The sequence below is a fragment of the Corvus cornix genome, chromosome 4 (genome assembly GCF_000738735.6).
Source record: "Corvus cornix cornix isolate S_Up_H32 chromosome 4, ASM73873v5, whole genome shotgun sequence".
In the NCBI taxonomy this organism is placed as follows: Eukaryota; Metazoa; Chordata; class Aves; order Passeriformes; family Corvidae; genus Corvus; species Corvus cornix.
This window is the reverse complement of record NC_046334.1, coordinates 41,004,765-41,240,062: the sequence shown is the minus strand read 5'-3', so window position 1 is coordinate 41,240,062 and position 235,298 is coordinate 41,004,765. Positions and strand designations below refer to the sequence as shown.

Below are 235,298 nucleotides of genomic sequence, written 5' to 3'. Positions count from 1 at the left end.
ACAAATAAAAAAAGGAAGGTCAATTGTAGATACAAAAATGCTGCTAGCAAGGATTTTCTTGCTATTTTCTAAGTCCATGAGAGACTTTTCTCTCTCACAGAAGAGGTAGCAGAGTTATGTAAACAACCAAACACCTGCAACCTTGAGACGTCTTGTTTATGGTACAGTAGAAAAATATTTTGATAATGGATGTTTTAGGATTTTAGTCAATCACCCCCAAGGGGTGGCTGATCCTTTGTCCAATTAGACTGTGAAGAAAAAAGTCTATAAAAGAGTTTGTAAAATAATTAAATAAATCAATCTTGCTGCACAGTTCCTGCCTGCTGGATCTTCTCTTCTCCTCCTCCCTATGGCTGCGGGACACGGTGATATACCCTAGGGCCCAGGCCTGCGGTAATAGTCAATCATAACTTCTAGCAAAAATATCAGGCTTTAACTATAATCTTGTTAGATTGTGCATTAGATTATTACCAAATTCATCTACAGATCTTAAACATCTATTGTTTTTCTAAGATTAAGAATGTGAAAACTTTTATCTATAAATAAATCATGGAACAATATCTTTCAATTCCTTTTCCTAGCCATAACAAAGGCACAAAAATAGAGAAGTGTGTCTTATTGTAACTGGCTAAAAAAAAAATACTAGGTTTAACAGTAGATACACATTTACAATTTCATTTAATTAGTAAGACAACTTTTATGTAAGTAGTGGAAATATGACTATTTTGGACAGCAATTTATCTATTAAAATTTGTGAAATTCAGGAAAACATTTTTAAAACAAATCATAAAGCACAGGTCCTGATTCAATACCTTGAAACTAGAGACTTTTACAATTTTTTTTCTGTATTGCACAAAATGCATTCCTTAAGGTCAGTTTCCTCTTGCCTGAAGCTTATTGCTTTGAACATACAAAATAAGTTTGAAAACATTTGTTTGTAAATACAAATAGGCATTTGCATATAAATATGTTCCCATGCATGGTAATAGCTGTGCTGCTCTCCATTAGCCATCCTGATCAGGGGATTTAATTACCTAATGCACCAATAACTTGGCTGCAATTTCAACCCAGTGGGGAATTTAGTGGAATAACAGCATTACATTCAGTCTAATTTGCATTAGGGAAAGTAAAACTGCAGAACCATGTCAGGGAAGTGTGAGTCACTGCTCTGTTCAGCACAGCTAAAACAGCATGTCTGTAACATTGGAAACTGGTTATTTGCCAGGTTTCTATTTTCTAAAGTATCAGGAGGTACTTGAGGATAATATAAATGGGCAGAAAAGGCAAAAAGAAATCCTGCAGTGTGTTGTGCATCTATGCAGACAACAGAAAATGAGATAGAGTTTATACACTTAAAATATGGGTCCTTGCTGTAGTAATGAGGCCACCCAGGCACACAGAAACATAAGAAGCATAAGGACCAGGGATCAGAACAGAGCATATAGAAAAATTCCATCTAAGACTGGCATCTTGCTCCACAGCAGGATACATTGGGTCAATTCTGACCTAATTTACCAGAAATAAGGATTTATCATTCGCTGCTAGTAACACAGGAAATATGCAAGATGATCTGACAATTGAAGGTCACCACAGAGACTGCTTAAATCTGCATAATGAGTTTTTAATATCCATGTGAAACCTTGTCAGCAACCAATTGCTGATCATTGTTAATTAAAAAAAGATACTGGGAGCTAGAAAGATTCGGCAAGAGATGATTTTATATTCTGCAAAAAATCTTGCCAAGCAACAAAGCCAAATAAAACCTGTAAGTGACAGTCCATGTCATTGGGATCTGCTTCCTGCTTTTACAGTCTAGATCAGGAGGATCTGCAAAACATCTGCACAGGCCGTTGTCACAGACTGTGAAACACTACCCACAGTGTAAGGAACCCCAAACCTGCAGTACAAATTTAAAAGCAAAGAGAATATTCCATGGGAAGAGTGCAGGAATGAGAACATACATTTACATACATAGTAGCATCCTACAGTAAGAAAATTTGTTATAGGCCTGTCTATAATATCTACAAGGCATAGAATTATTAGAAAAATTGTCACATGAAGCAAGACATTGTCTCCTGTCAATTGATAGCTTGTTTATGGTGTACAGATATTACACCATACACTTATTTGAATTTCTGGGTTGCTCAACAATACAGAGATTGAAGTATTACTTTTCCAGGAAACTAAAGCTATTTTTAACAGAAGAATGTGAGATTTTAGAATCCCTATATTCTATTTCTTCAAAAAGGAAAAGGCAAGCATGTAACATGTTAATCTATTGGTTGTAATTATGTCATTCACATTATGCACAGTCAAAAACTGTCTTTTAGAAAAAAGTTTATAGGCTTCTTGTCATTTGATCAACAGAAAACAAGCAAAAACTAGCAGTCTGATATTTTTCTTGATGTGAAGATAGCCTGAAGATAGCCTGAAAAAAATTCTCTATCCACTGATTTAGTTTAGTATTTTTTGTTAAGGTTTCAATTCTGTCTTCTGCTTATTGGATGATAAATGCCAGGCTACTCATTTGGAAGTTGCTTAAGGAGAAAGCAAGTGTAAAAAGACAGACAGCAACAGGAAATTATGAGAAGAGAATGAAAAAGTTCTGTGAAAAACTGTTACATTAATTTTATAGCATTGCAGTCTGTAGAAGCAATACGACAGTGAAAAAAGAAAAGGGCAACTTGCCAGGCAGTGCTTTCTGGACTGTCTAGAAGCTTCTGAAGCAGCAGTTTCTGCATGTGTCTTGCAGGCTGAAAATTTTGAGAAAGATTTGATGGGTTTCACCAGCCTGCAGCTCGTTGCCCTGACATCACTACTGAAGATGAGGAAAGTAAACCCAGAACATGTAGCCAAAACACCATACCTGTGTTCCAGCTTCCTTGGAGCCATTGCCTTTGGAATATTGCCTTTTTTGACTGCCTCAGCCTTAGTGCAATTTCTTTACAATGTTTCGCTCCCATGTTTGTACTGTTTCTGATCGTGTACACATGTGAAAATAGGATTTGCACACAAATATCATTGACGGTTTAAATTTACTACATAGGCTGACCTTCTGAAGGTCATTGTTCCGATTTGGCCAAATTTAGAAATATATATCCTCTGAGAGAAGGCACAACCACCCCTCCCCCCACCAGGTTCGGGAAAAAATAAATTTTCCTGGAAGGAAAGTGAAGAAGATAAAACTATTTATTTAACAAACACACGGGAAAGGAAAATAATGTTAAATGGTAAAATCTTTCGCTGTAGAGGAAAAACCTGGGAAAGTGTTCGAGTCCTTGGTCTCCTTGGAGCTGGGGCTTGGCCCAGGGCCAGGCCTTCTGCGCCTGGTGGAAAGTCCTCCTGATGTGCTCTGATGTTACAGCAATCAAGCAGTCCAGTAGAAAATGGGAGAAAATCCGAAATTCCAGAGAAGGAAAAGTTCAACTCTCAGTCTCTCTCCGGAGAACAAGAAACTGGAAAAAAAACTGGCCAAAAGCTGACTGGACAGCCGCAAGCCGGGTGCTTCCTCGCTCCCCTGCCCCAGCTGGGGAAAAAAAAAAAAACCTGCTATCTTTTTGTGCCCTTGAACAAGCTGCAAACTGCTTTGAGAAGGTTTTTGCTCAGTTTTTTTTCTTTCCTTCCCCCTCTCAGGCTCAGTTTAGAGGCATAGAAAGGCCCAAAAATTAATTTCTGGGCATAGGCAGCGATATGGGATACACATCATAAGGTCACCCCAAGACAGTTATGTATTAGGCAGTAGGAGTTCTTACATCTTTGCCCTAATGCTACCCAACTGAATAAACAAAACCCATCAGGAATTTCTTATTAATTGTCCAAAGATTGTCTACAATTATAATTTTGCCATCATATGCACCTGTCTAGTTAATAGCTCCAACCTTTTGGACATCCTGGAATTTAGGTGAGAAATGAAGTCTCAGTATATCTAAGTAACCTACTTCAGTTCAGCATGCATGGCTGTGTCAAGCATAAAGTATAATCCATATTGGGGAAATAAAGTATATAGGCTGTGCTGCCTTTAGTGACCTCACATTATTTTTTCATTGAAATTACACCACGTATGTTAGGTGTTGTACTATGTTCCTCATGCCAGGCTGCTCCTGGTCACACTGGGAAACACTTTGTAAAATCAGGTTCATCTATCTACATAAATATGACCATAAATCAAATTAATTTCTCTTCAATTGAAGTTCAGCATCTTTAATCTGTATATCTAATATCTGTACCTGCAATGAAAATAAAAGCATGTGTATATAGCATCAGCCAGAGTGTCTCAAAACAGTTACTTGTATCCTCCAAACTACATAACTGAAGTTTCTCTAACTTCTAAGAATCTACTTTGAAAGTGATATCCCTTAGTGTATTTTATAAAGAGACAGTGGATGCTGCGCATCTCTTCTGATCTGAATTCCTTGTGTTACCAGTATTGGAAAAAAAAATAAGCCCAAACAAACCAAAACCTTAAATTAAAGCTCTGAAACAAAAAATGAGCTTTTCATTTGGAGAAACCATAGGAGGCAGTAAAGACAGCAGATTTGATCCCAGATAGTTCTACCTGGCCAAATATATAAGCATTCATACAAATACTGAATAGGTTTCTTGAAATTCCTTGAGATTTTGAGACCTGAAACTATTAGTCACTGCTTTATTATGGCTAATAGTTGAAATACAAATAGATAGATACAAAAATAATGGATCCAGAATAGTTTTTAAATGTTTTTGTACTGCATTATTTAGCAACTGACCTAGTAATGGCACTATGAGAAATATATTTTTTTAGGTATTTTAATTATAAGAAAGTTAGGAGAAATGCATTGAATCACTTTTTCTGTACAAGAGAGTAAAATCATTTCAAAAGCATAGAGCTGCAATTGGTGCTATTGGCACTATTCCACCCCACCCCTCCCAAAGAAAGCTATTTATAACAGGAAATGTCACATTTTATTATTTTGAAAAGGCAGCATAGATGTATCAGGTTAGCAGTTGCCCTTACTCATGAAGGTGTCAAATTTGTCAGGGTTTAGTACTGTTAAAGAACACCACTAGATGTCAGCAGTAGCTTTCTGAAAAATGCAAACGAGCCGGTTGGTTTCTATTTAGAAATCAGTACAAACCCTTAAGGTAGCTCACTAAGTCCAAAGTTCTTTATGGAAAATGTGTAACTTAAAGACTGATCCTGGAACTGGTTCAGAGTCAGGGCTACATGGCTGGCATAACTCAGTTTGTAAATTTAGAATTACGAGAAATTCCACAATCTTGTCCTTAATAACTGAACATTTAATATACCTAGAATGAATCATTTTATTCAGCTACCCCAAGAAAAAAAAAAAAGGCAGGACCACAGCCTATCGAATCTGATATATGTACTGCAATCACTACTCATAAGCCGTCTGCTGCTGCTACTGAATTTACCAGAATTTTATCCAAATAACATAAGGAGTAACATATGGACAGTTTTATAACAGCATTTTAACAGTTTTATAACAGACTATGTCCTGTAAAATTCAGAGGTGCGTCATTATGACAGTGCTGAGATACCTAAAATATACATGGCTTATTATTCCTAAGATAAAAGCCTTAACCTTCCCCAAGTCTGCCCACAAACTATTCATATGATTTTCTGGTGGTGGATTAATTACAATTATGAAAAAACAAACAAGCAAACAAACAACAACAAAACATCAAACCAGAAATCTGCAAGTACTTGGGAGGGGGTTTTTTTGGCAATAAAGTGCCTGACAATTTCTCTCCTGATTCAGCTAAGTGTCTCTTCTATCTGCTCACTTTACTTATTGCCATGAGGATATATGAATTACTGAAATGGCTTTGACCTGTTTTTCCTTTCTGAATTATTGTGCCAATTTGTAGAAGCAAGCAGATCTGAAGAGCAAATGTGAAAATTCACAATGTAGGAACACTTGGTATTGGAATCTAGACTTTTACACTGCTCATCAAAGCCAGCTATGAAATCTATTCATACATGGTAATGATAAGTTGTTTTGAACTGATAGTATAGGTAGTAGAACATTTTTGTACTTGAATTTCAATACAGGTTACTGTATCTAAGAAGACATAAATTGAAGGCAAAAGTGATGAATAATTTTGATTTAATACTTTAGTTCCAAATAATCTCAGTAGGAAGTCATGTTATTAGTTTAGTTGCAGATAAGGGTAAGAGTATTGCAAATAGTATGCAGATCATAAGAAATTCTATCCTTTGATCCTCCCCTACAGTGTAAGCCTGGGATGGCTATTTTACTACCTTTTTATCATTTTCTCTATCCTATAGGTGGAGATAAAATTTATTTTTCATTTTTAGAGAAAGTATGGGCACCTGCAGTTAGAATGTACTGCATATTATCACCTGTATTTGTGCATGCAGTCAGGAATGAGCAGCCTAGGACTGAACTAGTTTTCCAAATCAGTTCCTTCCATGAAATTTTTCCCACCTGTGTTGAAAGTGAACTGACCATGAAATCTGAGGCCTTAACAGCTTCCTTAAGCAGATTATTATATTGGTTTTTTCTCCATTCTCTCCTGTTCCATTGAAAAGACTGTTACAGACAGTTGGGTATTGTGTGAATTAAGTCCTTTAGCACAGAGAGTATCTGAATTTACAGAGTGCCTGACAGCCTTAAATTCTGGACATTACCAAAGTGTTAGTGCTGGTTGAAAGATTCAAATTTGAAATGTCAAAAAAATCTACAAAAGATCCACAGTGCAAGCTCTACAGTCCTTGCAAGTTCTATAGTCCAAGAACACTTCAGGGCGTGCAGCAGCATTGAGCTGTCTTACCTGAGTCACGTATCTTAGCTGGACATATCTTAGCACACAGCAAAACTGTTTGAGTCAAATGGTGCTCACTTGAGCTATACTGTCTAACTTCCAAATCAATTCTGCTACCAAGGCCATTACACTAGCTACTCAGGAAACAATGTGTAAGAGACAGCAAATCCTTCAGATTGCCAATAAAATCACTTCTGTCAAGAAGCAAGACGGTTCACAGTACAGTTCTGTAACTTGTCTGCTTTGTAGACAAGTTCAGAGGTGAACTGCAAAAAAAAAAAAAAAATTATGGAGGGAGACAAAATATTTACAAACTTAAAAATAAGGTGGTTTAAATCTTATTTTGTCTACTAAGTTACCTGGATAAATTTTTGCTACAAACAGTTATTAGGAGAAAAAAAATAAAAGGATAAATTTCACAGAATCCAGGGTCTTAAAGCTAACATGACTTCTATGCCTTGAAATAATGTCTTTTCAATAGGTAATATTTACTTTAAGTTAAACAAGTACAAAAATTAATCTAGTGCAGAGCAGCACATCTCCCCAGTATTGCCAACTGCAACCATGACACACACATAATTTAGATTCTCAGAAAAACTTAGCTTGGTTTGAAATTGGCCTTACACCAGGAGTAAAACTTTGGGCTAAGAAAGCCTTATTTTGCATATTATTCCAATTAAGTTGACAACTGGGAGCTCTTACATAAATATGGCAGATAATAAATAACCTTCCCTCCAAAGAAGATGAAATTGTTTTGTTTTGGTTTTTTTTAAGAATTATTCTTAAAATTATAGCTTTAAGCACCAAACAGTGAGACAAGCAAGAAATCTATGGATCAGGAGCATCAAATATACAGAAAATGTTTGTATGTTCTTTCTACACTTTAACAATGCTCATGTGTTTTTAAGTTATCTCATGCCTCCTGTTACAGAGATACTTGTTTGTACATTCTCAGAGCAGCTATTCAAAAGCAATTTCTCTCCATCTGAAGCCATGCCCCTCACAATATTGACAAGGTCAGTGAGGTCCACAGGAAGTCATTTGCTGAGTAAGTGCTAGTCATGCAATTTACAGCTGCTCGGATGAGCTGTTTTAATTTACAGCACAGTTTTTCAAGTTGTCAACCTGCTTTAAAGAAATATGCCTGAATTATTCCCATCAATCTTGTTGTATTCTCTCCACAAGAGAGAATGTTATCTAGATTTTTAATGCCAGATATAAGTAGGATTATGTTTTTATGTATACCAGGAACTAGAATAGGAAGTAGTGCCCACTTCTTTTTTACAACCACTTTTCATTCCTGTCACATGTAATATGAGATAAAGAAATAAGATATAAGAGCTCTGGAAGCAGTTCAGGGACATAATTGAAGGAATGATTAATGCTGTTGCATAGACAGGATCTCCTTAATCATTTAGATACAGAATAGATCGTGACTTTTCAAAAATACTTATAGCAGACATTAGAACACTGTTCTCTTCTGGTTACCCCGCTTTATTTCACAGAAGTTTTACATCAACAACTTGAAAAGTTGAAAAGGGTGAGTGGGGGGGAAGGTCAAAGGATATATAAAAAAAAAGATTAGTTCTCTTAATAAAATAAAACATTGTGTGCATAAATACATTCCTGAACAGTGCCTGGAAACACATCACAGAAGGGTTCTCTAATAAAGTAATCATATTATTCATTAACATTTAAAAACTATTCCAGCACACTGCTCTGTGGTATGTTCTCAGCCTGCTTTGCTGCAGTTAAGAAAAAGGTCCAGGGTTCACAGGGGAGGGCTTGTAAGCAGCTCACAAACAACGTGCTTGAAATTCCTTCCTTTTGTAGCAGGAGTGCAAAACTACAGTTGAATAATCAAGCTATTGAACTAGGATTTATGCCAAAAAGACTAATTTGTAAGCTGTGTCCAAAGTGTCTGGGTTTGAAGTGATTTGCATATTTCTTCCTCTGTTATTCTAGGAATGCTATGGGAAACTTGCTACCCCAGGTCTCAGCAGTAGGTTTCTCATGCATACCTTTCCAAACTTGTCTTTGGAAACATGAAAGCAATGAGTGTGACAAGCATCAATGTTATATTTGTGTAGCTTCTGAATACAGGTATTCATGAAACAGGATTCGACCTTGAAATTTCTTACAATGTACAATGAGATTCTGTTTATCTAGGTCACATTAGAAACCAATCTTAATGATTTATGCAAAGGCATAAGGGCTGTGATAAACATAAATAATGAAAGTCTGCCAAAGGTTTATGTGCCAAGATAAAAGGCAGACTTATAGCTGTGAAATAGGAAATAGTGATGACACTGCGCCGAATGCTGGGTAGCCCTGGGCATTCCCCAGCACAAACTTATTATTCATACTCTTCTACAAAGTCTACTCTTGTAACTGGAACTGAGCAAAAGTAGAATTTGACTGTGATACTTCAGTATTCACATAATGTTCCTTATTTCACTGCATAATAAATTCACTAATTTAGTCATGGGAAGTCATTAAGCTAGTAGCTTAAATCACTCATCCCTATGAAATTACTTTCAAATGCTACTTTAAAGAATGGACAAAAATTATGGCAGAAGTATTCACTTAGCTCCAGTCAAATGATATTGAATGGGAAAGCTAATGTAATGCAGTGGATATTCAGTTTCAGTAAAAGAAACAAGCAAACAAGCTAGGCACTAAAGGCATGATTGGGTATAAGCCTTTTTTATTTACTTCAACCTACACATACAGATGTATCTTCTTGCAGGGTTTGACATTTTACGGGGATGTTTTGCTTTTGACATACTTTACTTCTTGTATGAGCTATTATGTTTGTATCTTCTACACAGACTGAAGCAGAATCCTTTGGAAAGAGAGTGGATGATAGGCTCCTGAGCTGGAGGCCAAGTGAGGATGCCTGATGGAAAGAAGGTTCAGGACACTGCAGAGTGCATCACAGTGCTGCCTCACTGCACTGACCTGCCACGCACCAGGGGCAGGGAACCTTTCTAGTGCCGGCGAGTGTGGTGGGGAATGCATTCAGTCATCCCTGGCAAGTCCCTGAGATGCTAAAAGATAACCTGTCACCACCTCTTTTCACTACCAACCTTGTTGTGCTGTGAAGAACCCTTCTACAACCACAGTCCATTAAGGAAGTGAAGTTACAGACCCGTAACTTCAAAGCACAGCAACTTTAAGTTAGTCCTCTGAAAAGTCATCTTAATAAGACTTATGCTGTAAAGACAGCCTCATGATGTTTACTTATCACTTAAATAAATATAGCCCATTAACTGGTTAAAAATCCAGAAGCTTTTTCCTCTGCATCTAAACTGCTGCTTGAACATCTCAATTATCTTAGTTGCATTGTTATTCTTTACTTTAGAATGTCTCAAAAAGATGCTTTCACAGAGGTTTGATATCATGTTTAGCTTCAGAAGACAGAGTAATATAACAATCAAATTCTTTGCAGCTTGTACAGTATTTTACAAATTTTTACTGCATTTTTTTATTGATCAGCAAGTTTTTCCACAGCTTAGCTGCTTAACCAAACCTACCATGCTTTTGTCAATGTGTAATGCATTGAAAAGAATTCAGGGCCCTAAGATACGAACAGTCATCTCATCTCTTGATAGCAATGAAGCCATGTTAAGTCTTCCCCAAGTACTCAAGATCTCTGTGCAAATCTGTCATTGCAACAAATACATATGTTGTGACAAATGCAACCTGCTTAACTAGCTGGCTTTCAAGCCCTTTAACTTTCATTTTGATGCTCCAAATGCTCTCGCAATGACATACAGCAAAGACAGCTTTCACTTATGACTACAGTAGTACCCTGGATCGAGCATTAGTAAAAGGGAAAATATAGATGCACGTACACACATGGCCAGCAAGGATAGGAGAACAGTGACATTACAACTAATAATTCAGACTGGAAGCATAACCTAAGATCATGGCCAACAGCTGCATGAAAAAACAAAACAATCACAAGAAGCTGATTTTAGATATCCTAAACAGGACATTTGGAGTTTTTTGGACCAAATTTTAAGGGTGGTTTTGGTTAAACATAACCTTTGCAGGAGCCAAAAGCCCATCGTGTGGTTTGGAATGAAGTATTCAAAGATCATTGCTTGAATGGATTTTGGCAGGGTCAAGGCAAGGTTCCAACAGTACATACCACCAGTGCCACCCACTTGCAGCACTGCACAAATAGTTTTAGAAAATAAAATCTGGAAGAGGCACTTTGTACAAAACTACCAGCCCTCACTTGCAAACTGCATTTTCTAGGAAGTAATAGGGAAATACATGGTGGAATTAGGATAAAGTGACTGTCTATATAAACTCATTTTACGTCTGTACTTACCCACAAGTTTTGATTTAAGGTTGCAGTATTTAGAGTTGGCAAGGTCATAATTTGTTCTTCTGATTCCCATAGTTCTGCCCATATCCAAACAATTTTGCTGTTGAAGCTTTATGTAATCTCTAAAAAAAAAAAAAAAAGAGTATTTTATTTATACTTGAAAAGTATAAATACTTTTCAAGGCTAATCCTGATAATCCAAGGGATGTGCAAAAATCCTTCACCTGAGGAGGAATAACCCCAAGTACCCAAGCACACAGGGGTGCATATGAATGGAAAGTGGCATGGCAGGAGAAAACCTTCATGGAAAACAAGTTGAACCCAACCTGTGCAGCAAAACATGCCAACGTCTTGAGTTGCATTAGCCAGCAGGCTGATGGAGGTGGTTCTCTCCCTATGCTCAGCACTGTTGAGACCACTGTGTACAGGCTGGGCTCCCTGACAGACATACACACACCAGAGCAAGGGCAGTAAAAGAAATTAAAGGATTACAGTGTTTTTCATACAACAGTTTGAAAGTACTAGGAATGTTCAGCCTGGAGAAGTATCTGATGGGAGCGTGTAGATTCTGTACCAGACTCTTCTCAGTAGTAGCCAGAGAAAGGATGAGGCGTGGAGGCAAACTGAAATACTGGAAATTGTTTAAACAAAAAAGTTTTTGCTTAAGATGATAAAACACTGGAACAGGTTTCAGAGGTTATAAAGTCTCCATCCTTGGAGATATTTAAGACCAGACTGGACATGGCTAATACCAAGCTGCTCTAGGTGACCTTCCTTTGCAAAGAGGTTTGACTAAATAGTCTTCAGAGGTCCTTCCTCGATCTTCTACTCTGACTTCACATGATCCATTTCAAAGAGACCAGGCTAACCTAGTTTCCTTTTAATGTGTTTTCGCTTGGTCAAACCTGAGTTTGATTAAAGGAAAGCACCAAAAGTACCACTTACAATGAAAGCAAATTTCAGGCTCCCCTTTACTTTATATGTCATACAGGAAAACATTTACTGATAATTTTTTTAGAAAGCCATGAGCCTTAACAGAGATCTTTACACAGTGCTGATGGGAAACTGAAACAGCCAATGCCAATGCATTTATTTCTACATTTAAGCATTATTAAGCATGCATTTAAACAGTGATAGTGTAGACTGTGCACTACTGCAGCAGACTCAAATGAATTGTTGCAGAGAGGTAGTTTACCTCTGTGTATTCAAATGTGGATTTTAAATGTAGTTGGTCTTATTCCAGCAGGAACAGGTTATTGTGATTCATTTGAAATCAGGGGTTAACATTTGCTCCAACAGTCTGGAATTTTTGCTGTAACCCATTTGTATTGCACTGGTAGCCTAGGGTGGAGAAATAAATACCCCTTTCAAAGTCTGGCAGTAGGTAAGAATTAGAAAAGCAACCTAAAGTGTGGTATTTTCAGGTCTGTAGAGCTCTATATGAACTAGAAGAGGGAGTAAGTTAGTTATATAGTCCTTCAATTTAACTAGCCAAAGCTGTTAGTACTGTTAATATCCTGAAATGAGGGCTTCTGTTGACTGTTCTCCCTGTCGGAAGGGCTGGGTCCAAGATTACTTTGCCTAGAACAGCTTCTCATCAGCTCTGAGTACAAATGCCAAGACTCCTTAACATTCTTTGTCTTATAGTGTCCATCATGTAGAGGTCTTCAAAGTCATCAATAAAGAAATTAAGTTAATTATTTAAGAACATACAAGTTAACATCAGTAAAAGAAAATATATACTTGCCATTTGCTTGCTGTAAATACCTGTGCACTAGAAAAAGGTGAGGGAACAAGGAGGTTTCCTCCACTCTCATTTTTCTCATCATTTTAGCTTTCAACTAAAATACAGGGAAAATGATACTATATAGTATATAGTAAGCCCATAGAATATATGTACATCAATATTATTGCATTAGAAGACTCTTGGATTTTTAATACTTATATGTAGGTGAAAATAAAAAAAATTAAAAATTTTAGGTAGCAGATATATTCAAATAAATTATGAGTAATATTTGATTTTGACACTCTTCCAAATATACTTATTATATACCCCAAATGATGCACATATGGGAAAAATATGATCATGTAACAGAATAAAATTCTGTATATTGGCAAAGCCAAAAAAACTTACTGAACTTTAAATGCCTGACTTTTCAATAGAAGGAAACATATTGACTATAAAGTGTTCTTTCCATCCAAGTGCATTTATTCCTTCTAAAGAAACTGATAATGTAACTCTTCACAGGCAACCATAATATGGTGTCTTCTTTATCAATAGCAAATTTTTAACTCTGACCATTTTACCACACAGCACTAAGCAGCCAACACATGCATAAGAAATCTAATACTTGTTTTGTCTTCAGTCCTAGAGCTGGACATCTCCTGTTCCATTTCTTCTGAGCTGGTATTAGATATTGACTCTTCATGCTGGACCGGGGAACAAATGTACAGGAAATAGAACTTTTCTCAGGGTTCTGGTGCTCTTGAACTTTATGGATGCTCTGGTAAATGAAGAACCTAATTTCAAGTGACTGGTAGTACTGACCAGGCTGACAGTACTTACTGAGCAGAGGAAAATTAAAACAATTTCGTTTATTCAGCAGCATTTATTGAAGCCTGTTGCAAGCAGTACTACACAGCCACTCAAGAGAAAACTTTGCAAGACTTCTTTTCAGCAAAACCTGATTGTGGGATGGTAACAGCTCTCTACCCAGTACCTTATTGTATTGTAAAGGCTCAACACAGCCCTGTTGGAATCAATGGCGGTTATACCCATTTGCATCAGCAAAGGATCTGGCTGCAGCTATTTAGTGATCAACAGCAGCTCAAGTATATTCTAAAGAACTTGTTTGTTTTGCATTCTCCTGACTTTGAAAACCGTTCAGTTCATGTATAAAAACTTGCACTGTTCTGGAACATGGATCTATTTGCAAGAGGTGACTCATGCTTTTGCTGAGGACAGAATTAAAAGTAAAACAAACTGAACTTAAGTTAGAAAGGAAATAAATACACTGGCAGACAGAACTAAAAGGCTCACTGATGTCACGCTATTAAGTCCCAGAAAATTACTCTATCATTCTGCTGCCTGAGCCTAGGATTCTTTCCTTTCTTTTTAATCTCACTTTCTGGACATTATCCAGCTTACTTGATTCACCTCTCAACTTGTAGCCTCCGTCAATCTTTAGAAAAATAAGCCCTTTGGATTTTTTTTCCTTTTTTCTTGTTGCCAAGGATTCTGTTTAAAAAGCATGCTTGCTTGACTTTCAGGAATTTGCACCAATATAGAATAGCGATGAGTTACAGCATGTTCAAGAAATGCACACACTTCCAAGCACAGAAAGAGCTGATGACCAACAAGGAAGCTATGGTGGTATGGTGCATATATTACACCATTTCCTTTCTATCAGCAAGAAGATTTTTAAATATTTAGTTGTATTTGTTTGAAACTAACCAACCAAGATCCTAATAGGCCTGACAAACATTTCAGTATGTGTTATCAAGTAAAATATTACAAGCCAGGTGGATATGAAAAGTATGTCTGGAAAGTTAACAAATTCCTGCTTAAAAACAATACAGCAAAGGATTTCAGTAGAAGTAATTTTTCATTATAATCCTCACAGTAACTGGGCATGCTTTCAAATGTTAATTTTCAAGGTCATGTCTATGTATTTTATATTCCAAAATTTCTCACTAAGCTGAAGCATAAATCAAACTTTCAGTCTTTTGGGGAAAGGAGGTCGAAAGCAGAAGAGATGGACAGAGAAGCAGCCTTCCTTCAATTTTTTGCATCACCTAGGACACAACCTGTGCCTTCCACAGAGTGGGGTTCCTATGCACCTCATTGGCTAGGGTTTGTTCCCGTGTCTTGTCCTGGAACTATCCTTCCCTATGCAAATTACTAAACATTTCCAACAGAAATTACCGTTCCTGAACATCCCATATCCCTGGACACAGCTTGAAATTAGATTAATATTCTCATCAGCCATTATTTTATTTCTGACTGAAGTGCTCTCGTATTTTCTATCTTGACAGTCAAAGACTCCCTGAATAAAATTTTTTTGAAAAAATTCTTTCAATTTGTTTGGTTTTTTTTAAGTTTGCATTTTCTGCTGGAAATTCTCACTAAACACACCACCTGCTTCATATTTTAAATATTCACTTTCATGCCATGAGGAAAAATGCTGCTACAAGGTACCAGATGAACTGTGTTTTTAAATACACCATTTCTCCAGTCACTCCAATATATGAACAACATCATCCAGTGTAAATTTCAGTAACACCCTTTGGTTTTAGTGCTCCCTGCTCTTTGGCCTTCGGCCTCTAAATATGTCCAATAACACGTTTGGTGCATGGACATAGGTGAAAGGCAGTAGCAGCTTCCTTGGCATTAAAGCTTCTTCTCATCTTCATTAATGTAACTTCCCTTTCCCAGGCATCTATCTTTTTATAATCCTAATTAAGAATAATGCTTCAAGTTAATGATGCAATTCAGACACTGAGAGCCAAATGGATTTCTGATGCGTTAAAAGCAGATTAAAAATCTGGTTCAGAATAACACTCTAGTCTAAATAGAAAGTTCTTTATGCTAGTTATCCCACTGTCAGATGTGTATAAATTCCCCACACCCTCCCCACCTCAAGAGTTCTGTGTAGGTACCTTCCCTTATTGTGAACAGAGATTTAATGTAATAAAAGGGAACCCACCTTCCTGCTAAATTTGCCAGTTACAGAGATTGGAATAATATACTTCAGTTTGTCTCCCATCATGTCACAAACTGCTAGGTATGCACAGGAGACAGAACACTTTTCAGAAGAGATATGCTTACTGTACAGATGGCAAAAGTCTTCGCTACTCCATTTTGGTCTTTGGCAGGGAGAGAAGGTCAAGACTCTGTCAAATAAGTAGCTACCATCACAATATAGATTTGGCCTGTTGCTCATTCCTTTGCCAGGCCAAGAAATTCTTGGATAGTCAAAAGCAGGGTGCAAGCCAGGTGAATTACCTTGGCAGCCTGGGATATGGCCCATGGACTATTACATCACTATATTTATCTAAGTGTAAAGTCATGTAGGGAGTACAAGGAAACACCTGGGCATAGATAGAGCCTGCTAAAACCTAACAAGATCTTTCTCTTTTTGCTGTACGCAGAGCTTTCATATTTTTCCATTGTCCAAACTATATAAAATATTCCATATTTTAGTACTACAAGTTATGAAAAATTTTTTGCTTTCCATTACTCTTAAGGAATATCAATTTTTCCTTCTAAAATAGAATCTAATAGATTAATTGTAGTGCAGGAAAAAAAAATCAAAACCACTTTCCTACCCAAAGTGCATGAACATGTATTTACTTCATTATCATATTTCATCTGCTACTTCTATCCTTGAAAATGACTACATTTCATTCAGAATTTCATTCAGGCTGCTTGATGTCAGATAAAATCTTGCCCAGGAAGGGTTTCATGGAAACAAATTGTTCATGAATAAAAGTGTACATTACCGGGCATCTCAGCCTACCAGAATTTTATTTGCTCTGAGTTTCAGGGTATTAAGCTACATCCAGAAGTGAGTCCTATGAAATTGCTGACTGGGGTTAAACCACAACACTTGGCTTTAAAAACAAGATATAACACATTGAAAAAATCAAAACAACTTTGAAGCAACCCGTTGTGAACAACACTTAATCTTGTTTTGCTCTGTGCCAACAATCACTCTGGAAAATATTTTGAGGATAATAAGCCCAGCTGTGAATTTGACAATAATTTAGGACACTGTTCTTAAATTATATCATGAGTTATGAGGACGTTTCATAGAATTGAAGGAGTCAAATATGGAGTCCCTCTAGGTTTTCTATAGAAAGAATATGAAGTTGATAGATTGAATCAAGATGGACAAATGGAAAAATTACAATATAACTCTTGACAAAAAAGAACTAAGTGTCCTCTTACTCTTTAGTGGGACATTTTCAAGACACCATATAAGATTAATCCATCATCAATAGAAAATTTTTATGCAGAGAAGTGCTTATAACAAAGTCACCTTTATCTTTCACAGTGAAAAGGTCAATTGTCTTCAAAGATGTGGCAAGCAGTCACTACTGTTATTAATCTAAAAATCTCTGAACCTTGTTGCCAAGCACCATTTTTTAGATACACTTCAGCAAACACAGCACTCTAACTGTTTAGCAAACATTATGATGTCAGTTTTTGAGTCTTTCAAAAGCAATGTACAACTAAAGGAATCCTGGTAAAGAGGAGGGACAACAACATAAAGGTAAAATTGGTGTGTGCGTTATGAACATTTTCCTCCTTGTGTACTCAGTAATTACTGTCTCTGCTATTACTGTTCACATCAGATTGCAGCTACTAGCAGAGACAAGAGAAGTAATCTGGAGATCTAGGCAGAATCCATTGCTTTCTAAACATGTAAATAAACACGTTCTAGAGATTTGATCCGTGACTATAACACATCACAGGATCTTTCCTTTCTGTTATGAAATTTATACCAAAACATTATTTAATTGCAATGTAAATATCCTTAATCAAGCCAAACAATTGTAACAATGAACACCAAATTTTGTCCTCCCTTGGTGTTTCTATTGGCTCCTGTAATCTTGTACATGCTGAAAGGTCAGGCTAGGAAAAATTTGTTACAGTGCTTTACGAAAAAATATTGCTCTTTAGAAGAGTCACTAATTGTGGTATGAAAAGGTCAAGCTGAAAGTGATACATTTGAGAGCAATCATCCTTTTTATCCAATTGTTACTCAAAGATTAAGCAGGACGGAAAAGAGTAGACTCGTCAGTTAAAATAGAAGATGCCCAAATGCAGCTTTCTAAGGAAGCTATACTACTGCAAAGAAAAGAGTCTCTAAGTCTACATTGCCCAACTCAGAAAGGATTATTTTAAACTTATTTGGTATCAGCTTAAAATTCTTGAACTTCTTCTGTATCAACAAAACCAAAACAGCTACAGAGAAAGACAATGGAGAGCCTACTTTCGTACCAAAAAACCCCATTAAAACGGTAGCAAAACAAAAGTAAGAAAATGTTCTGCTTTGAGAAGGAAAGACACCCTTAAAAGATAAAACAAATTTCTAAATTGCCTCAAACATATTTAAAAGGTGCCCTCTGTAATTTATGCTTCATCCTAGCCCCAGGAAAGATGTAAAAGCTCCCATGTTTTTGTGCTGGGCCAGGAAGGAAGGGTGTTTGTTGCAAACCATTGATTGCTGTGGGAAGGCATCTGGGTGTCTCAAGCACTACACAATTACCTCACTTCTGAACTGTTCACCAAGACAGGATTGCTGATGGCAGCAATATCTCCTTTTCATAAGCTCCACTTTGCTATGGTTCCAGCTAAGTCATTCATGGACTGCTGTCTTCCTTACAGGCAACAGTAGACCTCTGAGGCTGGCTTACAGCTTTCTACCTCCCCCAGTGAAACCCTTAAAAGTATAATGTAGGCAACAGATTGTTCACTCAGCTCCTTTTCAGATAAAAAACTCTGGATGAGGAAAGCAATCTGTTCCAATAAAAAAAGTCAGTGTTAAACAAAACCATTGCAACTCTTCCTACTGACTGTTGTATCACCAGCTATATCTGCAGCCACTGAAGTTGCCTGAGTAGATGTGAGCGTAGGTGTACTCACAAGCCTACTGGATGAGCAGGATTACCATAGCAATCAGCTCCCAGAAGCACTACCTTGAGGCATTTAAAGATAAACCTGGCTTTGGTGGAACAAAAATTTAGCAGTACATGCCAAGATCACAGCAGTCCAGAGTGCACCACACCAGCCAGAATCAAGCTTAACAGCTCACAGGGCACTTCTCTATGTCATTAAACTGGGTCAGTATCTGTGATTCAGAATCTAGATCTACAAACACAGCATAGCTGAGTAACAGCCCAGCAGAGAGAAGTCTTCAAAATATTGTTGTTAAGACAAGAACACTGAAACTTAAAAATCAGTGTTTACAACAGGTGACAGATTCATCTTTACCTGTTGCTGCAGCCAAGCACCAACAACTTAGTTATGTCTAAGAGAATCCTAAACAGCCATAAAAAATAAATTAATGTAAAACAATATTATCTTTTAACTGCTATAACAGCACACACAGTATCTCTCACAACCAATAAATCCATACAGTTATGAATTGCAACATTCAGCATGAAGACTCTTTATAATAATTCCTCCAGTGCTATTACTCTTGGTAGGTTTTCAGAAGGATGAACCTATAACCTACATCTCAAGTAAATAGGTGTTAGAGTGCCATAGTCACTTGTCAGATTTTCCTCCTTCTCTTCATTTCAACTTTTGCCCACCACCTCTTTCCTCTACAGCAAACAAAAAAATTTGGACATTATCAGTCACCTTTGCCCTGTCTCTGAATACCCCAAGTATAACAGTGTGCTTGGCGCAGCCAGCAGTATTCGGAATGAAAGTAGTTTCATACCAATCAAGTTAAATTATAACCCATACTAACCTCAGTCCAAATTCTAAAAAGACCACCAGCATTAGACAGAAAAACATCAGGAATTCCTAATCTGGGAACTACAGCCAGCTGTAGCACACGAGCAGAGCCTTCCAGGCATCACAAGTACTTGCAGCTTCAGAGAATCAGCTTGCAAAAGCCTAACTGTACTGCTTTATCCTCCTGGTTCCATCTGGATTGTGGCATTAAAACAACAGCAAACGAAAATCCCTGCTGAATTGAAGTGATTGGAAACAGGTAGGTGCTGTGAGGGGATATGAGCTGGCTGGGCATTGTGTAGCTTGTGCCTCTGCTAGACAGTAATAAAGTAGAGAAGGATGGGAAAGAGAAATGACAAATTAAAGTGTAATAGTCCTAAAAACATGTGTTCTAAAGCAGGGAGTTAGAAAAGTCGGAGTAGAAGCTGAAATCTGAGTTGGGCTACAGCAGTTTTCTGTGAACTTGTTTCAAAGTGGGTCTCAAGTCTTTCCAGAGAAAGGTGATCAGTTTAAGCATTTAGGAGGCAGCTAAGAAAAGTAGCCCTGAAAAAGTCCATAGAAGGTAAGATAACACATGATTTTAACTTTTTCTAAGGCTGTTTTTTTACTTTGCTTCTCCCTGTAAATAAACCTAAAATGTGGGAAAGGGAGGTGGGTAGTTAACTAAGAAGGTCATGCACAGAAGTTCAAGTCATCCCTCCTGCAGCTTGTCATTGTTGCAGGCATCTTCCACTCACAGGAAAGTGACGCCCACTACCCATCCCTGCTTGCTGGACTGGCCTTTTCTCAAGATGAAACTCCCTCTAACATAAATCACTGCACTCATCACACTGTTGCTGCCTAGAAGGCCCACACAGCAAATGGAAGTTGCGCAAAAGCAGTGGCCACTCCAGGACAAGGCTTTCTCCTTACTCCACAGAACATGCCTTTTTGCATAGCTACAAGCCTGCCCCAACAGGATTCACTTTGCTCATGATCACCACAGCAAGCTTTTGCCCGTCACAACCCCATCACCCCTAGACAAGGCTCCTCCCAACACATCCCCAGCCCTTTCTTGAGAGATTTTGTCCCACTTGCTGGTGGCTACTGCTTTCCAAATAACCACTTTTCACAAGACTAGAAGCCTGCTTCAGACACGAGGCACTCCACTCATGGGTAAGGGCCCCCCCACATAACAGGTCCAATCTTGGAAGACAAGCCCACCAAAACACGAGGAGCTCAGCCCATGAATAGCATCAGCGCACTCTCCTGCCACCCCCACCACCTTCACACCATATGGAAGCTGCACACATGCATGTGCAAGTCTTTCAGAAGGCTGTTCTTCCCCCAACAACTCACTTCTCGCAAGACCACAAGCTTGCCTCAATTAGCCTATGGACCCTGCTGCCAGAGCATGTTTCACCCTGCCACCTTCAAAGGCATCTGCTCCTTCTGGACAAATCCATTCGTCTGTTCCCAGCCATCCTCCCTGCCCCCGATCCCTTTTCCATAGACTGCAAGCCCACCCGAATGCTTATTCAAGGCACTTTGTTGGTAAACACCATCTGGTGTGCACCCTTTCTGTGGAAGGCATATACTGCTCTGCACTTTTCCTGTGGAAACCTTTCTTGACATCATCCAGTGAGTACCTTCTCCACAAGCCCACAAATCTGCTTCAGAGGAGACCCTCAGCCTCTAAACACTGCTGTGGCCACATTCCTACTGGTCTCACAGCAAGTGGAAACTGCTCACAAGCGTGTGTCACTCTGGGACAAGGTTGCACTGCTCACTGGCAGCTGACTTCTCACAAGAGCGCAAGCCTTCCCAAAAGCTATCCCCTCACTTTAGGAATACCACCATAGAATCATTCCACCTGTGACACCCACACAAGTATCTGCCAATCCTTAAGAAGGATTCTGCCCACCCCCGCAGGACATACCCACCACTCCTGCACAAGGCCTTCTTTCTCCATTTCATATTCTTATTTCTCTAACTCCACAGTTTACTTCAATTGTGATCACAATTTTGAGCAACATAGAATTTTGTTTCTATGTGTGCAGCTGCAAAATAATTGTAACTACAACAAGCATGAGAAGTGACACAAATGTTTATTCTTGGCTTTTCTTGGGGTGTTCATGATTAATTCTTAATGTTTCACACTTCCCCCTTAAAAGATTTTATACAGGCCTGATAAATAGAGTAGAGTGACTAGCTCTTTGATGACTATTTCTTGGTATGATAATAGCAATAAAAAACAATCAAGTAAAGGCTTGTTTTGAAGAGAATTTTAACTTAATTCCTAGAAAGGTTCCATCACTGCTTTGTTTTATATCCTTTTTTGTCTTGTCAACCTTTTGACAGTTTCTTTAGCAGTAGCATGACAAAACTAAAGAATTGATGTCTGTTAGAAAGCAATAATTTTCTAATCTTTTATAATTTCTTTAAAAGTTTTAATCTAGTAGTTATATGAGGGGCTAAGATTGTTTGAGACTTAAATATGGAGACAGCATACAGATATTATGAGATAAAGAGCCACACCACCTTCTATAATCTAACTGTATCCTTTACTTTCTGCAAAATGAGGGAAGTGAGCTTTCAGTATCTTTAAGGAACACCTTAAACCCTAGAGAAACTGAACTTTTCAGTGAGAACTTAGTGGGTGTTGCTGTAGCGTTAAAATAAAACACCTGTTACAGTCTACCATAAAGCAGAGCATTTAACTTTGGCGGTGTTTGTTCCTTGTGGAAATGAGTCCAACTGTTTGCTGTAATATCTACCCAATAGCACACAAGCTTTGGAGAACCAATAGCTATGAAATCTTGTTTTCAAACCACAAAAGCTCTGGACCTTGAGGCTGAATTGTGGGCATGATTAAAACTCTTCTTCTTCCTAAAAGTTTACTCTGTGGTGTGAATGAGGCAGGCTTGTTTCTGCCCAGTTCCCTCCTGTTTCAAGATTTTTCAAATTATGTGGATGTGTGATTTTTACCCTGTTTCTTTTTACCACACCTTCCTAATTACATTGCTGATGAGATTGAATAGAGTCTTATTTTTTATTAAAAGGAGAGAAGTTTTATGAATGAAATTTAAATGTATACCATAATAAGCTTTTTATTTGCTGGCCCTGGTAGATTGCCACCTACTTAACTTTCATATATTTTATTTAAGTCACTCTCTGAGAAATTATTTCTGTGAGTTTTCATTTCAATACTGAATGGAATTAGTGATAGAAAGCCTTGAGTTGGGCTGAGAACATGGTGAAGATGTTTTTTTCCATAAAAATACCAACAAAACAAGTGTTTTATGCTTACTACTGAGGAGAAGAACAGCTTCAGTATCTCTTCTAGTATTTTTCCAAGACTAGACTTTTCTTTTATTGCTTTCATAATATTGGATTAAGGAAAGCAGAGTCAACTAAAAAAACACAAATTGTATGCTTACCAAAATACAGTAATTCAAATACAAAAACCACGTTGCACAGAACAAGACTAGGCTTCACACTAATAAAACTTAGTGTAGACGAAATCACTGTAATATGTCAAGAAATAGTCAAAGTCAGAATAAGAACTACGGTTATCTTCACCCTGGATAAAGCATCTGTAGATGAAGTTTTGTTTTGCTACTATGAACTAGTTGTATTTTCTATGGCAAGTGTGCTTTAAAAACTACCTGATTATTGCTGGTAGAGAGATTTTTGGTGCCCATGGCTCCTGAACTTTTGAGAGAGGTGAGAGAAAACTAGCAGAACACTAACTTTGTTTGCTGTGGCAAGTTAGTGAAAATTCAAACTCTGCTTGACTCATAAATTAAGTCATAAATTAGCCACACAATTGATCTCAATGTAATCCCTCTGCCTAGTGCTGCTGGGCAAGGCGCAGGAATTAGAGTGTAAACCATTTATTATGAAGCAGCTGAATCCTTGTGGAGTGGAATATGAGCTGGAGTTATTTGCACAGTTTTATTGGCGCAAAACTAGAGGGGAGTTTGCTTTTCATGGCAACTGTATCAACTTTGGCAGAGGAACAGAACTTGAATTTCTTCAGAGAGTCTTACATCTTTAATATTTTCATTTTCGAGGAAACAGTGAACTGTTTCAGTGAAGATTTTGAAGTGCAATGTACATGTAAAAATATCAAGCCAACCAAATACCAATTAGCTGCCAAAATAAATGATAGTTACAACTGCATTTACTACAAGAAATGTAAGAGCAACCTTTCAAAAACCAACTGATAAGTGAAAAGACTCTGTAATAGCACTCAGAGTAGGTATTTTCAGGTAGTTCTGCCTGTGCATGGCTTAATTGAAGATTTTCTTACACTTCACTGAGACTACTGTTTCAGTCATACTGCTGTAACGAAGTTAGCTGCCTGCTTTGCACTTGTTGGGGGTACAGTCTTGGAGTTACATTGTCTGGGTACAATCAAGTGAGGATTGGAGGCAACAAGGTTTAAAACTACAATGGTAAACTAATTTCTCATTAGATGTGATAGGATAAAAAGTTACTTTTAAGTCTTGGAATCTGCCATAGCATCTGCTGACAGGTAAAGACGAAGCGCAGTTTGCGGTCCTGGTCACCTCAGGTAGTCCACTTCTGTTTAATGATATAACTAAATACTAGAAATAATTACACCTTATATACTGCTTTCATTTATCCCTTTTGAAGATCACCGGCCTCCTAAGAACTTCCAATGTAGGACATTGCTGAAAAGAGAAGAGATAGAAAAATTCATCTTCTTTTAAGTCAGGAAATGCAGTTCTGGGTGAAGGAAATGCCAAGTGTTTACTGTAGTATAAATGGTATTTCAACACAACTGGCCACAAACCTCAACTGATTTGCTGCCAATTTATTCTTAACTGGGGCGAAGTGCTACAAGTAGTCTTACCTGCTCTTCCCGTAATTGCCCATTCTGCTGTTACATTCCTTGTTAACTCTGGGGCATTTTTATCTAGATTGACCCAAAGCTTCTTAGTGATAAGGGAAAACTGATGTATCAGAAGCAAGGCTGTGAGGAGAGGAACTGTCAGGTCTGGTGCTTCTGCCATATCAGTTGTGAATTGAGAGTTAAAGACTCTTAGGTTTTACTATTTACACAGTTTTAGTATTGTGTTACTTTCTGTTCAGACTCTTTCCTCCTTTTTGTCTCAGAGGCAACAAGTTTACAAGTGCTTCCAAGGCTCTGTCAAGTTTGAAGTAGGCAGTGAAGACTGATACTATTTCTGCCCTAGACAGCTGCTTGGCTCTGCCTTACAGTACTCAGCTGTGACTAATAGTAAGTGGAGGGATATAATGAACAACTGGAAGCTTGCACAATAATGTTATTCAAAGTAGAGTGTACTATTGTCAATATAAACTCAAATATATTCAATGCTATCATAATAACCTAGCAGCCTTCCAAATTGCCTGGTAGACTCTGAAAGCCCTCCTTATTGAGACTTTGTAAAACCCTGGCATATCATATTAAATAAATGGATGTTCTGATCTTAAGCTTTTCTAATGGAGATTAAAATCTTTGTCAGTTTTGCTTTCTACAGTGTAGCCTTGCATAGGGCCATATGTTGTACTTGAATGTGCTAAAGAATCTAGCTGAGATTGGACAAAATGTCAATCCTCTGAGGATCTGAGCACCTCTTAGGTTTTTCCTTTAATCTCATAGTTGTACTTTTTATTCATTCTTTGAAGCAGCTGCTGTTTTTTCCGACATTTTTCATTTCAAAACTTGGGATACTAACACAGACTTCTAGTCAAGGCTTTGTATTCCAGCAGTGTTGAAATTTGGATGCTAGTACATCATGTACTTTGAGGTTGGGTCCCATGGATAATGTACAGAAACACTGTACTTAGTAGCAGGGTGCTAGTTCCACTAGCTGTTTACCTTTTTGAATGGTAGGTGCCATGAAAATAAGTGAGAATTGTTTAGAAGAGCTTGCCATTTAAGAACTACACAACTCAGTATTTGGTAGCCTAAGGGTACAAGAGATCAAATTTATTTGTGGGTATGAGCTTGCAAGTGATGGCTACAGCAGAGAAGGGAGGAAACAAATTCTCCATTACAAATGAGTTGCAGATAAATTTGTCTGTGCTTCCTTGAAGCCAAACTGCCTCTGTCCCTCCTAGCCCTGGAAGTCCCCCAGATCTGCAAACAGGGCTCGTTCTATGCAGAATTGAGTCTGCTGTAGGACTAATGCCTCGGATAACAGTAGCATGTCAGTGTCAGTAGCTTTTAGCCTGTTAACACACTAACTGGAGTTTTTCAAATGTCCTTCAAGTAGCACGTAATGTTCTTCAAGGAAAAAATAGGATAGAGCTCACAAAAATAGTGGAATATTGACTCTGTTGAATACTTGTAACATTTACTTGATCAGTGATTGTTTCAACTCAGTAACGTGCTAACTTACGATAAATCTGGCTTTCACTGGAAGAAATTGGCTTTTTTAACAGTCAGAGCTTCTAGAATCATATGACACTTGACAGTCTTTCTTTCTATCTTAAAAAAGTATTTCTAGTTCATGAAAACATAAACCGAAGTGCACTGTAAAGGTGGTGCAAAGACTGGGGTAATTGCACACTCATTATTAACTTGATCTATTTGGCAAAGGGAGTAGCTAATCTTTGTTTTTAATGTTGAGATTTTTATTTAATAGTGCAAGAAAATTAAATTATGGCACATGGTTGTTTTGTTTCTGTAATGCTTTTTTTGTGACTTGAGACATGTTTCCTGTGTTCTTACATGATCTGTTATGATTACAGCCTCATCTTCACTTCTTCATCCTGCCCTCCAAAATATTGCTTAAAAAAAAAAAAGCCTCTTTACATGAAGCCTTTTAGATTCATTTTCTCAAGGCACCTTTAAGAAAAGACACTGTTCTTGTTTAAGGGAACTTCATGAGGAAGACTGGTATAACTTGCCCAAAGTCACTTAGAAGTCAATTTAAGCTATTTACAAACATATATATATATTTGTCATGCCTAAAGAATACCTGTGCCAAAACTTCTACCATATATGAAACTGCTTGAAAAACAACTTTAAGTAGAATAGTGAAAAATAGCGGTCGTACTGAGATTAATATACATGTTCTTTCTATATTGATGTTTATTGGAGGGCTTTTATAGATAAAGCTCTTCTTTTGTCTTGATGTTTGATCTCTGTAATGAGACTAATGAGTCTAAATTTTCTTCTGGTTCTATAGATGCTGATGTTATCTGAGCTAAGCATTTTAATTTCATTTAATGTACTTGCCTTCGAATTATGTGTTTTATCACTGGCAAAGAGTCCAATTCATATTCTCCACTGCAACTTTCTCTACTGAATAGAAATGAAAGTGTATATGTGATCTACCAAACACAGATTTAGAATGCTAATTCTAATCCCCCTTTCCTTCTAGTGCTGATTGAATTTAGCCTAAGTGAATTATACTGCTGTTAGATTTCAGTTCAGTTACTTTAAATCCTGGTGGATGGTTAGAATGTGCCCAGATATTGTCAGCGCCCTGCAGCTGGACAAATGTAGCCAAACATTTCAATAGGTGACAGGTGACCTAGCACAGCTCTGTTATACATAAATGCACAAGGAAATCTTCAATTATGTAGCTCTCTTTAAATAGTTGAATGTAATTTTGTAGCTGAATAAAATGCTTTGTTTAGTCTTACAAAGGCTGTGAAGTAGACAAGTTGATTCCTGGTCACTTTAGATTTTCTGGAGCAGCAAAAGTAGTAAAGATGTCGAAATTATTAGCAAATCGTATATTAAAAATAGGTGTTGGGTCATTCACTTTCAAAAATACAGACATTGAAAGATTTTGAAAAGCCTCAGTTGTACTTTCAAAATTTAAAGTTTACGGGGACAGAACTTTAGATGTTAGTTGCTCCAGCTGGATTAAACTGTCCATGTACCTTTCAGCTTTATGTTGGAAATCCTTGAAAATAATTTGCAAGATGGTTGCAAAATGGGATTTACTTCAGTATAGGCATCTAAATTCAGAAAAGTGATTCTGGGAGCCAGAGCTGTTACTCAATCTTCAGTTAACCTTGGGAACTGGGGTTTGTTAGTCTGGGGATTGTAAAGTGGAGGGGGGGAGGGTTAAAAAGGGATATTGTATGGCTTTTATACATACCGAGATAGCATTGTAGCTTTGACAAGTCTCAGCATATTAACACCTATTCATACCAAAACCCAAACAGGATTCATAAATCCTTTCTCTGCCTGGAAGCTTGTTCTGGCATCTCTCCTCAGAAAGCACGTTTAACACTACTTCCTGGTTGGGTTTCTAAACCACGGGGAAGGTGCATAAAGGCGCCTTTACAAGATGGCCTCATGCTAAGAATTTACCTCCTGAGCGTGAGTTGAGGTTTTTCTCCCTCTGATGTGACTAGGCTCTTAACCATGTTTCCCACTTCATTTGTATACAACTAGAAGTCTTTAAGCTAATTTGACTTCTTGTTGAAAACTCTTTACTGAGCTGAAAAATGTTTCACAGGAAGAAAACACGGTATTGGTACAGGAGTGGAAGCTTGAGGCGAGGTTCCCACTCCACCTGCGTGTGCCAAACAGTGAGATACCACGGACGTTTTCATCATAGCTATGGTACCAAGAACATGCCCTTAAAAGCGTGTTAATAACTGTTGCATGTATGAAGACAAGATTGTTAACTTACATTTGTATTACACACTTTGCAGAGGTGACAATAACAATGTGTAGTAAGCTTTGAAGGGCTTGGGAGTTTTTGGATTTTGTTTAAAAGAACATCTGAGAAGTCTGTACCACAATATTTGAGGGTTTTAGTAGTAGAATTCTCATTCTCCCTAAATAGATACAATATGCTGATTTTTAATATGCTGCTATATTATGCTCATTGGTAAGCATTCACTATGTACTGCAACATCAGGAGAATAATCATTTTTATCGTTAAAAGATCTGCATGAAAGCCTTTCAATTTCAGGAAATATCCTGGTTTTTCTCTAAAAAAGTGAGACTACTAGGCACATATTATGTGCATGCCATTGGTTACATTGTGTTGGTAATTTCATTTAGTCTTGTAAAATCAAAAATAGATACAAGAATGCTATTCTTGTTTAAGTGATGCAATTCATAATACCCTTCTAAGATGGATTAGGTAACCTTATTTAACTCTATCCTTTAGAGGTCTTTAATAACGTTAACATATCTGTCATTCCCATCTGTTTTAATTTAAGGCTGATTATGCTAACATGCTTTAAAACTGCAAACCACCTGACCATTCAATATTGTTTTAAGCAGATAGAGCTTACAGTATTTTCGGAATATAAACACAAAGCTTGCTATTGTGAAGCAATTAATTTTATTAGGCTTGTCCTTGTTTAGTCTACATTTAGTCTATGTAAGCTTGGAAAGCTATTAACCTTTTTTGAGAAGCTTTTCTTGGTTTGGAATTTCCCCTCCCCCAAGCAAGCTCTGCTAACCTGCTACTGTTCCTGTAACTGTCAGTTTTCTGAATGTTTCTCCTGGGAAATAAATGAGCCCTGCTGAAGGTTAAGGTGTGAGTAGTGAGCTCAGCAGCCATCCTGTCAGATGGGCAAGGAGGTAAAGGTTTGATGCTTCCTAACAAGTAACAGATTTGATTATGCTTCTTCACTGTGCATGGATGCAACACATATGTTGTACATGCCTTATGGGGCAGTAAAGGCTGCCATGCAGGTTAGAGGAGAAAGGGCAGCACTGGAAGGGTACAGGCATATTCTGTATTATAACCCTGCACATTATCTGGCAAGCAGAGTGCAACCCTTTTTTGCTGGAGTGTTCTCATCTCAAGGTATTCATATTTTCATTATAATTGAATGTTTCTTTCAAAACAGAATTATTGGGACTGCTATACTATTGATGCATTAGGTTAAATCATGTATTTCAAGAAAGTTTACATTACATTTTTTAATGTGGCTAAATTGCTTGTATTGGTAATTGATATCCATTGAATATTTTATATCTCGAAATTTAAAATAAATTGGAAAAGATGGCTAATTACAGAAGTACTTTGCTGCTTCTATAAATTGGTTTTGTGTATTGCTGTGAAACAAGCAGCATTAAATAAGTAATCAGAATTGAAAAGAAACTGCTGCTGGGGTGGCAAGGTATATCTTATTGATGATCTACATGAGCATATTTAAGGAATGGTGAAAGAGACTGGAACCCAGAGACTAATAACTGAGTCAGACCATGATTATGCAGAGGATTACAGTAATGGAAATGGAAGTTTGGTGGAAGTAGACTGCTTGAAATATGCTCGATGGCAACACTGAGTAGGGACACGAGGGCTATCATAGTATTGTTGTTAAGAGTTATAAAAAACAAGCGGGTATTAGTATGTTGAATATTTTTGCTTGTTTCAGGACAACTTAAAAGAAAATTCAGTAAACTGAAGCTAAAGATCTAGGGAAATTTAATTGACCAGAAGCTCTATAGGGTTTTTTTTCTTCCCGTGAATGTCATCTTTTGTCTTCTGTCTGTAGCATCCATCTATCAGCACAGATAAGTGTAGTGTATTTGAATAACTATGGTACTTCTAAACTGAGGATGGCATTTCTTGTTCTGATAGTTCTGTTGTTGTGATATTGGAAAGTAGCAACAATTGTATTTAAGTGAGAGGTTATAAATAAAATGTGACATATGGTTAATTATGTCGTCAGTCCATGTGTGCCACATGTGGGTAGTGTGTATAATACAAAAACTGATGGCCTGTTCTGAAATTACAGGGACCAATCAGAGTTCTGATCTTTGCTAACTTGCTAGGATTGCATCTTCAAAGCTCATTTAAGTTTATAACATGATATGATTGATATGATATGATATGATATGATATGATATGATATGATATGCAGGGACAAATTTGTTAACTGCTTGTGTCTGTAATTTTCTCAACTTGAACTACTCCATATTCTTACCAAAGCACTGGCATGTCTGAAGTTCAGTAGATACAGGTTATACCTTGTGTTACTGGTCAAACATTTTATATGTGAAAAACTCACCAATCATTATGATAGATTTTCAGTTGCAGATGCTATACTTTCTTTTAAAGGCTTCCAAATGAACTAAAGTATACTCTTTAATACAGCTATACAGTCTATAGATAGTGTGTTCTCGGCTGAACTGCTAAACAGACAATTTTATTTATCTCCCAATCAATACTGATCAAACGTTTTTGTTACCCTGCTTTACTTTTGATGCCTATCCATTTCCTCATGTTTAAATACTTTGTTCTTTCCACATATTTGTGGATTCTCTACAGAAAAAAAAAGAACTTGTCATTGTAATAATTAAAAGGTAGGAAGAGTTAGATATAGACAGGACTTCAAATAAGTTATATCTAAGAATTAGACTATGTAGATAGTGCAACCTAGATGTTCGATTCCTTTCCTTCAGACATCTTTAAGTGGAAAGAAAAAAAAGTCTCTGTTTTTCCAGCTCTTCTGGAGCTGTTTGGAGTATTTCTGTTTCATATATATGTATATATATGACTATATATATATATTCAGATAGCAGGAGAACTGGGCAAGTTCTTAGCACTTTTTTTTGTGCCAAGCTAAAAAAAGTCATCAATGATTTACACTTCATAAAAGCAGTGCTGGGAGGAAAATGTCTTGGGGTTAAGTAACTTTGAACTGCATCTTTATGTGAAAGAAAAGCATTAACTTTAAATAAATTTAAACTTTTTTTTTAATGTTCAACTTTTTCTAAGGACCACATGCCTTTGGCACTGCAAAAGGGAAAACCTGATCTTAAATAAACGTTAAGAAAAGGTTTGCATGAGCCCGAAAACTGATTTCCTGGAGTGAGTGGGGTAAGGGTGAAGATGAGTTATTTAAAAGAACAAATGGGATAAAATAAACAAAAGTACCAGCCAGTACCACTTAGAAAAGTTGATGCACTTATTTTTTGTAATTGTATTTATCTTCAAATGTTTTTTCTTTGCAAGGGGACAAGGCTCATGGGAAGTTAGTTCCAGAAAAGTTGCAGAGACTAATGGACTAGAGGTGAGCTCAGGCACTAAGTTTTACTAGTTTTGTGGAGGAGACTCCACAATAAGTGATTGTTTCACAACCATCTTACAAATGTGTCTTTCTAGATACAGCTTCTTCAGTTCATAGGCTGTTTCAGTGTGATAACTGGGCACAAATAGGGACTCCTTTTCCCATAGATCTACAAGAAGAAGAAGAACCATAATACTGCAGTCATGGAGGGAGAGGTAGGAAGCACGGGAATGTCTTTATTAGAGCCTTATTAAGATACTCCATTAGAAAAGAAAGTCAAGGCAGCTGTTCTTATTTCATCTGCAAATACTAAGATCAACAATGTTTATTTATAGCTCTAGTTAATATCAATGCAAATTTAAGGTCCCTCTATTAATGGCACATAAAAAATAATTTTTGGAGTAACTTCAGGTGTTTCCATTAACAAATAATGTAGTTAGACAAGATGGATCTGTAAAATATGGAATGCCATGGTTCTGTTATCAACACTGCACTTAGGGTGGAAATACTTCACAGGATCATGCTAGAACTAGCCTGGAGTGAGTGAACCAAGATGGTACATCTACCACAAAAAAACATGTAATTTGTGTTATTGAGGGATACTTGTCAATATAGATAATAAAAGATAAAATTCAGACTTAAGAGCATATCACACACTAGGTAATCATAGTTCTGTAAAGTGAGACTTTTTAGATTTCCATATGTTTTCTTACTTGTGTAGACCTTCAAACTAATTATCATTCATATCTTGATATATGCACATCTAAGCTGATGCATCAGAGATTAAAGTCAGTTTATAATGTCAATTACTTAAAATTAATAAACTAGAATACCACCTTAAAGAAATACTAGCAAGTCTCTGTGTAATCAAATTCAAAATAGCTAATTAAGAACTACCAGATAGTTATTTTGTTCTCTTAATATTTATTGGATTTTAGCTGTTTGAGTAGGCAGCTATTGGATAGACTGTTTCCATTAAATGCCTTCCTTGAAAATATATAGTCTTTAAGTAATTTAACTATTACTAGTTAGGAGGGGAAGGTCAATCTTTAGGCAGAGCAGTGCGGGATAAGTTGACATAATCATCAGTGCCTCAGGGCTATCAGAGAAATACATTGCCTCAGTTTAAGTAAGGCCAGATTTTAATAAAATTTACATTTTAATTTTTTGTGCTTGCTAGACTTAAAAACAGGCAGTGTTTTTTATAGACATAAAGGCATTTTGTGTGTACTTATTTGGATATTGAACACATGTTCTCTTTCTGTAGAAATGTGTTTGCTTGCAAGCCTGACGGGTATGACACACAAGCTATGCCAAGCTGGTTTTATATAAAGGTAGTGCTTGCAACTGTGCTGTAACAGCTTGAAAACTGGGCCCTGTGTTTCTCAGCAACGGACATGGGGAAGCAGAGGTTTGAAGTCCTTGCCAGAAAGTCTGTGAAACACACTAAAAACTTCATAAAACTATTTGAATAATATTTATGTAGACTTAGAGTTCTAGTGCTTCAGGGAGTCCTTTCATAAAATCCTGTTTGTATTTGGCAGTAGTGACTCTGTAGTGCTGTAGGTATCAAAAGAGCATTTAAATATCAAGGAATTAATCTTCAAGATTAGTGTATGGAATAACTAGTAGGAATAATGTAGAAATATTAATATCGCTATCCACTGTACAGATGAAAAATTAGATGCATCATGAAAATTTAGATTTAATAATCTGAAATCTAGAAAAGCAAAACTGCTTTAGTATTCCATGCAATTGCTGTGTTCTACTTGAGGTAAAACTATGAGGAATCTTGCCAGTATTGGTCAGAAAATTATCTGTGTCTAGGGATTTTAAAAATATTTCTCAATTGTTGGATCACTTTGCTCAGTTAGAGTGTTTAGGTAAAGGTGTATTTGGGAGGGGCAGTGAATGAATGGTGTTCTTGATGAATGGTGTAGCAGTGCTTTTAATTTTCCCATGTGAAAATTGATGAGTTTATTCTGAGCTATAAGTGATGTGGGGAATGACTCAAGTGTGAAATGAGGTGTTGCCATAACCTGGGGAAAAAAACCTGCTGTTTATACTAGAGGGGGGAGGGCTGGTGGGGGAGAAGGTGTGTAGTCCTTCTATATACACCTCAATGCTCTGCAACAAGAAAATTCTTGCCAATCTCCACTAAAATGAGGAAATGTCATTTGAGTTAGCTTGCTTTATTAGCTCATGCTCTTGAAACAACTGAAGTGTGTTTTACTGAAGTAGCCACAATCCTTGCAGTATTGCTGAGAAAAGGTAAAACAGATTGAACTTATACCATATAATCGTAATACATTTTATAGTTCATTTGCTGTACAATGAATATAATCGCATCTTGTCAAATTAATGGAAAATTATTTTCGGAAGTATTCTAATAACCAGATTTTTTATTGCTTATTTTATATTTCCCCAGAAGATATTGTTTATTTTTCATTTCTCCAGAAGATATTTTTTTCCTTATGCTATGTTCAAAAATGTAGAAATCATCTGTGTCTGAGGGCCATTACCTACCAGTTGCTGTGAAGTACAGGCTGACAAAATTAAGTAACGACGTCATGTCTTCTCAGCCATACTGTTATATATAACAACATCAGAGTAATGCAGTATGGTATTCATAAACATGGAGATCATAAATATACATTTTATTTAGAGCACCATAGCTACATGTGATCTGTGCACTGGAATTTTAAGTTCTTGCCCTTTCCTAATGTCAGCGTAGCTTTTGGTGTAGTGTTTTTGCACTTGTGCATCTTGTTTGACGCACTCAGGATAATGCTTGCTTGTCTTCAGTGAAGAATGTGGCCAAGATGCTAGATCAGAACATAAAGGAAGTAGAATATACTATGTACGTGTACAATGATTTAACTAGAATTAGCTAGTTTTGCTTAGAAAATACAGTCAAAAACAATTAATATGGATGTAATGCTCAGTTTTTCTGATGGAAGAAGAAATGCATGTTAGCCAGTTACCCTAAACTACCTATTCAAGGATCCTGTGAGGTCACATTAGGTGACAGATTTGATTGGAATAATGCTGTAGAACAACAGAGAACTCAGTTCTACCTCCTGCACAGAACTTTGGACCTAAAACCATTTAGGATTAAAATTGTACAGTGGTCTTTGTTACTTAGAACTAAACACCCTAGTCTTTGCTCTAATGCCATTATATTCAGGGCACTGAGCTTGGTCTTAATTCACAGTGTATAAAGAAGAATTTGAGCCCCTAGAACTAAAATTAGAAAACATCTTGAGCTGGTACCTGGAACTATTAGTGAAGTGTTTCCTAGGATGATAGGAGAGTATCTTGACCCATGAATGAAGGTGTGCCCCAAAAAGCTGGTTTACAATTGTGAGAACTCAGCAGGGAGGAACTTCTACTGAAGGCCTAATAGAAAAGGTTTTACCTACAATAAATGACTTTTGCATCCTGCAAATGAGTTGAAGTGATGTAAACACACCCTTAATGTCCTGTAAAACTGATTAAGATTATTGACCAGAAATGCAGAAATATATGAATGGCTGAAGCTTACGGGTATCAGTGATTAGAACTCCAAAAAATATCAATTAGTGTGTACCTACTGGGTTGTAATGCTTAATATTTTAAACAGTTGTCAGTAGCTCAATTTTCCTTTAAAAAAAAAATTCTTTTAGTACTTAGGCTTTAACACAGCTGTTGCTCTGAGATTTTTTTGAACAGCCGAAAATTTTACACTTGCCATTTTAAATTAGGGTAGTTGTAACTACTTTTATTTTCTATAGTATCTCACCTTAAAAGACTCAACAGAAATAATATTTTGCAGTTTCCTATTAAATGAGAAAGATCATATTGGAAAGCTGAGGCTGAAAAGAATTTGCTGCTTTCAATTCATTGTGAATTGGAGGATTCAGATTACATTAAGTAGCTATGTAATATGTTGCAAAGGTGGAGAGCTAATGAATACACAGATTCCAGGACAGAAGACACTGTGTGCTGAAGTAAACTGATATTCTTGAGCTTCTATTAAACTATTCCCCTGAACAGACCTGAGCTAGCATCAGAAATTGTGGGAACTGGCTTGCATTCAGGATTCCGTTTTGGTCTATTCATATTTTGTGAAAAGGGGTGGATGGGGAGAAACTCTTTTTTATGCAGTGTAATGGTTTACCCAGAAGGTATGAAAACATGAATAAAGATTTTTTGAATTGAGATGATTGAATGAAAATACACATGCTTTTGAGACTGATGGTCATAAGCCTCTTCTAGCCTTATGTTAGCTTTCAGATGCACCCAGAGAACTGACTTAGCTTCACACAAGCTAACACAGAACTAGAAGCACTTAAACAGAATTTATGCTGCATTTTTGCTAGACCAATGAGTCTTATTGACATCATTACACTATGTCCAGTCCCTGAATATCTGACCTCTGAGAACCAGTTTATTATGCTTTGGGTATTTCTAATGATATTTTTCTGCATGGCCCTTTTTAATGCAGCATTCTTAAGACAAGACATGAAATTATTTCAATCCTGAGAATAATTCACTTACAATAAGGCCAATGGCCTGTATCAGCAATAGTGTAGCCAGCAGAACTACAAAAAGGATCTTTAAGGATACTGTGTTCCAATTGTACTGACCTTTTTCGTGTATAGCTACATGTAGAAATACAGTTGTTATTGGAGCCTGCAGAATTTTTTCAGAGAGGTGTCCCATAGGAGAAGAGTTGTAGTGCAGTAATATATCTTTAAGCACGGTCTCCCTGCAGGGGACTTGATAGAAACACCATTTCAGTTACACACCAAAGTCATAGAAACTAATTCAAACACTACATAGCTTGGCCTAACTACTAGGCTATTCATGGAGCTGGATGAGTAAGATATTTTTCATGGAAATAACTACTTTTCAGGATTCGGGTTATAATATTAGATGGTACATAATAGCTCTGCAGTTTGTAAAGGTGTATAAATATCTAGTGTCTAATCCTGGCCTGCTGAAGTTGTATATAGAAAGCTTAGTTGTACACAATAACTTCAGCTTTTATCACAGCGATCCAGCCAGGTGAGCCAGGAGTTCTGTATGTCACTCCATGATTAAGGTAAGTCAGAAGCACTGCAGAAACAGTCATATCAATATCCCTTCAGTTTGGGTAGCATATTCCTGAGTTGTACAAAAAGATGTGTGCATAGTTTTTAGTCCTCCTATTTAATCTGAAATAGCATCAGGTACAGAATTGTGGAGTTGCTTTAGACAGAGGTCTGCCTGAAAAGCAGGAACAGTTTTAAAGATTCGACTCAGACTGAATAGTACATTGAAATGTAGTTTATGCAGAGCACTGTATGTGCCATCTGAGCAGCTAAAGTTGCTCTGTAATGCATGGACTGACATGAGCTGGTGATGCCACCATTATAAAAGAGTAGTGTGAATTGGATGGGATGAGAAGGTACTTCACATGTGACACTGAGCCTATGAAGGACTCTGCACCTGTTGCTCTACCCACTCTCCAAGTCTGCAGAACCTAGCCCCCTTCCTGGAACTTAAATGTCTACACTCCTGAGAAAATCCTGTCTGCCTCATGTGCTTCTTAAAAGGAGAGAACTTGCAGAGGCCTGTAGGTAGCCTGCCCAACTGTGCCCAATCAGTTCTTTGCTGTTATTTGAAAGAACTTGGTAGTCTTCAAAATGAATCAGATTGCTTAAGTCTGACATTTATGTCTTCACTAGAACACAAGGAAACTGCAGAAGATGCTTAGTATGCCCATCTGTTTCAGAAGCATGGTAGGCTTCAAGACAGTTTTACCTTAATATGCTGCTTAGAATGTGTATTGGAGAGTTAAGGATATAGAGTATCCCTTTCTCAAATAGGAGTATCTCTTAGAAGACAGGTGAATAACTTTGGAGATACTAATTTTGAGTTATCTGCTGCTTTTCTTTAAGATTCGATATTGATCAGATCAAACCCAACTATTTTCCTCCTACTTAGAGTGGGAAATAATTTGAGGTTTTACTTGCTGATGACTACTAAGCGTAGTCATTGTAGCTGACCAGTAGTCTTTAAATTTGGAGCATGAGCAACTTCCAAATACTTTAGGGAGTGAGCCATTTTTTAATGAAAAAGCTTTATAAATGATGTTTCAAAACCTGCTTGTATGAATTCCATAAAATTATTTAAACCAACAGGTAAAATTACATGTGTGTAAAAACAAAGAGTATAATGCTGAGTCTGCTGTCTCAAGCAGACCTTTGTTTGCATGTGATGGATTAGTTTTGATGAGTCAGATTTCTCTGCAAGCGAGCAATCTTCAGAATTGTCTTTGGATAGAGAAATTAAGGCATTTTGCTCTCACTCTATTAACATCACTATTTAGAACTTATACTCTAGCCATAAAGGTGCTTGTGTCAGGAACTTTTTATTAGAATTAGGGTATCACTGTAGGAAAGCTGTATTTACCATGAGATTTATTGGTGCGAGTCATGTGCTAGGAGTGTTGACTATTTTGTAATTTCATATGTAGTACACCTGGCAAGTCTGTTCAGTAGGTTTCTCTTAGCTTAATTCCAGCAATATTAATTTGCTGCACCTTGCAGCAGCCACATGTTTCCAGGTTTTTGAATATCACTGTACTGATTTAAGTGTAGTACCACATCTCCGTACCAAGATACAGCACACCTTAATTTCTTCTGTAATTAAGTCTTACCTAAGCTTTAATGTTCAAAACAGAAGTGGCATCTCTACAGTTCTTTATCTTCAGAGCACAAAGGAACAGAACATACATTGATATAAGTTACAATACTTAAATCTTTATAGATTTTCAACATCAGATGTGTCACCAAGAAAGCTGTGATTTATAAGTTTGATAGCCTACACAAAAATACTCTATTTTTCTAGGATGTGTACCTTCATAATTACATGCAAAAGATTAATCTAGTGGAAGCTAATACAGAATTCTTCAGCACTAATTAGGAGGAAGAGGCTTTAAAGAAACCTGGGATCAGTGGTGTCATGAGACTTACTTCCCCTGGGTGCACTCTCCCAAATGGGTACTTGTTTGTGATGATGATCCTGAAAATGCCCTACTTGAAAAATGTATCTGTTAAAGACAGAGTGAGTTTTAATGCTATTAGTAACTTATTTCTGGGTCAGGATTGTGTCAGCTGCTGACATTGGTGGTAATGAAAATACAGCAGAATCTGAAAACAAGTAGAGACAGTGGCAGCCACCTGCATGGCCTTTCCGCTCTCAGTAAATTTTCATGCAGTGATTTCAATAGAAGGTAATTTCCTAGTGAAAAGTAGGAAACTTGTCATTTTAACACAAGTTGGCAGGCAAATGGTTGAAAGTCTGTACCCCAGTTCAAATGTTTCCTAATTAGTTGAAATGTTCCCCTTTTTTCTAGTGTGAACAAGTCCCAGAGCGCAAAAGTCTGGTGAGCTGAGAACATGGAACTGCTGAGAAAGAAATGGAAGAGGCTTTATTTTCTTGTATAACTTGCACTTTTTAAACAAATTTATGATTTCTTTTCTATCTTACATGGCAGGGAGCAAACTGGGATCCATAAATATTTGTAAAATAAAATGTCTCATCAATAGTGCATTATTTCAGATATTAACTAACTGGTAATTATAACTAAGCAGGCGTCCTTCTCCTGAATCTTCAAATTTATCAGCAACCTCAATCTCATGTTTTCTGTTGGTTTTTAATACTTTCATTACTGTGTTCTATCTTTGCTATCTATCTTCTGTGACCTTGTTTATCCTTGGATGAACTGAATGTTTATGACCCAGTCTTGCTTAACAGGGAACATGCCTTTTATGTCTGTCAGTTTTCTTTGACCTCATCTTGGTAATGCCTGAAAGATTTTTCTGCTGTATTTTTGCACAACTCTCATAAAGCAGCTTCAATTAGTTCTGCTGTTGCTAACTCATCTGTAGCTTTTTGTGCCTGTGTCAGTGTGCCTTTAGGAGAAAAGTCTGTCCTGCCTCTAATGTGACTAACCTTTCCTGAAATGAAGCTTCTCTGCTTATTATCTGATTGTCCTAAGCTTGACTGAGACCTGTTTCTACTTGAATAAAGTATTTTAAGTATTCCCAGTTCAAAACAAAGGGCTAAATTCACACTGTCTTCAAAAAGGACAATGTTTCATTTTACTTTTTAAATACTTTATATAAGAGAAAACAAAGTCTTCTTTCCCAGAAGAGCAATGAAATGTATTAGGACTCACAAAACAGAATAACAAGAAGCCCTAAAGAATGACAAACTAGAAGCCCTAAAAACTAAGCTCCCAAATTACTGGGTTCTATGGTTCTATAACCACCTATGTGTCGTTAGGAGCTTAAATGTTCATCTGAAGCTTCTTCTTCCAGATGTGAGGAATGCAATCTCTCATGGTGGCTGGAGTGACTGGAAATCTGCATTCCACAGCTGGTGGTAAGGACATAGGCAGATTTCTTTGATCTGAGAAAGCTCATCAAAATCAAAATATTATTGTCAAATATTGAAGCATCTATTTTTTTTGAGTAAGAAACTATGTCGGAAAACTTTGAGCCACTCTATTTTCATAAAACCTGGTTTTAAACAGTTATTTGAAGGGATCCTTGGGTGCCAGTGTGTTGTATTTATGTACTGACATTTGTATTTCTGGGAGTTTGCATGTTGCTTTATGTAGTACTTACTCTGGAAAGCTTAGTCTCAGGTTGGATAACTGTTGGACAAGTGCCATTACTCATCTTTTTAAATTAGTTCACCTCTAGCATAACAGTGGACTTTAGAAAAGTATTTTTCTCATGTTCTGTTTATTGTACATCTCCTGCCATGACTCTTTAGAATTTGTCCAGAACTTAATTTCATGTTGATAATCACATCAAATTTTTAATGTAACTCCATTTGCTTCTTTGCAAAAAACCAGTTTCTTTCTGCTGTAATTCTGACTACTTATTGAAATGAGTTTCATTTCAGCACAGCTGGATGCATCTAAATTAGAACTCAGTTGCACGTTGAAAAAAAGACAATATTTCCCCTGTGCTGCTCTAGAAACTGAGGTATGTTAATGATAAGGTCTTGATGGCTTTATAGGTGAAATGAAGTCTCACTATAAGAAGGTATTTCTCTGCCTGCATTATGGCATGATTTCATTTATTATTCTTGAATAGAAATGTAATATATGGTTATATTCTACATTATGAAAGCTACCTAACAATACAGAGTTCATAAAAGGCAGGTTTGACAGTCAAAAAGGTCTAAATCAAAGCAAATGCTAGAGCAGCACTTTATTATTTGTTGGTTGGTTGGTTGGTTTTTAGTCACCGCCACCACCACCACCACCAAGTGATCATTATATTTACTGGTGTAGGTAATCTTCTGAGACACTTAACTAAAACTCTTGCTTTGATGGAAAAGTTCAGCACCTTTTGTAGAATCTTTGAAAATGCTTTCATGAAACCTTGGATTTATTTTCTTTTTTCCATTATTGAAAATTAAATATTTGCAATTAGAAAAGTTTTGACACAGATTTCTAGATCTGTTACTGCAGAATTGTAATCCAGAGTAGAAATGGTAGAAGCTTTCAATTGCTGTGGGTTTAGGGCACAATTACTTGAACCTAAAGTATGAAGCGAAAGGACAATTTTCCAGCTTCAGTTAAATTGTTTGTTTCCTTCATATGCCTTAAACTTGGCAGCTGTTCTTATAATCAGTGGGTCAAAGTATGTTCTTGGCTATGTTGACCCAGCTGTGTACTGTTACAGCTTGTGTGGAAATTGGAAGGAAGAAAAGAATCCTATCAAATAGCTTATGGAAACTGTTCATTTCAAGCAAGATGACTAAATTGCAAATGCATGCTTCTTTGGAAGGTAGATCACAGTTCTCAGTGTGGGTAGAAGGAACAACCCTTAAAAAAAGGAAAACTGCTTCTGAGGGGCATAGACGTCCTCTATTACTACCACTGACAATTGCCTGAATTTTTCTTCTGAGAAATTAGCTGTTTGTGAAGCATATGGTAAGTGGTTTTATTTTCAGTATACTTGAGGAATTGTTTTGCTTAATGAATGAAAAAAGTTTTGCTCACTTAGGAGTAGTGATTTGGTTAATGAAAGTACCTCCTAAATAAAAACATGTCAAGGAAGCAGTTACACCAATCTAGGCCTGTTCATCAAGTGTTGCTATGTGGATTTGGTACAAAGAGCTTTTGGGAGTTTGGGAGCAAGAAAGGATCGCTAAGGCTAAGAAGAAAAATTGCCAGGTGGGCAAGAAGTTTCATGTAGAATGCTGCCTGATTGACCAGACTGACAGTTTGATGCATTTGGCCTTCCTGCATTTGAACACTACACCAAGTGAGGACAGATCCATAAAACAGCTCTGGGACATGCTGTTAGGGTTACTTAATATTCTAATTCAATAGTGATGAAGCCTTTCTGTAGTACCTCCAAGTAACTTAACAGTGTTTTCTTGTGTTAATTTTTATTCTCATGCAGTAAAGTCTGAAAGTTGTAGATCAATATTAAAAACCCGAGAAAGTGTGTCCTGAGAGGAATCTTAATCATAATAATTTTTTTGTAAGAGTGAAAGTAATCTATCAAGAGTTCCTTGCTTTTTATTTTCTACAGCTATAAGAAAACCAATGGATCACAGGGATATTTAACAGCAAAACAGAACTACAAAATGTACATTTTCTCTACCCAGCAGCACCATGAGTACTGCCATTCTTCCTCTGCCTGTACCTTTCCCATTTCTGGATGGGATAAATACCCAAATCACTATTGTGTAGGTTGGTCTGGTGCAGAGTGAGGTGTAGGAAAATCACACTGCAATCTTCAGTAGCTGGAGGTTTTTTTACAAAATACTGTTTGTTTTGGGTTTGTTTTTTTTTTTTAGTCCAGAAGGTAAATGTAGAATATAATTACAGAATGGCTGGCATTGAAAGGGGTATCTGGAGATATTCTGGTCCAACTTTTCTGCTGTCAGAGCAGATACAGCTAATGCAAGTTGCCCAGGACTGTGTTAAGATGGGTTTCAAGTATCTCCATGACTGAAGTCTCCAAGATCTTCCTGGGAAGCTTGTGCCATTACCTGATTATTTTTAGAATGAACTGTGGGGCTTTTGTCTTATGTTTAAATTGAATTTCCTGTGTTTCGGTTCATGCCCTTTGTCTCTTGTCTTATTCCTTGACACTACTGAGAAGACTCTGGCTCAGTGTTTGCTTTTACCTCACTGGGGACATATATACGTAAGATCCCAAATGTGAAACTTATCTCCAGGCTGAGCAGTCCCAGCTCTTTCATATGAAAAATGCTTCAGTTCCTTAATCATTTTCCTGGCCCTTTACAGGTCTTCTTCTAGTAAATGAGGAGCTTCTATGTAAATGAGGAGCCCAGAACTGGACCCAGGATTTCAGGTGTGGCCTGACCAGTATGGAGGGGAAGGTTCACCTCCCTTAGCTTATTGACAGTGCTCTTTCTGCTGCAGTCAAGGGTATTGTTGACCTGATTTGCAAAGATGACTTGCTGTTTTGTGTTCAGCATGTTCTCCACAAGGATCACAAGGTGGCTCTCTGCAGAGGTGCTTTCCAGCTGGTCAGTTCCCAGAGTGTACGAGTGCAAATCCTCCTCAGGTGCTGTACCTTACACTTCCCTTGGAACTCTCTTAGCTGCTTCTTGGCCTGTTTCTCTAGTCTGTTGAGGTCCCTCTGAGTGGCAGTGCAGCCAGTTAGCAATATTGGCCGCTTTCCCAGATTTGCATTGCAGGCAAAGGAGCTGAAGGTGCCCTGTTTGCATTGTCCAGACTGTCAGTGAACACTGACCAAAGGGTGCACCCCTGGTGACGTGCTGTGATCATGCTGATGATCATAATTCTTAGAGCCTGGAAGTTCAGCAAGTTTTCTAGTCTATTTCACTGACCACTTGCTTAGTCTGAATTTCATTAATGTGAGGATTTTTTAGAAGACTGAAAGAATTTGTCATGTCAAGAGAGCAACTGCTGTTCTCCCCTCATCCACTGAACCAGTGGGTCACTATCAGTTTGCTAAGCATGATTTTCCCTTCATAAATCAGTAATGAATATTTGTAATCGCATTATGCTTAATATGTTTGGAAAATAGAGAAGCTAAAATACTTTGAATAAAGTTTGAAGATGGGAACCCTTCAAGGAGTCTGATCCCTGTGATCTTTTTTAAAAGATACTGTCAACCTTATTGATGTTTAAACCATTTTAATCAGGGTTGTGTGAGTAGTGTGAAGTGATCCTGATATATTTAGGCTGTATAAAATCCAGGGCAGAAAAAATGTTGATGCTACTCTTGATATTGAACTGATGCATGCTGGATTTTATAGGTACATGAGGAAAAATCTACCTTTACCCTAGAATGATGAGAAATATTTCAATTCCTGTCAAAGACAGCTGGAGTTCTGTTTCTGGTGGACACATTGATCTCATGAAGGAATTGTATTTTGGTGTCTAGCAGTCATAATTCAAGTCTTTTATGTTTTCCCTTTCTGTAAACTGGAGAATTTTAAAGTTATGTTGATATCGGTAATGAAACCAGTTACGTTTGCTACATACTTTGAAATAGAATTTTGCTTTGACTGACTCAGGTTTGTCACAGACATACTAATCCTGTAAAAGGATTGTTTGCAGTAGAGGCCTTCCACTTTTTCTGTAAAAAATAAAGGAAGGAAGAAACTACTTATCTTTTTTCCTTCCAGTGTGATATCTTATCTTCCATTGCACTTTTTTAATGATATAGGTGTTCTTGTAATGACATACATTGTGTTAGCTGTGTTATTCTTCAAAGGAAGGTAGGAAGAAATGTTAAGTAAGCTTTTGTTTAAACAGATATATTTTTGCTTAACAGTATGGGAAGGAAAGAAAATAAGAAATGGCTGGCAACTGACATTAAGGGCTGAAAATCAACATCACGAGCCAGTAATTTTCAAAATATATTTACCTTAAAACATTTAAAAATCACAAGCATTGGGGTATCAGCTCTGTGAACAGTGGGAATTTCTTTATATAATCTGTTGATTTTACCATCCACTTACCTGCTAGCCTACCTTGAGACTCCTTGAAGACACAGTTGAAGTTGTATTGTGAGGAAGCTTGTCAAATATGGGTATTTTACAGCCCTTTGGTCACCCATATACACCTTCCCTTTCCAGAACTTGAAGTCCCTATCATATCTGTGAGTGGCACCAGATGACCTCCAGCTGTACCTTCCACCCAGAATTTTACTGGGTTTTTTTTTAGTAGTTCTTTCATTGCTGCATTGAGGGATGCAAAAAATGCTGATGAAAAAATCCACTAACAATTCTCTTGCATAGAAAGCTTAGCAGGGCATGCAAATGACCAGACAGCCTGAACAGTACTTTCAGCTGGTTATTATTGAGTAATTTGGGAAGGCTGTAAGAATAACAAGGATGTTAAAATAGATAATGTAGTAAATGTTGGATTAGACTGGCAGATAAGGACCTATGTCCAGTGTGCAAAATGTTGAGGAATATATCTTATGACATAGTTCAGTGGGGTTTGTATTAGATTCTTCTAGAGCACTTGGCTTAAAAGTTGCTGCCCTTCAAGCAAAACTTTCATGATGAGCTTGAACACTGCTCCTGCAGAAAAAAATACAGAATACTTCAGTCTTGTTTTTTTGATACTAAAGACTTCTGCTGCACTTCAGTTAGTTGTTTGTCCTGAGGGTCTTATGTGTGAGGTGGAAGACAGTGCACTATTTCAGGCTTATATAATATCACCCTTTTGTAAAGACTTAAGGAGTTCTGTTCACTCTCCATGTTGAGTTTTGTTTATTTGAGTATATGTTGAAAGCTGGAAAACATATAGCACTTGTACTGAAGGTAAACCCTTTGCAGAATGGGAAATCTACCTATGTTTAATCAAGTCAGAAAACTGGGAAAATTCCCAGCAGTAATTTCATTTAAGTTCTTAATTTTAGTCCTTTCCATTTTTGCCTGTTGCACATTGACTTTTTCAATGCAAATAAATGAACTTTTCAACTTCTACATATAAGGAAAAATCTAATGATGTATATCTAGGCACCACTGTTCATATTACTATTTGTCCATCAGCGGGTTTTTTAGCAAGAAAATAGAGCAAAGCACTCAGCATTCTACTTTATATACAAGAAATTGTTAAGTGGCTATTAATGCAAATGAAATAATTGAGGGTACAAAAATTGTTCTCGTTTCAAAATAAGACTCTCACGGAGATTTTATTCAAGCAGGTATTCAAATTTTTTTTCTTGTAAATATTGCATCAAATCTGTCACTATATAGACACTTCTGAGAAGTATGGATGTACTAGGTGCAAAGGGATGGCTCTTGCCTTATCATCAAAACATTCAGGGAACAAGATGAGTTTACCAAGAAATTGCCACCACTGTGCATGTAGCTGAGTGTTGTAGATCTCAGTTTAAGTGTAAGTCTAAGTAGGTCCATTCTACCAGCCTGATATGAGAATACATATGTGCAGTCTTTTTGAGAACAGTGCCATAATTATAAATGATGTGTGTTTGGGGTGCATTCCAAAAGCCATTCTGTAAAAACACTACTTGAATTTTAAAGCTCATGAGATTCAATTAAAGGAGATTAAGATTACCCCTAAAAAACTTGTAGCAGTTGAGTTTCCCTGAAATGTGCTCTCAAGGCTTATTATTCAAAAGATGGGTGACCTTAGATAATTCACTTTTTACTTTTTGCAAAGCACATTCATGTTTCTGAGTAGACTTTGCCTTGATGGTTTATTAAAGAACTAGTAATATTAGCAAATTCTGACAATTGGTGCTTAACAGTATGTGTTTTCTGACCACAATGCTATGGTCACTTAAACTGCAGTATAAAATTTTAGAGTTCAGCACTCTGAACATGCAGTAAGTAGCTTAAAGTTCATTATGAGCAGCATGATAAAGAAATGGATCTTTCTTTCAACTAGAATGACTTCATAGCATCATCTGAAATTACTATTCCACAGCTACAAAATCTGCTAGTTTTCTGCAATATTACCTTCTGCAGGAAAATATTTCAGCTACTCTGGACTTGGAACCCTCCAGCTCTGTGCTGTAATGTCATAACTATTCAAGTCAGACTAACGTGTTCCCTTTGCCCAACTAGGAATCAGTACTGAAGATTTAGATAACCTTCTGTGGCTGATGAAAAATATAAATGTAGGAAATGCGAAGCTGTAGACCATGCCCTGGAAGGGTAGGGCAGGAGGGTTTACTAGCTGAAGATTTAGCTAAAAGTCAAGTGGATTGAGGAAAGTGGCTGGAAGATGAAATAGTGAAATACTATCAAATTTTTCTGCATCCTTCAAGCTGAGGATCTCTGGCTGATTAATAAACACTGACATCATTCTGAAGTGGGAAAAATTCCTTTAAAAGGACATTTTATGGAGAGAAATTTTGGATGTTGTTGCTGTCTTGATCCAAAATATCTCCCCTTTCACTGAGATTTGTGCTTAAAGCTTTGAGGGATGGGACAGTACTGGTTGGGTTAATATGTATGATGAAGTATAATTGGTTAATATAACAAAGAGAGGAGATTATGTGCATCAATAACTGGAAAATGTACTGGAATGTCGAATGTAGATTATATTATTCTTACATTAATTCTTCATAAATTGTTATATTAAGCATGACTCTTGTCCTTTTTTGTCATGCCACATGCTTTACTACCCTGAATTTCAATTATCTAGTTGCATTAGAAGCTTTAACTTCATAGTTAGTCCCAATTTTCTTTCTGAAGGACTAATTCTGTGTGTTTACTAAACTTTGCAAAGTTACACTTTGTTCTTTATCGTAAGTCAAACATCTCTGCTTCTGGCACTGTGTAGCTCTTTTATTCCAGCCTGAATGGTCTATGTACTCTCTCCTCCCATTTATTTAAATACATTTATTTAAATAAATTTATTTAAATAAATGGGAGAGCTTTCTTTTCATCTGTGGTTACTACACTAATATAATATTCCCTTTGGCTTTTTTAATTAACTTCAGAAGGCTAAACTTTTATCTACCAGTTCTTTGTCTATCATGGGTTTTTTTTGTATTTGTCCTAAAATCTCTGGGAAAGCAGTATGAAAGCTGCAGTACTGGTATTTGAGTAAAATATTTGCTCACTGTCCTTTTTCCTAGCGTTGATTTGAGTTTTATAAATTGTGCAGTTCACATCAACAGTTTTGTAAAGCTAGTATAGGTGGTCAGCATGGAAGCTTCAGTTGCTGATGACTTCTGTAGGGGTGAAGGCTTTTTAACTTTCCTTTCATGTAAAATTTTATCTACGACTTCCAAAAATCTGAGTTACTCTCCAAGAAAAGCCAGTAACATTTACAGTGCCTATACAGTTGTAATAGTCTCCAACTATGGCATGCCTATGCCTTGCATCATATGTATGCCTATAGTTGAACAAAACTATGAGGGTTCACATAGCAGAATAGTAGAATAATTCATAACATCAAAAATACCGTCTAGTTTCTGAAAAACTAAGGAGGCGGACTTTGATCTGTAGCTATTTTAAGTGTGTGAACACATGGGCTGAGATATTCTTATCTAATCATACTGGAGGTGATTTTCCAAGGGCAGTCACAAACTATTTCACATCGTTCTTAGCTAGAATGGACAGATCCTAGAAAAGATAGAGCGTAAAGGGTGGTAACAAAACTATTCGTCTCAGACGTGGGGATGAAAGTACTTAAGACAAGAGGTCACATTCTGTACAGAGAATTACTGTTTCTTGATAAGTCTGATTCTTGTTAGTGGCTCAGCTCTTAAAATAATCCTGGAAAGCAATGGGAACCAGAGCACTGTTGCAAAATTGATTTGGATGTGCTCTGCCAGTTATAGCAAATACACTGCAAAGGTAACCAAAACTCACAGCAGAAGGCTCACATTCATTAATCCAGTTCTTTTTGTTAAAAAGACCTTTAAAAATAAAATAATCTAAACCCACGAAGATACAAATATGGAGAACACTGATCTCTTTATCCTACTTACAATTATAAAATACCAACTTTTGTAGCTTTTCCATGAGTATTAAGAAGGGCAGAGTTTTTTTAACATAGCACTGAACTTCTATTTGACAGATTTAATTAAGCCAATAGGGTATAGTAGACTGATTCTCAATAGCCCACTTTAATGTAGACCAAAGTTTTGTGATGGAAAGACAAAGACAGACCCTGGCCTTGAGAGAGAAATCTACATACGTGTAGTATTTGACCAGCTCAGACCCCTGCACTTATGATGCTGACAGGAAAATAGGAAGTACTGACATCACTCTGTTCAGACAATCCTTTCTGTGGATCCAGCTGGACACTGGAGAGAGCCTGTTTTTATTTAGGGTAGTATGAATTTTAGTGTTAGAACAGAAAGGTTTATACAGTTGTATGAACTAGAGATTTTTATTGTAAGAGAGTTTAGAAACTGTTTAGTGAGACCAGCTTCAAACTTTAGAGCAAAACTTTACTAAATTCAAGCATTAACAAAAGAGTATGTTTTGCCTGTAATGATAATTCAACTACTGTATGCATCAAACTGGCCTTTAAGCACATCTTACGCTAGCTGCACATATACAATATCTGAGAATTGATGAGCTAGGTTCTTAGAGCTGGTGGTAGTTGTCCTTGATGCTCTTAATCAAGGAAGTCAATCAGGCTTTAATTCTGATAGAATTCAGAAATAGAGTGTATTTCTTTTTCTCCTCTTCATTCTTAGTTTTATACTTCTTGCTGTCCTATACAATGGAGGATATCACCTGCTCTTTGTCTTGTTTATGGATTTTTTTCAGACATTTTTCTTAGATATTTGGCAGGATATCCCACTTCTTTACAGTCCTGTGTACTTATCTTGTTCTGTATCTTGTAATTTTAACTCTAATGCCTCCAAAATGCAACTACATTGATGATCTGAACAATGGGATCAGGTGCACCCTCAGTCAGTTTGCAGACAACATCAAGCTGTGCGGGAATGTTGATCTGCTGGAAGGTGTGAAGGCTCTGCAGAAGAATCTGGACAGGTTGGATGAATGGGCTGAGGCCAGTGGTATGAGGTTGAGTAAGGGCGAGTGCCAGGTGCTGCATTTGGGTCACAACAACCCGCTGCAGCAGTACAGTCTGGGGGCAGAGTGGCTGGGAAGTGGTACATCAGAGCCAGGACCTGAAGGTGCTGGTTGACAGCCAGCTGAACATGAGCCAGCAGTATGCCCAGGTAGCCAAGAAGGCCAATGGCATCCTGGCTTGTGTCAAAAATACTGTGGCCAGAAGGACCAGACTGTGATTTTCCCTCTTGGCACTGGTGAGGCCACACCTCAAGTCCTGTGTCCAGTTCTGGGCCCCTCACTACAAGAAAGTGCTGGAGTGAGGTGCTGGAGTGAGGTGCTGGAGTGAGTCCAGGCAAGGGGAAGGAAGATGGTTGAAGAGTGTAGAGAGTGAGTCATATGAGCAGGGAGTGAGGGACATGGGGGTGTTTAGCCTGGAGAAAAGAAGGAGACCTTATTGTTCACTACAGCTACCTGAAAGGAGGTTGTAGCCTGGTGGAGGTCAGCCTCTTCTCCCAGACAACAAGTGACAAGAGGACATGGCCTCCAGCTGCACCTTGGGAGCTTCAGATTAGACATCAGGAAGAACATCTTCACAGAAAGGGTTGTAAAGCATTGGAATGGACCATCCAGGAAGATGCTGGAGTCACCTTCCCTGGAAGTGTTCAAGAAACAACTGGATGTGGCCTAGTTGACAAGGTGGTGATTGTTCAAAGGCTGGACTCGATGATCTTGGAGATCTATTCCAACCTAAATGGTTCTGTGATTCTATATATAATTTTATTTGCCCTTTTGATGGCCATATTGCCTGTAATTACATAAAACGGGGTTTTTTGGCTACATTGTAATTTACAAGTTATTTGTGTGCTGTTTGCTATGGTTTCTGTAAAATTAACAGTAGCTTGCCTGAAATATAAATATTAAATATATCCCAATTGCATGTATTTACAGACATCACAGCCCTGTGCTTTTAGTTATGCAAGGAGAAATAGAAAACCTTCTGTATATTGAATGTAAGAATTCAATTAATTTGAATCTCACCCTAATAGTACTCAAGAGGAAAGCACTTCTCTCATAAAATGAAGGTGAATTCAATGATGTTTTGATGTAGTTGAATCACAACCCCAGATAAAGAGGAGAAATTGTAAAAACCATTAAAATAATACTCACTTGACAGGTTGGCTAGAAAGTAGATCAGGGCTTTTGATGAATAATTGATGAATAATGACCAGAACATGAACTCCCTGGATAATGTTGTGGTTAAAATCTTCATCTCCTTTTAAGTTCTAATAACAGCAGATGGGTTTACTTTTATGTGTTGCAAAGACCATGGAATGCTGTGCCTACATTTTCTGAAAGAACTGAAGTGTGAAGAGGTAACTAATATGCTTTAAAAACAAAGATTTCTCTCCAAGAGGATTTTTAAGTCCACTGCTAAACTGGGAAATAAGATAAAGCTCTGTCTTACTCAGAGCCTGTATATAATATCTAGGCTCAGGGAATTTGTATCTATATGGGCTCTGAACCGATATACACACCAAAATAATATGAAAATACCTGATAGTCACCTCATCAAAAATGCAAATTTCAAATTGTCTATTATGAGGAAAGTGTTAATTCATGTTTAAATGTCTTTATTAGTAGCTGTGGTCAACTTGCTTATGGAGAAGCTGCTGCAAGAGGAAACTTAAACTCAAGACCAAATTATGACTATTTAAATATATACAAGCTCTTCTCATAGCAACTATTCCTGTTTTACATCACATGTATAATGAGATAATGCAAAAATTCAGTGAATTGAAGGTTAAATTCCCCTTTTAAAATATTTTGGCAGCAAGTGCCTCTGCTTCTTTTCTTCTGACATAGAATAGTAAGTGAAACAGTCAGCAAAACTGTGGGATGTCTTAATCCTTCCTTTGCAGTTATTAGAAATGTAACTTTAGTGTCAAACATAATGAAACTTGAAGGTGGCTATAATTTGCAAAATTATGCTTCCAATTACTTTTTTTTACAATTGATAACTTAAAGAAACAAACTCATACCTTCTTATACAAGACAAAAACAGGCACAACATGCACGCATTTGACTGTTTTTCTATACTTTTCTACATGTACCACCTACTGGATATAATGTGCTATATAACTGAGAAAGTTTATATAAAGATTCAGCAAGCCTTAAGATATCTTCCACATGGGCAGATCAGAAGAGAAAAATTTTTTTGTGCTTTATATTTTAAATATTAAAATTAAAAAATTATGTAGTGATAGTTGTTTCATGAGACTTTTGTAAATACCTTGACATCTCCATACTGCTTCTTCTAGCATGTAGCAATTTAGAATTGTAGTCCTGCGATGCTAAAATCCATTACCTTAGAACTCTCTTGACAGCTTGTAATGGACAAGGTCAGCTAAATTTTGCCTATTTCAACAGTCAGTTAGACATACTTGATTCAGTCTTTCAAACCTGATTTTGAGGTTGTTTTTTGTTCTTCACACTGTTATGGAATCCAGTAAATTATGTGCACAAACATTTTCTTTGTTTTATCAATACTGTCATTTCAAAAATCCCACTAATGTTACAGCCATTTTTCAAATTTTCTTACAACTTTTCTAGTTCAGTGTCTGTTCAAGAATACTGAATATGTAAGACTATATCCTGAAGAAGGATGTAAATCAGGCTTTTTCTTGAAGCCATGATTTCTCTAATTAAGCACTGTTTTTTCTACACTGCTACAAAGAATCACTTGCCAAAACCCTTGGTCACAGAAACAGCAATTCTTAATTTCTAGGATAAACTGGATTTCTATTAAGGCAAGTTCTGTCTTCTCTATACAGATCAATATGATTATCTACACAAGGAGAATAGCCTTTCTAGGTCAGATTCACACTCAACAGAGCCAATAATAGAAGCATTTGCTGTGTCCTTGTTCTATTTAGGCCTGAGGAAATACAGCCTTTCCTTAGCTTTTAACACAAGTGAGGTGCATCAGGAGGGTGAGCAAAACAAGACAGACCTTGAAAGCCAAGCAGACAGTACGACTTAATTCTTTCTACGCACATACTGAAGTCAATTCTACAGCATATGCTAAAATAGATACCTATCAGCCAAAGAATCATGTAGCTTTCTTCAGTGAGGAAGAGCTACCCCAGGGAACACACTGAGGGCAGGACCATACTTGATTCCCTGCACTTCTGAGCAGAGAAAAATTCCATGTTTGTGACTTAGGTTTTTCTGGTAGTGTTCATTCAACTAATTTCAGTTAAATAATAAAACTTCTCCTTCTTGTATAGCAGCATGATAAAATATTAGGAAATTAAATAACTTGATTCAGTCTCCCCTTGCCATCAGTTTTAGTTCACTGTTTTGTCTTACACAATACTTTCATTGTTGTGTTTTGACTTCTGCAAGACAAGTTCTCCTTTCTGTGTTCGGGAAGATGGCCTTTCATGTTTCCACGGACCAGTGAAGGAACAAGAGCAAGGAAGGGCCTACCTGGAAGGGCCAGTCCCAGGTTTCAATCTGCTTGAAGGGCTGTGTATATATTGTAGCCTTGAATACTTGAGAGAATGCACACACTAAGCAGAACTCTCCACGAGCCTGTGTCCAACCACTGAGCTGTTCTATACAGGCTGACATCTGAAGGCAGCGCTACTGTGCTGCACTTTGGGACTCGAATATCTGTGTATATCAGTGAGCCAACTGTCTCTAGCCCCAAGCTGATATGTGTGAAATTCAGTCTGAACACAAGAAAACTTCTGTAATGAGAGTGATTAAACACTGGAAAAGACTGCCCATAGACGCTGAAAATCTCCATCCTTGTAGCTGTTAGACCCAACTGGCATAGAACAGAAAAACCTGCTCTAGCTGATCCCACTTGAGCAGGCTGCTGCTCTGGATGAGCTCCTAAAGTCCCTTCCAACCTCATTGTTGTTGTGATAACATGAATAAGTTATAGAGATCTTTGGGGTTGAAGAAGGAGTGGAAGGGAACTAAAAGAGAATGTAATGCATTCAAGAAGCGCAGTTCTTTCATATAGTTGCTCCTGTAGTTGCTTTTGCCCAAAATCTTAGTAGTGGTAGAAACAAAATTAGTACAGCTGATGTGAGAACAAAGCAAATATTCCAGTGTCCTCATCTGGGGATGAATTACCTGGTATTATTTGACACTTGTAACCACAAAACACCACTGTACTTACAACACTCTTAGGCATTGGAGGAAAATTTCTACAGTGACTTTTCATATTATGTTGGAATTTTGCAACTTGAAGATATCAAAAACAATTCTTAAAACATTAGGGAATGTAGTGTACTTTTTGAGTTGTAATTGGAGAGTATGCTCCAAGCTAAATTTTTTTCAGCTCAAACAAGATGTGGGCTTACTGAGGGAATATTCAATAGCAAAACTGTTGCTATCGAACAGAAAACTAAATTAAACCACTCTTCAGTTTTCTAGTCCTTTGAGCTCATGTTTTCAAATCATCTTGTCTAGCTTCTTCTAGCTATTTGAGTGCATAGTAGTGCCAAGCAGATGCTCTCTGTGTTGTCTCTAGTTTCTAGAGGCAGTACGGAATTTATGCAACAAATTTTAAAATATAATACTAATATGTATTTTTGACAATGTGTTTGATATGTTAGCACTTCTAAATAACATTGCGTGCCTCTTGCAGAAGGCACAAATCATTTGTTTTGTACAATAACAAGCATGCTCTTAGCACTTGGTAACCTGAATAAACCAAAAATTAAATAATCCTTAAGGATTCATGGTATAGAAAAGCTGGCAGTAGTATTATGTTCAAGCTTATATTATTTTAGAGCACTTGTGAGGATAGAAATAAATAATTTGAATTTATCTTCTGTACAGCGAATGTGCTTAGCACAACTGCGCTCTTTAAGTCACTCCTAATTTTACAAAGTACAATTTTAAAGGTATTTATATGTTAACAAATGTAGTTGGGTGTAGCTGTCTCTAAGGTGGCCCTGCTGCTATACTTAGGAAATGCTTTCTCCTGGAAATATAATCTAGATTTCTCATTTTTGCCACTGAGTAATTATGCATAATTACTTTAACTCCCAACTGTTTTTCTTGCCTAGTCTGTCCTTAAAAGAATAGCATTTCTCAGTTCTCAAAGGATGAAGTGTAACAGCTTACATACAAGTAGTAATTCCTGTGTGGATTATGAGGTTTCTGTAACAGCTAGGAAGGAAATACTGATGTGTGAAAAATTGAGTGACATAAGTATTCTCATGCCTTCCAGGTTTTTTCTGTCATCACTTTTTTCTCTTGGGCTGGCATCTCCTAATGTATGAGGCCTGAGTATATTGCTTGGCTGCGACAACTCTAAAGGTATAAGAACTAAATCTGGTTTAACTGTGATTATTTTCTCAAACTTTTAAAGAAAATAGAAGTATACCACACACCATCTATATTCCTGCTCCTAATGAGACAAAGTTCTTCAGGATTTACCAGAAATGGGATTTTCTGTACTTGTCATCTGAACAAATATAGTTATGGACTGAAGAATTCAATAGTACTATGTGTGTTCCTCCTAGGAAAGCTCTGCTTCTAGTTCATGAAGCCTAAATGCTTTAGCAAGGATGTAACAGGCTTTAAAAATGTAATTATCAAATGTCTCTCTTTGAGTGCGGTTGAAACGGCTCCCCAGTGAGGCAGCTACTTCTGTTGTGTTTGCTCATATTCCTGCACAGATTGCATACAAGCTCTTGCACACACTTGCACACTCGTGAGAACACTGACTGCACATACACTACAATCCACTGCCTGGGAGTAGGCAGGGGCTTGCTCAAACTCAGTACTTCCTCTGAGGTGGAGCTTTATGGTTATTTGTCTGAAGTAGCAGCTTTATTTCCACAGTTCAGAGAACTCAGAGGATCTTTTATTGCTACTGTTCATGCTGATTAGTGTAGCTAATTGAAATTTGTGTTAGTGACTTGAGCTTATTTAAAAAAAAAAATTCCCGTCCTCAGTTCATTAATCAGTTATGTCAATTTAATGTTTTCAGTAATGAACTCAAAAGCCCCAAAGCTTCTCTAGTAAATACCTGTAGTCTAATAGCACTTTTGTAGAAAGCAGGTTTTTTTCATTTCTTTGCTTTGTGGTGAATCTTAAAATGAGACCTAGAAAATCTGACAAAATCCTAAGAAACAAGTCACTTGTAAAACTTGTACAACGGCAGCTAAAGTTATTGGTAGTATAATTAATTCCAAGGTTATATTTCCTTTTTTCTCTATTTTGCTTTAATTGAAAGGAACTGTATAGTAAAAGATACCAGATATGTACTGAAGCCTTTTAACTGCCTTAAGGTTTGTTAATTCTCTGTGGAGAACTGACAGTTACTTGGTATTAAGTGAATCTGCTCGCTCCCTCTGATACATAGATCACAGGCTGGAATGAACTTTGTGCTGCTTCTCGTAGGGACTCCCTAGAGAACACCTGTTTCCAGATTGGCTGAAACTCTATAGTGCTCTTACTATGGGAACTGAATTTATGTGCAATTTTATGTTATTAAGCTGTTGAGTGAAACCATCTAGTTATCCTATGCCTTGTATTTCAGATCAATATAGTATTTTTCATGAACTTGCGATGAATCCCAAATTGTGCTCTTAAGGAATGGCAGACGTAGTATGAGCTGGGGGATGTCTTGTAGGATCAGTGAGATAAGCTGGTTAATCTGTAGCCTAACCATGCAAAACCTACCGAGACTGAATCTGATGAACTTAGGTTCAGACCATGCTAGTACCAAGGCACTTTTTGCATAGCTTGAATCGTGCTGGTTTGCAGTATGCAACCTAAACATATTTCCTCTACTGACTGAGGACCATGGGCAAATGGTAGCAACAGAGAACATCAGGATTTTTCTCAAGGGTATGGTTGTGATTATATTGGTAATGGGTTGACAGTTGGACTAGATGATTTTAAAGGTTTCTTCCAACCTTGATTCCATGATTCTCTGTGATACCTCTGGTGCCAGACTACCCTGTTTTAAGCTGCCTTATTTGGCCTGCACATTCTATAAGATGTGTGAACAGCAAACTGATTCTAGAACATTAGGACCCTTTTGAAATTTCCCAACCTTTGCTTGAATATAGGAGATCAGGAGCGAAAAAAGCAAGAAAAAACAATCCAAAGTTCAAAATCAAAATCTTTTTACCTTTCAGTCAAATTCTAAAGCTCTGAGGAAGCTCAACATAGTGAAAACAAACTATTCAAGCCTCCTTAAGAAAAAACCAAAAACCTCCCATATCTGGTTTCTAGAATTCAGACATTCCCTTGTTTTACCTTCTGCTTTTTCTTCCTAAATTGGGTTAAGGTATTCAGACCTAATCTTCTGTTGAGTAGTTTATTCTATTATGATAGTACAGGAAGAATGTAAATAATGAAAGTGCTCCAAGTGCCCTAATCCCTCACTCAGGGGTCACTTATCATGGGGACTCTACTAATAATGTGGATTCCTGGTGAGTAGTAATTGACATTTTATCAGTTTCCAGTAGCATTTGAGCATACCATATGAGTATGAATAAAAGAATATTTTCACATTTTAAACACTTATTAAGATTGTGCTCAGAAGTTACAAGACCTAATTAACTGTTTATCTCTGAACTGGAATATATTCCTGTAATGAAGAATCCTCTACCGAGTAAATTCCTATGGTTTTTGTAATTATACTGGGTATCCATTAGCCTAAAGGTGATCTTGACTGAGGTTACTCAAATGCATTGAACACTTCTTCCCCTATCTGCACCTAAAACTTGGTCAGTACAGCTTTAGCTGTCTTCCCTGGTGACATTTATCAACAGCACTCTGGTTTTGTTGTCTAATTTGTGTTCTGTGCATTCTCACAATTCATAACTACTTTCTATTAATCCAAGTGAAGACTGCAGAAAAGATCTAGCTAGAAATTGCTCTCCAAACATGTAATACAAATACCACTTTGCTATTCTAAACTACTTGGAATGCCTTCCTCTTGAACAATGAAGTGGGCTGGGGCACTTGTATTGCATCTCGAAGTACCCTTCTATCTCATGTGAAATTAGTTCATTTACATTTTTTAAACTGCAAGGGTCAAAAATGCTTGTTTGAATATCAAGCTTCATCTAAGATATGTGGTCACAAATTTTTAAATAATTATTTTAGTACTTCAGGCTCAGAATTTTAAAAAAAGTTAAAGGCAGTGCTTCAACATCAGGTGACCCTTGAGGGTTTTTTGTGTGTTTTTTTGGTGTGGGTGATTTTTTGTTTTGGTTTTTTTTGTCCTTGGGCACATCCTATTTGCAATACAAGGAACATTATTTTAAAAAAAAAGAAAAACCACAAACAAAAACAAAACCAAAGACTTTTAACATGCTTGGGCAGATTAATCATAAAGTATTTGAAACCTTGACTTGTGACACAAATCAAAGTTAATGACAACTGGTGAATTCTAGGGTTTCTGGTTTAGTAGAAAGAGGACAGAATCATCTTCTGAAACTTCCCCTAAATCTGATTTATAGTTGATCTTGAAATAATTTCATTCTGTGAGAGAGGCCTATCTTTGGTTTTCTTTCTAAAGTAAATAAAAAAAGAAGTGTAAAAATTGTTGGCTTTGCAGAACCGTTTTAGCTACATAATGCTGTATTGGGTGACTATACAAAAGGAAAATCTGCCTGTGGAATATTAAAGGCAGTCTTATATTTCCTAGATTACTTCTGTGCAATATATGCTTGCTTTGTCAACTAAGATAAACACCTGTAAATCACAAAAGTTTGCAACAGGTGTAGTAAATTTAGGATTTATCTTGGTTTATTATCAGTTTGGTTAAAATGCCTGTCTTCTGCCACATCTCAAAACAGTTGTCTTGGAATACTTAACACTAAATAATGGGGCAGTGGTGCTCATCTTTTGGAAGTTCAGGACTTCTTGAGTGTTTAGTAGGTCCAGTTTGTTTCTTTCATTTCTGCATAGAAGATAGGTCTTGTACTTCAGTATTTACTAGTTTCTTAGAGGAAATGTTGAATTTTTTTGCTGTCAACATCACATAGTCCCTCTGCTTTTTGTCAGGTCTTGTCTGACCTCTCACTGGCCCGGACAATAAGGCAGTCCACTGGGGCTGTTGCTGTTGGGGGAATACCAGTCATTCGGGGCTTTCCAGGGCAGAGGACATTCCATAAAACTTGATCAGCACAATACAAGCCAAAGTAAATTTGGTGTGTTTTCTGTCAAAGCTTCAGTTGCCCAACTTGATGAATTACAGGATTGCAACATAACTGGCATTTAAAAAGACTTAGGGAGACTGTCTAGTCCAATCCACTCTGCTCAAAGCTGGATAAGCTGCAGCAGGTTGCTCAGAATCATGTCCAGACAGATTTTGAGCATCTCCAAGACTGGAGATTCCACAACCTCACTGGGCAGCTTCTTCCAGTGCTCAATCACTGTAAAGTTTTAAAAAGGAATTCCTTGCTTCAATTTGTGCTTTTTGCTACTAAGACAAGGGGAAGGAACACTGCAACCATATACTTAGGGAGGTTTTACTCATTATTTTTCAAAACCATGCTTGTTACTTTTCTGTATTTTAATGGTCACTTACAGAATAAATGCTTCCAGTGCAGTGCTTTCTGTCCTGTAGACTCAGCTGACCATTTTATATCAGTGACACAGGCTTCACCTTTAGGATGTAGTACCTCAAATTTGGTAACTGTTTTGAGTTTTCTTGAGAGCAATGCCTGTGCTGTAATGCAGACTAACTTTTTCATCCACTGTCATAATGAAGGCCATTACTACCTTTTCTAGTGCAGACCCTAGGATGTAGATACTTTCGCATGTCATGAATCTCAGTTCTCATGGTATGGTCCTGAATTGTGAGTTCTTTACAGTTTGCAAGATTGCAATGCTCATGTCCGAATAGCTATGGGTACAATACATTTTGAGATTGCACACTGTTTAAAAATGACAGCCAAAACCTAAAAGCAAACAGAAAACTTGTATCACTGCAGGGAACCTCAGGGATGGACCTAGTAGATCATAAAATGGGTGTGCTGGTGTATTCATGTATTTTGTCCCTGCAATCTACCTTGCTATTTTGGTGCAAGTGAATGGTGTATATCATATCCAATAACTACTATGTAAAAAGAATTAGGATTTAGTATGCCAAAACAAGAAAGTATTCTTACTTTTTGAGAAACGCAGGCCACTACATCTTCTGTTATTAAAACTACCATTGCTCAATTTCTCACATTATCACTGAGGCAATTGCACATAGAAATACAGCCAGAGTATTTCAGATATGGGTGGCGTTTTCAGGATTGGGAGTAGAGATGTGGAGTTGCTGCCATGCCACTGACTACCTGCTGTGAAACCTGACATGCATTTGGCTTCATCCTTGGAACTGCTTCTGTAAAAGCTGTGCTTCTAAGAATGGTTGGAATGAGCTGCTCAGCCAGGAATGCTGATTTGCCCAGCATAGTGATATACTCCCAAGGAAAGCTTCTTTTGTGTTTAAGGGATGCAGATTAACACAGATAAGAATTTGTAGTAAGCCATCTAATACCAGTTGTCAGTTACTTACTTAAACATTTATTACATGAAAATGCAACACAAAAGGCTGGATATAATTATGGACTTTTGGGATCTACACATTTAAATTTCAGTCCTACAAAGCTGCTGTATCTTTCTCTATATGTGCTCTCTTCCCTCCATCCATATTAACTTCACTACTAGAAAGGATATTTCTCTTACCTCAAATATCCAAATAGCCTGTCTCTCCTCAAGACAAAACAGGTACTCTCTGTGTTCATATGTGTGATTGCTTGAGCATAAACAAACAGATTTTAGTGCATTTAAATTTCGTATTTCAGTGCTCTGAAATGACTATATTCTTTTAAAAATACATTTAGAATGGTATAATGTCATTGTGCAGTGGTGATTACTGAAAGCCTTCAGGATTGCTTAATTTCCATGTGCATCACTCAGCACTGGAAGCTTGCTGAGGCTGAACCTTGTTAGTAAGTGTAAATGTTTGTTAATGAGATTAACTTACAAATAGCAGCTATGGTTTACTAGAAAATGCTTCTTAAAGCATTGCTTCTTAAATAAAGCTCTTAAAATATTAGCATGAGTGGAGGAAGACCACAAGGATCCATCTGGAATGAGGAAACTGCCAAGCATCTGCTATGTCAGAATTCCGGTTTATGATGCTGAGCCATAGACAAGGACTCTTGGCCGTAATTTATGATAATCGGTGGCTAGAGCTACCTGTCGGAAATTATGCCTTCAGTAATCCAATTACATCACTGAAGATAAGAGTCCATGGTCAGGGCAGTTTCCAGCTTAGGAAAGGCTCTTTCAATTTTTATGGCTTTTGCCAATAAAAGTTTTTCATGAAACATCATAAGTAAACAGCTTTGTGATGGATTGTACCAGTGTGGCTGTATCTGTAATCATAATACTGGGCATCCTGTAGTAAGACTTCAAGTCAGTAGAAGATGGAGCTCTCTTCTCATGGGAGGGGGCATGTTGTTGCTTCATTACTTTACACTGGAAAGACAGAACTCTGGAGGAGAGTTCCTTTTAAGCAGGACTAAGTGTAGTTGCGCACTTGAGGGTTTTTCTAGTGATGTTTTACATATAATTTTTGAGCTTAGAGTCAAGACTAACTAGGTTGAAATAATCAGTGAGGGGGTGAATTACCTTTAGGCTTAAAGTTTTTCAAAGAGGAAAGAGGTTTTTTGCTACTCTTTCCCAGCCATATCCCGTTCCCTGAAGCAGAGTATGTAGAGTGCACATAAAAGAAATGCTATATATTAATGTTGCCTGGTAATCTATTTGCTGTGCCAGAAATCATAGCAGTAAAAGCTTTGTGGCATCTTATTTTTCTGACCCTTAACAGCTGCTGTACTGCTTGAAAAAAAAAAAAAGAATTATAGTTCAAATTCTCAGTAATTTTGTACAGCTAAAAATGTTTGTCTTCTGTTAAGGTTTGGGAGCTGGCCTCTTGAGAGGGGCAGGGAAAAAAGAAAATTAGTTAATTGCTTTAAAGAGAATAATTAAATTCAGAGATGAAGTTTAATGTTTATTTTCATCTCATGCTGAATGTGCAAGCTCTCCCAAAAATGAAGAATTGATACTTTATGCAGCAGGTAAGAGATGAAAAATACAAATCTAAATTCACTCATTGATTTAAAGTGATTAATTCATCTGGTTTTGTGGTGTTTCAGTAAATGTCATCATTGCTTTGTTAATACATTTAGAATAATTTTTTCAGAGAGTATAATATATCCATACACTATTTTTTTGCAACAAGTACTTAATAGGCAATTGTTATACAGATTAAATACTCTCCCCATTTACACTTGTTGTTGAGCTATGAGTGTTGTGAGGGAGTGAATTTTTTTCTGCATCTTAAATCAATTGATTAATTTGATTTCAGTAATACCTAGATCGACCTCACTACTTAAAATTGTACCTCTCATTACATGCAATTGGAAAAAAAAAAAAAGAAAGCATTGGCTAAAGGCAGTGATTTTGCAGAGATGGGACCTGGGATGGTATTGGGCCTGTAGGATGTTTTCTGTGATCATGTGAATCTGTGTGACCATAATTCAAATCTCGTTGTAAAATGAGACCTAGCCTTTTAGAAAAGAAATGTACTGGTAAAATGTGGTGGAAGTCATCCAGAAAGAAAATGAAACTCTACAATGTTACTTTTACAAGCACTTTAATAACTCCTACCCTGGAGGAGTAGGCTAGATACCCAGTGAATGTTTTGCATTGTATTAACAATCCAGATATTTTTAATTAAAAGTGTAACTGTTTCAAGTGTGTATGTAATGATATTTAAGAAAATTAAATTATCTATTTGGAAAAGAAAAGCTTCTTTCTAAGTTTGTTTTAGGATTGCATCAGCTTTCAGTTATGCCACAGCTTTTTATAGCTTGACCAGTGCTAATGATCTCATTCTCTTAACCTGATAATAATAATAATGGAATACCTTGATTAACTTGAATGGCAGCTGATATTTGATATGGTGGTTAAAATTAACCACACTGCAACAAGTTGCCTCCCTGTGCTTTTTCTTACCTTATACAACCAAATAACTAGAATAAGATGATTCTGGTAAAAACAAACAAACAAAAAAAAAAATCTGAGAGTGTCATAATAGGGCTGTGTATAATTTCTTTAGAAAGAAATCTGCCCTCTTTGATTTTCAGAACACTTAAAAATAAGTGAGACCAATCCAGTACAGACAACGTGGCCAAAAATACCATCGGTATTTTCACATCTCTCCACAGACCATGTATAGAGGCAAGAGAAGCATTGCTGCTTTCAAGGATATCAGAACTCCCCTGAGAGGGAAAAGACTGGACAAATTTTTCTGTAAAGGCAAATTGCAAAATGGGTACGCTGAAATGTGGATAACTCCTTTAAAGCAGATAAAATAGGTTTAGAGTTCTTAGAGGTCCTTTCTTTTGGCTGCCTTTAGCTTAGCTTGACATAGATGGGGAAAAGTTAATGTGCTCTTACCAGTTCTTCAGGTCTACTGCTTGCTCTGACGTCAGTTCCCTCCTGTTTCATGCCCCAACCCAACCAAAACAAACAGGCAGGACTTGTCAGATTGGTAAGCAGATACCTGCTTATGTTTCTGTATTTGCTGCATGCTTTGAAATGCTGGAAATGTAGTGTGCAAATATAAATTTATACCGTTAAATAGACAAGACACTATGAGAAGATATTGTTATGGCTAAGCTTCTTTTTAAAATGCCTTTCTGCACCTAAGTGTACTTTTGCCATCAGTTCACTGGAGGATGAGGCCATTAAGAAGTGCAGACTCTTCAATAGCTTCTAGTAACTAGCAGAAGGAATCTTAACTGCATCATCTGCTATTTAACTACAGTCTAAGTATCCTTATAGTGATATGTAAATCAGCATGAAATTATGAAAGACAAATAAGATGGTAGCCTTTTAGAGTATCTGGAAAACTTGCAGGAAAGTGTAAAAGGAGACACTGATTTCTCTTGATGAAAGAGAAAATTCATGAGATCTTAATGATAAACGTGAGTTAATACAATTCTGAAGTGTGTGAAACTTGAGGCTACTAAAACTGGTGCAAGACTTGCAGAAATTCAGAATAGGTTCTTTTGAGTTCAGCACATCAAACACTGACTTCTCATCATACAGTTTTCTATACACTGAGCTAGCTACTTACACAGTTAGGGCTCCTACCTACCACTTAACCAAATGTTAGTGCTAATTCTGGCATCTCCTGTAGGTGGAAGCCCCTCCAGTAGAAGAAGCTCAGTTGTTTTTCTGTTCTCTTCTGAGGTATGCTCTTAGCAAGCCAGTCTTTCAACAGACTATATATAAATTAAGCTGATGAGTCTCAGAAATGCGCATATCACTCTGTTTATAGACCTTCAATGAATGCTAATTCATTGACAAAGTGTGAAAGTGTAACTTTACAGCTAAAAAGACTAGGAGTCAGCTCATTCGTTTGGAATGTACAGTATGTGATTATATAACTTCCTGAACTGGTGACATCACTGATGACCAATCAAAGAAACAATACTTCTGACTATGATTTCTATTTGTAATATTCCAAATATCAAAGATGAGACTAAATATTTGGCTTGGCATTTTTATGGTAGAGTTATAAACAAAAATTGCTTTGATGTTTCTGAATATGTCTGATTTGGGCAACTAAAAGTGCTGTAAAGTTTCGAAACTAAGTTCTGACTGCACTGGGCTTTCCAGACGAAACGGTAGGAAACTGTTTTTAAAAGTAACTATTCTCTGGAGTCTGAGTGCTTGGAAGCAGTGACACCTTTTAGCTCAGCTGATGTAATGGACACATACTACTCAGGTTGTGGCCAGTAATGAATGGATGTTTTTCATAAGTATCTAGTGTTCTAAAATAACATCGGCGTGTGTCAAGCTACAGCAAGTGATAAAAAAATAAATAATTCAGCTAAGTTAGCCCTTCAGAACCTTGGAATTTTACTTTAGATTCTGGCTTCCTTGAAAACTCCTTATGTTTATCACTAGATTTAATGCTACTGTCATTTAAAACACTAGAGCTTTCCATTTGCTTAGACCACAGTAACAGATTTAGAGTTCCTTAGAAAGAAGGCATACAGCATCACTCAAATTTTATTTCCTCATTGTAGAATGCCTGTTGTAAAGACAAGGAACTAGCTCTGAATATTTTCCAGCTTTCAGTGGAAGTGTTGGAAGCCCACCTAGGTGCTGTGCTCCCACAAGTTTTTGGCTCATAGCAGCGTTCTCAAAGTGTATACATTACTGCAGTGTAAATCTTCAATTGCACAAAGCAGGTGGTTATAGGCAAGCTTGGTCATTGGGGTCCTGCTGGTGGTACCAAGGGCACAAACATGTTATTGGTACAATATGAAGGAGAAGAGATGGGATGGCTGTATCCACTACATACCTTTTGTGCAGGGTCTGATGCTAGCTGTTCCTCTTCAGGAAATAAGGAGCAAAGAGCTCATGTTAGGAAATACAGTGACTTCCCTGGCCTTCCTATGAGTGCATCTAAGTGAAAAGATTTCTCTCTTTCCAACATAATTTATCTTATTGTTTGGTGTGAGATCTCTCTCCTGTCATTTATCTGTCTTAAGGGATAGAATATGGCTAATCCATAGACACCAAACCATTTTGATGTGGCTTTATCCATAACAATTTATGTGCTTCAGGGTAGTCATGAAAGCTCCCTGATAATTCACTGTGGTGCTATTGTCTAGAGCATCCCCTGGCAAAGGCAGTTAACTTTCTTGTAAACTTGTTTTCAAATACTGCACAAGAGAGAAGTGCAAGTTCTCTGTTTTTTGAAATTTGTCTTGCATCAGTATGGAACAGTAGCTGAGTTTTATTTGGAGCCTGGGAATACGCATACACCCACACAGCACTCCCTTGAAAGGTGTTAACTGTGCAGAATTAGAATAACTGCTCAGTTCAGAGTTACCAGTAATTCAATTGTAGCTGCTAATTGTGACTCACAGTTTTTATCAAGAGCTATGAAAGTTCACACAGCTACTCTTGTTGAACAGAGTTCACACTTACTTACTCTAGGAACACAAATCCTGACACCTTATGACAATATCTAGATCCTGTTATTTATTGTTATTCTGTCTATCACTTCACCTATTTCTGCTACTAGGTCTGATTAATAAAGGTATATAAAATGTAAAGGCAAATATAAAAAATGGGAGGAGAATCCTGAAAATCATGACCTGTTCCATATAATTTTTTTTTCACATTACCTTATCGTGACACATATATGTTCACCTGTTAATTTACCAAGTGTAGGTACTTTAGAAAATAAATGTATATGAAGCAGTGAAAGAGTTTACTGTTTAAAATTTACTGATGTGATTTCTGAATGCTCTACTGAGGTTTCTTGTCACTTTTTAAAAAAAATAATTTTATTACTCTTCAGGAAATCAAATTACTAGAAATCAAGAAATTTAATGAAAATTTAGGAAAGAAAAAAGAAACCAAAACAAAAAGAGCCCAAACCAAGCCTGTCTGATTATTTAACAAGATGTACCCTTTACACATTTTGCTGCTTAAAATTTTTACTGTAGTAGGAAAACTTAGTTAAGTTAAGGACCTGATGTCAATGCACAGATTTGGAATCTTGTTTTTTTAATTTTCCCCTCAAATATCTCCCTAAATTCTAAATCTGATAGAAGGAAGTCTTCAGGTTTATACAGTGAAACTCTACCTCCCTCCAGCTCTTGGAAATTGCTTTTCTCATAGTGAAATAAAAATCACCATACTATAACTTTGAATATTCTCTGTGCTGTGAATCATGCTTTTCAGATCCTTTTAGTAACAAGGAACTCTTTTTCTTTCAATAAAAATAATTGGTTCCACCTACATTTTCTTTGGGGACTCCGTGATTACTGTCAGAACAGAAACCTCAAGTGTACCTCAAGGTACACCTCAAATACTTTTTAAAAATAAACTCTATTAGTAATTAGCTGTAAGTAAAGTTACAGTGCCAAAGTACTGAAAACAATTGGTTGTGAAATACGTTTTTCATTGCAATCTACAAAACTGTACTGAATGGATGAAAATGAAATTTTTTTTTTTTGGTGTGTTGTAAGACTGACTCAGTGCCACTTCTTTTCTTGATACTCCAGGTCTAAAATGGAAATTGACAAGAAAGTACATAAGCTGGCAACTGAGATTTGTCCTTATTCAAATCCCATTATTCATTCCATAGTCAATAAAATTTTCATTGTTCTTGAATTTTATTTTTGTATATATTTGCATCCCTCATCATTCATAGTATTAATTATGAAGTCTTACTTTTCCAGTTGTGTATTTAGTTATTCTTAGCAGGGATACTAGGTGTTGAGGAACAGTTCAGCTTTCACCACTATATTTTTATTCTGACAGAGCCATGGACACTCTGCACCAAAAAGATTACAAGATGGTTCTTACTATTAGGGGAGTTTTTTACTTTTTCTGAATTCTTATAGCTTGTTTCCCATGGTTGTAACTAGATCTTTAAATTTGGAAATAAGTTCTGGATGAACTCAGAGAAATAACATAAACTTACAGCCTTATGTGTCAGCATAACTGTCCTTTAAAAGCACATCAATTAGATGATCTAGTCTGGCCTGGACCGATTTGGTAGATTAGGATTTAATAAGTGGGAAGAGAATAATAAATCTGTGTAGAAAATGTGCATCCTGAGTTCTAGACTTCAAGAGTGGCTCTGGCTGTGGCCCTCCACCTTCAGGGCTTTCCTAACCTAAGAGTAAGTGGCCTGGAACCATAAAGCTGTGGTTCAGGACCTAAGTTGTGATACAGCTAAGGTACTGCTAACTTGGTAACCACCTGTGCCTTTGCAGTGAAAAAGGGGCAGTGTGACAGAGTCCTGTCATGTGATTTGTTGCTGCCACTGACAGAAGATTCAGTATTTGGGATTGGGCCTGGCTGCCAACTTCAGGGTCAGCAGTTACTGTACAATGCCTTTCTCCTTCCCCCTTCTGGAATGCTGACAAAAGGTGGACAAAATAAATGTTTTGTGTTTTCTGTGTATGGATAAAGGACTTGTACAGGCTGGAGGTGGACAGATAGCATGCCCAATCTTTTTCTTCTGTATCCTTGAATTTAGAGCCAGAACCTAGTAGTGTGAGGATTCGAACAGTGGAATTGGCACTAGGAGTGCACCTTACAGTCAATTGTGCAAATGCAAGTTGGCTATGTGCTCCTAACTGGGAAATGGAATTCTGTTTCAGTTTGGACTGATACACTAGAAATACCAGTTCTGTCTCCTCACATATTTTCAAAACTCTGGGCTCTTGTTTCACTTAGAAGCTTGAACATTTCCTCAATTTTGACCTTGAGCAATGGAAAAAAAAACCCAGCTTGGTACTCGTAAAAAAAGTTGCTATTCAGAGTTTCTCTTTTTAAAATATATGCCACTGGAGAAGGAGAAAGTGATACGTTATTAAGTTTTCTGAAAATTCATTAAAAAGGAGGAATATATTTGGAATTATTCTTCACACCAAAATGCAATAAGATTTCTCCTGTCTGTTCCTGACTATTTGCTTTAGTCATGTTGAATACAAAATCAAGTTTATTGATTGTACATCAAAGTTTTCAAGTGGGAAGTTAAAATTCAAAAAGCTGCTACTGGAAGCAGTGATGGGTTTAGAGGAAAGCAACTGGGGCCAATTGATTAGACCAAGCTAAAGGAGGTCATAGTGCAAATCATGTATCTCACCATGTGGACTGATGGAGGAACCTGGGGCTGCCACTGATGTGATGTCAGATCACAGGGAATCTCTGGGGAGCTGGGCAGAAGAATGGCACAAAAATCAGGAAGGTGAGATTTCTTGATGTTGCAGCCATTGGCCCATAAGATGATTTTGGGCAGATTGCTTGTCTATGCTTACTTACCTATCTCAAAAGTGGCAATATTTTTGTCTTTGAAGAGCTTCTTCATTGTTCTAACATTGTTCAGATTTTTTTCAGCTTCAGGTATTTTGAAGTTACCGAAAATATTTAGCTCTAGAAAAGTTGATCTGTTTTAATACTAGCTAGCTAGACACAAAAAAGGTTGAATGAATGTTGCAACTGAGTCCCAGACACTGATAATTATAAGTAGGTTGTAGATACATACATTTCACATCTAGTGAAACCCTTATATAGGATTGGTAAATTGAGTGTTACTGAGATCAGCCTGGCTCTGGTGAATTGGATGAGTAACAGCTGGATTTACAATTTCAGAGATGTTATAGAAACCTTGCACCCTCATCCTGATTGTCATTTCTCAATTTAAAGTCAGGTTTTTCTGTTAATTTTTGGCACTGCAACATCTTTCTATTCCTAAATAAAAGATTAGCTATTCAGAAAGGATACCAGGATTGTTATATTTCTTGTCTTGTTTTGTCACTCTGTGAGAAGACATAATAACCTCCTCCTTGTTCAGATACATTCAGGAGAAACCAGATGAAACATGGCATTTGCATGAGTTCTGGGTAAAGTTATAGGCCTGTCACAAAACAGTCATGTGATTCTGGGCCACTTTCCTGTAGTCAGTCAGAAAGATTTGTTAACCTTCCTGCTTTTAAACTTTAATGTTGTTTTACTGGAATTAAAAGTAGTTACTCTACCTGGTAAGCATGAGACTGCTGTTGGCTTACGCTAAGCAAAGTGCTGTTAACTAAAGGTGGTCAGTTACAAATTAAAAGCAAAATAGGTTTTTTTAGTTTGCTTGTTGCAGTTACTGACCCTTGTGCTTCAAAATAGTTTTGGATTGATTCACAAATATCCTTGTGTTTCTGCTGAGGAGAACTAAGAAAAGTTTTGGTGTTTCCCTTTGTGAGTATCATGTTGCATACTACTGCTTACTAACTTCTGCAATACCAGGAGCCAGAGTTCAGTGTGCTTTGTGAAGCTTGAACAGCACAATTCTGCAGTGCACTTGGGCAAGAAAGGAAAGAAAGCTGACAACTGTTATGCACCAGGACTACTTGTCTGGATAATTATTTTTCTCCCTGTTTTGCTAGTCTAAAGTCTTACTAATCAAAACTACCATTATCTGGAGAGCCCAAGTGATCAATTTCTTTCCCTAACAAAATTTATTTATAGAAACATGACCCTGAAACATCTGAGGAAATTAGAAATTTTCCCCAGAACTGCTGCTTTGGCACGAAACTTTTGTAGTATTACTTAAAGAATTTCAGGGAATGGAAATGCCCAGGTGAGCTTTATAATCCCCTGGACATAGCATTCCTCAGCACCAAGAAGAGTGGTGGTGTCAGGATTCTCCACTGCAATCTCTCAATACTGTTTCACTACTGAATGTATGTACATGTAGGCAAAAGCTGGAGCTGATGGTATTTAAACTGACTGCTGCAGAACTGCCTATCATAACTGCAAATGAACTATTTATACTCCAACAAAATTAAGTTTATACATAACCTTAATAACTGACTGGTAATCACTGCAAAGCAAGGGCTTTTTGCTATTATAATGTATATATCTAAAATTGCATACAGTGAAGCCTCACTTAATTTGTTAACACTCTTTCATTTAGGGATTTTGTTTGAAAAAGCTAACTTCTTAAGTAGTAGTACATGGGTCTATGGATTTCTTCCATTATCAGAGTTCTGAGTTAAAATTTAAGGCAAGGCTGCTTGCAACTGACCTGCCTCATCCCTGTAAACTCCACTTTCTGAAAAGCCAGTAAGAGGATCTGAGTTGTGGAATTTTCATTTCACTTAATGCACAATAAAATTCTCAAGGGACATACTAAATAACAAACAACTTTTTTCTTCGAGCACTGAGTATCCTGGTAACAAATCAGTTATCAGACAATATGTAACAGATCTCTGGTTGGATTTTTCAGCAAGAATAATAATTATAATATGGTATGATAATTTTCATCATTTAGAAGGGTATTTCATGAGACTCTGAGACAAAATTCACTAACTTTTGAGGTACTATATATTTTTAAACTACCCAATCTAACATTTATTTTCCAGATACCTTGACATAACTGTCTGTCTTACACCTTCTATGTGCAGTTTTTGTTCAATTGTTTTGTTTAGTGTATCAAATAAATTAAGTTACATGTCCTGTAGAAACTGAAAACTTTCTGAGGGAGTTCAAAACTGAGTTGGAATTTTGTGAAATAGTTGTTCTTTTTAGCTCTTCAAATGCAGAGAAGTTCATACTGCCAAGTCACCTATTAAGTGCTTAAACAGTAGCCTTTATCGACGTTTTCTCAGCATTGCAGATATCTAGCATTACACTATCTAATGCCTTACAATTTACCTATTTTAAAAAGACATCTGCTGTGCTGTGTTGTTGAACATTGCCAAGCTTGATTGCTAGCCAAGGCCTGCTTGTCCTTTAGTCACTGACGAATTCGTGACTGTGTTCCAGAGATGTGACAGATAATCAGCTGCCTCACGGTGTTGGTAAAAGGTAACCCTGACCTTTCCTACAAATAATTAGTGTCAATTATACTCCCCACCTACATCCTTTTCACCACAGTGCCGGAAAAAAATCAGGCTTTTCCTTATTTTGTTCTAATAACAAAAGTAAAATTTAGCAATCCCGTGCCAGAATTTTCTGCATAATTTGAATATTGAAATATATCAATCCGGGAAACTACTGTAGATTTTATTTGCTTAGGTATTCTACCTCTTCTGTGGATGTTAGGATCCTGATTTCAAAAAAGATAAGGTACTTGAAAGAAATTTCAGATGAGGAACAAATCAACTGAAGTGGTCTTGGGTAGATGTCAACTTTACCTGTTCATTATTGGCAGAACACTTGAAACTTATTATTACACCAAACCAAGTAGTTTGTACACTGAACTCATTTCATTTCACAGACATTAACTGAGTAGCTCTGAAGATCCCAAGAGTGTTGTTAGCACCCTTCTGAAACTTTGCGTCAGACTGACCTTTCCATGACGTTTCCTTTTTATGATAAGCAAGAATGTCTTTGTGATCCTACTCCTGAAAAGTCAGTTACAAAGGGCAGAAGGCTGGCACTTGTGATTCTGAATTCCTTTGGTTCGTGCCTCTGGACGTGTGTGAGGATGAAACTGCATACAGCTGTGCTACGTGGCTAATTAGCTCGAAACTGGATTTTGCCTCCCAAGTACCTTTTATGTGGTTGAAAACTCTGAAGTTGTTCTATATATCAGATGTAGCCTGATGCAGTATAGAAATATACAGTTCATAAGGCTTTTCTGCCATTGGTGCAAAAACCATTTATTGAGTACAGACAGCACTTAAATTGCAAGTTTATGTTATTTCATTTCTCAGAAATGGTGATAAAAGGAAGAATTGTGTACAGGGGTTTACTCCCTCAGTGGTCTTATGCCTTTCATTTACTATTTACTGTGAAAGAGACCAATTAAGGCCTTGATCCAGCAGAATCATAGTTCCACTTTCTATTACCAAGCATTTGTCCTCTATTAAATATTCTTTCTAGAACTGACATTGTCTTCCTTTGTCTTCTTTAAGCTCAAAAATATAAATTCTCTTCTTTGCCTGTATTTTTTTATGGAAAGGGTAATTATATCAACTCTGTCAACTGCATGGGCAAGAAGCTATAAAACATAAGCATTGCAAAACAATTGAGTTACCTGATTCAGCTTAGTGCAATGCATGCTCCTTCTTATCTACTTTATCCTGTCTTTCCTTGGAGTCACATAGGTCATTTATTCTGACCAAGGAGGGAAATAACATTGGACACCACCTTTCACAGTGAGTGGTGAGTGCCCAAGGCACAACTGCGTTAACTGGTAGTGTAGCGTTCATCTTGGATTTAGCCTGCTAAAGAGTTGGAAGACAGGCTGTCAAGTACTAGGGGTGTTTCACTGTGCTGTTTTTACTCTTTCACACTTATTTTATTAGTAGGGTAGTTTCATTGGATCTTGACTCCCTTAACAAGTGATACTTTTTGTTATAACTGTATAAATTCATCAGTCCAAACCTCAGATCATCAGTGGGTGGGCAGTATCTGCTTTTAATCTGTAAGTGGTGCTGTCCTTTAAAATCCTCACCCTGTTTTTCCCCTGCTTTCAAGTATACTAGTTACTATGGAAACAACATCAGTGTTGTGAGCTTCTAAATCTTGAGTACATTTGAGTAGTCTTGTTTTCTTTCCTCTTGTTTATATACAGTGGTTCTGTTGCTCCCACATCTACAGCTTATTTCAGAAAGTGGTGCCAAGCAAACTCTCCACTGCTGCTTTTAAACTTAAATTCTAGGAGTCTGTAGTATCCAACCATTCCTATATCAGAGATTCTGATACTACTTTTTGTGTTTCTGCTGATATTAGTCTGATTCTATTCAGAGAAATCAAAGATCTAATTTTTTGTGCCAGAGAGTAATAAATACCTATAGTAATTGAAAAACAAAAACTTGGTCAATTGTTTTCTCTTGTATCACAGAATGGTTGAGGTTGGAAGGGACCTCTGGAGATTGTCTGGCCCAACCCCCCCGCTTTAGCAAGACCACTTAGAGCCAATTGTCCAGGATGATATCCAGAAGGCTTTCGAGGATCTTGTGTAACAGAGACACAACACCCACTGGGCAACTTGTGGCAGTGCTCAGTCACCCTCACATTAAAAAAGTGTTTTCTGATGTTCAGACAGACTTTTCTGTGTTTCGGTTTGTGCTCGTTGTCTCTGATCCTGGATACCACTGCATGCAACCTGCAGTCAGTGTGCACACCCTCCCTTCAGGTGTGTGCAGATAGATGAGATTCTGGCCCCGGCCCCCCACCAACCCTCTCCCAGCTGTCACTGGGCTAAACAGTCTCTCAGCTGTTCCTCCTAGGAGGGATGGCTCTCTGAGTCCATGGTATGGCCCTTTGCTGGAGTCTCTAGAGTGTCACTGGCTCCTTGTACAGGGAAGCCCAGAACTGGACACAGTACTGCAGCTCTGCAGGGGTGGCCTCACCAGCACCGGACACAGGAGAAGGATCACATTCCTATTTGAATATTTCGCCTTTTCCCCTCTCTAGCGTGAACTCTAGATGAAGTTTCTATGATAAACTCTTAATGTAAGTGAGGTACCTGACAGAAAACTGGCAGCAGACTTTTAAAAATAATCATGCTTCATAAGTTTATACCTATTGCTTGAACACTATTCAAGACCAAAACTTAAGACAGAGTTGAAAGTCACTTCAGGCCAAAAGGAAGTGAATGTTAAATTAAGTTTAAGAAGCCAAACCATGGCTTAAACTAGAAGACAATTGTAATCCAGAAATACTGTAACAAAAAAAAAGTTGATTCACTTCCTAGAATAAAGGATATATCTGGCAGGTGGTCTGCTAAAGTTCCTAATGTGTTATGTTATACTCTAGAGAAAATAAGCTACCAAAAAAGTACAAACAGTTAACCTCTAAGTGGAGGTAGATGCTGCTGTTTGTTTAAGCAATTCTGGAATGCTTTGGCATTGTTTCACTTCCTAGCACAAAAGAAGAAATGACCTCTTCATGAAAAGAATGCTGTGGATAAGCTGGTTAGTACCTTATCAACTCTGCTATTGTAGTTACGCCAGCCAGACATGTTAGTGTGACTTAGACATACCCTGCTATGGTATTTATACTTTGTCAGAAGTGTTTTGAGATTGATTTGTGACCTCATCTGGCATAGAGAGATGCTGCCAAGTTCTCTGAATTGATAAAAATTAAGTCCACCTTCCAAGTTTATTTAAAACTTCCTGGCTTCAAAGAACTTGGAAAAATATGTTGGTTTGCTACCTTTATCATACTTATTTGCTGCTGATGTTCCCATTCATCTGCTCTTCCCGAATCTTATTGCTTCTCACAAATGATGATCTGAAATACCATAGCTACTGGCATTTCTTTCAGATACTTTTGAGCTTAGGTTTTAAACAGTAATTTTTCCCAGGGGATAGTGAAAATAAGAAAATGCTGCATTCAAGGTGTGTGGATTCTAACTGTAATGAAGGCCAGATCTTTAAATGTTCTCTGGTTAGCTCTGAGGAGAGTCAGAGACAGATAGGACTAGCCCAACATGGTCTCTATCACTTAATACGCCAATCTAATCAGGCAAGAACAACTCTTTTGAGATGAGAGCCACAAGTATGGTCATGTCTAGAGAAGTGTTCTCTATTTTTAGTAAGCTGATTCTCAGCAGTGTGCAATGTTGAAAGTAATGGGTGGGAGAGCTGGAAAGTGATAATTTGGGGTTGATTTTTACTTAATTTCTTCTTTGTTTTTCCTGTGCCAGATTGAACAAAATTAGATTGGTCAGAAGTAAATTAAAAAGCATACTTACTATTTTCTGGGTAGTAGTGCAAGGGGTAGAAAAACACAACAAAATACAGGTGGCTGAAAGGGATTGAGGCTATAGGGAAAAAGGAATATAGACAGGGACAAACAAATCTTTTTTTAAAAAAAGACCAACAACCCCCATCCTAATTATTAGCAATGACTCAGCTATTTCTAGACAGTTCAAGTTGTACAGAAATAGAACAGTTTGAATTGATTCTTGTTGGTTTGGGTCTTTGTGCCAAGCAGGCCTGAGGTAGGATTCAAGAGGAGGTCTAGGTCAGTTGTAAAACTCTCTTGCAAGGTATTTGCAAGAACTGTGAGCAGCATGTGAAAATCAACGTTCCTGCCCCATCTTCCCACCAACAAACTCTTCTTCCTGCCATTTTTTTTCGATTTCTCACAACTGATATTGTATAAATGTAGTGATTAGATGTTAAGAATTGTTTCTCAAAATGGAGAAGAGGAATACATATCCTAATTACTAGAGCATGAAATAGCAGTCCATTAAAGTAGTTATAATAAGGGGTGGGAGACAAAGTGGTGTGAAGCAAGCTTTTGAAATGAAGGGACAGCAAATTGGGAATACAAGGGCCTGAGGCTTTCCAGCAGCTGCTCTCAAGGAGCTACAAAGCTGAAGCAGTGATTTAAGAAAGAGGAAGTGATGCCAGTGGAGAAGGTGCAGTTCAGCAGGACAGTGGCAATAGTCCAAGGATGTGGCTTTCGGTTTTAGGTAAGGAGAAGGTGGTGAAGGATCACAATAGAGGAGTAGGTAAAAGTTTCAGATTTATGTATTATAAACGGAGGAAAGAGGAGACTTGGAGACTGAAAGCTTATCTTTCTAAATATCTAAAAGTGATGTTTGAGAAATACTCACAAATTTGCAGCATAGAGGAGTTGGCTGTTGGTGTCTAAGCAGGGGCAATAACCTTTGTCCTGGATATTTTATTTGCTTCCTCTATAAATTGCAATGTGTGAGGAACCTGTTATTGAGAAGTTAATAAAATTTTCACTTAAGAAATCTCTTTGCCCTACTCTCATAGAAGAGATGGGAAAACAGCTCCTTTTCATTATGTAGCTATCAATCTCAAATTTATACTTTTATACACAAGTGTAGAAAATTCAATAAGACTTCATAATATATACTGCCAAGTTTGGTTTTCCAATAAATTGGGAAGCAAAAAATTTCTAGCACTGTCAGCAATTCAGGCCTCTGAGCATTTTGACAGAGCATTGCTGCTGAGACTGGTATTTGATGTTCACAGGAACTCAGGCTTGTAGGGATCTCCAGTTTATAATGGAGACGAAACTTGGTTTTTTTGGGTTCTGGAAACTAGGTGGCCTGGGGTGTTCTTCAAAACTTAATCTGAACTCTTGCTTAGGGCTATGAATTAATGTAGTTTTTAATAGAACAGTCAGTACATGACACAATCAGGACTGGAAAACTTTCAAGTACAAATTGACAAGATAATCTATTAATTGTCTTGGCAATATCCTTGGCATTCTCTGAAAGCACAGTGCATTTCAGTAGCAGTTTCTCTTTTTTTGTTTTGCTTTAGGTCACAGAGGACCTCTTGGTGGTATTTCCAAAATTCTGAGGATAACTTTAAGACATTTCCTTTCTGTGCGTTAGTCTTGTTTTTGAAGGTTTGTTATTTTTTCTTAAAACTGCACATTTAAGCATTCATTTTTGGGAGAACCTTGAATATTATGTCTTTTTGAGCTCAAGGTCACATTTCTTCTCTCAAATACCATCCTAAAAATCTGAAAATGGAACATTTATCCATACTATAATTCTCCTGATTTAAAATCTACTCAATACATCATAAAACTTGAGATGTTTTCTCGGGATAAGTGAAAAAAAAGTTGCATATGTGTTATGGTATATATATATGTATACGTATAACTTTTTAACTTATATAATATGTTAAATAATCCAATTTCATAGAGAATTTTCAAAAGAAAAATAATGAGTCTATTTCAGATTCTATTTCATCTTACTTAAAATGCAGCAGAAATTAATCCAAAACTGTATGTCCAAACAGCTAAAAAGCAGCTTAATTTAATTTTATATTTTGTATTTTAAATTAGGCAGTTATACCTCCACTGTTGCCTTTTTACTAAATTATATCAGAAAGTAAAACACTAAATGTGGGATAGGAAATAGTGTGGAAATTGCTCCAGGAATTCAGCAGCATCTTTAACCCTGGTGTAAAACATGAGGGATCTAGTCTTATTAGGTTAAGACTCTTTCATCTCTAATTAATTACAAAAGGGCTTCAGGGTTTCCCTTTAAAGTTTTTAAATATTTGTTTTAAAGAAAATCAGTTACTTCTCTCTTCTCTCCTATGTTATGGCTGTACTACATATAATAAAGAATGTGTCTCAAAGGGCAACTGTGAATAAAACAATATACTTCCTGTGATAAGAATTTCCCAAATACGCTCAAGAAATTGTTCCTGCAATGCTCTTGTGATTGTTTTATTTAAATGCATGACACACTTTAAATACTTAAATCAACTCATTGCTCTATTCAATCTAGATAGAATTCTCTGACAGCATCTTTGCCAAGTATCTGATTGAATTCACAGTACAGAAAATTGGTCAGAGTTGTTATTGGTGAGAACCTGAAAATACAAAGCCAATAGCTAGAGTTGCCCTCAGTGTTCAGTAGCTGGAGGAGCTACAAACAAGTTTGACCCTGGACAAAAGTAACTCTTTCTGTCTGAATTCCGGTTCACTCTTCTACAGGTTGTGTCTCGGGCAGTTAATTATAGTAATGTCCTGGGAATTGGATATCGGAGCTTTTTTCATAGGCTTCTCATCACCTGGAACCTTGGAAAAACAATGTTAACTAGTCTGTACTTCAGCATACCCACCTACAAGTATTCATTGTGTTTATCTACTGCTTTGCATTTAAGCAAGTTGACCAAACAATATAAAAAAAATTAGTCTTTTTAAATTTGAGACCTTTGATAGATGATGATTTCTTTATTATTAGAACAGTCCAATTTGCCTTCATAAATCTTTTTCATTTCAATATATCATCAAGTGATTACAGAAATTGAATGAGGGTCAGAAAGATCTGTAATTGTTAATGATATTCAGGCTCGCTGAACACTAGGTGTTTTCCTACTTGGATAGTTAATGTATGTAGGAATAATTGAAATACAATGCAATAAATATAATGCTGATTTTAATACAGTAATCGCTTCTTAACTTAGGATCTGTTCTTTTGACATTTCCTGTCCAAGAGTGACAATGCTTTTTAATATTTATTATAGTTCATGCTTTTAAAACAGAGTTAGAATGCAAATTAATTATTCATAAACAAAGAATTTTAATTAATTGTATGCAAATCACAGTTCTTGGGTTGATTTAAGAATTAAATGTTGCCTTAATGGAGGTATATGTTTTATGGAGCTGGTTTGAGACAGCTGGAAACCACTTTGTGAAGGAAAATAGCAGGACAGGCTGAACTACAGTGGTGAACGATATGCCGATACAAGTATTGCAGATAAGGCTGAGAACAATGCTTGTTATTCCTGTCTCAAAACTGAAGATGGTTAGCAATGTTCTGGTGAAGAATTGGTGAATACTAGTTTTCTTTCAGCTCTGATCGTTCTGGTATGAGCATCTGTCCTCCAGGTACTACAAGTGGGATCACGAAGCTCATTTGAATTAACGTGGGAGTAGGATTTGAGCAAAGATACCAAATGATGTGCTCTATTTTCGGCTCTGTTCTAACACAGCAGGCTAGTGGTTATCTTTAAGTACTTAAATACTCACTGTAGGGTCAGTATGACTCTATGCCTTGCACTTAAATTTTTATGTAAGGGGAGCATGCTAGAAGCCACTATTTCAGCTGCCTGGTTCTGGAGCTTTCCTAGAAACACAGACATGCCAGTGTAACTGAGTCTTGGGGGACTACCAGAGACCATTCAGTCTCACAGCTTCACTGTGGGTTCAGTTCAAATCCTTTGATGTTATGATTTTAGTGAGTTTTGCCAGGAGAAATTTTATGACTGTGCAGAGCATGCATCAGAAACTGTTTCTAGGACTTCTGTGGAGCTTTTAGGTAAACTCAGGTTAGCTTCTCACAATTTGTGCTTTAACTGTTTGCTGAATTGGAGCCATAATCTGCACTTGGGTTAAGCCTCTTTTAATTTCTGCCTAATCACTTATGAAACCGCAGAGAAGAAAGGTTGCATGTATGTGTATATTGTTAATTCCTATGAGATACTGCAGGAAAAGCTCCATCACCCTTTTCTGGATAGAAGTGTACCTGCATTACAGACAGAGTTCTAGATCCCTAAATATTGAATTATGAACTTGTAATCTTAAAACAGGCTTTTATTAAAAAAAAAATTAAAACATTTTTATGAGTATACTTTCACTGTACTTTCAGGTGCCTGCACATGTATAGATATGGAGATGTGGACAAATATCCTGAAACCTTTCCAAGCTGTAACATATTGTTTAAAAACTCACGGCCTCTATGTTTCCAAAATCTATTTTAGCCTGCCTGTGGACAGTATTGTGATAGTAACCACACTTAGTGCAATAAAGTGATAGAAAACCTGTTTGTGTCTTCCCTTACTGAAAAGCATTTTTAGAGTTGTTGTTTTTTTTTTTTTAAGTTAGTGACTGTATCAATGCATTAAAAAAAAAAGAGACTGGATGTGCAGTCTGTTTCATGTTGCTTATTAACAAAAAAAAGTTAGTGAACCAATCATGGTGAAATGGTATTCTTGTAATGCAGGCTGGTTTTGTTTTAATTCTTAGTATGTAAATAATTACTTCAGTAGTTTAATGTTTTCCAGGCAAAAGCTTCAGAATTGGGTTGCCAAATCAGCAGACATCCCTTTTTGATCATAAAGTACTGTTGAACAGTAGTCATGGCAGCAAAAGAATCTGTTTGAGTCACAGGAGCTAGGAGCACTTTCACCTGATGCTAGCACAGACTCAGCCCCAGCTCTAGTTTGAGAGATGTGAACATCCACAACCCTTTTTAAGAAGGCTAAGAGAAAAAGAAAGAAGACTAAACTAGCATTACTGTTGAAGCACCTATTTAAATATACTGGAATGTTTCAGCTCCAACACCTCAGAAATCTAAACAGAATTTACCTACTTGTCTCCTTGTGAGCCCCTCCCGGGTCACTTTCATAGAGCTCAATACTCACTTTCAGAGAAACTAGCACTTAGACAAGGAAAAGAGGGTAAAGATGCTGAGGGAAGAAATGAGTAAAATCCACCCAAGTGGACCTTAGTTCTCTGCCCAGGACTCCACAGTGACACCACTGCCCTTAGATCCTGACAGCAGCAAATTCACTTGGAGTGGTGGAGCAGCAGAGCTTTGTCTACAAATTGTACTCAGACGCGAAAAGTCTGCTGTAGCTCTAGGAAAGTATAACTGAACAAGGAAATGCAATTATTTCATGTATGTAGTACATCAATCCCTGCTAACAACTGGGAAGTTCTGACCAATACTCAGAACTCTGGTGTATGAAATGCAGTATGCTTGCTTAGATACATTTAATGCTTCTAAATGACTTTTTGAGAACTTCAGGTTGATGGCTGCTGCTTGTGCTCTCTAGCTTTTATTCCCGACTCCTTAGGCAGCTGAGATATGAGTTAATGACAGGTCTTGAAGAGTGGAAATTTTTATAAGCAGTTTTAAATTGCTCACAAATGTCTCCTTTTCTTCCTACTTCTAACTGAAAGGAAGGAAGTGTTATTCTAAATAGGATAAAATTGGTTTACATGGTGATTGCAATGTACAAGCTTTGAAAGTCATCTAACAAGCAGCAACATTTAAGATCAATCAATGTGTTTATGAACACTAGGAATTGTGATAATGTCAGGGGTTAGCTTATTGTGAATGAGTGGGGACTTAGGCTTTATTGTTGGAAAACTGGCTGACTATTGTACAATGGTTATCCCTAATGGTTATTTCCTAGGTAAGGACGATTATTTACCCCGAGTGCTTACACAGTGCCCCGTCAATTTTGGCGCTTCAGTTTGGCGCATCAGAGGCGCTTCCCTGACCGCGTTCACACGGTAATTTGCAGCCCCCGGGCCCGGGTCGCTCTCAGCGCTGCCTCATCCCCGCTCCGTGCGGGGGGCTCGGGGAGCGCGGGCGCGGCGGGCGCTCCGCGGGCGCGGTGCCGGAGCCGCCGGGGCGGGCCGGGCCGGGCCGGGCCGCTGTTGGCTGTTGCCATGGCTCCGGCAAGCCGGGGGAGCCCAATGAGCGCTCTGCGGCGGTGCCGAGGGGACCAGCCATTTTGCTTATGGAAAACAATGTGACATATTATGCTGTGCTGTACCGGGGAATAAACAAAAATCCCGTCGGGGGACGCAGAAGAAACGGGCATATTAGTGAGTAATTCCGGCGGCAGAGCGGGCTCGCGGGCTGCCATTTTGACAGGCTGGCGGCTGCCGCTCCCGCCGCTGATCGGGGGAGGTGGAATGCGGGGCGATAATGCTGCATATCTGCTGTCAGGCAGCGGAGCGGGGGTTTGTCGTGTGAAGGCAGGGTTCCTCCGCAGTGCTGTCTCGGCATCTCGCTAGCCGCCGCTCGGAGCGGAGCCGGGGATCCAGGGGCAGGATCCAGGGGAAGGGAGCCGCCCCTGCTGCTGGCGCTCGGAGCGCGGCTGGCGCCGGGGCGCGGGCGCTGCGAGGCGCGGGCGCTGCCAGGAGCAGGTGTGCGGCTCGGCCCGGCGCCGCTGCAGCTCCCGGGCTGCTCCCGCCGGCCCGGCGGGCGAGCTGCTGCCGCCGGGCTCCGCCGCAAAAGGGAGCCGCTGTGCGTCTCGGCTGCTGCGAGAGAGGTACCTGGGCACGGGCTGGCGCGGGTCTGTGGCACAGCTGAGCACAACTTCGTGCGAGAAACAAGCTTCTCTTGGTATCTGTGCCTTGGAAGGTTGGCTTTGGTCGATGGCTGGTTTAGGGTGCTTGCTGAATTGACTGATCTGACTGCATTGTCCTTAAACATTTCGACGTGGTGTTCCATATGGTTGCTGATTCAGAAGGATGCTTCCAACAGATGATAAATTTTTTAGTAGATAATTCTGCTAAAAGGCTAGGATTATTTTTTTGTTTGGGTTGTCATTGTGTTTTTTATTCTCAGGATAGCGTGGGTGAAATAAAATATTACAGAACTCACGAGCATGTTTGAAAAGCCTTACATCACTGAGTTCATCACTAGTGGATTCCATGCATTGTGTTCAGTCTCAGTGTTAGATTTATATTGTCCAACTGCTGCTGTGCAGTATGTAGGTCATAATAAAAAGCAGCTTTTTCACTAGCTTTCAATGGACTGCATGCCCCAGTGCTGTGGTTGATTAGTTTGTGGTACTTGTGCTGTTAAGAGTAGTGGTATTAAAGCCAGCTCACACCTCCTTTTTAAAGATATCGCACGTTCCGTGCTAGACAGAGCACAACACGCCCATTGTGTCCCTCCGTTTGGTGTTCAATAAAAGGAAGGAAACGAACACTCCACATGGAGCACCAGCACATTAATAGCACAAGACGGTTAAACTTTTATTGAACAATCCCAGTGATTCTGAGATAATCTACTGAAGGTAGAGACAATAAAAACACTTAGACATATATAAGGAACTAATTGGAATGGGAGAGGTATTCTAATAGGGAGTATGTGTTAATGCTGTAGATTTTCAATGCAAAATGAATTGTTCTGAATAGTTATTAATCACAACACATCTGCTGTAGTTAAACCTAGGTCAATAAAACCTCAATCCCTCAGGACAGATATAGTTTCTATTAAAAGTAGCATTTTCCAAACTACCAACTGTATTCTTATGCATTAATACAATTTCTGAATTAGATTATAATGCAATGCATTAAATTATTCTGACAATTGATCCAAATATTCCGATTCAGTTTGCATCTATAGAAAATGAGATGATATTTTGATCTTAGGTCTTCTTTAATAATTATGTGGATTTAAATCCCACTGAGATGAGCCATTTGTTTGGACAGTTGAGTGGGCATGAAATCAAGAATTTGAGGTCTGGTATCTTTATAGTTAAATTAGTAACCAGCACTCTGTAACTAGGAGCCAAATTCCAATGTGTTGTTTCTGTATATATCCTGCAAAGGCATTTGAACAAGCATGTTCAGCAACTATCCCCCAAATGAGACATTGAATTTGGAAGCAGCAGTACATAATTGAATTGCTACTATGTGTTCATCCCATTAGAAAAGCTCCATCTTACTTGAACCATTTCAGGATTTTGTTTTGTGGTGAATGCACACAACAACTTCTTTCTCTGTGCCTCTGTGTAGGGGTCACACAGTAAGTGGTTTCGATAACTGCCTTCATCTGTAATCTAGAAAGTGGAATGTGCCTTGATAGTGTGGTACTGCATGAATATTTATAATTGAGTCTGTAATTATGAAAATTATAAACAAGCAGAGCTACTATTTACTTTAAGATGTTGATAAGTCTTTAACAAAGAGGGAGCTTTTGTTACAGCAGTGAGAAACATGGATATAGCAGTATACAAAATGTGAAGGATCTGGCAGTTCAAGGTGGGTTGATTCTCACTGTGGATTCTTCTCACTATGAAGAATTTATGGTGTGAGGAAAACAAGTGAAGACTAGCAATGACTAATCACTAAACAGTGTGCACCCATTAGGTGCATCTTATTAGTCAGTATTATTTAAACCAATATTCTGTGCTGTTTCCATTCCACTTTTCTCCTTTTGTTATTTTTCTCATATCGATTCCCAGCTTCCCTCTGCATCCTTACTGTCTCTTTGGCAACATTTGATCCCATCAGAGCTATTTGTAAATCAAATCGGTGACTGTCAGTAATGGTCATGGAGGTGCTGCAATAGAATCTGATGCGGAGGAAGAATTTAAATGAGTTAGAAGTAAGAAACAGCCACCAAGTAACGAGCGTATCCAGTGTGAACTAATTCCACATGATGTAAGTTTTAAAGGCCTAGAATTGGGTCACTGGTGTAGAAATCAAATGGGCATGCATGGAGAGGGACATTTTTCATCTCATGGTGAATTGAAGTGTACTTTTAAACAGAAGGTTTACAAGGAGACCTTGTAAATAATATGACATAGGACAAATTGGAAAGTTTTGTATTAAAAATGGTAGTGTCAAGTTCTAGTTGAAGTCTAGAAGTTTTACAGGTTTCAGTGGAACCATGGTTTTTATCAAGAGGTGATTATGCATTATTTGAAAGCCTGTAGGTTATCCAAAGTCAGGCTCTCTCTTGCTCAGCAGAGATGTAAATAATATCAGCTGTCATGCTTTAACATTACAGTCGCTTCAAACATTTTTTTAGACAGATGACCTTAGAAGGTGACTCTGGGTCCATGTGTAGCTCTTAAACAGAATACCAACAAAGCAAAAGCAGGCAGGTGAATCCTAAAATGCAGTTTCATTAGTAGCAGGTGCAAATAGTAATAGAAATAAGAGACCAGGATGTCCGGAGGAGGTAAAATCAAGTCATGTAGCAGCTTATTTGGTGTGCTGTTTGTTTAAAATAATCAGGTTTGAGCAAACAGTGATAAGCATCAACCAATCATGGGCTGTGTGGAGCATGGTAACCTTATAAGAGCTGGTGTGGAAATGTGTTACCTACCCTCAGCCTATGGACTCTTCTCGGTGTAGTTACATGCATGACCACCCTGTGAGCAGCAATGCAGATGGGATGTGCCCAGGGCAGACACTCAGGTATCGAGTTAGGGTATGTTGTATGATGTTACACTGTGGAATGGCTGAATGTCACTTCTGTACCCGAAGGATCAGGTATTGAATGTAACACATGGATTATGGGGTTGTGTCTGGAGTGCACAACCTCCATTAGATGTGACCTTGCAACAGTATTTCTGCTCCAGTGAGACTGTCTGCACAAAAATAGAAATAAAAATTGTCAATTTCTGCTTGTTTGTAAACTAGAAATGTACAGATGTGTACTTTGTTATTGTCCTACTGCTCTGATACCAGTCCTTTCTCATGTTATTATTTCCTATTGGATTAAGCATGTTAGTGCTGCCAGTCTGAACTTCCTTTCTTCACTGTTGTATGTAATGTGCAGCTTCCTATTTAAGAGAAGACTGTGCCACAGATGCTCTGTGTTCATTTTTATTCAAATAGTCTGGTGTCTTTTCATGGAAGTGTTTTGACAAAAGCTGACCCTTCTGAAATTATGAAGCTTCTTAACATTTAAAAGCTAAAACAAAAGCTAAAAAGACTTTCAAAGGCAGTGATGTAATGGAAAATTTCATGTATGGGAGGTAAAAGGGAGAGAAGTAAGTACATAAGAGGGCAGCATGTATCTTTGAGTACAGGCGTGCTGGATGACCACATTTTAGGTCTACTCCTGCTTTCAGTGTTTTTGAAGCATGTAATGTATTTTTCTGTTCAGATATAGTGCTCCAAAACGGTGATACATCATACTTTACAGCTGCTGTAAAGTAGGAAATTCCAAAGGCGGACCCTTTTCTTCTGTTATTTCTAACTTCTTTCCCTAAATAGATTGATTTTTTTGGTCTTTCTGTACTGAATACAGATAGTGTTCTGATTCATCCACCCTTAAAAACCTCACCAACCACCATGAGGGGGTTGAATAGCACAGATGTAGTTCTGTGTTCTTAAGTAACCTGAGTAACATAGTGCAGTTTTGAAGAGGTGATGCTGAACGTCCTGAGTTTCAAAGAATAGTGGGAAAAACACAGTTACAGGAAAAGCAAACATTCTTCTTCTCAATCATTACTATGCTCAAGCTATGCACTAAACATTTTCATTAGCCTTTTCCTAAAATAGCTGTTAAATAATGCTGAGAGATAGAATAGTGAGAGCTTTACTTATTTTAAGGGTACTTGTCTTGCATTTTATGTACAAGTATTAAAGCTGTGTACAACTGAATTGTTTGATGGATACCTAAAGCTATCCTTAGTTCAGCAGCAGTGGCTGATCAACTAAATTTGTCCACAAGCATAGCGGCTTTATCTGTTTGCTTCTTCAGGACCCAAAAGAATATGCAGGGATGCATGATGAAACCAAATGGAAATGGAATCAGTAACTGCAGTTCTCACAGCTGAAAGTCAGATTCATTGAAGTTTATAAAAACAGTAAAATTCATTGCTTTCTAAGGGTTGCATTTGGTTGTAGGATCATCAGTTATGATAATCAGAAATCAGTAGTTGTGACTGAAGGTCAAAATAGGTGGAAGGGTCTTTGTGTTTTTTCAAACAGTTTAAAATCAACCTGTCTGGTTCCTTAATGTACTGTTGTTTTTGTGGTTTGGGTTTTTTTTTTTCTGAGCAGCACCAATAGGTGAAATCCCAGTTGAACTGCAGCAAGGCTGAAAGGTGACTGTAACCCTTCCTAAGAGGCTTAGGGTTGGATGGTGTAGCCTGTGATTAGAAGGGGTAGGGACTATGTCAAGAGCAGGGCAGCCGTAGAGTGTTCTTGTCAGCATGATGCCATGTTGTCTGAGGACTCCTAATTAACCATAGCCTGAATGTAAAGCTTCATCACCGTAGTGTACCTTGAGTGCTATCACGTTTCATAAAACCACGTCTCTCTCACTGGGATTAACTTGCTAATACTAATACTTTGTCAAAGTTTAGTTTTAGCAAATGGTGGTGTGGGGAAGGCTGTCCAAGATTCAGTTATCTGGATCAATTCTGATGTCTGAAAAATGCATAAACTGAAAATTACATGTTGCTTCAGAGGGTCTGTGTGCATATGAACAGTATTTTCACTATTTGAAGTGACTACAGTGAAAAGCAGTGATTCAGGCAATAGAACAAAGCATGGGGTAGATAAATTGGATGCTTTTACTGCTGTTTTTCTTTTAATGTTCATTTTTTCTTAATAATAAAAAATTAGACATGATGATAAAAAACTCTTCATTTTTTAAATATAAATAAACATATAAAAACATTTCTGTAAACATAAATGTAATTCAACATGTCATCAAGCAGGTGCAAAATGGCATTTTAAGATACTAAATGCCTGTTTCACATTGGGTTTTGTATTCATTTGAGAACTTCACATTCTCTATTCTGTTGGTATGAGACCTTTTGTACTACCTTGGACTATGATAAATAAGGAAGAGTAAATAATTGGTATGAGGCAATTATTGATTGGTGAGAATTACAAAGGAATTTCAGAAAGGTTATTTAGTAAGTCTCTAGCACAGGGTGTTTTGCTCTCTCCAATGAAGCAGCCATAATGGACCTGCATAAGGAGTGGATTAATGGGTTAGATGGCACAAGCTTGGCTTGGTATTTTAACAGCTGTTTGTAAACATCATGAAGCATCTATGTGTTTTGAATTTGAGACTTTTCAGCTCTTGAGAAAATCCTAAGATGTAGTGATTGGCCTAGATGAAGTATACAATAAATAATTCCCTTTTGAACATAAAGGTTACACTACTGACTTTTGTGTCTTTTGCGCTTTGCACTTGTTAAAATCTTAAGCAGTTACTGTCTGATTTAGGCATCAACCGTGTATTTTCTTTCTTCCTACTAATAGTAAAGATTTTAAAGAAAAACAAGCAGTAGCAACCCAGAGGGGTGCCAGTGCAAAACACTGGTTATGTTTCATTTAATTCGTATATTGATCAGGTACATCACACTGCTCCTTCTAGCCAGTCATGCAGTTACACATTTTAATAAGCAGATTCTGACAGAAGACAGCAGTTGCCAGCACAAATTTAATTTAATTTAGTTTCTAGTGAATTTCTAATGAACAGGGAACTCTAAGCAGTGACATTCTCCAGATAATCAAATTCATGGTAATTGCAGTTTTTCTTTTGGAGAAATCTGTATTTGTTAGGAATCTGGAGGAAATAATTATTTCAGTGTGACTGGTGCAATCAAATGGTTTACTTTGAATAAGTAAAATATAAAAGAGGCTAATCAAATGAAGTGCTACTGTATGAGAGCAAAACAAAAGGCTGACAGGTTTGACAGTAGAATAAAGACCAAACCAAAGGCTTTGTTTTGACATACATGCAGATAATCAGGAAAATTCAAGTCTTTTAAGAGACCTCTTCTATAAGGGTCACTTTACAGATACGGATCATGTAATCTGAGCCTTGCAGATTATCATTCTACTTTTAAACAAGTACAAGAGAGAGGTTTTTAATTCCTTATTTGCATAGCTGTAGATTTACACATTCACATGCTTTTGCCATTGGCATTTGATTCGCAGATGACTGATTTATGGTCTTGAGCAAAGGCCAAATTCAGGACACACTTTTAACTGTCAGGACTGCAAACTCTACCAAAATTGTTTGAAAGACAGCACCTGTTGTAATTAACACATACAAAGCCAGTAGGAGGATGCCTTCCAGCTTGAGGAAATACTCCTCTTATGAGCAAGGCAATAATAATTGGAGAGAGATGGTATGCTAAATTAATTCAGGTGTGAATTTGTTTTTTGTTCTATTTATTAGTGTAATTACCTTAAACATAATTCTTGAAAATCAGTCACTGCTTAGATAAAAAACACAAATGAAAATAAACGTGTCAGTATGACTAAAAGAGCTACAAAAAGTAGAGCAGGGTCAAGTTCTCTTTGCATTAGGTGCTGAACATAAAAGATGGAAAAGGCCTGATGCAAAGGTAAACTGAAAAGTAGGTTTATTAACAGGTGGCTTTGACCACTGTTTGACTACAATAACAGTGGTTTCTTGATTTCCTGTAGCAGAAATGAAAATTTAAAAGGTGTCTGAGGAAGAAGCAAGTAGTAGCTTTGAAGATGAACTTGGGAAGTGTTCTTATGATGAAAGATTACTTTCTTATCTTATGAATGGATGAAATGTATGTGGGAAAATTTGAGCAGATACTGTGAAGAGACTTTTGGGAGTTGCAAGAGGAGACAGGAAGAGTATTACAAAACTGCTTGAAAGGGAAAAGGAGAAAGATAGATGTAATTGCTGCAGTGAAAATACAACGAGCCATCTATATGGACCCTCTATTCTGGTGCAGGGACAGCTACAGTGGCTTCAAAGAAAAAAAAATTAGACTGGTCTCATGGGGTGCATTTTGCATAGATCAGAACATGTTACTTAAAACTGTGGGTTCAGATACTGTAGTTAAATTGTATGTTGACAAGAGGCCTAAACAATAGCATTCCTCATGGGGGACCAAAAAATAAAAAGATAAATCAGGCTTCCAAAGTTCTGTGGAGAAATCAGTCAGCTCAGGAAAAGCTACAAACATGCTTAGAGTGAAGGGGAAACAGGTGTGAAGAAACATGAGCCAGCTCCTTGAGGAATTCACATACTTAAGTATTCAAGAGGTTTTTTGGGGGTTTTATTCAAAAAAAAAACCCCAAAAGGTCATGTTTGCATTCTAGTCAAATTCCAACCTATACACAGTGTGCCAGGGCAAGCTACAGATTTAATTTTTTAAATTGTTTTTTAGTCTTCATATGGACACATAGTAATTCCAATTAAAATTTTCAGATTTGAAAACAAATTTATCTCCTTCTGTGGTTTTATTCTTTGTGTTGTATTTCATTCTTGGGAGACCCAAATGGTTGAGTCCTGTCTGTTCATAAGCACTTTAGATGAAGCATTTGAAGTCTGTGTTTTCAATGTGACTGCTGATTATGGAAATGGGCTTCTCTCTAGCTGTCCTGCACCAGCAATGCAATAAAGCAGTTCCGAAGATGAGATCAGCTGCTAGGGAGCTCTAATTTCTGTCCCTTGGTTTTGTACCAAATTGTTTCAACTGGGACAAAATCTGTTAGAATGTTGGTGGGATATTTCGTGCATTTTGCTTTAGGTACAAGTGTATTAGGACTGTAAATTTTTTATGGAAAATGTCCATTTCTCAGTGTACTGCTTGGTTTTAAAATTGTGGGCTGAGCTGGAGCTTGGAGGTGGCTTGAGTTCAAACATAGCTTGAAAGCATAATTATATTGCAAGCTTTCTTGTGTCTAGTCCTGTCAAATCTGTGTAATTCTACTGTCATCCTCAGTATTGTATATATTGTAGTTAGACTTCTCTTCCGAAACATATTGGAAGATAAAGTCCATAGCTTCTCTTTATAGTCATTAAAAGTGTGGGATTTTTTCTGAACTAATTGCTGATAATGCTGTGAAAAATTCACATTCAATACCTAAATTTGTCAAAACAAGCTAACAATATATGTAATTTAAATCTTCATAAAAGAAACCACTTCTTTTGAATTTTAGACTTACTTTCTCTAGTGCTAACCTGTGGATAGTTTTTACTAAGTACTTTCTTAAAGAGCTAAAACAATTTTTAGCTTTGCTTGGCCCAAAAGCAGATAATTTTTTAAATGAACTTTTTTAGGGATAGGTTTGGAACTGTACTCTGAGGCCCCTACCCTTTTTGGTGGATAAAATGTACAATTGTAGAATTTTTACCCTTACTTTTACAAAACTGTGAAATCTTGTTTCTTGTTTCTCATAATCCGAAATTAGTGTCTTACACTGCAAGTGCTGAAATGATGATTCAGGTTTGGCCTTGTAAGAATGCAATCTGAATAACATTTTTAAAAGCAAGGGCATGACTTCAAGGCAGTTGTTCGTCTGTGACTTACCTTGAACCTGGGTGTATATAGTATTCTTTACAAAGACATATACTAAACAAGGAAATTTGAATTTATTTAAATGTTTGCTTGAAGAGGGCAGAGAGGAATTTAGCAAAATGACACAAATGAAATTAATATAGACTTTAGTATTTTTGAAAGTTCTTATTGATGTTTTCTCTCTTTGAATGCAATGGTAGGAATCCTCCCTGAATTAATTAAGTGTAGTTGCAGTAAATTTGTGTGCTTTTAGAATGGCTCTGAAAGGGCCTTAGCATCCAGCTTTTCACTATTCTAGTTTTAGTTTCAGCCCAAAGTGCCTGTAAATTTCTTTTGAAGACTACTGGAAAGATAGATACAAGATGAAAAAAGTGTTGCACTTGAATCTGCATCCCTTGATACAATGATTTTCTGATTGTTATTACTTACACAGGCATTTCAGTCTTACTATCATTAGTACGATCTTGGCTGAAAAGGTTGGCACCGTCTTGAATGAACCTTCTAACCTTATTTACAGTGTATTTAATACTGGAAATGGTTTCACATGTTCATATACACAAATTTTACCATATTTGGGGAATGTTCTGTTAGATAAATAGTCCTGCCTCTTAAAGCTTGATGAACATCAGAAGTTATGTTCAAATTATGCTGTGCATTTCAACTTGGGATCCTACAAATGCTAACCAGATTTGCAAATTAAGGTCAGTGCAGTTTTGATGTTTTTTCATGTTAAACTTTCTGTGCTGTCTGTATCAGACACACCTGTGAGTTTGAAATGTCACCATCGAAATCGAGGTTAGCCTCATGAAGAGGAGGAATCAGGAAATAGAGTGTCTTTGTGTTGTCATTTCAAAGGCAGCAATAATACTGCATCATAAAAAAATATTGTGTGTTGACTTCTTTCTGTGTGGATCACATAAAAGTTAGCGTAGAGGTTTGGTTTTTTTATATTTCAATGCTATTTCTCTTTTTAAAAGTACTATTAAAATGATTTAAACTACTCAACTTACAGACAGTTTAGACTTTGATCTTAACTCACGTGTTTCTAGTTCATGCCACCCATCTATCGTAAGCTGATTTTGTTATAAATAACCAAAAGCTGTACAGATACTATGTAAAACTATTAGTGATTTCCCCCCTCCGTTGTTGCACTCTGGTTTCAAACTCTAGTCTTCAGATAACTGTCAATCACATGTAATTTCTTTTCACCCTGCTCGTCAGAATGTAAAGGCAAAAAAATAACATAGAATGCTTTTCTAATGATCTCCTTATAGCAATTTGTTAAGTGCTGTAGGAATCAAATGTGCAGGAACTTAAATTTTAAGTCAATGTGTTCAAACCAGAAGGGCAAACACGTCACATGCAGTTTAATGTGTTTTGAACACTACATTTGTAATAATTAAACTTCTGCTAAGATATGTCTACTCTACTTTTGATGTCTTTTTGTACAAGGCTGTAATTTGACAACTTTCTTATCTCTACCCTCTCTTTTGGGAAGTAAGATAGAAAACTCTGTGATTTAGCTATTCTGTATAAATTTTGTAGAGAAAATTTACCTTTCAACTTCTCAATTTTGTTTTTCCATATATGTGAAGCTTTCAAGGCACTTTAGAAGCACAGGATGCCACAAGTCACTGACTTCGTCCTTGAGGTTTTTTAAGTGCAAATGTTATTACTCTATTCTTGCTTGTAGTGATCATTGTCTGAGGGTTAGAACTGAACATTTCTGTTTCAAACAGTCATTTCATCAAGCTGATGAACAGTAAATAGCCTTGAGTGGAAAAAAGGGTCTTTTGAGCTGTTATTGCTAATAGGCAGATGAATTTGAAAAACAGAGGATGTTAAAGTTCTGAGGAAGTAAACAATTTCTAGGAAGGGAAATCCGCCTTTCCATGTGTTTATTTTTCAATGAGAGGAAACTACCTAATAAATGTAAAACTTCATGGATACAAAATAGGATATCTACTTCAGATTATATTCCCTTTGACTTCCAGTTCTCACGAATCTTAAGAACTCCCCTTCAAGCCTTCTTTTGTGCAACTTCAACTGCCATAGATTTATGGTATGACACAGGTGTTCCTTCCTCTACCCAATGTGCAAAATATGTATAGTCATACTGTTCCAGCTTGTAGTTTGTTGCTGTTGAAGAATATTTTTAAGGACCTTTTCTCGCCACCTTTCTAGGTGGCACTGGCCTTTGTTACATGAACTGAGGTCTCTTTAATGGCCTGATTTTCCTAAGGAGTATACATTGCATCTCATAAACAGAGATAGCAAAGAAGTCTTGTTTTAGAGTTGTGTCTGTAGACTTGTCTTCCTTGTGGAAGAATTTTTCCATTCAGGGAGAAAGTTTGTGGTGGAAAACATGGCTGCAGTTATGAATTTTTTATTACTGATGTTCACTGATCAGCAGTGAAGGTGTACTGATGAAGAAGAATTAGGAAATTTCTAAAAATCCTTTAAATAATGTTGCCCTTGGTGACTTTGCTCTTCTTGTCTCTGTTACTTGCCACCTAAACAAGGGTCAAGTTCTGTTAGCTGAAAAATTAGTTCTGACCTACACATAATTCAACACAGAGCAATTAACTGGCAGCACAACTGTAACATCCTGTATTGCCTGAAATACAGCAAACATCAAATTGTCTTTCCTCAGCTAGGAAAAGCATGAATATAGCTCAAACAAGTGTTTCAAACTAACAGCCTGTTCTGCAATTAACGGTCCTGTAAAGAACACAAATAGCAAACAAAAACTGTGAACGAGCTCTCACTTTCACTTAGCTGAAGCAGTACATGATAAATGACTACATTATAATGTGCCTCTGTTAACAAGAACACAAAACAAACACAAGCTCAGCACTGATTTTCTGAGCCATTCTCCTATTGGGCTAGGACTAAGTGGGGTATAGAGTACCCACTGGTGAGTGTTGATATCATGCTATAACTTCACCTTTGGGAGATGAAGAACCTCCTGGAAACCAAAGTCCTCCTTTCCCTCCAAGCTTCTAGTGTGAGGACTTGTCAAATCTTTGGGGAAATGATGATCTTCAGGGAAAAAGGGATTTGAACAGGAAGGGATCAGTTTTCTGTTTTATGAGTTTCCTGTTGAGCGTGCTACCTCATACTGTAGAAAGGGGTTTTTTTGTAGGGAGCAGGAGCACGCTTGGTAGGCTCAGGCATTTTGGCAGCACCTTTTCTTGCTGATAAGCAACATGAAGGTGGAGGAAGGTGGAGGCAGTGTAGCTGCAAGTAGGTTGAGTGTGCTGGTATCATGTACCTGAGCTCTTGAAATAGCTACCTTCTTTGCAGCCTGAAGAACTGATAATTGTCATGATTATGTGAAACTGTGAGCTGCAAAGAAAGAGTTTGCCAAAGCAATTGTATCTTTGTGGGCCTTGTCTGACTTCAGCTGTTTTTATTATGTCAGTAGCATATGTTGCTATTGACAAATGTTGGGTTTCTGAAAACCAGATATTGCCTTTGAAATCAGACTTGCAGGGGAAAAAAAGAACGAGGTAGCAGAAAAATTAGACCCTGGTGGTATTACCTTGTATTCTAAAATGCTGAAGAGTTATCTTGTATCTTTAGGTTGTGTTTTCAGTTGTTGGATCATTGTAGTGAAGTGAATAAACTGACTAAAGGAACAGTGATGGAAAGATGATTCTCTACACTGTTGTTTGACTTGTAATGAGACGTTTTGTACTCATTTGAGGTGACAAGCGTTCACCCTAGGGTTCAGTGCCTGAAAGCTTCAGTTGCAGTAGCTTGGCTGTTTCCTACTTTCTATGCTATGAGTAGTAGTATTCAATTACTTAATTGGTAAAGCTAAGGACTGTTTTTCATATAGGTCCCTTATTTTTTCATTACTAGATTGGCAGCTTAGAAAATTGGCAGAAAACCATTGTGTTAATTATTGAGAAGCCTAAATTCCTTTGTGGATTTAGCCATGGTAATTGGAATAGAAGCTCAATACAGAGTGCGCAGGTGTAAAGCTGGCCTGGCCATAATCTGGTGGTTTAAGAAAAAGCAGAGTGGCATTAGGCCTTGTGTGTTCTGTAACATAAGTCTTTGTGAAGCGGAAGGAAGGATTTGGGACTTGTGTTACTTCTGCGGATTTCTTTTGCCTTACACGGACCAGCAGCTTGAGAGTGGCAGCTGCACACAGGATCATGCATGGCCCCAGAGCCTGGTGCAGTTCTCCCTTGAGAAGTGAGCACAGTATTATCCATTGATAGCTCTGGGAAGGTGTTTACATTTCAGAGTGTATTGTTCAGATGTAAATATTTCAGAGTAACTGAAGGCAGTTGCTCAAACTTGCCTTTCTCCTAGGTAAGTTTTTTCTTTCTTAAGCAAATGACAGGGAGTCCAGTTCTTGCTCTGCAAGCTACATGAATTACTCTATTCTACCACAGTGAAAGAGGGCCAGTGTCCTCAAAAAACCAGACAATAGCATGACGCTTGGTATTGTGTCACGGAAGTGGAAGATGTGACTGTAAATCCTTCTGGAAGTTTAATCCAGGTTTTCCATATCCGGGGCAGATGTTTTAATGTCCATCAGCACAGTGTTTTTAAAAATAACGTGGTGGCGAAGCATCATCTTCCATGGTTTTGATAGAGAGTGAAAAAAACCTGAGAACATCTCTTGGATATTTGTGCCTCAGATTTAAGATTGATAAAACAAAGTTTGTACAGGACAGCTGTCACCAAAGTGGTTTCATTAAGTCAAGGCATTGCTTGCTTGGTCCAGGAGGAGAATTTTAGGTAACTGGCAACTTGACTGTTGAAAGACATACAGATGCTTAGAAATTTGGGTATATATAAAATAGGTGTTTTAAAAATGGTCACGTTTGATTTGGGCGCAAAAGACCCTGTTACTTGCATTGGTAAATCACAGGTTGAGAGTCCTAGCTTGTTTACATTTCTGAGGTTTAGGCCTTTAGGAAAACCCCACTCACTAATGCCCTCAGCACCCTCCCAAAACACAACCACAGTCTTACACAGTAGTTAAACACATTCTAGCAAAGAAAGGGCCTTAAGGACAAATAACTTTGTACCAAGGTCTTGAAACAATAGCATAACAATGTATATTAAGAGTGAGATTAACAATAAGCTTCTGTTCCCCATTTCCTGAAAAGGCCTTTTCATATTTATTTTCCTGATCATTTTTAACTGTTTGCTCTTGGAACAGAGGAAGTTAGTTTTACTAGCAGAATATTATCCTGTTGGTCCAGTTTCAGAGTGATAGCTGCAGTGCCTGTAGTCATTTTTCACATCATTATAAGAGCAGTTACATGGTTTGTACCCAGTTATATGGAATTGGCTGAAGTATTGGAATTGGTTGTAACAGATGACTACGAGGCTCTAAATATTTAAATAATATGCTTTCAATAGTTAGAGGGGTCTAAATGCATATGATTTCACTTCAAGGTTGAAAGTATCCTTATGTTTTAATGTAGTCACTTGGTGCTGATTTAAAGGTATAATAATTTTAATGGATTCTATATGATATAATGGTGTTATTAAGCATACTAAAAATTATAACATAGCTTCTCATTGTAACTGTAAAATGTCTTACCAAAAAAATTGGCTAGGGCTTTCAGTCTAACATAAATCTAAAGTCAAAAATGAGAACTCGATACAGCTAAGGACATTTGGTGTCTTTTAAAGAGAATACAGGTCTGCTGTTCCGGAGAACACAGAGTCAATTCTTCATCAAACATAAGCCATTTTGCAGACCAGTTCATGTTAATAACATGAGAGTGTGATTCTTTGTACATGCTGTCTTGATCCATGTGTTTCAAATGCAAGAGTTATCAGTAGAACACTTCTGTGACAAATTCAGAAGGCTGCTTCGATACTCTGTTTGAGTATAGGCATTCCTGGCAGTAATTTCAGTTAACACATGTTTATGCATTTTTACTTATGTTACATTATATAGGATCAACCACAAGTAATATTGTATATGAACTATGTGTAGCAAGGTATTCCATCCTGTCCGTGGCCACACTTCTTCATAGCTCCCTTGCTTTTCAACAGTGGAGGCTACTGAAAGCACATGTGACTTTGAAAAAATGTCTTATTTGTAAGATCCTTCAAGTTCATATATGTCTAAAACACTTTTGAGAGTAGCTGAAGTTGAGGATGAAGCATGTGAACCACAGCTTTCCTTCTGTAGGTTTTTTTTCCTGTAATCTGGGAAATACTCATTTCAGAGATTGACCTAATCAGTTCTATGAATGAACACTCTCAAGGGAGATTTCTGAAAACACAGAGTACGTGCATTTTGCTTCCATTCTCTAACATTAAATTCATTTGGTGTTATGTGTCATAGTTCAGATGAAATTCAAGAAATATGGATACTTGGGGGAAAAAAAAAATGAACAAATGAAAGAAATCATATCCATACTCCTTGTTTCTTCCTGAGGCAGGTAACATGCAATTTACATAGCATTTAGACATACTATCATACTACTAGAAGGCATTGCATTAATATTAAAATATATTAATAGAATCATGTATAGAAAAATACAAGGAAAAAGGAGTCATTACACCTGGCTGTGCAGCATTCATCTGCATATCTTGAAATGTACAGGGACACTTCTCAAAAGGAGGATTTTTCTTCAGCCATTCCATATGAAGCTTCAATGACTCAACTGTGTTTGAAAGGTTAGACTTAGAAAAATCAACATTTTCTTTTATATGAATCGCAGGTATGCAAATATTGTCTCTCAGTATTTTGAACAACCTTCTGTATCTCTTACCCATCAAGATTCTTTCCTCTGGTTTATGAAAATCTCTGTCCTGTAGAGTCTGGCCATGGAGCACCTGGAGACTTGCATCAAGAACCTACATCAGCAGTGTGAACTGTACACTTTTTGGTCATGCTTGAATTCTTTAATACTAGAAATTGATTAAATCATGCTGCAGTGGGTCACTAAAGAAATTATATTCTTAATTTTAGTATTGCTGATAGCCATAAAAAGAAAGAGATTATTGTCAGTCTCTGAAATGCGTAAGGTGACAGTCGTGGTAGTAGTGATATATTTGTCTGTTTTACTAATAAACATACAGATACATTTGAGACCTAGATGATATATGTGATGTTTCTGACATCTCATGTTTCCTGTAGATGAAGATGATCTGATTTGTATCCAGTAGCTAAAGCATCTGAGTATATATTGAAACAGTGCTTATGTCATGTTTAGTAAATGCTATGAATACTAATAGGTAAACTGTCATTTATTTATACAAATATGGTTGCAGAGAGTGTGTGAAGAAACAAGGTACCAAAATGGGTTAAGTGCTGATGGTGACTCAGCTAATGGTAAATCTGCCTCCTGAGAAAATGCCTCTGAAAAGAAATGCTGAGCTGCAAAGTGTTGTGTATTAAATTATGTCAGTAGTAAATTGATACTGCTAATAATGACTTTAACACATAGTTCTAGTTTTGTATTTGTGTAGTATTAGTATCCAGCATGTGGATATTGATTGATTTAGCTTGTAACCATCCGATGAAAGCATTATGGATGGCAAGGTAATGTAGAATCTGACACTAGTGGTCTGGTAGATACAGGTCTTGTATTTATTTAGAAACTATAATGCATGTTCCACCTGACCATCACAGCTCTCAAGCTGGCTATAACTCACACATTATCTGAAATTTAAGCTATTGGAGTCCTTGAATATCTTTGTGCATGAATCCGAACTTAAATATAAACTGAGCTTTTTATCTTCACTGAACTAGTTTTGCGGTAAAATGGTGGTCCTGAACTAGACATTAGGAATGAAGTAGCAATAATGATTAATTTAACAGGTTGGTATTTAGAGTTTGTGGGTTTTGTTGTACCTGCTTTTAACTGCTGCAACTCTAAAAATAGCTGAGATCAAATGGAAAGGATGCTTTTGAGCTAATACAGAAAGAATTTGTGCTATATTTTTACACTTAGCAGCTTTTTCATTATTAAGTGTTCTATAGCTAATGATTTTTGTACAAGTCTTTAGAAGCAAATGTGCTTTTCATGTTTGTTTATAACAATGAGCATTGCTTCACTCTTTTAATAGTTTACTAAATAGCTTGTGTCTGGCATCCTGTTTCATGTGTCAGTATAGCTTCCAAACAGCTCCTGTTCACGAATAAATCAGAAATTAAGCCTGTTTTAGGTTTTGAGCCGAGAGTAACTTTAAGTCTCATAACTTTTCCTTGAACAAAAGTAACAAAAATTTTCAGTGGCAGTACCTAACAGTGTGATGATGTTTGAGAAGTTTTTCTGAGGAAGCAAAACCAGGAACTGCTGAGATATATAGAGGGAAGTTATAGAGAGGGATATGTTGGAAGCTTTCTCCTTCTCCAGAAGAAGCTGCAAAAGTTAAATAACAGTGATGATTTTTCACTGACTTAGTTTATCTCTGTTTTCTTAAACTTCAAAGTAATTAGCTTTTATGTACCCATCAGGATGTTCAGGGTCTTTTCCTAGAGTCATTAATTTGTATTGATACTTTCTGTTTCCCACTATTTTTACATTATGGGAGGGTAAGTTGATTGGTTGGCAGTGTGACAGAGGAGGACAGGGAGATATTTATCATGTCACTGAATGGCCCTGGTAGAAAAAAAATGGAGTGCCAGCAGCTTCAGGTCACTAGGCTTCCAAAATAGTACTGTTGCTGAAACTGGAAACTTAAGATGCAAACCAGAAACAAACTACTGGCTTCAGTCTTCATATACTAATTTGTCCTGTCCTTCGATGTGTATACCAGTCAGATATAATAGACTTAAATGCAAATAGAATTACTTCCATCTCAGATGAAACCTTGTGTTGAGAAGGCAAACCATCTTCAGAGATAACAAAACTCAATAGGTGTTTTTCACATTAAAAAATATTCATGGTGGTTCATTGTCTAAGCTAAAAGTTATAATTTTCAAGGTCCCTGATTTCCTTTTAACAGTAGTTTGGTTTGGTTTTTTTTCATCAACAGTGGTTGTTCCCTGCTCCTTCTGTTTCTTTAAATAAAAATTTGGACAATGAACAAAGTTTTTTTGCCATGGATTTCCTGATTTTTTTTAGCATGGTTGGGAGGCTGCTTATTCTCTATTACACTTTCATTTTGATAGTAGGCAAGCCCATTGCTTCTGAAAACAGCTCAAATGTTCTTTGAAAAAAAATCTCAGTCAGCAGCTTAGACTTTTTCTCTTTTTCTTTTGCAGACTCTTGCATGTGAATTAAATTAATTTCTTGAGAGAAACCTTCATTAAGGGCTAAATAAACAAGGTCTACATATACAGAAGTTTCTTACTTCTGCTGCATTTGAGACACAGCCTAACTCATCTGTCTGGTAAGTTATACTTTCCTTAAGGACTTTTCTTTCTTCCTGCCCTTAGGACTTGCATTCTTGAGGTTCTAAGTAGTGTTCAGAGAAAACCAGCTTCGGCTTGCTGATAGTTCTGGTGCATTCTATATATGAAGTACAAAGACTAATCTCCAAAGGCATTACTGTGCTGCTTTTACAAACTTCAAAATAGTGTCTATGATTCTGTATGGTATTTCTGTATAGGTGGGGTTTAATCTTTTATCTAGTACTTTGTTCTCAGTTTGTTGTAATGAAGGCATTAAATGTTTTAAAGCAAAAGTGATAATTGTTCTGTCTTGGATTTACCTGTTTGAATGTTCCATATTTAATGAATTAACTTCAGAATTTTTATTGCAAAGTATATCTAGTGTCAAGTCAGAGTTTAAAAATATACTTTCCCAACGTTCATTCATGTCTCATTGATTGTTGGTTTCACCTTTTCTAGATAAAATAGCTTGATGTTATTTAATACAATGCTTTATTTTTCTTGGTGATGTGCCTATTTCATAGGACAGTAAGCATACTTATCAGTAGTCTTTATTTGATCATATAATTCTGTAACAGTTCTATTAAAGGTGTTTATGTCTTACAGTTTCTTTGGGTTTTGATTGTACAGCTTGAAACAATTTTTTTTTTCCTTTGATTATGAAGTATTAACTGAGTTTGACCCAAACAAAAGAAATTTTGTCCTCCACCTTCTATTTTTATGCTTCATTGCAATAAAATGAAGAAAGTTGTGGAAGAGCAGAAGAATTTTTGCTCTGTGCTGAGGTTTTCCTAAGCAGTTGGCTGGCATTAGATGGCACCCTATATATACCCAGTCCATCTGATCACTTATGCTGCAATGCTTTGGCTTACCACAATTACTGTGTACTTACATACTGCATGCCCTAGATCTGCACAGTTTGTTTTGCAGGCTTTGCTATAGCCCTAACATCAGTTTAGTTCAAAAAATGTTGAAAACTCAATTTCATATTTAAAATATGTGTTATATTTAATGTAAAGCAATAATTATATATATTTTCATTAAAAAAAAAACCCAAATAAAACAGATCAACACTCTAACATTAAAGCTGACTGGAGGCTTTTCAATTAATTTAAGTTTTAGTAAGAAGCTTGCCATCTTATTTTTGGATAAAAAGTTAAAAACTGGAATGGATGTATAGATTTCATAAAGAATATCTTACTTGTCTTACATTGATGGTTTTCATATAAAGAGAGTTTGTCACCTGAGAATTACTTCTCAAAAAGCTGCAGCTTCTGAAGGAACTTAAGACACTTTAGAGGTCATGCTGCAATTACTGTTTGTGCACTTTAGAAATATGTGATCCCTTAACAGGTCCAAAAACATAGCTGGATGAGAAATTACACATAAATAGGCTTCATAATAGATAAAAATATGAACCAATTATTTTCAAATAAAAACAGTGCCTGAACTGTTCAAAGTAAGGGCCAGAGGAACTTGTATCTGGCATGCTAGCACAACCCAAACTTTAGCTGAGTGAACTTGGCACAAGATTCAACTAAAGAGAGGAAATCTCAGGAGAGCAGTGGAATTCCTTTCATTGAATAACTATACCTCAGCATTCATGGGGAACAAATGGTAACATTTTGTGCAAGTTTCTGCTTTTGACAGTGTGTCTTTGTTCACTTCCCAAAAAGGGTGTCAAATACATTGAAAAAAAAAAAAACTTTTATATTTGAATTTTTCATTTTACTTAATGATATGGTCCCAAGGAACCCATTAAATCTGGGATGGCCTAACGCCGTTGTTGATACCTCTTTGTTTATGTAGAAATAAGGCTCAATTAGAACCGTTTTGGTTACACAATTGTGTTCCCTCCTTACTTCCTTTGTGAGCTCAAATAGAGGGGTGGTAGCCAGGTGTATCTATAAACATTTTATGATGGAATTATTTTATCAAAGTGTCTCAGAAAACATTTTCTTTTTGCTAATATAAGTGTTATCCAAACAATATATGATATTACTGAACTGTTACCTTGAGAAACAAAGGATCATGATAACTTAAATTTCTTGTTAAAAGCTTTGTGCTGAGAAAGACCTTAACTTAATATGCTGTTTAGTCATGATGCTGCTTCTGCAGTGTGGTCTTCAGTTCATTTACTGATGACAATGGGGTTTTATGGGAACTGTTCTGTATGGGGTTCTCATCTATGATCTAAGCATGTCAGCAGATCATTGTAATACGTTGAAACTGCATGGATTTAATATGTGATAGTGCTGGAGACAAAAAAGGTGTTTCGAATACTGGAAAGCAAGAACTGGTGATAGAGGAAATTAATCTGAGTAAAAGGCTATCATGCAGTCATCTCTTCCTTGCATTAACCACAGACTGGGGGTATACCAAAATGGAGGTGCTGAGAACATTCAAATGTGAGACCTGTGAGTTGTGCCTGCACTGGACTACCTGGCTATATGGTATTGTCAGATGGCCACAGATAGCTCTGGAAAAAATTCATGATGTGATGCTGTATGTAACCAGCTGCTTTAGAGGGTTGCAATTTTTATGGCATCCTGGTTATCTCGTGTCTGCAGGAGTGCAAAATTTCAATGCCTCTGTTGGCTTTGGAGCTTAGGCTATGCTTAACCTTTTGATTGATCCAAATGAAACAGGAACTGGCAGGATTCCCAGCTTCTCACAGTAGCCTCTGCTCATCATTAATCTGAGGTTTGGGGGAAGAGAGTTAATCACTTTATTAATACTCAAGCTCAGCAGTGAGCATCTTTTGTCAGAATAATTTTAACTGTAATGTCCAAGTTGTTGGTTGCTTAACTTTTCTAAAAAAATCACTGTCTTTTAGGTAAACATTTTCCGTATTTTGCAACTTCAAAAGTATTCATTTTCCATCTTAAAAAAAAAAAAAGTAATAGTTGACAGTCAAAAGCAAGTACTTTTGCATATGAAACAGTGAATAATTTTCACTTCTGCCCCAAGCCTTGAGTTTCATTTGATTCTAATTTGTGTATAAACTTGAAAAGTACTGATTTGGGAATAAAGTTGCGTGGTACACAGCAGAGAATTTACCTGTTTAGCTGCAGAACCACAGAATGGGTAAGGTTGGAAGGAAGCACAGTGAGGTCATCTGGTCCAACATCCCTCCACTTGTTTGCTTGTACTTTAAAGAGAAAAGCATGCTTTTAAGCACTTTCTCTTCCTAAGTAATCTAGTAAGTATGCTTTAATCTGTTTTCAAGGTGGCTCTCATCAGTCATTATCTGTTTATACTTGTATGTAAGACTGCATGTGTCTCTATAATATTAGTGTCTTAAGAATTGGTGTTTCCTTAGTGACTTGTATCCCTAAATGTTTCATGCTGTTAGAATGTTTAATGCTGTGTCATCTTTTGTGCTGGACATAACTTGGGTACCTAGGCTGCTTCCACACTTGAGACTGCTAATGACTTGTTTCCCAGAAAGGTTCCCTGTAACCAAGTCATTTAGTACAAACACGTTTAGAAATGAACTATCCTGGTGCAAAGGAGACTTTTAGCATGTGTTCCTTCCCTAGTCTGTGCAAAAACAACAGGTGACAAATGTAGTAGCAGCTCCATTCTTTTGAAGCTGAAAGTCTGAGCGCCAAGTTCCTGTGTGCAAGTAGTCTCTCAACTTTGAAAGTGCTCCTTGAGGCACCTGTGTAGGATTCACTTACTTGTGTGATTTATCTTGATAGATCTAAGTGAGCTAAGACATGAGGTGCAGATGAACGCAGCAGGACTGTATGTGTGACCCTAAATCTCTGTGACGCCTCTGGACCGTCTGGAAAGCAGTGGATTTCTTCTCCAATGTCAAAAAAAATTGAAATAAGAACAACAGAGATAAACAGTTTATATATCTAATAATGTACTATTGTCTTATTTAATTCCTGGGAGGGAAGGAAGCAGAGGAGGTGCAAATGGGAAGGTAAGCTATGTCGCTCCTGTAAAGGGACAGTTGATTTGGAGAATGAGTCCTCTGTCTTGAAAAGATTTAGTCTTTCAGAACAGTCAAGCTCCGACTTGGATGGAGTTTTTCAAGAGTTTTCCTAGCCTTCAGTTAGCTATTTAATCTTGCCACAGTGATGGTTAGTCAAATAAAGGCACTTGGAACTTGCTGTCAGAGGTCTGTTGGATCTCCAAATTTGTAAAATCACCTTCTGGTTCCTACTTGCCTTCTGGGTCCTGCACAGAGCTTTCCAGTGCTGAAAAGGGAAGCTGATGGCTGATTTTTGGAATGTTACAGCGAGGGCCCAAAGTAATAGTCTTAAAAGTGAGAATAAAACTCAGGTAAGACATGGTTAAAAACAAGGATATGAAATGTGTGTGCATTAAACAAGAAATTCAGATGTTATGGCTTAAAGTCTGGGGACATTCTAATGTACTGAAAGATTCTGCTTTTTCCTGTGACAAAAACAGTGATTAAAAATGACCTTAGACTTCTGTAAACAGAACTAAGCTAGTATTGACAGTTTTTGAAAAATCTTCCTTAAAGTATGTCCCAACTTTATCTGCAGGCAGGTTCCTAAAAGCCTACCTGTAATGCAGCACCTGAATGTTTAAAGCTGTATCACCGCTTCATAGTGATACCTCTTGGAGTAGCTAACAATAATACATTCACACAAATCATTTTACAGTAATGGCTTTGCATTAAAGGAAAGATTCTTTATTAAAATTGAGCAGATGTACAGTTTAATCTACTGTTTGAACTGGAATTCAATTTTGACTTGAGGGTGAAGCTTCTGAATAGCACCATTATCAAGTGTCCTTTTTAAAAACAAAACCAAGACCAAACCAACAAACAAACAAATCCCCAAAACCTTGGAATTAAAAGGCTGAAAAATGTAACTAGGCAAACATCTGAATTCCTAAAAGGCGTATGGATGTATTGCAAATGGGCTGTCTGAATTACTTTGAACTTTAAGTCCTGTGTAGTTTGTATATGCTGGTGCAAAGGTTGCTATACTCTGGCCTCTCCACCCCTATCTGGATTTCCCTCCTCTATGTAAATAGAATAAGCATAAATCTACTGACTTGGAAAGAATTATATGGTTTCTTGCTTTGTAGCAGCTGACTGCATGGTGGTTTTCTAGCAAAACACTTAAGTGACAGGCGGCAGGTCAGCATGGTGTTGATCTGTCTTCCTGGGATCTAGGAAGTCTCATCCAAATGAGTTAGAGTGCTTAGATTTCTGTAGTGAGATGTGCCAAGTGTTTGGTTGTAAAACCAAATGATTAGTCAAGAGAATTTGCATTTTTCTAGATAGGTATTAAAATACATATATTAATAATAAGGAATGGGTAGAAGAGCTGAAATCAATGGAGTGCAGACTTCTAATCAGAATTTGAACAAAACCATTAAACTTCAGATTGAAAATACCATTATGTGACATGGTAAGGAGCATGCTTTTGTTAAATTTTCAGATCTTCGTATTCTTTTGGGCCCAGTAGAATGAAAAGCAATAGTGCGACAGTAATGCTCTAATATTTGCAGTCTGTTCTACTCTTAGCAATAATATTTAAGTGCTTGACCAAAATGTTTGTTTAGAGTTGGAGAGCTGTTTCCAGTTGAAATCTGGGCTCCTTTGAGGAAGTAGTTTACAGGCCAGCAAACGCAATAGAGCAAGTTTGAAAGATCTTTGAGTCAGCCAGCTGAACAACTTACTACAAAATGTTTTTTCATTGAGTTTACTGACTTGTCTGTCAATTATCTGACAAACCAGAGTGGCCTGGACAAAGGTTGTTCATATTCTTAAGGCTTTAAAAGATTTGTGTATATGTCTGAGCCTGTTGAACTGTCACAAACAGCTGATACTCTGAACTTGCAGAATACTTGAGTATTCAGTGCCACAAGCTCTGTCTACCTATCTGTGCTAAAATCCATACCAAGATTGCTAGCATAACCATACAAGTCCCTGTCCTGCTGTGGGCAAGCGGAAACAAAGAAAACAACTTCAAAGTTCAGTATAAGACCATTGATTTAAGACCATGGTAGTTGGTTTGGCCCTTCAGATATAGCTGTGCTACTGGCATGAGCTGTGACATGTCAGACCTTAGGCTTTCAGTCAGTTCTTTGACAGCTACTTCATTTTATGCCATTATTGGCAAAATGTCATTGCCTTTCACACTGGCATCAGTAAAAGTCACTGTGATTATTTTCTGTACAGCGTTTGCATGTTGTATTCACACATGGTTTGCAATAACAGCACTTTGGTCTATGTGAAGTCAGTTAAATGCTTTAGTCCATTTGACACAGGCAGTTCTCTGCTGGCAAAGCAGTATCTCCTGAGATGAAACCTTGTGTGTTCCAGTCTGGCCTGGCCTCTTCTGTGTCTGGAATGAGCAAGACATTTAAACTGCTCTATCTCCCTGTCACTACAGGGTCAGCCGAAGACATATTTATCAATTGACACTAGGATGGTTTTGGTTTTGCACTTCATTCCAAACATTTTTGGTGGAATAAATACTGGTTGTTTTTTTTTTTTTTTCCTAGGCAACATATGAGGCATAATTACATCTCAAAATTCAAGTACATATTTGCAAGAAACATGTTTGACAAATTGTGACTAGGTAAACCTTCACACTAGATAAGCACTCTATTGGAAGATGTGCAGGTGAAGTTGGAGAATAAAGAATTAAACTGATGTGTCATACCTCAAAATTTGCAGTATAAAAGACCTCCTTTTGAATCAGATGTCTTTGGGCTTTTGTAAATAGGCTTATTTCTGACCATGATGTCCTGCATGAGAATTATCTGATTTCTGAATTATATCATAGATTTAGCTATGGATCTGAATTTGTGGGAAGAGAAAAGAACAACAAGCTATAACAACAACAACAACAAAACCCTTTTCCCTTTTTTCTCCATAAGAATGGACTTATCTTGGCACTTAATTCAGGCTGTTCATCAAATTTTATCTTTTTAGAATAATTTTGCCTTGATGACTGTGATAAATATAAAACTGACAAATACTGGATTTTTTTGTTTTTCATGCCTTCTAATGGACTTCAGAATTTGTTGACCTTTGCTGAAAATAACTTGGCTAGCTGGAGCCATAACAAGACACAACTTTTTAGTGCACATGGTAAAGGCTCAGCTGTTTGGATAGTATTTATCATTCCACAGATAGGATAGCTAAAGAAATAGAGGAAATAGAAAATCAGTCATGAGGGTGAAATATAAAATTTTTAAAAACTTCCTTAAATTATTTTTTCTAACTAATGATGAACTTGAGGAATATTTTCACTATTAAAATCCTGTTACTCAAGTGCATGTTGTGTTTTCTCATCTCTCCTGGGGGTGCATATTGCTACTTTTACACTTTGTTCTTTGTCTATGCTCATGCTGAGGAGTTGTGATAGGTCAAAATAGATGTCTACATTTTCCAGTCTAGAGGCAAGTCAGAGTGCCCTGACTTTAGTGATGACTTCCTCATATTCTCTCAGCATTATTGCTGAATGTTCAGTGACAGTTTCAGTCTTTTGGTTGCAAGTACATTGCTTTTTGCAATCCAGCTGTAAGTGAGGATATGGTTGTTACTGTTCATTTGATCCTTTAAAACGTTTTCTTCACTTTCATATTTGCTATGCCTGCCTGCTAAGATTCCAGTAAATTTTTTTTCTTGGAACCAGGAAAGATGTAATGCTGTACTAAAGAGTTCTACCAGAAATGGTACTGCTAGCTTTTTTTTAAATGTGGTAGACCACAGTCATGGTACAGTCAAACATATTCTGCTCATTAGTTGCCAGGATGCAATTTCGTTGCTGAAAGGGTGGAGAAATTCAAAAGCTTGATTAAGACCTTTGGTACAGTCATCTGTTTTTCTCTGTTGATGTTTGCTGCCTGTGAGCTTGAAAGCTTCAGAGTGGCTTTCCAGAGCTGTGTCTTGGAGAACACTGGGGCACTACAAGCTGCCCTGCAAAGGTGAGGGAAGGGCAGCTCACTCAGTGGCTGTGGTGTGTGCTGCTGTGCCTCAGGATACAGGTGTATCCTCACACATAACCTTGTAGCAATACCAATAGCAATTCCTATAAATCCATCAGTAGGTGCAAAGCATAAAGTTTGTTATGTGTGAGGAAAGCCTAATTGAAGGAAAGGAAGGAAGCAGGAAGTTGTCTCAACTTTTTTAATGGTGCAAATAGTTCAGTGATTGTCAAATGGACATTTAACTCTATATGAACACAAGCCCTAAGCCAGCTTCAGTCTTGATTGAATTTACTTTTCTGAAAATAAGGGAATTTCAGCCTCGTGGTAGACAAGATATAGCTGAAGGAATTTGTTGGATGCTTCAGGGACGCTTGGGTGAATAGAGATGCTGTTGCAAAGTAGATTTTGTCAGTGTAAGCTTTCAGTAGCTTGGTTCTTGCAAATGCAGCATTCCCATTTTCTGCCTGGCCCTCTATTAGAAAATTGTTTTCAACAGTAACGTTTCACAGAACCCTTTCACATTGACAGATGCTTAATACTGGGAATTAAAATAGTCCTTGTGAGGAATTTATTCTGTTTAGACCAGGCAGCATACATGAACTCGTTCTGTACTGCTAACACTGCAACTAAATTTCAAATTACCTTTTAAATTGGATCTTATTTGGTAACTTATTATATTTTGTGTTACTGTATTTTAGAGACTGGGAGTAGCTTTAATGCAGCAATGACACATTTTTAAGTCAATACTAATGGCGAAAAAGGTTTTTAAAACTTGCTACTCCTTGGGCTTTGCCCTTTTGATACAAAGCATAGTGTTTGTTACAGAAGAACAGACCATTCTTTTGAAATGACATTTTCTTCTGAGTATGACTGAGTAATATATTTTGTCCCTATTTCTAATGTCAGAATTTATTTAAATACCTTCGTTCACCTTTGTGGCCATTTCTTAATCTTCTCCTTTTGCTCTTACATAGTATTAGGAATATTACTGATGCCAGTGCCTAGAGCAATGTAAAGGTTATATAGCTAAGAGCAAAATCTTTCTTTTTTCTGTTTGTTTGAACCTGCAAGTTGCAGAGCATTATAGTATTACAAAAATTAGAATATTTTCAGGAGGCAGGAGACGCTGTAAGTAGAAATACTAAGAGAAACTGTCTTTCCAAATTATTCAGTGCTAGATCCCTGTGTAATGCAACTAATGTGGTTAATCAGTTGTCATTCCTTGGCTTCCTTAGTGTGCTAACTCTTTGGAATGATGAAGTTCTTCTGGCCTAGACAGAAGTACTAGTTTAGCAGCTGATACCAAGGTCTCAGATAAGCTTGTCTGACTAGTTGCTTGTTTTCAATGGTACAATTAAGGGCATTAGGCTAGAGATACAGTGAACTGTTAGTCTTGGAACCACCTTGCATACGAAGTCCATATGAACTGCAGGCCAGCTATGCCCACATTTTCAAAATAATTTTTAAATCAATATAACTTGCCTAGCTGAAAATGTATATGCAAAAGCATATGTTAGTATTTGGTCTTAGCTGCAGGATTAGTTCTTATATATCCCACGTCAAGTGTTCAGTAGACCTAACATGGAGAAAGCAGAAGTGACAGGGAAAGGAGATGCAACTTTCGTGTGGTGAAGACAGGATCCCAGACTGAGCTGAACCAACTTTAGAACTGTGTAACTTCTCTTTGGTAGCCTTTGTAGGAAATTGGGGAAAATTACTGGTTTGCACACAACCTTCAAACGTAATATACCCTAGTAGTTTCAGATCAGTAAGTAGTCTTACCTTTGAATATAACCTTGAGTAGGTAAGATTCCTCTGAAATGTACAGTTTAACAGAATCTGCTTCCTGAGTAATAAAAATTAGATTCCAGTAGCATTTTTAAATAAGTCATACCATTAACTTTTATAGCAGAAGATAAGGATGGTATTAACAAATGATAACTCTATCCTTCTTGGGCCATTCCCCATGACTGCTTTAATATGTGACAGAACAGTGTTGTCAAAGGGCCAAGCAGGTTCTGATATTTGCCTGTCATTGCCTTCTAAAGAAAGCTTTGTTGGTCTCTTTCAATAGACAGGGATGAAACATGGGGAAATAAGCTGTCATCACTAAAAGTTAGCCTGAGTTACTTTGCCTTCATGCCACTGCATGGCGCACACACATCTTTTTTTTTTTTTTTTCCTCTTTACCTCTGAAAGAACGGCTGACTTGAAGATTCAAAAAAATCACTGCTTTGTGCTATATGCTACCACAGCTGTCATGCAGAAAATACTAGGCTTGCCTGGATCCACACAACCATGTAAAGTTAAAATGTGTAATACAAAACCTCCTTGCATGTATGCAATAGTTTTCTTGTATATTTTAGTACCTGGACATGTTCAGTCTAAGAGGTGTTTTCTACACTGTTGGACACGGTACTGCATGAGGTTCTTCATAGCTGGCACGTGGCTTTGCAGCCATAGTGGTGCACCTTGCCTTGTCCCTCTACTTGGCACATGTCTGGATGACCTGGGGACTTAGAGCATTGCATGGAGAATGTGTCTTGTGCTGTAGAGACACTAACTTGAAAGCCAGGCTCTTCACGTTCCTTGAGCTGTGGGATTCCTCTTATCTGAAGTCATTAGTGACTTCTGGTTAGTCCCAGGGAGTTTGGTTTGGCTTGGGATTTCTTTTCAACTAATGGCTGGAGCACATCTCCTATGAACACAGGCTTGGAGAACTGAGGCTGTTCAGCCAGGAGAACAGAAGGCTCTGACGACCTTGTAGCCTGTTCCAATACCCAAAGGGGGCTTACAAGGGTGGTGAGGCACTGGCACAGGCTGCCCAGAGAGGTTGTGGACTCCCCATCCCTGAAGGTGTTCAAGACCAGACTGAATGGGGCTCTGAGTAACCTGGTCTAATGGAAGGTTCCCAGCCATTGGAAGTAGATGATCTTTTAAGGTTCCTTCCAACCCTAACCATTTTGTGACTCCATGAAAAAAGTTTTAAAAGGCTGTTGCAAGGCTATACTTTATTTTTATCTTTTACCAAAGCTGTATTTAAATCTTCCTCTTTCCTCCATGCTTTTCACTTATGTTTCAAAAGTAATCATTCTTAATGTTAACATTTATCAGTAAAGGTTGGTTTTGCACAGAGTCACTGCTTGTGTAGTACTTTGAATGCAGCTCATTTCAGGGATAAGTTTATAACCTGATTTCATAAAAAGTTGTGTTACAGCAGTTAAGAAGGTGATGAATTTTAGAAGTGGAGTAGGAGTGACTGGGGAGGCAAACATCACCGCAGTAGTTTTTGTGCCAAAACAAGTTCATTATTTAACTATACCTTTTTTTCTTCTGCTCTGATTTTTTTCCCAAAGAACTGTACCTAAGGTATACAGTAAGTTGGTTTCATATAGAGTGTGTTTGTTCCTTTGTTCTTTTCAGGTAGGATCTAGTTGGATGTTGATGACCTCTACTGCTTGACCTACACATAAATAAAATTGCCAGCGCAGCTCCTTTCTCTGTCTCAGTACAAGCAGCACCAAAGCAGTCACGAGGTACAGGATTACAGAAAGTCAGTAAAAGCACACTGAAGTAGAGAAATCTCCTAAATAAACCATATCTTCCCACATTCTTGGGCTGCCCTGTTTTTTCTTCTCTAATTGTAAATTAAAAGTGATCAAAGTGATTGTGTTTAATATGAAGTGCCTTTTTTGAGCTGCTCAGGTGAACTCTGAGTGAACTAATATGATGGAAGAAAACCTGGTCTAGACAGTCATCTTACATCAGTGCACTTGAAAATTTAGTAGACGTGGTCAGCAGTGGGGTATTCATCACAGCAGGTAGCAGATGATTGTCAGGTTTCCCAGTCCCTTGAGCAGAGATAAGTATCCATTTATGCTTCTGTCAAGGCAACTCTATACTACCCCGTATACTAGGTTATTTAAAAGGCTGCTGTTTAGTCATAAATGTGACTGTTTTTATGCTGCCTCCTTAACAACAAAATTTTAGCTGGATTTTGTATAAAATTCTGAAATAGTTATGCAAAAACAGTCTTTAGCTGTATAGTTTCTTGATATATAGCTCACTAATGTGATAGGTTACCCATTACTTTCTTAAAAAAAAAAAAAAAAAAATCACCCCCATGCCTTCTGCCACCCTAAAAAGCAGAATTGGTTAAATATGAACTTAAACCACAGAGATAGTAGTACATTTCAAATCCCGAATGAAATTGTACTATACAGCAAAAACTGGAGAACAAACAGATGCAAATTACTGTTTTAATAATTTTGCACTGGAATTTTAAAAATCAAGAGTGTTCCCAGAATATAAAATATTCACAGCTTTTATGGAATTTTCATAACCCCTTACATTTGGTGCATCTCGAGTTTTACTGTACTTTGCTTTGTTCATTAAACATTAAAGTGTCTTCATATAATTGACTTCACACATCATCTTTAATGTCAGATACTGATAATCTGAACTTTTAAAACTTGTACTACGCATGTGGAATTTGCTTATTGATATCTGTCATAATAGTTGCTGCATGCTTAAATCCTGGGGAGTGTAGAAACTTTGGATGCAGTAAGTAGGAAATCTGTCAGGTTCTGCAAGCAGGTGAAAGATTTGATGTGATGGCAGTGTTGGTAATGTTAAATCATAATGCAGTACTAAAGACTGGATATTAGGAAGTCTTTACAGAAGGGGTGGGCAAGCATTGGAACAGGCTGCCCAGGGAAGTGTTAGAATCACCATCCCTGGAAATATTAAAAAAATGTGTCAATGTGTCCCTCGCATCATAGTTCAGCGATGAACACAGTGGTGCAAGGTTAATGGTTGGACTCAACAATCTCAGAGGTCTTTTCCAGACATAGTGATTCTATGATCATAAGGATTCTATGATTCTAACGTAAGGGATTTCCTCCACTGTTATTCCAGCTTGTTCCTTGATTTCACCATAGAACGGTATCCATGATGATTTGTATCCCATCAGGATCTCAGGTGTATCTAGCAAGAGGGAATAGACTAGGATTTCAGTGCAGAATCTGCACATCAGTAGTTGTTTTGGAGGCAGTTTTTGTTTAGTGAAAACTAACTAGAATTTTCAATTTTATAGAGAAAAAAGAAGAATTGGGACTCTGTAGCATAGACAACTTGTGTATATCCTAGGGGCAAGACCTGGTTTTTCTGTATTCTGGCCTATAAACACTTAGACTGTTGTCCAAGAGATGGTCTCAGCTGTTCTCTTAAAAGAAGTCTCACAAAACTGATCTCTTGATAGTTCCTGTGTCTTAAAGGCTAAAAATTAATTACATGCCTCCCTTCTTCGTATTGGTTTTGGAAGTACAAATAACTGCTGCAATTACTTTTTTAATTTCAATACCTCATTTCATGTGTGAACTGCAGCAGCACTACTGGTGTTATAATAGCTTCTACCTTATAAATTCCTTTTTCAGATTGTTTCCATTTATTAGCAAAAGACCTTCCTGTACAAATTTAAGTGGTTATGTTTTTGTTTTAAGGTCTTGCTCTGAACAGAATTCACGGTTCTGAAAGTTACACTATGTCTTAGATGTGTAGTCCTGCTGCAGCTGAGCTCCTTAGGCACAAAACAACCTTATTCCCTGTGCACAAGGAGGCAAGTGCATCTGGATTTTCCTATGCTATGCAGGCTGGCATAACATTTATCCATGTCCAGCATTTCTGTCAGAAGATTATCAGCAAAACCAACAATGCCCTTATTTAGGTTTTTATAAAAAACAACATTCTGTCTAGGAAAGTGAAATAGGGAGGTAGATGGTGCCATGAAATATTTTTTTTACTGTCAGTTAGAAAGGTACAGGTGTTCAGGGAGAACTAAGGCAAAGACTTCAAATTCTCCTGCTGGAAATCTGACAGTAATCAAGTGATATAGAAACGTGAAACCTATTGTATTAACTCTTCAAAGAATGTAAACTCTTCAAGAATCAGATCATAATGGTAATATGCATTCAGGCTTGGGGCCTGTTGCGCAGTAGGACTTCAAAAGCATTAAAGCCTGTAACTCAAGCCATTACAATGGGCAGAGATGCTCCTTGGAAAGGGACTGACAATCCTGTGAAGTAACATTTTTAAATTACACACCTGAAATTCAGTATTTCAGCAAGACTCAGGTTGGACCCACTGAACTTTAGGCTCCGTATGGGTTTCCATATGGAGTCAACAGCAGCTCAGTCAAAAGGAAATTTGATTTGGAATAGATTTAATCACCCCTTGAAAGTACTCATGGGGCTTGCTCAAGTAAATAGGAGTTCCAAAGGAAATTATTCAACTTTAAGTAAATGCAGTGAATCTAGCCCATTAGTCTCTCTTGCCATCTCTTCTCACTTTATGCACAAGTGTTAGTGTGCCATGAAGTCTCACTTCTGTATCTCCTGAAAATTTCAACTTTGCTTAAATTTGAAATATCTACCCAAAGCTTGAAAAGACATTCTAGTTGTCCTCAAATCAGAAAGTAGGTTAGCTCTAGGTACAGAAGATACAGTATTTCTTTTTAATTTCCTTTTTAAATTTTTATTTTGAAGTTTTTAACTGCCTTGGCCTAAATCGCTGATACTGTGGATACTGCTGAAATGCCGTGTTTCTGCAGCTGCTAAATTGCATGCATTAAAATAAATTAGGATTCCTGCCGGTGTCTGATGAAACAATTTAGAATGTGTAGTTTAAACTAGTTCTAAGCACCCACTTCTGCCAGTATTACTCTATATAAGTGATTTAGATTCTAATTTTCATTTATGGGCTCAGCTTGAGGGAGGAATGTTTGCCTCTGCTATTCTTCCTTGCTTGGCTGGAGGAAAACCTGTGAAATACACCCTCTTGGAAGAGACTGAGTCCCAAATAAAAGTTTTCTTGGGCAGCACCAGAGTTCACAGAAGCATGTGCTGCATTTCCTTTGGCATGACACAGCTAGGGAGCACGTCTCGGGAAGCTTTTTATGTGCTGAGGCCACCATTGGTGCCAAATGAGGTGGCAATTCTGTAAATAGTAAATAAGCCATGTACAGACAAATCCATTCTACACTTTGAAAAATTGTGAATACTTTAAAGTGAGGGAGGTATCAGTAATTGCTCAAAATGAGAAGTTCTGAACCTGACTGTGAGGTGTAAAATAACAGCAAAGGAAATACTGTGAAATTATCTTAATACATGACAGAATACTTTACTCGTTGGAATATATTTGACTTCAGGGTGCCAGAACCATCCGTGAGAGATGTTCAAAACAGTGTCTTAAGATTTCTTTTGACAGAAGAAAGAGCTTTAGGCCTTGGAATTCTTTGCTCCACTGCTATGTCCAACAAGCAGTGCAGGCCACCCTAAATCATGTGTGTATGGCTTGGTTGAATGAGCTTCTTCCTGATGGTAACCTTCCTACACCTAAGGGATAACAGGTGAATTTTGACAAAGCTGGAACAAAGTTTTTCATTTAAAAAACAAACAAGCAAACAAAAAATGTTATGGAGTGTGCTGGTTTTAAAGAAAATCCGAAAATCCTTTTTATGCAGTGGTATAAATCTTTCAAAAGAAAACCTCGCTAATATCCTGATAGAACAGAACACTGAAAATTGCAAGTGAACAGAAAAATAAACATGTAAACTCCAGCATTTCTTCCTTATTCACAGAAAAAAACCTGGCAAAACACCTTAAAATAACAAGCTGTGTCTTCAGTTGTAAATGTGTAATCAAGTATAGAATATGCTGAGGATTTATTCTGTGTATGAATACTTAGATTTCCAGTGGCTCTGGAGTGCTGAGTGGCTTTTCGTTATCAGTTACAGTTTTTTGGTAACAGCAATGTATCTAATTTAGTCATCTGGGAAGCAATGCAGTTTGAATAACCAACTTTCTGCTTTTAGAATCTCTTGATAGAGAAAACACATTTTTTTCCATGTTCACTCATTTTTGAGGGGAATTCATACCAGGTTCTCAGAATTTTGCTTTTAAATCAAGTATTGTGCTAAAAAAAAGTTGATGTGCAGCACCATCTCAGAAGCAGAGAAAATCATTAGGTTTAATTAGGATCAAATATTTGTTAAGCCCTGGTAGATCAATTGAGTCTATTCAGTAATAGAGAAATTGTTTGTGGGTAATTTGCTGTAGTACTAACACGTGAGGCATGCATGATTGAATAAACCTTCACAGAGATCTTTTTCCTTGTGAGTTGTTTTTCATTTAGAGCAGCAGTTTTATTTATGTAGCGTAAGATTTTTCCCTGATTCTTAGATATCTGAATCAAAATATTTTTTGAAGCCTCACTTGTTGAATTGGTAGGTTGAAGTACCTAGAGGTATTATATCTCCTCATACATTATTAAGTATAATTTTTCACTGGTAGAAAATGCAACTATGGGAAAATTGGTAAGTGTGATGATGAGAAACCCATGAAGAGTTTGTGCAATGCATTTTTTTTGTCTGAGTATACTATTTTGTGATAATGTAACAAACAAGAAGTGTCTAAGAACCCGGGTAAGAAAACTGAATATGAATTATAGCCTAGGCTTTTTGTACTGCAGCCTATTGGCTAAATTCTGGGCCTGTCAATAAGATACAGTTCTTGTTGATTTACTGGAAATCAGTCACTATTGAGAATAAAAAACTTCATTCTGTAGCTTCAAGGTGCAACCTTGAGTGTTTACACCAAGCTATCTTACTAAGGACCTTCTTATTGAGGTCTACAGTTATGACTCAGGTTCAGAGTTGTCTCATTTTGAAGCTACAGTGCTTTATTTTGTCTTTAGTAGAGACAAATAGGTAAAACCAAGCGTAAATGCACAGGGTTGTATGGATAAGCTGAACGGAGGAAATAATTCAGCCAGCAGTGGTCTGGACTTATTTATCAGCTGTATGACCTTCTCTACATATATGCTAAAGCTTTACCTATGTTACAGGATTTCAGAAGGAAGAATTACAATCAATTTTTTGCTGAGTCCCAATTCTAGAGTAGAATATCAAGATTCATAAGAGTAAGCAGTGATCCTAGGGCAATCTGACTTCTTTTTAGAACGAAATTTTAAAATTAGGGCTGATCTCTTCCAAAAACCAAGAAGCACTGCTCAAAGGGAGTTCATTTCTGCGCTTAGTCTCTAAACCCCAAAGAAATTATCTTTGCAAACTAATGAAGATAAAATTAAGCACTGTAGCCTGTGGCACCTCCTTCAGAGCTTTAAAAGTAAATGTAAGGGTTGGAATTAGGTCAACCATTTTCTGGATATATTTTTCTAATAGTGCTTAGTATACTTCTGAAACTGTGGAGAGCAGTCTTTCTGCCTCTGTAAAATTGTCGAGGAGCAGTGGAAGGAGAAGGTTGTTTGGGAGTGGCCTCATGGCTTTGAGTGCAGCATGTTGATGGCATTTCAGTTCCAGTCTCTTAGTTGTCATTAAAAAATGTGATGGAGTAGTTTTATCCCTGCTAATAAAGTGGTGAGTTTTGAAAATGGGGGGGGGGGGGGGAGGGCGGAACCACACATGAAAGACACCAAAGTTCTGGGCTAAGATGTCTGGGTAACATCTTTGTTTGTCAACAGCCCATACAGGTCAATGGTGGTCCCAGCAGAATCCAGCCCTGTTCAACATTTAAGTAACAAGTGGGAAGAGATTGCAGTTTGTCAAGTTTAATAAGGGCACTGTAGTGTAATTGCTGCCTTTGGATGGATCAACGCACACAAACTCTTAGACCATTCTGACTGGGGAAATGCTTTGTGCAGTCTGTGACAGCAGCCAAGCACTTTGCACTCAGATCCCCCAAATGCACAGGGTCTGGCAACTGATATAGCACAGGGAGAGGCGTACTACTTGCTGAAGGTGATTGTAAACAAGGCACAACAAAAGTGCTTGGCAGTGTTAAGCCACTGAGGATTCTTTCTTAATTGAGTGTTCCCAAATGGTCAAGAAACCCCAACCCAAGCTTTTGCGTAGTGCTTTTTGTCCCATTGTGTCCGATTTCGGAGTGCTTTCCAGTTAATTGTGTTAACTTTCTCCTACTGATACAAGCTCAGTTGGTTAGAGAATGATGCTAACAACACCAAGGTTGTGGGTTCGATGCCCATAGGGGCCATTCATTTAGGAGTTGGAGTCGATGATCCTTCTGGATCTCTTCCAACTCAGAATATTCTGTAAACTTCTGTTTACAGTTTCATGAAGACGTCCTCAGAAATAAACCTGGTCAAATAAGGTACTTGCTAAAAAAAAATGGGCATGGGAAATTTTTTGGTGGCTGTTGAAGAAAAGGTATTTCCAAAAAGTTTTCTGTCACAGGATGGGAATGTTTTTATTAAGTTTTGTGCAAATATTATTCTACTTGGCAAACTCTACCTGTGATAACAGCAAATGTATACTTTGTAACTTAGCAGTCATACCACTCAAAACAGTGTTTGTGAGTTTCTCCAGGAGACAAAACAAGAAAATGCAGAAGCTGCATGAGTTCTGGTAGTAAGGGCAGAGATTTCTGTTTGGGAATTACATTTGGGCAATACAAACCACCAGTTACTCCAAAGCTTGCCACCTCTTCCAAGCCTAAGCAAATATTTCATGGTTCCTGGTGTCATACCCAGGATTTCTTTTACAGCCAGAAAGCATATATGTGTGCAGAAACAGGAATTTATTTTTAGTCTGTCAATGTTACCAGTTCAATCAAAACAGACCAGTATAAAGCCTGGGATTGCATTTACTGGACTATTCTGGACCTGGCAACAGAAGCATAGAAATTTGAAGTTTCCTGTGGCCTGTCTACCATCTTTGGTTTTGGGATGAAGGTTGTGCCTCATATCTTAGAATGTTTTGTGTGCATCTAGAATCTCCTATTGGGGTTGTTGGCTGCCCAGTGCTATCTACAACCAGGTTTACCTTCCATTTTCATGTTTACCAGAGTTAGTGTAATAAGAGTTTTTCTGTGTTGATTATTTTGGTTACCAGTTTCTGATTTCTTCAAGTGAACATTTAGTTATGAGACCTCCAATTCTATCAATGGTTTTGGAAACAGTTTATTTCTAATTAACCTTTCAAGTGAAACTTACTCTATAGCAGAGTTGCAATTGCTGTGATCAAAGAGATGATCTCTAGGACAGCAATTCAGAAGGAAGTTTAGTTGCGTACTTACACACTTATTATATGGCAGCCTATGAGTAGCTTTAATTGTATTGACCTTTAAGGAGAATGTGAGTAATCTGCAGTTTTTACCAAGGAGAAAAAAAAAAACCCAAACCACAAAATAGTGTCAGAAGAGTACTTAAGTACTTTTAAGTAGAATTATATACAGGTAGATAACATTGAGACTGTTATTATGGTGAAAGTGTCCTTTTGTAGATAGTAGTAATAAGTATTTGTTAACCATTAAAAGAATATAAATTACATACTGGAACTGCACAGTCTGTCAAATTAATGCTATATGCCTGTTTAAAATTAAGAGGAAATAGTATATCCCACATTTGTGAACATACTTTTCTGCCTTCTCTGTGGGAAGTGTATGCATTAAAGTTTCTGGCATTGCAGCTTTAGTACCAGAAAATGGTGAGAACTAAGACCTCTGTAAAACCAAAAGCAAATGTGTCAATTTTTTCTGCAAGAAAATCTTTTCCATTAGAAATACAGACTTAATATGATGAATACCCAACAGCTGCTGTTTAAAAACTCCACTCTGTGGACAGCAGCTGAATCAGTGACTCTGTAGGCTGGATTGGAATAAGCATGTCTGATGAGCATCTGAGAATGATAGCTGGAAGGCAACACTCATGACAGCTGGACCACTGAATATAGACACTCATGCTTAGTGTTGTGCAAAGGCCAGCACTTGAGGTCCTGGTGAGTAGATAGGGAGCATGGAAGGGGACAGATGACACAGGATGCATTTTCAAATATGGTCTGTAATTATACGCACCATTTCATGTATGTGATACTAATTGCATACATAATTTCTGGAATGCTGGTCCACATGTTTACCCAACTGTGGAGTTTACATATGACTTTTCTTTGAGCATATGCAAATTTTATCACTTATTTTCACATGCAGTCATCTGAAAAGATAAGGGCACACTGCTGTATGCACCAGGGTTTACTCATCAGTGGGCTGAGTCAAGTCTGTCCCAAAATCATACACAATCCTTCCAGTCCGGAAAGAATATGTGTTTTGGTTATGGAAGAAATTATTGGGCAAAATTAGTGCAATCAAATGACAATTTTTTAAATTACTGGTTTTTTCTCAGTTCTTTTGTATTCCAGAAAGAGTATGTCAGATGCTGCATTGATTTAAAGCAGTTTGTTCATCTAGCTATTAGTGATGTTCTGTATAATTCAATGTGGCTAATGAAGCACTGCATGCTACCTTCGGGGCTGTAACTGTGGCTTGGCATGAAAATATGACCTTGACATTGTTTGAGCTGCACAATGAACTGGTCAATAGGAAATGATTACAGTTTGTAATCCTATATAGTCTCAGAGTAAACACACATTATGTTCCCAAACACAAAGAGAAGTAAAAGCTGGAGGGGAAAGTGACTTACCACTTTAAATACATCCAAGTAAACTGTACATTTCCATTTCCTATTGTACAAAATACCTTTTGTTGACAAGCTATGTTTTACATTGAGGTGATTGGACACTCTTTTCAAGTGGTTAATGGAATGGATGCAATGATATGCTAGGTATTCTAGTAAGGCATAATTCTGACAAGATACAGTTCATTGAAATGGCTTTTATCTTTGTGGGATGACTTCCTGGTCATCTCAAAGGAGGTTGCTTCAAATTTGGGGGAAAAAAGCAACTTTGATGTTAAAAATTGAGGCCTATTTCTGTCATGCTTTTGTTCATAGCTACAGTAAACAGTGGGAGCAACTCTGGAGTAGTGCATTAACTTTTCATTTCTGTTTTTCATGACAAATTTCTGACTCATTGTAAAACTATAAATCTGAAATGATCTTTCTCCAAGTTCAGTTCCAAGATACTCTTGCAAATTATATGGATAGTTTTAAAATAAAATATATTGAACTTCTTATGTATGCCTCTGTTCCTGAATTGACAGGGATTTAATACATTAATTGTGGTGGAAATATGTTATTTTAAATAAAATTCTTGACTCCACACTACAGTGTTTTCCAGTTGGTTATTTCTTTTATTCTTTGGCAAACTTTTTACTCCTACTTGTATTCTTCTCTATGAGATCATGTTTTCTGAAAAAAGCAAGGGAAAAGTGAGTCTTACTCTTTTCACCAGTTCATTAGGTGATCTATTACTTTCACATTATTCACCACATTATTCATCACTTTTATCTCTCAGCATTTTAGAGGCAAAGAGAGGTTAAACCATACCAGGAGATTTGAATGCTGTCACGTAAGTGGAAGCCATCAGGTCCTAGTGATTGTGTGTTGTTCCTATTCTGGAAGATACAAAACATGTCAATTCATTCCGTACTATAAAAGTGTTAAAAGCTAAATAAAGTTTGTAATTGTATCCAGAGATTTCCTGAAGGAAACTGGAGAGTTTAGTTTCTTTGCTCCAATGCTGTGGTGTACGTGGCTTCTTTGTCACCAGAACACCAGATACATTGCAGTAGGTAAATCATGACCTTGGTTCTGATCTTTGAGACAAGTCTGATGTTGGTATGCCATGTACAGATTTATTATACTGTTTATATGCACATTTCTTTTCTAAAATATTTATAAATGTTTTATATACTTGTAGGTGCAGGGTTCATGTAGAGGCAGTAGTCACATAGTTAACTACAATGAATATTGCATATAAACACAAACTGGTTTCATTTATACTTTTAAAGGAATCTAAATTAAAAAATCTAACATGAGATCTTGCTGTTATGAATCCATGGAATCATCCAACAGAGTTTGTTTACATTCTCACACATTCTAGTGTTTCTGCTCTGCACAGGGAGGTGCATAATTTTTGCTTGCTTCAAGAAGTCATGCAGTGTGAGAAGATGAATGAGCTGTGGATTGTGATTGTTATAGAAACTCTTGTCCAACTTCATAGCTTCGCCTTTGATACTACAAGCTTAGTAGAGAATTTGGCTAAATGTTTAACATCTGCATCATTAGCCTTAACAAAAAATGTAAATGAAGAGAAGGAGGAGCTCTACAATTTAGCTGTGATGCATTTGCATGCTTTCTCCTCTTAGGTTGCTCTGATTATTTAGACTACAGAGACACTCTGTCTGAATGACATAGGACGAACTGCTTCCAAAATGTCAAAACGGCCAGGGTCCAAGTTAGAATTTACTTCAGTTTAGAAATTCAGACTCTTCTGTATTCTACAAGGAACCTAGATAGGACAGTGAGCTTGAAATCTCTGAAATTCCTTCAGGGCCCGTGGAAGAAAAGTGCATGTGCAATGAGGGTTCAGATAACCCAAACAAGCAGCACAGAATTGTGCTGGTTCTAGAACAGATATGTAAACGTGGCACCATACCTGAGCCAGTAAGATGTGTGGGGGAAAATATTGGACCCTTGCTACTCTTAGGAATAAATTATCTTTTGTGCTGTGCTATGCTTTAGAAACCTGGGAGTTTGGAGTGACGCCAGCTTGGGATCTTGAAGTAATGGCAATTGAATTTTACAAATACACACTTAGGAAGCTGGATACGCTAAACTCAGCAGTATGATTATTATGTGTCTGGGTTCTTCAGCTGGCTTGGTATCCTAATCTAAAGATTGTATCCCAATTCTGTGTTTCTGTATTTACATGCATGGCCTCCTGGGAATTCTGCAAGAAATTGGATAGCAGGTGTTGGCACTCACACATACATCTCTTGATGAGGAGAATTTACTTCTGCATGCTCTGTCTCATTAGCAGATAGCACTGTACCTCTGTTACTATTAGTAAAAGTTTAGTGAAATATTTGTCTGTTTACTTTTGTTGGCAATTGTGTTCTGAATTTGATTTTATTCAGCAAGAGATTTGCAGTGGTCTGGGTATTTGTTCCCCGCGGTTTCTCCCTAAAGCATATCTGCTATTCATAATATTCATCAGTTGTAGAAAGCAGCACCAAAAGAAGGTATATAAAAGCTCAAGTCACACCCCCCATTGTTTTAAAAGCTGACAGAAGAAAATGTTTCATTCTTAACTTTATAGGTATTTTTTCCTTTTTTAAAATTAATAATCATTTTCAGTTTCATTTCTCTTCTTTGGGCAGCTAATGAAATACTTGTATGCAATAAAAAAATACTAAATATATAGAATGAGCTTTGTTTATGTGCATTGTTCCCACAAAAATATATGATGCCTTCATCTTATTCTCTCAAGGGTTGAGTTTTCCATCATCTATATTTTATTAGTATTGTTACTTAACCCATTGCAGAGAGTAAAGAGGGGGTTGGGAAGGTGTCTGTTCTTGTAGCCATCAAGATGCTTTCTCCTCTAGTGAAATGTTTACTGCTAACTTTTTGTAATTCGAAATAGCAGTCAACATATAGTTAACGGCATTTAAATGTATAATGAGCATTTCCTATATGTAAGATAGGAAGGACAAATTAAGAGGCTGGATTAAAGTGATTGTATCAACCAAGTCTGGCATTTGGAATTTATCAAAGGCAGAGAATATTAAATCTTAGCAAGCCATGCCTGTTCAGCCCTAAGGTTTTGTCACCTTGTCACTGATGTTGAGTTTCTTGGTATTGCAGATACTTTGACTGTGAAATAAGATGGGGGGAGGTTCTGAAGAAAATGATTTTTTTTTTTTTGTCAGCTCTTCAAGTGAGCAAGGCACCCTTATCTAGACCTGCTGTCTTCTTTTCCTATTACCATAAATATAACCTTTCAGATAATTTATAAAGCAGAAATGAGTCAAAACCATGCAAACCAGTAACAAAGGGCTTTGTGTTTGAGAATTCCTGGGAAAAATACACTAATAAAAGAGTCTGCACAACATTTGGTATAATTTTCCTTTATTTCCTTGTGTATGTTAAATGATTCATTTCTAAAACTACTACTAATAGTTTGTCAGTAGAAAATAGCTATAAACACATAAATAATCTGGCTTTAGAAACCATTTATTAGTCTGTGCTTTTTGTCAAACATTTAATAGCATTAAAATAAATCAATAATTTTTTAATGCGTAACATTTTTATTTTTCTGAGAGAAAGGCTGTTGTACCCTTCTGAATTCAGAGGTGAATAGGCTTGCTTTAGGTTTTTTAGTTGCTCAGTTTTGCAGTAGCTGCAGTTTTTTCAATATTAACATAATTTAATCTTTACCGTAAGGCATGATCAGTAATGCAGTATCAAATGGTAACTGTCAGCTTCTTAGATTCTTCATATTAGTGTTCAACTTGACAGCTAATTTGCAAGCTCCCTCCCCCTACCACATGTGATGCTGTAACTTTTAGTGTGGATGAATCCTCTGACTCCAGCTGGAAATGCAAATTTAACATGGTATGATCAGGATTCTTTTACATGAGCAACCATATTCAGTATATTAGAGGCCAAAGATATACATGACTTCTCTTTTAATGCAAACAGGAAAAACAGAGAAAAGAAGCAAAAGACAAATAATCTCGTGGTTTCCACTGGAAATTTCTGTAAGTATGACCAATCAGGTAGGTAGGGAAATCTGACTTTATAGTTTCCCACCTAGTAGGGCTGCCCCTTTGTAACCGCATACCAGACAAGAAGGCTTTGGATGCTTTTACTATATAAAGATATGTTCACGTCAAGGAGTTTGACTGACAGTTTTGTAAACTGAAGTATTGTTTATTCTTAGAAAAGAAACAACATCTTGTGTCTAGATATGGAAAAAATATTTGGAGTGGACTTTCTTGGAATGAATTAAAGAAAAGAATTAGTCTATAAAAAGCAGAAAGCATAAAAATATCCCTGGACTTGCTGCATTGCAAAACTGCAGAGTTAAAGCTACCTTTCTAGTTCTTACAGTAGCCAAAAAGTTGTTTAGGCTACTTTTAATACAAGCTCAGCAAACTGTGTGCAAGTAGAAAATGTGTGCTTTCTAATATGCAAAATCAGTGCTAAAAATCTGTTTCATGTGAGGGGTTTTTTTTTCTGAGGCCTAAGTCTAGCAGATTTCTATGGTGCATGGTTAGCTGTAGCTTGGGAATAATCCCATCCTTATACAGAAAGGCCTGTTCATAGATCTCAAAGAAGACAATGGATTCTATGAGCATATATTAAAGACTTTGAATCAGAGCCCTGATATTTTTAAATGGGAAAGCTAGGAGTGGAAGCCTGCTACAGGCCTGGTATTAGCCATAATTACAGCTTCAGATACTCAAATCAGAAAGCTTAATTTCTCCACAGTATGTGCAGATCTGTCTCTACGAAATACACCATAGCAATGTCTGTTACAGGGAATACATCAACACTGCTGTAAGTAGAAAAAAAAAATTATCTGATGGCAGGAGTTTTCCTTTGCCTTGATTTTTGTCATTTCTCAACTTCTTGCAGATTTTCATGTCAGAAAACTCTTGTGTCATATGGAATAATGCTATCATTCAAGGCTAAAACTGATAAGTAGGCAGTTCTTGGGCTGCTGATTCTATTTAACATGTTGGGAGCAGAGCTCACCCTTGGCCTTCCTTTTCTGTGTGCAGATTCCACATACTGTGCCTGAACAGCTGCAGTGGGACCACAAAACACCAAACAGAGGGTGTGCAAAGCCCAGGACAGTCTTGTGTTGCTCTTGCTTCACAGCTGATGCATCCTCAGTGCTGTAATGATATTGTAATGTTGTGGCATCAGAATGTATCATAGCAGCATGACACAGTATTAGTACAAAGCCTGGAAGCCAGTGTCCTCATTTGAGAACCTGTGAAAATCTAAGGTTATTTTTGGACCTTTGCATCCTTCAGATACGGTTTATGAGATGTGTAAGAGCCTCATCTGTCTTAAGACAGCAGAGGAAACTTGCTTCAGGCTTTTCTATCATCCAGCTCTCAAAGTACCGTCTTTGTGTACCTATCCTATTAGGGAAGGTTGGATTTTCAGCAAAGATGACTGTAGACACAGCACTAGGATCAGCTGAGACTTCCATGCCTTTGAGGGGAGATAAGCTGCCTGAGCCATGCAGGCTGGAGGCAAGGCAGGAGCAGTGTGTTGCTGCCTTTCCCTTCAGCTCACCTCTCTTTGGCCAGCATGTCAGAAAGCATTGCACTGCTTGGTCGGTACTCGCTTATGGAAAATGTCTGATGAAGCCATTATATGCCATGAAGCAAAAAACTCTGGAAATGGCTACAATACTTGTAAATTATTCCATTATTTGAGGCAAGGTCAGGTGTCACTGCATAGTTTCTGTAGGACTTGGAATTTAATATCTTTTCTGTGATGCAGTATTTACTCTGGGAAGGAAAGCAAGTTATAAAATATGACTACATACCTTATTATGGCTACTAATCTTGCTTCTGGTGCCTTGTGTCCTTCCCCTACATTGATTTAGTTTCTTCTTTCATGAGAAAGTAAAAATTCAAAACATGCTTTCCTGCTTTTTATTTTAAATGAACTTTTAATATGTAGGGCTCATACTTTCTGATACATCTTTCTCGAGTATGATCTGAACATTTCCTCTTCAATAGTTCAAGCAGGATGAAAAGATTTTAATGAATGGGTTTAATGAATCTCATGAAACAATTGTTTACATACAAAAAGCTATTTTCAGATACATGGGCTGGGGATGTTTCTAAATAGGACCCACAGCCATCTAATTAGACATGCATGGTGTTAGTAGGCATTTGTACTACTCACAGGAGTAGTCCAAGGACAAGGGATCCCTGCTGAAAATCTTCCATTAAAAAGATAATTGCATAGCACAAGGTCTTTCTAAAAAACCTGTTTTTAATTAGGTGCTGAGATCTACATCTAAATAGACTGAAAATAGAAAAAGGATTTACTTTTGCAGGTAGTAGAATTAGTCATGCCAGCAGTGACTGTGGAGTTGTGAAAGATTCGAAACAGAGTGTTTTGCTTATAGTTTTATGATCTGATGATCCTGATAGACTTGAGTGTTTGGTGTATACACTGCTAAATTATTTCATATTTTGCATACGGTATGACAGACTACCTCTGGTTAGTTAATAGCTACAGTACCTAGGTGTGTGCTACCTGTACCAGGAGGGTCCAAATGTTATTTTTTCTTAAGATGCGTTTTCTAGGAGTTTTTATTCACCACCATTACCCCATTGGGTTCAGCTGTGTGAGGAGTTGATGGAGGGAGAGAACACTGGCCACTCTGGTATGCCCCTTAACAGGAAATGATCAAAAAAAAAAAGCCTGGTTTGTGTGTTAGGTGGGAGTAATGTGCTCTCTTTAAAAATAAAAACCCAAAAAATGTGTAAAAAACCCAGCACAGAGTAACCATCAGTTACTGTGAAAAATGCTGTTTAATTAATTAAAATGTTGTTTTCACTGGTTACGTCAGTGTGAGTTACTAAAACTGGATAAATAGGTAAAGAGGAGTTTGCACATTTTCAGAATTGGAGAGCAACCAACAGAGTGATTACTGGGGTACTTTTACCATGAAATTTAGATGGAACCTAAAACAAGAATGGTGAATTTCAGCTAAGTCAGAGGGCTTCAGTGTAAGGGCTATAGGCTACATTCAAATAATCTGTTACTCTTGGTCAGCATGAAGAAGGAAGAGAGAGATGTAAGGTCTTAGCTGTAGCCTCGTTATGAAGGGAATGAGAGAAATATAGTGCGCACAGGTGAACGTGTTCTGTTCCAAACCTTACATGTTGTGAGGTGATAATGGCAACACATAATAGTATCACAAAGAGGAAAGAAGTTTTAAAGAATGGTGTGAAATATGTTTCGGCTCCTTACATTGTGTTTCTGCTCAGTGTGTGGTATGCTTACTGAAGTAATTTTTATTTTTTAATGGGCACCTCCAGATTGAGGAATGACAATGGATCTCAAAGTATGTTCAGCAGAATTATAGGATGGAAACTAAATCTGCTTCTCAAGGCCTTAGCAAGGGCTGGAAGAGAAAAACAATATACATATCTTAAGGTGGTGTAGCGGTTCTCAGTCAAATGGTAATTGCAGATTGGACCTAGCAAAGACACATGATTCTCCCATCTCTGGCCAGTATAAGAAAGGCAAGTTACAGCCCCTTGAGCTGGGTTTGGGGAATTGCAAGGACAGTGTCTGGACCTGAGAAGTCCTGGTCCTTTCACAGGGAATAGCTGACAGCTGATGATTTTTACATAGCAAAATATAGGTGTAAATAAAAGATGTCAGGAAGATTTGGGATGGCCTTTGGACGTTAATTTTTCTCTCAGAAAAGAGATAGTCACAACAGAAGAACACAAATGTAAAGACTGAACACACAGCAGCAAATAGGTCCCATAAAAACCCCAAATTAGGTCAAACATTGATGAGAAAACTGATCCCAGGTGGGGGGGGGGATGCAGAGCTGTGAGTTAAAGCGTTGGACAATTCTACTGAGGGAAAGTAAAAATAGGTAAACTACCTATTTCTGTCTTTGATGCTTTCAAATGTATGTGATAACCTCTGATGTGTTAGGTTGTCCCATAGTCTTATTTGGAACATTCTATTAATAGGTTGGGAAAATGTTATGCACACACATCTACCATATAAAGCAGGCTCTTTTAAAAGAGAGACAAAATCTGCTTCATAATTAATAATTACTTTAGATGTGTTTATGGAAATGAAAAGAACATCTTCAGGGCTGTGCTTTAGCCATGTTTGCCTTGACTCAAGCCTTGCATCCATTTTCAGCCACCAGTTTGCAGTTGGGTGATGGGGTTTTTTCACTACTTATATTAAGAAACTGATAAAATAGTCACTATAAAAAAATCAACCAAGCTTCTTTCATTACAAATGCCTAGTGCAAGTGTATAGTGAAAAGGTAGCTAAAACGGTTGCCATTTGCCTCTTTGTGTTACTACTTGCATTGTGAGTTGTTTACATTGAGTGATAGATTTGGCAGGTAATAAATTAGCTATAGCTGTTGAACATGAGTCTCAAAAGCTATTTGCCAATGTGTTAACATTGCCAATGCCTTTATGTTTATTACAGGGTAAAAATGAGAATCTTTTTGAATTTACTCTGAGTAATGGATACATTGTGTATACATCTGTATGACCTTTCTGCTAAAAAGGCTAAAATATAAAATCCTATAATGCTCAGACTGGTCCAGGTGGCAGAGGCCAGAAATAATTTATCAAAAAGTTAGTCTGTAATCACAGATCTTGAGTCTTTTGTGTAATGATTTTTCATGGACACCTCTTTAGGAACTTTCGTTGGCTAATGCAAAAAGAGATCTAAAAGAATTCACCATTTTACCCACAAGAAACTTAAGCTTGTGCCAAAAATGACCTTGTGCATAATAAAATTGTGACCACACACTATAAACAGAACCCAGCACAGTTTATTGTAGATTAAATATGTACATTTATATTCTAAAGCTGATGTACAGAAAATGCAATTCTCCCTTACCTCTGCAATGTTTACTCACTTCACTGATGATACACAATGCACAGTTGTTCAGGATGCACTCTAGGGAATGGCTAAACCCATGCTTCTTCCCAGGCTTGTTTATTTCTGACCGTCATTTTCTTGGTGAGATCATGAAGGTCATTTTATGTCATTTCCTCCTGTACTGCCATGTGTTGGGTTTTCTATTTGGTTTATTTTTTTTCTTTGTTTTGTTTTTGTTTTTTTATAAAAGGCAAAAGAGCCCCTTTTCACCACTGCAGGTTTTTTCATGATATGCAAAGTATATCCAAAACTCTGGAACTGACTGAGTTTAGACAGGCTGTCCACTTCTATTTCCAAAGCACAAAGATGGAATGTGTGGAAAAGTTAAAATGTGGCTGCAGACCCAACCTGTAATTACCCTTGACATACTTGTGATACTCTTGCTAGTGTAGCTCCTGTGCCGGTGGCCGTCATGGCTCTAAAGGCACGCAATCCACTTCTGTTCCTCTGGAGGTCCACAGGTCCTGTTTTTCAGAGTTGCTCCTTGGACTGTAAGTGCTGCCTGGAGTTATTTCATCCCTAGTGCAGGACTTCGTTGAATTTCAGGAGTTTCTTGTCAGCCTGTTCCTCCAGCATTTGAGGGATCCCTCCATTGTAACAGCAACTTCCCAAGTCTGGTGATCTCCATGAACTTGAATTTGCTTGGTACTAATGACCCATAAAAGAACAGTTGCACTGTTTCAAGGAATGTTTACTTTTTTAATAAGGAGCCAAACTCATAAGTCTGGTAACCTGTCTCTTTGTGCCAAATGTACATGAAATTCCAGAAAGCTCAATACAAAAATTCCTGGCAGGCATTTTTTTCTTGCTCCTTCACAGAATATTTTGTTTCATTTATTTAACAAAATTATACTGCCAGAGTTCATATTTATTCTTTGTTCTCACATTGAGAAATGAGTCCAGATACCCTGAGATGCAGTCCAGTACCTAAAAACATATGGTTAATTTACTCTGAGATCATTTACAGATGATTTGTTTAAAGGAAGCCTTAGCAGTCTAAGTTAATATAGCAGAAAGTTCATTCACATGTGCTCCACAGTGTCCCTTGTGGCTACTGTGAGTTAGTTCATGTCTCAAAATTGCCACCTTTTGCTCCCGGGAAGAATTTTCCAGGCTTCTCTCAAATGCCTTTTAAAAAGACTTGTCAAAAGCAGTGCAAAGAAAATTACTGTTACAAAACCACTGCCTGCTTTCTCTGTTATTAAACTCTTGCCATGTCTGCCTGCCTGGAAGCAGCTACAAGAGCTGCAAAGATGAGTCAAACACGCAGTGGAGTGGCACTGCACGTCTAGTGGGACACTGTGACGGCTCTGACCTCTGAGTGACTTGCTAACTCTACATCCAGTGGAAGCTCAAAACAATTAGAGCCTGTCCAGCTACACCCACGTTTGTTTCCTGCTGTCGTACTTCAAGGAAGTCTGCTCTGTGTGGGACAGGGGTGTGGAAAATGTTCTGCAGAAGCCCAACAGTAGCAGCTGAGAACAATACAACTACTGGTGTTAATGCCCATCATCTTCATGTGTGAGCCATACGTGCAAAACTCTGTGGAATAAAATAGTTATTAAACATAATTAGCTGAGACATGTTGGAGTGTGGCACTTCACTGTAATTTAGGTTTATATTCACTTAGCCTAGCATTCTTGGAGAAAGAAGCAAGTGGTTTGACAACCTTCTAGCCACAGTGGCGATGAATTACAAACTTCAAGTCCCGTGATGAATAATTTCTTACAAGACAAATTTCAAAAGTATCATTTTAGTAAAGGCAGGATGGCTTTTCTGTGAATCTCAACATCTCTAGTTTCTAGCTTGGTAGATAGTGTGTGGCTTTTTGATAGCGACTTTCTTGAATAGCATGTCATCTCATATAGAGTACAAAAAAAAAACCTGAGATTAGTGGAGAGGAGGGCTCTTCATCCTCCCATGTCTTGGAAACAAGGCTTGGGAAAAAAAAGGTGCTTTTTACTTGTGTATATGGTGATATTTATAACAGGTGACAACACTGATCTTGGTTACTTCAGTAAAATAATGTTTGTACTAGTGAAGTCCTCAAGACCTGGTTCAAATATGCTGGTAATAGTTAACCCTTAAAAGGAAATAATTTCTATTTTAAACATCAAGATGGAGTTCTTAACATAAGCTGCTATGGTCAGGTTTTCAAAGCACAGAAGTCAATGGAGTACAACAGTGCAGGAATCTTGCTCATTTGCTTCAAGCACCTATTTCGACAACAGTGCTCACTGTATGTGCTCTTTTAGAATATAAATCTCTAGTTGTGTAATTATATATTTCATGGGGGGAAAGGAGAGACAGGTTTTGTTCCTTCAAGATAGCACAAACAAAAATGTTTTTCCCCGAATGAGGCTGTCTTAATGCTGTGAAGTCAGGAAGCCATTAGATGTCCTTGGTGGTATGGAAATAGGACTTCTGTAATGGAGGAAGATGAAACTAGCCTAAGAAATTTTCACGGATTTGATAATCATTAATGTGTACAATGAATTTTGCTCTTGTAAACTATACTAAAAACTGAAGTGATGCATAGGGGACAAAAGGTGACGGAATTGCTTTTTGATAGTGGTTGATAGTTACATCATTTTTTACAAAGGTCATTTGAATTTCATAATAAGGTGATACTTTGGACACTTTGGGATAGAAGTTACTGTAGAACTTGTATTAAATCACTGAGCACAATCTGTGTATAAGAATTGAAGACAAATGCTGATCCCTTGTAAGTGTATCTATCACAAAACAAAATTGAAACAAGAAAGCCCAAAAATTACTTTAGAGACACTGAGCAGGTCTGTGGCACTTCTGCAAGCAAGTCCTCATATGGCAGCATTCAGAATATCACATTTATGTTCTGTATCTGCTTTCTAGAGGCAGAAAGGTAAAACTTTTGTAGTAGTTCTTCTGTCCTCTTCTATTTGCTGTATGGTAGTACAGCAGTATATATTGTCCATTAATGTTGACAGGCCACTCAAAATTGTGATTTATTGAACATTAATTGTATCCATATAGTGGTTACTTGTAGGTGACTTATTAATGCATAGTATTAGTTTGTATTTACATAGTCTCTAAATTTAAAAAAGCAAAACAAGAAAGCCTGTATTGTGTTTGATGTTGTAAGTGGTGGAAGAAATTCCAGAGGCTGTAATGTCTGTTTACATAGAACTTCCTTGTATGAAACAGGTTTTTAGTAAGTGTGAGATAATTAAGGGGTAGGATCCTAAAAGAGAGTAAAAGGGCACCATTGACCTCAGTTGAACTTCACTGGTTTATAACAGCTGACGAAATAGTAGGAAGTATTTGCATTCTTCACTATCTCATAGACTGGAACATAGAGAAAAGAGCTATGGCCAGAGGGCAAGCAGAAAAATTAGGGATTGTTACAGAAAATGGTACATTTTAGTTTGGAGTAGGACTCTCTTTCATTGCTAATATTATGCAAATAGGTATTTATTAACTCTCAGGTCTCACTTTTTGCTTTCAGTTAATTTAGGTAGTGATTTGGTGTCATTTTAAATGAAGCTGATAACCTACTCGTGCAAAACTTCAGAGGTCATCAAGTTTAAGCACAGTTTCCTTGCATTTAGCAGAAAAGTAGAGGACTTGGGGCTGCATGCTTATACTAAGTGCAAGGTTTCTTCTTGGAGTGATATAACATATAGCATTTAGTTCTATATGCTTATGGAAATGAAGAGGCTTTATGCACGCATGGGCAGCTTTTGTACAAGTTCAGGTGTTTGGAAGACTTTTGCTTGATACCCACTAGAAATGGGGTACATAAGAGCAGCCTTCTACAGCCACTGAACTGTGGTGGAGGATATGACTGAGGTATGTATTCGTGTCTTTCTTGCTCTTTAACTCAGGCCACAGCTTCATCTGGTATCACTATTTCTAAAATCTACCAAACTGAAGCAAATCATCCAGTCTCTAAAAATGCTGGCTAGAAAGGAAGGATGGATTGTATTTGCCAACCAGCACAGAGGCCATGAGAGACAATGGGATATTCAACATAGAATAAGAGTCCCAAGGACACAAGGGAACAGTTAATCATTTTTGAAACCTACAGTTCTGGTTCATTTAATATTCAGAAGCATTTGCTGTTTCAGAGTTGCTGCACTTCATAAAAATTCAGTGGTTTTGGATGGCATGGCCTTAGTTACTGATTCACTGCTGATATGTTCATAGAGCCTTATCTTCTACTCTAATTTCTGTTTATGCTGATGTCACTCAGCTGAAGACAGTGCAGCATGGTCCTGCACTAGAGCACAGATGCAGCTTATATCTTTCTTTAGACATCCACAAAGCCTGTATTCACATCTGTTACCCTGTCTAGTAATACAGTTTTTGATAGCTATTCTCCCAGTAAGATAGCCTGCAATTCTCAAACAAAAGTCATATTCAAGAACACACCATTGCTAGACACTGATTTTACAGTATACTTCTTTACCACCCTAATAACTTTTTGAACAATTGCAAAGTGGTCTTTTCTCTTTATTTGGTACATATTCTCCTGGCTTTGATAAGATGGAATAAAAGTTTTAAAATACAAAGCCTTCACACCACAGTAAGAATTTTATGCAGCAGTGTTGTTTGCTTTTACTAATGGATCAAATCTGATGGCTGTTGTCAAAGCAGACTAAAAATGCATGTTGTGGTTTACCCCCAGGCAGCAGCCAAGCCCCACACAGCCGCTCACTCACTCCCCCACCAGCAGGACTGGGGAGAGAATTGGAATGATAAAGGATAGAAAACTCGTGGGTTGAGATAAAGGCAATTTAGTAGAGAAAGCAGAAGCCACACACTCAAGCAAAGCAAAACAGGGAATTAATTCACTGCTTCCCATGGGCAGGCAGGTGTTCAGCCATTTCCAGGAGAGCAGGGCCCCATCACACATAAGAGTGACACGGGAAGACAGAGTCACAGAATGACCGAGTGACAGTGTTGATTTTCAAAATGCTTACTGTTTTGTGGTGTTAGCACTGGGTTACCATGTGATACAAAAATTTCTAGCAAGAGTGATTTATCTGTTGTACAGCTTTCATTGTAGTGGTTGTGTTGAGACCGCTAGTTTTGTAAAGTAGGAAGCACAAGTGTTCTTTAGAAAGAAATAATAAAATAATGGTATTGAAAAGCAGTGCGACAGACACTTAGAAATGAGTTGTAAAGTACATATAAAGCAGACATCTCTTACCTGAGCAAATAATGAGTTATATTAGATTACTGTGCTATATCAAAAAATACTGAATTCAAAATGATTTATCAGGTAGAAGTAGTAGAGAAGGTTTTTAAAGATGAAGTATGAACATGAGAACATGGAGCAGCTGGTTTCAAGGAGGTATAAATTATTCTAAATACGAGCAGAATTTATATATTATAGCTATATAGCAGAAGGGAATAGGAGAAAAATATGAACCTTATCTTCAGTTAAATCTGATGTTTGCCTTGTGGTTTCTTTAAGGTAACTAATACTACATTAAAATGGGCTTGAAGGCAAGGCACTGTTGCTGTGTCAGTAGTTAAACTGAGGTGACTCATAGGGAAGACCTAAAGAGCTGAGTGGAGTTGCATGGGAAACTGTTACTTTGATTTAGAGAAATTGTTTTGAAATTACATGAAGTATTCCAGACTTTCTAAGCAGATCAAAACCTGAATGTCAATGTCAAATTTTTGTGAGTGGAAAGACCAGATTAAGATAATTTTTTGAAATATTTAGTTTGTTTTGCTCTTCTGGGACAATTTACAGTAAATTAACTTATGTCTAAATGAAAGCTTAGACTAGCCAAAAAATCAAACATGTGATTTGAAAACAAGCAAACAAATAAATAAAGTCAAAACAGGACCTCTTAAGAATTTTGCAACTTATGCACCATTTTCCAGAATTGCTACTCTTATCTACAAACATTTTTCTATGTAAAAGTGTTTTCCTACAAAACGTTGTGTTTGCATGGTAATTACAACCTCATCAAGTTTTACGAGGGAGATACACATAGTGTTCATTAAAATAAAGAAGTGCACGTTCTTCAGCAACAGAGGGGATACTTAAGAATGGGATTTTGAGTGTGAAGGGGAGGCTTCCAAGAGGTAAAACAGAATGGGATGAAATTACAGCCAAAATAGCAGAAAGCAGAGATGTTCAGAGCCACACCTTTGAAATGAAAGGACTTTATTTAGGAATTTCTGAACCTATGCCACTGATAATACTTAGAGCAAGTGGAGAGGAGAAAAATTTTCTTCAGAAATGAGGATAGGATGCCAGGAAAGTGAGACAGTGTGGGGTTAGAGATACAGGTGAATACTGAATGTGAAAAGGATCATGGTACTGAAAGAAGGGAAGTAGAGAAATTCAGCAAGAGTACAGAATAGAAAGAAAAAACTAGACATTCATCAGCAATAATACAGGTCATTTATTCTCTAAAACTGTTAGTTTCTCAAGAAGTAGATAATTTTTAATTATTTGAAATAGAAATCAGAACACTAATCTGTCTTTTTCAAAAATTAGCTTTCAAAGGCAAATTGATTCCAACATACATTCCTTTGTTTATGCCTGGACTTTCAGAATTAGCTCATTTTTTGATTGGAAGTACTCTGATACCATTTCACTTAGATGGGAGAAAGAACATCTTGCTACTTCAAATGTTACTGATCTTCAGGGGAAGTATTTACATCTCCTGGGACCAATTTAAGGTGATGGATTTGTGGAGATATTAAAATAGCTTTTTACATTTTAAAAATTATTCCTTCTTTTAGGCTTCTGGTTTCTTGTACGCTGTGTTTTGTAAGCAGCACCGGCAACTGCTGTAAGGAATGAAAAAGCAATTGTGTTTTCAGTTCATTAACTTTATTAATTTGACAGCTTTTTACAGATAGGCATTTCATGACTTCAGGAAATTTCAAGACTAGTTAGCATAACTTTATTGGAGGAGAAAGATGCATGTTTAAAAATGCAGTGTGAGTTTAAACCTTCTTCCGTTTCATTCAGAAAGTTCAGGTGAAATAAATATCAGTAATTTGAGTCACTCTAAATTTCTTACATCTGATTTAATATTGATCCTTTAAATGTTGAATCCTTTAAAAAAGGAGAAGCTTACTTCTTTACTCACCTGCCATACAGTCCTGTCTTACTGTTTCATGTGACTAATTATACATTTTTGGATATGAATGATTGTGAAATAACAAGTTCTAAGTAATACCGTTATAAGCCAGACTATTAAACATAAAAATCCTTAATAAGCAGGTATGGATGAATTCCACAGTTACCATATTTTCATGCCTATAGCCCCATGATTTTTAAAGATTTTTAAATTTTACCAATCTCCTATATAGGACCATGATTTGTAAGATAATTAAAATTTACCAATTGCCACTGCAGATCTTGGTATCACTCTTCTGTCTGCAGAAAAATCTGGAAATGGTAACTTTATAGATGCTGTAGTCCATTGTAGATGTAAATCATGTAGATCCACTGAGGATAGCTGGGCTGCTGCCCAGTAGCTTGTAAGTAACTTATGAGTGCTGAGAAACATCCCAGAAAGCTGGTGAGAAAACCAAGAACTGACAGAGCACCCTGACACTTCTTCCTGACAAAAATCTTTTGGGTTTTCATATGGCTAAGCTGAAAGAAGAAGGTGACAGGCTGCTATGACAGTATTAAAACATGCACTGTTCCCATCACTGTTCAGTATGAGGTCTGAATCCTGTTTAAAATTTTAGATTTTCATATAGTGGTGATTGAAAGCAACCAAAAGGTAATAGTCTTACCTGTGTTTCTCAGTCTGCCTAGTTTGACAGTAAGATCTGTTTACAGTTAAATTTCCATTTTTTCAAGCTATTTTAAATAGCTCTTCAGAGGAAAAATTACTGTACTTGTTATGCCACTTAACAATTGGTGTAGCATATTAATGAAAATCATAGAATGTAATTTACCTTAATGATATTTTCTTCTTCTTAACACTCCTAAACAAAATTTGCATGCCTCCATGTTAACTTGTTCACATTCATGTGAAATACATGTGCTGGAGTTGAAGCCTGTGTCCTTGTCACGTGCATGTGGGTTGGCATACAGTTGAAATCAGTTGTGCTCTACATAGCAGGGGAATTTAATGAGCAAGTAACAGTGGCTTTTGAAATGACACACTGCTGCAGTGCACTGTATGGTAGGTGGCTGTAGTTATAAAACTATAATTAAGTGTGTGGGAACTGAGAACATCTGCTAAGGGAATGGCACTTACTGTTGCCAATTTAAAATAAATAAATAAATAAATACAAATGCCTAGTGCTGTAAAACTGACATTAGGATACTGGGTACACCAGGTTGAGCTGAGGACATATTTTAATAATTGCATTAAGTAATCTGGGGGGTAGTACATGACGGAAGATATTCTGTCATGGTGCATTATGTCATCTATCCGCTATCTGTTATTCATACTGCACTTGATGAGGTTGAACAGCTGGTATTACAGCAAGGCATGTAACTGATCTATGTGTTTTCCTGAAACAGATACCATCTCATGTGCAGGCACTCCAGGAGTTAGTTGAGTGACGCTTACCAAGCAGAACAATGAGCCCTAAATAGCACTGGTGGTGGCATCAGAACTGGGGCTGTTGCAGGTACATTTGAACTAATCTGATAACCTCAATGTAACACTGCATTTGGAACCAGTACTAAACCCACTCAATCCTGCTGGCATCAGAGCTCCTGGGAACATACCCTTGGCAAAATGTCATGGGTGGTTAGAAAGCAGAACAGGCTTTATATACTATCATTTATCATTGTAATAATGAAACAAACCTTGTCCTAAAACTTTAAAATATTCAATAATTTTGTTTAGAACTGCACTATTAGCCTCTGTTAACTTGCTGGAGGAGACCAATTATCTGTTTAACTATTATCATAATTTTCTGGTTTGAGATCCTGTTTCAAGTTTCTTGTCAAAATAAGAGGTCATGGTTCTACAATATAATGATTTTGTTTACATTAAAAATTCTGGTCACTTACAGCAAAGTTTGGACTCACTGGGTGGAATACAGTGGCATTCCAGTTACAGTGGCAAACTTTTAATACAGCTTTGATAGGAATGTGACTTTTTCTTCTCATTACAAAAATTCACAAAAAAATCTGTTTGCAGGTGCTCAGTAGAGATTTGGCAAAAGTAGAATCTGAAAATCTATTCCCATTGCACATGAATAGAAAATTAGAATTGAGTACTTGAATGCTTCTAAGTGCCAGGGCTGGTATAGGGAATGAGTGGGACTATTCACGTAGTTGGTACTGCAATGAATGCTAGAGCAATCTGAAAATGAGGTGCTGGTGTTTGCTATTCTTTCAGACCCACTGTAGACCAGTCTTTGCAGAGGAAAATGCTGCCTGGCTTGAAGACTGAGGGAATAAAAGCAGTAGACTGTGACAAATTGCCGTTGGCGGGGGAAGGAGGAGTTTGGTTTGGAGAGTAGTGGCAACAAAACTGGGAATTCAGTGGGTTAGAGCAGCAAGACTGGCTAGGAAGGGATCTGGGGCTGAGAGTTTAAAAGGTGGAGGTTTCTCTGATGTCTCTAGAGGAGTGATTTGGGTGTCCCTGTGGTGCCAGATAATGCAACTTCAGTATTTCCCCTTCCTTTCAGAAGGAAAGAAAATCTAGAAGGAATTCCAGAAGGAACATAGAAGGGATGAGAAGGAATTGCTTTAGCGTTGTGAAGGCTGCAGTAGGAAATGCCAGCTAATGCTACGTCTACTGCTTCAGCTTGTTCCCTCTGTGTGGATGTAGTACTTGCAGTAGTTTTATAATCACTTGTTTTCTGCAAATCTGTGGCCTCATCCAAAATGCAAACTGGATCTCCTCATGGGATGCGGGAGTAGGTTTGGGTAAGGAATGGAGTCAGTAGTAGACTCTTTAGGGTGCTTCTTCCATTTGCTGACACAGTTTGCTTTGGTAGTAGGGAACTAAGAGAGTGAAAACTCATCCTGGTTTGTGCCCTCCCTCTTCGTTCCTGTGGTAGTGGGTCTTGTACATAATTGTGGAAGAGCACGGAAAGCTCTCACTTGTGGGTGGCTGGCAGGCAGATTCCAGTGCACTTCATAGCCACACGTGGCAGTGCTGTACAGGCACCCAGTCACCTCTCGGGTGATCCCTAACCATTGTCCCATTGTCCAAGCCTTGCACAAACCTCTGACATTTTCTTTCAACATTTCTGTGAAGACTGAACATTTTTTTGTGTGCCATCTCGCAATTGTTCCTGTACCATTCTGCTTAATCTTTGTGAGTTTTTAGCTTTAGACGGTTTGGCAGAAATCTTAAATGTGCTGCTGAAGAATAAGGAGTTGAGAGGGAGAGAGAAGGATAAGCAAACAATCTAAAAATTAACCAGATGTCTAGAAGTTTTGAAATTCAGCTAGCAGGTACAGGTAGTTAGCTTTAACACTTCTTATTTTCATGAGTTAACTATGCTCCCAACTATAATGGTTGGTAGGTCTTTCTTTGGCTATTTATATTAGGAAGAATTGTAGCTTTTTTGTTGTTGTTGTACATAGCATTGAGGCATGTTGGATTTCATGAGGTCTGAAATCAACTGATGGTACAGTGCACATACTCATGTTGTAAACAGTAGTAGTGGCATTATTTTGATGTCTGTTGTATGGAGGAGTGAAGATATGTGAAATGAAAATTGCTGATTGTGCCCCATGGGAAAAGGCAAAATACAATATCAGCAAAATATTCAAATTCAAGCTTGCAAGGCTGATTATTCTGGTTTTCATGTGTTGTACATGAGGAGTTTTCCTTTGTTTTGAGAGCACATAGTACTGCTGGTGTTAAATATCTTCTTTCCTGCAAACAGTTAAGTCTAATGGGACTACACTTATGCAAAGCAATGGTAAAATTCTTGAGAAATGGCAAAATGTGCTAGGAGTTAATAAGATAAACTGCATGGTATAAGGCAGGCTTTATAGCAGGGATAGAAGATAGAAGTTTACAGCACTTGACTTGCTTTGAAGCCTGTCACTGATGAATCATTAGGTATTGAGGCATTATGATATGTCAGCATGAAGATTGAAAGGCCAGAAGTATTTCTTGTGCAGCAGAACTGAAGAAACCATATGTCTGTTCAGATCAACAGTGAATAAATCTACTTTAGCTTTTGCTTCCAAACTCCTTAATCTAAAGTAAAATCTTACGATCTTTCCCCATTTCATTGCTTTTTAGTTCTTGTCACTTTGGGTTCACAGAATAGATGTGCAGATGTACCAACAAACCTAAATTGGAAGATGTGGCTCAAGGAAGGAGCCTGTCAATGCTTCCTCTCCTGGGGGTCACTGAAGTAGGTGTGTCAGTAGTATTCTGTCTACAGAGCCAGAGTAAAGCTGATCTGAAGTCAAGCCCCTGTGTGGATGTCAGGCTTTGACACTTACCTTTTGGCTGGAGAAAGTTAATTCTACTTGCTGATGCTGGAACACACTTTGGAACTGAATCACACCAAGGCTGTTCAGTGAGTTCCAACTGTATTAGTCATCAGCCCATGCAGAGCTTGAAATGAATATAGTGGGAAAAGCTTGGGTTCAACTCTCCACCTTTTTAGACAGCAGAAATCTTTTGGTTGTTTTTGTTGTCTTCCTCGTGTGTAACAAGGCAAATTAAACTGGATGTGGTGTGGGAGAGAGTTGTGTGTCTGGGTTTATGAGGTCCATGCATTTATCCACACACGGCTCCTAAGTCTTCCTTCCTGTATGAATTCACCTACATCTAATAATGCCTGAGTATATTGCCCACTTGGTTTTGGTAAGGTCTATATTCCCTATGAGAATTTGTTACAGAACCTGTAAACCTTCAATGTTTCCAAGACCTCTGCATCTCTGTCAAACTTAGCCAAAATTGGCCACAGGTTTTAAGTACTCAGTAGGGGTACTGAAAGTTTTTCTGTACAATCCCTTCAAGTTATTATCTTAGAAAATAATAAGGATTCAAATCCTTCACTTGGTGTCTCTTTGTTAGTCTTTTAAGTTACAGGTATTCTTTCGGGTTTTATGCACATGTTACAAAAAGATTAAAGCAAAATGCTGCTCCTTCAGCATAGTTAAAAGAGTATATTAAGGAGTCTTACATCACTTCACACATTGGTCCAACTCTATTAGCTATATGTGACATAACCCAGTAGTTCAGGGAAGTATATTTTTATATTTAAGACAAAACTGATAGAGGGAAACAGAAATGGACTTTTCTTTCATGAATTAACACTATTCCCACTGATTCTATGGGGAGTGGTATTGACTCGTGGGGGAAAAAATCTGTATTGGAAGGAATTCTATTTAGGTGGAACTTTATGCATATTTAGTCTGAAATTGGTACATATTACATACCTAATAGAAAAGAGCAAGAATGCATTGTTTGTCATACTGTATAGAAGCAGAAAATTAGACAATACTTGAAGTATTCAAGTGACCAGTAATTTGCAAAGTTCTGGAAATGAGTGATGAAACTAAAACTTTCTTATGTTCCTGACAACTTTGGTAGTTACTGCAATGTAAAGAACCCAGATTTAACCCTCCAATGATGATTTTTTTAACAGAAACATGGTTCTAATGATATTTGTTTGTCTTGAAAAAGATGGAGAAATAGTTGGATATTTTGGGAATATTTGTATCTTCTTGGAAATGAAACTTTAAAATAAAATTTTAAAGAACATCTAAAAGATTTGACAGGTGAATTCTGGGTACCATTGTTTAAAAATTGTAATTCGTAGAAGACAAATACTTCATTGTGATAAAATGAAAACTTTCAGAAGTACTAAGAACATGCAGAATACTTTTAAGACACTCTGTCTTACAGTGGAGTTTTTTGTAATTATGTCTGTGCACACCGATCCACTGCATGTTTACTTCAGTGACATGCTCTCATACAGTAATCTGCACTAATTTCCAGCCTACAGAATGAGTCCATTTGAACAAATACAATTCCTGTAAAACAACAGCAAAGGCAGAAGACAAAAGTACTGAACAAAAATAACCACCACTAAAGGCTAGAAATGTACAATTTTGTATTATTAAAAGCAGTAGTAGGTGCCTGGAAAAAAGGCTAAGAAATGTGAATTGGAGTCAGCAAGTTAATGGAACTTTTCTTTTAACCTTTAGTCAGTTAATGGAACTTTTCTCCTTTTTTATTTATATTTAAGTAGTAAAAATAATGAAAAAAAATCACAAACACCACAAGCATGACTGGAATTATTAATAAAATTTTCTCTAGTAGTAGAGGAGGAGATGCAGAATGTAAGAGCAGCAGTCTGTCCTCCTCGTTCCTTGTGCAGCTGTAAAAATAACCAGTAAAATGTACAGAATGTTGTCAGCTTGAATAACTTTCTTGGTATCCTCTTATACTTGCAGTATCCTTTTAGGAAAATGTTCTGCTACTGAAGTATTTGAGAAGTGTTTTGAGATGACAGCAAGTACCTATTTAGAACCAAATGCAGAAATTTTGTTCATTTTTCAGTACATAGCAAGTCAAAATAAGTATCTAGTAAAAATCATGCTACAAACAGGCAAAAATTTAAGCTTTGTGTGTTTTCTTTAGAGACTTAACTTGATACCAATTTAAATACAAGTGTTTGAACTTTTTCTGCTGATGCTATGTGCAAGAACAAAGATTGCTGTTAGAAACCTGCAGTTTAGAAACATGGTCTTTGCTTTTCCTATCAGACAATTGGTAAATTTTCTGTGTTTCATGAATGAACATGGGAAAGGAAGATACTGATTTCTCTTAATCTTGCATTTTTAACATTCTCAGAAAAATTGCATTAGGAGAAGTGTCTGGAAAGAAGTTCCTGTGTCATCAGATTTATTCCCCTGCCTTCAGACAGTCACATTTTTTCACATACATTTGTCAAATTCAGAATATTAAGTCTGACCACAGCACTTGTGACAAGTGCTTCAGACCTTTTTTGTCATGAATAGAAATTGCCTTATGATTTTCAACTTAATTTAAGATACATGAAATGGTTAATAGTGCATTTATTTCCTCCACTTACGTCCAATCCCTTGATGTGCTTATAGAGAATGTTCAGTCATAGACTCCTGTGATGGATTCTCTTGTATCTGATACTCTGAACATTTGTACATGGAAACTAGAACCTCTTGGATTTTCCAACACAAAATCTTAGCAGTACATTGAATAACAATGTCAGTATTGTATTTGCTGAGGAAATAGGCTCAAATATCTGATCTGCTGTAGGTTAGATATCAGCCCAAGATTGTTTGTAATACTGCAGATGATCCAGGAAACAGAGGTTTTGTATGTAGAGATTTCTCTGGTCATGCACTTACTGCTGCTGAGTACAATGTGAGTTATCTGTTGTGTTCCAGTAGAAGTTTATGACCATGTACCAATTATTCCGCCATCCCAATCGTTTAATGACCTGATCAGTACATTTGCAGATAATGTGCATGAGTAACGTGCGCAATGACACTGCACTTCTTGAGTGAGGATGTCTTCACAACCCTGTAAGAAAAAATGAAAAGTTAAAGTTACAGAAACTGCGATGTCACTTGTCTCCCTGTGTTTGTCTCTTTGACTACCTATCTGAAAACACTTTAAGTAGAACTGGAGTTCTAGCTCCTGAGTGTTCAGATCCTTATAGGGTGAGGCAGTGTGGTCTGGGGGAAAACAGTATTTATGCTTGTGATTAACATAAAGCATAGTTCTGTGGGGCTTTCATAAAACATATGCTTATGCATATGCTGACCATATGCCTTACTGTGTTGGATCTAAGTAAAGATGCCCTGCCATTTTGGGGACTTCTTGTTGCATGTTAATAAAATTGAAACATGGGGGAACCATTTTCATTATAACCATCATCTACCTGTGCTCCATCAAACATTTTTTTATACAAACAATATCTTTGCATCTAAGCTTTCTACCTGCTTATAGGCTCAGCAGGAGAGACTTCTTCTAGCAAGGCAGCTTCAGGACTGTTGTTTCTTTGTGTGAGTGTTGTTGTCACAATCTAACATTTTGGGGTTTATCAGTTTCCATTGCATTCTCATTGCCACAGTTGTCCTGCTAACAGTAAACATCTGAAACAATTTCTTTTAAATAGTGAGAGAAATAGTCAGCTTCACTGTAATTTCAGAACTAATGCTTCATACATTTTTTTACCTTCCATCACTGAATGTATGAGTTGGCATATGAAGTATTGACCTGTTGTGGAGCAGGAATGCTCTGCAGAGTCTTAATGATGTGTGTTAAAAGAATATACTGCCACATGCAAAATAGAATCCTGCCGGGTAATAAATATGTGTTTGTGGATCACCTGCAATGTTTAAACTCACCGAATAAACAATCCTTGTAGTAAACTCACCCACTGACTTGTTTTCTTAGCTTTGCAGATATTTTCTCAAGTAGATTACTCTCTCTAGCTCAAACTGTGAAATTAGCAAACAACATTAATGAAAGTTTGACACTCCTTCTGATGAAAGTCAGGACAGCTCCTGTCCTCTGCAAATATCTGGGAACTGCTCTCTACCTAAGAAAATGAAAATCTGTAATTTTCCAGCCAGACACATATCTATGCTGCTGTTGATCCATCTGCACTCTGTGTTCTAAATCAATTGCTTCTCTCACTAAAGGTCCTTGAAGTAGAATTCATTAAAAGGATGGTAACTGTAAAAAGCACATACTAGAATTAGATTTAGAATTAATATCAATACTCTATCAAAAAATTACATTTTAAACCTGCTTTTTATAATATCTTTCGTGAAATGGCAAAGAATAAATAAGAGCTAACTTAGAATCACAGAATGGGTAAGGTTGAAAGGGAACACATTGGGTCACCTGATCCAACCTTCCTGCTCAGGCAGGGTCATCTGAGAGCACGTGGCACAGGATTGTGTCTGGATGGTTCTCCTGCCTTATGGTTGTAGGTGCTTGAAGAGCTGATCAAGAATGGAATTAAACCCCTAGCAGTAAAGTCATGCATCTTGATTCATGAATAAACTGAGGGTGGGGAAACCTTCCTTGACTTCTCACTAACCCTTTTTATAGCTCCATATGAGTGTGGAACAGAAGGGGTGACAGAATGTTTTCCTTCAGCACCCCCCACTTCAGAACTTACCAGGAACAGAAGTAATCACAAGTAGATATCAGGGTCTCTTGGAGAAAATAGAGCAGATGTCAATGAGATTCCCACAAGACTTTGCAGTAACCTCTTGCAATGCAAAGAATTTCTGAGCTAAGTTAATCATTGTAATATTATCAAGGATATGTATTTAGTGAAACTAAATGTAGCAATGGTAACTGCAGTTGTATGCAACCCAGCAGGTCCATTTTTGTGCGTTAGCACAGTCATTCATTTCCTGCTTCATTAGCTCTTCCAAATGAAGCTAACTACAGAAAATGACACGAAGATTCATCCTGGATTTCTCTCTGCAAAAGTTGGGCCTGCTACTGTGCTTAAACTCGCTATTCTTTTACCTCAGCATCAAAGATCAGATGTGAACTGAGTAGAAGACTTGCCCAATCTAGGTGACTGATTTTGAAAACTCAATAATTCCTGTGGTGCTTTGTGTCCGCACAGTCCTTGCAGGCCTTCCTTCTGTCACAGCATTGGCTGTCTGAGAGCTGAGTATCGTAGCTGATCTTTGGGTGTGCATTTTGGCAGTAGTTAGTGTCTGATGCTTCCAGTGGAACATTCATCTCTCCTCTGTCAGGGGCAAACCCATTCCCAAAGAAAAATTTTCAGAAGGAAATCAAGAAGGAACCTCAGTACAAAACAAAACCAGCCCTTTGCTCCCTGTTCCTCCCCCCACCACTTCCTTCTTGAAGCAAGGATCTTAAAGACTGATTGAAACCATGTTGAATAAAGTCATTTCAGGCATATGGCATTTAATTTCATCGCATTCATTTGGCTCCTACCCCAGTATCATTAAGTATTTGAATGGTGCTGTAGCTCCTTAGAAGCAGGGAATTCAAAATAATTTTAGTATTAAATACAAGGCCTGCTGTTTGCATGCGTGAGATTTGGATTGCCTTATTTACATGCATATGTTAGGTATGCAAGACTAAGTTGTTTTTTAGCAAAATTAGATTAATGTAGAAACGGTAGTGATTTGTATGAGGTCCCTCGGTGAGTGTCAGCAATGTAGCCTAAACTGTTCAGATAGAAATTCTTAGGAAGACAAAGCTATGGTGCTGAAACTGAGTTTTGTCTGTTAAAACTTGAGTAAGAGTTAAGCATGCTTTGGGTAAATATATCAAAGCCACCTGCTAGAAATCATTTTGGCTCTGCAATGTTCCAAGAGTCCTCTACTTGTTGGGTCTGAAAATAAATATCATGTTGCATTTCATAGCTTATACGTGGTACCATCAGCAATCCAGTTCCAAGCTAAAAGAAGGCTTGGAAATGGTGTCTCCTCTAGGAGTCTGAAAACACAGTGGGAATTTGAGGCTGTAAGAATATTCTGTAGCAGTTAAAGAAATCCAAAGTTTCAGTCTGACACCATATATCAAAAAATTTTTTTTACAAACTGAATATGCCTTAATTTTTAAAAGATCTTTTAAAAATTCTCAGGGATAGTTTGCTGATAGCTGCAGCATAAAAATAATGCAATAGAACTTCATTCACTGCCAGTTATTTATTTCCATAGTTCTCAAGAAGTTTAACATACATCTCTTTTTGTCACAAAACTGACTGCATAATAGCAGCAGAGTTCAGATAGTTTCTGAAAAACAGTAGTTTTTTCAAGCAGTGGAATGTCTGGCATTGTTATGAGTACAAGAGAATACAGCAATATACATGTTACCTCAGAGGTACAGTTAATTCAGGGTTCCTGTTGAGTCGAACTGGAATTCTGTTTTGATATTTTGTTTACTTGTATTAATGAGTACCTTGAGTCTCCCATCACAAAAATGGTCCCTTATGCATACCTTCCAACTTACTCCAACATAGCCAGGCAGTTTATATTTTTAATTTATTTTTTGAAGCTGTATTACATCACAAAATCTAATTTTCCCCTTGGTTTTATCCTGGGCTTGGTGTGGGAACAGTGCAGTGGGAGAATGATTTTTTCTTTTTTTTTTTTTTTTTAAAGCCCTCAGTATTTTGGCCTCTAGTGTGTCTGCCCATTTTCTAAAGTAAATTATAATGGACAGTGTATATGTAACAATACAGCTAAGACTGGCTAGTATGCAGATGCCACTTCATCCTGAGATAAAGCTGTGACATAAACTGGCAGTAGGTGGAAAATAGTGTCTACTTTGTCCTGTGATATCAGTAGGCTGTTAATGTAGGATGCTATGAGTTTTCTGCAGTTGTAGTTTGGTTTGTTGTGTTTCACTATTTGTTTGTTTGTAAGTACTGTATAGAGTTGGGATATCTGAATAGACTCAAACTTTGTGTGCACTTTACATTACTTTGGTGCAGATTATTATCTTTCAAAAGTGCGTTGGCGTATAGTGACTTGGTTCACTACCTAATGATTCCATTAGGAGTTTTGATAAGGATTCCTGTGGGTGCGAAGACACATCCCAATTCTGTGCTTAGAAATACATCAAGCAACATTAAGAATTTCAGTGTTGTCTGTGGAGATACGTTAAATCACTGGATGGAAACAACCACATCTGCTCATAAATCGTTAAGAAAGACTTGGTAACTTTGGCTGCTTAGAAAATATTTGGAGACACCTACTCTTCACAGCTTTTAGTTTGCACAAAGGAGTGAATAAACCTTATAAACATCTTTTTAAAATATTTCCATGTTCCTGTATGGAAAAAATTTTTAGTTTATAGTTTCAAGACCAGAAGTTAATCACTAGGGGTTTTTTTATGCCAGAGAAAATATTTACAACAGAGATATTAAACACTTGAAAATAGGGTGACTTATAATGGAAGTGAGAGTTCATCTTTAACTTTGGAAGGACAAGCAGTACCAATTTAATTAAAGCGGTGTTAAAATAGGACTGCCATTTGTATCACAGTGATTCTCCACCCCTCCAAAAAGCCCTGCTGCCATTTTGTACCACACATTCTTGTCCTGTGCAAATTAATAGATCGTTTTATTTTCCGCAGGAAATCTGAAGACTTTTATAGCAAATCCTCCAGTGTCAAAATGAACACAGGTATGCTGCATCTGTGAGATTTTTTTTTTTAATGTGTTGTTTTGTGAGCAGAGAAAATCCCAAATTTACTAGAATTTTCATGAACAAATTGTACTTTGAGTGCTGAACTCAAAATAACCAAGATACTTTAGTAGTGTGCCTGCTTATGTGCATTTGTATTCCATATGTAAAATTTACATACATGTTTTTCTATGTATGGATATATATGGATACACAAAATAAAAGTGCATGTTTAGCCTTCTGTTCTTAATTTTATAGTATCAGTTTTGTGCGTGTATATGTTTTATGTGAAAATGCATAGTATGAGGGTATAGCAGTGATGGAAGAGTGTCATTAAAGCATCACATTTTCCTAAGAAAATGTGCATGCTTTTAAAATCCTTTATTTCCATTCTGTACTGTCACTAAATTAAGGGGCATATAAACACTGCCCTGTATTATAAACTGCACTTGCATATCAGCTGAGGATAATCTTGAGGATATGTTGTACTTACGGTGCTTTGTATTTTCTCTCAAGCTGCTGTAACAGATGTATTGACCAAATTAAGTACTCTGTAGAAAGTTATCTTCATGATCTATGACAGCATACTAATAGTTGCTCCTGAACTTCCGAAGCCTGTAAGATAGTGCTGCTGTTTGTGCTGGAAGAGGGAATAGGTCTCTTGAAAGCAGACTGCTGAAATCCTGGCCTCATTTAGGTGTAAATTTTCGGTTGCAGTCAGCTCTTTAGGTGAACTGTCTGGTTTGAAGATTAACCTGTGGCCCAAGGATAGACATATCCATCCTTTCCAAACCAGTGGCTTTGTCACTGACCACAGTGCTTCACCATGATATGGTATGTGGGACCTGAGGACCAGAACTACCTTTGCAGTCTGATTTTCAGCAGCATGCTCTAACTCAAAGGGATTAGCTTTTCCATGGTATAGGTGCCGTTATCTAGATCACTGTATTAATCAGGCTTCATGACTTCCTGTTGTCTCAGACATTCGGAACTCAGTAGGAGCCATTTTTTGAACATGCATTTTAATACAAAGTTAAAATATATTAGCTCACTTGATACCACTACATTTGTAAATAGAACAAGCAAGAGAAATTAATTTCTTCATTTGAGTGTGTACTTTTGTTCCCCAAAGTTTTGGTTGTTCTTAATTGTTTATCCAAGGTGGTGTATTTTTCATTTATAAAAATACTATTTGATATTTTTCCCATCCTCTCTCATTTTTAGTGAAGGTGCCTTTCCTAAACATGTCATTCTATATAATTAAGATAGTACTAAAATAAGACTTGTTTAATAGAACTGTAATTTCAGAAGTAACTTGGCTAATCATCGTACTATAATTACATTGTGCATTGCTGTCATATGAGTTAAAATCATATGATAGAGGTAATTTTATAGCTTCACGTTCAAAAAACGTGAATAAAGAGGTAAATTGCCAGTTTGTGCTACTGCAACCCTGAAGTATGACTTTTTTCAATGTTATACTAAGATTTTTCATGTAAGTTATGAATTCTCAAGACAAAAGACATAAGATTTAAATAATCTGTGGCTGAATGACTTCTCTTGGGGATTGGGAATCTTCTGATCACACAGGAGCCTTGAAAACAGACCTTAAAGACCTGAACATGCCTGAAATCCTCTCCAGTTACTTAGAGATATCATGATTTTAGGTTGAACTTTCATCTACTCTTCACTTAGACAGTGAAAACATTTTTTCATCTTCTGTATGCTTGATATTAGTGTGAATATTATCAGCTGCAGTAAAAGAAGGCATTGACAGAAAATGTGGCATTTCTTATCAGTTCCATTGATGTAGATTGTTCTCTGACTGTAAAAAAAAAATAAAAACCTGCGAGTAGGGTGTAAAAGTGGACATCCTGCACCTATCCTTGCACTTACTTAAAGCGTTACTTCATTAAGAAAGAGAGTGACTCAGGTGGAATCTGTTCTGCCTGGTGTCCTGTCTAGCTATTTTTTTTTCCTCTTTCCTTTTTTTTTTTTCCTTTTTTCTTTCTACACTATGCTTTCTTTGAACATGAGTGCTACAGCTTTGGTTTGGGGTTGATGGGGGTTTCTTTATTTCACTGCTTTATAACAGGAATTTGTGCATGGTCCAGTTGGAGGTTATCAGATACTATTGATTTGCCAGTAGTTTTTTTTAAAAATACATGTTTCATTAATGACTCCTGTAGGTAAATGAGCTCTCTAGTCTGATGCCAGTAACTGGTGGAGTGGTAAAGCTGGTGTATATGCAGCTTTAAAAGTAAAAAGTAAATCTACTGCTTAGAGGGGGCTCCTCTAAGACAGTGCTCCCTGTGGCTGCAGACTTGGCAGTCTGTCTCAGCAAACCCTCCGGAAGATATTTTTGTCTACAGAGAAAATGTTTTGAAGAGCTTTGGTTTGCAATACTCTACCATATATGGGAGGGATTTTTTAGCATTTGATGTTAATTCTGTACCACATGTTAGGAAGGAATATTCAGCAGCATAAGGCAATGAAACATTTTTGCAAAAGCTAAGAAATAGAGGTAAAATGTAGAGAAGGTTTTCAAAAGTATCAAGGGTACTTTGGCTCATGCTTCCTTTTGGAGTTCAAATGTCACAATTTTAAAATAGTAGTCTCATAGAATGTTGTGTGTGTTTTTAAACCCAGACTAAGCAATCATCAACAGAAAAGTATTTTAAGCTATATATAGGGGATTTCTTCAGTAAGTATTCAGGTATTTTACAGATTGATGAACATCATTAACTTGGTTGCTTGATTAACTAACTTACAGAAAACATGAGCTGCCCATGAAGCTCACATCAGATTAAAACACAGGATAAATGTCCTTATTGTTCATTATACATATGTGCATGCATAGCTCATGTTGGAGGAGAGGTAATTGCATTGAGGAATAATAAATGGATAGAAGTTAATAGTTAAAACGGATTTTTAGTGTTCATCTGTAAATATTTTGGCTGAATTTCACACAGATCATTCTTGATAAATGCATCTAATTTTAAAGTTATTAAACAGGTTAGCTGTTTGCATTAGATGAAGCACATAAAAACAGCCAAGAGTGAAAAGTATGCAGTTCTGGAAGACTGCAAATATTATCTGTTTGTTAAAATTATTAATGGAAGCCATTACATGGACTGTTCTCTTAAATTTTGTCTGGGACACAAGAACAGAACTTCTTGGGTCTATGCAGAGTTCCTGAATAGATTGTTAAGCTGCTTTTAGATCACTGAAGTAAATTAGCTGGGCTTGAGTTCCAGGCATTCTACAAAAAATTGACTTTTTAGCAGCATGAAAGAACCAAATAATAGGTTTGTGTAGATTATGTGGTAAAAAGCTTGTCAGCACATCCAAAAAGTACTTCAGAGAAACAGTGGAAGGAGAGGAAGCCCAAGTAATAGCCTGCCCTGCCAGGATACTCCCAGGCCCATCATAGGAGCCATCAAATGCCTATCTATCTCCATAAGCCTGGAAGGGCACAGAGACACAAGGGCAGCCAAGAACACAAATTGAGAAGACCCAAGAAACAAAGGGTTTCCCTCATCCAGGGCGTTCCCAGGGCTGTCACAGGAGAGCCAGGCATGCATTGAGTGGCAGACTCAATGTTTGAGCCCAGTTGCTGGAAGGATCCACTCTGTCCATGTGTGCCATTCTCCCTAGTGGACCTTCAGCCAGAGAGGGAAGGGTGGTGAGGCCGTTGTGCTGTATTAGTGTGAGTGCTTGGAGCTGTGTGTCCACCCATGTATGGATGGGGTGTATACATGTGTCTGCTGGGAATGCATTTCCAATCTCCCTCCTGGCTGGATCTGGGGACATAGAGAGGCAGCAGCTTTGTCTGCCTTGGACTGTTGGACCCAGCAGTATGTATTTGCTTCAGAAGGTCAGAATGCAAATAAGGAGTAAGAAGCCCTGATCTGAAGACTTCTAAACTTGAATTCACTGTACGGACAAAGGGAAAAATGGTACCATTCACAATTACAGTGAATAGACTAATAATCAGCAAACATGTTTGGATGCCATTTTTCTTTTCTTTAATAAGCTTTAAGAGCTTATTAAGAATTTCTTGCCCCTGGCTGCTCTCTCTCACCTCTTCACACAAGGTCACCATCCTTTCATCTTTGCCCCCTTTGTTTATGCCACTGCTTTTACGGACTGTCTGAAACAGTCTTTTCAGAAACCCACCCCCTGTTCTTAAATGAAATGGTGGTATTTTGAATCGTCTCCATCTGGCTTTGGAGCAGGACCCAACCAGTAGCCTATTTGTCAAATACAGATACAGCTCACTCAGGGTGATGCTGTCTCTAGTAGGAGCAGCTGTTGGGGCTGTGAATTTAGGGGAAGGGGTTAAAGGTGGAAACAGAATTAAGAGAGGGAGAGAAAAAGAAGCTGCAGTTGCATTTTAGGCAGCTGTTTTGATTGTGAGTTATTGCTTAGTTTCACGTTCTAGCATTGCCTGCAGACCTTAGCTGATTCCGGTCTCCTTTGCTTCAATGTTAAAACAATACCTGGTAAGACAGGGCTCATTCCTGAAGAATTTTTCAGGTCAAAAGAGTTGGGAGCATGTAAATACATATTTGCGCGCATATTTTTTATATATACAAGCATTTTGTATAGATTGTTTCACATATCCTCATTTGTTCCTTAAGTAACAGCTATGCAATATTAATTGCTTTTAGTTTGCAAGGGAAATGAGCAGAAGATCATTAATTCAGTTTCCAGTACTGTTTCTTAATACTCTACACTCCACTTAATGGGAGCCTGGCCTGAACATAGATGGGAAGATGGAATCCATCCTGCATAAATATGTGCTTGCCCACATACATTCATATTCTACTAAAAATTTTGCTCAACTCAATATCGTATAAATGGGAGGTTATGTCTTAATTGAATGCTAATTGGATCTCATTATGTTGTACAGATACTGATAATTAATGCGGGTACAGACTTGTGAATATATATATTTATATTATATATATAGGGGTAAATATTGTATGTAGTCAGGTACAATCTGTTTTATTTATCTTGTATAAAGCCAAAACACTTTGCTAGATTATGGGTCCATGAAGTATAAAACTCTGACTCAGTTCAGTTACATTAAAAACTAAACTGAAGCAGAATTTCCTGAAGTTAAAATAGTTAAATATTTGTAGTTAGCTTCTCGTTGTCTTCACTTTCTCTATCATGAAATTCAGGAAGGTAGCTCTTGAAAAATTACAAGTAAAGTATCACTTTGTTTGAATAAGAGCTGTGACAGTATAAAAATTTTTTCTAGCTTATGTTAAATGTAGTATGCTTTCAAAGTCTGCCAATATTCAGATTGGAACAGAACCTCAGTATCAACACATCATCAGATCTCATTGGAATTACCTCTGATGTATGTTGATGGTGGGGGAAAAGGAATACAAGAATGGAAAATGTGATTTTAATTACCATTGCCATTCTATATTTATGTAAGCAAACTAAAACAAATGTGCAGATTTGATAGCCATTGCCTTAGTTTCACGTGTACAATGCCAATAATTAATGGCAGGTAATGTATTGCTTTCAACTACTGCTGGCTGAAAAAATTTGGCCTTTTGCCTTGAGCCTTGAAGTTGGCAATGAGTCTTTGGTACCACTTACATCGAGACAGTGGCTCTGATGTTTGGCAGTGTTAACAACTACTTAATGCATATCCTACAGGACCTGTGGCCAGGGGAGTATTGGAAATACTGAAGGAACAGGGGAATATTGGAATGAGCAAAGAAATACCAGGAGCTCACTTCTCTTAGAGACGTGGGTTAAAGATGACTCTGTGGCTCAAATTACTTCTATCTTACCAAATACTTTCTGCAAATAGGTTGCAGGTCTTCATTAAGAACTTAATTTTATAAAACTCCCTGTCATAGGTCACAGAAATAAAAAATGCATTTATCATGCTTGTAGTTCCTGACTTCATTGAAGCACTGAATGAAATTTCAGTAGTATCAAATATTAAAGTTAAAATAATTATTTTAGTGAAGAGCAGAAGAATATTCTTGCTAAATATAATTGGGAAAAATATTTATTAAGTTTCTTTTACAACTATGCTAGAGTTGCTACAAAGCTAAGTTGTGGGAAAGCTATCTTCTAATAGTAAGAGAGTATTTATAAAATGCAATGGCAGCTCCAGTGAGAGAGAAGTAGAATAAAGAAAGAAAGGAGCTGGGCAAGATCCTGAAGGAAGGTTTTTCTCTATACCTCATTTTTTTTAATTATTCTAGATTTCTAGTCATTGCCTCAGAATGTTATTCAGTTCCAGACATACTTTTTTTTTTTTTTAAACTTAGATAAAAAAGGAGAAGAGGGACAACCAGTTTGTTCCATCAAAATGAAAAAAAAAAATTATGCCTTCACTAGTAATTTTGTTTCTTGAGCATAAAGGATCCAAAAGACTGAAAAAAAGTACTTTGTCAGCTGATCAAACATGAGCTTAGTTTATGAATGGTGTCTTTCTAATGCATACAATGAAATCATTTTACAGTGCAGATTATTGATTAATATTATTTTGGAATGCTTAATCCTTTATCTTGATTACTTGTTTGCTTTTACTAATTAGCTGTAATTAAGCAGTCTTTCAGGTAACAGAGTGTATATATTTCCCTAGGGGTTTAAATATTAAATACAGCTTTCTTCAGTTATTTTCTATGAGGTTTATTATTAAAAGCTTGTGAAATTTTATGTTTTCTGCAAATCTGCCAAACTTGCGAATTCACACATTTCTGCAGCAGTTCCCTAACTGCATGCTTACTTTCATACATGTTTGGCATATCTCACACTGTGATATGTTGCATGTGCTTGCTCCCTTTGTCTGGGGCTGCTGTCTGTATTGTTTTGTGCTTCCAGATAGCGGTGGGTGTGCTCGCAAACGCGCTGCAATGTCTGTCACATTAACAGCTGTGAAGAGAGTTCAGAGTTCTCCAAACCTATTGGCCTCAGGTATAACCACTAACCATTGAGATACAACTTCTGAATGGCTTTTTTGTAGTTGTGCATTCCTGCCATATTACTTTGCAACGAGGAGAAGGGTAACACTGTTTTCTATTCCACTGACAGATCTATTACTTCTACAATGCTTTTTAAAAAGTGGTGGTAATTTCTCTCTGCCTCTGCTTAGTAGCCATTCATGAAAAAAATAATAAAACATGAATTATGTGTAAATTCATTTTGCCCTTGATACGTATTTTGGGTCTCACATCCCCTGTATTTTTTTCAAGATAACAAAGCATGAAAAAGAGGTTTTGTTTATTACAAACTTTTTATTGAAACTTGATTTAAAACCTCTTCTCAAGGAAAAGAATCTGAGTGTTGCTGTAAAATGATTGTCAGAAGCCAGATTAACTTTAAAAAATCATTTATGAAGCATGTTTACCTAAAAATATTCACAACAATAAAAACATACTAAATCTTCATTAGAGAGGCACACTGCTTCTTATCAGTACTCCCGTGTGGTTTTTGCAAAATTAATTTATTTCTAACACAAATTAATATTGGATATTTCTTTTTCAGGGTCTGATTCTCAGTCTCCAGATTCAGGTAAATAAAACACTGTATTATTTATGTATCAGTGTAATACCATATAAGTTGATGAATTACAACAATCTTCTATTTATTTGATTTCATTGCTCCATACTTCCTCATTCTTCAAGGAAAGCACACCTGAAATTATAATCCTAATTGTTAATGGTTAAGACCTCAAATTCAGATCTCATTTGAAAGCATTTATTTCCTGTAACACAGAGTATGTTGTCAGAAAAATGAATTGTGTGGGAAAAAACAGACTGCTAATTTGCCACCTTTAGCTTCATCACTGTGGCACCATTCGGTGGTACTTGCTATTTCCTTTTTGGTGTCTTACTCAGGATTTCAAGTTCTGCCCACCTCACTTAGCAGCCTGCTCACATAATGTGTTACTTTTCCCAGCCTCTTACAGTATTTTGTCTTCAACATCTCCCTGTATGTTTGGCCAACGCTTTGAGGGCATTCCAGGTCTGAGGATAGAGAAAAAACATGGTTGGTTAGTTGGAAAATCGAGGTGTCATTCAAATTCAGCAATAAGATACGTTATTGGAACAACTAATTGAGTACTGTGGTTAAATTTTGTGAAACTGCCATGACCAACTAACTTTACATGAGCTGTTTTTCAAAATCCACCACAGCTGTGAAGTTCAAGAACCTAACCTGAAAGTGAAAGAACTTGAGCCTGATTTATACAGGGGCCAAAGCACCAGCATCTCAAAGAGACTCTCAGGGTTAAAATACATAGTCTGTATGAAAGCTGTGGGAAGATATCAAACTGCCCAATACCAAGACTTTTGGCAATGGTTGAATTTTCTAAATTTTAAAGATCAGTATTTTGTAGAGTAGCAGCTTTAGCCATGTTCTTGTAACTTCCGTGGTAAAACAGCATCATTGTCAGTTGTGTAATTTGTTTAGTAGCTGGGTTGCTATGTTGAGAGCACTGTAGATGTACTAATCACATCAAAAAAAATGGTTTCATTCTTTTTTATTTACAAAAGCTTGGCAATCTTACAATAATGGAAGTAGAGAAACGCTGAATGGAGACGCCAGCAGTTCATCTCTTTCAGCAAAAGGTTTTAGGAGTGTGCGGCCAAATCTGCAGGATAAAAAATCACCAACTCAGGTAAAACTGGACGCACCACATTTACTGCTATGCCATTGCTGGGGGGGTTATTCTGGTGGGGGAGCACATATAGATGGGATACCTCTATGAAATAGTGTCCTGATGTCTTCCAGATAGTGTGAATCACCTGTTCATATGGGTCACTACAGACTGGTTTACTGCATAGATAAAGCATACTCCACACAGGCTGTATGCCCCCCGGTTAATTACCAGAAATTGCTTTCAATGAGTAAGACAGACAGCTAAATAAAACTAGGTCATACACAAGTAAAAGCTTTCTAGGAGTGTTCCCAGACTTCAAAGAGTATTTATTAATAGTTTACACTTGGAAAAGTGCACCAGTCATCAAAATATTTGAGAATTAAAATTTATTAATTATACAGAATAAAATGCTTCTGCCTGTTTTGTGGAACGATGTAATTAGAGCACACTAAAAACAGAAACAAACAACAACAAAAAATCAAACAGAAACCCCCCCCCACACTTGGAAACATCTTTATCTGTCCAAAAATTATCAACATACTAATCTTAAGACTCTGTTACTATTTTAATTCAAAGGTTTAAGAGGCTCTATGTTTTATATATGTGTGCTATGTGTGAATAATTGCTTCCTATCTAAGATCATGGAGTACTTACATACCTGAATGCTTTCACATCAATAATTCTTATTCAATGTAATAATTGTTTTTTAAAAGAAAACGAATAATTGTGGGCTCCCCTCTCATCCTTTCTGATCCCACTTTACTCCAAGGAAATGGAACATCTGGCTGTTTAAACAGAAGCTGCACAGGAAATGGTGGTGGGAACCTGACCAATTTAGTTGTCCATTGAGTTGAGCAATGTTGAGATGAAGCCCTTTAATTTGCAAGTTCCTTTATTTAAATATAAAAGTAAAACTTAACTGTATCTCCTGCTAACATTTACTTTCTTTCTGTTTCTTCTTCAATGTTATTTTGCTGTGTGTGGATGCTTTTGGCAAATAAGGCACCTCTGCCACCTCCTAGAAAAGAAAGTTTTCGGAAAGCAAGAGTAACTAATCACGAGAACGAAATTAATCTCCAGGCAGTAACTGCTGATCCAGCTAAACACCACCCCACAGATACTGCCTATTACACTAGCGAGACGTCTATTCAGGAGACAATGTCTTCCCAAATATCTAACACAAGTGTGTCCTATGCACAAAAAATCATTAAACCACTGACCTCAATCTCCAGTGCAGACACGAGCACAGTAGCTGGCATTAGTACTACTCTCCATCAAGGCCAAAGGCAACAGTCTCAAAAACGTAAAATATCTACCCTGAAATTAACCCGGACACGTGACCCAGCAAGTAGCATTCCTTGTAATTCACAGCAACAGCTCAAGCCTGTTGAAGAGCCAGTATTTCCAGGAGGGCCTGTCTCACCTGCCTGTAACCCCATGCCTGAGATACACATAGCGTCTCTTTCCGTTCAGATAGTTCCCACCCCTGACAATAAAGCAGAGCCTGAAATCCAAGATCATCCACCTAGTATTTCTCCAGACACTTCAAAGATGCCTTCAAAGGATTTGGGACAAAAGTCTACAGTTCTTCCTTCTTCACAGGCTGCAGAATGCCATGTGGTATATTTAATTTTTCCATCTTTTATTTTAGATCTTCATGAATCACTTAATAACCATCTGTTTAGTTATACTTACATTACCAAAGTTAGATCTTGTGTTTTCTGGGTAAAACTACCTGTCACATGGATCAAAACAGAAATGAACAGAACCTGAAGGTTTTGGAAAGTTACTGGAAAAATAAAATTATCTAGCTGAGATGGAAGGCAGAATTCTTTGTTCTTCTGCTAGCACTTTATGAAGTGCAAATGCACCACAAGAAATTATTGTACTCTAGGTGATGCATCTGCTTGAGTGGCTCTTCCTAGAGAGGATTGCATTAGAGGGTTATGCTGCCATAGATGCTGGAAGGATCAAGTATGGATAGAAAAGTTTAGGTTGAGTTGGGGGGAGCTTAAATGCAGCTCTGCCAGTTTGCTAGGGCCACAAAAAATACATTTTGTCAGTCAGTGCTTTCTGCAACACTGGGCACTGCTGCCTCCTATGTGTCCTGTGCAATAGAGCTTTTTAAAGAAAACAGGTTGGTAAAATCTTTGTCAACAACCTCCATATGAAACATCACTGGGCACTGAACTTCTACTCTGTTTCCCCTATACTTTATGCCTACTGAAATGAAATTTCTTTAACTATACTGATCTCATGTAGGAGAAGTGGGAGTATCAGACACACAGTATAGGACCCAAGGAGTCTGAGCAGTATTCGTCGCCATTCAGAAACTCATTGGGTCAAATGAAATAAGCCTGGGCACAAGAAAGCAGCAGTGAATACATACTAGGCAAAAGGAGAGCTCTGAATAGACTTTGTCCTTTCTACTCTGCCTTACCTATCCACATTAGGATTTTTCTATTTAAAAAGATAATTATTCCAGTATATCTGCCAATATACCATCTTATCTGTGTTTGAAATGGAGGTAGAGATTGCTGTAGGTCTAGGCATATCTGCCTCAAAGCTTTGTCTGAGTGAGAATCCCATCATGGCATATTTGTGTTCATCTAGTTCTGCTGGAATTATTGAGGCTGCTCTGAAGTAAATACAGGACTATTGACAGCCCTATTGTCAACAGTAGTAACACATCTGCTTTTCCAGACTGTGGTTCTTTCAGAGCATCACATTCAACCACATCTCTACTCTGGAAGCCAAAAGTAACTGCATTAAAAACAGGATAGCTTTAAAGTTGTAATACGTCTGTCTCCCCCTTCAACTCCCAAGTAAAATTTTTGATCAGAACAAAGCTCTGTGGAATTATATGGCAATAATCCGCAGTGCTCCTTTTAAATTCTCTCCGTTAAAAAATAGGAGCACAGAAGGATTAATCACTTTTGTCTTTCTCAAGACTAGGCACTATCAAAACTATCATCTTAAGTTCTTCATTTAGGCTGCATAAAATTTAGAACATTTTGAGAAAAACAAGTTGCTTTAGCTTTTAGAAGAACCAGTCTGCTACTCAGTGATTTTTGCCAGCTAAAACAAGTCAGTTCAAGCAAGAGTCACAGTAAAGAATCCATGTCAGAAACAATAAGGAAAGCTGAGCAAGAGGTATTTCTGATAGATGGGGTAGATATGAAGATTGTAGATGACAGGCTTGCAAGTCTTTTAAATATGGGCATCAAAGGATACTGTCAAACAGCAGAACAGGTGTGGCCAGTACAAATTTTGTGTCTGTTATCTTTTCACTTAAAAATAGTTGCTCAGCCTGTTAGAATATGATGCATTATATGTGGTCAGAGAAATCAAAGTGTTTCTCAAAAAAGAAAGTATGATAGCTAACAAAGATTACAGGAAATACCTTTTTATGATCAAGAATAATACTCAAAGTCTAATCAGAAGGACTAAAAATAGTTCATCTTCAAGTTACTATTTCTTAGAATTTTAAAAGTCAAAACATATTTTGCATTTTCTTTTTAGTTTAGAATCTAGTTTAGTTTCACTTTGAGCTGAAAAAATCAGAAAAGTATCTGTGGCTTATTTGGCAATTCTGCACTTACTTTTCTGCCTTCTCCTTGGTTTCAGCATGTGGGAAGCACTATCAGGAGTTTGGCAACTGGGTTGCTCTAAATAAAATGATAAAAATTTGGATCGATCACAGAGATCATTAAGGAATGTAGCCATCTTTTCAAGCTGTATCCCTTTATGGATCTCTTACCTGTAAAACTGAGTTGATGTTTTCTGTACTGTTCAAATTTGAAATAAATTCTGATGAAGGGGTGTATTTGGCATCACAATTGAGTCGTGGAACCAGTGGGTTTTGTAGCTCTTTGCTAAAATACATATCTAAAACTAGAGTACAAATCAGCATGTGAGGTGGTGTAAAATTCTGCATCAGGTGAGGTCCCAAAATGAAGATGCCATGAGCTAAAATTAGAAATAAAGGCTGCAGCTATATGTTTAAAAAGATTTATTTTCTGACTCAGATCTCAGTTTAAAACCTTGAAACTATTCTAGCTAATGCCAAATATTAGTGCTATATGTCATAGTATTTGCAAAGTTCATGATTTTTCTCACATAGAAAATTAATTTTCAGTATACTATGCAGGATAGTACTTTCATTTAAAAAATTGTTTTAGATCTGCGAGCACTACAGGACTTTGTATATGAGTTAAAATACTTTTGTACATACAGCTTATAGGTTGTGTGTCAAGCTAAGTCCTCAAAGGACGCTCTCAGACTGTAAATTAGGCCTGCCAGCAATGTTCAAAGCTGCCACAGAAACTCTCAAAAAAACAAATACGTTTGGAAAGGTGCAACTCTCCTTCTGCATCTGGGTTTACGTATGTGAAGGAGAATGAGGTAAGATAGGTAATCAACACTCCTTGAGAGGTGGTAAATGAGAAATACTGTCCATGTGGGGGTATCTGTGTCTAGCCAACATGTACAACTATATTATGTCACAAAGTATGGAAATCTACAGCCCAGAGAGAGCTTATGTGGTCCCAGTTAATGTATCTTGCTATGTTTGTGCTCCTATTTGCACTTAATTTCATTGCTTATCTGTTGAAACTTTAGGAGCAAGCAGAAGTGTGCTGTGACTCACCGAGTGACATTTTGTAAACACTCCTACTCAGAGAAAGGTTAAACTCCTTGAAAGTATATATGGAAATAGAAGCATTCAAGTTACTCAATACTAGGGTTTTTTACATTATTACAGTCTCTTTGTACCATACTGCAGAGGCAGGAGAAATAACTGCATCTATTTCAACAGAGAAATTAGTATTTGTTAGTATGAAACCAATGGAGGTAAATTTTCTTGTCCAAATTTCTTATTAGAAGTTATGAACCAATGAAGAATTCTGAACTGCATCTTCAGAAATAATCACCTGATACTATTATTTTGTTCCTGGGTTCCTAAGTGTCCTATTGTTCTAGATACCACTCTCTAAAACTGAGGTTGCAAAGCATTTGTTCTCTTATTTGAATTCCTCAGATGAGTTGAACACGTGGTTTAGTCCTGATGTCCTGGAGGAGTGAAACATCTATAACAGATGTTTATGAAGGTGTTTCTTTTGACAGCCTTATAGCTGTTGAAAAGCGCATCAAGGAAAATAAACCTGGAATTAAAAAAAAAAATTCTAAATCAATCCATCTAGTACATTTCCAGGTTTTAGGTATTGACAATATACGGTGTGATATAGAAGAAAGCGAAAACCAGTTTCAGCATTCTGGAGACAGATGTGAAGCAGAGAAAATTGAGCATGTATTTTTCATTTTAAGTTCTGCATCACTAGTATTGTTTTAGACAAGGGCTGAACTCCACCTCCTAATACTGTGTCTAGAATAAGAGAGCTAGGTAGAAAAATGGGCATTGGAATATAATTTGCAGCATTAGTTTGAAGATTTTGAAATCAGCTTTTAACAATTAAAAATAGAGGTATTTTTACCCATTTATGCAAATGTATGGGTGTAATTTGATTGTTGACTACTAAACTCTGCTATGTATTAACACAATGAGTTTATTCACTTATCTCTGATTCTCCTTATCTGTGTCTTGACTGTTGAAGCAAGGCCAGTACTCTGGTGTCATTAGTAACCTCACACCACTCCCCACACATCTTGCGTAAAAACGATATGACTGATTTTGAAACCCGTACTGGGGTCACCTGTCTGCTTTATGTGAATTGGAAAGCATCTGTGTTCTTCAGGCCTGACATTCTACTGTTTGATGGAAGAGAAGCATTTCAACGGACCAGCAGAAAGCTGCTCTTCAGACCTTCAATTCACATCAAGACTGATGACATTTATCTCTCTGTCTCTCAAGTGTTGCTCCACAGCCCAAGATAGCCACATAGTCTAGCTAGTTTTTCATCAATCTAATTGATTAAGTACTTGTTTGGCATTTAATCCGCCTGACTTCTGCTAGCATTTCTTGGGCTATACCAATAACAAACCTAATCTGAAGCATGCTAAATGGAACCAGTATTGAAAGTTTTCTGGAATGCATTCAGCCTTGTCTTTCTCATATTTTTCACTGTGAAAAATATAAGAAAATATGATTCATATATGAGATTTCATGCACAGTGAAAAATATGGGTAAGTAGTAGCCAGTTGTATGTGTTTGAGATTACCAACATTCTTTTTTTTTAAAGCAGTGTAAATCAGTTTTCAAAAACAATGCTGTTTTAAATCCCAATTTCAGACACTCTTTCCCAGAGAGATACATACAAAAGAATTCTAGAGCCAGGCAAAATAAAAGTTCTGCTCTGCAAAGCCAAGAAGCTTCATGTTGGGAATCAGTACCTAGAATTGCTGCATTCCTTCCTCCTGCCTTGTAAGAGTGAAAACTTTATATTCTTTCTAAGAATTTGGCTTGATGAAATCAGCTGTTATTTGCCAAACACAATGAATTAAATTCTTTAAAATCTCCATTTCATTAGCTCTCTGGATGCACCCTGAATATCTGTTCTTGTGTTGTCCATCGCTTCTTTTCTTAAGCATGCAAGAAATCTTCTCAGTTCAAAGCCAGAAGATTTACTAGATTTCTCAACTCTCCAAAATTTCCTGTTATTTTAACAATATAGAGATTAATTTACACATTTTGACTCAATCATATGTAACTTTTCTTCTGGGGATGCTGAGAGGATATCTGGTCTCAAGAACTTCAGAGCTTCTTTTTGGCTCTGCCTCGTAATTACAGTATGATCTCCTGGTTCCTGTCTTTTGTTGGAGATCTTGACATGAGGATCTGATGACATAGATGATGAGAATCATCATGAATGATGATTCTGTCTTCCCTTTATGTATCTGTGAGGGGAAATTACAGTTTCTTATGTGTGTATGTGAATGCACACATCTTAAATCCCTGATGTGTTATGCTGTATAATCATCTTAATTTCTCATGAAATTATTTTTGATAGTATTTCATTGTTCTTTTGAAGTTTCCACTGGAAAATTAGTTCTGTCTGTAAATACTATGTCCTTTTACAGTCATACACTCAATACATATTGATTATTTTGATCAAGAGGTAATCTGTTCAGATTTCCTCTATGAAAAGATTAAATTGAGGGGCAGGGGATGTTCAGTAGTAGATTTGAAACATTGCTGTGAATAAGATTTGGATTTTAAGCTGTTTGACTAAGTTCCTTCATTGTTTTAGCTGCAGATTTTAACAACAGCTTTTGCCTATTTTTGTGTACCCTAGAGATCTAGTGATGCCAAAAATTTCTTTTGAATCAATTGGTAATAGATATCTGTTCACATACTTAAGATTCTTTTCTGTAATGCTTATTCATAGGGATGGTCTCATTGACTTCAGTAAGGTTATTTGTGTAAATTCTAGTTGATCTCAACAAGAATTATGCAACTGGAACCCCAGTGACCTCTTATAAGTAGCATAATCTGGGTTGTGTTCCAAGTCTTCCATAAGGGCTTTAGAAGATATTTTCAGATTTTGGATTAAAATGCCATTTTGGCATTTTAATCTGATGGCTTGAAACATTTTTTGAATGATTAAAGACATCTGCCTAGTCTAAGCATAGGGAATAACCATATTATTAATAACAATGTGATATGTATGACTGAATGTTGCTTTTTAAAGTAGTATTTACTACATATAGTATCTTACTGTCCTCCATTTCATGTAAATTTAAAATCCCAAAAACGCTTTCCCAGAAGCTATTCCAGATTTCCTCAGCCCTATCAACAGTGAAACCATTAGTGCTGAAGTAGGCAGTATTTTGAATACTTAAGAATTGATTGAAAGCTTGTGGTTAATAGGCAGTATAGAAGGATTTGTGCAGCTCTTTAACAAATATTAGATGCCAACATGCTTTAGTTCAAAAAGAAGTTGCAGAGGCAAAAAGCCAGTTGCAGGACTAGTTTAAACTGAGTGCCCTGTGGCTGATTTGAAATAACAGAACATAAAGCTCATACATTGTGTGGCAGTTTTCAGAAGCACTCTCATGAGACTGTTCCCTTCTACTTTTAAGGAACTGTGCTGAATCCAAACAACTAACATGTTTTGTTTTCAGTGTGTCCTGTTCTTGTGCTCCCAGTCTTCGTTCTCCAGATTTATACCAGTTACTCTAACAATCCTTATGTCTTCTAATGTTGAAAAAGACTTCTATGCATACACCTTATAGAGTAGGTTGACAGGGTGCTTCCAGGGTGCTTGGAAATTCTAAGATCGTCCAAATATTTTTATTAGAGAGGCAGTGGAGAAGATGTATTCAGTCACAAGAGGCAAAAAATTCCACTGCCGATTACTTGCAGATCATATGAACATTCATTAATAGTGTTTCTGTATAGCTGGCAGTCCTGCCCATCTTTATATTACAGTTAATTTCAAAACCATACCTGTCCTTGACCAAAAAAAAGTGTAACATTTACAGAGATCAGACTTGCAGATAGATTTTTTTCCTTTGAAAACTGAATGGACATGACATTCTCTAGCCTCATATTTTTGTGAGGTATAAAATAGTGTGAACCCTCTCAATGCACAATGGAGATCATTAATATATGCAGTACATTATGAATATTCATCCTCAGCACACTATGGTTTCTGGCATTGCTTCCACTAGTATTTTATGCATTCATTTCTTTCATGTTGTCCTAACAAAGTGTGGTTGATTTATTTCCTAATCTTAGTGAATGTGAACTTCCTTGGTTGGCTGAAAAACTTACACTTTTGTAATTCCCCTACACCCAGCAAGAGGCAAAGGGAAAAGTTCTTTATTCATTAAGTAATCTGTTTCTTTTCTTATTTTTTTTTTCCCCTCAAATCTCAGCTTGGAAACCAGAAAGTAACTGCCCCTGTGATGGAGGTAAATGCTTCACAGACACACAGACAAACAGCAACAGAAGCTTCTCCACTGCCTCTTCCTTCTCCTGTGGTACCAGTTAACAGAGCCTCTTTCTCACCAGACAGTGGCACCCATCTAGTACCATATTTTTTGCCAACGCTTGATGATTTTTTGCCTTCACGCTTTTATAAGACCCCAGCCCTCTCACAGTTTTCATATAAGTGCCCATACCTAGCTCCTGACAGTATTATCCACAGGAACGACACAGCCTCTGTGAGCACAGACTCTGCCATGAGTGAGTGCTCCTCCCGCACAGTGAGTGAGTCCTCCACAGCCATTCTAGATGAGCTGCAGACTTGTAGCTATGATACTACTGACTGCTCTGAAACACCTTCCCCAACCTTGAGCCAGATGTCTGCTGTGTCAGATGGCACCACCTTAACCAACACTGCTGCCACTTCTCATGTAATTATGCTTCCTTTTTTCCTCCTCCATTTTGTTTGAACAGGTTGTCAAAAGGGAACAGAATTCGACCTTGTCTGTTATCCCATTACACAGACAAGTATTTTGGTAGTAATTTTCCATGGTCACCATCTCACAGTGTTTTGCAACAGTTGTTTAAAAAAAAAATCATTGACATAGCAGATTTGGGAGTAGGAAATGATTGTTGCACAGTTCTGTGGTCAGCTAAGGTGTATCAAACACTTTGCTTAAAAGAAAATAAATTCAAGAAATACCTGTTCCAAACGCGTTAAAAGTAAGCATTCCATAGAGTTTGAAGAGATTGGTTTAAAATATTGTTAACAATTTACAGGTTTGTGGAGTTTGTAGGCTCTGGACTTACCACCATTTTTGATTCACACTGAGATGCAGATTTCAATAATGTGATTTGTAAATTCATAGTAAATGTTGGCAGTATTTAATGCGGTTTTTCCCCAGCCATGACGACTGACTGCACAAAACTGGTTTTCTCTCCTCTAATTAACCTTTTCCTCTCCTAAGCACAGTTTCTTATAGGACTGAACTGCATAAGTAACCTTGTATACCCAAGTGTCCTGTTACTTTTCTCTTGGTTAAGTCAAGAGAAAAACCAGTATGCAGGTAGACACTTCATACATACATTCACTTTTCTGTACCTTAGTATACTCATATATGGGGAGAAAGAAGGTATGGAATCTGGGTCAAACCCAGATCACTTCTGATTTCTTTTGAGATTATCCACATGATTAAAATGAGTCAGAACAAAGCCTTCATTTAAATTGAGCAATTCATTGCTGAATTGCAAAACAGAGGGATGTTCTGAATCCAAAGTTTTATTGGGTCACAGCAGTCTTCAAACTTTGTACAAATACTTTAGCATACTGTAATTTTCAAGCCTGAACATATTCCCTATAAAATAATTTTCCTGCGTTCTTCTTGCTTATGTAGTTTGAAATTGTAGAATCGAATGGAAGCTTGGAAATGGAAGTACACATTAGATTTTTTCCTTTTCTGGAGTTCCATGACTGTCACAAACTACAGTCAATTCTGAGTGTTTAAGCTTAATTCAGTGTCTTGAGGTCAGGCATGTGTTGTGCAGCATTCTTGTAGAGAACTGCTCAGACATCCATAGTGGGACCTCTCTCCCTGTCTCAGCAGAGAGGAAGTTAGAAAGCAGCTCCAGTCCCAGATGGATGTCTTCTTCTGTTCTGATTCGGAAATCCAGAGAGCTTCTCTTTCTGATGCTCAGGAAAATGACAGGAATTTTAAACCTGATACCTAGGAGGAATTTTTACAAGATATTGATTGTCTTGCTCTAGAAGTAGGTGGCTCTGCTTGCAGTGGAAGACAGGTTAAGTATACTGGAGAAAAAAGTATTAATAGAGGTTCCTAGGGAAAGGAATACCGTGAAAAATGATTATTTTCCCAGTAAATTGAAAAATAGGTGCATTTTGGTTGAATAGTGGTCTTTTTCCATATTGTCTTCTTCCCCCACAGATTACCTAGGAAAGCAAAATGTCTAATTCATGAATAGGTATCTTAAATTATTTCACTTCCTTGTAAAATCTGGGAATAAACTGTCACCTGGACCTAAAGTTCCTAAAATTCTCAGATTGAAATAACAGTAACTACCAAATGATTCCAAGGGAGGGAAAGGCCTTTGAAACCGTAAAACTGTCTTTTATAGCTAGCCCTATAAACCATGCAAGATGCATCAGATAAACAAATTAAATAGCCACCTTCACAAAGAGAAAATCATTAGAAACTAAGAAATTATAGCTGAGCTGAGATCCTCTCTAAGACTTTTAGAAGCAAACCCAAAAATGTCATGTATGAGCATGCCACATACACATTTATGACTGATGTCCTTCAACTACTTGTGTGGGTCCTGTTTTCATGATATTGTGTACTACTTAGTGTAAGTACCTTGCTGTCTAACTGAGCTATTTGGTAACATCCTTCTAAGGAATATCTAAATTTTTTATTGCAGAAATTCATAAGAGTATCTTTCCAGTCTGCAAAACTCACACCAGTTCTGCTCAGAGAAACAAAAGCCATAGTAAATGAGTAAGAAGGTGTAAGGCTCTGCACGTAGTTGCACCTTGCCTTCCCTAGAAACAAGCTTTCCCATGAAGACAATATGTAGGCAAAGAGAATGGGTGAATGCCTGAAGTAGAGGAGAGATGGCTGGCCTCATCTTAAAACCTTATCTGAAAACATGCCTTCATACTTCTTGAAATGCTGTTTTTGAGTTACGTAGCTTTTCTATTCTTACATCTCCCAAGCTGGTTTTTTTGGTTTTTTGGAGGAGAGGATCATGTAAGAAAAGCCAACTTAGTTTTGATTCTAGAATTTACTGAGAGGAGACATTTAAACACAAAACTTTCAATGGAGACATCACCACAAGAGAAGCTTTTCAGCTCACGCATGAAAACAGGCATCCTTAAAATAAGAAACCCCTAAATGCATCTAGGAGTTCACACGATGTCTGCATAAGACCCAGAAATTTTTTTTCTCTCTTAGCTATAGGAGGCCAAGGTGTTAAAAATTTCAAATCAATTCAGTAATCTCTGAAATAAAAATGTATACAGAAGGTCATGAATCATTTGATTTTTATTTGTAAAAATAATATGCATTTTAATATGTTTTTATTTATGCTTTTCTGCTTCAGGTAGTCTCTTGTTTACATCTGCAGCATGTTTTAGTTCATTTGTTATATACAACTGAGCAAAGTTTGTAGTTCTTCCAATTCAGATTTAAAGAACAGTTCTGCATTAAAGGAGATGTTGCAGAGAGCTTCCCTTGCTTTTCTGCTGAAATATTCACTACCCTCTTATTTCATTCAGTGCTTTGTCAGTATCTCAGTTTTGATTCTTTCAATACTCCCCATAAAAGTGATACAGCCCCAATGCAGGGATTCTAAACCTGGGGGCAGGTAGTTTACTCTTGTGAAGTACCTCTAGTGACTGAAGCCTAAATGGCTTTAGGTGCTTAATGCTTTATTGCCAGTTTGCATAGCTCTCCCATTTTTGATTTTGTTCTGTCATTTTGTCGTTGTGGGTTGTTGGGTTTTTTAATTGGTGCTGTTTGTTTTTATTGTGATAGATTACATATCAGCATCCCATGGTCACTCCAGCTGGCTTCCATTTTTTAAAGAAATTTTCGCTCACTCTTTTCAGCTAGTCCTAATGAGACTTTTCCCTTCAGTCTGCACAGAAGTTCCCATTAATATCAGTAGTGCTTGAGCATAGGCACTAAGGGAATATGTCTCTTGGTGTGAGGGATCTGTGGCAGACAGCCTTTGTCACACAATGTTAGGAGCGTTTACTGCCATCTTCATTTTATATTGCTGTCAGACATCTGCAAACCTTGTTTGTGCCATCTTCATTGCCTTGACCGTGATCTTTCCATCACCTTCCCATGACAGCCTGCATCACAGACAGCACACACAAGGAGAGAAGGGGGGAGGTACAAGGTATCTAAGGAACACATTCTGCACCCTTTGTGATAAGTTTTGTGTTTCAGTGAATGCAGCTGCCTTATGGCTGTGTACCTGACAACTGGTTATTGTTGCGTGGATGACAGTCTTGCATCACTCTTTCTTTGGGATAGCAGTCGGAGGGCTTTGTGTGTAGTTTAATGGGATATTGTTTTGTCTCTCTCAGGCTCAGATCACAGTGAATGGGAATTCTGGCACTGCTGCCAGCCCAGTGAGTCACTTTCAAAGGCCTTTTTCCCCTTCTTCAGCTTACCCTCCACCAGCTTCACTCAATTCCAACATCGTTATCATGCAGCATGGCAGGATGATGGGTAAGCCTCACACAGAATGTTTGCTTTATGCATTACACAGCATATTCTGATTCATGTGGCAAAGACTGCAAACAGTTGCAAAGTGCTTCATGTTCATAATGAAGGTATTGTCTATTCACCTTCCTTGGGAAGTAAGTGCAAAAAAACAACAGCATTTATTGTTAGGTACAGTAGTGATCCTGAACAGGAGTTGCTATTAAGTTTTATTACCTAGGTGTGTGGGCTAACCTCTTTCCAATTTTCTACTGGCTTTACCAAAGAAGGGATGTCTATCAAAATAGCTCAACCTGTCCAGCCCCTTCAGATTTAGCCTTAAGAAACCAAGGGCCAACTTTGCACATTGCTCCTCCCCACAACTTCCGTATTTCCTCAGCAGAAATACTGTCAGCAAAGGGAGGGGCTCTGGGCTTTTAAAAACCTAAAGCCACATCAATCTAAAATTTGTCCATGTTACTTTTTAGGACATTTTTAATTTAAAAATTAAATACAAACCAAATATTATCAGCCTTAGGCTCTTTGCCAGTATAATCCTGTTTCGCCAAGAGAATGATTTCCTTGCTGCTTTTTCTACTAGTGTTTTGCATATTCAGATAAGATTATACATGCAAAACAACTTTAATGTGGTCCCAGAGTTTACATTTTTGTTGTGCTTGCAGGGAAATTAGGTGACAGTTCTCACTCTGAGAATTACATCTTAGAAAAATGCTACTGTCATCATAGTGATAAGTACAAAAACTGTATGCATGGGTTTCTCCACATCCCAGAATTCTAGGTTTTTTGATTGCTTCCAGGTTGCTGATCTAAAAACCTATCAGTACTGGTTTGGATATACCTAAAATACGTATTTTCCCATGACTTTCACTCTTGTATGATCCTGAAGTTCTGTCTTCCACAGTAACAGCCTAATTTAATTCTCTTTGCTCATACAAAAATCCCTCTGATGGTCTTAGTTTGAGGCCTGTGAGGAATGAAGGATCAAATCCAAAATGTTTTCTAAATTTAACATCATGCATTTTAGGAAAAAGTTCCAAATATTCAGACGTTTACCACACCGAGTTGCCCGTCACCATATATGTGTAGCACTGAATTATTTACAGGATTTCAGACTTGAGTAAACAGCCATACCAAAGCCAGCACTGCAGTGGGAGTGAGCAGAAATATTCAAATTAAAATTAGAGCTTTCAGTCACCGGAGCTCCTTTTGCAGACTCGTATTACAGTTCATCTGTTTTTCTTCAGAATAATCAGTGGATATTAATGCTACATGAAATTGTAACTGTCACCATTAGTGTTAGAACATGTATTTTCACTCCCTGCATTCATTTATCCTGCAGTGGAAATGTCTCACTGTACCTGCACTTGCAAAATAGAGGCTTTGTCATAGCAGCCCACTAATTTACTGAAACCTGCTGCCTGAAGGAGTAGGGCTCTTTTTCCTGTATACAGGAAAGTGTGCGTTGTCTGCAGAAGTACAAATTTTCGTGTCACATCCCAGCACTGAGGTGTTCTTTGTTAAGTAAAGTACTCTGCATTTTAGAAGGAAATGGTAATAGTGATGTATTAATTTCATTAGTTATAAAGGAAGATTTGAGGGGGAAGGGTAGAAATACTGCAAGTCACTACAAAACAGCAGCAGCCTGCACAGTTCACCTGAATTACTGTAGGTGGATCATCAGATTGCTCTGCAGGTGCCGGGTTACCGAAGACCATTTTTATGGATTATATGTAGAGTCACATAAACATATCAACACACATTAAGGGAAGAACATTTTATGTCAGAATTTGTTTCTTAAAAATGTTAATGCATCAAAACTTCATGTTTCTAAGCGCATATCACATAAGTTTTTGTGCAAGGCTGTTTGCTGTGCTTACAGAAAAGCAATTTTCTATAGTTTGCTAGACTTTAGGGGTGGAAGTTTTGAAATTATGTCACTAGTTTCCAAGGAATGGGTAGAAAAGGTGCAAGAGTTTGATTTATAGGAGAAAGGCTGCTGCACCTTTCTCAATAGATTTTGCTGTGTTTGTGGGTTTTTTTCTCTTTTTTGTGAGCAAGGCATTGTGAAAAAGTACTTCTACTCTAATTCTGAGTTTAATAGCTTGTCTAGTCCTTAAATAAGTTTATAATTCTGTTAATGTAACATTAAGTAGGGCAAAGCCCTAGTTACGGTGGTATTTCTTAAAATAATGTATATGTGTGGGATTAAGATTGTCAGTCTTTGTACAGCATACTAAAATGGGGAAGTGTGTTTTAACTGCCAAGTATGATTATTGTGTCATTACACAATATTCTGTCATGTTATCTTTACAGAGTCCACAGAGACATACTCACAGCATGTTCAGAATGTTGGCAGCACCACCACCACCAGTACAATACCAATCTGTAGATCCTCAGAAGAAGAAAAAAAAATTACAGTAATTAAAGCTCCACATTATGCAGGGATTGGCCCGGTAGATGAATCTGGAATCCCTACAGCAATTAGAACGGTAGGAAATTCTGGGAAATCTGTGTATGAACTCATACAATGAACTGATTGTTGGTAATGGGTTTTTCACATTCTTCTACTCTTATATAATTTGGAATACAGCGTGCGTAATCAGCGGCCTTGTGAATATAATATTGTGTGTTGACGAAAAGAAGAATGCTGATGGGAGCATAATTGGGCAACCTCATGTTTCTAGTTTTAATTAGAAGTAGCCAAAATTTTGTATCTTTCTTGTGTCTCTTGTAGTTTTTGCCTTTTGGAGGTGCACGGTAATTGCATTTGGTTTATTTCTAAAATAAAGTTTATGCATACTATGTATGTGTGTGTGTGTGTGTGTGTGCACAAATCTTCATATATATGTATGTGTGTGTGTATATGTAAAAACCTTATGCTTCTGCATTTCTTGGGGCAGTGTTCTCATGTCATCAGGGTAGCGTGGAAATGCATAGTTTTGTTCTGGTGGCAGTCTAAGGGAGTAGCATTTTCGTGGCAGTGCAGTAAATAATCATTGTGCCCTTGAGTGACACGTAAACGAATAGCTGGGGAGCCCTTTCATTGTGACCAGCCCAGTTTTGATCATCTGCCGCTGGTCACTGCTTGAGTGGTCCCAGGATGTCAAACTGAAGAGTTTTGTTTTCACTATGCTGAAGCATTCTTTCCACTCTGCTGTCAGGGCAGCCTCTTCTGGCTGCTCCAGAGAGCACAGAGGCAGTTGCACTAGGTCTGTAAAGGCAGCACTTACTGGCCTTCCCAGCAAGAGAAGAACTGCTGTGCTGGACGGAGAAAGTGAGAAGAGTGGGAGCCAGGATGAAAGCGTCAGAGCCCTTGCAGGTGAAGTCTAAGTGAGGTGCAGGGATGTAGCAGCTGTTGGATGAATCCTGTCTGCCAATATTGACATATGGGGCTGTATTTTATTGCCAAGAACTGCTTCAAGGGACTGAAAAATTAGGGGAATTGATGAAATCAGGAATTGATGGAGAAAATCAGTAGGTAAAAATCAGGTTAAGTGGTAAGATGGGGACAATTTTTATAAGAATGGGGGAGAAACTCTGGCATTTCTTGCTTTATTTTTGACATAAATAGTAATACAATCCGAATCTCTTAAAAATGAAGACATTTCTTTGCAACAATGCTCTAGGTTCCTGTCCTCTTTTTAAGGAAATAGTCCCTTTGCTTTATATTGGATATAGTAATTGGTTTTGTGCCTTTTTAGTAGCAGATTGTTCTAATAAGGTGCGTATCAGTTATATAAGATTATAACAGAAATCCCCCTTAAGTGTGCCTAATGAAGCTGGCAATCTGCCAAACTATATTTAACTTTTGGGTTGTATGATCTGAGTCTCTGAGATTTTCTCCTAAAAATGTAATTCTGTTTGAATTAGGACATTTTGCTGCTGGTTTTCTTCTGGGTTTTTTTATGTTTCAATTTCAAGAAACCTGATAGCCTGTAATCTTAGTCTTCTAGAAATTATTCTCACAATGAGTTATAAATTAAAATTTTATGCTAGTGTGTGTATGTGTAAGAGTGTGTCTGATGTGGTATTCTGCATCCTTATTCTGCTGCCTTAAGACACAGCCGATAGTAAAATTGTTTTCAAGATACTCATTTGAGATTACTTGAAGCGTGCATGAGTGTATTTCAGCCCTGTGTACCCCAGCTGTGCAAGAACAAAGTTGGTATAATTGTCAGCAAAAGACTCAAATATGCTGCACCTTGCAAAAGTGCTAAAATTGCATTTTCCATTAATAGTAGAAGGTAGGGTATGTCACCTGCCCTTACTCCAAGGTCAGTGAGCAATCCAAATAGGAATCTTCTCCCAGAAAGTTCAGCCTCAGTCCATCTGAAAAGAGAATTTTTCAAATTAGTTCAATTTATCATTGCATGTAAAGTTTAGAAGTTTCTTATTCTTCCATCTTTGCAAAAGTGGCAACAGTCTATCAAAAAAGCAGTACATGAAGATTCATGGATGATAGGTAACATACACATTGTGTTCCAAAATGCTGTGCTGCTCAAAGTTAAGCTTGTCAGTAAGCAATCAGGAATATCTGTGTTCCAGACCTTGAGTGCTTTTCAGGAGTAGAGAGATTTTGGAAGATGTGATTCTCTCCTCCAAGTCTGTCTTTACTCTCAGAACATGGTTTGTCACAGCTGTTTAGGCAAGGAAAACAGAATTATGTTCTCTTCTTTCTATTCCTGCTAACCCATTCTGTCCCAGGCTTCTGAGAAGGGAAGGACTCCTATAAAGCTTTTTCAGCTTGTTCCTGTTATGCCACTTTAGCTCCTTCCATTCCATTTCAGCATGTTCCTGTTATGCCACTTTAGCTCCTTCTAGCTCTGGGAAATGCAAGTCTGAAAATTCAGATCGTTGTTAGGTTCTGCCTTTGTGCCAAGCCCTGCCCCAAAGATGGTAAAATTCCAAGACACTAGAAGTGAAGTCTCTGAAAAAGAGAGGGTAAAATGCTGTTCACTCAGAAAAGCATTCGATCAAATATAGCACCATTTACCACTGATGGGCACCTGGGAAAGGAAAAAACAGATTCATGGAAAGCAGTCATGAAAGACTGTACTGTTTTAGTCTATCCAAAATGATTGCTTTATATCTAACTATCAAAATTAATCTGTAGACTGAAAAGGCCTCTACTTAGTAAGAATGAAAAAAAAGTCAAGTCCCACTAGGTTTCTTTTCCATACTTAGTGATGTAATATTCCAGCTTGAAAAAAAAATAAGCAAACCCCTCCCTCCCAAAAAAAGCCCACGGGAAGTCTCAGAATATTCTGAGTTGGAAGGGACCCACAAGGATCATCAAGTCCAGCTCTTAAGTGAAAGCTGATCCGGGGATCCAAGCATTATTAGCACCCTGCTCCCACCAACTGAGCTAATCTCAGGGTCATAGAGGCCTCCTTTAATTGCATACTTCCTGATGGATGATTACAATGCTGCAGTGATTATGGACTCCTCCTAGGAAGCAATTGCAGTTACTTCTTATGTCCTCTACGTGCTATTTGGCTTATTTTTTTATCCACATATTATGACACTATGTTCCAACATTTAATTGCATCAGCTATAATATATGCAAAGCAGGATGGCATCTGAATGGCTTGGTGCATTATAATATATTAAATGTATAGTATTGAATACTGTCAATTCCTCAAACTATATTGGTGTGTGGGATTAGTGAATATAAGTTGAGAAAATGTATTTCAAAATTAATGTATTCTACTTCTTAGCTAATCCTATCTGGTTTATAACTTAAAGCCAACTTACTGGCTGAGGCTTGAAACGCCTAGGAGTGGTTTGAGGGGAAGATGATGAGAGAAACAAACATTTGAATGTCCGGAAAGATGTTGGGAAAGCATCTTCGCTAATCATGTGGGAGCTTCTCCATGCCTGATCTCTATGTGGGAGCCTCCTTTGACTTTGTGGAGGACCTGGCGATGCTTGACGAACAGTAGGAACATAGCAGTAGTATTTATGCATTATTTGCAATTCGTTCAGCTACCACTGGTTGGAAGACTCTTCTTGGCTCAATACAATCAGAAAGGCAGTCTCAGTATCATGGGACTGGTGCAGGTTTCTGTTGCTGTGGCAAATGAGGAGAAGCAGGGAGGGTATGCCCATCAGCGTGAATTCCTTCAGACCTCCTGGCCTAGTAAACTTTTGAGTATATACTATCCTGAGCACCAAACAGCATACTTGTTTCAAGTCCAGCTAAATTATTCTAACCAAAGTTCCGATGGTATAGATATTTAATACCTTCAGGAAACAATATTAAAATTACCCCAATCTGCTTCTGAATAACTTGTTCTTGGCAGAACTCAGCAGTATTGGTAGATGGGGGAAGGGACCTATCTTGACAAAACTGGATCTCCTTTATCTCTATCTTGCAAGCAGGTCTAGGTAAAAAGCATAACTCTCTGCTTGAATTTTTTTCTTACCTGGGAAATCCCCGAGTTCTTCAACTGAATGTCAGCTCTTCTTTTAAGCATTGTTCTAATATTATTTAGTAGCAATTTTATGAGAATTCAATTATGAGTCCTCAAAATACAGGAGCATTTCTGTCTAGTCCCTTATAGTAAGAGCTCACCATTGTAAACAAAACATATTCATTATATACAGAAACTGTAACAAGTAATTGTGGCAAAAGTGTGATTTAGTAAAGATGGCAGCGTGTGGTGAACACACTCAAATTGTCCCGTATTCTGTAGGGGAGAATTTGTAGATTTTCGCTTTTTGTGGTAAAGAGGAGTAAGGAAAGTGATTGGAAATACAGTATTAGCTAGTGCAAGATAATGCACTTCAAGAGGGGTCCTTCGAATTTTCCGTGTACCATGAGGTTCGAAGATAATTTTTTTTTTGGTTGCCCAGAGAAGCTGTGGATGCCCCATCCATGGAGGTGTTCAAGGTCATACTGGATGGGCTCCAAGCAACCTGGCCTAGTGAAAGTTGTCCCTGTCCATGGAAGGGATGTTAGAACTTGATGATCTTTCAGGTGCCTTTCAACCCAGGCCATTCTATGATTCCATTATTCTCTGCATTAAAACTTCTGCTTTTCTGACTACTGTGGGACAAGTAAAATTTTAGCATCTAAGAAGAATAGTACTGAAAACATATTTGCCTTTGTCTTACTCTTCTGAAATACTATCATCCTACCTCAAAGAAAATTGCAGCAAAAGAGAAAATGCAGAAGGGTTAAGAGAGAAAAAGAAGCACAAGCAGGTGTTGATATGAGCAGTTTGGGACTCTTGGGATTACTTTGTTTGCAAAAGTAAGGATAAGTATCATTAAATGAGTGATTATTGAAAGATATATTGTATTCACTTTTCTCAGAAGAGAAAAACAAGTTAAAATTAAGTTGTCTGGAAAGGGCTTTTAAAACTGGTAAAAGGAATACTCCTTGTTTACAGTCCCAACATTAACTCTGAAATATAGTGTGGTCTTAGTTCTTTTCTCAGTAGTATTACAAAGTTTCTCTGCATCATTTAGCAATTACATTTTGAAAGTAATTTAAGCCAGGAGGTCAAAAAAAGCTCTTCTTACCTGCTTGTAATCATAACTGCTGAGGTGTTTCTATTTTCCTGTAAAGAGTCTAGCATTCACTGTTATCAGATGTAGGGCACTAAGATGATAAATTCTTGATCTACTTGATCTAGCACTAATTCCTGTGTTCTGAACCATTGTACTCTCACAAGGTCAGAGTCCAAGACTGACTAAATCTTCAGTGTCTTGCAAAATTTGTTACAGGAATTCCTCGATAAAATGCATAAATACATTCAAAATAAATGAAAATTACTAAATTGAATAGGGAATAATGTATAATAGACTTTCTGTCCAGAATCACATTAAATGTCTGATCTAATCTGTACATATGGGTATTTTTATTTTGTTGTTAATTTTTAAAACTGTGTTTTTTTAGACAGTTGACAGGCCAAAGGATTGGTACAAGACAATGTTCAAGCAAATCCATATGGTTCACAAGCCTGGTGAGTATGTTCTTGTCTTTGTCTCCTCATGTCCAGTTTGAGGGATGAGAAATTGTCTACCGTAGATCTCCTGCCGTCTGTACTGCCTTTCTTTTGGAGAACTCCAGTGTTAGAACAGCATGGGCTAGTAAACAGGCTGGTTTAAGGATAAATTTCATGCCTGAATTTAGTTGTTATCATAGAATATCTTACTTGGTTTTGCTGAAAAGGAGCTTTGGTGACATTGCTAGCTTTAATGTCCTTACAATTTTCACCAAGGATGTCAGGAAACTGTATAAATGGCAATTATGCTCATTATACCTCTGGAAGGAAGGAGACTATTTATCTGAGGTAGAGCTAACATTCAGTATGGTCACACAGAATGTTAGTGGGAGAGTAAGAAATGTAGGCAGGAGAATGTTGGCTTACAAGATCTATTTTGAACACTAGTCACGTAGTAGATATTTAGGGCTGCCTTTTGTGATAGGAACAACAGCTTAACAGTCTGTAGCAGAGGAGAGCTGACAAAAGGAAGAAATTGAGCTTGAGGAAGGGAAAAGAACAGACAAAAAGTAATTTGCAATTTGGTGCCAACTTAGTAAGCATGCAATATGAGCGATAGGACCAGAAGATACCATTTTAACAATAAGGTGGTAAAAACAGCCTATGGTAAGTATAATGGGAAGATAGAGTCTTCCAAAAGCACCTATGAGATGAGGAAAAGAAATACAGTGCTTAATTGCCTACCAGTCTTCTGTTTGTATTTGCAAAAACAAAGCTCAGTTTCTGCGATGAACTGGCATGTATGGCACTACTGTAACATCTGTATTTCTTTTTGTAGATGACGACACAGACTTGTATAATACTGCATATGCATACGGTACTGGTAGGAATTATTCCCTATTCAAAATGATGCTTTTGTTAATGTCAGCAAGTAATGGTGTAGTTAACTCTTCACACTCACTTTTATAATGCTTGTAGAGACACTTTTTATTGTCTTGCTTGATCTCAGTTGTTCATGCCTTTTTCCCACAAATGAAACAAGTTTTAGTTGCATTTTTACTACAGAAATTAATTGCAGCTGTGGACCTCTTACTGCAGAGGGACATTGTAACACTGTAGTTTCTTGATTACATTGCATTTATTTTCACTAGAGATTGTGAATAACCTTGTGAGTTTCCTTACAGAAATGGAAAGGGAAGTACTGTGTGAAAATTAAAATACTAATTACTGACATGGAAAGACAAAAAGAATATATTGAATACACCTTAAAAATATGCAGCAAGAGTGCATAATAAAACTGATTTTTTTATGAACTTGTCCATTTTTGCTATAGGCATTCATGTTGACGTTATTTAGCTGCAAGAAAAGACATACTCATCTAAGATACATAATCGTGTCTTAAGAAGATTGTAGCCATATGGTAAAATTATTTCCAAAAAAAGCAGACACGAAAGCATTAATTGACTATGTGCATAAAAGCCATAGTGCCTTCTGCAAAAATGCCATTCAAAATATTTCCATTCCAGTTTTTGTTGCATTCGACATGCTCTCAGTAGTGCCTTTTTCTATGCTGTTGAGAGGATTTGTTGTGGGTCAGTGGTTTGACATCTCTTTATACTCTTGTGATCCTCTTCAAGATACACTATTGCCTTATCATCACAAAATAATGAATTATTAAAACAATGAAAAAAGGTGTGTTTCCTGCCTCTTCTCTACCTTCTGAACGTAGAACAACTGAGCAACAGGATGAGCCTGGAGATTAATTACAGGCTGTCATTAACAGCTATGATGGATATATACACCCATTTGCTCCTCCATCAAATTAGTAATGAATTTATTTTAACTGTACTGCACTTTATCTATGTGTTTGTAATTTTATGTAGAAATATATACTAAGTTCTCCAATGAGCTACATAATACACAGCAATGTACTTTTAAATGTGCATGTACATGTTTTTGTAACCTTGTAGTTTTATTGAGTTACTGTGGGTTTTTGTAGCATTCCATGTTGTGCTTTTTTAAGACTTACTCTCATGCCATGACTGTTTCTGGTTTTGTTTTATGTTAGGTAGCTACAGTCCATCCTTCTCTGCTCAGGCACACCCAGCTGCAAAGACACAGACGTACAGACCACTGTCCAAAAGCGCTTCTGACAGCAGCTCCAATGCCTTTAAGGTCTCATCCCCTCTGCCACCCCATGTGCCACCTCCAGTACCACCACATCGTATGAGGCAAAGGTCTACACCAGAAAAGTAAGTTAGTGCATTTTCAAAAGGTGTTCTTGCTAAGTACAACATTCCAATTGCAGAAGATAACAAAGGGTAAAATAGCAGCTCTGGAATAATATGACTTCAAGGGCCAGTCAGGTGGTGAGGGGTGATCTTCGCCAGGAGTCTGGGCATCGTGCATGGTGCTGTCATTTCTTCAGTGTGATAAAGAAGTGTTTATTCTTATTCATTATGCGAACATGAGCATTAAGGATTTTTATTCTCATTAGTGTGTTTGTCCTGCTTATTGTGTTTCAGAACAGTCTGTACTCTAGGAGCTGTCTTCAATAGTTTGTCTCTGAGTAGGAAAGGCCATTTATTGTATCCAGAAGCAAAGAGAATGGATCTAAAAAATTATGTAATTCAAAATTCAAGGGAGACCAAAACTATGTTAAGAGTGTAGCAGTCAACCCACATTTCCCCAGAGCTCAGAAGTACTTTATATCCCCATTTTTTTCAATCTTCATTTTGGTAGACCAAGACAGTGTTTACAGATTAAAGAGGCATTTCAGATATCTCACGGTTTTCTATCCAAATTTTCTGCACAAAACCAAGTCCCACGGGTTAGAGTCCAGTCTGGAAAAAGTTAGTAATGAATAACTCAGAAAAGAAGTGCTTATCCTTTTGATAAAACCATGCAAGAGACCTGCACACAAATTCTGTTGACTTCAGCATATCTGTAAGTATTAGCTCAAGCAAAAATCTTCTTTAGTGTTCACATTAGTTAATACTACATGTTAATGTAATACTATGCTTTTTATGCATTTATATGTGTGTGGGTATTTATATGTTATATATTAAAAGGGTAGTATTTTACCTTTCATCTATGCCTACAAGCCCACCTCTCTTGGTTACACTCAAGCAACAGAAGATAATTTGACCATTTTTGTCAGCTTGGACATTGTAAACATATTTATATGTAGAAATTTAATTCTATTAAAGAGTTTCAAGCAATTAGGAGTTTGAATAAAATATTATGAGGGAAGACCGTAGTATGTGTTTAAAACTAAAACACGACTGTGGCTTTTAGAAAAATTTGTAGATAGTGGCAATCCAAAATGTAATTCAGTAGATACACACACTGCAGAGGAAGGTGAGATTGCTTGATGGTTACTGATTTTGGCTTCCCTGTTGCCGAGGGCAGGTTGTCAAGAGGAAATGCTAAAGGTTAGGGTTGGGCTGCCTTGCAGAGGCCATGAGGCTTGAATTTTGTTAGCAGGTCATACAGAAGTGCAGATTTTTTTAGCAAGACACCAAGATGTGGAACTGTTTAGCTTTGATCTCTAAAAGTCGTGTGAGACATTGTCCTGTGCTAGGCCGAATGCCTTGGTCACAGAAATTAAGACTTGTTGCAGTTCCTTTTAAGCTTGGAAATAACTGCTCAGCACTGAACTCGGCTATTTAACCTCTCCTTTTAATCTCCTGCATGATAAGACAGGCAGTGAAAATCTGTGTTCTCCAGGCCAGGGGATGCCAAACACGTTAATTATGCTTTGCCTGCTGCTGAAAGCGATGGCTCGTCAATCTTTTCCTGCCATTGAGAGGTTCTTTTTTTAATTGCCTATAAAGCCAGAGTATTTAAAATCTCACATAAGAGGCTTAGGTCCACATGTATCACAGTTTCATAGCTGAGAGGCAAGATATGGTTTGCATTAGCAGTTGAGCTCGAAAATATAGTCCACACAGGATAAAAAGCTGAACACTGTAAATTAGTTGAACTGAGTGTGAATCAGAATTTCAGTATAATCCTTTTTTCTTCAGTGGCTTGCGGTATAATGCAACTTGATCAGAACATTTCCATTTTCCTGTTCATTCTCAAAAAATGCAACCTTTTCTACTCTGAAAATAATTTTTTTCCTCAGTGAAAATAAACAATAAAGCCATGTAGAGCTACTTCCCTTGAAATGTAGGGCATTTTATAAATAGAGGTGTCTGTGTCCCAGAAATGCACTTGAAAGCATACTATAAACAAAAGCTACCCCATAGATTTTTTTAAGGCACATGACATGTGCATTATTATGTCAGGTCACATCAAACCAAGTCACACCAGAAAGACCAATAGAACTGATAAAATTTAATCAGTGTGTGGTCTTTCTTATCATAAATACAGGCAATAGCTGGTAGTATCTCCCCTTCCCTTTCCTCCAACCTTTGAGTTACCAGTGGGTCATTTTACACAGAGTTAAATAAAAATATGTTTGAGCTACAGTTTTCCAAGTACAGTGGAGGTACGTACTACAAGAACTGCCATGAAAAGGTAGCTCTCACTGTAACTAGCTAAGTATTCTCCCAAAATAATATGACATAGTAAATGATTGAAAAAATATAGTGGTATGGGTTAGTTTTTATTCTTTGGATAGCACTATTAAATTGAAAGCAAGTTTGTAATTATAGAGAAAATGTATACATTTCTATTCAGAATTCAACTGCCAAGTTCTTCCTCTTGTTTATCGATTCAAGATAGAAAAACAATATACTGCTTATAAGGATATTCAGGAGCAATTCTCCTACAGATCAGGATAATGACCATTACACTGTCTTTTTAAATAATTCCTCTTTTTTTGCCTCAGAAAATTTTATAGCTTCTTCAATATGGCCTTATCATCATATTACGTGATGACAAAAATATCTACCACTTGCCTATATTAGTAGAATGCACGAAGCATGTATAGTTATTTGCAATGGTTTGCAGTGCCATGGTATTTTGACATGGTATGCAGGGAAGTTTTTAAACTGGTCTACTAGTTGAAATAAAAGTATGAGTGAGCACAGACTGGACATCTCTAGTGTTTTTCTTGCTGTACTGAGCATACCTGCTGTAAACAGGTTAAGAAGATACAGTGAAGCACTGGGATGCCTGGCTAGACATTCCACAGCTGAGATCTGGAAAGAGTAACCATTCTGAATGTGATTTGGCTTTGCAGGTTTCTGTTGTACAGAGCTGTAAAGCATGTGGTGATGACAGTAAATTAGCTCAGTTGCTTGTGTTTGTTGTTTAGGAACGAGTGGGATCCTCCTGACAGAAAGGTAGATACTCGCAAGTTCCGTTCTGAACCAAGAAGTATTTTTGAATATGAGCCGGGAAAGTCATCAATCCTTGAGCACGAAAGACCGGTAAGACACATAAATGAAATGGGTAATACAGTAAGAGATTTGGTAAGAGGTTCTCTTTTTATTATTTACTACTAATAATAACCACTTAGAGGATATTGAAGATCCTTTTTCAAATACATTTTGCAGCAATTTGTCTTTGCTCTTATCTCATGACTGTATTGAAAATGGGTTTGGCTTATTTGCTAAACTTACATCTTCGGTGTTCCCAAGAAATCACCACCATGCAAACCTCATGGACGTTAGGCAGAACAGGTGGAAACAGCTTTTTCTAATTGGTATGCATCTCCAGCACTTATTTGCAGTAATATTAACAGCACATATGATACCTGATTAAATAATGTGTAAAAATAAAATATTTGCATTTTCAGGATGTGCTGAATTGTATACCTAAGGAGATTTTGGTCAAATACTGGCCAAGGTTGCCCAGACAGGACTGACACAGCCCTGAGCAACCTGATATGATTAGACCTACCTTTAGCAGGAGGTTGGGCTAGATGACATCTGAGGGTCCTTTCCAGCCTCAAATGCTCTGATTACAGAGTGTCCATTAACATGTAATTGGAGGTCTTTATTCCTGTTTTCTGAGCAATGATTGCAATTGTGGAATAAAGCTGTGCTTAGTGCTTGCAAAATGACAATTAACAGAAGTTTTCATTTGCTGAAAGACACATTCACCCAGCCCTTCTAATTTAGCTTTGTGCTATAATAACAACTTTTTTATTTTAGGAAAGCTGTTATGTATCAATGGCAGTATTTTCTTTTCTTGGTGTTTTACGTTGAGGTTGAAATGTTTGAGGGAGTCCAGTTTTGAAGAAGAGCTTTATGAAATCAGTACTGGATTGTTATTTACTTCTGTATTCCATGCTTGTTCACAGAATTTATTTTGCCAATTTAAAGCAAATTAAGGAAGTATTTGAATTTCAGAATATGCAGCATATCAACAATGTGAAACACCTGAATCAAGCACCTTTTCCTTTGTTTTTGAGGTCTTTGCAGGAATCTAATTTTTGTTAGCTAGAATACACCAAGCTCTTTTTCTGTGAAACTGAGTTCTTTCAGAACTGATGTGTTTTTCAAGGAGGAAATTGGCATTTCTGTAGGAACTGGGAATGAATCAGTATAATTAGTATCTGAGTGCAGATGAACTTAACAAATAATTTTATTTAAAAGGTGGTGTCATTTGTTCCAAGGACTTTTTAAGTCCCATGGCTGCATTATAAACACTGAGGTAATTTTCCAGCCTTCCCAATGCCAAAGAGTAATAGCAGATTCAAGGTAAAAATAAGAAAATTATACTGATTTCAGTGTATTCCAAGAATCGCCTCACTTTTCTAATAAATTACATTTTCCTCTAATGTAATGTGAACAAAAATAATTCATGTAAGAATTGCACTGCTAATGAATATCATCAGAGCTAGTTTTTCAATTCTAGCAAACTAATGAAATAACAAAAAAGTGAGGTTTGCTGACTGTTCCTGAATCCTTTTTTCTACTTGCTTATGCATTTTACTTTTGCTGATCTAAATCAAGAGATGGAATTTTGGGCTTTGTTTGGTCCTTAAAATATTTTCATGCAGAAAAGCTTTAGTCATGTTGTACCTAATAAGCAGTATCCATCAAGGGTAAGGTCATATTTTATCATCTGAAGCTTAGACTAAAAGTTTAGGTTTAGCTGATGTACATACAAGGAAGCATCTCTTTGTATCAGAAATTTTAAAAGCTGAGAAAAGAATATTCATGTACAGAATTGTGAGATTTTTTTGTTTATGTATGATTCAGAGCTGTAAAAACTTGGAAATTAATATAAGATGAAAGTTGTGCTGACACTAGTGTAACATAGTTGAAAAAAATAGGGAGCTATCACAGTTTTATCAGTCTGGAATTTCTACTGTTGACAAAGATGCTATTTAGCTTTATGTACTTAATACATTGCAGTGTCTGCAATTCAAAAAAATACTCCTCTTTTTCTCCAATGTCATCGAAACCATGGACTTGTTTCCTAAAATGGATGTTTGCTTTCCATTAATAGGTAAATGGGCAATGTAACAACTTAATCTTACTCATGTGTAAATGAAATTAAATTTTATTATTTACGAGTTTCTACCTTGTATATGAGAAGCAATTCCTTCATCCATGTACATATATCTATTTCTGCAGTAGAGTATGTAAGGAAAAATCTCAGTGTTACTGTAAAAAAAACATAAAATTGGTACAAGCAATGCCTCTATTTTCATTGGTTGTTTTAGTCTAAGCATAAAAGTCTACATGTGCTAGTCAAATAAAACTGTGAGGTTGAATTATAGTTCTACGTTTTTTAATCTCTGTTCAGCATACAAATTTTCTACTGAGTTTATATGCAAGAAGAATTCATGATTAGAAGAAATTTTTTAAAATTACTGTTTTGTCAAATGCCAGAAATAGACTGGGCTTGCTTCGTGATGTACATCTGTTGTTTTTTATTTTGTTTGGTTTTTACTGTAGTGAAAAAATTGAAATTTTCTTTAGAACATGCACATTTGGTTGCTTTTGACATCTCAAGCTGGTTATCAGAATGTTCTGCTTGGTATGCTTAATATGTCATTAAAAAAATAGTTCTTCTTATAAAGAAATAGACTAAGTCCATCTGGTAGTAGACTTGGAGCTACCACAGCTGTTTAAAAGTAGTCCAAAAGAAAAAAAAATGGAAAAGCAAAACCAAATTCTTTAGAGATAATAAAATGACAAACTCAAATTTACAACAGACATCTCAGCCCACTGTTCCAGACAGGCTTCAGTTTGGTGTCTGAACCTGCAAATGCAAAATATTGGTTTACGTGTGAGGACCATTTAACTTGTGAGTTTAGATGCACAGTTTTGATTATTACCTGTGAATGTCTATTTGTATATCAAATCAAGAACAGGCAAAGCTACATGTAATACTACAGATGTAATTTTTTTCATTGTCCGTGTTCTATACTTGAGTGTGCCAATGCAGTGTTGTGTTGACTATCTGTTGCAAAAGGCAAAAGGAGTAAGGTTACTTAGTGATCTTTAGTAGTATATTTTCAACAAATAAAATATTACTAAATTACTAGATGAAGGATAGATTGTAGGAACATTACTTGACTGACAAGCCATAAAAAGGGATTTTCCTTTATTGCTTTTACCTTCTATTTCAGTAGTTTGGGGGATACTTTGTGAGACTAAGCCAAGTGCAACTTTTAAGTCAAAATGATTCATTCATTTTAAGTCTCTTAGAAGCGGAGATAATAGAAAAAGGTCTGTCAGCAAAACTGACTCCAAAACCCAAGCCAAATCAATTGCCTGGGCATTGATCTTGGTAGAACAGGGAATGCAGTCTCCCTCCAGAACTGGCAGGCAGCAGGGCATTTGCAGACTTCAGTGCTCAGTTTCCGTTTGTTTGCTGCCCTCTGCGGTTGAAGCTGTAAATTGAAGTGGGACTTGTCTGCGTGGAGTTAGCTGTACATACTTTGTAACAGTCTCATTTCATTTGCAACTACTACACGAGAAGAACTGTAAACTCAGAAGCTAGATAAAATACACTCTTTCTAGATTTTTCTTTACCGGCAGAAATAGGAGGGGTTTTAAGCTTGCAGCTAATTGCAAGAGTATTTGAAGTTGAAAAGAGAGGCAACTCCCATTCTCATTTTTATCTCCTTGGCTGGCTGGGGGGAGCCCAGCTGATCTTGCCTCCCAGCAAGGAGGGACATGGGTCCATCACTGTGTAGGTGTGGGGCTGCTGCTCTTCAGGGCACCTTGAGGCTCACAAGGCTGGCACTTGCTACCCAAGCAAGTAATGTCAGTAGGCCTGGATTTCTAGTGCCAAAAGCTCCACAACTCCAACCCTATATACATTTCAAGTGATTGATTTATTTATTTATTTTATGTAAATACACCCATTTGCTGATATCAAAATTTCTATGCAAATTAATTTTTTGGTAGAATATAAAGGTAAAAGCATGCAGTATATCAACATACGGTAACTTAGTTTGGAGAAAGGATGGTAAAGAATTGTTCAGTAATGTCTCCTCAGATTATCCATATAATTATATATAACAATGTAAATTGTGGAATTTTTTTTAAGGTAAGCAAAAAACCTCTAAATATGGCAAGCTTTCTCTGTAATGGGAACCAGGTTGATACACAGCAAAGTTATCTTCTGCATTATGAAATTGTCATTTTTTGCCCTCATGTCTTCATATCTCTGTAGAAGAGAATTCTGTGGTTTTTTCTTAAATTAGTCATAGTCTCTATTAAATCCACACATTTTTTAGCAGTCAGTTCATGAAACTAATTTCAGTGGTGTTTCTCTACTAAAAACTTGGGGATCTATAGTTGAGTTCAAGCCCTTGTCCTTAGTACTGCTGAGATACAGCTGTGGATGGTGGAAATCTCAGGGCAAAACTCCAGAACAGCTTCACTTCATAACCCGGCTGTGGAGCACAGCAAATTTTTAATCAGTGACATTCACTTCCCTTTCCATTCACAGGAATATTACTTCCCCTATTTGAAAGGACGCTGTGAAGATAAGTGTATAAAAGAACAGTCGGGGTCCAGATATTGCATGAACAGCTCATATATATGTGAGCACCAAGGTAGTTCTGAAGGGGTTTTGACCTTTCAAGAGAGCAGAGTTGGCAGGCTGTCACAGTAATATCAAAAGCAGCAAGAGAAGTCCTGTAAGATGTTTAATTACATGAAATAGTCATGAGCACAATGTTATCTTTTGCAGAAAGCAGAAGTAGCTCTATGTGATTGCTCTGGTGTATTGGTGACAGTTTGACTCCAGAGGAAAAAGTGTTACATACTTGATCACCAGTATCATTCTTTATGCAGGACCCTGTTTTCTTTGATGATTGTTTTCTAGGGCACATCATAATTAGTGTCTAGGTTCTGATAATTACACTTTCGGAGAACCAGATTTTAAATTCAGAAATGTCTTTAACAAGAGGATTTCTCTGTTTCAGAGACCTTTAACCCAACAGTTCACTGTAATTCTGTGCTGCACGAAAGCCTACATCAGATGCTACAAAGAAACTGAAGCTATTTAGAAAGTAATTAATGCAGCCAAGTTTACAGTCGATTAGATATCCCATTTAGATCTGTACTGTTTTGCACCGTCATGTTTTCATGCTACTTGAATAAATCTGTCAATTATTCTTCTGTTCACTGAAGAATTTCCTTAATGCTATCTTCAATTGCTACTTTATCCCTTGCCTGTGAGAATTTTCAGATGAAAACAATGTATTTCACTGTCAACAAAAATGCTTCATTATGTCAACAAGGCCATGTGAGATAAAGCATTTCACAGTACTACTGAAACAAATATTATGGAATGCATAATTTTTTTGTTCCCTATGTTTTGACCATAGGACTAAAATACACCAGTTCCTTTTCATGTGCTGAAGTGGCTTCTCAACATAGTGATGCTTGCATGATGCATAACTTCCTTATCTCTGCTCAGCGCTTGCTTCAAGACATCAAGATTCAGAATTAACATGCTTTGTTGAGAAGACAAGGAATGACCGAAAGCAATACAGATAAAGTTGTGTCTTTAATGCTGATTAGATGGGCAATTTCTTGCTTATGCTGGAGAAGACAATCATTTAAACCATCTTCCTAACAAGGAATCTTTAGCAGCATTAAATGTAATTAACTAATGCAGTGATGTTAAAGAAAAGGTCAAAGAGCCCTCTTAGCTTTAAAGGTGTAATTTTAAAACATTTAACATCTTCCAGTCCTTGGAAGAACATCAACAAAAAGCAAAGTATTAAAGCTACCAGTCAATGACAGCTCTTGAACAAGAATATTCTCTATCTTAAGTACCATCTTCATTCTTTGATTTTATTCCATTTCTTTCCCCATATTTGTTTTATGTCTGTGTGTTTGTTGTTAGAGTGACATAGCATTTCTAGCACTTTGCTCAGTGTATGCCTTTTCCTTCCCTTTTCCTTCACAACTGCTCCAGACTGATCGCATAAACCCAGATGACATAGATTTAGAAAACGAACCCTGGTATAAATTCTTTTCAGAGCTGGAGTTTGGACGTCTGGTAAGTGAGGACAGAATATTGGTATTTACACATTAGGAAAAAATATTTTTAGAATTAGGAATTTAAATTACCAGATTCAGCAAGTATATGCCAGTAAAATTAATATAATTTTTTTTTGAGGAAGGGCAGTGAAGTCCCATGAATATAAGTATTTTTTTTTCAAATAGACTCTTAACTTGCCAGAGTAGTTACAGTAATAGCTTTAAGAAGGAGTATGTATTAGACATATAGTAGTGTGTAAGTATTTAATAACAAATTTCATGATAAACAGGGATGTTCGCTAGTTTCCCTACATTTTTGCATTTGGCTGCATTATTTTGAACAATCTTCCAGGACAGAAAAACATGTCAGTTTGTGTTAGGGATACTAAGTTACAAATCATGTATTTTACTTAAAGGACTATATCAAAATTTAAATGTATGAAGCCATAGACAAATTTCTTATGGCAGGAAATACTGAGGGTTTTTTGCCTTTTTTTCATCACTTATATGCACACATGCAGAATATGTAATTTGTACCTGAACGCAGAGATACAGGTTTGCTCTTTTTTCAAGCTGGACACCTGTTTTAACCAACAGACTTCAGTTCTGCTCCAATTTTCACAAATAGGTATTACCCAGAAAAAGGGCTCTGGCAAACAGATGCTGGCTTAGACCCACTGCAAGCACTCATGTTTAAAATTATAAACCTGAGGAGTTCTATCTGGTTGAAACAGCTAAAAATCAGAAATATCTCCATTTTTCACATTTGAATTCTTAAGCACTTGCAGTTCTTCTGCAAATACCATAGGCTTAGTTGTGTCTAAGCACTAAAGGCTGTGTGTATATTTTTTACAAGGGTAAAACAGTAACACTGTCCTTGAGGCAAGACTGAGGACTAGGTTTCACTTCCTCCCTGCACAATGCCTTAACAACTAGGTTGGAAATGCACCCACTCTTGCTTTTGCACACTCCCTCTCTGGCTCCACAGAGCTCAAATTCTTTCCTGTACACTCTAATATCTTTAGGAAAAAGGATAGCAAATGTCTTCATCCCAGAAGAATGTCTAAGAGGATAGTTGGAATATCCACCAGGTAGAAGACAGAAGTTAAAATCCCCTTAGAAAAAGGAGGGAAGTAAACCCAAGCATTCCCTCAGTCTTTTTGAGCATTCTCATGGCTCCCCAGGGTCCTCCCCAAGATTTTTGGAGATTAAAAAACAAAAGCATCTGGCCACAGGCAGGAAATCTGAAGTAGACATGAGCTTTAGAGTATCAGAGTTTAAGATATCTCCATTCTTTTCTTTCCCTGTTAGCTAACAATTCTCTGGAGGCCCATCAGAATTTTAATTAGTGACATGCCAGGCTACATGAGGAACCTGAGCACTTGACACAGGGCCTTGGAGGACATCCTGGAACCAGGCACCTTTGTCAGTTTCTGTAGCTATCCATAAGCCAAAATCAGAACTCCCTGCTACTTCAGGGAGAGCAGAAGAGAAAGCCAATCACATACACTCTTTTAAAGCCTTAATGTTTTAATCATAGCATTTTAAAACATTATCCATTGAATACCCACTGAAAATTTTAAAAAATAGAAGTTAAATGTATCTGGGCTTAATTTCTTGTGCAGTGGTCTATAATGTTATCACATTTTCATTGATTATATTTTATGTCCATTATCCAGCTATTGAAACCATATTGTCATTCCTCCCTCTAGGTAGACAGAAACAGTACAGATAAATTCTTCTGATGAACCATATCTCAACAATATTATACTGATAATGATAATTTTTAAGATAAAATATGTTGAAATTCCTCCAACAGAGCATAACTGTGATGCTTTATACTCTTCTATCTCAGTATTAAAAACTGCTGGTATTTCTTCAAACATCCCAGTTGTAAATTTTACCACCTAAAGTTACTAACATTTTATTAAGATATTTAAAAAATAACAAATTTATCCTTCCATTCTACCCATGTGTGTCACTCTTTGTATCTGACACTGTCAGCACTTAATTTCTAACTGTGTCACCTTTTCCACATGTTTCATTCCTTGCTGCCATTGCTTCTACTCCATTTCATCTCTACACTTCTGCTTTTATGACGCAGCCACCTAAAAAGCTTTTGGACTATGTTCAAGAGAGTTCTTCTGGTGTTTCCAATGAGGTAAATGAATGGTTATTTTTCAGATAATTCTCTTGGGAAGAAGGGTTGGAATGCTCACCATTTATGTCTTAAGTTTGTTAAAATTTAGTGGTTTCCTTCTGATAGCTATGAGACATTTCTAATTCACGATCATTGTATCTTTGTCTTCATATCTTTCCAGATCACTAGTGCATTTGGATGTTGATCTTATTATCCTAGGAACTGTGAGTCCTTATCCCCAAAACTTCTCAGAGATTAACACCCAGAATTACACAACAGTCCATACGTCTCTAACTCTTTGACAAATTCCCACTTTTCAGAGTTGGGCAAGTGCATTGCACAATTAATCCTTCAGCACAGTATATTTTTTTAATTAAAATATCTGACTGCAAATTCTATGTGTCAAGTGGAAGCCTTTGTGGCTAAGCTGTCATTTCTCCAATTAAGTATTTATGACTGAGGTTGCTCGTCAGGTAAAGCAGCAATTAATAGTACTGTTGTAATTTGTAACTCAGGATTGACAGTTGCTGTCAGTACTCCAAATAAAATTCATCAAGATCAGGTAGTGGGCTGTCATTGCCCTACTCTGAGTGGGAGAGATTCAGGCTTTCATTCCTTCTCCACTCCCTCCCCATTTTTACAGCGTTAGGGCAAAAGTCAGTGAATCCTCTACTGGCAGCTTTGCTTCATGTGGTGGCTTTACTTCATTCATATTTGCGATTCACTCTCATCTTCCGTAGTGTCTCCAAAAGTTAAACTCAAATTGTGGTCTTAAATTGTTAATTGCTTGCAATTTACTCTGGTTTGGTTTTAAGCTGTGTATCTAGAAAAACCTCATACTTGTGACATTTGGGGCCAGTTCTCTGAAAGAAAAAGCTTCTAGGCCTTTTCTAATTCCTGTTGGTTTTCAATACATTGAGGAAGACAATTTAAAAGCCCTAACATGACTTTGAAATATTCCCGTGTTGAGTAGGTCTGGGTAAAATGGCTATTAAGTAACACTGGTTTTCTCTTGGATTAATTTACATAAACTCCTGTCTTTAATTTCGAAATTTTAATAATCTTTGAATATGATAAATCATGTTCAAAAACTACAGCAACTTAATATTTCTCTGGAGGGGGAGACTATTCAAAATAACTTGATAAAGTATTATAACCATCATGCTAACAAACCTATTTGATATTTACTTTTTATTTTTTGCCTACTTTCCCTAGCTTCATTTTCAGTCATAATTAAAGCCTTGATGCATGAAAACAGCTAAAATACTGTTTAATTTTAAATATATATCTATTTTTTTTAATAAAAATGAAATCAGAGTATTCCAAAAAGTCTGTATTTGGTAGTTTGGAGTTGTCATCTCCAGTATTTAATTACTTTTTTCAAGTGGCCTTTATTCATACAGAGCAGTGTTGAATGTTCTGCAAGATGACTAATTATCTTTGGAGATGGGGGAGTAGGAGAGACGTGTTCAGTTGCACCATCTAAAAGTGAGTCAATGCCCAAGACCTGACAGGACAGCTGTGAACAGTAAAAGAAGCAGTAAAAAATAACCACATGCAGTGTTTACTTTCACCTTTCCTCTGTATGTCACATCAATTAAGCTCTACCTGTGGAGAGAAGGTATAAACTCCACACATTCTACATATGCCTGTGGTAAAAATTGGTGTTGTAGAATGGGCAGCATACAGGATCTGTCATATAGAAAAAACCTCAAAGCCAGCACCAAATAAAGGATAAAAGGGCAAGTTACATTCACGATGATAAGGGAATCTTAAAGGATGAAAAGCAAAAGCCATCTAGTAACCCAGCAGTCAATTTTGGCATGATACACACTTCTAGCCATCTTAGGCTGATCACTAACACACTGTCTATGGCTTGGGGAATGCTGTGGATAAGGAAGTTCCCTCTGGTATGGTTTCCATGGTGTGATTTACCCATAGTCTTCCATAGGAGACAGTGGGGATCTGCTCCGCCCTTGGGAGTGACATCATGGTCTGTATAGCTGTGGAGCCACTACAAGTGGTGGGAAGCAATCACTGCCTCGGGCCATTTGGCCACTGTCACGTCACAGGTGGTCGGTGGTCGCTAGTGGAAGTGGTTGGCATCTGCACAAAAGAATCCACAGTAACAGTTTATCTGCAGTGGTTGTACCACCTCGTGCAACAGTTCTAAGAGATCACCTGTGGTCCCGAGTTTCCTTCCTCTGCTGGTTTCAGACCGTGGCAGTGAGTGGTCAAGAGGAGGAAGATGGTTGTAGCCAGTTTTGAAATGAGATTTGGACGTTTTCCAGGACAGGCTGAATGTGTGTTTTATTGGTAGTGTAGGGAAGCACACAGACCTGAGGCCTTTGCGTACTGTGGTTGTACTGGCTGTTGGTGGAAGCAACGCTGTGTCTGGCTTCTATGGTTTTATTGCAGACAGACCTTACAGTATTGGATATACCTTAAAATCACTGAATTTGGAAGTGGTGGGAGAATCGTCACAAAGTACTTTTCAGCGTTCAGAGGGTGTAAAGAAAAACTTGAAAATATGAACTATGTGAACATTAAAAATTCAGGAATAGATACCTTCCTCAGAATCTATTTTAAAAGACAAATAGCAGGATATTTTGTTTGGACAGAAGAGGTGATCAGTAGTGCACTCATCATGAGCCCAATACACATTCCAGATACTGAGAAATAAAATAGGGATAATTTCCTAGGTGTTAATGGAAGGTTTATTGTTTGAGAATATCTGATGATCATCAGCATCACCTCCATAACACAGCTGGCTTCAAAAAGCTTATATTTAATACAAAAGGCTTGTATTTAATCTCTTTGCGGAAAGGAGGTTTGATTCTTTACTCCTTTCCTGCAGCAGATAGTACGGATTTGGTTTTACTGTGCCCCTTCTTTCTAATGTTTAAATCCACTGATTTTTTGAGCTAGGTTATGGACTTCAAATATTACAAGTGTCTGTTTCTGTTCTTCACATTCACATCCTCAGATCAGTTTTCATATTAAGATATCATAAATAGTTTATCATCTAAGAACAATGCAATGACAGATGATTTAAAAAACACCTTGAAATCTATGTTTGGATAGGAAATTAAAACTTATAAGAAATAACTTCACTTTTATTTGCAGAAAAATAAGTTGGTTTTAGAAAATTTAGAAGCTAAAAATAAGAGGCTTGATCATATGCCACAGTCTTGTGTGCTCTCCCACCATGGAAAAACACTTATGTGGGGCACCACTGCACAGAAAGCCACCTGGCAGAGTGTACATCATTGTGTGAATGAGGCAAACCTTTACTGATGGAAACATGAGAGAAGCTGGGCACACAATCAGTAATGCTGGGGGCCTGTCTTCAACAAATGTGTCCTAGCGGGAGAGCCGTCCTTGTGACACCACTGATGCACACTTCCCTTTCCATGAGAATGGGATACATGTCCCTCTACCTCACCTTGCTCTTCTTGGGTAACTTGGATAGCTTAATTCCCAGTTTCTGTGAAGATCTCTCATGCACAGCCTGGAAATAGTAGATGAGCGTGGCTTGAGGACATGTTAATTTGCAAAGAATGAACATAATAGGAATCCCTAGTAGGTGGACAAATTGCCTTTGGTATTTTTTTAATGCTACTTTCTCCTTCCTCCTGTAGTGCTCATGCTCAGGGTTGCATGCTTGTCATTCTCTACTGTAACTGAGATGCAGGTGAAGAATGACTTGAGGAGGGATTCTACCTTTGAGGTTATACAGCATGTCATTCTGATCCAAACTGGAATTTAGGAACATAACAGTACTTAACAGTGAAAACAATAGTAGTAATAAGTAGTAACACAGGAGAAATACATGAATACTGGCCCACACATCAAAAAACCTACTTTTAAGAAAAAATAGACATATTTTAACCTTATGCAGAAGTCACTTTAAATATGTTCTAGAAGACTTATATTCTCTGGAAAGTAGCTTTAAAGTCTTTGAATTATTAACGTCAGCAGCCATTCTTTCCAAAAGTCAGATTTTTTTTACCTGATTTTGATGTGATTAAATTACATTAGAGTTAAAAAGTACTTAAAAAATGAAATTTTCTTAGCTCAAGTTTTAGATAACATTTGATTCATATTGGGGCATGTTTCCGTGACTCTCCCTGTCCCACAGTATAGTGAATTTTAGTATAATACAAAAATTAAAGCTTCAGTTAGTGTCGTGATGGGATCACTTCGTATGTGATTCAGGTCTTAAAGCCAACTGACAAATGAACTCTAAGGGAACAACCATATTGTCTTTATAGTGTCCCACCTGTAAAAGCAGTTTAAACAGTTACTCTAGAATGTCTTTTAAAGTGCACAGTCCTACAAAATCTGTTCCCAAATATTCTAAGACTACAGGTGACTTCTGGAGGTATTATACCTAAGTGTCAGTTAACAAACCTGGGTAAAGTTCTATTCATGAACTTGCAAATAAAATCACTGGGGGAAAAAAATCTAACAAAAGAAAGGACTTCTACAGGCCGTGAGTGCCGTTATTACTGCAGTGCTTCAGTACAAAGATTTTTCCACGCTGGGAAAAAGCCAAGAAGGTTCTCTATAGAGGGGAAAAATATTTCCTGCATCTTAGAAATCTTTATGATAGTCTTATTTCTAGTCCATTGGGTTAACTGAAGCGACATGCCAAGAACTTGAAAGAAGTTTAATTCTTGAAATTCACTTCTTTGTACCCATGAAGAAATACCCCAGGAACTATGCAGTTCATTGTAGATTCATACCTGGTTACCAGAATTGTAGTATCACTTAATTCTGACCAAAGGCTTGAAATGGTTAATTTAAAATTAGTGGTCATTTAAGGTTGACTTTGTATTAATAATATAATTATGGAAGTTCCATCTCCCAGTGTTCGTGCAGTAGCTACACCTGTAACTCCATAAGAAATGACTAATGTTCTAGGATGAGAACTGTTTATACACCAGGATTGTAAGGTGTATAAGGCCAGTTGCTGACCACAAACATAATGGGATTTACAAAAATTGCTGGCTATAATTGATTGTGGGATTTTGGTGAGTAACTGGGGGATGAGGAGAAGCTTTGCAGACCTCACATGTACATGAAGGAATTATTTTCAGATTTTTATGGTTTTATAGTAAAGATTTGTTTCAGCTGTTCTATATCTGGTTTTGAAAAGTGTATAGAAAAGCATGATTTGGATCATTATTTAGTAGTGCTTTAAAGGAAAAATTGTTACTGAAGTAGAATAGGAAATGAAATCTAGCGATGCTTTTTAAAAGCTGGATAATTTATTCTCATGAAATGTTGCAGTGCCTATGACAGAGTGCCCAGGATGTTAATCATTGTGGGCTGTTGCTATAGGATTTGTCACAGAGTAACAAAGAGTCATCAAACATGATAAGCAAAAATTGTCACTCTTTTTTCAAATACAAACATATAACAAACCATGTATTTGTTTTCACAGGCTTCCTTATATCATCACTATTCAACAGACAGAGGCCTGGACAGGCCCTCTAGGTAAGAAATACCATCTATTATTTCAGCAGACACAGCTTATCCAGCCTGAGGGTCTTCTTTTGGACCTGAAATCAGCAGATTTTGTGAAGAGTCAGATTTTAGCATTCACCTTGTGAGCTACTGGCAAATTAGATGCTTGGAGAGGGTGTTCATTTTGATATGGAGGTATAATTTTATTATAGTTTTACAAGGACTTAGTGTTTACATTCAAAATAAACCACATTGTGTTCTGTGTCTTTCCACTACCATCCCTGAGCTTCTTTCTGAACAGCAGTGATTTATCCTTTACCCTTACTGCCTGCAGCATATTCTGTGCTGTTTTCCTAAGCATGCTGCCCTGACTGTTCTTGATCTCTTTTTCCTATCTTTGTACTTAAATTCTAGCTTTCCAAAAAATAGTCTAAAGAAACTTGATGCATATATTTCAGAGAAAATGGCATTGTAATTTTGTAAAACTTTAAAACAATCAGGTTAAGAACAAATTCATCTTTTCCCTGTGAAGTAGGCTGTAAGATGTGTGAGACCAGTGCTTCTTCCTGTTACGTGTTTTTCATCTATTTGTTCTGGCATTTTTAAATCTATAAACCAATAATATAATTATGAGCTTACTTATTAAATTCTGAATTCTGATCTCAGAATCAGACTGCTACTGATGCTGCTTTTTTTCTGTAGTTCTGCAAGTACTGCGAGTGACTACAGAAAACGAAGGAAGTCAGAACCTGCTGTAAGTCATCAGAGGGCACACAGTGATCAGAACGCAAACAGACCTAACCTGGGCTGTACAGACACACAGGGCCCATGTACCACCCTTAGGAAGCCTTTAACTAGCTCATCTCCTTCTTCTCCATCAAGGGCAAAAGGTAAGAGGAGACCATATTAGTTGGCAGAAAACTGCTGATGATGTGTTGTACAATATGTTGGTAGCAACTGCCTCCTATCACCCGGTGCATTGCCCCAGGGGATGTGATGTGAAGCAACAGCTTTGGATCTTTCATGAAAGGCTGGCTTGTTTATTCTTATGTGCATAATTTTCACCTGAAAAGCTGGATTTATAACAAGGATTTTCCGGTGTCAGCTGCTTGTTCTAACTTGTTCTTTCTAAAAAGAAAATTGACTAAATGAGGACTATTAATTCCACCACAATATATAAACCCTAACATTTTTATTATCTCTACTTCTCTCTTTTAGATTGTTGTGATTTTGAAACTAGTTTTATTATATTGAGAAAGTAAATCAAGACAAATAACCTATGAGATTAAAGATGTGTTTCCAGGACAGTAGACCTTTTAAATCCATAGCTGATGTCTTAGACATTGTCAGGTATCAGGACCTAATGTAATCATAGTTATCAATTAATATCCATAGTTATCAGGACCTAATTTAATCAAGAAAGCATCTATAGTCTGATTTTTTACTTTCTAAATCCTTGGAAGTATTGAGTACAGCTGATGCAATCTAACTAGCTTATTTTTGGCAAGTAAATCACCATCCTGTTACTGTTTTCCACATCTCTCCAGGAAAGAGATCAGAGAGTCAGTTGTTCATTTGGATTTGGAGATGGGTTTTTTACAAAGACAAAAGGCTTCCAGTAAAACATACATTAGAAGTAATATATAAAGTAATACTATGTACAATATGTCTCCTTCTGTTCAAATTATTATTCACTCAATTGCTCTATTTTGTAGCTATACTAATCAGTAAACCTCTGTAAAAGTAAATTCCCAGTGAAAAGAACATAAAATCCAGGCTGCAACAGAATGTGTCAAAGAAAAGCAATGAGGAATATTGAGAGTGAGGTGGTTGAAAAGCAAATGTATTTTAAACCCAGTGTTATAGTAGCAATTTTAACAGTGGATAAACTCATCTATTTGGTGTACCAGGCCAGGCAGTACAAGGTTGATAAACTCCATTTACCTGCATGTGCCTTTGACTCCATTACCAGTAACAAGCACTAAGCATGACTTAAAACACTTCCTGTGTTTGAAAATCCTTTCATTAAGTATATCTTCCACAGCCAATTAGCTTTCAGAAGGTGACATTCTGTTCTCTCCCAGCTTTATGACCCCTGTAGAATGTTAATTTTTCTTGAAATTAACCAATTTGTTAAAGAAGGAGCACATTATAAACTGTTTGATCAGCATGAATGTTGAACTCAAGTGTTTCCGTTTCAGATCTAGATTCAGTTTTTGTAGAAAGCAGACTGAGCTGTTTGAAGCAGCCTTCCTGAACTGAATGTTGCCACTTGAGACCATTCTTGAAAGTTCAGTGGAATTATTAAAGACCACCTTTCCAAATTTGTCTCATAGTGTCTTCTAGATCTACCATGTGCATAAAAATGTCTTAAAGCTTGGAAACTCAGGCCTTTGTTATGGAAGTCAATCTAAGGATTATTTTTACTTCTACTTTCTGGTTAGGCTCAGTAAACTGATGCACCTTCCTTTACACTTGTATAGCATTTCCTGAGCTGCCTTGTTCTGCCCTGCATGAGCTGTACAAAACACCACTCCCTTCAGTGCTGTCACACAGGGGAGGAGCAGGCTACCTGTGAATGACTAGGAGAAATTTCCTATTTGATCTGATATAAATATTTATCTTTATTTTAACTTAGAATATGCAGGTGCAGTGAACTCTTGAGCATTATACAGGTTAAAAATCCTAAACAACTTTTTCAGAATGCCTAAGTGGAAAAGTCAGTATTTTCCTGAGGTCTAGATTTGTTGTTTGGCTTCATCTTTAAATCCTTTGCAGCTTTTATTGTCTGTTGACCTGCTTAAAGCTCCCAATTAATCCCCAACTAATGCTTGCTTTCTTGTGTTGCTTTGATGGCAGGGGCTGTGGAGGAGATAACATCTCCATAATTAATATGGAATTCTTTTCGTTGTTCACATTATCATGAGGGCATTTTTGCAGCTGGAAAATAACTTAATTATGAGCTCTGCTGTCCTAGGCTGTAACAAACTATGTACTGACCTAAGTCGATAGATGCACTAATTGCTATTTCTTTTCTAGTCTTTCTAATACTGATGCTAATTCCAACTTTCTGAATCTTTTAATTTCTGGCAATGTCTCTTTTTTACCATGCTGCTCTATGGATTATAAAGGTGGGGATATTAGCAAAGTATATCCATCCCTTTTAAGTTACTCGGTGCACAACCACAACACCTCAAATGAATTAGATTACTGTAGCACTTACAGACAACATTTAGCTGTTCCAAATGATTCAAGAAGGGCAACCAGCTACAAGAATGGGTGGCAAATGACTCGCCAAAATGCAGAAGTCTGGAGTAGCACAGAGGAAACTGCTTCTCCAAAGAGGAAATCTCGTAGCTGCGATGACCTGTTAACTGATGATCGCGATAGCTATCCCGATGCACAGGCCAAGGCTGAAAGCATGGGCTCTCTGTTATGTGAGGAGGACTCCAAAGAAATTTGCTCAATGAACTGGAACTCACCATATGTTGAGGGCCGTGGTAGTGGTAGGTCAAGAGTTCGTCACAGATCTGCACATGATGCTCCAGGTTTCCTGAAGATGTACAAAAAGATGCACCGCATCAATCGCAAGGACTTGATGAATTCTGAGGTGATTTGTTCTGTCAAGTCCAGAATACTGCAATATGAAAAAGAACAGCACAAAGGTATTCTTCAAGGATGGAGAGAGTCTTCTACTGAGGAGGTGCCCAGAGACATGGTGCCAACCAGAATATCAGAGTTTGAAAAGTTAATTCAGAAATCAAAATCAATGCCGAACCTTGGTGATGACATGTTGTCAAGTGTTGCATTAGAGCCTCCTAAAAATGGCTTGTGTCCAAAGAGGCGATTTTCTATTGAATCCTTGCTGGAAGAAGAAACTCCAGTCAGACATCCCTCTCAGGTACAACGGAGCTACAAGTCTAAAACCCTGGTGCCAATTCATATTGAAGTGACCAGTGATGAGCCACAACGATCTCATATAGATTTTTCAGACAGCGATCAAGATGGAGTGGTTTCTGATCTCAGTGACTTTATCCAGATAGAGGGTTCATCCTTTTGTAGTGAAAGTGACTTTGATCACTTTTCCTTCACTTCATCTGAAAGCTTTTATGGATCAGGCCATCACCACCACCACCATCACCACCACCACAGGCATCTCATCAGCTCCTGCAAAGGCCGATGCCCAGCATCCTACACCCGCTTCACCACCATGCTAAAACATGAAAGGGCTAAGCAAGAAACCACTGAAGATCCAAGGAGACAGGAAGCAGAATCTGGCCTCTCTAAGATAGCATTCCTAGTCAGTCCAGTGCCTTTCCGGAGGAAAAAAAGTGCAGCTCCTAAAAAACAAACTGACAAGAAAAAATGCAAGTCATCCGTGTTTGAAGCACTAGATTCTGCACTTAAAGACATCTGTGACCAAATTAAAGCTGAAAAAAGGCGGGGAAGCTTGCCTGACAACAGTATATTACACAGACTTATTACTGAGCTGCTTCCAGACATTCCAGAAAGGAATTCATCTCTTAAAGCTCTGAAAAAGAGTCCCACGCACCAGCCTTTTCATCCACTGCCTCAAGATGGTGCTATCCATTGTCCACTGTACCAGAATGATTGTGGAAGATTACCTCTTAGTGCCTCTTTTCCAGACATGGATGCAACTAACAACAATGATAGTGCACTGTGTTTCCAAGGTGGATTAACTTTCTTCCTCTGTCCTTGTGATTGACTTATCCAACCTTACTCCCTGTGTTTCCCGCCCTTTCTCATTCCACTTTGTGTCTTCTATAAGAAGCTTTCATCCCACAAAATTCTTAGTGAAGGACATAATTTTCACATAGGTGTTGAGGGTAGATAAATTTGCTGTCTATTCACAAAGTACAGTAATCAGGACAACTGAAGTACCAGTGCATTTCAGTTAATTGATTATTAGTTCTATAAATTATAATGATGTTATTAAGCAATGAATTCAGGCATCATAAGATGCTGGTCAAACTGAAAACAATATGCAGATAACTCTCCCTTTATTACTAAGAAAAAAAGAATCTGCATCTAAAATGTGCTGTACTACATAATTTTGTTAAACATAAGTGATTAAAATGCTGTTAATTCTGCCAGTATCACAGAAAATTGATTCTGTTTTCTTATGAATCTGCTGCTTTGTATTACTTTTTGTGAATAGATGTGAAGGTCATTTTAGGAAGTTTCCATTTCCACTGTTCAAACAATACAATTTCCAATTTCTGTGGCAGCAAAATTAATTCTTTTCATAGAATTTCAATATGTCTGTGAAATTTTGCGAAATTTCCTAGCCTCTTAGAAGGAAATTTCTCAATAATCAAAACTTGAATGAAATTGTCAGGGTATGACCAATCTGTTTCTAAAATTACTGCTTTGAGGTGTTTCGTTTGTTGCTCTGCTTCTTTTTTTTCCCTTTTTTTTTCCAAAAAAAAAAAAAAATTGCTTGAAAGATATTCTTGCAATCCCAAATGGATGTAAGAGAGAAAGTCTTTAAAACATAAATTATGCAATATTTGATCAGACCCATCTTATCCTTATTCTCACATATTTTTGTGTAGCTTTTTGAAGCTGTTACCATCTCTTCTTAGCTAGTTAGAATAGACATATTTACAATAGAAAATTTTGTAAAAAAACAGCTATAAAATGCAGTTCAGAGTTGAATTAGTCATACTTGAGGCCTGATCATGATTAACCCTGTCAGATAGTACTACATGGTGAGACTGCAGTTGTTGAAAAATGTGCTGGTCACATATTATAGTTGCTAAATGAGAATTTTCCAGTCCGTGAAAATGAGGAAATCCATAGTGTAAAGTAAATGTGGATTTCTAATAGCTTTTGCAGCTATGAAGGAGCCTGGCATGAGGAAAGCAATACACTCTGTCAACATTAATATCCCTGAAGTAGCATGGAGAATGAGTAAAGCAGAATATTCCTTTCGTTTCCATTAGCACCGGTCATGGCTGAGGTCTACTTCTAATCAAGTTTCGTGTTTTGTTGGACCTGTGTGCCAGCCACACAGAGACCTGGAGGTCATAGATGACTGAAAACTACCAATATTGACTGCATAAGGAGCTGTAGAGAAAAAAAAGGAAATTGTTTGTCCTAAAACTTCTGCCTTTTCACTTCTTTCCCACCCATATCCTTCTCTTACTGCTAGGAATTAAAAAAAAAAAAAATAGATATGTTTGGAGTCGTTGTATCTTTAGGTTTATGCAGTGGGCATCCATCTTCATTCACGAACACATGCCATATCAAAAAAGCTGTCCAGATGTGGGGCTGTGATATACTTGTTGGGAATGACATGCTTGCAACCAACAGCATAAATAATAAAATTATCTCATCTCTTTGCCTCCATTGCATTTATCAATAGCCTCTTTTGTGGCCTAGCCAACAACCAATTAGAATGGATTTAATGCTTTCAGTTCTTTTTTTTTGTTCCACTTGTATTTCTTTAGAAATGTGTGAGCTTGGTAACAACAGATTGTGGGAGTGAAGTAAAAGGAAGACAAACATAAATCGCATTTCCACTAGAAGGTACCACTGCGGTAGTAGGAGACTAAAACAGTACTTCTCAGAAGTTAAGAGGCAGTTCATTAAATAGTTCTATTTTCATTTCACATTGGCAACTTGCAGAGCTATAGGGTGTATAAGATTTTGATTTTTATTCTTATTAAAACATGAGAAGATATTCACCATCTTGTAATAAACATTGGTAAACTGTGCTTTAGAGAAGTCTGCCACATAGATTGGTAAGTAATATGATTTGTATTCCATCTCTTAAAACAGAATTGTTTTTGTGAAGTAACATCCTTTTAAATTCCCTTGTGCTGCCTAACATGTGCCCCTGGTAAAGTAGAAATGCATCTTAGATCACTTAGGAGGAAACAATGTTTCTTCACATTTTCTCATTGAAGCATGCTTGAATCATGTGTTGTGCATGTAATTATGTGTTTATAGTGTTGGCATTTCAAAACAGTGTCATGAAACCTGATGAAGTCCCAGTACTGCTGTCATGTCTTCCACTTGGCCCAGTAGGGGAGCATTCCTTTTCACAGTGAGGCATAAATATGCCCTCTCAATCCTCTATCATATGGTTTCCTCTGCTCTGGATCAGAGGACAGCCTTAGCCTTTGCTTAAAGTTAGTATTCTTTTTTTCCTTTAAAGGTGCACTTTACCATCATATCATGTGCTTTGCTTTCTATTAAAGGTAAAACAATAGATTTCAATATCTTTTTACCCCCCTAAATGAAACCAAGCAGTATCACAGATTTGAATGGTTTTGTTTATTGTAGTTTCACATAATTTCTGTTTTCAGTAGACCAGGAGTCTCCTGGAAGCTATTCTTCTGCTTTCACTGATGTGGGACGATGTACTCCAAGGGAGAGAAGAGGAACTACAGACAAAGAGGTAGTGAAACAACATTAAATAACGCAGCAATATCCACGTGGAAAATTGGTAACATATTTGAGACAAGTTTTGTGTTGGTTGTAAGACACTATAAAAATGCAGACCAAAGGAACAGTTACTTATCATCATACAGATCAGCATCTTCCTTTTTCATTAAGGAGATTGTTACTTCAAGAAATTAAGTAATATCAAGCTTTGTAAGATAAGCAGTTTTCTTCTATTTATTATTAAATAGACCTGGACATAAATTCACTAGTCATTGATCAGCTCTGTCAAAGCTAAGGGGAGTGCGTGTTTGGAACAGATAAAAAGAACAGATGTGACTGGGGAAAGGCTCTTTAGAAACCCGAAGTGTTACCCAAAGAAACTGCCTTGGTAGTTTCAAAACTGATACAAAACATCTATATTTCACCATTATTTTTGTTTGGAAGGCAAACCACTGCTGTTAATGGATTAGACAAAACTACTTATCCTAAGAGCAGTCTCTAACATCTGTAGCAGTTGGTGACTGTAATTAGATACTGATTGCTTGTAGTAATGCTTTGGAAGAGGAAATGGAAGCAAGCATACCACCTTTAAAGGAACACAAAGTATCACTGAAAAGTACTTATTGAAAAATAAAGTATATTATTCCACATCTTAAGAATGCTTATAGACCTATAACTATAAATGCTCTCCAAACAGGCTTCATGGATTTTATCAAATTGTAAAGTACATTTAAATTAACCACCATCTACAGACCATTGATTGTTAACAATTTCAGTTGATTTTTTTAAAATATTGCACAAAATAATGGCAGCATAAAAGATTACTATATTTTAATTGCTAATATATAAGATTTTGCTAAGATTTTGCTCTGGGCTATCTATGGTAAATGGTGGTATGGTTAGAACTGAATTCAGATCCATTTACACCCCACTGACATGTTTATATTGCTGCAATTTGATTTAAAGTCTGATTTTTTTAAAGAAAGACTTTTTATTACAAAATACAGGCTAACAAAGTTCCAGGAGCCATATTGTGTGTTTCTTTTAAAGAATCTAATGACATAGAAAGTCATCTTTCAATTTGAAAATACATAAAATACTTAAAAAGGCTATTTTTAAGATCACTTTAAAAGGTTTAAAAATATGAAAGGGGAAAGGCATCTCTATTTCCAGCACATTTTGTGCATTTCAAAGTATTTTGTATTTAAACAGCTCCACTGTTCTTTTAATATTACCCCCTTTCTTCTGTTATTTGCTTTAGTAGTTACAGTACCAGCTGTACCAAAATCAGGAAAGACTGAAAAGGGCTTAGCTACAGTTGATATGAATACCCCCTCCTGTCTAAAAGACTGTTTTTAATAAGAGCAACAAACAGAAAAATGCTTTTAAATTTAGGCTATCTTATTTGAAGGAGATCTGTAACGGAAAATTGCTTTAGTATTGCAAAATTCAAGTTGGCAGGATCCCTGTAATAACTTTAGGGACTTTTTATTGTAGTGAAGACAGCACTCTAGGTATGTGAGATTAGCTAGTCTTAAAATGACAAGAAGGGAGAGAACCCAGTCAAGAACACCTGCTCTGGAATAAAGGTAAAATGCAAAATTTACAAGTGTCCCTTTTTATTCCTGTCATAAAAAGATGTGCACCGTTACATCATTACAAATAGTATCTCTCAGAAATAGCATAATCAGCTCATTCTAGTCACTAGTACATCCTAGAGAGCCATTTTTTAGAACATGGCAATGTTACCTGTGCAAGTACTTGCAGAGGAAGACTAAATCACTTTACCAAATACCCTTGTGTGGTACTGCTTATCACTTCTTGCACCTTCCTCTGAAGTATCTGGTCCTGGCTGCTTGTCAGATGCAGACAGTCCATGAGTGAAGCTGTTGGGTCAGATCACAGTGCATATTTTCATCACAGCTTTGAAAACAGTAAAAGTGTGTCAGCCATACAGGTGAGGAGAGTTAGGGCTGTTCTACAGGTTTAATTTTGAAATGATATTGAGCTTACACATACTTGGTGATAGAAGTTGATGAATGTATGAAAGAAATGATACAATGTGATTGTCTGTGATAGCAGGAGAGCTGCACAGATGACTCAGATCACCTCCAGTTCTGTGCTTTCTTAAAACTGTGAATGTAATTATAGAAATTAAAAATATTCCAACCATTTCCAGCTGTCAGAGTGTATATATATATATATATAAACATAATTCATCATTTGCAATTGAAATTAGCCTAAAGATAACAGAAAAGGCACCTAAAATACTACAGGATATTAAGTATGTGTATTTATGTTGTACCTAGAGATCTAGTTGCCTACAAGTCACATTGACATAGTTAACTTTTTTATTTACTTTAGTGCTTCTCTTAAAGTTGAAGAGTAGTCTGCATTAAAATTTAGCTATTTCCGTTTTTAGAACACTTAAGTCCCAAACACCTAACTGCCTTAAAAAAGAAAGCCATATATTTAACTGCCTCTTTCTGCAAGAACCACTGTAAAGCTCATCCTTTTCTTTTTGGATCTTGGTCACCTTTTTAGAAGTTGAAACACATTTATCATATAGTAATACTACCTGAATGTATTAATCACTTTGCCTATTTTTCAGAAACTGCCAGCTAGAGCTGTATATGACTTTAAAGCTCAAACTCCTAAGTAAGTACTAGACTTTTGTTCATTTAAGAATTCCTATTTCAAGCAAACTCTTTCTACCACTTAACTGGTGTTTGAGCCAGTTTCAACAGCAAATGCCATGGACATGAGGACCCTGCTTGCTGTCACAGTAGTCCCTGCATTAGCAAACTGTGTGAGAAGTTACTTTGTAATAAAAATGTCTTCAATTACTATATTCTCCATTGCATCTGTTTGAACATATGAATAGCTGTACATCTTCAGCCTTCTAGAGCACCGGTTGTGAGGGACACCCACTGAATGCTCTTTGTTTCTTGTGAATTACATTAAGGTGACAGAGAGTAAAGTGCTTAAAATATGGTCATAGATAATGAGTTTATCAAAGGTCTGTATAATGCTTCAGCATCTTCCTGTCTATCTTAATATACACAGGCTTTCTGCAGGATGTGACATGTCACATACCAACACAAAAAGCAGTGGTCCGTAACAAAAACAAGATTGGGAACCACTAATTCAGGATATGAGAGAGTCAAAGTAGAATGTCTACATTTCATTTCTGCTGTTGTTACAATGATCATTTAAACATTCTTTAGATTGTTTAAATTTAAACAATCTTTAGATATGGCCAAACATTGACACTAGAATTACATTAGCTCTGTCTAGGACAAAACTCACAACTGAAATTACCAGAGCAGCACATCAGCTCTTGAAAAACCAAATGGATGGTACAGCAAAGATCTCCCAAGCCAGGATCTGAAAATATTCTTAATGATTTTAAAAACTCCCTTATTTTGATATCTAACATTTAACATATCACAGTCTCTGAGTATCAAGAAATGATGAGGACATAATCCTGTGTTCTTCATGCTTCTGAATTGCTGTCTTGAAAAAAAAAGTGTAGAGCAGAAGCATGGGATTTATAAATGCGAGTAATTTGATTTTATATGGTATGATCAACTGGTAAATGTACCACAGCTGTGACACTTTTTCTTCAAATGTTTAGTTGTTACATTCTGTTTCAGTTCCAAACTGTAAAGATCTCAGGAGCCATGCAGGGAGAAGAGTTAAATGTAAAGCTATAAACATCTGATATAAATAAATTTGTTACAGAGAGCTGTCCTTTAAGAAAGGAGATACTGTCTATATCCTCAGGAAAATTGATCAAAACTGGTATGAGGGTGAGCACCATGGAAGAGTTGGAATATTCCCAATTTCTTATGTTGAGGTTTGTTCTCTGTTTTAATTCCTTTACTTAATTTGGGTAATAGGTCCACAAACCACATGAGAATGATGAAAATCTGGTTTTTCTTTTTCCTTAGAAACTTTTTCCCCCAGAAAAAGCACAGCCTGCCAGGCCACCTCCCCCTGCACAGATTGGAGAGATTGGAGAAGCTGTTGCCAAATATAATTTCAGTGCAGACACAAATGTGGAGTTATCACTTAGAAAGGTACAGTTGAGAACTATCTTCCATCAAAATACTGTTATAGTGTCTCCTGCTACACCGAATCAATAAATGCATAAATACTGTGCTTTGGTGCACTCTACATGCAAGATTTGCAATGCACAAAACTATATATACCACGGTAGGAAATTCTTGACATAATAGCTTGTTGGCTTGCAGTCTGTCTCAGCTATCTGCAAATAGTGTAAATGTGTTGTGCCTTTAATTTGGATTGTGGCAGAATAGCATATGCAATTATCTGCTAACTGCCCAGCTAAATTTTGAGTTTGCACTTCCATTATCTATTCCTGTTTTTAATTATTATTCCTGCTGTCACAATTATTATGGTAAGGTTTTAAATACAGAATAAATAGAAAATTACAGAAGACAGATACAAGAAAAAGCCTCAGATATATTTTTGTGAATGTAAATATTTCATTTAATAACAGTTCTCTGTTTGTAATGTTCTATTATCTTTCCTGTGCACATCCTGGTGACTATACTGAACTGCACATGAGCAAAATAACTTTAATTTCTGAAGTTTGTTAGACACTGGACTGTTAACACTGTAGAGAAACTTTATTATTGCAGATATTAAATACTTGAGCATAAGTAGTGTGTACTTTTCATCCACTGGGAAGTTCTGCCCGTTACATTTTTCTTTTTTTTAAGAATTAGAGTTCATAGAAGCTTTTCAATGGTTTGTTTTTATTTTGAACAAAAAAGTAAGGCTAGAGATGTTTGTTGCTGACCTAGAGCCTAATCCAGCACTACTGAAAGTAACGGGTGTTTTTTACTCATTTGAAAGTAGTAAATGTCAAAGAGGTCTAAAAAAAACCCAGGAATAGGAACTTAGAGAAATTAGGGGTTGGGGTAATTCGATGTTTTGTTTCTTTTTAAAATTAGCTTTTGTGGTTTTTGTGGTGATCATAATCTTGACAGCCCAATTTTGGTTTGTTTGAAAAGCTGACTTGCACTGGTTTTCTTTTGTTCCATCTCACTAAAGACAGTTGTAGTGAACTCCACACATCAACTAGAGAAACAAAAAGAAACCCAAAATTTCAATTTCTACAAAAACAGTGTCTCTAAAAACAGTGAGGCCCTACCCATTTTACACAGGAAAAGCACTTCTTTCTCTCGTATTTCCAGTAGACTCACTTTTTAGTTCTCTACCTCCACTTATTCCAGTTTTACTGATAACAAAGCACTTGCATGGACTTCATTGTTTAACTTTTATCACTCTTAAGAAAACATGGGCATAGCTGTTGCTGTTGCATATTATCACTGGGGCATTAGCTAGCGGTTTGACCAACAATTAAAACAGGTTATGTTCCAAAGAGAAGTGTTAATGTTAATCTCCCAAGTAAGAGGAGGGGACTACATGAGATTCCCCTCAGATAAAAGAACAGCCTTTTCAGTCCATGCCTAACCCCTCATTTTACTGGGATGGTAGTTTTATATATGGTGATTATCAATGGGAGGAAAAATGGGAAAATGGAGATGATGCTAAAGACTGATGGGAAACAGAATTGCAGGGAAAATACTATTATGTGGTAAAATAATACCTGTTATGTACAGAATTAACTTCCAATGTATGTGCTGATAACTCATTTTCATAATGCATTTCAGGGAGACAGAGTAATTCTTCTTAAGCGAGTTGATCAAAACTGGTATGAAGGTAAAATACCAGGAACCAACAAACAAGGCATCTTCCCTGTTTCCTATGTAGAAGTCATCAAAAAGAATCCATCAAAAAGTGTTGATGACTATCCCGACCCTCCAATACCCCAAAGCTATTCTAGTGACAGAATACATCATTTAAGTTCAACTAAGGTAAGGATTTTCTGATGTTAGCTGCCACCCCTAGAGTGGGTTTAGAGGGACTTGTAATTTTTTTCTTAACATAATACATAACTTAGGCATTAAGTACACAACATTTTCTTTCTTGCACAGGTAGAATTGCATTACTATGTTGTTAATAAATTATTTTTAATAGACAAGTGTGTCTCATATTTTGCCAGGATTTATCCTCTCTTCTTCATTGGCTATTACATTATTTTTAGTAGAACCAGGCAAAATTTGGGCAGAAAAGTCAAGTCAATAGAGAAAAATTTATTTGGGAACCTTAGCAAGAATTTGAGCATTAAGGGTATGTATAGCTGCCTTTTAGTAGTACAATGTGAAGACATTCCCGTAGCACAGCTGTCCTAAAAGCCGACAGTTCCATAAGAGTGCAAGACACACCTTGCCAAGAGCAGTTCAGTACCATTTGAAGCAAAGGAGAACAGCCAGTGATTCTGTACCAAAACCTTCCTCCTTTTGCCATTCGCAGTCTTGGAGGAGGCTGTTGGTACATTCTTTGGAGCGGTACAAACTGACAGTATTGTTTCATTTAGGAGTGAGATAGATGATTGTCATCACATTGTCAATGAACTTGGATTCAGACCTTTATGGTTGTATATTGTTCACACCAGATGTGTATCGTAGGTTCCGAATTGTTTTCCTTCCTAGTCTAGATAACCATCACATATCATGCTACAGGATGCTTGTCTTGGGGTGACTTGTCTCAAACCGGGACAATGCTGCAGAAAGATTCCTGTGTTCTGGTTTATCATTCACTTGTGAGGCTTCACAGTCACCTGTGCGGGGAACACAACATTTTTGGCAGTGAAAGAAACTAAGGAAGCTTCTGCATACAAACTGTGCTTAGAATTAACATGTTATCAATTGTTTTGAACACTCAAGATGGGAACTTTTCTAGATCTTCCTCTTCACCTTTGTTGCTTATCTCTTCAGCATGGGCAGTAGGTTTTGTGTGTAATTATAAACTTACCCTGATTTTAATCCATGTTTCATTTGGTTTTGTCCCCTTTTCTACTTCTGTCTACTTGTATACTTGGTGGTCATTCACATGCTTCAACTTTGAAATAAGTTCCACATTTGCTTATTGCTTTGGGGTTGTAAAAAGCTACCAGAAGATGTCATTTATATGCAACGGTAGCCTCTGAAAATATTACTTAGGACTAAATATTAGTTTGGGACAGTTGCTAGAACAGGTCTTGTCTGGTTTTCCAGAATGTGTCACAGCAGAGAACTAGATCCTCTCTCTTCTATTACCACAAAACTGTTCAAGTAGCATCAAATTCTGTAGCTGCCAACTGAGGTATTCATAAGCTAGGGCCCCTTACTGTTACAGGAATCCAGAGGGTCCTGAAGGCAAGTCAAGAGTTTGAGGGAGCTTAAGTGCTCCATATTCCAGAGATGCCTCTCCCTATTTTCTATGGAGCAGGCTTGTCTCTAAGGTATCCTGCTAAAGTTCCATAATCCTTGTTGAGCACAGGTGGTGCTTCAGAGCATTTACATCCGTATTACAAAACTATCCTGCCATTATTACTAAGTTAGTTATTACTAAGGAAGGAAATTGGTAGAAGCCTTCTTTTAACATAGGATACTTCTGCAGTGATAGGTGAAGAAAACCCCAAAACCACCAACTTCTACTGAGACTCTTAAACAGACATCTTTTTCCTGAATTCAGCTGTATTCAGAAATGGCAATACCATGAAGAAGACGTGTTGTTCCTGACTACCTAGAAGAATTTCAGCAGTCATGAAGGTGTTCTAGGGTTTACCACACTTTCTGATACCACTTTCCCTATTCCTTTGGAGTTTTTTACCACATATCTCTCCTTGTTGCTAGAGCAATTGCACTAAACTTGTCTGGCCTAATGGCAATAAAATAAATAAGCAAGTTTTGCTCTCCGTAACTTGGCCTAATCCATCTATATCTTTAGATCTAGCGCAGCTTATAGCCATGGGAAAGTAAAAATGGTGAAGTCTCCTCAGCAGTATTACTGACCTTAAAACCACAGGTTAGGGACACTTGTTTAAGAGGAAAGATGAGAGAAAGAGACTGAATATTGCTGTAACAGCCTAGCTCTGTTTTAGCAGACTGCCTTCTATCAGTCTATACTGTTCACTTTAGTACAGAAGACTCTGTAACAAAGGTTTGTCTAACTATAATATAAAGCTATTTGCCTCAAGAAAACTCAAGCAGAAGGTAAGTAAACTAACCTCTCTATTCTGCAACATTAATGTAGACTTTTGAAATTATTTTTCTCTACTACATTAATACTTAAAGTCTGTAGTAGTCCAGATAACTTAGAGGTGTACATCTAATTATTTTGGATAGTTCTAACGATGAGATCAAAATATTTTTTACTCAGTTTTAATTTTGAGGATTAATAGTAACAAAAATGCATTTTCAGTATTTACTGAAGCAATGGATATCTACCGATGCTGTGTACGTATGACTCACCAGTCTCTCATTCTTAGACAAGGACCTTTCTTTTCCCAGAAGGATACTTCAATCAATATTGTGTAACGGTACTCAAAGCATACTGTTGTGTACTGTGCTGTCACTATTTTAAAAGCATTGTTGACTGCCTACATCCAATTTGAATTGAATGTGTGTACCTTTCACAAATGTAGACATCATTTGAACTAATAGGGTTACTTTTGAAAAACAAATGCATTCTGTAGCTGCTCATGCCTTAATAAAAGTATGCAATGTATTAAAGATGTTTCTTAAACATTTACTCAGAAGTACTAAGAAAAAGTAGAAGTATTAACATTTGAATAATTAGAAATTACCTCTGTTGTTATACTTGGAAAGAAGTATTTAATGACACCTGAGGTGTACTTCTGAAAATGCTATTCTCAAAATAATAGTAATGGTTTGAGAAAATTTCATTATTATTAATTGTATGATTTAATAACCTGTGACAGGCTCACTAATAGAGCACCATAAGTAACATAACTTTAGCAGATCAAATGCAGTTGCCTTCATTAATGTAATGATTCAGATCTGTCTTAATGTTTGACATTTATGCCCTAAGCCAGAACCTGATACAGTATCATGTTTCAAATGTCTTGCCTGCTGTTCTGATTCATGTAGTAGTGATTTCAGACACCTATGGTCACTGAAAGTCTACCCTGTAATCCAGATGATGGCACAGACATTTTTCTTTTCCAGTTTACTCATATCCTAATTCTCCATCATACTTACCTATTTCAATTCCCGTGTTTTTCTTTTTTGAAGTTGCCTTCTCAAGCACTGACCCCACTTTCCAGACAACTTTCCTCCTCTTGGTCACACATTGATCAAAAGATTCTTCAGGCTGACTCTAGTGACTTGTTTTCAAGGACTGTTGGTTTTTCACCTTCAAACATGTGCAACTTAACTTCTCCATCACTTCCAGACAGTTTTCTTTGTGACTTAGAAGAACTCAATTCTTTAGCATTAGCTACCTCCCAAATGGTAGCCCCAGGTAATAGCATTCGCCATGTTAAGGATGGTCACTTCATGCCAAACACAGAGGTGTCTCTCAGCTCTCCTACAGCTCTTCCTCTGTCCTTTCTTGTATCTCCCTCTGTCTCATCTTCAGCCAGCTCATCTCATGACATAGCATATAAGCATGTCAGCAACAATACCAAGTCAGGAAAAGATAAAGACTTAGAAGGTATAATTGACCCTTTAGTTATTGAAGTACCTTTAGTTATTGAAGAACCTTTAGTTATCGAATTATCTAGAGATTTGTCAGATACTACAAGAGAAGGTGAACATGGCGCTATCCGTAACATCCCTTCGCCATATGAAGGAGGTTCCATGTCCAGAGTGCTAGCTGCAAGTGCTGAAAATGAAGAGGAAATCTGTACTGCAGATCTGCCGCTTAATATAGGGGATCAGTCAGAACCTCAAGAAATAGATTTCTACGGTGGAGCACAAGACACAACAGAAGAACTGACAAGACTGTATATAGAGGAGGATCTGGTACATGACAATTTAGAATTCCCAATAGCAAGTGGAGAAGATTCTAAGGATTGCTATGAAGGATACACTTCACCAAATATTGATAAGGTATTTTAATTTCTGACAACCCTGACTTCTGTGTTCAGATAATTCAGTATATCTATTCTCTGCATTTCCTTGTATTTACATGTTTGTATTGTGCACAGGCACAATTTTACACAATTGCATTCGATAAAACTGAGCTCTGAGCAAGCTGGTTTAGTGAAAGGTGTCCCTGCCCATGGCAGGGAGGTTGGAACTACATGATCTTTAAGATCCCTTCAAACTCGAACTATGTTCTATGATTCCATGATGAAAAATTGTCAGCGTTAGGGGACAGTCCCTTCTCAGAAGCAGGCGTACGCATAATTGTAAATTCCATGATATATCAATTGTGTTGGTCCTTTCCCTTCTGTCCTTGGTTGCTGAGGAGCTTCTGATGTGAAAAGCCAGTGAACCATTTCCCTCACTGGGCCATTACGTGCTGCCCCTTTTGAGAGAGAGGCCCCAGCAAGCAAATGCTGTCAACAGCCTCCAGAGGGAGAGACATGTACCTCCTGCAGAGACTCTGCGGTTTGTGCTTCACAGGTGTCACTTCACCAGCTGATGTATTTATAGCAGCCTCTCTTACGAGAATCTGACTAACAGTAACAGATCAGATTGTGATTGGCAGTTAGACAAATGCTTCCTCCTGAAGCCCTCCCCAGTTCCTCTTTGGGACAGTACATCATTGAACTATCCCAAATGTGTGCTGGCCATTAAATGCCACAATATAACTACACAGTTTGTTTCCAGGCAAAGTTTCAGAATAGATTTTTTTCTGTCCAGCACTTACTTCAGCAGACATTTCAGACAGTTGCTTTGACTGTCAACATGCAAGTCAGGTGCGTAGGACAATATTTTAGGCCTAATGTCAAACTATTTAATTATTAAATATTATTAAATTTTGCAAGCTACCTCTACCCTTAAATGACCTGAAAAACTGAATAGAGGTGAAGTCCATGGCCACAAATGGCAACTTTTTTTATACTGAGGCAAGAAATTTCTCCAGAAAAGTAGATGACTAATAATAAGATTAGCATGAGGTTTGTGATTGTTCAGGTTAGTTACATGTCTCCTTATTGAGCATTTGACATCGTTCAGCTGATTTTATAACAGTTTTATAGCACAGTTATTTCTCATATTTCTTAAACATTTAAGCCGGCTCCGCTTTCTGCTGGAACATCAGGAGACTGATCCTCTTTTCCACCTTTCTTCTAATCTTCCATTTCCCTCTGCCAAGGCACCTACTTCCCACTCCGTTCCTACAGCATCCCTGCCTACTGCTTCCCTCTCACCTCCTCTCCTCTCTAAACCCTTACATCAGCAGGAGAAAGATTCACTACAGCTAAAGGTAACTGCACCTCTTGAATATGGATTGTTGCAAATCTTCGTGTCTATTAAATAACTGCAAGGCTAACACTGAGTTTGATCTTCTCAGATGTACTGTTTTCGTTACTAATATTAAATAACATAATGAATGGAGTATTAAGATAGGCCTTTTTCAAATGAAACACAAGGTAAAACTATAACCATTATGATACAATTAAATAGCTTAAGGAGATACCAATTATAGGAAAGCAGAAAGCCTTCGACTCAATTTCAGGTCCATATCAGGATACCAGTGTAACTTACTTAATTGAATGAAACAGAACTGTCTTCAAGTATGAAGAAACTAGATAACACTTGTGTTTCTGTTTTCAATTTTAATCCAAAGCTTGGGAGAACAGTTGTAAATTTCACAGTAAAGCACCACTGCAGAGAGTCATGTTTTAAATACCAATTCTGTTAGTCAAGGACTGGACAAGGATTATTCCCTCTTCAGGACTACAGTTCATGTCAGCATTGAAGCTCTGTGGCAGAAAAATGAAAACTTGCTCTAGAAAGACAAAGTAAGTTTGCAGTGCTGACTTCCAGAAGATTCATCTGCTCATGAAAAGGAGAAAAAGTCATGTAAAGAGAAACTATCCTAGAAAAGTGATCATTGCATCATTACATCTATGTCATAAATACCCTCCTTTTTTTTTTCTTTTTTTTAACATCTACCCCATCTTACAATGTGCATCCACAGAAAACACAGACACAAAGGACTTAAAGAAGTCTTAAGATAAGCAGATTTGTTGGGGTTTTTTTCTGAAGTAGGGAAGAGACATAAGGCTTCTTTCCAGGGCATGAATCTGTCATGACCTTAGGTTTATTTCACCTCCAAAAAGGGGTAAAACAGAGAACTGCGCTTGTTTCTGCAACTTTTAATAGTTTAGCAGTTGGTATAGTGTTTTTGATGCTTTTGCTTAGCCTAACCAGACAAATTAAGAACATTCCTCATCTAACTGAAATTATTTTTAGGTGATTTTTATATTCTTTGCCCTTATTTGAGGAAGGTGTGTTAATCCAAGCTGAAAATAAATAGAAGGAATATATGTTCTGAGAGTTAAAAGATCTGCCCCAGGGCACCTCCAAGGCAGTTGCTCTTAATTGGGCAAGGCAGGAGGCAAGACACCAAGAACCACGGGGATGACTCCATCTTGCACACACAAGAGCCTGAGAACCAAGAAGAACTACAGGTCTGGGGTCTTGTTACAGACTTCTAACTCTTAATTATTGTTTTCAATTATTTTTTAAATTTTTTTAGATTATTTTTTAATTCTAAGGAACAGGTTCCTTTATAAACTTAAATCAGTATAGACTTACCTATTTAAGAATTGCCAAAATAATTAGATACACTCCTACCAATGACAGATGTTTTAATCAGTCAACACTGATTACATTGCCAGAATAGAGAGCTGGATTAAAATATAGTATAAAGTATAACTTTATACTATATTTTATACAGGTTTTGGCTGTTGTCATTTCTTGCTATTTAGGCCACAGGCTGGGTTTGAGAAGATGGGACAATTCCTATCCTCTTCTCTTTATGCATGTTGCCCGTGATTAAATTCTGCTCTCAACTGCCACAGTAGAAAGAACAAAACATTTTGAAGAATCAAATATCACAGGTGCAGGGAGGTTCTTCAGAGAGTTCTTCTACTTCAGGAATTTTTGTTAATTTAAAAACACATAGATATGTATATATACACATATGTAGACATGTATATATTTTTGGTACGTGGCTCAAAACTAAAGCATGACGAGGGATGTGGGAAATGGAATACAAGGAGCTGTAGGTGGGAAGTGTCACTTTGCACCAATGTTGGTGGGAGGGATGTGTCCTCCAAAAAAAGAAGTCTGAAGACACATCCTAAGGAGAAATGCTGACGTTTTTCTGCCTCCTTGGCCTCTCTTGGTATCTTTTTTTGTTGTTCTTATTCACCCCTCTCCTAAGAGGGGGCTGGTTTTTTGTTTAGTTACATCCTACTGACAGACACAAATACCTAAGAAAAGGTTTGTGATATAGCACTCCACTCTCCTCACATTCCCCCCAACTCACCCCTGAGAATTTACATTTTCTGCACACACACCCATTAAGAATTGAATTCTGACAAACATGAAGCTGATTTGTAGTGATGCTAACAAAATGAGGATATTTTCAGGAAGTACTTTCCACCAAGTATTTACTTGCTTTCTAAATGCAAATCCAAGGGATGTGTTTTGTTTATCAGCAAGGAATTACATTTGCCATTGGTATTTCTAAGGTAGCATTTCTGCTCTGTGCTGTTGAGCTTTTCTGTGTTGCTATCTGACCTACTTCGTGGGTACACATGCAGTAACTGTTCCAACTGCATATGCTATATGTGATTAATCTTTTAATTGTAACATGTAAGGGCATGTGCCAGAGCAGCAAACCCTTGGGGAAAAAAGATACAGTGATAGCAATGAAAATATTGTATACTAATAGTACCCTTCCTTCTACCTGTAACAGTTGCTCTTTACCATCAGGAAAAGCATGTCTGGTTTGCATGTCTGAATGAAGCAGCAAAAATCCTATGATGCTTCATTCTTAAACTCTCACTTGATAAAGTTTTTATGGTTCTTCTAGGCTAATTTAAAGAGGGAGATATTTGTTATGGGTAAACCTCCTCGTAGCCCAGTGATGACTAAGAGATCCTGCAGCTCACCTGTCAGAGGTCACAGCTATTCACACAGGGTATGGTACTGGATGCCCAGTGTGCAGCAACAGCTTTTCCATGGACAAGGAGCTCAGTGTCTAGTCTTTCAGTATTTTGCTTTTACCCAAGTGTCTCAATACTATCCATATGCTATGTTTTCTTCCTGTTGTGCTTCTGTGCTATGACTGAGTAAAGGCAACAGGTCTGTGTGTGTCTGAACTTATTACATAAATCTATTAGTGTTCTCTATCTCTGCAGTACTGCATGGTATTTCCAGTGCAACAAGATGTTTGTATTTAGTCTGGTTCTTTATATTTAGTCTGGTTTTATTAAAATTACTCCTCTCTTTCAAAGCATTTTTAGTTTATTAAAATTGCAGCCTCTAAGAGTCAAAAATTTACACTTCATTGTGTGTATACAGGCTTTTGCATGTATACAGATTGAATTTTTGCGTTTGAATCCATGTCCTTCTTTTCAAAGTGTTTTGCTCCTGCTATATTTTTTTCACTCAATACTGTCCTCTTTACCCAAGCAGTGTCATTACAGATTTTAATACTCTTTAATCTTTCCCTTCTTATCTGTAACATAGCTGTAACACAGCTCTAATATTTTTACATAGCCAGAAAGTCAGGTTGTTTAGAATTTGCATGGACTTTGCTCAAAAAGGTGATCTACATTATGAAAAAGGGGGGAAAAAAAGTCAAACACCAAAACCTCACCCTCAACCTAAACCATATGAGAATGAGAATTTATGGCTTATGTTTTACTTTCAGTTTAGGATTTAATTGTCCTTTGCATTGGTTTCTTAACATTTAGCTCTTAAAACTGGTAAAGAGCTGAATTGTTTTCCATGCTGTTGCTGCTGATTATAGGTGATCATCTTTCTGGTGCCTCCAATTTTAAAATTTGAATTTTAGCTTAAGATATGCAGGTTTGTGTAACTTTCAAAGTCTCAGCTTTTTGGCAGGCCTCTGTTTGCTTCCAGGTATGAGGGGACTGTGCTTTCTTCATCAGTGAAGAAAGACAGCTCAATGCTAGGAAGGCCAGGATTCTTGTAGTAGCAGACAAACACCATCTCGCAGAAAGTCCAACTAGGAATGAGAGCTGTAAAAAAGGGATTAAGCCCTATTTTAATTTTGCACATTACTCCAGAGGAATGTATTAAGAGGAGTGTATTGGTCAATGTGTAGTGTATTTATGACTTTAGTTCCAAAAGTACAAGAGCACATACCATGCACCTAATTTGTATGCTCCGGACTCTACAGAACTTTTACATGCAAGTGCAGTATCAATCATGCATGAAAATCAGGCATACAACTGGAACAGTTTTTAATGTTTTTGGGATTAGGTCCTGCAATATTTCCCAGGAAGTAGGATGGTCTAGTAAACTGAGGTGCAGTTGAAAACTAGAAATCTTTGCAATAGTCCCCTGTCTAGCCAGTGCCACTGTATGTGGGAATGAGAGCTTAGGGAAAGAAAACAGGGAGAAAGCTTCTGGATGTCAGCTGGGGGCATTATTGTGGAATGCATTCTTGTGGAAAATAGGTAGCAAGCTCCAAGGTTGCCCTGTTCAGACATACCACCAATTACTTCACCCTATTTCTCCAAGACTGTAATTTTGTCAAAAGATTGTTTTCTCTGAGGCAATAACAGAGTTGAAAATCATGAGTTGCCTTGATTCTTATTATCTATTTCTACTTAATTAATTAGCAATAGAGCATTTTACGAAGCATATGCAGAAAAAGAAGATAATACTAGCCTACCCAGTTTCTTCCCGGCTTGGTACTATGTTCAACACATTAAATCATTTGTAGCATTGTTTAGGACTTTTACTTCTATTGTTTATAGGAAAAGTCCTTAACCTCAGTTGAGTTCTTTTGCATCTCTGACTATCTTTGGCATTCAGCTCGGTTACAGACCTGATGAAAGATTAGCAGCAAATAAGGTCAGATTCCAGTCTAAATACAAAGCATTCTGACTATTCTCCTCTTGCTTGACAAGCCAGCCATTGAAGGAGGTTTACTGAGAACTGTTTAATTTGCAATCTTTATTGTTTATTCTTTGGTAAAAATTATCCATCTTTCTTGTACACTGGCAGAGGAGAGTTAAGTGAGGGAGAGAAGACAGTAAAGAGTATAAACAATTTTTTTTTTCTTTGAAAAACTCTTTCCCACCTAGCATTCCATAATATGAATTCAAAAAAAAAACCAAATCTGTGATCTACCTGCCTGCATATTTAGGCACCTTTTAAAAGTTATACTCTATAGAATCTAAAGTACAGACTGTTCACAATGTTTTCTGCACATATTCATAGAAACTGCTGAAAAGAAATTTAACTAATTTCATATGGAGATGTTGAGAGGGAAAAGGGGGGGGAAAAACCTAACAAACTGCATCCTGTGTTTTTCCATTCAATTTTTGCCATCAGCCTGTGGATTGTTTACTGCTGCCTCCTCTCTTGGAAGACTGTATCCTCTTCAAGAGTGATAAAAGAGTGACTGAAATAGTCAAACCAAGAGAGAACCGTGGGGCAATAAGACAAATTCCATGGCTTAAAGATCAGATTGCAGTTTACTCAATTCATGAAAGAAAGTGCTATGAGCAGTGTTTGATATCCACACTCCCAAAACAGATATGGTTCCCAGACTTGTCTCTACAGCATGACCAGAGGGCATCCTCAGTCAACAGAGAATATGATCCCTGCTCATATCAAGAGCTTTCCCAAGCAGCTGCTCCTGCACTTTCTGGCCCCAGCCAGATTCTAATCAATATAAGTCAATGACTTTCTAAGCAGGATATGGTTTCTGTAGAAGGTTAGTATTTTTCATTTCCATTGCATCCAGGTGTATTGAATATCAGTGGCCAGTAATGCTCCATTAAGAAGGAACATAGTTCCTTTCACAAAGCTTTGCACTGGAAATACAAACTACTTTTTTCTGTTGAAGTAAAATTGTTAATTGTTATATTCACACAATTAAATGTATTCTTTCAATTTTTTTTTCTGTTCTTTGCCTCCCAACAGCCTGCATGGCTTGAGATGAAACAGAATTAGTTAAAGCATAGCATGTTATGCCTGCCAAGTTAGTACTCTGTGTGTGTAATGTAAATTGGTATGTTGTTCATCTGTGAATATTCTAGATTCTGCCATTATGTATAGGAGATTTTATTTCTGCTTATCTAAAAATATATTTCACCCAAAGAATGTATGATGTTCATCAGTTGCATCTGATTTTTCTAATGTTATTTCTGTTTCACAGTGAAGAGGCAGCAGGGTTCTATTCTAATTTTGTACTATACTATAAATAGAATGGACTGTTGATGAAGTTCACAGTTTAGTTTTTATTATCACCTCCAAAAATCAGATCTTTAAACATGCCAAGATTCAGTTGTTTGTCATATCTCTTAAGAATTTATTGTGCGTTGGAAGGGGGGCAGAATGGGCCATGGTTTTACACAAGGTAGAATATGAACTCTTGAGCAACTATGTGTTACACCCCTATCCAGCTACTTGGACCTTAAACTGCAAATCTTTATTACATTTCAAATCATTTCATTTCAGCCACAGCGCCCTGTGCTTTCTCATGAAAACATACACAGTGGGGGGGAACCGTAAGTATACTTCTTGTCTACTAAACCAAAACCTAACATTTGAGCAACAGCCAGCATATCATCAGAGAATTTTTTAACTTGCCAAGTACAATTATGAAGAGATTTCACAGATTTATAGATAACTGCATGATGTAGGAAGATGTCCAAGAAGGTCCCAGAGGGCAAAGCCTTATCTGTTTAATTTTACATTCAGTGCAGGCAGACATGGCAACTTAACAGTTCTCCATTGTCTATATTTATAGAAGGGATTTTGACTTTTTTTATTCTCTCCAGTTTTACATCTCAGCAAAATGACAGTTGCAGATTTAACATTGATTCGACTGATCTGTTCTACTGACTTGATACAATAATTCAGAAACAGTTCTGGATGTGAATAGAGGGAAAAAAAGTAACTTGATAATGTTGATCACAGGAACACAGGCTCACTCATTTTGGTGTGATTTACAAGTGCAATTCAAATATGAGATACAAGAAAGCTATTCTGAAAACCGGAGAAGAAGCTAGAACTCAAGTCTTATTTTGACAAACATTGTAAGTGCTTGGGATATTTCAGTACTGGCTGTTAAAATGCAAGTTTAGTGCAAGATTGTTTCAAGACTTCCCCCCCGCTGCCAGTCTTGCACTTGGGTCCTGCTTCAGTGATCGCTGAAACCAGTAGCCATTCTTCCTTTAGCATCAGAGCACTTCAGCACATGCCCTATTAGATCATTCTTCATAAAGTGTAGCTAAGGCATAATATCTAAAAATATTTTTAGGTTTTCCTTAGTCATTTGAAGATAGAAATGAGGGGCAAAAAGTTACCAAATACCTATACCACAGATAAATAATTAGATTTGGATATTTAGTCTCTCTAAAACCACAAGTTGCTTTTGGTATTGTTGAGTGTACTGGAGCACCTAACTCAGTTTTGAAAGCAATAATTGTCTAATTCATTTTGTTCAATACAGTATAAGTATTTCATGACTAAAGTAATTTATTCCTAAAATTAGAAATATATTTAAATGGCCAACTAACCATTCTTTCTCTTGAATATGTTTTCTGTCAGTATTGTAAATGCTAGTAGAGTTTTCATACTGAAGAAAGTCTTAGATTAGCATAGGGAGAATGAAATTACTACAAAGGAATTTTTAAAATGGATTATCTATAAATGACTAAGATTCAGTTTCTAAAGTACAAAGAGAGCTAATTGGGAAGTTCTTGTTACTGTACTTAAGTAATTGGCTTGAATCCTATTCATGACACATTACATCTGCAAATCCTGTCCCCTTGGAAGCTGCATTTAATTATTTTTTGGAATATCACCATAGCTCTGCTTTCCTGGAATGATGATAAGCATAACAGAAAATATTATTGCAACTTAGTTTTTTGCACGGATTGTTCTTACTCCTGCTACACAAATTACTAAAGGTAATTGCTTAAACAACCAGTTTCTTTCCATTTTGTTAGTAAAACTAAAATATTAAAGTAGATTTTTGGGGCTTGGGAAGATACTGCCAGTCACGAGAAATTTTTTTTTTTCTTGGAACATTGTCTTCTTTTCTAATCTCCAAACCAGCAATGTGAAAAATAAGTGTAGTTTATTCAAGACGACCATCATTAAACTAAACCTAGCACCAGTCTGTATATAGGATTTTCACATTGGGCTTTCAGGAGTAGGAGTTTTTTACTAAAATAAACACCTTATTTAAGCCATGGAAACTTAGCCAGAATGATTAACATATCAATGGGCAAGCTATCCTGTTTTTACTGGGTAAAGTGTAATAATGGCATTAAGGTTTAAAATTCAGTGAACTGTTTAAGAGAAAAGAATGGATACAATTATGTTTTGCTTCAGCATTCTGAAATTAAAAATATTTCCTTTTCACAATTTCTGCAGTTTCGCCCTGCTTCTTTATACACAGTCAGTCATATCTGAGGCACAGTTGCTTAGAAAAAAAAAGGCCAATTCTGACTTTGCAGGACTCACGGGCTTGTGCAGCAATCTTCCTGTCAGCCCAAGAACACCTTCAGTTCCCCCTAGTGAGAGTGGATTCTTTCAATTCAAAGAATTTCAATTAACAGCTGGCAAGGAATGAAAGACAATGCATTTAGTAATTGCACACCTCTTGCCATTTATCCTGCAATCTGCAGTCCTGGTCAGGTGGAGAGGCACATTCAGGGTTTGAATATTGTTTGAGTTTCCATCCATATGTATTCTGATTCGATTCAAGCCTCTCCCTCACTCTCAGAGATAGATGGCTTATCTGTGTAGCCGCTGACGAGCCCAGGGAGGCCCCCCAGCCACAGTGACAGTGTGTGTGAGCAGCTGTCCTGGGTACCCTCACTTGTGCTGAGTTACTGGCTTCACAGAGCTTAAAGGCAGAACCACAGTTTTAGGTGCCGATCGCAGAAGGTTACAGAGCTAGCACATCTGGACTCTCCTTTAGCAGTGCTCTGTTTGGTGACTGAACTATAAAATAGCACTAAAATTAAAAAAAAAAATCTGAAAAAAAAGTCTGTTTTTGAAACAACTGGTTGAGGAGCCATCAGGCTTGCCTTGCAACCCAGACTTTAGTGTCCTTCAGTTACCTTTCTAATGAAGGTATTATTTACTATAAGTTCCTAACCCTCAAGTCCACCAGGCAAAAAAAAAGTCCTTTTCCACTCTATTTGCAAGAAGTGTTTCTTCTTAATTAATGTTTAAACCATGTCCTTTACTTGAGAAAAAGTGCAAGGAACTCTTACTTCTTTTTAAAATGCATCATTTGTCCTATTTAAGGTTTCAGGCTCTATATAACTATACTCCTAGGAACGAAGATGAATTGGAGCTCAGAGAGGGAGATGTCATTGATGTGATGGAAAAATGTGATGATGGATGGTTTGTGGGTATGTTTTAATTTGGTTGCTTTCTTCTTCCCCCCTGCCCCAACCTCTGCTGTCCTCTTTGTGTAGTGTCTGTTATACAACCTGATATTTGGCATTTAGTGTAATAAACTTGAACCTGGCTTTATCAGGAGAAATCCCAACCAAAATCCACTGAAATTAGCAGGTGATTTCGCACTTTTGTCTTTTAAAATTGATAGATGCAAATTGGCACATACCTCCAGATTGTTGTATAGCATTGTTGTCATTTGTGACACAGAAGGGACTGTGTATTACTTCTCTCTTTATAAAGGCCAGGTAACTTAAAACTTACACAAATACATGTACAGCACTGACCACTTGTGAAATCAAGTATTACTGAACAAACAACAATTTCATAACCAGGCCTAGATAAGGTGGCTTAATCATTTCATAAACCCTCATGCACACAACAGCTAACTTAATCATCTGACTAGTCCTTAATACTTCAAAAATTCAAATTATTTCAATAGACTTGATGTTGTTGAAATTAAATTATTTCTCTGTACCAAGAATTTTAGCACAGCTTTTAATTAGACCTAACAATTTAATCAAATATGCCTCTTCATTTGCGTTTTGCTTCCTGCAGTTATACTTTATTAAACCTCACAAATAAAATTATATAGTGCAAGGAACTGTAGAACTTTCTGTTTGTGCAATATTAAACATAAAAATTTTAAGGCCATGCTTACATAGTGATTTTCTGTTGTTATTCCCATCTTTCATCTATTGCTTCTAATTTCAGGAACCTCAAGAAGAACCAAATTCTTTGGTACTTTCCCTGGAAACTATGTCAAGAGGCTGTGAAATTTTTTTTTCTACTTATTTATGCTGCATCTCTGCAACACATCTGCATAAAGCTGCTAGAAAACATGCTACGCTGGCCTTCTGTTTTCTTGCTTGCAGTCTCAGATAGAGGCCATCTAGTTCATCCACATCCCATCCCACCTGCCAAACCGTTCCAGCAGTATTACAGCAACGACCACAGTGTGAATAACTAAGCTTTTCTGAGACAAGAGGAATCATTTCAACATTGAAATACTCCCTGCTTTAAAGTCTTTTCATGTGAAACACAATAGGAAAAGCCTGATGACAGGTACACAGATGAGTTGCCATGGGGGTTAGGGGGGGAAGGGGGAAAAAGTATTCTTGGTTTGAACATTTGTGGTACTACCATGAAGTCTGGTGGGATTTTTTTCAGCATGCATGTAATACAGGGGAAAGTTGCTGTTTACTATTTTTTAAAAAATTGATTTTACACATTCTTATTAGCTTGGCAGCATTTGTTGCTTCCACATTGCTGTGTCACGGGTTTGCCTATTGTACTGGTTTACAATGTATGACAAACTATAATATAGATTTTTTTGCCTGCACTTGTATGCTGTAACAAATGCACAGTGATTGTAAAATCTCAAGCAAGCAAAGTGAAAAATGGAAGAACTGCAAGTGTTCTGAATGGGTGCAATGGTATTGGCTAAATCTTTTTTCTTTTTTTCCCTAATGAAAAGCTGTAGTAAACCTGTAGTGTTTTCTGTTAAAAGGTAAGAAGTGCAAAAGGCACAAAGACCTGGGAAAGAGGACTTAAGGAAGAGACAGACAATGCTGTAAGCATAGACAATAATAATGTGCTACTGATGTCTGATATTAAGTGGTTGTAATCAAAATGTTGTAATAGTAAGCAACATGAAGTTTAAGAGGTTAGTGTTTTTACTTATCAGGAATTTAAAGAAGCAGGAAGTAAACAGTGTTAGTGCAAAGGGTTGTTGGGTTTTGGTTTTTTTCTTTCCTAACATAGCCACCTGAAAAATATTCACAAGCATCATGTACTGATTTATTTCACTATATATGTGTATGTATGTTAATGAAACCCAAGTTACACATTCTTTTTAGGAATTTAGACAGAACAAAAAGTCACAAGTATTAAAACCGATATATTTTAGAGGTGTTGGGTTGTTTTTTTTTCTGAATGAAACAAGTGTTTGAAAACATACATTTTCCATAAGCAAAGGTAAGCATAAATAGCAAATGACATTAAGGCACAGTATGATAATGGCTATGGCTTTATAAAAACAAAAATTCAGATCTGGTTTCTTTGGCACCTTATAGATGGCAAAAGCTTCTGCTGCATTTTTCATGGGTAAAGGATCAAAATTATCAAAATGTATGTAGTCTCTGTAGCATTTTGTACATAAGTTTGCTTTTTTGTACAGAGCCATTTGGTTGTTGATTTTTAAAAAATTAAGTTTCTTATTTGCCCTCTTCACATACAGAACATTTCAATGTGTTTTTTCTTTTCTTGCTCTGTTTACCATAAGCACATCTGGATAGTGCAATTCTGTAAGATAGCATTTTATGCAAAATTTTATTAATTAAAATATGGTTTACCAGCCAAATCTAAATGTACATATGTCTTTATTACTGAGAAAGGTCATTAAGGCAAAGGTAAAGAAACATCTTTGTGCAGCATACCTTTATTATTGCAGATTTCATGGCAAAAGCTTTATATTCAAAGGCTTTCAATTTTAAACTAGGTCTGCATGCAGCTTTGCTGTGAGATTAATACTATCTTTGATGCCATTTATGATTGAAGACTTAAATATCTGTTGCCTGTGATATTTAAAAAGTACTGTTTCTACTCTGTATCTGATTTTAGAAAAATGCAGGTTTTTCATACCTGGCTTTCAGGTAACTGACTTTGAATTCCTACAAGCAAAAGGTCTCTGTGGTTTTTTTTTCTTGAATAGACTTCTAATAAATTTTGCTTGGAGTACAAAACTGTTTCCCCCTCATTTTTCCAAATACGTGTAACTTACCACTTAAGTATTGCAAAGTGCTTAACTCTTCAAGCTTATATGCAAATAGTTACACCTTGTACTTACACACACACACACCCCCCCATCAAGCATACACCAGTTAGGTATATGGGCAACTGGCATTGCCCACACAGCTCTCAGTTGGTCCACTTCTGTGTCATCCCTGAAACACCTGAATGCAACGTTAGGGACTTCCTGCATAGAGTGTGCCAATCTGAGATGATTTTTCTCTTGCCAGAACCACCCTTCACACAGAAGCACAAAGATAAAACACGCAATGGTAAACCCTTTATACATGCCAAAAGTTCCTACCTCCTAATTCTTCAACAAAACCAAAATGAGAACTCCCATGTAAAATGACAGCATAGGAACGAAAATTAAGGAAAACACTGGTATTTTGAGGAACATTTTACACTTGAAACATCTCTGTCTGGCAAGGAAAAATTGTCCAAAAAAAACTTGGAACAAGAAGCAAAGCAGGTTCTGGGTTTTGGGTGGGGATTGTGTTGGGTTTTTTGTTGAATTTTTTTCTCTGCCTGGTAGCACAGTTACCGCTGGCGCCTCAGAGTAGCCCTTCAGCATGCCACACTGGCCATTCCTGCCAGGCTGCTTCTTCCCAAATGCTGCGCATGGTGGACTTCTACCACTAGAGAATCCAGTACAACAGCAACCTGCATTTGGACAGGACTAATCCATTTCCTCAAGTCTGATTTATGCTGTTTTGTCTTTACAATTGCTGAGCTGGAAAACAGTCTTCTATAAAAACTAGACTTCTATAAAAACTAATTACACCAGCTGGTTAGTATAGGCCCACTAACATAAGGAAATTCTGGATAGTTAAGGGTCTGAGTGGTTAAGGGGTAAAATCGAATCCTCTGCTAATTGCAAAGTGAATGAAAAAGGGGAAAATGTAGGCCATTGTAGTGAGAATAGCAAGTCGTCGACACTTCAGGAGAAGACTGTAGTCTTAACGTTTTAGTTAAAACGTAAAGAAATATTTAAGTATATCCAGGTAAACCAAACATACTCAATTCTGCTAAGTCTGCTGAAATCCCAACTACACTATTTAAGGAACAAACAAAGGATTTTTTTTGTTTCCTTTTATAAGCCCCTATAAAATCATGAAGGACACCCTACAGGACTAGGTGGTGCTTTGTCCTAAAAGCCAGAGCAAGAGAGACCTGGAGAATTAGAGGCCAGCCAGTTAATATCTAGGAAAAGATGAAAAAAAGATCAATTCAAAGCCTCAGACATTCACTGATTTTTCTGGAAAATTATTTATCAAACCAACTTCCTTTTCTCTTGTCAGCATACGTAGCATGCTTCTTGATTTCTATTAGAAATTTCTTTTAATGCTATTTTATATTTTTAATTTCTATTAGAATTTTCTTTTAATGAGTTGGCAGCTGGGTTTGCAGGCTAAGGAAAGTCAGTGCCAGTGCAATAAAATCAAGTCTGTTGCAGAGTTGCACTACATTACAGACAAATAGGTAATGTAACCACAGCATCCCGAAAACCCAGTTGATCTCAGTGCCTACCCTGCAGTGAATATATTTGCTGTCAAGGCGAAGACTTCCTAAAACAAGAAAGCCCATAACATACCAACAAGCCAGGGAGACTAATGCATGAGCAGTTCAGAGTAGTGATCTATATCCCAAACTAAGCAAAGGGTCACCCTAGCAGGTCTCACATTCTGTCACCCGCGCCAAAGCAAAGCACGGTGTCGTTCTGCGATGCCTGGTATTTACTAGTTGCCTTTTAAATGCTGATATACAGAACCCCGACAGGAACACGAGGTGCTTCCTGTGCATTTGAAAAAGCAGTGCATGAGCCCATGGGAAGCTGGAAACATGAAGTCAGTAGCTCTAGAAAGACCTTAGGTCATTGCTAAGTATAGTCCCTTACAGCATTAATAGTTACAGGGTGAAACCCTGCCTTTGCTCCAGTTAAAAGCAAACTCCTTTGAATTCAACAGATCCCACAGGATTGGTAATAATTTCTGTGTTAACTTGAAACTAAAATTGCACAAGAGAGAAGCATGAGAGCAACTGAATGTCCAGTTTGGGTTGGTTTTATTGTATTGAAAAGTATGAGTGCATGCAGAGACCAGAAACCACTTCTTTAACTGCTACCCCAAACAGAGCTGAGCAGATAGCTCCCATTTTTAGTACCTAACTGACAAGTCAGCTTCAAAAAAAAATCAGGTTTTTTTCAAAAACGGTTTTATCCATCAGAAGCCCTTGATACAACCAGCAAATATCAATCAGACCAATACCTGAATCTATCCATTCTACAGAACGGGGAACTGCCAGACCAACACAATGGAAATTGCCACCTTATCTGTACACAGTAAATAGGGATGCTGAATTTAATAAGACTTTCTTCTGCAACTTTATGGATAATCAATCAACACCATGCCATTTAGTTGACTGGATGAAAAAAAAAGCCATTTTACTTTTATCCCTCCTGTAATGGCCAGATAGTTAAGCTCCCAAGTCCTCGCTAAAAATTGCCCAATAGGATCTATTGTTCTCATCAACATAGTGAAGTCATATTCCTTTGAAAATTAAAAATATTTTTACACATATCTATGCAGAATATCACAGAAATCCACTGAAACAAAAGAATGAATTAATTCTTGCTTGCACTTCCCTGAGTCAGAAACAATTTAGGCCAAAGAAGGTGATACTGGTGACTGCTAGGCTCTCATATATGGGTTTTGTGTCACCTCTGAAACAAACAAACAAAAAAAAAATAGCAGAAGCTTCTAGTTAATATGGGGTGATGAAACCAGGGAAGAACCTGAACAATCCAGCAGGTAAAACTTCTAGTGCAAATGTGCTGTAAACAGTTACACTGTGCAGCTGCACCCAGGATTCCCAGCTCCTGTTTCATTTGTATCAATAAGAATCCCATTCCTAATATATGTCTTAAGAAATATGTCTTTTGATATTTAAGTTTTGTTTCCTTGGGTCACAACGGAGCAAAGTTTTGTGGTAAAAGGTTGTTTTATGCTACAAAAAAGTAGAAATCATTCTTATTAAAATAGCTTTAATGCCTATAACAACTATCCCATACCAATTTTTTGAGAAACCTTTGTATCATGATGTCACATCTAATTACAAATCAGGAGCACAGAGGGTTCCATTACATCAGAATGGCATTACATCACAAGTGACACCAGGGCAGGGAGGGGGGGGAAGTGTTGACTGACAACCAGAAATGCGTTGCTATCCTCAGTACAGACACTCACATCTGAAAAATTTGTGTTTCTTGCTGCCCACACAAATAACAAACTTAGAAGCCATTATTTCATCACCCACATAAACGAATAGCAAAGTAATCCTCCTACATTTTCCATCCATCAGATAAATGAGTAAACCACTTTAAAAACATCCCAAGAATAATCTAATTATTTATTTCTACCAGTAAAGAATTACCAGAAAATTACATGCAGTAGCTCTTGATACTTGCCTCCAAAAGGAGGGATTTCTCTTCTCTCTCACAAGCCCATGTTTCCCTTTGCAAGAGAGGGCCCAGTATTCACGTGTGTCCACTTTGGGGGCCGAGCTCCAGCTCCAAGTGACTGGAAGAGTTGTTATTTAAATATCTTAAAGGATCTGCTCCTTTCAGATTGTTTTGGCCATCTTACATTAATATAAAATGGAGTAATTTTATCTCAAGACTTTCTACAAGTGCCACTTAAGAACCAAAGAAATAAACTGCTCTATTAAAATAATCAAGCCTTCAGTCATTTGCACTGAGATTTTTTTCCCTCACCCTTGAGTTAAGCCTACAAGTGAAACCAGCGCTGTGGATGGGGAACGCTGAGGAAACTGAACATGTTGTTCTAAGTGGGTCATTGCACTGCTTCTGTCTCTGTGATTTGCTAGATAAACCCCAAGCATGCAGTGACCCAACTCATGCTTCCCTGGGTTAGTGCTCCAAACTGTAATGTGAAACATGTACAAATACCAGCTGGTTTAATACCCGCCAGAGGCTTTTCTTACACTACCACAGATTCATCTGTTATAGATAGGGGGCTTTTTCACACGTAACTGGAAGTATTTGAACAGGTGAGAATGAGCCCTTCCCTCCTTACACCATAAAAGAGGACAAATGAATGTGCCCAGTACGTCTGGGGTAGTAGGGAGCAATATTTATATGCCATGGAAGAGTTCAAGGAACTATTTATAGATTCATTTCATCTGCTCCTGCAGCCAGCTCTGAGGTACGAGACATAAAGCAGCACACAACACAATCTGAAGCAGAAAGTATGAAAGTCATATGCCATCAAAACCACAGGGAAACACCCAGGACACACAAAAAAACCCTCTGCTAGCCACCAATCCATACTTACATTCTGAAACAAGCATACTACTACAGAGGGGTACAAAATTTTTGTACCTACCATTTCAGTCAAAAGGAGTTTAAAGAAGAGTGGTCAAAGAAAGAAATTGGCCCAAACCTACATCAGCATCAGATAATAATTTCTGATCACAGCTTTAATTACAAAACTTCTGGGGTTTAAGCTGTTACAGAAAACTGACTTTTCAGTTGCACACATCACTGATGAATTCTGTGGACAGTACCCTGAAATTACTGCTAACTATCCAAACTTTCTCTGTTCTTTGCAACACACACTTCCTTTGTTTATCTATTTCATTGTAGGGTCCCAAACAGTGCAAGCTTTGAGACAAGAATCCTCAAGACAGAAAACCTGCAACTTATTTGTACAGCATTCATGAAGATAGCCTTGGTCCTTTAAGGTCTTGACCATTGCTTTAATGCAAGGGGGGAAAACCACCACTAAATTAAAATAAGTTGTGTCACTTATAGACATACCTTCACAGATATATCCTGTACCTCAGATACGAAAACAGCAGATGTTTCAACCCCCTCCACTCAAAAAAAAAAACCCCAAAAACAAACAAACAAAAAAAAGAATCCAAACCAAACAAAAAAAAAAAAAAAAAAAACCAAAACAAAAAAAAAACTAAAACCGCAACAAAACACACCAAAATCAGAGAGGTGCAGTGGTTACCAGTGGAGAATGATACCCCAAATACACTGTTATGAGGCAGACAAGACCAGGGAGAACTGTTTCAGGCCCTAGAAACAGGATACCTGGCCATTTTATGGAGCCAGCCTTGTCAACCTTCTTCCTTCACCACCCACATCCTGTGCTTCCATGAATGATAGGTCCCCAGGAAAGCCTTAGGAAGGTAACTATTACAATCAGACTAGACTAAAAAGAAAAAAGAGTGTGATCAACAAGGGAAGATACAAATATCTATGGCAAGCCCAAAGAAATTCTCCAGGCTCTATAGGCCTGCCCACCCTGAAGGGCGTGGTTCTAAACCCAGATGGAAATTTGACTGTCCTGGTTTTAAGCCCAGCTGGAAATTAAGAACCATGCAGCCGCTCGCTCAACCCCCCCTATAGCAGTGACCCATCCTACTTTTCCCTCCTGTTCTACCACTCCTTCTCTTCCTGTCAGCTCCAGAGGCAAAAGTACTATTGAAAGAAAGCAGATACTCATGGAATATGAAACAATTTACTACTGAAAAATACTGCAATTCTGTTTTACTCCGTTCAAGCTCTCACACTCTGGCTCTTGCCTTATCCAGAGGTCTACAAAAAGACCTCAGCATCCTGACATCATTATTGAAATACAGAACTTCCAAAGATGAAAAGGTCTCCTGCATCAGGCCATAAAACTTTATGTTAGCTAACAGCTGCCACAGCACATGGACTGGAGTTGGTTAGAAGATCCTGACTTTAAACATTCTGGCGTTCCCTCAAGTGAGACGACTAGCAAGTTACTTTTAAGCTCTGAGAAGTGCTAAACCAGAAATTGCTGAAATGCAATGGACAGGCAGGAGGTGGGAAAAAAAACCCAGTCTTAGGTACCTGACTATTTTTTTGCTTTTCTGAATACTTTTTAGTTTTCAGGGGTTTCAGTGTTTGGTTTGTTAGGTGATTTTTTTTGGCTGGAGGGAGTTGGTGGTAACGATTGCAAGCAAAACTGTTTCCAGGTCCTTATTTCCAGAGAGATTTTTGTTAGGAGAGTTTACTCACATTTCAAAGCATTACCTGTAAAAACCATTATTTACCTGTCTTCACATTGTAGAATGAGGATTACCCTTTGAAAAGCCATGGAGGAATTTTGACCTGGATTTCCACAGTACCAGCAAACATCAAGAAAAAAAATTCCCAGCTATGGTATGAACTACATTAACTCCCCACGTGCTGGAGTATAGCAGTAGTGGATGTAAGAATACTGGTTTTAAGACTCCTTGTGGATATGCGTATCTGACAGTTTTCACATCTACCATTTCATTTATATTTATTACATGTTGATAAAATGTGAAGTTTGTCCTACTTAGGTTTCTTGCTAGTTTTGTCCTTGGTGCAGTTCACTGTTTTTCACAATACAGCCAGTTTTTGCAAATGTTTTCTCAATTCTGTGCATTTACCCCTACATTCACTGAACAGAACCAAGCAAATAGTCCAGTCAGGGCAATGTATGAAATACATAATTAATTACTTTCATCCAGTATTTTCTTTTGCTGATAAGAAACTAATTCATGGACATGAACAAGCTGCCAGTGTCCTTTAAACAAGCAGAAGGAAATCAAGATAGTAATGGGGAAAATATTTACAGTATTAGCTACATTTAAGCATTCTGCTTGAGTAACTAGAGTGTGCGTCAGGACCCGAGGACCCAGCTTTGTGGCTAGCTATATTCTGAAGCTGCTAATCTCTGGCTCAGGGCCCACCTTATCCTTAAAACAGAATACAATATTTGTCTTTCAGCTGTTGCCGTTTGTCATGACCCAATAAACATGGCTAGCTCTTCCATAGCAACTGCAGTTAAAATGCTAAACCCAAGCTACAAAGTGAAAGAAAAGCAGATGCTGAATACACTACTTTCTGGAACATAAGACAACAGTTGTATATTAAAAGACATTCTGATGCCTGCTTCTAAGAGAAAAATACTCAGAAGTTTTGGCACTTGGACTACAAGTGACTGTGACTTAACATGTGATCTCACATGTGATCTCATCATTTGTTTGTGTATGAAGTCTTATCTCTTGGGAGACCACAAAATAGGTCAAGGTATTGATCTAGAGGTTTGACACACGCTTTGAAGAAGCACTTGACTGCTCTATAGTTAGAAAAAAGAAATCCATATATTTTTTCAGGCTTAAGGCAGAACGAACTTTTGTTTTCCCTTCCTCCTAAGCCTCCCAGAGGTCTTGGGTCAGTAGACTAACACAGAACAACTGTAAATACCTATTACCAAGGATATCTTTCTCTCACAGACACAAATGCACAAAAGCTCATAGACAGGGGTTGACAGAAAAACCTGTCAAATACAGCAATACAGAATGATCCACCGTGGACCACAGTCCAAATCCTATGGTCTCCTGTTGCTTACATGCCTCCAAAAACCTGTAGACAGCCCCAGGGAAACACCAGACACACTCTCAATGGCATTCACACAGTTGGAGTACAGTTGCATATAAGCACTTTGCTCTGCTATATTCAAAGAGCCCTATGCAAGAGCACTAT

The 235,298-nt window shown here is 37.3% G+C and overlaps 1 protein-coding gene across 43 annotated transcripts; it reads left to right on the top strand.

Moving 5' to 3' along the window:
- The first annotated feature begins 29,072 nt into the window (after window positions 1-29,072).
- Window positions 29,073-227,682, top strand: SORBS2 (sorbin and SH3 domain containing 2). 43 transcript variants are annotated; one of them, XM_039550401.1, is made up of 30 exons: window positions 29,073-29,358; window positions 99,632-99,759; window positions 148,195-148,244; window positions 155,106-155,198; window positions 155,769-155,795; window positions 156,779-156,903; window positions 157,888-158,505; window positions 165,721-166,200; window positions 169,881-170,025; window positions 172,333-172,508; window positions 177,923-177,989; window positions 178,810-178,854; window positions 180,040-180,223; window positions 183,238-183,352; window positions 189,321-189,404; window positions 191,490-191,546; window positions 196,975-197,027; window positions 197,700-197,887; window positions 200,129-201,688; window positions 204,332-204,423; window positions 207,022-207,068; window positions 208,155-208,269; window positions 208,364-208,492; window positions 210,116-210,319; window positions 213,584-214,402; window positions 215,616-215,726; window positions 218,349-218,456; window positions 221,978-222,027; window positions 224,786-224,892; window positions 225,653-227,682. In XM_039550401.1, exons 3-30 carry the CDS (start codon window positions 148,235-148,237, stop codon window positions 225,712-225,714), a joined length of 5,871 nt encoding a protein of 1,956 aa, XP_039406335.1. In that variant the 5' UTR covers window positions 29,073-29,358; window positions 99,632-99,759; window positions 148,195-148,234; the 3' UTR covers window positions 225,715-227,682. The 43 variants fall into 43 exon arrangements, with proteins under 43 accessions (XP_039406335.1, XP_039406337.1, XP_039406332.1 ...); XM_039550403.1 differs by lacking the exon at window positions 29,073-29,358 and adding an exon at window positions 81,099-81,253 and having other exon boundaries at window positions 224,816-224,892; XM_039550398.1 differs by lacking the exon at window positions 29,073-29,358 and adding an exon at window positions 81,101-81,253.
- The last annotated feature ends 7,616 nt before the right edge of the window (window positions 227,683-235,298 follow it).

Excerpts from the sequence above, each read along its gene's own strand:
- SORBS2 (XM_039550401.1), top strand. Across the intron at positions 189,405-191,489 it reads AGCTGGAGTTTGGACGTCTG|CCACCTAAAAAGCTTTTGGA; the intron begins GTAAGTGAGGAC and ends TTTATGACGCAG. Across the intron at positions 201,689-204,331 it reads TAGTGCACTGTGTTTCCAAG|TAGACCAGGAGTCTCCTGGA; the intron begins GTGGATTAACTT and ends TTCTGTTTTCAG.